At 38.2% G+C, this 207,871-nt stretch overlaps 8 protein-coding genes across 15 annotated transcripts in view; 5 read left to right on the top strand and 3 right to left on the bottom strand.

Moving 5' to 3' along the window:
- Positions 1–13,242, bottom strand: part of kif25 (kinesin family member 25) — a 13,783-nt gene extending 541 nt beyond the window's left edge. Inside the window, exons 1-16 of one of the 4 annotated variants that reach the window (XM_041804701.1) lie at positions 12,932–13,242; positions 12,734–12,829; positions 12,548–12,613; positions 9,611–9,733; positions 9,383–9,524; positions 7,529–7,632; positions 7,368–7,453; positions 7,260–7,293; positions 7,099–7,166; positions 6,945–7,019; positions 5,973–6,107; positions 4,803–4,979; positions 1,243–1,397; positions 922–1,167; positions 685–840; positions 1–410 (exon numbers count right to left, since the gene is read on the bottom strand). The exon at positions 1–410 is cut by the window's left edge and continues 541 nt beyond it. In XM_041804701.1, coding sequence (XP_041660635.1) covers positions 265–410; positions 685–840; positions 922–1,167; positions 1,243–1,397; positions 4,803–4,979; positions 5,973–6,107; positions 6,945–7,019; positions 7,099–7,166; positions 7,260–7,293; positions 7,368–7,453; positions 7,529–7,632; positions 9,383–9,524; positions 9,611–9,733; positions 12,548–12,613; positions 12,734–12,802 — 1,782 coding nt within the window. In that variant the 5' untranslated portion in view covers positions 12,803–12,829; positions 12,932–13,242 and the 3' untranslated portion in view covers positions 1–264. The other 3 variants (XM_041804703.1, XM_041804704.1, XM_041804702.1) reach the window with 3 other exon arrangements.
- Positions 13,243–13,273: 31 nt separating this feature from the next.
- ccdc167 (coiled-coil domain containing 167) lies at positions 13,274–16,957 on the top strand. The gene is made up of 4 exons (XM_041804705.1): positions 13,274–13,421; positions 13,628–13,722; positions 13,875–13,927; positions 15,931–16,957. Exons 1-4 carry the CDS (start codon positions 13,371–13,373, stop codon positions 16,047–16,049), a joined length of 318 nt encoding a protein of 105 aa, XP_041660639.1. The 5' UTR covers positions 13,274–13,370; the 3' UTR covers positions 16,050–16,957.
- Positions 16,958–35,484: 18,527 nt separating this feature from the next.
- LOC121521907 (G-protein coupled receptor 6) lies at positions 35,485–37,565 on the bottom strand. Its single transcript, XM_041806111.1, has 2 exons — positions 37,476–37,565; positions 35,485–36,518 (listed from the first exon to the last, which is right to left on the bottom strand). The coding sequence occupies exon 2, from the start codon at positions 36,490–36,492 to the stop codon at positions 35,485–35,487; it is 1,008 nt and encodes a 335-aa protein (XP_041662045.1). The 5' UTR covers positions 36,493–36,518; positions 37,476–37,565.
- A 10,463-nt stretch (positions 37,566–48,028) lies between these two features.
- fig4a (FIG4 phosphoinositide 5-phosphatase a) lies at positions 48,029–143,267 on the bottom strand. 2 transcript variants are annotated; one of them, XM_041805452.1, is made up of 25 exons: positions 143,073–143,267; positions 142,798–142,919; positions 138,150–138,248; positions 134,196–134,319; positions 127,330–127,486; positions 123,440–123,490; positions 122,661–122,830; positions 120,033–120,161; positions 116,975–117,075; positions 112,123–112,285; positions 104,783–104,880; positions 97,999–98,132; positions 96,753–96,869; positions 94,146–94,191; positions 93,565–93,713; positions 93,300–93,466; positions 87,378–87,516; positions 85,329–85,387; positions 83,496–83,643; positions 82,230–82,313; positions 77,908–78,106; positions 61,608–61,693; positions 57,665–57,739; positions 57,293–57,373; positions 48,029–48,871 (listed from the first exon to the last, which is right to left on the bottom strand). In XM_041805452.1, exons 2-25 carry the CDS (start codon positions 142,858–142,860, stop codon positions 48,694–48,696), a joined length of 2,817 nt encoding a protein of 938 aa, XP_041661386.1. In that variant the 5' UTR covers positions 142,861–142,919; positions 143,073–143,267; the 3' UTR covers positions 48,029–48,693. The 2 variants fall into 2 exon arrangements, with proteins under 2 accessions (XP_041661386.1, XP_041661388.1); XM_041805454.1 differs by lacking the exon at positions 57,293–57,373 and having other exon boundaries at positions 48,030–48,871; positions 143,073–143,266.
- A 348-nt stretch (positions 143,268–143,615) lies between these two features.
- On the top strand, positions 143,616–163,215 carry ak9 (adenylate kinase 9). The gene is given in 35 exon segments (XM_041804902.1): positions 143,616–143,631; positions 143,850–143,950; positions 144,791–144,854; positions 145,364–145,416; positions 145,523–145,619; positions 145,715–145,827; positions 145,984–146,151; positions 146,371–146,493; positions 147,160–147,234; positions 147,677–147,778; positions 147,897–148,036; positions 148,293–148,615; positions 148,991–149,109; positions 149,269–149,416; positions 149,501–149,597; positions 151,180–151,265; positions 151,675–151,869; positions 152,225–152,377; positions 152,572–152,762; positions 152,836–153,105; positions 153,225–153,343; positions 154,378–154,597; positions 154,724–154,792; positions 154,874–155,086; positions 155,667–155,885; positions 155,973–156,189; positions 156,260–156,461; positions 156,597–156,740; positions 156,856–157,073; positions 157,320–157,516; positions 157,718–157,887; positions 160,771–160,869; positions 161,050–161,152; positions 161,262–161,376; positions 162,346–163,215. Coding segments are annotated over 35 exon segments (5,148 nt in total). The 3' UTR covers positions 162,555–163,215.
- A 420-nt stretch (positions 163,216–163,635) lies between these two features.
- On the top strand, positions 163,636–182,929 carry si:dkey-119f1.1 (uncharacterized protein LOC557127 homolog). Of its 3 annotated transcripts, none has more exons than XM_041805572.1 (27): positions 163,636–163,709; positions 164,045–164,221; positions 164,386–164,521; positions 166,486–166,591; positions 167,205–167,341; positions 169,038–169,099; positions 169,221–169,301; positions 169,409–169,510; positions 169,777–169,896; positions 170,107–170,205; positions 170,306–170,452; positions 171,132–171,220; positions 171,341–171,505; positions 172,003–172,181; positions 172,265–172,466; positions 172,815–172,929; positions 173,200–173,360; positions 173,575–173,710; positions 174,142–174,222; positions 174,591–174,761; positions 176,043–176,180; positions 179,284–179,429; positions 179,864–179,989; positions 180,735–180,840; positions 181,099–181,251; positions 182,239–182,336; positions 182,560–182,929. In XM_041805572.1, exons 2-27 carry the CDS (start codon positions 164,081–164,083, stop codon positions 182,654–182,656), a joined length of 3,294 nt encoding a protein of 1,097 aa, XP_041661506.1. In that variant the 5' UTR covers positions 163,636–163,709; positions 164,045–164,080; the 3' UTR covers positions 182,657–182,929. The 3 variants fall into 3 exon arrangements, with proteins under 3 accessions (XP_041661506.1, XP_041661507.1, XP_041661505.1); XM_041805573.1 differs by having other exon boundaries at positions 163,638–163,709; positions 164,065–164,221; XM_041805571.1 differs by having other exon boundaries at positions 163,643–164,221.
- A 2,749-nt stretch (positions 182,930–185,678) lies between these two features.
- LOC121521038 (uncharacterized protein C1orf115-like) lies at positions 185,679–190,713 on the top strand. 2 transcript variants are annotated; one of them, XM_041804750.1, is made up of 3 exons: positions 185,679–186,116; positions 187,965–187,972; positions 189,838–189,965. In XM_041804750.1, exons 1-3 carry the CDS (start codon positions 185,832–185,834, stop codon positions 189,875–189,877), a joined length of 333 nt encoding a protein of 110 aa, XP_041660684.1. In that variant the 5' UTR covers positions 185,679–185,831; the 3' UTR covers positions 189,878–189,965. The 2 variants fall into 2 exon arrangements, with proteins under 2 accessions (XP_041660684.1, XP_041660683.1); XM_041804749.1 differs by lacking the exon at positions 187,965–187,972 and having other exon boundaries at positions 185,684–186,116; positions 189,838–190,713.
- A 2,991-nt stretch (positions 190,714–193,704) lies between these two features.
- On the top strand, positions 193,705–197,406 carry tmem18 (transmembrane protein 18). Its single transcript, XM_041804734.1, has 5 exons — positions 193,705–193,860; positions 194,000–194,117; positions 196,665–196,719; positions 196,852–196,945; positions 197,039–197,406. The coding sequence occupies exons 1-5, from the start codon at positions 193,768–193,770 to the stop codon at positions 197,135–197,137; spliced, it is 459 nt and encodes a 152-aa protein (XP_041660668.1). The 5' UTR covers positions 193,705–193,767; the 3' UTR covers positions 197,138–197,406.
- The last annotated feature ends 10,465 nt before the right edge of the window (positions 197,407–207,871 follow it).

Here is a 207,871-nt window from a genome sequence, read left to right as displayed (position 1 = left end):
ATTTAAAAACCCTTTACAGCTCTTTAAATATGCTCATAATCTGACAACAACCTAGGCAGAGGCAAACAGTATTACACAAACCTGTGTAAGATAAAGTCATGTTGTTTAAGGCTGCTCTTTTCAAGTCTCTTTAAAGGGCCTATCAACACTATTTAACAAAAAAAAACCTACTTCCCTCCATCTGTTCGTTGTAAAAAACTCAAACATAAATCTATTTTGTCACAATATCAACACAGGATCACATTTTCTCCCTTATTCTTGACACTAAACTTTGAGGGTGTTGCTCTTCCTTCGTGGCTCTTTCTGGACCTGACGGGCCCGCGAGCCTAAACCCAGAGACTGCAGAGACTCTGTGATGTATCTCTGCGTGGGGGACACGCATAGCATCAACAGCAGCTTGGCATCGCCCCCTAGTGGAGGTAATGGGGAAGAATGAGAAGAGATTAAATAGACTGCAGAAATAATAATAGTAAACATTATTCTTGGGCTCTTGTGCCTTTGTTCATGAAGAGGACAGGGGATAGAGTGGGAAAAGGTCAAAAAGGGGAATGGGGAATTACTCAATCAACTCCCAGCACAGTTTTTGATGTTTAATGTTCAATATGTGTTTTCAGTGATTTTGAGGTCAAATGAGTTTCTCTCCAGAAGAAGTACTGGGATTGGTATTATTTGTGTGAGTCTTACCTATGGCATCCTGCAGCAGATGAGTAAGTTTGGTGTTTCTGTACGGGACATGTGGTCTCTGTTCAGCCAAAGCTCCCAGGACGTCAGCCAGAGCAGAGAGACTGCGGTTTATACAGGACACCTCCCACAGAGCTGCACCTGAAACTCCAGACATACCTGGTACACAGAGAGAGAGTCTTAGTGATCAGGCATCAGTTTATCTGGCATATTTTTAAGTTGAAATGTTGCCTTTCTTACCAACACACTCACTCCCTGCCAGGTCCACCAGCTGCAGTTTGGTCTTGAAGGGAGCCTGTGAGATGCTGGGCCTAGGGGAGGGGCATGGGGAAAGGGAAGGGGAGGGGCATGGAGAGGAGGAGGAGCTTGCCAAGAGCTCATCAGACGAGTGCTGGGCAGTGGGGTTGGCACGGCGACAGCGTGGACTCCAGAACTCCTTCTGGGTGGAGCGCTGCATGTCCTTCTTGGCTCTCTGTAACCTGCGGGCTGAATCATAGGGTAAGTTACAAATGTAGGAGGAAGTCATTTGTGGCTCAGTTGGTGTGTTTCAACATATCTCACCCAGGGCCAAAGCGTTAGGGCTCTTGGAGGAAATGGTGAGAGTGACAATGAGGTGTGAGCGTGAGGAGTCAGGGTGGATGAGGGTCTGGCAGTGAGTCCTGAGCTTTAAAACACTGCTGATGATCTGCATCACCTCAGAGGCGTTGCATACTGGACTGTGAAACATATCAAAAACACATTTTTATAAGGGACACACAATATTATCTGCATATCAGTGTCAGCATATAAAAGCTTAACCAGTGTCCAGTGGTTCAAGTCCTACCTCACAGGGAGATCTTTTAGAGTATCAGGGAGGGGAGGAGTGTCCAAACAACATGACTTATCAACAGGGGTGCCTCAAGGGTCAGTACTTAGTCCCCTCCTTTTCTTAATATACACCACCTCCCTTGGTGCAATCATTCGCTCACAGGCTTTTCTTATCACTGTTGTGCAGATGATACACAGTTTTTCTTATCCTTTCCACCAGATGACACAACTATCTCAGCTCGGATCTCATCCTGCCTTGCTGATATTTTTAATTGGATAAAGGAACGTCACCTTCAGCTCAACCTTTCCAAGCTTATTATCATTCCAGCTAGTCCCACCATGCAACCTCAAATCAATATCCAGCTCAAATCAACTCAAGCCCACTAAGTCTGCCCAGAATCTGGGTGTCATGAATGATGACCAGCTACCTCCAAGGTTCATGTGACCTCAATAACTCAGTCTTGTTGATTTACCCTCTATAAAATCATGAGGATCAGACCCTATCTGACAGAGCATGCAAAGCACCTCCTAGAACAAACTCTTGCAATATCATGCATTGATGACTGCAACTCATTAATGCAGGCCTCTTTCCATGCACTTTTAGGCCACACTAGTGCAATCGTTCCGTGCTTCGACGCAGTACGCTTCACGGTCCCGGCACAGAAGGACGAGGTGGGCCTAGGCACAGCACTGATGCAAATGAAGGAGCACAAGTGTGGGAATGTGATGTAACATGAAGTAACAACAGAGGACCCGCCTCAGACTGCAGAGAGCACACCAGGCAGCAGCTGCATGATAGAGACAGCAGGATTTTTTCTAGAGAGAGAGAGAACTATATATTTTGTCTCATTGCATTTCAACAAGTTGCAAAGGTTTTATCAGAGCTGAAGAATTTAACTTCACACAGGTCCACTATGACCTCGTTCTAATGGCAAAGTCAGGCTTTAACTACTCTGAGAGTTTTTTTTGGTTTGTGAAATAAAGCTTCTTCCCTTGTTTGAGTCACAAAAAACAGCACACAGGATAACAAACACCTTTCATTCTCCGTGTGTAAAGGAGAGTCTGCCAAATACACGAACAAGTGTGTGCCGGAGTTAATCACACAGCTGATTTAACCTCTCTTCTTATAAAATTATAATACCATATTATCATTCACTGAATTAATTTACCTTTTATTCTATTTCAAGTCATCAAGCAGTGAAATTGTGATCTTGATCGCTGACATTTGAACAAAACATCGTTTGTTAATCCTGTGGCGTTTTTGCCTCCAGCTCTTGTCAGATGGTTAAATTGCTCTATACTCAGGGTTAAAAAAATCTTTTAACTAAATATTTAATCCTGCTCCAGACACAGGCTGTCCTATGGCATGAGAGCTTGTTTGGTGCAGCACTGAAAGGCATCCAAATTTACACTGAGAGATGGCACAGTTTATGGTGCATAAAGGAATGCCAAGGGGATTCAGATAGTACACGGACACGCAGAGGAATGACTGTAGGGCCTCATACGAGTCAAAAAGTCCAGGTTTCATTCAGCAGAAGTGCTTGGAACTCTGATCAGGCTTCAGATTATATGCTGTGAGCGATAACTCTCCGCTATGAACTGCTTTCTCTCTCTCTCCTCACTAGGCTCTGTATAGTTAACGTAGCTACTGATCCCAGTACAGGTGACATAACTCTGGTGTCAGATCAGATATCGTATAAATCTGTTGCTATTTTACAGCCTAAAAACAACACTTATGTATTCTGAGTCATCAACACATATAAATTCATCAACAGTGGAGGCTTCGTGTGATGACGGCACGTGACGTATCTGTGCCCAGGCCTGGATGCGTTGAGCAGTGTGAGTGCGGGCCAAAGGGGGGACCAGGGGAGGAGGTCAAATGGGCTTCAGCAGTTAGAATATGGCACGGTATGGATGGCCTAGTGTGAGTGTGCCCTAGACCTCTGCAGATGATCCAGAACTCAGCAGCACATCTGGTCTTCTACCAACCCAGGACAGCACATCACACCACTGTTCATCTCTGTAAGAGAGCGTCTGCTTAAACCATTGTCTTGGTTTAAAACTGTTTTTCTAAATTTGAACGCTGTAAATCCTTAGTCCTTTGCTTAGCATAAATTTATAGATGTGCAACATTCATAACAAGCTGGAGAACAAAGCAGAGCATTTAACAACCACAGAACCAAACATGTGGCCTGAAACACAACAGCAAGTCAAAGCTAAGTTATCCATGTCTGCAATTTGTGCAAGACAGCAAATGTCTGGGTAGAAACTAATGTGTTCCTTGAAAGCAAGTCTGCTGTGAATTTCAAAATGCCAAAATTTATGACAAAATAATTTAAAAACTAAGCTGAAAGCTGCTTTAATTTATACATGACTCAAGTGAAACCTTGTTTCTGGCTTGTTTTGCCTCCTCTAAGCTCCTGTGAAAATATCTGTCCCTTCATGTTGTTAAATTCTTAATAAACTTTGTGTTTCCGCAGTTTAGTGCTGCTGGGCAGACTTCATACAGTGAATCTATCAAAGCTTTTGTGCAAGTGAAAGAAGAATGGAATAAGCTCACCATAAAACTGAATTTTATGAGACACAGTGGACTAAAAAGGAGTTATAAGGGTCCTCATAGATCTAAGGGTGTAGGAGATAATTCTGTGGAGGCTCAGAAGGGCTTGTTTGAACAGATTTTGCACCAGTGGCACCCACAACCTCAGTTTCAGGGCACACATCACCTGTGTATTTTTGCCAGGTTAGAAAAGTTGATTTCTGCTGTCCTCTGTTATCTGCAACGTTGTTTCTAGCTCTCTGTGCTTAGTATTTTCATTCCTTCACCGAACTATTACCACGGAAACATGAACAAACAAAGAAATCCGGTCCTGCCTTTAACAGCAGCTCTAGACCTGGAAATTAAACCGCTGAAAAGACAGTTCGGATCTATTTCTCCTCTGCCGTTGTTGCTGACAAAGCTGGTTACGTCCTGCCCCTTCTTCATTTTGATTGCTGGGTTGGGGAGCAGTGACACTGTTGAGCATGGTGCCAATCCAGAACTGAACTATTTTCATCTGAAAACACTGTGAAGACAGTGCCAAAATAATGGCTGTCATAGAGGGTGTTTCAGTGCCCACAGGAAAATAAGTGTTACGAGAACAAATAAAACCCAGCAGCTTATGTATCACCTTCTCAATTTACACCATTTTTCACATCAGAAATATTTGTGAGTCAACCAGTAAAAGCACAGCTGTTCCCCAAGACGTAACTTCTGTATGCTAATCTGTTCCTCAGAGTAGAAACAGTTTAGAAACCATCTGTTCAGCTCTACTCACATGTGCATGAGGGAGGTGACCTGGATGGTACCAGAGGACGTGGTGATGACGTCCCTGCGCTGGCCGGTGGCGCAGCCGAGCTCGTCTCTGGCCAAGAGGTCAAACACTTCATTGTTGTACACCTCCATCACTGACACCTCCACGGTGTGGCTTTCTGCGGGCTTCTCAGAGATGAGCCTGGCTCACAAACAGGACATGGCATAGAGGCACAGACGAGTTCAATAAGAGAGTGAAAAGGTCAAAGCTTAGACTAATTGTATTCTATTTCAACTCTCTGAGCACATTATACATTTATGGACTGATTTTAACCATTTTGTCTTGCCCAGACTATTCTTTAAAACAACATGTAAAACATCAACCCTGTGGTGCAAAGTCATGCTCTAAACATCCTTTTTTTTTTCAGGACAACCCAAGCTTTAAGAACATGTTTGCTGCACTAATGTCACTTGAATAAAAAAAAAAGGTATGGGAATATAAAGACAAAAGAAAAAACTAAACAGAAATTAGATTTTTATATGTGACACAGTAAACAATGTTGACTTAGACTTTTCTCACAAACTTGTTCTCCTTTCTTTTGAGGACACAAAAGTAAAAAAAAAAAAAAAAATCAATCTGTGACAAGAAATCTTTTAAAAAATTCCTTGCACTTTTTGTGTTGGCTATATTTGCACTTTAATTCAAAGCAGTTCCTGTCTTCAGTGGTGCAGAGGGCCACATTCCAGGCTCTCTATTGCTTTTACTCTCCATTATTAGCTATTAGAGCAGTCTCTCATGATCTGTGCAGAGCAGCCTGCCATTAGTTGCCGAGGTCCCTCACAATTGTGGGATACAAAATGGTGGATTTAATGGATTTAATATTTAAATACCCTGGAAAGTCAACCATGTTCTAGGCTGGCAAGAAAGGCTTCCATAAGGGCTACCAAGGCATGGATAGCATTATTAGAACGGCACAATTGCCAGCGTACAAATTACAGTTCAAAAGTTATTTAACTTTTTATAACCTGTGTCACTTCTTGCTGTAACACTGGTCTCTTAAAGACTACAATTAAAAAAACAGAACTAGATAAACCATCATTATGATACCAAAAAACTGCATAAAAACACTCTGGCCTGAAGAGCTGAATCACTACCAAGTGTAAATATCACAAAACAATTATGTATTTTTCACACCTGAAGAGCTCTGCAGCAGCCTTGGGGATGATCCCCTGCTGTGTCCCAGAATTCTCTTCCAGCGGCCGAGATCCCATCATGGTGTGTGTTTTCCCACTGCCCGTCTGCCCGTATGCCATGATGCACACATTATAGCTGCAGTACAGGAACAGAGGGGACATGTTGCTTGTTTAACTATTTTATTATACTTAGTTAGTCATGCAGAGACATGCCTTTGCAAACTGATTCCATTTTTTTGTTGGAAATTTCCACAAACTAAGAAGAGATACAATCTCATGTTGTGTCAGTCACGTTTGCACACTGACTCCAATACTTTCATCTTTTTTCAGAACAGGTTCAGTTTTAAGTGGTTTTCATATCCATTCAACTTGTTTAGAGGGTTGTTTGACTAGTTACAGCAGTAGCTGCAGCTGCCTTTTATTTCCCTTACAGCAAAACTTTCTGTCATAAACAATGTTGTATATATAAAAAAAAATCATTCTGTGACAAAAAAAAATATTGCACTTCTTTGCATTGGCTCTATTTGTGCCATAATTCAAAGCAATTCCTGTCAGAAGTGACACAGCAGAACTTTCCAGACTGAACTGAAAATATGGGTTTTCTCTCCAACAGATTCTGTGGTACTTGCTGCAGAGCTGGGAAGCACAAGGTCATGCAAAAAACCCTAAATATTTGAAGGGCTCTGTCAGGATTGGGTGGACTCGCCTTTTTTGTTTTCTTTTTTTAAGAAATGAAACAAACACATAACTGTCTGCACTGCCTGATGGCTCCATTTTGTCTCTTTCAGCTAATTTTCACAATGAATAAAAAAATTAACACATTGAAATCAGTGTTCAAGGTTTCTGTGTGTTATTTTTTTCTAATCAGATTACGGATGTAAAAAAAAAAACCTCTGATCTGAAAAGATTCAGTGTGCAAAGACTGTGATCAAGGAATACATTTAAGTAAGTGTCCTGTCATATTCCCACGCACCCGTCCAGCAGGGATGTGAGAAGTGGCTTCACCTCCTCAAACACAGAATCCTGGGAATCCTCTGGTCCATGCACTCTAGAAACAAAACAAAACTGTGATTAACTGTTAAAAAGAAGAATAATTATCACTGCATGATGGTGATCTATGATTTTACCTCTCAAATTCAAACATCTTGTTGTGCACTGCCATCCCTGTTTTTATACAATTCACCATCACTGTGTCCTAAAAATAAAAAGAACAGAATTAATACAATCACATCAGGTCAACAACACTGTTTGCAGCATTACAAACTTTTCAAAAGATTTTAAAACTCACATCACTGAATGCAGAGACTACCTCCTCTGATAGCCTGATAGACAAAACAGATAATTTAGTATCACTGAGTATTTCATGTTGCTAAAGTCTAATGTTGTGCTCACCCACCCTGAGGCAGAAGTGGAGGCGTCTGTGTGGTCAAAAGGAAGAACTGGTCGCACTCTGCAGTGAACCCTGATGTTTCCTCTCAGCTCCTACAATAAGACAAGAATCAATGTTTTGAACATTTTTTTATTACACATCTTTTCTCAGTAACTCTCCATCCTCACCACCAGTCTGTTGTGAAGATCTTTCCTCCTCTGCCTCTCTGCCCTGCACCTCTCTCTCTCCTCCTCCAGAGAGCGCTCCAGGACAGCAACATGAGCCTGCAAGCCTGAGCAGAGACACAGAAAGAAGGTGATGGAAACCCTTTTTTTTTAACATAAATTATTTCCTACTGTAAACTGATGCCCATGTTCTAATTTATTTGCTTCCATGCATAAAATAATTTTTGCCACCAGTCAGATTCGTGGGGGGATGCAGCACAAAATCTGTAGCTCACACCAACTTAAAAATGAAATATATCAACTATATGAGTTTTGATATAATTTTAAAAAGACTGAAAAACTGAGACCTAAGATGAGTTATACAATCAAGTTTTTTTTTTCAAATTAAAACAAAAATCTCAGAAACGGTGACAACTTTTTTTTCCCATTGTAAAGTCGGATTATGTGCATGGCTATGTGGACCTGCTATTTGATTTCTTTCTTGTACTTTCTTTGCAAACCCTCTCAAGCTCAGTCAGGTTGGATGGGGATCATCGGTGATCAGCCATTTTCAGGTCTCTCAAGAGACGTTCAAAAAGGTTCAAGTCAAAGCTCTGGCTCTAGGGCATTCACGAAGTTGTCCCTAAGGCTGGCCGCACACTAGACGATTTTTAAATCTTAAACGAAAACAGGAACCTCGCATGATCATGTAACTTCAGAGGAATAACAAACATGTAGGCTATGTCTATCGATATTGTCAGTTTGCTTTCCCTTCACCGCAGGCTGTGTTACATGTGCAGCAAAAATTACAAAACAAAGGAAATAACCAGAATGAAATCCTGGCTAGCATTAGGTTACAGTTGTGCTTGTGAGCGGTAAAAGTATGTATGATCTGGCTCGGGAAGCTACCTGGTCTGCTCGTTCTCACTGGTGGTTGTGGGTATTCCGTTGGAGGCATTACGACCTCCGATCAGTCGGAGGAGGGAAATCTTGCCTCAAATCTGACTTAAAATCCATTGAGGATTTCTCTGTACTTTGCTTTATTCAGCTCTCCCTCAACTCTGATCAGTGTCCCATTCCCTGCTGCTGGGTTTTTGAAGTTCACATTTTGTTCACAAGGCCAAGGCCAACTCTAGCAAATGCTGTTGTCAAGTTTTAAAACATAGTCCCGTTTACTGGTGACTTTTAACTAATGTGAACACAATAATATACTAAAATGTGTAGTGGCCTCATGTCATCACTAGATCTTTTTTGCAGTCTACTGTAGTGAGTGACATCATGGTGGCTATGTGACTGCATAAGGTTTGAATTAAAAAGCCAGAGGGATAATTACAGGAAAAAAATATCTAATATTAAGTTAAGTGTAAGTATGTAGGATTCATTTTCAATTCTTACTCAATTACTGTCAACAATTCAAATTTAAGTAAAGCCATTTTAATTATCAGAGCCACACTGACCAGCTGACTGGTGACATTACGCAGAGCAGGGCGGTCAACCCGGAATAACTCATAGGGTGGGGTGAGGATTATCAGCAAACACACCTAATCAAGGTTGAGCCAGCACGTCACATGTAAACCACTTTAACAAGCTGGGAGGGAGAAACAGTGAGTTTAACAAATGAGGGACTTGAGAGGTGTGAAACGTGATACTAAAAGCGAGGAATCCCCCCACAAAAATGATCTTAGAATGCTGTCATTTTTTGGTAATGTCAGAAAATATCACTACAAAAGAACCAAAACAATCTGCTAAAGAGTACAAGCTTTGCAAAGAATATGCATCAGAATCCACCATGATACAACAACCTAAAGAACCACTTTAGAAACCAGTATGTCTAAATCCTAACTTAATCTACATGGTGCCAAATGCTCATACACTTACTCTGAAGATCCTCTCTCTGGTGACCAGTTGGAGAACAGCTGGCTTGTGCAACTTTCCCCAGCAGCTGCTTGCTCTTCTCCTCCAGCTCAGTGGCAAAGCTCAAATAAACTGCAAAAAGTTCACTCAGGTCCTGCTTCACAGCCTGCCACACATACATGTAGGAGAAGTATTGATTATCTTTCTATGCATTTGTTTTCATTCATGTTTGCATCACAGCAGCAAGAGTACCTGGACACCAGAGAGGAGTTTGGCGAGTGCAGACCGGGTTATTTTCTGTGCATTCCTCTGGTGCTGATGATGGGTCAGGGCCTTGTCATCCTCTTCTGGTTCCCGGCGGAGTTTCCCCTGACACTGAGAGGTGAAAACAGCAACATATACTCAGGATGAACTATTTCACCACTATAAGTAAAGCTACTTTAGATCTTGAAGCTAAAATAAGATTCACCCCTCATTTGTATTGTCTGATGCTAAATAACAAAACAGAACTTTTAAAAAAGGACATGTTTTTGAGTTTGTTTGTCAACTGATCATTCAAAAATGTTAAAACAAAAACATTCCCAAAAATACTCCATATTAAAGCATCAGTACGTAACATTATTTCATATAAATTTTACTTAAAATAATGCATTTTAATCTTTTTGCAAAAAAGAACAATTGAATTGAAATACTCCTTTGAATAAATGTGTGCAAGTCCTCTCCTTGATTGTCCATTTGAGGCCGGTGTTAATTTTGTCCTCTGAAACTATAACTAAAAATGTATGTCGCCACTCTTGATCCCCTAAGAAAGACTAGGCTCAGAGCTTGTGGCTGTTTGTCAGGAGGCTTAAGGTCTGCCTCAAATCCAACTCTTTTTCTTTTTCTCTCTCAAGATTGGGATGCTCACGTCTGGTGGTAACCATGGCAACCATGGAATACATTTTTTTTAAAGTGCATCTGTTATTTGGTCCCCTCTGTGGTACTGTAGAAACATGTAGGATACAAAAATCCAAGATGGCAGAGTCTGTGGAGGGGACTTGCCCTATGTATGAATAAAAGGCATAGTCTGAGTAAATGAAAACAAAAAAATTCCATATATTCAGGTGATTTAACACTTATCTAGATAGGCCTACTAATAAGTGTTATGTATCTTTTTTTCCAAGTTTTTCCTGCTAAATGCTACTATGCTAAATATTATATACTGCATCTGTAAGATAAGAAGCTTTTAAAAATGGCTTCATTGACCAAATGGTTCATATCAAATGTACAGGAACTTTCCATGGACTGAACAGTCCACAAACATGTTTCTTGTAAGAAACAATGGGAAGGGGGTTTCTGAGTCCAGTCTGCACCAACTGCCATATTGTAAACACTGTATGAAACTGAATTTATGTAAACCAGGTTAAAGAAGTGGTACTGAGGTTCCATGTCCTTTTTTAAACCAAAACCAAACCAAAACGTTTCAAAAAAATAAAAAGTTTCACCCCTTCTACACCCCATGTAGCTTCTACAACATGCCTCAAGTGGACACTTTAGGAACTGCACTTTTTTCAAACTTTTGTTAAAGGTCACATATTTTACCCATTAAGACAAGTTTATATTGGTCTCAGAGGTCTCCAAAACATGCCTGTGGAGTTTGATTCTGAAAAAACATTTCAGTATAGCTTTTTTGTTTTTGTCTAATCCCCCCTCTGTTTCAGCCCTGCTCAGAACGAGCTGTTTCTATGTCTGTGGCTTTAAATGTGAATGAGCTGTCTGACTCTTCCCCTCTCAGGAAATGGATGCGCTTCTCCAGAAGAGGAGGGTGGAACTTTTTTCCAAGCGGGGCCAATCGGGCCAAAATCAAGCTACATTAAGTTCTGGTGTCTGTGGCAGTGAGTTTCCAGCTGCTGTAGTTAAACGATCCACCTTAATAGAGAGAGGTTAATTTGTGACGTCAGACAGAGTTTACTCCGCACCAGAGGAGGGAGTTGTTTAAGTGAGACCTTTGCTGCTTGGTGGAAACTGTGGAAGCTCTAAGAGGACATGCATCCATACACTATACACTTTTTATTGTACTCAGATATTTGGTTGCTTTCTTTGGATCCTGACTTGGTCGTCTAATTATCCGGGGGTAACAATTATGTTATTTCTTTGATAATAAGAAAATTTCATTTGTGTGCTCAAAATCTTGAGTAATTAGCTCATCAAAGGAAATCAGCCCTGCTATTTTCAGATATGACATTAAAAATGTCAAGATCTCAAGAGCAAGGTTCTAATAGTTTTGGATTTTTTGTAATAGTTTTTATTTTTATTTCATTTTCAATTTCTTTTTTCAATTTCAGTTTAGTTTTAACTAGTTTTTACTAGTGGTTTGTTAGTTTAGTTTTTGTTTTGAAAAAATGCTTCGTTTCAGTTTCGGTGTTATTAGTTTTAGTGTTAGTTTTAGTTTTTTTAGATACATGTCAGGGCTGAGTGATCGTCATACATTTTTAAAAACATATTGAAACAGGCTTCTCTTCACTATTCATTTTATTTGTTTAAAGATGATGTTTGAATACAACTCCAGACATAAAACTACCACTGTATGAAGTCTTAACTAAAATGATTTTTGAATTTTAGTTTTAGTTATTTAGTTAGTTTTAGTTAACTATAATAACCTTGCTCAAGAGAACATCCAGAAATGACTTGTTATCATGGGGGGATTTAGTGAAGCAGAATTTATTAAAGTAAATATCCACTGAGGGCTTCCATAACAATAAAGAAAGAAGGAAAGAAAGAAACAGCCACATAAGGGGGCAGAGTCAGACATGATGTTTTGCTGATCAGGAAATAGTATGCACTATTTTTCAGCAATTTTAAACACAAATTTGGATTTAAAATGCCAACAAATCTAGGCATCATTAGTGGAGGACTTACGTGGGGTTACACATACTAATTCATTCTAAAAATGCTGAAAATTTTAATTTTTTAACCAATGTTAAAAATACTGTTATACCACAGGGTTAGGGTTAGGGTTAACCCTAACCCAAAGGTCTGATTTTTTTTTTCTTTTACTAAGTTTGGCTTTAAGAATTATATTTTCATGTTGTGATCAGCAAACAGTTGTTTAGCGCCTATAGAAATAGTTCGGATGCAAAAATGCAAGATGTCGGAGTCCGGGGATTATTTTTGCATTTATCTTTTATAACACGTTAGATTACCTCTTACCTCAGAAAGTCTCAAATGTAGAATAGCATTTTCTGTCTCCAGTTCCAGTATTCGCTCCTCTTTGCTCTAAAACCACAGAAAAATACACTCAGATGACATAACAATCAGTCTTGGTAAATTATACACGAATGTAGCAAACAGAATTAAAACCACAATGGGAGAAATAAAACTTAGGCTGTAACTTACCCTGAGTTTGTGCTCGAGCAGGTGGACCTGATGAGCAAACATTTGGTCTCTGTTTATAAAGAGAGGCATCTTTCCATACAGAAAAGAAGCTAGCAGCTACAGTAAGAAGAAATGGAAAGCCTTTTCCCTTTGCTGCTCAGCTGATCAAGACGTGTCCTCTCACATAATCGGATTAACAACCCTTTCACCTCGACTCACCTGTGTGCTTCTCAGCCGATAGCCAGGGAGAGCCACTTTTCATATAACATACCATTATATACGCTAACCATTTTAAGTTAGTAGCCTCATCTCTTTAGTGCTAAAATAAATACAGAGGTTTTTTATCCTGTACTTGAATATTCAGTTTGGCTGCTTTTGGCGAAAGCCCTGCTTACATTATTAGGAAAGACCGAGAAGGACGTATAAATTGACATTCAATTGCAGTTTATCGTCACAGTGTTGTAACTTAGCGCAGGAGGACGGACACGACCTCAGCAGGCACACAGGTGTTCTCAATTAATCGCCACACAGACAGAGGGCAGTAAACGCATTGGAGTGACGTTAGAAAGTGAAGAAATGTAACATGACGAAGAAGAAAAATACTTCCGTATAGTCAGAGTAACAGAACGCTGGTACACAGCTACACAGTAGCGCCAAAATGCCAAAATTAAAAGACAAGAGACGAGAGAAAATCAGCGTGGCCACTGAGGTAAGCCCTGTCTTCATTTACCTTGCTAGCATGTTAGCTCTTTTGCCGCCTACTGCATCGTAACATTGCAAATTTATCATTCGACACAGTTTATCCATTCATTCTGTATTCATTCATTCAGTTTCCGTATCTGCTTTCTCTTTTGGATTGTTCCCGGTCCAGATAAAATAACCATTTCTATTATATTTCACTCGTAAATGTTGTAGATTGACCGTTTGGAGGACCGGAAGGCGCGTTGCCAAGACAACCTGGAGAGGGCTGAATTCAAAAGCAGGAAGGAGAAACTCTCTGAGAGGGAAAGGTAAGGATGCAGGTGGAGGTGATGGAGATTGTGACAGTCTCTTTAGACAAACCAACACCTCTTCTCTCAATAAGATCCTAATAAATGTCATAGTTGTTTGCTGCTTGGCCACTGTTAATAGTGCTGTTTCTTTCATCCTCTCTACTCCACAGACAGGAACTTGAAGATGAGATGGCATTGATGAATGAAAGAGTGCAAAAATTAGGTATATTTAAACCCATAAACATGTTGTCTGTTCTTTTAACATAAACAAGAAAATATATATTTTGCAATAAAAACATTGCTGTCTCAAAAACGTTGCATTGGCATGGTAGTTTTCAGTGTTGGACCAGCACTAGGGATGGTATTTGTCTTTGCCAATATCCATTATACTGATATATTTAAACTCATTTTGACCAATACCAAGGCTGACATTATAATGAGGTTCTTTGCAGATGATGTCATGCAGCAACAGAGAACTCCAGATAGGGGGCAAGAAGTGATTTCTGCATATGACTGTTTACGACTATGCTAAGTATTCAAATTGCAAAAATGCAAACATTCTTAAGCTGCTTGTGTGTCCTGAAAGTAGTGGCACATAAAAATAAAAAGCAGCAGGCATGGATTAAAAAGCTGCAGTCTAAGGGGGGCTACAGGTCACTGACAACAGGGGACTTACATTTAAAAACTAAGTAATGCTTTCAATAAATTATCTGGCATGTCTAAATCAGGCCCACTCAAATTATTATAATAAGTTATATATCTTAACTGAAATTATGCATTTTAACTTACCTTTGGAATTTCCAGCTGGATGTTTGGTTCCCAAACAGCTCTTAATTTTTAAGCAGTTTGGCTTTTAAAATGTGGATTAAATTGCAGACACAAGTGGAAAGATAACTGTTACTCATACTGGAGCTATCTATCTGGATAAACATTAAAGAGACCCTAAAAAAATGCATTTTTGTGACAAAATGAGGATTTTGTTTATGTGTTAGAGGGGCTCAGCTAGCTTCTTAGCTCAGTGCAAGACTCCTTTAGACTCTTGTCTCCCTAGATGACACTTAACACTAGTAGGTCTGCAAGTCTGAGTATTTGTGATATTAATTGGATCAACACATGACTTTTTTTGTAAAGCGTAGGGACTATACCCATTGTGTGTAGAAAGTTTTTGATGATAATTGCAGTTTAGGTCCAATTAGAGCTTTAATTAACTAATTTTCTTCCTTTCCCATTCAATGGCTGTCCCCACTTCTTAACCCCCAATGGACATTTGTGCATCATCAGAATCACATGACTGCAAAAGACCTATAAACACTTCTTTGAACTGTAAAGCACAATAAGTTTTCCTGTGCTATAATGAACCTGTTACTCTTATATCGAAAGTCTACCTTTTTTTTTTAACAGACACAAAACAAGACAAAAATAATCTGATTCTACCTAAAATTATGCTAACAATATGTAAAATATATACAGTAACAGAAATATGAAAGTAATTCTATAATATGCTAAATGTATTTTAATAAAGCTAAGTTTCATGTTCCTTTTTTGGGAGCTACAAACAGCATACTTCTGACAGACAGTGAGCTCTGTAAAGTGCTAAATGACAAATTGTGAAACTTTTTTTGAGCTAACACTTTAAAATTTAAGTTCAGTCTACTTACTAAAGAACAGGTTTGTAGGGATCTTGGCTGGGACAATCCTGATAAAGTGCTATCCTGAAGTGTGAAAAGTTCTTGAATGTTTCCATCAAAAAATGTTGAGTGTGACCTTACATTAGTTAGAGTTGTCACAATACCAGACAGTTTAAGGCACACACTATTAGTAGTTTCTTGTTTTTTTTTTTTAATTCTTGGCATGTTAGTGTGCAGTTTAGACTGTATAGAGTAGTTTACCTCCATTTGGTTTGATGGATTAATTCCTCTCCTTTCATATGATACATTGTTTAAAATTTCATGCCCTTCCTCTCTATCAGTCATTTGATAATAGAAATTCTATTTTTTCCACTCACTCCCCCATCTCTCATCATCTGTAATATAATTTAAAGTCAGAAAGCTCCCAAAAATAAAAATCAAAGCTATCAATAAGATGTCAAAGCATTTAAAATTTTGACAACTTTACATTTAGTCTTCACTGAGATAAACAGCCTGAGGAGCACTTGATGTCTTTTGTATATAAATGAAGTTTGCATTGTCATGAAAACTCACCTTTGCCTTTTTCCTCCCCACCTAGACAAGGAGCTGGAAATGTTACGAGGAGAGAATCGAAAGAACATGCTGCTCTCAGTTGCTCTGCTGGTCATCAGTGTGCTCTTTTATTATGCCTTTTTCTACAATGAAGAAGATTCATAAGACAAGCTGATATCTTAAAGGGACCTAAAGTAACACTTTCAAGACAGTGTTATGAGAAAAGACAAGGCCAAAGGGGTGTGCATACACCTGGATTGAATTTATGATTGTACTGCCTCTAGGTGGCAGCATTGTCATTTTATTAACTTTCCTATGGTCAGATTTTGGACTGCATGTTTAAATTATATTTGCAGCTTTAAGCCTTTAAGTTTCTCTAAAAGTCTTTAAGACAGTCTATACTTTCATTTTGTTTTTGAAGCTTAATGCAAATGTCAATGCAAGCAGAACACTGCATCTGAATACTTTGTCATAACATGGGCTTATGTGGGCAGATTAAGAGGAAGGAAGCTTGTTTTAATGGTACTTAATTTTGATAATTTATGTTGAAACTAAACTATAAAGTGCCGGTTTACAGTCATTTTCTCTGAATTTTCTTTTTTATAATGAAATTGTGAAAAAGTGGAAACTAGTTCATATAAAGAGTCTTTAAATATTATGTAGATTTAATCCTATGCCACAGATGATCCACTGTAACAAAACTGACTTTTATACAGTGTTTATAAGATGTGCTTTAACAAAGTGTGCCAATCAAGTTGGATATAGCCTTTTTAATTTACATCAGAATAAACTGTATAATTGATAAAACTGCATGTTTCATGGACCATTTGTAAAGTTACATTGATGAAAATCTTTAATACGGTTGTTATACAAAGATTTTGAAGCTGTGTAGTATGTTTTGCAGTAGACGGTGAACCTGAAGGATGTATTTCTTGTTTTTGATAACGATGCTCTCCATGCAACCATCTGCTAAAAAAAAGCTAAAATATGCCAAATGTTCAACAAAGTCTTTTTCTGATATATGAATATTATATGTGTTTGAAAGAAGGCTTGAAATCATATTAATTCAGAAAGGTTTTTGTCATTGTAGTAGTATAAAATATGTTTTGCTGATATAAAACTTCATCATTACTTGTCTCTTTATTAGGAGCCCATATGTTTTTTCATTGGAAATTGTAAAATTTCCCAGTAGAACTAGTTGAGGGGTGACTAAGGGAGTGTTCTGTTCAGTTGGATTATTCAATGACACTTAAAACAGGAGCTATTTTTCACTCACTGACACAGTTACTGTCTTGATCTTGAGATAATATAAGGATACGGTCAAGGAAAAAGGAGTGGTCTTTTGGCCTTGGGTGTATCCTAATGGATACTTAAAATGATGACAATAATCTTAATATTTATAAGATTTACAATAATATTTATTATTTACAATAATAGTAATATTTGTTCTTATCATTTATAATCTCTCAAAAACCTGCAAATCACTTCAGCCTGATTTCTCATTCTCATTTGCCATGTATCCATTCAGGTCAGATAAAAAATCAAAAAAAAAAAATAGCTTGCATTCACCTATAGTTCCCCCAGTTTAAATGTGTTGTGCAATTACAGACAAACAAAGAATGAATTGTATCCCATTATCTTTGAGTATTAGGTCCTGAATATACGTTACTAACTGTCAAGCTTTCATGGAAATATGATTGTTTCAAAAGATGTTAGGATGTTGTTTTCCATGACCCACTTTCTTCAACTATTTTAAGTTGCACCCTTTATCCAGTATGAGACTCATATTTGAATTTCAGGCCTGCATGCATAGGTTTCTACTCTTTTAATCAAATCTAAAACTAATTTTATAATGGCAGTATTTCTTTTACAGTATAGGTAAAGCAACATCTTGCAATTTGATTTAATTAGGAAACCAAAGGCAACCAAACAAAAGAGCAATAACCACATATAAGTTTGTCTGCAAATAATTTCTAACATTTCAAGGTTTTCCCATTACCCAAATGATCTGCAATCAGAGATACAATGAACAATGAATGGTGATTTTTCTTTTTTAAGTGACATCAGGCAATTCATTTTAAAACAACAAGTACATCTCTGGCCTAAGGCAGCACTGTGACAACCTAAAACTCTTTCCAGCTCCAGTTTTGTCTGTTTCTTGATTCATCCTGAGTTAATTTTAGAAAGTGTTTTCATTACTGCTGTCATCATGAATTGACTTCAAAAGCCCACTTAAGCAACCAAATGGCTGAGGTTGTGCAGGCTTCACCAAGTAGTACTAAAATGTATTCAGTGCTACAATGAAAAGCTAATTCTCCTTCTAACAAATTATTGTAAAAGTATGTTTGCTTTTCAAGGACTCAGTTGAATGTGAACGTTAGCTCTTGTGACTTTCTAGCTTTCAAAACTGTAAATAAAATAAAATAGGCAAGGCATGCATCCAAAGCTCATGGTTAGCTAGCAAACAGTTACAACAGTAACAAGTTTATTTATTGAACTGACTACTGCTTAGGTAGTTTTCTCCTATTTCCTAGCTTAAATTTACTACTATTTGTGATAAATGATATAGAAAGGGCTTTAAGTCTTAGCCAACTATAATAATAGCTAGCTAATAGCTAATTGAGATTAATGAGTTGACAGGAATATGTGGTAAAATAGGCAATACATTCCTGACTGCACTTTTAGCTAGCGGGTTATTGTGATAGCAAGAAGATTACCTATTGGCACAAACTGACTACCGCATTCCACCACACCTTTTTATATTTTTCTTTTGATAAGATACACCATAGGATAGAAAAGGTCTAACATCCTAGCCAACAACAAATGCTAGCTAAAAGTAAGCAAGTAAGAAATAGTAACGTGCTAACGGTAGTTCTGTACTGTAAGTTTGACAATGATAGGGTTAATATGGAATCATACAGATGATTTTAACAATGATGGTTTCAGTTGCTTTCAATCACATAACAGCTAAATTGTTTGGATTTTAAATACTGTTTCCCCTGTGTTAGTTTGGTACTAGAAAAATTGCCATACAGCATATAGAATTTAAGTTTCCCACAATGAGCCAGGTGATTTACTGAGATACTTTATGCCAATTAAAGTTTTTGCCACCTTAGATTTTTACCTTCTTATAGATTTTATAAATACATCATGGTCACTATGATTGGGCTTTTTCAACAAAAACAAACAAAAAACAAACAAACAAAAAACTCTCTCTATTGTCAAAGTGAAAACAGATTTCTGCAAAGTAATGCCAACTAAACAAAAATATGTAAAGTAAAATAAGTGCATAAATATTCACCCCCCTCAAGAGAGTATTTAGTAGAGCCACCTTTGGCTGCATTCACAGCACTGAGTCTGTGTGGATATGTCTTAATCAGGTTTGCACATCTGGACACTGCAATTTTACTCCATTCCTCTTTGCAAAACTGCTCAAGCTCTTTCAGGTTGCACAGGGATCCGGCGTGAACATCCCTTTCAAGTCCAGCCACAAATTCTCTAACGGATAAAGGTCTGGGCTTTGACTCAGCCACTCCAAAACATTCACCTGGTTGACTTGAACCATTTCTGTGTGTTTTCCTACGCCCTAGTTCTCTTTCAGACTGAATAAAATTGTCCTCCAGGACATTCATTTTACCCTCTGCCTTTACAAGCCTGCAAGGGCTGACTGCTGAGAAGCATCCCCACAACATCATGCTGCCATTTTAAACTAAATTCATGCTTCTTGACCCTATATATATTTATATACATATAACAAAAAAGTAAGTAAATAAAAATTGATTTGATTGAGAATATTTTGGCAGTCATGCAGCCTATACATTTGGAATTTTAATTTTTACTAATTTCAGAGACATACAAGGTTTTTATAGGTGTTATATTTAAAACAGATTTCCTTATAGAAAATGGATAGGGCTTCTCTACACAAAATGTCTATACATATATAGTCAGTTAACATGTATTAATGTGTTTATAATAAAGGAAAAAACACACATATTCTTGATTCTAATTGTTTTAGATTTTTTTTTTTTTTTTTTTTTTGCTTTATATATGTGTATAACTGCATATGGAGATGATCTGCAGTTGTTGTAATACATCTAATAAATTACTGGACAACCAAGCACATAATTGTTTTTTTTTTTTTTTTTTTTTTTGGCGTCCCTCCTACACACTCTATTATCACAAACACAGTCCACTGCACACCTACACGCTCTCAATCTCTCATCCCCAGATACACCAATGTAAACAATCTCATTATATAACACTTCTTTGGGATTTATATGATGATTATAGCCTCTAAATATATTCACATACTTGTTGAAAGTGGTCTTGTTGATATCGGTGCTTATCTAAAACTGTTTGAAAAAGAAAGTTGTCAAAGTTTCAAGTCACATTTCTAGACTGTATAATACATTAGAAGGAGATGTAGAGGTAGAAAGAAGGATTTTTAAATTCATATTAATTACAAAAAAAGAACAATGCCTGTGGAGAAACAAAAGTCTATCCCTGAGTCACTTTTTCTTAACTTTTTGGTTGAGAGTGCACTCCTGCAGTCAGTTTCTGACCTTTTGTGCGTTTTTTCTTTTTATGACACCGCCTGTTAAGTGACCTCAAGTTATGAAAGTACCCGACTTACAAAAAAGAAATTTAATAACAGGTCCACCTAAGCAGCAAAATGCCAGATGTCACTTTGAGTTGATTTGTTTCTGAATCAGAAAGATGTTTGAGCTTGACCGCTGCAGGTGGAGGTTCAGTGTCTAGCCTCAGGTCAGGGTTTTGTTATATAAGTCCTGCAACAGTTGTTCATTTCTCAAGGTAAGAAGACTTCTTTTGTGGCCTTTTTGACTGGTTTACTTAAGAAATATGACATGAATCCAATGTTTGGTTTAGTGAATTTAATATTTGTGTTCCAGTTGTTCTAATTTCCTTTTTGGCTTCATGCATCATGTACAAGTGTTATATTAAATAAAGTTGAGTTGTATTTTAATTTGGTATTTTCATGCACCAACTGCACCCAGGACCTGAGAAGATCTGTAGCATAAAACAGACAGTAGTCAATCAAATTACAGGAAGTACACATAAAAAAAAAATGCTCACTAAGTTTTTATTTTCAGGAAATTGTTCATCCTCTGAGAGTCCAATTAAGATGGTTGTTATTTCTACAACATTTAGAGGTTTTATGTCATGGTAAATTTAAAAAAAGGAGTTTGTTCTCAAAAATATCTGATGGTGTGTCTGTTTTACATTTACATACCTTTACATGTTGATTTTTACAGTGAGGGGTAGAGGGGGGGCTGAAATATTTTCATCTGAAAGAGGGGGGGCCTGCAGAAAAAGTTGGGAGGATGTCTGAGGAGGATGTCTGAGTGGACTTGCTTGGACCGGCCCCAGGTAAACAGCAGAAATTGTAACAAAGAATTAAGCAAAAGGAAAAGTCAAAAATGCATCATTTTTATTGGTGTATGTGTGTGTCACAAAAGGGAATATTTCAGATAAATTACTTGAAGAAAAAAAATATTTCTTTGTTACTCTTGTTTTAAAGTCTTTTAGATATCATACAGGTCAGTGTTACTCAACTTTGCTCAACCAAAGAGCCAAAATGTTAAAAAAATGCCTTTGCTAGAGCCACGACCTAACAGGATAATCTAAGAGGTGCAAAGTGGTGGAAAAATGTGTTAAAGTGGCATTACAAATAAGTTAAAGGTGGCAAAAATGGTCAAAAAGTGGCAAAAAAGTGACAGAAATATGGGTGTAAAGGGGCAAAATAGATATGAAATTGCAAAAACGTGGTGAAAAGTGAAAAATGGGGAGAAAACGTGGAAAAAATGGTGAGAAGTGACAAAAAATGAGTTACAGTTGGCAACAATGGTCAAAAAGTGATTGAAACATGGCAAAAAAAATGAGCCAAAAGTAACAAAAATAGGCAAAAGCAGCAAAGATGCAAAGAACGGTAAAATGTGTGGGTGTGTGTGGGGGGGGGGCATTTAATGGCAAAAGACAGCTTAAATGGGTGAAAAGTGGCAAGAAATTACAAAAAAAGGGGGGGAAATGCAATTTGCAAAAAGCAAGATAGAAGAGACAAAAACTTGTTAAAAAAACAAGGGGGGGGGGGGGGGGCAAAAACGGGATAAAAGTGGCAAAAATTGATTACAATTGACCAAAAACAATTAAAAAAGGGTGTGAAACCTTGCAAATAAGAGCAATGGTGATATACAGAAAAAATAAAGTTTGACATTTAAGCCTTCTGTATAAGTGTGGGAAACAAACTGATTGATGTGACTTGCAATGGATATTTTCTGAGGTCAAAGTTTCCCTTTTGTAAGGTTTTCTGGGGGAATAATTTTTCAAATTAAGATATAAAAGAGCCACAAATCATCACAAAAGAGCCACATGTGGCTCAAGACCCACACGTTAAGTATCACTGATACAGGTCCAGACTCATGTCTTGAAACATTTTATATAGAGTAAGAAATACTCAGTAACACCAGGTTTTTTACATTTGAATTCATTTTTAAAAGTGAACTTTTTTAACAATACTGAAAAGCCATCAAGTATTTCTATTTTACTTCAGATTTTCTTCTGGATTTAGACATTTTAAAGACTTGTTCATAAATCTACTACCCTGGTCTAAAAAGGAAGATAAAAAATGACTGCATAACCCTTGCAAGGTTGCATGTGGCATTAAAACATCAACTTCACTTTTCCCATGATTTAACTTACATACCAAAGACAATAAAATATCTTTTTTCTGTGTCTGTGAACATTTTTGTGATTTTGGGACTGTTTTGTGCTCTCCATAACGTTTGAGAATTATATTATATTAATTAGCCCTGCCACAACCAGAACACACATGTAAAATATCTTACAATTGTGATCATCAATAGTCATCATCCATGGATCATAATACAATTCATACTCATGAGTGCTCAGGTGGGTCATGGCCGATTTATCCTCTTCATACCTCATTTCTTCTCCAGTCATCACGCTGTAAGTCAGAGTGGTGATGAATCTCTTCTCTTGAAAGGGACATGAGAGCAGAGTCGAGTAGATGGGGAGATAGAGGGCTGATGGATGTAATTCACATCATGGAGGAGAGATCATTTTCTGCAGAAAGTTCAAGCTATCAGGCAGTGGTGGACAGTAATGGAGTACATTTACTTGAGTACTGTACTTAAGTAAATTTTTCAGTATTTGTATTTGTAAAAGCACTGAGAAAACAATACAGCAATGTACTGATATTAGAAAGTGTAGTTTGTACTTTTGCATACTTAAGTATTTTTAAATGCACATACTTTTGAATACTTAAGTATTTTTAAAAGTAGGTGATTTAGTACTTTAACTTGAGTAAAATTTCACTGAGCAACTTTTACTTGTACTTGAGTAATATCTGACCACGAATATCAATGCTTTGACTCAAGTACTGGAAATGAATACTTTGTCCACCACTGCTATCAGGTCAGTGAGGTCACACTAGACTCTGACAAGCAGTCAGGATGGTTTACTGAGTGCGAGGGAATAACGCTGACTGGGTAAGTGGGTAATGAAACTGAGACAGTGAGCTAGCTGCAGTCATATTTTACTGCATTACAGAACTTAACAAAACTGATGCGCTTGACTTTTTAACTTTTCATTCCTCCCAGGTCACTTTGACTTTGTTTTAGCAGTAATAAAAGATGTCTTTTTGCACAGTATTTTTTAAACATGTTTGTGGAAGCTGAAAGGTTGGCGCAAGGCTGCAGAAATTCTTTTTTGTGTGACGTGCGCAACATTTGCAAACACAGACATGCTGTTTTTCTTGCAACTCCCAAGGTCTCCTCTCTCTGATTTCTTTATGTAGCAGCTGAATACAAAAATCCACTGTAGTACAGCATCTGATTTTCAGTCTCTGCCTCTTTTGTGAGTAAACAATGCAAAGAAAAAGATAAAATAGTCACAAGACAATGCCCACCAAGGCTGATGGGTAAAGTTTGAATTTAAAATGTTGTTGTTACATTATATTTCAAAGCAATATAAAGCTGTTTAACAATCAGAGCCATTTTTCAGCATTGGTTCAATCTTAAAGTGAAAATAAATCTGTATTTAAGGTTGTTGCATGATAGGCCACTGTGTTATGAACCCCCAGGTCAAATTTCAGTCAGATAAAAAACTTCAAGTCTGTCAAATTAAGCTTCAAAATCATGAAAAATGAGGCAGTAAATTCTGCTCTTCTGAATGAGCTGAAGCCACGCCCACTCACATGAAATACGGCCCTCTCAAATTTAAAAACTGCTATATTCTGAATGGAGGAAAGCACTCGCGCTATTAGCCTGTCCCTTGACCTTACAGTAACCTGTATCAGAGTGCAGCTGCCTGGCTCTGTGCCAGAGAAGAGATAAAGTTAGTTTTCTGGCTCAAATCTCTCTGTTAGGGTGCTTTTAAAGATCATGGTCTACTGTGGCTGATAGATGTGGCAAATTTATCTCACAGTGACTGCGTTTACATGGACTTGAGTATCCCGGTTTCTATTGGGTTTTTTGAGTATCCCGGTTTCTGTTTGTGCATGTATACGTCTTCAGAAACCGGGATACTCTTATCCCGGTTTCTGAAGAAGTATACATGTACAAACAGAAACCAGGATACTAGTTTTTCTCTTGAACACTAGGGGTGGGAATCGCTAGTCGCCCCGCGATACAATATTATCACAATACTTGGGTCAAGATTTGATATTATTGTGATTTTTAACATTTTGCAAAACAGTGAGTATTGCGATACCATGTATTAAGATGTATTACGATCCAGACAATTTTTTCAACTGTTTAGCTAATTTAGCATTAGTCTTGCTCTCATGTTTTTCGTATTTCTGTAGTGTTTTATTTTCATGTAGCATTTCTTGCAAACCTCATGTGTCGTGTCCACCTCGTTTGTGCCTTGGTTGCATTCCTAATGTCCTTTCCCTGGTGCTGCCATGTTTGTTGTACTAACTTTCACCTGCTCTATACCGTCACCTCTACCGACCTCACTGGACAAACAATTATCAAACAATTGACTCAATTTTCCATTATCATAGACTTCAGTTTTTATTAGAAATTAATTGGAAAAAAATCGATACTTGGTGGATGAGACGATATGATACATCACCAGAAAAAATATTGCAATACTATTCTGTATTAATTTTTTCTCCCACCCCTAATGAACACAGGGATATGAATAACGGGGTTTCTCTGTGCACATTTAAACACGGTATCCCAAATATGATATAAACCGGGATATGACTCATAACCAGGATACTCAAGTCCATGTCAATGCAGTCAGTGAATAAAACAGCATTCAACTGACTGTTAATTTTGAATCAAGGCAGTGACATCAGCTAACAACAGATTTAACTGAAATGAACACCTCAGGGATTTTATATCATTGTAGCTTTCAGCTTTCAGCCAGGAAAAGGGTGAAAAATCTCTAATGGTCTGAATCCAAAATTCAGTCACGTGTAGATCTCAGTGTTCTCACATATTTACAGCAACCATATTCCAACATATCTGGCATCAATTCTTCCATTATAACAAGGCCATTTCAGTCCTTTTATTGAGATCACAAGAAGTGCACTTATCAAGAGAGCTTCAGCATTGCTATCCGGGTACAACGGCATAAATGAGTTGAGATCTAATTTCTCATCATGACAGGAAAACAATGTATGATGAAATATACAGATCTGCTTCAGGCTTCTGTGGAATTAACAAGCTAGGCCTTATGCTAAGTTCAATCAGGAGAGACTTTGCGTTCAGTGAGCAATGGTTCATTTTGGAAAATAAAAAATGTGAAAAGGATGTAGGATGTGATGCAAGGTGGCCATCTGAGAAGCGGACACTGATCTGGACAGCGAGGAGCTGGACCTGAACATTAAAGAGCTGGACAGGAGTAGACTGAGGTAAAGGATGATTTAAAGTTTGGTAGCAGCAAGATGATTGGATCATCATAGAGGTCTAGATCTGTCTGATTTAGAACTTAAAAGAGTAATCTTCCATAATCAGCTAATCAGAGCAGGAATGACCAGAGAGAGACAGAGAGTGAGCAATTCAAATGAATATGGAACAGTCTTCCTACATTTATCTCATTTCCAGCCATCCTACACATGTATTTGCACCTACTCAAAGCTTCTGACCTATCCTGTACTCAGAGACTTTTCCCCACAACTTTGTCTAGTCAGAACTTAGAAGAAAGTGCATTGGCTTGGACAGAAATACAAATATGACGTTAGGTATAAACTGAAACTACAGACAGAACACAACAACAGATCATACCCCTAGCTATGTAAGCTATGCTGGCTGCATTAGAATGTTTTCATGGAGGATGAGCTTTATTCCTGTAAGAAGACTGTTTACTGTTATATAAAACATTTAGTAATCAGGTTTTGCATGTCAGGTTTTCAACTTTAAGCTTTAGGTATCCTTTGTTATCCTTACCCTTCCCTAACTCTTACCCTTACCCTAAATGGTAGTTAAATCTAAATTTATTACTAAAAGTTAATCATATATTTTAGTGATGGGTCGTTTGTGAACGAGCCAGTTCAAAAAGCTGACTCTTTTAAGTGAACGAGAAGAGTCGGATCTGGTTTGAGAGCTGTTTTATATCATAATAGCATTTTTTTTTTATTATTATTTTTATGTTCGTTGTTTTTGTCTAATGTGATTGATTAGCAGGAATGATCTTTTCTACATACACTTCCACTGGCAGATCTTGCGTCAGGGACACAAGCTTGATGGTACAACATTAATTATATCAGGTGTTTCATACAGCCCAGCCAATAAGCAGATTTCATTTGATCCACAAAGGGTTTTGGAGGGGACAGTATATGAAGAGCCGTTTGGGAGCTGAAAGAGCCCGCTCTTCCTGCTGAGCCAAAATGATCTGGATCACTTAAAAGAGCCTAAATTCCCATCACTAATATATTTCTGTTTTGAGATATACGGCATCTGACATTAAGAGCGACCATCGGGGATGAAAGGTCTGACCTCGCTCCACTCATTAGGTAGGGTTGGTCATCTGGCATGGGTTTGATCCCCAGCTCCTGTAGTCCCATGTCGATGTGTCCCTGGGCAAGACACTTAACACCCAGTTTGCTCCCACTGCTGCAATGGAGGCATGTTAACCAATAATGATGACCAACTCTTATAGCATCCTCTGCTATCAGTGAGTGAATGGGTGTGACCTGAGGTGTAAAAGTACTTTGAGTGATCAGATGACTAGAAAAGTGCTATACAAGCTAAAGTCAGAGCTGCTGTATGTACTGATGAACCTGACTGTGTTTATGGGAAGGATTCATTCAGATGATTTGTTCAAATCCCAGTAGTCACCAAGTAAGACATTTATCAGCTCTAAACCTTCTTTTGAAGAGGAATCGTTGTGCTCTTTCAACTCCTGAAATGAGTCTCATTAGTGTGAGTGCAAAGTTTAAATATTTAAAAAGTTGTGTTAAGCTTAATGTAGCATGAAAAATTACCCTCAGCCACACTTTGAACGTTTATGCAATCTTTTTCTAAGAAACCAGAGAAACAAGGGTTAATATCCTTGGTTGTACTTGGGAGGCTGTTCTCACTCTCTCTTAACCACACACACTTCCACACCGCACAACTTCACACAGCATGCAGACAGGCAGTATATGCACGACACAATACAGACAGTATACAGGGAGCACATGCACTCCACACCCACTCACAATCTGGTAAATCAGCCATGACAAATCCTGGTAGGTACCAGGCTACTAACAAGCACACTCACACAGTTCAAACTTGTACCAACACGTGCACACACACACACTGGTGTTTGAACAGGCCACATGCAGAGGGAACAAGGCAGTACAGCTTTTATTGCAAAGCAGATTTTATGTAGCTGATGCTGGTCTGCCTCTGCTTATCCGAGAGATAAAACGTGTGTGTCTTTGTCTCTGTGTGTATGCGCTGATACGCCTGCTCTCTCCATAGGGAGTACATTGAAAAATGAAAGCCACTATTGATTTTTTGAATGCCTGTTTTTCATTTTTACATTCCTGCAATTGGCCTGAATGTGAATACAGAATGACAACTCAGGAGGGAGGCAACAACCAGCAATCTGTGTGATGATGCAATTAATAACATCAAAGTCTCTTCCATCGACCTAATGGCTGAGTAATAGTAATGTTTCTATGGAAAGCATTTGCTTCACAGCTGCAATTAATGTTATTAATGAGGGAATCATTCCACTGTGTACTCTGGTAATTGCCTGGAGAGCTGCCCAGGTCTGCCCTGATCAAGCATTACATAATTCAAACAGTGTTACCAGGCCCTGTCCAGTCTAATGGATGTAATATCAAAGTGAAGGCACTGCTGGTAAATTTCTCTGTTGTTGTATTAGCCTCCGCATTTATATGGCTCCAGTTTGAAAGAGATGACAGAAACATATGAATGTTTCAAATTATCTTTCAGGCTTTAGTGGTTCCCAGGCAAATAAGTAAAATGATGATTATTAAAAACGTCAGTGTTTGTTGACTTATTGTACCTGCAGGGAAGCTCTTCCTTCTTCTTCAGGTGTGATATACAGAGTAATAAAAGGAGTAGAGACCCCTGCTGACTGCTGTATTGGCTCCATTTATTTTTACTCCACGTCACACTCATGACTCAAAAAGCCATGTGTATCATAAAGCCTGACACGTGGACAGTGCTGACTATCTGGTGACTCCTCACAGTACTCACACTTTTTAGAATTTTTGCATCAGTGCCTATAAAAAGTATTCACCCCCTTGGATGTTTTACCCTATTACTGATTTTATTAACCAATCATGGTCAATATACAGTGCTTAACAAATTTATTAGGCCACCTGTTATATTTGTCTCATGGACCATCCAGCATCATGAAGTGCTTTAATGCTGACTCTTTCATTTTCAGTGAGCTCTCCATGTTTTACCATTTTGAACAGGAATGAGGGATTTCAAACTGAATTCACCCCAAATTTGAGCTGGCTCACTGGGCTTCTCTGAGAAGTCAGAAATTAATCAAGCATAACATTCAACCACTAAAACTCATTTTTCTGTTCAGGAATGCAAGTAAATAACTACAATTTGACATATTAATCAAGAAATTTTAATGTGCTTTACTGTTTTTTAAGTTTTTTTGTAAATCAGTAAATTTGAAAATTCATGGATAATAATAATAATTCTATTTTAGCATTGAAAATATCATTTGAGTTAAAGAGCTTCTACATATTGGTGTATTAACCATTGCAGAAACATAAAAAATGATTTTGGTAATTACCAATGCTGTTAATTTAGGGCAGCTGTGGCATAAACCTTACTTTGGTGAGGGTTAGGGTGGTCTAATAAATTTGTTAAGCACTGTATATATATATATATATATATATATATATATATATATATATATATAAATATATATATATATGACTCTAGAACATTCACTTTGTTGCCTTTAAATAATTTCTGCTTAGCTTATGCTGTATGCTTGAAAATGAATCTTCTCCTAAGCTGTAGTTCTTTTGCAGACTGAATAAGATTGTCCTCCAGGACTACCTATATTTCCCACCATTCATTTTATCCTGTAACTTTATAGGCCTTCCAGGGCCGGCTGCAGAGAAGCATCCCCACAGCATGATGCCGCCACCACAATGCTTCACAGTGGTGGTGGTGTGTTTGTGGTGATGTGTAGTCTTTGGTGTCCACCAAACATCTTGTCTGATGACCAAAAAGCACCCTTTTGGTCTCATCAGACCAAAGAACTTTCTTCCTCTTGAACATGGGGTCTCCCACATGTCTTTGGTGAACTCTAGTGGAGATTTTTTCTTCAGTGGTGGCTTTCTCTTTGCAACTCTCACCTGGGCAACAGTTTTAGTATGCAGTCTCCCATCTCAGCTGCTGAAGCTTTTAAGTCCTTCAGAGTAGTCATTTGGGTCGTGGTGGCCTCTCTCATCAGTCTCCTTCTTGCATGGCCACCCAGTTTGTGAGGATGGTCTGATGGAGGCAGATTTACACATGTGCTATATCCCTTTCATTTCTTGATGATCTCTGGGGGATGTTCAGTGCCTTCGATTTTTTTCCATCCCCTGACTTATATTTTTCAATAACCTTTTTTCTGAGTTGCTTGGTGCATCCTTTTTGTCTTCATGGTGTAATGGTAGCCAGGACACAGGTGTTAAATAGTACAGTCACTTAAGACACATTCACTGCACATTTCACTAATTTTGAGACTACTAGAACCTCCGTTGATTTAGGTCAATCACTTTAAAGGGGACATGTTAAGCAAAAATTTTTTTTTTTCTGGCTTTTCTAACAAAAATATGTACCCCTGGCCTGTCCACAATCCCCTAAAGCACCAGAAAAATCCATTCCCTCCTCCCCCTTCTTTCTCCACCTTTCAGAAAATGTGTGCTGAAACATGCCGTTCTCAGATTTTCCCCTCATTATGTCATGTGGGGAGCACCGCCCCCAGGTTTGGTTGGCCCTCTCCACCTGGAAGAAAGTTCTGCCCTCCTCTCCTGATCCTGAGAGGAGGATCAAGAGAGCCACATTCATTAAGGCCCCGTCCACACAGAGATGAAAACGATATATTGCCGTTTCATTTTGAAAAAGTTTTCCACCATAGTTGTTTTGGCCAGACCCGCGCAGGCGTCTCAAGAGAGCTACGCTCTGTGTGATGTAATCATTTCAAAAAAGATGCTGATAGTTAACCACACAGAGCCGAAACAGTAGTCGTTTACGAATTTGTGCACTCAAAAAGTATCATTTATGATGATTTTTTCCACTCTGCACTGTGAATGTTTACATGTTTTGTTCAATAAAAGCATGAAAACATTTCATTTTTGTTTAGTATTAGTTTAAGCAGACTGTGTTTGTCTATTGTTGTGACTTAGATGAAGATCAGAACACATTTTATGAGCAGTTTATGCAGAAATCCAAGAAATCCCAAAGGGTTCACATACTTTTTCTTGCAACTGTAGAAATAGTCAGCCTTCTTGCTACTGCTCTGCATAGTTTATAGGTCACAAAGAGGCATTAGTATTATTTTTTTTTAGCATTTCTATCTGTTTTATTGCATGTTAAAATCTTCTCATACTGGCTCTGTTAAAGCTAAAAATTTGACTGTGTGATTTTTCAAGGTGACAATGTCAGATTTCCTATTACAGATTTTTTAGTGCTTTCAAGTATCAGTAACAAGTTGCAACAGGTGTAAATCAGGATATTGGTTCTCAAGTCTAAGAAAAATGACATAAAGCCCGACTGTAGCCCCCATGACAGCATGAAATGTGATCAAAAGCTGAATTCTTCCTTGGGGCAGGTGAGTTCTGCCAGCGTCTGCTTCCCAAGGTGAAAACTGGCCTTTGAAGAAAAGGATTATATTTGTTCAAAGTGCCCACCTCTATTAAAGGAAACATGAAGTAAATGGCAGGTAGGTGAATCAAAGAAGAATCAACAGGTGTAGCTAAATCATCCAGTGGAGCTTGGTTTAGGAATCAGTCTAAATTCACAATAAGACCTGGGTCAAGCAGATTCCTTCTCACACAGTGGCTGAGATTCAATTTTCTGAAATACTGAGTATTACAATTGTTTGACTGAGGGTATAGGTTACACGTATGTCTTAAAAATAGTACACTGAACAAACCCCAGTGAATATGTAACATTTTAAATAACAGCCTCTTACCTCAGGCTGACTTCCTGATCCCTGTGTACAAACAGGTGGCTGATTGCTTTCCTGGGGGACCAAAAGCAACATCTGTCAAGGTGGGGAAAAAAACAAGTTGAACAAACATCTCCTGCTTTCACCAGCCTCAGTGTGCAGTCCATTAAGCGGCTTCTAGCATCCCTCACCTTTCCCCCAATTTGTGAACAGCCTTTAACCAAAGTGAGGGCTTCACAGCTTTCAAACTGGCGATTATTACAGTTGATGGTCCACAGGAGGAGCAAGCGCAGTGACCCCTGTTTGGCTGCTGGGAGAGAGCTGTTTTTGAGACGTGACTGGGAAAGAGCTGCCCAACAGAGAGAAAACAGGAGTTATTAAAAAAAAAAGAATCCAGTTTGAAGTCGTTGTGAAAAAAGCAATCCTTAAACACGTGTGACTTCTCTTTGATAAAAAACCCACAGTAATTTACAGGGGGTTTTATCTACTTTGGTCTATTCGGTCTCAGTAATATGTTTCTTTTGTCAAATCAAGTCGAATCATTGCTGTAAAATTAGACTTTTTTGGGGGTATTTTGATGTCTTTATTAGATTGGGGAAGGACAGTGGATAGACTTGGACACAGGGAGAGACATGTGGTAAAGAACCATTGGCCAGATTCGAACCAGGACCACCTGCTTACACGGGTATGGCCTTAAACCACTCGACTACCTCTATTTAGACCTAATCAGGACTCAATGTGAAATATGCTACCCCTATGTTTTGAAAAGTATCTTATATATAATATCATATCATACCGTATCATACACATAAAGCACAGAATTGGCATTTTGTTTAATAAAATAATATTATATCATTCTTTAACATTCAGCATCAAACCATTGAGTGTCAAACTGTACTATATCGTGTTGTATGTCATGTCACTGTATTGTATCATATCATATTTTGACATAATATATCAAATCATTTCCTATCATATCATATTATTTCCCTGATATCATACTGTATCATATCATTTCAAATTGTATCATATTATATCATATCATATATCATATCATATATCGCATCATATCATATGATATCATTTCGTATTGTATCATATCATATTGTATCATATCATATCATATCATGTCGTACCATATCTTATCATATCTCACCGTATCATATTATATCATAATATATGACATGCTGTCATGCCATTCAGTTATATCATATCTTATTGTGAAATGTCATGCTTATCATGTAATTTCATGTCCTCTTGATGTTATATCATATTGTATCCTGGCATGCTGTGTTCGCGTCATGTCTTGTCAGTCCTTCTATTCTTCTCTTTTAACGTCACATGCTGTATCGTATATCATTTTGTAATGTAAAGTATGGTATGGTATCATCATTTATCCTGGTGTGTCATGTTATGTAATTTCTTCATTTCTTTTCTTGTCCTGTATCAAATCGTATCTTTTAATGTAATATCATTTAATTCTGAATTATATCATATCACACTGTATCGTTTTGTGCCATGTCATTCTGTCTCATCTCTTCTTTTCTTGTCACCTACTGTATCGTATCATACTGTCTTGTTTAGGCCCTAATCGTATTGTATAGTCACATCTCAGCTGGTATGTTATCATGCCTTAACATACAGTATTGTATCATTTTACAATGCTCAATGTTGCACAGTATATTTTCAAATCCTATATCATAGCCTCCCATATCATACCTTAACTTACAGTTAAGTTAACTTAATTACGATCAGTTTTACTATACAATATCTTAATTTATCGTATTGAGTCTTATCATACTTTTGCATATATGATTGTACAGGTTACTGATTACATCATGTCATGTATTGTGTTGAATTGCACATTAACATTACAGTTTCATACCATTTATCACTCTATTATATCATGCTGTGTTGTGGTATGGTATGTTATTGTATGACATAACACATAGTATCATACTGTTTAATATTGTGTTGTATTATGTTGTTTCTTCCTGAAATCTATCATACTGTTTCATATTGCATCATATCGTATAATAACATAATCATAGTTTGTTGGATTTCCATCTACGGTCAACTCAACTAACAATGATTCTACATTTTTGAGTTCGTCTTTAAAACTCAATCAAATACTTTACTTTCAGTATTTATATAACCATGAAAAGGAAGTGATAGCACCATACGTAGGCAGTGAGGATTGCGGGATTTACCAAGTGGGTACAATTTTGCATACTGTAGGTTAAAGCTGGATGCTGTACAAGTAATGTATGAATCACAGGTAAAGTAAGGTAGTGTGTGGGAACATAATTAAAAAGCTGTTTGCAAAAGAATGGAGAAGTTACTACAAGAGGAGCAACATAAGTAAACTTATTTACCATCAAACTGTTTCAGAGTTTTGCTAGAATAAAACAGCATCGAGTTGACATTTGCAATTGGCTTGTCAAAGTTAGAGAAGCATAGGTGTTACTTTTAGCACTAACCAAGGTTTTTTTCTATGCAAAAGTCCCTGTAATTCATACACAATAGAGGGACCCTGAGACTGCTTTAACTAAATGGAATTCAGCTACTTTGTGCCTTTTCTACTGAATATTTGAAATATTTTTGTCTTACGCACTTGGAACTTGTTTTTCAGTTTATGTTGCATGTCCTTCAAAGTACAGTTTGATGTATCCATTTAGATTAGAATGTGATTTATGTATTTGGGAAACTGTGGAGTTGTTGGCTCATAAGATCTTGCATTGACCATTTTGGGTCTTTTTAATAAAAGCTTAAGATATACTGTATGTTAGTTTTAAAAACTCCCACGTCTCCTTTTTCACACTCTGATTCCCTCTACTACAACCTGTTTAAACAGCCTGGCGGACAAACTGCATGTGTTTGCAGCCACTGAAGCAGCCAGGTTCATTTGCTCAGTCTCTACGGCACAGTAGACGGCAGACGGACTTATTATTATTATCACCCATGTCACACAAACATGCACGTGCCTGTCGCTGCTTTACTCTTGAATTGTAATTGTGGGCACTGATGAGACAAAAAGATAAGATGAACGTCTTAACAACCTTTTTCCGCTTCGGCAGCAGAGTGCATTTTATCTTATCACTGCTACCATATGCCTGGATCAATTACAGGTTATAAATATAATAAATTGCAAGACAGAAATGCTTGTTTGCCTTAATCGGTGGGTGTATTTTAGGTTACATTACACCTGTTCTTCCTGTAAAGGAGGCTATAAAAACTATATGGCATATGACTTGACCGCATGGCACATGTTTTCACACGTTTGTGCTATCTTTCTAACTCGTTCTCCCTCCCTCTCTCTTTCTCCATTTCAAACATAACAGCAACAAACTGTGCAAACAAAATTCAGATGTGTCTTGGAGTAAATTCGAGCTATTTCGTAGGGACAGGCCACTTGTTGCTCTCAATATACATTAGTCTCCTCAAACAGACCCACCTGTGCTCCAGAGGAAGAGGCCGGAACGAGGTGATATGAAAAACAAGTCCAGTGCAACACAAGTACTACAGTGAAGAAACGTGACACAGCCACGGTTGGATTTCACTCCTTTATTCCTCTTGTAGAAAATGTACATCAAAGACAATACCATACAAAGTAGAAAAAAATGGCACACAGTTACTCACAAACATTTTCTCAAACACAATAAGAGCTTTACAATACTGCTTTGGCATTTAAAAAAAAAAACACAGACTAAAGTGCAAGATTTTCCATTCCTTTTCTCATTTTAAGTACATTCACAGGTTTTGTTTTGTCTTTTTCACAGAAGTTTCTTGTTCACAGCATTTTCCCCCAAAAAATCTCATCCCAGCTTGTGTTGAGACATTTGTAAAGTGCAGATACAGTATGCATACAGACACATTTGTAGCATCACACCCTCAGTTGTAAGCAGATTGTCAGTGGTCATGGGATAGTTTGTATTTTTTGCTCTTTTTTCTCACATTCACGCCCTTTTTAGACCTCACTAGGCGACCTGGACCTGTAGGCTTTGTTGGCCTGAAAGCAGCCACAGAGGAGCATGTAAATGGAGCGCTGGATCTCTGCATTCCTGTAGGCGTAGATGATTGGGTTGATCATAGAATTATAGGTGGCTGGAAGGAGTGTAGCATAAGTGTACACTGGTGGATACTCCTTCTCACCAACCAGGCAGTAAATGGCGAATGGCAGCCAGCTGGCGCCGAATGTTCCCAAAATGATAGCCAAAGTGGAGACCCCTTTCTTAGTGGCTACATAATGCGACGTAGCAAAAAAGTGCTGCTGGAGGGCGATCTGGTGGGCATGGTGGCACACAATCTTACAAATCTTAAAGTAGAGGGTTAGCATGAGCATGAAAATGGCGAAGAAAGAGGTGGCGAGGAGCATGAGGTTGCTGCGGGTTAAGGGTCGGACGATGCTACAGGACGAAGGTTCGTCCAGGCAGTTCCAGCCAAGCACCGGCAGCAGACCCAGAAACAGAGACACGCCCCAGGTCCCCAGCAGCATCAGGTGTACGTACTGCAGCGTCTTCTCTGAGAAGTAAGTCAGGGCGTTGTACAGTGAGAAGTAACGGTCCACCGTGATGGCTAAAAGGCTGCTAATGGAGGCGGTGAAAGAGGCCACGAGGAAGCCGACAGTGATAAGGCTGATAGTCTCAGAGGAGATCACATACTGGAACACAAAGTTCAGGATTAATCCCATGCCAGCCAGCAGGTCCGCTGTGGCCAGGCTCCCGATCAGCACAAACATGGGAGTCCTCAGCGTGGGCGTGTAGAAGATGATTGCTACCACGATGGCATTTTCACAGGCGATCACGGTGCCAGACATACACAGCATAATGTCCCATGGGTTGATGGGGTAATCTAAAGGAGCGGTGGAGTACTCCAGGCTGCTGTTGTTCTCCAAAGACTCAGCCTCGATCCATGGGAGAGCTTCTCCTGGCACGGGAGTCGCAGAGGAGTCATTCACCACCAGCGACTCGTTCATATCTCCACACTGTCGTCCTTTTTGTCCTGTGGGCAGCAGGGAAATAAGAGAATTGGCTTGTTAATCAAGGGATGGGGAGAAATTTCCCTTTTTTCTGACTCTAAATGAGATTGCAATGTTTTATTGCCTCATTTGCTATTACTCCAGAGCTGTGTTTGCTCAATTTGAACTGAGAACTGAGCTGATATGGTAATTCAACTTACACAAAGACGTGTAAGACGAGAACGGAGCAGAAACTCTTCCACAGACAGAAGAATAATGTGCATGATGCAAGTTAAGATAATACACATTTTGGTATATTTTGTAGCATCTTCTGCACCGCTTACTTTTCATTTGAGCTGCAGAGCATAGATACAGACTATTGTGATGGACAATCCACTCCATGCTTGATAGACAGGTGCCAAAACGATTCTCTACACATGATTTCAGTAGGCAACCCTAATTCAAGCTTAAACGCATTCAGATGCATTGTCACAATCATATCAACTTTTTCCTGCAGCAATTTTGTGTGTAAAAACTACATGCATGTTAGATATCAACTTTACTGCCACAAACCATCATCTTGGCATGTTTAAATGAAACTGTTAGAATAAATTTAAGTTATAACAAAGTAAAGGTGCGTTAGCAGCAGCACCAGTATAAGGATAGAGGTGCTGTCCATGGTGCTGAAATCATAGTAACTATGTATAGAAAACTAAGACAGAATCCAAGTTCAGAATGAATATTTGTACACAGAATACGATTGCAAATATCTTTTTAAACACTTATGACAAGTATTTAATTTGTTATCCACCTACAAATCAAAAAGTGACACTTAGCAGAGTGTTTTGCATTTTTCAAATAAATCACGAATGCAGTTTCTCGAAGAGGTCCTTGCTAACACTCAGAGGCAATTACTGAGTGACAAAAAAATCTTTCAAGAAATATTTAGACAGTGTTTTTCTATCAGAAGCGTATCTTTTTCAGAAGCTAGAGATACCTACCACGAGACGAAACTGTCAGAGCGGAGATTTTCGCTGAAAGCAGCCCCCTCGTCCGGAGTCAAAGCCAAACGTCTGAGAAGCTGTTGTCCCCCTTGTCTCGCTCCTGTGGACCCTCTCAAGTAAAGCCCTCGATTTTGTTGCGCTTCCCACGCATGGGACACACACCCAGGGCAGGGGTGATGTGAAGCATTGGCCGGTGTTCAGCTCGGTGAGGAAGGCGCATGTGAGGAGGAGGAGAAAAAGGAGGAGAGGAGCTGATCGGAGACACGCGAGGAAAGCTTTAAACGCGCCTGACGTCACAGCGGAGAGAGAGAGAGAAGGGTGAGAGAGAGAGGGTGCTCACCTGCCTCGTATCACCCCCTTTCACGGAGAAAATGAAAGTACATCTTCTTGTTCACTCTTCCCACCTCCATCAGCACAGTCTCTTTACATGAATCCGGATCTGTGGGACCTGTTGCACAACGCAGGAAATTAAAGGTGGAGGAAAGGTAGAGGCCTCCTTTATAGTGGACGAAGTGTCAAAAGAGTTCACACAACTAAAGTCTCTTTACAAGCCCAGCCAGAGGGGGGTTCAAAGGGTTCGAATCAGCCCCCCTCACACAAGGTCTGTTTTTTTTTTAAATAAATAAGCTCACCTCTCTCTTGAATAAATCAACCAGTGCAAACCAAACAGGAACCACTATCTTGTGATTCTCCTTCAGAGAAGAACTCACACGTGACACAACATATGTCCCAGCTGCTCATCATAAACTGTGCTGTAGAGCCATGTGCACGACTGTTTTCTTAAACCCACTCCCACTGGATTCCTAACCATTAGTGCCCACTCCCACGTTGTGTACCATGAACTTGCAGCATGTGCATCTGAGAGTGTATCTGTGAGTATTGACGCTGATTGCTCTGTAACACGGTAAGGGATGCATTTTACCCTTTGTGAGTTCTGGGGATCAGGTAGTGTCTTTTGGCTCATTTGCACAGTTTTAAAGGGTGGAAAGAAAACATGCATCATCATATTGCTGGCATCAGGCAAAACCTCCTATCTCCAAAATCAACGCTTTTCTGGGAATGAAAGAAACACAGTATAGGCTATTTCAAATGATTTAACACTGAATGGTCATAGTCAGCATCATTTTAACACTCAATATCTGTTATGTACTTGGACAGCATACGAATGCACTTGTGGTCTTTAAATATTTAGTACTTAGTACAAAACAATGCAATTTGGTACACTGTTTGGTAATAAGACTAATTTAAGATTGCTGTAAGTTCATTACCATATCACTCTTTGCATCAAGAAATTAGCTATTCAGGTCAATGTGTTTTGTGTTCTTGGCTATAAACATTCTTACTTACGCTGTAAAAATGGGCATGTTAGAATGGGTGTGCACAATAGGTGGCTTCTGCAGTAAGCCTCAAGTGGACACTGGAGGAACTCCCTCTTTAGGTCCTCCCACCCTCTGAAGTTCAGGTTTGTCTGTGCCTTTTTGACCCTTAGTGCCCGTGTCTATAGCCTGCTTTTTTAGCGTTGAGTACCCTTAAACAGACAAGGTTCCTGTAAAAACAGGAGAAAAAGAATAAGACAGGCTGAGCAGTGCTTCTTTTCAGTTGAGCTTCACTCAGCAGAGCCAAGAAACAAGTCAGCTAGCAATGAGAGTCCATGGGGAGAAGCACAGTACCACACTGCCTCCTGCTGGCCAAACTGAGGCATCCAGGTTAAATCACACTGAATCAAATTTGTTATAAAGCAAATAAATTACTGGCTATAAGGGCTCAAATTACATTTTTTCCAACAGAAAATAATTTTCACAATTGAAAACATAAACAACATACGGCATGTTTTGTGTGCATCACACTGGCAGCGCTTCTTTTTAAATCAAAACTAATGAAGTCCAGCGTTCTGAGAGCTCAGCGCTCTGGATGGAAAAAGCGCCCTCAGCGTCAGCTGTTTTTGCCAATGCTCTTTAAGCACTCCTAGTTGAAAACCGTTCAACTCTTGGAACAACACTGCGCCCATCCATGTCACTTCTCCCTCACTTGCCAATCAAATTAAGAAGAGGCAGGACTTCTGAGAACAGCGGAAGAGAAACCAGTCTGACTCCTCTTTGTGTTTTTTTAAGGGGAGTTTTCTAGTTTGCAGCTGCTGCCTGTGTCAGGACAGGATTCCTTTGCATTGTCTGCATGTCCTCTATGTGATATTCCATTGAAATATGGAATTATGAAGCACAAAGCGCCATTTTACAACGTTTAAAATAAGCGCTGGCAAGAAGCACCATTGAGTTGAGGTCCTGAGAACTGCCAAATAAAAAAAAAAGCCAGCTATGGACACAGGCCCTTAACCTGCCTGGAGTGTCAAAAACGTAGGCTGTGTTGAGTTGTTACTGATGTTTTCTGCCCTCAAGAAGGTGGCAGTAGAAGATGTCCTCTAGGCTTGGGAAAAGAGAGCTGATGATCCCTCTGAGCAGTTATAATGATCTGCTGCAGGGGGACACTTTCTTTCTGCATCTGTGAAAGTTTATGGGGAGCTTCTGGGGGAGTCTGGTATGCATGAACGTTCACAGAAAAAAAAGAGTCTCTGCTGGGCCTCTCTCTTTGGACATCTCTCAGCAGGCTTCGACATGAATCAGTGCCTTTTGTACACTGCAGCAGCACTAACCTGTACAGCTGCGTGTGTCTATTACCTCATTTTGTCTTGTCACTCTGATTAGCCAGTCATTAATGTGGCAGACATATTATTCAACTTCCAAGATTTTTTTTAAAAGTCCTGTCCTTACTAAGCGCTTTGTGTGGGAGATTTCCCAGATGAATGTAGATACATCAATGCAGTGGATATGAAACAGTATCTAACATGTCAGGTTAGGTAAACTGAACCACTTGTACAAATGACCATCATATGACTCACAACTTTAAACCTGGCTTAATTTGCTTTGACGTAACAGCCATTATACCTGAAATGCTAAAAAGTAGCTTTAAGAAAGCTAAATAGTGATTTTTTTTTTTTAACAAAAGAGGAAGTCTTACCACTTTTTCTGTGTGCTTCTCCCCTTCACAGCTAGATAAAAATGACAGATGCCACCTGAAAAAGTGGTCACATGACAAGGGGCATTGTTGCTTAGAAACAGGGGATGGATCAGCTTACCCTCTGGCTCATCTTACCCTCCCCTCCCCTACTGTTTTACAGCTCTTAAAACTCCTATTCACATAGTTATGCACAGATCACTACTTACAGGCTTTTACTGTAATCCACAAATGATTTGGTGTAGTCAAATGTTAAGCTGAGTCAGTTTCAAGCCTTAATTCTGGGGGAAAATTATGACTCAACTGAAAATAAAGTAAAGAGTAACTCGCAAGAGGGCAGATTTTTATGCTATGAGCTAAATCTGAGGTAATATCTATTGTTTAGAGAGAGAGTAAAGTGATAGAGGGATTAGATGCTCTAGTGCAGGGATGTCAAACTCAATCACAGCAGGGGCTGGATTCTGGATTTAGGTCTAACCTGAGGGCCTAACAGGGTCAACATTTAACCATAAATTGTCAACCTCATTTTAACCAGTGACAAAATATGGAAAAAACAACCCCAGCACTGATGATTAATTATTTGTAAATTCAAAAATGTATAAATGATAAGTTTAAAGGCTCAAATCTGAGATAAAATTTTCAATTTATTAGTTCAAAAGATCAGAACATGATATTAAATATAGAAAAATAATGTTTTTAAAGAGCAAATATATGAGGAGAAAGTTGAAATCACAAGTTTGAAAGGTCAAAATATAAGATCAAATTTGAAATCATGAGTTTAAAAGTCAAAATATGACTTAAAATTTTAAATTGTGATGTCTGGTAGGTCAAAATATGAGATTAAAAATCCAAAATGTCAAAATATGAGCTAGAATTTATAATGATAAAAATTAAAAATATGATTTAAATTTAAAATTAGGAGTCTAAGAGGTCAAAATATATTATAAAAAGTAAAAATTATGAATTCAAAATGTCAAAATGTGAGAAAAAAATTGAAATCACAAGTTTAAAAGTCAAAATATTGGAATGAAAAACAAAGTAAGTAATTGAAAAGTTCAAAATATGACTTAAAATTTAAAATTGGGGATCTAAAAGCTAAAAATGTGTACTCTTTAGTCTTTTAGATTTTTATGGGTTAACAACTTATACTGGAGGAAATCTGCAGACCTCATAGTGGTGGGACAGTTATAATACAAATAAAATATGATATGATCTTGCGGGCCGGATATTATCGTTCCACGGGCTGGATTTGGCCCCCGGGCCCTGAGTTTGACACCCCTGCTCTAGTGGGACATATTAGGCAAAAATCACTTTTTCAGGCTTTTCTAACAACAACAACAAAAAACAAACAAACAAACAAACAAACAAACAAAAAAACAATTCATTTCCTGCCCCCCTCTTTCTCCACTTTTTAGTAGAAGATGTTTGCTGAAACAAGCCATTTTCAGGTTTCCCCCTCATGATGTCATGTGGGGAGTTAGCACCACCCCCAGATTTGGTTGGCCCTCGCTGCTTGGAAGAAAGTTCCACCCTCCTCTTCTGATCCTGCAGCTGAGGGGAGGATCAGGAGAGCCACATCCATTAAGCCACATTCATTTCCTGAGATGGGAGGAGTCAGGGTCGGAGCCAGACATCTCATTAACGTTTAAAGCCACAGACAAGGAAACAGCTTGTTCTGAGCAGGGTTGAAACAGAGGAGTTTTTAGACATACAAAAATCTAATACTGAAGTGTTTTCTCAGAAACAAACTCCACAGGCATGTTTGGGGGACCTTTGAGAACAATATAAACTTGTCTTAAAAGGGTAAAATATGTCCCCTTTAATGTATGCTGTAGACTGAGTGGTTCAGTGTGTGTTTTATCAACAAAATATACGTCAAAGCCCAACTAGGAACAAGATTTCATTTTTAATGTAACTACAAACTCTCTGGACACTTCACTCACTGGTTATAGAGCTAATGAGAAGGTTAACAGACCTACCGTCTCAAAAACATCTGTCTTTGAGGATGATACTGTGACAACATCAGATCCATGTGCAGTGCTCTGTGTGTGTATTTATAAGGCATCTTGTCTCCCTGCCTGCAGAAACAGATCCTGCTACCTAATATCAATGTCTCAGCACTGTGCGTTCTGCATCCCTGAAATTAGTTACAGTATCTCAGACACACACTAACACAGCAGCCCAGGGCAAAGTAAGCCAACACACTAACTATTCAGTACGTCCATGTAGGAACAAACACGTTATTCCTGATAGGTACTCATAGTGCTGCCGTTACTGCCTTTAGAAACATTTTGAATGGTCAAATGCCTTTTTGGTAAATCCTATTTGAAAGATGATTTTGATTTGGCATCTTTTTTGAAAGAAAATCGTCATTTTTTATAAAGCTATGGGCCCTGAAACAACAGTCATCTCCTATTTATGTTTAAGGCTTAAGAAATGAGAGTGTGACTTTTTTTAAACAACAGTCACCTTAAGCTCCTTTTCTTTCATCAAAATCATCTAGTTTACCCTCAAAATAGTGTTATCATTAAAACAAATTGGTTGAGGATGGATGGGATTCATCTAAACATGAAGTTAAAACAAATCTGAAGACTTTTAACCATTTATTTAAGGTGTCAATGTGACCATTTAATCGCAAAATGCTCAAAATTAAGTAAAATTGAAATAAGATGTTTAAACAACATTGCATCTTAGATACATGGCTTGAGTGTTCAACATGACTTCAGACAACATTATTATCCCATAATGGATGTATTTGTGCCTTTCATTTCTACTACAGACACGAGGAAGAACCAAGGAAGAAGAGGGAGATTCAAAGCAGCAAAAGCAGTATGGTAACCAGTTTTGGTTTCCAGGCAACAGCTGTTTGTCCATCCATTGTCAGCGGACTGGGGGCATGAGAGGGGGCTGTCCCTCTCATTCATAAGCTAAGCGGTCACATGAAGTGCCTAGTGACTCATGTCAAAGGCTGATACCCGACCACACAGGACCAAAATACATCTCAAAATCCATTTCTGATTGTTTTCCATGATGGCTTTCTACAAAGCAAATTGAATTTGAACGAAACAGAAGCATACAAGCACCACACCCAAACATTACATTGTTGTACTATTTTTATGAGGACTGGAGGATTAGATGTATTTCTTCATCCATACCCATGCCGGCATGAAAGTTCAGCGTAATGAGACACCTGCCATTTGGAGCACAAAAACATGAGAGAAACAGGGCTTTGCTAACCTGACACGCCAGATGGATTTGTTTCACACATTCATCTGGGAAAGCTTCAATAAGAAATGTTTGAGAGGCAGAGGCTTTGAAAAAACTCAGAGTGGGATTGGGTAAACGTTCTGTCTGTCACATTTCTACGGGCCAATCAGAGCAACAAAACACGTGAAAACAAAACAGCTACTGAGGAATAATGCGAAATATGGCAACTGTAGACATGTAATTACTCGACGTCACGACTCTGCTGCACCTGAAAGTACTGCCCCTCGTTGCTGATTGGTCCTGTCACTTTCCAACCGGGCCCAAATGGTTCAGATTGAGCTTTGCAAGATGGATTCGCCGGTGAAAAACAAGGAAACGGAAAAAACTTGCTGATCAATAATGGTTGAAACAAACTAATCCCCAGTTTATAGATAAATCAGTTGATGTAGTGACAAGTGTCAGATATGAGAAAAAGTCTTGTATACAGTGTATTCAGATTCAAATTATCAAATTCAAAACTGAAATATCCCAATGGCATAAGTATTCAGATCCTTTAGTTAGTACTGAGTTAAGCACCTTTGGCACCAATTACAGCCTCGAGTTTCTTTGAATGTCTGTGTGCTTGGGGCCATTGTCATGTTGGAAGGTGAACTTTCAGCCCAGCGTGGGTGTCCTAAACGCTGCCGTGTTTTCAGTGAGGATATCTTGGTTCTTTGCTCCATTCAGCTCTCCCTCACCCCTGACTAGTCTGCCAGTCTCTGCCGCTAAACATCACCCCTACAGCATGATGCTGCCACCACCATGCCTCCCTGTTGGGATGGTATTGGGCAGGTGATGAAGAGTTTCTGGTATGAAGTGAGGCCAAACAGTTCAATCTTGGTTTCATCAGATCAGAGAATCTTGTTTCTCCCAGTCTGAGATTCCTTCAGGTGCTTTTATGCAAATTCCGAGCGGGCTCTCATGTGCTCTGCACTGAGGAGAAGCTTCCATCTAGCCAAAGTTTCTTCTCTGTGTGATAGTCATTTCTGATTTGAAAACAACAGAATACAAAATCAAAAACAAACCATCCAGTTTGCTACAAGTATCTACACTCTCAAACTACAGTATCTACACTCCAAAAACTCGGACAAAGCTGAATCACAATATGGGAGGAGGGAGACAAATGCAATGCAAATAAACTCAAGCAACAAATATAAATAATAAACAAACATAGATGATTGAACAGAGATGATAAATGAACAAATATTCAAGGTCATACAGCTGCACCCACTGAATCACATTATCATATAAGAGGTATGAGTCATTCCAGTCCTTTATCCCAGTAACAGTGGTAAAATTGGATACGTTTGGAAACCACACTCTACTGAACTGTCTCTTTCCTCCTAATGGGGCATTCAATCTACTCTACTTTTGAATGGAACATGACATCCTTCATCCACCTGGCATGGGAAGGAGGCTTTGGATCTTTTCAGTAAAATGGTATCAGACAGGAAGACCACTTCTGTAACTGGGCTTCTTTAACACTTGCATCTGAGCTACTTTGACAAAAACCAAGGACTAGTGGAGCATCTTTAAATCTATGGATCTTGTGCAGCCCTTTCAGATTAATAACTACCAAACACAGTCAAAAGGAGGAAAACTCTATTACCTTGGTTGTAGATACTTAAGGTTCACTGATGCACATGGGGAAGGACAGCTACCATAAGCCATTATGAAAAATGGGCTATCTGTGTTATCTGGGGTATCTGTTATCTACATAGAAACACTAGCTTTAGTTATGTTTGCTAAAGCTCACATTGAACTTTCAGAATAAAGTTTAATTAATTTTAAAAAACTAAAAATGGAAATACACTGTCCTAGCAAACCACAGCACTTCCTTTAAGATACACGACCTAATGAACTGTCTGTGAGAGTGGCCTTCAGAAATGTTAGGTCTGCAGCCAGACCCCCTTCAAAATTTTAAATGACTTAAAGAGGTATCTTTTGTCCATTATATTGTAAAAAATCCGTAGAATTAGTTTAATATAAAATAAAAAAACAGTTATAAAGTGATTTTTGTGCTTAAATGTATGTAATCTGTATAATCACCCCTTAAAATGTAAATTTGTACATGATGCTTTGTGTAACATCATATACTTCAAACATGGTCTCAGGCGCTGTTTTTTTTTGGGGGGCTCACTGGCTGAAAAGTTTGGGAGCCCATGCTCCAGATAATGGCCAAGAATGATTTCAAAACACAACAGAAAGTACAAGGTGCTGGCTTGTTCTTTGTTTTTAGATCCATATCAGCTTCTATTTGATTTGCTTAACTATTAGATCCAAAGAAGGTTTATCTTACAACATGCAGAACAAATTAAAATGTGCTGCTAACGCTGTGATACCAGAAAAAGAGTTCTCGTGGAGTCTAAAGAGGTTTGCCAGGGAAGTCGGTGATATTTTGTAGCTTGGCAATATGTTAAACTTGTCCTTTGTCCAAACCACCCATTTTCATTGACTTGGATGCCTACTAGTAAGTTAATTTCACCACTTTCTGTTGACAGAAATCTCCAATGGTCTTTCTGAAATTTGAAAAACCTAAAATGAAATCTTAGTTGTTACCGTCTGTGTGTAATATGCACAACTCTTAAAACAAAGCTGAATCATTGAAGTATCTTGTGATTGGTTACAGTGGTGCAGTCACAAGATTATTAATGGTTGGGCATGTGCAATGAAGATCCATGCAACACTAAATCAGAGTGTTGCATGTTTGGTTTGAATGGTGATCGTTAGGATATATGCATTGTGTTGACTTTTCACATTTAATATTATGATCAAAAAGGGCATTACTGATATTTTCTCTGGAATCCCATGGAGTTCCTTACAGAAGACAAACATCTAGGGGTCTTCAGACCACACGCTGAGGGTTTGTGCACTTGTTCATTCCTGCTGTTGTGTGAAAAGTCGGTGACTTCAAAGAAAAAAAACACAAGAAAACCCGCATTGTGTAGGACCTATGCAATGCTTTTGAGTGTAATGCATTAGAACAAGAAACTGGAGATGGTAGCCTCCTCCAGACCCCATGTGGAGGACTGACTATTGAAATTGAAGCCCATTTTGTCATCAGGAATGGTAAGCTTGAATTAATACATATTGCTATTTAAACTACTGTACAGCTACATCTCAGAAAATTAGAATATCATGAAAAAGTTCAATATTTTTGTCACTTATTTCAGAAAGTGAAACCCATATATTGTATAGACTCATTACACATAAAGTGAAATATTTCAAGCCTTTATTTCTTGAAATTTTGATGATTATGGCTTACAGATAATGAAAACCCAAAATTCAGAGTCTCAGAAAATTAGAATATTGTGAAAAAGTTCAATATTGGAAAGTCATGGTGTCACACCCTAATCAGCTAAGTAACTCCAAACACCTGCAAAGGTTTCCTGAGCCTTTAAATGGTCTCTCAGTCTTGGTCAGTAGGCTACACAATCATGGGGAAGACTGCAGACTTGACAGATGTCCAAAAGACAGTCATTGACACCCTCCACAAGGAGGGTAAGCCACAAAAGGTCACTGTAAAGAAGCTGGTTGTTCACAGAGTGCTGTATCCAAGCATATTCATATAAAGTTGAGTTTTTCATGATATTTTAATTTTTTGGGATGTACAATCAGTATTGACCTTGTGGAACCTTAAAACCCACCCTGAACATCTCTACAGTGCTTCATTTCTCCCCTCATCTTTGATTAAAATAGGATTAAATTTAAACTTTATTGTTCTTTGATTCTGCTACTGTTCTCTCATCACATCACATGCGTGGAGCACCTACCTCCCCGCCCCCGCCCATCCTCAGGCTCACGAGGCACAGACGCAGAGACCACTGGTCAGTCAGACTGTCAGAATGTGTGCGTTTTAAAAGACGGGCAGTCTTTAGCACATATTTGCATTCTTGACACCTGTATCTGAGCACTAAAAGGGTGTTGGATCAGAGGAAGAAAGGAGTGTGATGGACAAGGTGCATAATGGGTGACAAGGGAATTAGAAGCAGACAACGGAGGAGGGACATAGAACAAATACAAGCTGAGTGAAAGGAGCTATGTTCAGTTTTAGCATGAACTAAATACATGAGGAAAAAATAGCTCTGAAATAACAGCAGAGGTGAAAAGAGGAGAAAATTAAGTGTTAAAGGGAGCATGCAGGTGTAACACCATCACATTTGTAAAATCCTTTTAATATTGTTTTTTTGTTCAGAACTGCTGGACACAACCAGCAAAAGAAGAAGAAAAAGGCAAGTTCACAAAAGTTTATAACAGCGTTAAAAAAGAAGCAGTTTGACAAAACCAAAAGAATCAAGGCAGCAGTGGTATATTTTGACTGCACACAGGATTAGTTTTTTATTTAAATAATAATGCAATTTTAAAAGAAAAAAGGTGATTTGGCTGTATTTACATTTACATTACATGTAAGAAATTAGATAGCAGTGTTGTTTGTGATAATTTTGACAATAAAAAACATATTCCAGTCAGCTTTCAAAACAAAAATGTAACATTTGATCAATAAAAAGCACTTCCAAGTCTTAAACTTAAATTTAAAAAAGTCATAATCTTTGGGCTTGCCATCATTACTGATTTGAATATTTAAAAGGAATAATATTTAAGAGTCATAAAGATTTACATCAAATCAGGTGTTCAAAATGAACAAAAAGTTAGATATTTAAAAGTATTACAATTCAAATTTATTCAAGGAAAGACACAAAATTAAGTAAGCTTGTTTGACTGACTAAAAACTGACATTTAAAGCTACTAGAACAGAAAAATCAACTTACTTGGTCCATAAAAAAGAAGGCGAAGTTGCTCATTTTGAACAAAATTCAATGATAAATTGATCTAAAAGTGCAAGATATTATCTTGCTTTGGCTACAACCATAAGTGCAAAAAAAAATCAAGTCTTGCAAACTTTTGGAGCAGATGTTCTATGTTTAGTAACAGAGATCAAGTGTTTTGTTTTTGTTTGGTCTCACATGTATCTGTTCTTAACGTACTCCCTGTACATCAACATGTCCTCCCTGCATAGCACCCTCACTTGGCCCTGACCCGTCATCACGTGGCTCTCAAACTCGTCACGGCTGTCCCGGTCCACCTGTGGCGGAGTGACAGCATATATGCTGTCCTCGGGAAAGCAGGAAACTGGCTCTCTGAGAGGAGAAGAAAAAAGCAAGTTCAAATAATGGATGTATTTAAAACATAGTGTAGACAAGTCACATGGTTGCTATTTTTAGTGGACATGAGATGGTGAAGAAAAGCACTATTAACTAGAGAAATGTTTTGATCCAATCAGCAAACTCTTGTGAAAATCCACCAAAGAGGCCAGTGATTACGAGGACTCCTAATGGAAGCAACATGAGGATGGAAGGGATGGGCGCTTTTAAAGCAGAATTACTCATATTTTTCAAGGAAACTAGACCCTTCAGCATGTCTCATCATTTCAGGAGTGGATTATCGACGGCGAGCTTGTCAGGTCATCTACTTAGTCAGCTGGTGGAGCAGCAGCTGAGGCCTCAGTGAGAGTCTGCTTAGACACATGGCGGCTATGGAAACACACCTCCATAATTACTGGCTGTAACACAGACACTAAGGATTAATTATAATCTCAGTAAATGTCACCAGGGAGTCGTCAACCAAGGCTTTAGTGGTTATTCATGTCATAATGGTGACAACTTGTGAGCACCCAACTTCAAACCAAAGCACACATGGACGTGGGAACCTTTATTATAAAAAAGCTTTTGCAGGGCCTCTAGGACACAGGCGTCAAATTAAAGTGCTGTGAGCCATATCTGCCCTGCCAGCAGGTCTAATCAGATTTGTGAGAAGTTTTGGGAAAAGGGGAAAAATTGAGAGAAATTGAGGTCCTCTCAGATTAAAAAAAAAAAAAAAAAAAAAAAAAAATCTGAATGTTGACTTTATGAGCCAGGCATGAAAACAGGTAAGGGGTGAAAAAGGTGAGAAGGATACAACCCCTCTAGGGGGGTCCGGGGGCATGCTCCCCTGTAAGAAAATTTTGAATATTTCATATTTAAAAGCATCAATCTGATGCATTTTGAGAGAAAAATCAAGCAGAATTACAAGACAAAGTATGGTTTCATGTGGTATGAATGTATAATAAAGTATCTATCTATACATGGTCACATCATGCTCTATAAAAATAAGACTGACAACTTCTCTCATGAAATGCGCAACAGCACAACTTTAATGTAGTCGGCTTGTTAAGATAGGTATGTTATCTCAAGGGCTTGACATTAACTTTTTTTGCTGACAAGCCACAGTGGCTAGTGGTTTTGCAAACTTACTAGCCACTCGGTATTTCCACTAGCCACAATTGTGGTGTTTGGAAACTATAAGCTATATGCCAAATTTGGTACAAAGGGTATGATATGACACTCATGCTTTACCTTCCCTCATCAATATGATCAGTATCAGCTCTCCTCTTAATAAAGCACTTCTCCCTACACAGCACACTGCAGAGATATGTCATACTTCACTGTTAGAGACAGTCATCTAAGAGTCAAGATTCTTAGATTTTTAGTTTTTTTCAATGGATTTTAAGTTTATGCTACTAATAAAGTACTGTTTATTGGCTGTTTTGTAGAAAACTACAGCAGATTACAAGAACATTTCTAATTTTCACTCTGACAAATCTCCACCAGAGAATGAAAAGTGTTACACCTCCTGTCCTCTGCTCTATTCTCCTGGTGGAAATGTCTTCATATGTGTTTCTAAAATTAATCAAAATATCTGTTTAAATATAGACGACATATATTTGGTGCATGATGCTCACATTTGGAGAACATTAAACAACTGTAATTACTGATGTTTAATATTAGAGCAAAAAAATCCCTTTTTAGTTGAATTGTCTTTGACTCCTAAGTGATCAGTTAGTGACTTTTATCCTTCTGTCTCTGTTTCTCACTGCCTCAGTTAACTGATTCAAAGTTTCAGTGTTTCTCTTGTCTTTTATATCCGCTAATTATTATATGGCAAATCAAAATACAAATGTATCAAAGGTTTTAATAACGTTGCGATTACCGGTATGCGCGCATTTGTGGAGATTTTATCGTTTAGATTGCCCTCAACAAAGAAAATATATAAATGGAGTATTAATCGAACAATATTCAGACATACTGCCCGCCCTGGCTCACACAAGCGACAGAGACACACAGCAAGAGCGCACACACACACAAACGGCACGGACGCGCTGATCCTCCATGGACAGAGAGGCACTTTAAAGCAGAAGGAGAAAGTTCAGTTCTGAGTTTATCCTCAACATTCTGAAACATTTTCCCCAAACAGAAAGAAACCTTCAGTGTACATTACCAGCATGTTAGCGTGTGTGACAGTAAATGTGTGTGAGTGTTGTGTTTGTGTGTGTTATACAGCATCAAAGCCCTTGGTGCTGCATAAAAATGCACGAATAGATGAAGAGACTAGCCACTTTCCAGTTATTTTGGAAGGAAATTTGAGCAGTTATGTGCCGAAGGCCTCTCTGTAACAAGCCTAAATCATAATGGCTAACAGACAAGCACGGTCAGAGTGAAGCATTAGTTGTGACACTGACAAATTCCACCCGCATTTGGCTAGTTGGCGGGTGTAAATGTCAAGTCCTGGTTATCTCTCCTGCTGTGTTAGCTAACGTTATGCATCAATGACACGATGCCTCTTTCAGCAACCTTTAATTCTTCTAGTGATATATTACCTGTAGCTAACATTAAGCCCATGTCAACAGAGTTCCTGGGTAACTTAGATATACCAGAAAATATTGAAATTATTGAAACCATCACTCACCAAATTCAGTCAGGCAACTAACGTTAGCTATATTCCCCTTTGCAAATCAGCAAGGCGTCTTCTTTTCAGCTTCCCAATGCTTTGGTCTGCACAAGTGAACAAACCAATCAGGTAGCAGTATTCCCCTACCTTCCCAGAGAAAACTGGTGATGCGAGGCCCTTCGCGCTAATATGTCCATGTTCTCGCGCTTGTAGAGTGAATGTTTTTGTTGAATTCAAGGCTCCCTTCAGGCCCGCGCATATGTTCACAGTTCACTGATAATCTCTGGTATACCAACATGTCCTGTCCTCACAATGAACACAAACACACCATTTTAACTGACTGTTAACTTTCAATAAAGGAAGTGTCACCAGCTAACAACGGACTGTACTGAGATGAACTCTTCTGTGGTTTTATATTGTAGTGTTAGAGGGGCGGGGTCATTCACTACTCATGACATCGTGAGCTCACAAATTGGCCCCACCCACATGAAACCAAGCACAGTCCAAATCCAGAATTCAGTCACATGTACAAAGATCTCAATGTTTTCACATGTTTAAAGCAACCACATATCAAATGTGTTAAGAGGAAAACTGTGGATGCCACTTTACAGGCTCTTTAATGTCCAAAGCGGCTATTACACAGATGCTTAGTTTGATGGTTTAAGACATCCAGACAAAAACACATCGTAAATTACTTAAATGGATAAATAAACACTACCTTTAACTGTAAAGGACAAGAACAGCAAAAAGATGAGAAGCAGGGGGCGCTAAAACCAACACAGACTGAAAGATCCTCACAAGAGCTTCTCTTAGACTCCTGAAAAAGTGAGAAAGAGCTAAAAAAAAAAAGCTGATGGTGACTCTGGAGTTTTTTTAACTTTCCACCTTGTTTTCAGAGAGGTTTAACCTTTGTTGTTAGTCTTCCAGTGATTACATTCAGCAAAACAACTTTTCTGAACATGACTGTACATGTTGTAAAACAGATTGAGAAGAAAACGTGTGCTTGAAACAACAAAAAATGCTATCAAGAAGCTGCACTGTTATAACTGTCTGTACAGCTTCCTTCATCCCCATTTATTGATTGCGAACAAACTGCACCTGAACCTCACACAGCATGATAGGCACTTCAGAAAGTCATAGAAGAGAGGATAATCTTAGGGTTCAGTGTTGATTTAAGTGTTTGGTCTGTTGACTCCAGGTGACTCTTCACACACAGCTGACATCTCTCACATCTCTGATGGATAATCATTACAGCCGGCACATGTCAAACAATGAGAAACTTACAAGGAAGCAAGCAGGAGACTTCAGAAATAGTTCATACTATTATTGCAGCATTTTTTTTCTTATATGTTATTATCTTTTTTAGTAGAAGTAGTAGTTGTGTCATATAATACAATTATTTTGCATTAACTTCTAAAATTCTAATGTAAAAATTTTAAATGTCCTTTATTGCTGCCTATTATGAAACAGAAATAACACAATAATCAACTAAATCACTAAAAATTATTTAAAAAATAATGCTAAAAGTACATCAATAGTTTGAATTTATGACTTTGTTCATAAAAATTCCCTATGGCCTTTTTACTGAAAGTACTTTAATCAATATAAGACTTAGATTAATTCAATTGCCCCCTCTCCCCCACCACCCCCAGCTTACGATCTGTAAGCTGTAAGATTAAAGAGATTAAAACAAGAAAGCCTTGAAATATTTCACTTTGTATGAGATGAATCTAGAATTTATAGTAGTTTAACTTTCTAACGTGAATCACATAAAAAAATGAACTTTTACAGGATATTCTATTTTATTAGATGCACCTGTATAGGAAATAAACTGAAGTGTGACTGTCATCATCCAACATACCAGTTATTCAAACAAACTAAGATTGATTTAATCTTACATACAGTTTGAGAACGTTATTTCATAATAAAGGTCACTGAAATATAATAAAACTGAGAACAACATCTGGAGTTTAAAGACCCTGTAAAATGAAGTACGAAGTTTCTGTCTTAACACACTAGATACGTTGGAATATGGTTGCTGTAAACATGTGAAAACACTGAGATCTGCATGTGACTGAATTTTGGATTGAGACCTTTAGAGAGTTTTTCACCTGTTTCCTGGCTTGGTTTCATGTGGGCGGGGCAGTGGGGAATAACCCCGCCCCTCTAACACTACAATATAAAATCACACAGCAGTTCATCTCAGTACAGTCTGTTGTTAGCTGATGTCACTGCCTTTATTGAAAGTTAACAGTCAGTTAAATGCTGTTTTTTTGTTCACCGGAGTGAAATTTGCCAAATCTATCAGCCACAGTGGTCTATGGATCATTTAAAGCATCAGAACAGAGATTTGAGCCAGAAAGTTGACTTTGTCTTTTCTTCTAAGATCAGCAAAGGTCAAGAGACCGGTTAATGGTGTGAGTGCTTTCCTTAATTGAGATTATAGCTTTTTATAAATTTGAGAGGATCTTATTTCTCCTGAGTGGGCATTACTTCAGCTCATTCAACAGACACACCGACACCATCCTGGAGCAGATTTTACTGCCTCATTTTTCATGATTTTTAATTTCATAAACTAAGAGATGTTTTATTTGACTGAAACTGACCTTGGGTTTCAAAACACAGTGACCTGTCATACAAAAAAACTAAATATGTATCTATTTTCACTTTACAGGGTCTTTAAGGCAAGTGAATGGTAGTAATTAAATCCTCTGTTAAAAAGCTGGAGGTCTACATAAAACTGATGTTATGTTAGTGCTTATTAGCCCACAATGTTAAATGTTTACTTCACACAAGCATGGATAACATTCACTTTCTTTGCAGATGACAGAGGTTTTCCACTGACTACATGACGCTTTAATGCTGTTTATTCTATATTAAATGCCAAACTGAAATCACTACACTCCTGAGTGAGTGGAATGTTTAAAATTATGCCAACACCACTTTTCATTTAGTAAGTTTTCTCTAATTTAATATCCCTTAATTATTGTGGGTTGGCCTGTAGTGCTGGGTGGTGTTTGAAACTTCAGGCCCAACTAGTCTTTATTTTGTAGACGGGGACTCTGTAATCCTGAATTACTCTTGATTTTTAACTTAGAGCTCATGACAATTTAGAGAGGAAATAAATCCCCACACCTTAGTGACCCTTCTGCTCCATTATTCGCATCCTGTATGTTTATTTCCTCCTTGAGCCAGCTTTGCCTATGCTCGGTGGGTCAAGAGAGGAACTGCTCTGAGGGAGGTACCTGACTTTCTAATAGAGGAAAACACGTTTTCTGGTGCTGTAACAGCCTCTCAGAATAGCCCTGTTGCACAACCCCAGACACACCTGTGGACCTGCCATGAGGGCGCCAACAATGGACAGATGGATTACAGCCAGGGTGGGGAAAGGTGAAAATACAGGCAGTAAAGTCAGGATGCAAACTGAACAGGGAAGAAAAGATGTAGGCTGAAGTCTGCTCATAGAGAAGATATCTTTACATCCGCCACCTTTGTATGATGGGAAATTGCTTTTCACCTGTGTTATATCAGAAATAGCGTGTTCCCTAAGAAGTCAAGACAGAACTATTGTAAGATTTTTGGCAACAACAACATGGATATTTCAAACACCCTTTCTATTAAAAAGTCTTATTGCCCAAGATTACAATGTTTTACTTTTTTATACACAATAAAAAATCATATCTCTGTCAGACACTGGCAGTATCAAAGTCTTCCATTTTTCCTCAGAGTAGCGTAACACTCTGTAATGTTTAAAATAATCATTTCCATGATGCATCATGATGCAGATGTGGACAACTCTGCATAGATGCAGAAGCAGCACAATCAATGAAGACAGATGCTGCTCGTGTTTCTTCCCCCTGTAACTGGACCTACCATAAATACTCTGATAATAACCCATTTCCTTTTCAAACAGGGCTATTTCAACGGTACTCTATTCTAAATCGCGCGGCTTTTCCTGTCTTTGTGGTAACACCAGCCACATGTGATGCTACACAACCAATCAACTCCTGTGGTATGACAAAGCTGTCCGCTAACAGAAACATGTAGATTCAGACTGAGTTAGGGAGAAACAGAAAAAGACAAAAGCAAAAATGTTCTAATCAAGGATGGACAGACTGTGATATGTTTGTCATGTTTGCTGTCCCAGTACCGCAGCAATAGTTGAATACAGTAATGTCAAAAAAGACAAAATACACATCTGTGGAGTGAATGTACCATTCATTGACAAGGAAAATAAATGAACTAAGAGCCCAATATAATTGATTTACCAGAATCCTGATTCAACTTAAAATACACCTGCTGGTTTGCCTCCAATTAACTCAAATGTTGTCAGTTAACCTGTCAGAAGCTTCCAAAGCCATGACATTATCTGAGCTTTCTCAAATTGTTTTAAGGCATAGTAATCTTAGTTTATGCAAACTTCTGGCTTTGAAGAAAGTAATAAAAAAAATATTATTCTGGCATTTAGCAAATAGATATAATTTTGGTATTCCTAAGTGACATAAAATAGGAAAAGTTTAGTCTGATTTAATGTCAGAGTTTTTTTTTTAAGTAAAAATATATATTACTAGCAAGTACAAGGGTACTGCTTCATGATGTAATGCAAGTACTGCCAAAGCTCATCTCTACTTCACTGCACAGGAAATAATTACCCTTCAGCTAATATTTGAAAAATAAAACTGGGTCAGAAACACTCTAAATTCAGACAGCATACCCCCAAATATACCAATCAAAAGACCTCACCCACAATCATTTCTCCTCTGTATGTTTGAATGTCATGAAGTCATTCTGCCTTTTTCATTTCTATGTATCTGCATTTATCTGCCTTTGTCCTCTTCTTGCTTTTCCTTCTACTTAAATTTCAAGTGACCTTCAAACTCCCCTGAAAACTGACCTGTGGCTCCATCTGGCTTTCTAGAAAAAGTCTGGCCATGATCAGCCTTCAAACTCACCTCTCTTGTAGAGCAGTTTAACTGAACAGATTTCTTCTCTGCACTCGTACACACTCTCTTTCTAACATGTGTTATCAGACAGTAAAGTCTCAGGACAACACAGAGACAAATAAAGCCACGTGGATGTATTTTTGTCCTCCCTTTATCATTTCTCCACCATACTTTTTCCAGGTTCGTTTCTGAAGTCAATAGCTACATGGATGGAATAAAAAGAAGATAACCTTGGTTTGTCCTTTTGACTCAACATCCTTTGTATTCTTTCTTCTTCAAAACACTTTGCTTTTGAATGTTCGATATTCAATGGTAAAACATTTATTTTTTCTGAACAGGTATCTACATTTTAGGAAAGAAGTAATTCTTGGTTTGAAAAGTACCAAAATGTTTTGTTATGTATTGAGCCTTGTTTAACAGTGTATGACCAATAAATGTGAGTTACACTTGAAATAGTTGTCAAAAGGAAACAAAATCAGCCTACCAGCAATTCTAAATTCATCTTACATGTGCAGTACTGTTTTTTAAGTGCATGGATTTAAAAAAATCAATTTTATACAGACAAGAAGATTTTTTTCGCTTTAAGTGTAACCTTTTTCATGTACAGCAAGAAAAAAAGCCATCAACATTGCCTGCTTTTAAAGTGTTTAAATGATTGATATTAGACATTAAAAAATGTAAGCCTCTTTTAAGCGTCTTTTCTTTTATGCCAAATGCTTTTTTATCACTCAGATGCTGTTTCTGAGTTTGTATCTTTGTATGAGGGAGTTGGAGAGAGAAAGACAGAAAGGGAGAGCAATAAAAAGAGAAAAAAAGCTTATGTGTCTGTACGGCTGCACATTGCCAACCCACGTGTGGTTGAATCTTGAATCGGTCGCGGACAGCAACACTCCATCTATGACCTGCTGGGTCAGAAGGGGAGGGCTGTGCTGACTGAGAAATAGCAGGGATGACATGAAGTGAAGAAAGAGTGTTTGGCTATAAAAGATGAAGATTAAACAGTGCACAGTCAGACGCCTCCTTGGAGACCACTTAGTGCTAGCAACAGTGTTCATTTTCTCCCAAGGCTAGTGAAAATGTTGAGAGGTATTTCAAAGGCTCGGAGTAAAACTGCAGAGGAATACTGCTACGTAATGCTTATCTTTAGGTGGGTGTAAGGATTCCTGTTTTTTGTTTTGTCTATGTTCATGTTTTTGGGGTTAATGTGTCACGTGGTTTACTCACAGGCAGATGATGTTTGCCAACTTTATGTGTTCTGTTCTTTCCACCCTGTGCTGGCTCTGGCCCAGATGTGCAAACCTGCAGAAAAAAACAAACGTAACATGAAAAATATGGCACCAAACAGAAAGAAAAGATTTTATGAGCACAAATTGAGCTCTGATACATGTGCCTTTATAATGGGAGGCACCATTAGTAAAAGGTTAAGCTCTTCCAGTGTGGTTATTCCCCAAAGGGTGCTACTAAATGTCAGCCTCATGATGTCTATTTTACAACCCTATTATGTAGGGAAGGTACAAACATGTCTGTTGAGCTCTCCAATATTCATAGCATATCATTATCAAATCTCAAATTTCCCTGCAGATCATTTTTCCCCTTGCAAAGACACAATAATATGCAACAGTTGAGAGCTCCCCCCGGCTCATGCTTCTGATTTTTTAATATTAATGCATCGATTAGCAGCGCTCTCGCTGCAGCCAATACCTTTGGAGCTGTTCCAACCTCCAGCCTCAATAATGAGCACAGTTTAATTCTTTTTATGTGCGGCTACAACAGGAGGATATGAGCAATTTTCTTCAATAAAATTTTGATTGTGTAAAGTTCATAATCCTGGTACAATTGCACCTGAAGAACCAAGGCCAGACACATGATCAAAGTAAAACAGAAGGTACATAAGCATGCATTCCTTCAACAGAGTTCTTTAAAATCAATATAAAAATCCTTGGTAAAAAAGGGATTATGAGGGCATTCCTCCTAAAAACTGCCTCTTGTGAAAAAGTACTGATGTTGCATTGACAAGTGCCTCATTCTCACTGTTGTATGTACAGTGATGAGCAATCCTCCTTATACAGTTTATGGCTGTCACGTTTTAACTGCGTTTAATTTCTGTGTGAGTGTATTTCAGTTCAGGACAGACCCATCATGCAGAGTATTCCTAAATTAGGAATAGGTTAGATTCTCTGCCTGAGCCCGAGACCTGAGTGGGACCTGGCCTGTGGCCCAGAATCAGGTTGGGCCAGGACAATTCCCCTCTTCTCAGGCCTAGTGCAGTCAATGATATATGTCAAAGTCATCTAATGCAGTGGATCCCAAAGTGGGGGTCCAGTACCCCAAGGGACTTTCAAGACACCGAAGAGGTCTCATCCAGGATGCTTTCCAAAAAACAGAAAAAAAAGGGAAATTTAGATAGAATTGAAGTAGTAAATTTTATCCACTATTTTAAAAATTGTTAAAATGAGTTCAATTTAAAATAAAAATGTAATTCTGTGAGATTTGTGCTTCAACGTAAAAGAATATACAGACACTACCTAAAATGTACATTTGCACAGGATGCTTTGAGCAACATCATTCGCTTTAGCTACCTCAAAGGAAGGTGAGGTCCCTGGTTTCTTGCAGCAACAACAGCCTCCACTCTTCTTGGACGACTTTTCACAAGATTTTGAAATCTTTCTATGGGAATTTGTGTCCATTCATTCTATAGAGCATTTATGAGGTCAGGCACTGATTTTGGACGAGAAGACCTGGCTCGCAATCTCTGTTCCGGTTCATCCCAAAGGTGCTCGATGGGGTTGAGGTCAGGGCTCTGTGGTGACATGTCATGTCATGTCATGTCTAACTGTTGGAATAGAAAAGGGCCTTCCCCAAACTGTTGCCACAAAGTTGAAAGCACAGCATATCCCTCCTCCAGCAAACTTCACAGTTGGCATAATATAGTCAGGCAGGTATCACTCTGCCAAAACCAGACTCACCCTTCTGTCTGCCAAACAGAGAAACGTGATTGGTCACTCCACAGAGCACATTTCCACAGCTCCATAGTCCAGTGTTGGTGTGCTTTACACCACTCCATCTGACACTTGTCATTGGACTTGGTGATGTGAGGCTTGTATGCAACGACTTGGCCATGGAAACCTGTTCCATTAAGTACACGCTACACAGTTTCTGTGCTTACATTATTGCCAGTGGAAGTTTAGAAGTCTTCAGGGTTGGCGACTTTTATGCACCGTGCACCTTAGCAGTCATTGACACTGCTCTGTGATTTTACGTGGTCTTCCACTTTGTAGCTAAGGTGCTATTGTTCCTTCAAAGGTGGCATCCATAACAGTACTACACTTGAAGGCACTGAACTCTTCAAAACGATCCATTTAGTATCACAAATATTTGTAAATAAAGACTGCATGGCTAGGTACTTGATTTTATACACCTATGGTAACGGGTCTGATTGAAACACCTGAAATCGATAATAATAAGGTGTGGCCAAATACTTTTGGCAAGAGAATTTTTTTTTCAAGCTCTGGCAACAACCTCCCTGCCTTATGATCTATCATAGGACTACCACAACAGACTAAGAATAGAGAAATGTTGGCAAGATGCAGCAACCTAGTAAATAACTACTGTTAGAATTAGCACTAAGCTGGTGCATCATTCAACATTTGGATACAAATACAGAAAAGTACAGTAAATACAGTAGGTTTACTGATTTACCAAGCATGGTATAGCCCAGTCCCATTTCATTCCAAAATCAATACATCTGTCATGATGACTGGCCCGGTACCATTGTCTGTTGGACAAGTCACGTCAAACTCATTGCTGTGTGATCACCTAATCTGAGACAAGATGATTGTTGACAAGATGATGCACTAAACTGCTTTAGTTTGTTCAATATATATTCTAATATCAAAAAAGTTCTTTTATTAGGTTCATGTAGTGCATGTTCATGCATGTGCGTTTGCTGAAAGGAATGACATGTGCCAACGACTAGATAGATACACCGCTTTCTCATAGAGTTTAGCACAGTCAAGCGTGAGGGATAAAACAGCTATTAAAGCTCCATCAAATGAATCACACTCTTTCAAATGTGCAGCTCTCTTCCAAAGATGTGTTCAGTTTCAGAGCTGGATGAGCTCTTTTCACTTATCGCTGAGAGAAAACAGGGTAAAAGGACACAATGAGAATGAAAAGGACAGAGAAAAAAATAAAGCTTTGGGCTGAAGAAAAAGAGAGGTGGATGTGGATCAGAGAGGTCAGAAGTACGATGCACACAGCAGGGCAGAGTTTACAATGTCCTTTTTACAAAATGATCTATATCAGCCTGAGGGGGGTGATGACACTGACTGCTTGTTCTCCTTCTATCTGTTCAGTGCATAACAATAAAAAGTAACAATTTTCCTCTGAAGCTGTTTAATAGGAAGAGGCAGTCCGAAATAAAGCCTGTACTCTTTCAACTGTGTTCTTCCTCTTCATCACAAAAGGAAGGGAAAAAAAGAAAAACATGTTGGACATACAGACTGCTAACTCCTCACACCTTTGTTTTCTCACTATCTGTTTTATCCCCAGTTGACTGATCAATTGCCTGTTTCATGGTTGTCTGTTTTCCTCAGTTTCCTGTTTTCCCATTTGTCTGTTGACAAAAGCAATTCCCTCAATGCAACAATTAACATCCAATTTGCAGTATGAGTCAAAATCATGTAAATTTTTTTCAAAATATTTCAGCCCTTGTTCAATCTAGCATTGTGTTGGTTATAATATATCGGTTATTGTTATTGGTTGGTTACTGTGTTTGTTGGAAAATATATAAGATTAAGAACTTGAGAAATAATAGCACGGCAAGTCGCAATTGCAATATCTGGGAAAAAAAACTGCAATTAGATTATTTTCTCAAATTTTTCAGAACTAATGTCAACCGAATTTTGGATCAACCTAACAGCCCGCCCACTAACTCGACATTACCTGCTGAAAGTCTGTTTAAACAGATATCTTGCTTGTCTTTAGTCCTGGATGATTAAAAGGAGCGTTATTTTTCTAAAATTTTATTTCCTCTCTAAGAAAATGAAATATTAGGGGTACTTGAATGTGATTGTGACTGTGGTATGAACAAATTTCATGTGTGCCTTTTAAGTGAATTAAAATAAAGTGCATGTATGCATGTGTGTTCGAGCTTTGTGCCAGTCACCTTTCATAGATATGTTGGTCTCCCTCAGCAGGAAACTCCGACAGATTGAGACCATACGGCTCCTTCACTGCCTGCTGCTGTATCTCCTGAGAAAGTGGACAGACAAGACATGTGACTGGAAGAAAAAAGCATGAAACTGTCTGACAAAAGTTTAACCATGACTTTGTACGTTTTTAAGAATCATGCAGAGAGGTGCACATGAGTGGATAAGCAGCGTGCTGGTGGCTAACTCCTCTAAACAGCAAATCAGGACACTGCAACTAAAAACATAGAATCATACAGGCAAGGTCATCAGGTTTAGCTGCTTCTCCTCTCCTAATTCATCGATAAAGATGGCCCATGGAGAGTAATCCAGGACAATTTGATTGTTGGTGTGTGATGAGGTGGCTTCATGTCCAATGAAAATGCCCTCCTGGGGTCCTGCACTCAGTGAACTTATTGGTTTGCAGCGGTATGATAATCAGACAAAACACAGTTAAAAAATGGTCACATCAGTTCAAGAAAAAAAAAAATCAATATGAAGATGACGACATTTTACCTTAGGTAATTGATTAAATGTTTGTGCTTGGGTAAGGACATAAACATGCAAATAAAAACAACATTTATGAAACAGGAATTCACGCTAAAGGGCAATTAACCAATAAGACCAAAGTAAGTAAATCATTTTAAAAACTATGAAGGGAAAATAAAATAATTAAAGTGTATTATTCAGGGTTATGCAATCTTATGAGATCAGCAATATAACTGAAGAAACAAAATATTAATATTCAAGATTTCTTTTATTAAGGACAAGTTGGGAATTATGCAGGGTTTCCTTGGAAACAACTTACTTAATCACATTTAATACAAAAATATTTCCTATTATGAGGGTTTATCAAGATTAAGTAACCAGCATGGCAGCTCTACTAAGGACTGCTAATGATTAAATAACATTTCAGGTTAAAAGAGGTGCAGAGAAAACATTGCAAGGACAACTTTAGAGGACTAAAGAAAAAAAACACCATTGTGAAGCTAAGATAGTCTGAATGGATTTACACTAGGTGATGTTAAAGACATCCTGCTTGTGTTTTGCGGGTAAAACTACAATTTATGTATGAGAGGCTCACTGTGAGTTTGAGCAAAGTAGACAATCTGTTGGTTGGCTTATACCATAAAACTTAAATTAATAGCCCAGCCTTTTGTTTACTTCAGTCTATCACCATGTTGTTATTTAAAACAGGTGTCAATACACAATGGAAAACAAGATCGACACCAGAAAGAACATTTAACCATATATTGATCAGGATATCCATTAAAATAATAACAATAAATCACTGATTTGATCTTGACGGAGGTGGAAAAGGTACATGACTACTGTACTCAAGTAAAAGTACAGTTATGCTGTTTAAAATGTATTTAAGTAGAGGTAAAAGTACTGGTTTGTAAATCCATTCAAGTAAAAGTAAAAAGTAATTGCATTCATTCAAGAGTATTGTACTGAAGTAAAACTGGTTAAAACTTGAGTATAAGTAAAAGCACTGATTTCAGTACTCAGAAAAAGTACAAGTAACCAAAACACTACCAATTACAATAACATGAGTAAATGTAATTAGTTACTTTCCACCCTTTGATCTCGCTTTGTAAAAATATCTATATCAATCTCCTGCAGTATGGGGGAGAAAGGGAGAGACACCTCTTTGTATGGTCACTGATGTGTGCCGTGTTGGCCTTTAGGCATTGAATTGAGACCTGACTCCACCTGTTAAAACACGCAGCGACACCAAGCTAGAAAAAGGGACTTGGCCTCAATTGGGAATGAGCTGTTATTCAAATTTGTATGAGATTTATGATTTCAGCTATGGAGAAAAACTTACAGACCCCAGGGAAAAAACATGTGTCTTCTGTTTCTCTTTTTTTTTCTTTTATAAAAACACAATTTTCTATTTTATTGTTTACAACAATTATCCCATTTTCCAAGTAACATATACTGCTCCTGGTCAGTTATTAGCAGAAAATAAAAACAGTTAAAAAAACAAGTGCAGTATTTGTCAGATTGCAACAAAACAGCATTCCTAATCCTTTTCACGAATGGATATTGACCTAGGAAGAGTTTAGAGGTCAATATTTGTTGAAATATTCATTTAAGCGCCACTTACAAATTTAAGACATTATTACAAGTGGTCATGGTCTCGGAGTGATAAATGACAGAACTTGTTCTGTTGTGATTTTTAAGATCACAGCCACAATTCTCCTCGTACCTACCTTGTATACTTTTAAAATTGGCTAAACATTTAAGGCCTTCTAATAAAATCAACCTTTGAGGACATAACTGCAATATATACAGTGCTTAACAAATTCATTAGACCACCACTCAAAGTAAGGTTTATGCCACAGCTGCCCTAAATTAACAGCACTGATAATTACCAAAATCATTTTTTATGTTTCTGCAATGGTTAATACACCAATATGTAGAAGCTCTTTAACCCAAATGACATTTTCAATGCTAAAACATAATTATTATTGTTATCCATGAATTTTCAAATTTACTGATTTACAAAAAAACTGAAAAAATAGTAAAGCACATTAATATTTCTTGATTAATATGTCATATTATAGTTATTTACTTGCATTCCTGAACAGAAAAATTAATTTCAGTAGTTGAATGTAATGCTTAATAAATTTCTGACTTCTCTGAGAAGCCCAGTGAGCCAGCTCAAATTTGGGTATAAAAAGGTGAATTCAGTTTAAAATCGTGGAGAGCTCACTGAAAATGAAAGAGTCCGCATTAAAGCACTTCATGATGCTGGATGGACTTTGAGACAAATATGACAAGTGGTCTAATAAATATATATATATATATATATATATATATATATATATATATATTACACTACAAGTCTAAATAAAGTGGCTGGTAGGTTTTTTTTTAAACCACCAGCCATAGTTGCAGAAAGGCAAAAAGCTGTATTTTCAACCACGATTGGCATGCATAGAAACATCATTGTCTGCTGTTTGTTTAATTTTAGGATGGATATGCTTTATTCTACTTACTGAGGGACTGATATGAGATCAGATGGCGAGCTATTAAAACAAAGGCCAGCTGCCTGAATTTTTGCTTTATTTGTGCCAAGCTGCCGTATTGCCCACCATGCACAATGCAAATACTGGTACAAAAGCAAATACAAATACTGCTCTATCTAAATTTCTATATGGTGCATCTTACAATGTATCTTTAGCATGAAACATTCAAAAAGTGTTGTTTAAGCAGTATGCAGTTAATTTTCTCATTTGACCAATACCTATGATCAATAAAAAATAATTAGTCTTCTCTCTGATGGTCTTTTTTTTTGCTTTTTTAGTTCATATGAAGGCATCAGTGTAATTTTCTTGTCTCTTTCATAACAAGGTAAAAACTCCCTGTAGCTTTAAACTTACAAAATTTCAAACAAATCTTGTGCACAACTCTGTGATGCTCCCGGGTAGCACTATTCAACAACACACAGGACCTTTTCCCTGCAGATTTCTATTCACAGCAAGACCTGAGTGATAAATGACAGAACTTGTTCTGTTGTGATTTTTAAGATCACAGCCACAATTCTCCTCGTACCTACCTTGTATACTTTTAAAATTGGCTAAACATTTAAGGCCTTCTAATAAAATCAACCTTTGAGGACATAACTGCAATATATACAGTGCTTAACAAATTCATTAGACCACCACTCAAAGTAAGGTTTATGCCACAGCTGCCCTAAATTAACAGCACTGATAATTACCAAAATCATTTTTTATGTTTCTGCAATGGTTAATACACCAATATGTAGAAGCTCTTTAACCCAAATGACATTTTCAATGCTAAAACATAATTATTATTGTTATCCATGAATTTTCAAATTTACTGATTTACAAAAAAACTGAAAAAATAGTAAAGCACATTAATATTTCTTGATTAATATGTCATATTATAGTTATTTACTTGCATTCCTGAACAGAAAAATTAATTTCAGTAGTTGAATGTAATGCTTAATAAATTTCTGACTTCTCTGAGAAGCCCAGTGAGCCAGCTCAAATTTGGGTATAAAATGTGAATTCAGTTTAAAATCGTGGAGAGCTCACTGAAAATGAAAGAGTCCGCATTAAAGCACTTCATGATGCTGGATGGACTTTGAGACAAATATGACAAGTGGTCTAATAAATATATATATATATATATATATATATATATATATATATATATATAAAAATAAAAGTCTAAATAAAGTGGCTGGTAGGTTTTTTTTTAAACCACCAGCCATAGTTGCAGAAAGGCAAAAAGCTGTATTTTCAACCACGATTGGCATGCATAGAAACATCATTGTCTGCTGTTTGTTTAATTTTAGGATGGATATGCTTTATTCTACTTACTGAGGGACTGATATGAGATCAGATGGCGAGCTATTAAAACAAAGGCCAGCTGCCTGAATTTTTGCTTTATTTGTGCCAAGCTGCCGTATTGCCCACCATGCACAATGCAAATACTGGTACAAAAGCAAATACAAATACTGCTCTATCTAAATTTCTATATGGTGCATCTTACAATGTATCTTTAGCATGAAACATTCAAAAAGTGTTGTTTAAGCAGTATGCAGTTAATTTTCTCATTTGACCAATACCTATGATCAATAAAAAATAATTAGTCTTCTCTCTGATGGTCTTTTTTTTTGCTTTTTTAGTTCATATGAAGGCATCAGTGTAATTTTCTTGTCTCTTTCATAACAAGGTAAAAACTCCCTGTAGCTTTAAACTTACAAAATTTCAAACAAATCTTGTGCACAACTCTGTGATGCTCCCGGGTAGCACTATTCAACAACACACAGGACCTTTTCCCTGCAGATTTCTATTCACAGCAAGACCTGAGCACCTTGCATTTCTTCCAGGGAGCACTTTAAAGTGTGAGTAATCATGTTTTTTTTCTACCCTTTTGTCCAATCATATGAAAAGGTAAAGCTCTACATGGATAGATTATGTACACGTGCTCTATAAAAGCAGACGAGGGAGAAAACATTTGCTGGTGTGAGTTATCGCCTTCTTTCTGCTTGCTTGCTGGCAACAGTACATGAGTTTCATGTAAACAGCATGATTCCATCTTGCCTCGTGCCACAGTGTGAGATTGTGGGGACGATGTTTTATTGTGGTTGTGAGAATTTTCTTGGCAGATATCTTAGCAACTGAGCCTGATTTGAATAGTGCAGAGCCACAAATACACAGGGGAAAAAAGATATTAAAAAAACTGAAACTGTAAACTGATTCTGGTTGATGTAATAGTGTACGACACAACAGACAATTACACTAAAATACATGTTTTTGTTTAAAATGAACCCTGCATGATCCGACAAGTTCATCTTGTTGGATAGATATTTGTATCTCTCATATGTATATCAAACTAAAAAGCTCTAGATACCCTAGATATATGCATTTTTAGTAAATATAAGATTATAAACCCACCAGGAGGCCACCATGTTACAAAGTCGCACACAAAATTCCAAAGTCTGAGTAAAATCATGACAGGTACGGTAAACCACCACTGGGATTTTCAAAGGAAGAGCCAGATCCATTTGTTTCCATGGTGATACTTTTATTCTTAAGTGTTTCTGGGATAGTTCCTCGGATGTTGCAGTAACATGCAAAGTTGCTTGGTGTTTTACTTTCCTTTAGTTTCTACTCGATGTAAATGATTTAAAAACATCCGATTATAGAGATATTAACTCAAATGTGATCACTATCTCCTTCTACATCTTGTTCCCTGCTCAAAAATTGTCGAGAATTTCCAACAGACGCATGATGGGAAACAATCTCAAAAGGAACTGTACTCTAGTCTTGTAGTTAGTGACCACCAGTCTTGGCAAAATCTTAGTCTGAGACTTAAAAGTCAACGGCTTGCTGACAAATTGTCTTTAGATGTGAGAGGGTCTCGGGCATCAGCATTAGCCACAGCCCTCCTCGCCATTGCTATACAGTTACTGATTTTTCTGAGTGGCAGTATGTTTTTCTGCTTGCAGCTGTTGCGGCCATAACAGCTTTCATACCAAGCATGCGTTTGCTGCGTTTGTCTGCTGCATTTTAGCTCACGGAAATTTAGCAGATTTCAAACATATTCTACAGATGTGGACGTATTTGATACAACAAGGTAAATATGGCTCTGTATTCATCATTTTCCTGTCTAGTTTGACCGATAACCGCTCTTGGTGCGAGGAAAAAATACACAAGACCTCAAACCTTAAAATTCTCTGTGCGTGAGACGTGCAGCATCTCTATGGCATGTGAGATGCAGCACTAATGCCGGCTGCCAGACTGAAACAACAGCTACTACATGGGAACAGCGAGAAGCGCTGCAGCTATGTGATGTCACAGTGCCAGTGCGGACAAAAACATGGCGGCCTCCTTATGAGTTTATAAACTCAAATTACTCAAAAGGCAGATATCTAGTGAGTTTTTTTAGTTCAATATCCAGAAATGTATTAAATTCTAAGACCTTGCATTTAATCTACTACTCATTATTTGTTCCCTATATATCTTATTGTGTGGAATTGTGGGTATCCACCTTTAAAACGACCATAAATTCTACAACAAAACTACAAAAACGAGCCATACGCATCATCAGTAAGGCTGATTACTATGCTCACATGGATCCACTTTTTCTAAATTCTCATGTTATGAAGTTTTATGATTTGTTTTATTATAAAATAATGCAAATGATGAAGTCAAAAATGCTCCCTGACTCAGTACAGAGGTTCTTTTCAATTCAGGAGAGTCCGTATCATCTCAGAGGTGTTTGTAAATTTATTGTACAAAAAGCTAAAAAAGGACGTGTGTCTATTGTCTATGTTGTCTATAAATTCTGGAATGATGCCAATATAAATGTAAAAACATGTAATTCTCTTTGTTTTTCAAGAAAATGGTTTGTACAGCTATCTTTGAAGCGTATAAGTGCGATTGATTATCTGTTGTTGTTTCTTTGCATTTCTGGAAGTTGGTAGCTTAAAAAATTGAAAATGTAGGATAGGCTTTTATAAGCAGTTTGCTTCTACCTATGCCTTTTCAGTCATTATTCAACACATGACTATTGATTTTGTTTGAAATGTCTATACTGTGCAAAATGTTTGGTGTTGTGTTATGATTGAATAAACTAAACTTAACCAAACTAAACTAAAATATAGATATGAACAAAAGAAATATCAATCCAACAAGACTTGTCTGGTCACGCAGGGTTCCTTTTAAGGTATCACTGTAAATCATTTAAAGTTCATAAACTTGTGAGTGTAAATTTGTGTTTAATCCAGCATATGAACAACTTTTTAAAAACTAATCTGGTGTTAAAACTGTTTCAGATCCTTGTAGATTCACTGTCATATTACATGAAGATCAAAGAGTTGAAAAGGTTCACTTTGTATGAGATTAATCTAGAATATATGCTAATTAAACTTTGAATTATATCACAGGAAAAAAATAAACTTTTATGTGATATTCTCATTTTTTCAGTGCACCTGTATTAAGGCTGATTTGCTTCTTTAAAGTCTTCATAGATGTAACATATGTTTTAAGTTATTTGAAAAAGAATTGTATAAACTTTAATGCATTAAAAGGATTTCTTAGCTAATTTTTCAGCCACCCCTGCTTTAGCTAATGTACAGTTTATTTATTGTATTTCATATTGTTATTTCAGTATTGACCAGTTTTCACACACAGAGCCTTCAAAATTAAGTTTATCACATTGTATTTAACAAATAGAAACTTTTACTCTTCAAATAGCTTGAAAACATCTGGAAAAAGACTGCTTTGTAAATAAATTCTGAATCCTTGAGGTATATTTTACTCCCTTAACTAGCTGACCATGTGAAGCCTGTTATGTAACAAGTACACACAGGATTGGCAGCACAGCACTTTTCTATTTGACTGTTTTTACATTGAAGCGATGTGCTTAAAATAATATATTCACTTTTGTCTGTATTTCTATTGATCCACGCTGCAGAAGGGAGAACAAATGAGGGGTGTTCCAGGACCGCAGCCAAGAAACAGCAGCTGTTAACACATAGACACACACACTGACACAATCACTAAAATACACAGAGACAGTACATCAGAAAACACACCAGCTGCTACATTTGTATGGTGTGTGAGAGTGCAGTCGAGTGTGCAAACATAAATACTTGTTTACACCCACAAACAATACAAACCCTTCCATGTTCATGCATGGACATGTTCGCTCACTTTGAGGAGAATATAAAATGAGCGTGTGTAATTACATGGCAAATGTAGTAATGATCTGATGTTTAAATATTTCATCAGTTTTGTGTTGTGCTGCCACTCCGGCAATCCATCCTCAGAGACAGGCTCGGAGGCTGCCACACGAGACGCATGAGAGAGAGAGAGAGTGTGCGCCCAACACGTGAGCTAGCCGTCCAACCAGAAATATTCATGAAGGACCTCGTTGCTCAAGGCCGTCAACAAGACATATCTGAGAAAACGTACGAAAAATACATCATAAATCAGAAGTGGAGAGAGAAGGATGGGAACAAAATGAAAAGCCTTCACCTCAACTCTGAAGATCAGGAAGCTGTTATTGAAATATCTCTTCAACATATTTATTCATTCATCTGTAAATTACAGTTGAAGAGCTTCTTCTTCTGGCTGATTAAACAGGCTCATTATGATAAAACTTTTGAAACATTCATTTTAAATCTGCTGTTGGGACTAAAATTTATTTTCTTTACGGAACCCTGATCCTCATGTTTGCTATTTAAGCCATCCTGGAAATGTCAGTGAAAATTTCAGTTATTTTCATAAGCAGCTGAAAACTCCAATGAGGAGCTTTAAATACATTATTCTATCATATATTGGCATGTTTCATATTTTCTATTTAATAAACCTTTAGGAAAATGTTCTTATTCAAACTTGATGTACAGAAATCAGAATGGTGTTAATCTCAAGTGCCTTAACCGTCACATGTTGCTACTAAATGTGCTAAGAAAGAAAACAAAAAATGGCATGAAATGAGATCGAATCAACAACTAACATACTTATCATGGACAACAAAGGCCATGGACATTATTTAAATCTTAAGGCACTCCATTAAAGATTTTGTGGTACTGGAAAAAAGTGCAGAGCTGATGGACTCACTAAGCAAAATGTCCCAAGCAAACTGTACATAGAAGATACCAGGGGTTCTCAACCTTTTCAGTCTGCAACCCCCCCAAAAAAGGTGCCAAAGACCGGGGACCCCCACTGTACCTGAAAGTGGCTGAACATAGCCATGCACATTCAAGAACAGTTATGTGCAGACAAGATCGCCCATTAGAGGGAAAAATGGAAGGGCTTTCTGGGGCCTAGCCAAACTGGGGGCCAGTAAAATCATGGTCCACTGTAAAGTTAAGCTGTGGTATTTTATATCTAATCCATCTAAATGATGGGAAAGGTGGTGAAATTGGATTTTAAAAGTAGCAGAAAGGGATTAGAAGTGTCTAATATTTAAAAAAAGTGGCAAAAAATAACAAACAAAAAAAAGGCATTTTAAGTGGTATAAGGGGGAAAAAGTGGCTGAATGGTGTTAAAGTGGCAAAAATAGGTGGAAATTTAGTAAAATGGGATGAAAAATTGGTATAACTGGCAAAAAGGGTTGGCTGAGGCAGAAATAGGCAGAAATTGGTTAAACTGGGAAAAATGGTCATAACAGATTGTGAAATGTGGTGTAAGAAGCGGTAAAGAACGGTTAATATTGGCAATAATGGGTCAAAAGAGGCAACAATAGGCTGAGAGTGGCAAGATTTTGTTTAGAGGTGGCAAAAACAGGCAGAAAAAAGTGGTGGAAAGGGTTTAAAATAGACAAAAATGGGTCTTCAGTGGCAGAAATGTCTTAAAATTGGCAAATTGGTGGGAAAAAGTGATGTAAATGGTTTAAAATTTGGCAAAACTGGTAGTGTAATCTAAACAATATTCTTAGTTTTTTTTTAAGGCATCTGGAGACCCCTTCTCAGTGTCTATTGACCCCAAATGGGCCACAACACGGAGAACGTTTCAGGCATGTAGTGCTAAGGATTCTTCAGGGGGCCTATACGCCACAACTATGGCTGGAGGGAAGAGCGGGGCTGGCCACAGTTAGTATTGACACATACGTGAGCCACTTTGCAGCTAAGGTCAAGCTTAATGGCATTTCTTTTTTTTGGCCAATTTCACCCCTGGTGATAGGCCCAGAAAGGGCCCAAAATTCGCTGGCAGTCCCTTGATGTATTACCAGGGGTGAAAAGGCCCAGACAAAAGATCTGTTTTTGAGCTTGACCTTGTTCACACTGATGGGATGGTGCTTCCTTCAGTGTGTTTATGCTTCACTCAGAAGCCAATCCTACAACTCCAAAATGCTCTCGTGGACAAGTTGTGACCTGTACATTCACCACGCTATGAAATAATCATGGAACATTATGAGACGGAGATGTTTTAAAGTTGAATGCAAAGCCGGAACTACACTCCAGACTGGCTGCTGCATTGTGTCACTCCGCCCAGTGGTTTACTCAAGAAATAGTTCAGAGTATTTGCTTCATGTGTCATAATGTTACATAATTAGACGTTATTATTTCATAGCATGGTAAATGTGCAGGTCACAACTTGTCCCCCGAGAGCGTTTTGGAGTTGTTGGATTTTGTATTTGATGAGTTTGATGAGGGAAAGCAATAATTCCATCTGCTCACATAGCGTTAACGGTGCAGCTGATTTAACGGTCCCCCCAGATCAAAAAACAGCTTGCACCGTCAAATAAAGGAAACGAACCTATTACTAAGACTATAGGAATTAAGGCAATGGGCGAATTTGCCAAAATGTTGAAGTATCCCTTTAAGCACTGGAGGGGACTGTGTATAAAGCGCATCACCTTTCCTAAGGGTTTTGAAAGAGCCTCGCACAAACTCGACATCATCTGATTCTTAAAGAATCTAGATGGCCTACAATCCCCAGGTACATGAGAAGTAAACATCTGACATTAGAAGAAACATAACCTTTTTCATATAGCTTGAACAAAGACCCACAAGCCACAGATCAACATGGCAATATGAATACAAATATTCATCTTTGTCTCTTTTTTACCATTTTGGTCTATGACTTTGTAGTGTATTAGCACCTATGTGTTAGTTTTGTATTACTTCAAAGGGGAAATTTCAGTCAAATGGCGTCAACTCACTCCTTCAGATGCCCAGATGGCTGGAAATGATACTTGTTACTATAGTAACAGAATAGCTTCTGCACTTGAAACAGTCAAACAATGATTGAGTCGTCCTTAAGCATCATAAAAGGTAAATTTCTAAGAAGATATGATTTCCTGGTTTTGATTCATCCTTTTGACACACTGACCTACCACCTGTTCAAATAAACAAGCTTGTCCTCTGAGCTGTGATATGAAATCTGGGTCAACAAGTGAGTTAACATTCAGCCACTCCACCTGAGGCGGGAAATAGATGCCGGATGACGGAGTCCTGGAATCTGATCAAACCTGTGCCCTACTCTCTGCTTACATCATACAGACATCTGGACTTATTTGAGGTCAAGTTTAGAGAGCTAAACAAAGCATGCATAAATGTCTGGATATTTCCCCTCTTTTTTCTGTCAGGTCTCAATTTTTTAAATCTGCACAAGAAAACGATCAACATACACTGTATGGACAGAGTATTTGGCCGCCTGACCATTGGGCGTTATGTGGGAATTTGCGCCCATTCATTTCTGTAGAGCATTAAGAGCATCAGACACAGATGTTGGACAAGAGGCCCTGCCATGCAAACTCCCAAAGGTGCTCAATGGGGTTGAGGTCAGGGCTCTGTGTGGGCCAGTCAAGGTCTTCCACACCAAACTCATCCAACCATGTCTTTACTGTCCTTGCTTTGTGCTTCTGGGCACAGATATGCTGGAATAGAAAAGGGCCTTCCCCAGGCTGTTGCCACAAAGTTGGGAGCATAGCGTTGTCCAAAATGTCTCATGCTGAAGCATTAAGACTGGAGATAGGGGCCTAGTCAAAAACCCTGAGGAAACAGTCCATACCGTTATCCCTCCTCCACCAAACTTCACAGTTAGCACAATGCAGTCAGGTAAGTAACATTCTCCTGGCATCCGCCAAACCTAGACTTTCCCATCTGACTGCCAATCAGAGAGGAGTGATTTGTCACTTCACAGATCACATTCCCACTACTCCACAGTCCAGTGTCAACATGCCTTATACCACTCCATCAACATTTGAGGGCAATGAGCTCTTCAGAACAACATCACAAATGTTTGCAAATGGAGACAAAGTGTACCATAAAAGGTGGAGCTCACCATGATTTAGGCAAACTACTTTTGAATTGTAATGTTTAGGATTTCTGGCCAACAGTGTTACTCTTGGTCTGTTTTCTCATGCTGCTCTCATCATTTCCATTGGAATCCTTTGAAAGCAGCTGTAGTTGACTATACAGTGAAACAAGTATTTAAAATTTTATAGGAAAGAAAGAAAGAAAGAAAGAAAGAAAGAAAGAAAGAAAGAAAGAAAGAAAGAAAGAAAGAAAGAAAGAAAGAAAGAAAGAAAGAAAGAAAGAATTGCTGATTAATTACTAACAAATTATTAACCTGTGTAATTCATCCTTTGAAAAAAGAGCTGCTATTTCTAGATCTATGAACCACTCCTATAAGAGGGGGCCTTTGTCTTGATGAGATCTCCACGTTCCTCAAAGATTTAATCTATGGACATGAACAATATGAAGTAATGTACCCAATTAATGTTTTTCATGTTTTTTCTGTTGCTTTTTTTAACCCTACAAAGTCCCTTTGGTTGCTCTCTGCATTATTACTGCTCTATGAATAAACCTGTCCTTCCTACATAATGGAGGTTTTGTCTAAGAATTGATTCTGAGTGAGATGAAGGTTATACACACCACCCTGCTGCTCAGTGTAATAGATAACAAGACTAGGTAAACACCTAGTATATGGCTGACCGCAACTATCTGGGATGCCTGTTGAAATGCCTGAATTTGATTTGTCACTATTATTTTTTGTTAGCCAAACTTATTGTGGCTTCTTAAATGTACATAGCTACATGCTGTCCTCTGTCTCTCTCTGTCTCTTCTTAATAAAGCTCTTCTCTGTGTACATATGAAACACTACAGAGACATGTGTCAGACTTTACTGATAGACAGACAGTGCCAGTAGAGATTAAATGTTTTTTTGTCAGATATCAGTCTTTAATGGCAGCAATTTTATATTAACAATAAAACACTAACTGTTAATGAGCGGTTTATTCTACAATAAAATAAAAACTGCATCAGATGTCATGAAATTTTCTAAATATCCTCAAGACAGGTGTGTAAGGGTCTTAATATGTGTAAAATTAAGCTGAATTTCTACGTTAGTATTCCTATCCTTTTTTTTTTATATCCATCAATTAGCTGTAAACAGCACATTTATCATATTCCCTGTCAATAAAGACATGCTAACCGTTTATGTAGCGTTCTCTTTACAACGTGAATGCAGAGATTTTAACATTTATTTGTTCCCCATAATCATATAGCATTAAAGGAATATTTACATGGGTGACACAGAGTCACACAGCTGGAGCGCACACATACAGCACTGACACGCTGATCCTCCGTGGTCAGAGAGAAGCTTTAAGAAGAGATAGTTCAAGTGTTTATCCTCCAGTATTCTGAAACGTTTTCCCTCAACAGACAGAAGCCTGAAGTCTACACTACCAGCATGTTAGACATGTTCAGAGTAGGTGTATGCGTGAGCGTCGCGTTTGTGTGTGTCATTGTTGGGCCACATGAAAGCATACGAGGATGAGAGAAGAGCAGCTGACGCTGCTGCGTTAAAGATGCACGAATGCTAAAAGAGAAAAGGATGATAGGAGAAAGACTGACAAGAGGACAGGAGCTCATGATGGAAAATTTGAAGACTCAAGATTGTGCACGAGTCTGAAATCAGGAAATATATTCTCTGCACAAGACAAACTGTCAAGCAAACGCAACTCTGTATTCTAGGGCTCTTAAACTAGCATCACTCAGTCAGTCAGTCAGTCAGTCAGTCAGTCAGTCAGTCAGTCAGTATACGGACAGAGTCATATATAGGTCTGACCTCAGTGAGTCAGCCAAAAACTACCAAGATTACACATTCTACGTTTTTCTGTACGAATTTCAGGCATCATTTTTCTTTACAAAAGGCTCATTCAGAAGATACCAATAAGAAACAATGCGCACGTAATGTTTGTGACTGTGGGTTTAGGATTAACTCAATATTTGACACATGACCATCCAATTACTACATGATTTATTGAAATACACATGCTGAAGAGATGAGATTAAAAAAACATTGATAGATGATTTATTTTTCAAGTCCAGCAGTGACACCGACAACTTGAGTAAGGGGAGTGACAAATAGGCAGACTGCAGCAGATATTACATGTCTAATTAATTAGACCCAACACTCATAAGAATGTTAGAGCTACTGAGTCACTGATATCATTGGGCACAAAATATGCAGAAAAATTTATGAAAAATAAAAAACTGAAATATCACATTTACATAAGTATTCAGATCCTTTGCAAAAACACTTGAAATTTAGATCAGGTTCCTCCTATTTCTCTGGATCTCTGCTGAGATGTTTCTACACCTTGACTGGAGTCTACCTCTGGTAAATTAAACTCTATAGAAGGCCTCACAGCTGACAATGCATATTAGAGCAGAAACCATGAGATCAACTGCCTGCAGAACTCAACAACAGGATTATACAAAGATCTGGGGAAGGCTACAAAAAATCTTCTGCCTGGAGGTTCCCATAGTTCTAAAATGGAAGAAGTTTGGCACAACCAGGACTCTTCCAAGAGCTGGTTCCCCAGCCAAACTGAACAACTGCGGGACATGATCCTTAGTAAGAGAAGGGAGCAAGAACCTGATGGTCACTCTGACTCGGAGTTTGCAGAAAACTCCTTGTAAATTTTAATTAACTGAAACTAAATAAAAACTAAGCTTTACAAAGAAAACTAACTAAAACTGTATTGTACACTGACAAAACTAGCTAAAATAAAATATAATTAAGGACACTGACACTGGTGGGATTTACGTGCCGATTCAAAAACTAATCCAGGTCATGTTTTTCCTCATCGTCTCGGCTGTGAAAAGTGAGAACTCCCAAACTTTTTCACACGTCTGTACGTCAAAAATACAAACAGTTTTATAATGTGTTTAATGAAAACTCCAACTAATAGGCGAATGAAAATAAAATGTCACAACATGTCAAATGCAACATCAATTACAAGAAAAAATGTAATTTTGACATGACACTGAGTAAGTACAGTTGTATGGATGGAGAATGTGTTTTTTTTTTTCAGAAATATAAATCACTTAGACAAAATCATGACTTTAACTTCATAGCTTAAGCTTTTAAATGTCCTTTTCCTGCCTTAATTCACTCCAGAGGCAAAGGAATTCAATCCTATTTTATGTTTGCTTTTTTATTGAGGATTTTAAACAAATGTTCATGAACCTCAGGGAAAATGCAATCAGTTACCATAAAGGCCAAGACTTCAGGCATCCTATTAGTTAATTATTTCATGTCTCTTTCTGCAACAGAGACTGTGAAATTAAGATTTTGAGAGGTTGTTTTCAAATTTTGGAGCATGTTTTATTAGGCAGCCTTAAGTCTAAATAGGTTAAAGATGCACTGTTGTATGTACATAAAAACTGTACGAGTACAGTGTAAATTCAGTCAAGGTTGGGCAGTTCTGACAGCATATCAGCAGCAGAATTTCTTCTCTAATAGAAACCAATCAAGAGATGATCTGCAAGGGAAGAAGGGGCTGTCATCTCAATGAAAAGACTGAAATTTAGAGTTAAAAAGTAGAACTAGGGGAGGAATAATTACTTTAACTTGATAGCAACATTAACACATTCCCCCACCAATTAAGTTCCTCTGCTAAACAAATTGCTGTCACGGTGTCCTGCTGACGTAAAAAGAAAATAATTCCTTCTTGGGGACTGGGGGAAGACGGAAAGGAGAAAACACAATCAGGATGACACACTCAAGTTGGAATAGAAAATGCTGCTTGTTACTGAAAATACAAGGAACATCAAGATGCTCTAAACTTTAATGATATTTCCCTGAGGTCTTTAGAGGGGATTACACAGCTTTGAATCTGATGATGATGTGCTCAAGATAAATTTGACTCATACTTATTAAACTACAGGGTGACAAGTAAAGCAAAAACAAGACATGTGGTTCAAATTTGCTCCTTCACATTTGTCTTCCAGCCTGTGGGTTTCATTTTGGATGTTTTGTGCTTTCATACCTCCTGTGTGCGATTGCTGTCCCCGGACTCTGTTAGGAGTTTAATCGGGGTAGAGCGCTGTGACACGGATCCATCATCGTCGCGGTCCTCTTCGGAGTCATCCTCCGAGGAGCTGCTGATGGCCTCCTCGCTCGGGGGAGGCGGTGCGCTGGCTGCTGTCTTCCTCTGCAGCAGCGTCTCTTCTTTATTGCTCTTGTTGCTGCCAGAAACAATCAGCAAAAGTATTGATATGCACTAACTGGCACATAAACACTGACAGGTTACAGGCATTAGTTATTGTGCTTTTCTTATAAGATGTACTTTCTGTGAAAAGACTGTAAGCGAGTGTTTAAGACACACGACAAGAAAAAGATTTGTCTGCCTCCCCAACGACTATGACTAACACTGCAACAAACACTAAAGTGCCTCTTTCAATCTTAAACTACAAATATTTCTGCATTGGCCAAGAGAAGCCTGGCTGAGTCACTGCCTATTGAGGACGATTCAGAGATATAATTATATTCCCGATCAGTCCAAATGTCTCTGTGCTCCACGTGCGGGCTTCTGAAAGTACAGCCAGAATGGGCTTCATTGTCACTGCAGTTAGTTTTGTAATGGACAGTTCTACAAAGTGCATACTTAAGAAGTGAAAGCTGAATGCTGCCCTACTTTTAATTCAAAGGAGATGGAGTTATGAATGTTCTGACATTTTTTTAATGGGTTCATTTTTTTAAATTAAAAAATGGCTTTAAAAATCAATATCTAAAAAAAGACAGTAAGAAACACAGACTTCAACTTTCAGTCAAGTTTTCTACATTAATAAGAGCTGTTTGTATTTTGATTTGAACACAAAGCTTCTGTTAGTTGAAAAAAATAAATAATTGATTATAATAACTGATTAATAAGTAGATAATAATGAAATACATTTAAATATAAGAGAACACTATGTATCATAGGAGGTGTGTCTATGAGATAATGAGACTTCACTGATGAGGACAAAACAACATGGTTCACAGTCACACCGAGTGTTGTATATTAAGGGTTCGGTATTCACGCACAGCTACTGTTTCCAATAAGTGACCTCTTTAGTTCACTGCTAGCTACTAATTAAAGTGAAAGTGTTTTGCAAAGGCGTCAGGAAATTATTAGCTTAAAAGTTGAGTAACACTTTAACTTAAAATTTTTAGTGAAATTGAAAAAAATAGCAGCTGAATCTTTTGGTACATTAACTGAGGTGAATGGGAACACAGCATGTCATGCTCATGTGTGTTTGAATGGCAAAAAAGATTCTGTGAAGAATCACACATACTCCTAATTTGAAAACAAAAAAACTTGATTTCCTTAAAGTTTTGGGTTGTTTGATTTGTTTGTGAATGCAAACAGTCAAAATTGCTGCATGAGATCAAATCACACATAGATCTGATATACAGTCCTCTCCAGAAGTATTGGAACAGTGGCCCAATTCCTTTATTTTTTACTGTAGACTGAAAACATTTGGGTTTGACATCAAAACATGAATATGAGACAAGAGATCAACATTTCAGGTTTTATTTCCAGGTATTTACATCTAGATCTGATAAACAACTTAGGAGATAGCTTTATTTGTAACTGAGCACCAACTTTTTAGGTGAGAAAAAGTATTGGAACAGATGGGCTTAAAATAGATGAAAGAGCATAAGACTTAATATTTAGTTGCAAATCCTTTGCTTGCAGTAACTACATAAAGCCTGTGACCCACTGACATCATCAAACTTTTACATTCTTCTTTTATGATGCTTTTCCAGGCTTTCACTGCAGCCTCTTTCAGGTGTTGTTTGTTTTTTGGGGTTGCTCCCTTCAATCTCTTTTGTAGCGATGAAAATGCATGATCTATAGGGTTTAAGTCTGAAGACTGACTTGGTCAGTCTAAAACTTTCCACTTCTTACCCCTGATGAACTTCTTTGTTGTTTTTCCAGTGTGTTTTGGGTCATTATCTTGCTGCATGATGAAGGATCTCACAATCCGTTTGGTTGCACCTTTTTTTTAAATTGGTAGCTTAAATGTTTCTGTAGACTTCTGAGTTTATTTCTGCTGCCATCATGTGTTTCATCATCAATGAAGATTAATGAGCCCGTCCCAGAAGAAGCCCGAGCCATGACATTACCTCCACTGTGTTTCACAGATGAGCTTGTATGTTTGGGATCATGAACAGATCATTTCTACTTTAGTCTTTCCATCACTTTTTATCAGTCCATAAAACTTTGTCCCAGAATTTCTGAGGCTCGTCTTTGCACTTTTTTGGCAAATTCCAGTCTGACTTTCCTATTCTTTTTGCTAATGAGTGGTTAGCGTCCTCTGGTGTAGCCCCTGTTCTTCTGTTCATGAAGTCCTCTGTGAACAGTAGCTGGTGATACCTTCACTCTTGCCCTCTGGAGGTTGTTGCTGATGCCACTAACAGTTGTTTTAGGATCTTTTTTACAGCTCTCACAATGTTTCTGTCGTCAACTGCTGCTGTTTTCCTTGGTCTACCCATTCAACAACTGTTACTGAGTACACCAGTGGTTTCTTTCTTCTTCAGGACATTCCAAATGATTATACAGGCTATGGCCAATGTTTGTGCAATGGCTCTGATTGATTTTACGTCTTCTCTCAGCTTCATAATCCCTTGTTTTTCACCCAAAGACAGCTCTCTGGTTTTCATGTTGGTCAACTATAAACGCAGTTTGCAAAGGCAAAACCCAAATCTGAAACTGAGCATAGATATTCAGCACTATCTATTGTTTGAATAATCAGTGTAATAGGACACACCGGGGCAACAAAACACATCTGTCACTCACATGTTACAATACTTTTGCTCACATGAGAAATAGGTGGGTTCAAACAAACAGTGCTGCCTTCAAAGTGTTGTATCAGATCCAGACATAAATACCTGGAAATAAAAGCTGAAATATTGATCTCTTGTCTCACATTCATGTTTTGATGTCAAACCCAAATGTCTCCAGTCTACAACAAAAATAAAGGAATTGGGCCACTGTTCCAATACTTTTGGAGGGGACTGTAATGTCACAACCTGTCACTACATTTTTAAAACATTGCTGCTTCATCCACCCTATTCAACAATCTTCTTTAATGTCATATTTGTCTCCTGAACCCAACAATCATGCGACATGTAGAGTCTGTGAGGTGTGGCAATCTGATAAGACTTCAGGGGCAGCTTGTCCTGAAATTTTCCAAAACTTTTTAGAAGTGCATATTTGACAAATGGCCTCTGGAGATCAAGGAGGACCTGCTGCATCTCAAGAAAGAACTTGAAGATGCTTATAGACAGAGGACTCTTTGGATTTTTCTGCTCACCATGTTACTATTGTAACCTGACAATGGCAAGTGACTCAGAGAAAGGATGAATGGATGTACTGAAATTACTGACAGAAGGGATGTGCTGTATCTGTGTAAGCCTGTGCGTACACGTGCTGTTTATATTCCGCTGACGTTGTTTTGTCACACCTGGAGCAGCGTGCAGTCATTTAGCCAGGTGTTGCTGGGAAACATTTGAGAAAACCTTCATATTTGACTAAACTGAGCAGGCAGATTCTCGCTTAATTGTTCTTTCGAGGCGAATGCATGAGCAGTTATGATGCTTTACTTATGAGGATAAATAAATACATTGTGCTTGGTTATTCATGCAAAATGTCCCTTGGAATAAGATGCTGCATTCAGACCAGAAGTCACCTGTTTCAAGGTGTGGAGTCTTAAATAAGATTTTTCTATTTTTGAACATTAAAAAAAAATCCTTTAATTTTAAAGTAAGCTACAAGACTGTCTTTTTATACATTAAATCAGTTCCTGATGTTTGCATGCAGCCTCTGTTTGCTTTTCTATGTGACCTTAATCTGTTGACGCCTAATCTGAATAAAGTGGACCCTAAAATGACTAACGACCACTTTATCAAGCCTCATGTGGATACACTTAAGGAAAAAAACATCTTAAAAGAAAACTCTGGAGCAGCACAGAACATTGGAGCGGCCATGTGTGGAGTATTACTGTTCATGCTGTGCTGCAATAATGTGCAAACCATTATAAGCCATCAGCACATTAGGTTTTTAACCAACAAGAAGCTGCGCATTAAGCACTTTAATTTGTGTGTGTGTGTAGGAAAGATTTTATGAACACACAGTTCATCGAAGGTGAAAACACTGCTGTGTGCTCTCAAATAAAACCTGAGAGAGGAACAGAAGATTGTTTTTGGTTAACAGAGAACATGGTGAACATGGCCGTGTGCATAAGGGCAGGGTGACATTGGGTTTATCACACACAAAAAAATAAACACTAATAAGGACATGTACAAAGCCTAAGATGCTCTCACCCCAGCACTGATTTTCCGGTTTCCTCTGGTTTGCGGACTGTGAAAGGGCTTGGATCCACTCCTACCGTCTTGGGCATGAATTCCCTTTATGAACACATTAGAGAGGGACATTCAGTATCTAAGATCATGTAGTACCATCATTAACATAGTTCATTATAAAATGTTTGTGCACTACAAATCATTGTGAAGATCTGCAAAAACTCAAGAGCATGGACACAAAAACTCAAGAAGTGTTGGGTGGATTTGCACTGTTCTTGAACAAGACTCTTAAGTTTGTACTTTGTATGCTGATGGGCATGGTGCTTTTCTGTAATGAAGGCTGGCAGTACTAAACCTTTAGCTATAAATCCAGTCATCTCTTCATCACCTTTATTCATCATTTTCAGGGAAGATGTTTCATCATGGTGTATCAACATTTCCACTTATAAGTAACTTCGACAATGCAGGGTTACAATGCAGCTAAAAAATTCAGATTTTATTTTAAATGTTTTTTACAAGGTAAACTTTGTGATGTTCTTGCTGATGTGGAGCGAAACAACTATCCTAACTGTCCTCATTGCAAAACATTTGAAACCTGCTTGGCTTTCACTTGGAGTTTTTTTGTAAACTACAAGCAGGGTTTCGTGTGTTTTGCACTGACCTGAGGGTTTTTTCCAGACACTCTGCCATAAAGCCCAGATCAGTGATGGTTGTCCTTCTGGACCTTTGTCCCATCTCCACACAGGATCTCTGGAGTTCAGTCAGAGTGACCAGGAGGTTCTTAGTCACCTCTCTTAATAAGGCACTCTTCCCCTGATTGCTCAGTTTCGCTTCTTCCATTTGAGAATTATTGAGGCCACTATGTTCTTAGGAACCATTAGAATTTATTTGTAGCCTTCCCCAGATCTGTGCCTTTCAACAATCCTGTCTCTGAGCTCTGTAGGCAGTTCCTTTGACATCTTGGCTTGGTTTTTGCTCTGATATGCATTGTCAGCTGTGAGGCCTTCTACAGAGTCAATTTAATTTACCATAAGTGGACTCCAATGAAGGTGTAGAAAAATCTAAGCAATGATAATGATAAATGGCAGGAACCTGAGCTAAATTTCAAGTGTTTTTGCAAAGGGTCTGAATACTTATTAGTAGTACTGCATGTAGATTAAAGAAAATAAAAATGATTTTTTTACTGTAGCAGCGGGCTGCAACATAACAAAATCTTAAAAAGTGAAAGGGGTCTGAACACTTTCTGAATACACTGATCATCTCTGGCCTTAATGCTTGCATATTCACCGTGCAGAGTTTGTCATGGCGATGCAGAATGTGTCATCAAAGGAGGAGAGTTCATATGGCCTGAAGAATTCAGTGTAGATGTCAATACTCTCATCGAAGCGGTTCACCCTCTTCACTTTGACCTTCCTCATGTTTTCATCACAAGGAACTGCAGTCACAGAGAAGAGCACAAATTAAGTCATAAAGAAAACAATGGACACCACGAGACAGTATTCCACTTTTGAAAAGTACAACACTATGAGTTACTTTTGTTTGAGCAAAGAAACTATTTACATGTAACAGACCTTAAGACAGAGAGCAAAAAATGTTACACCAGGCACTAGAAAATTTCCAGAATAAATTTTGACAGGACTCTTCCCCTTGCCTGTTCACTGGATGTGACTGAACACTGCAGGGATGCAGATTTAAAGAGATTCTAAGGAGTTTTATTTTCAAACGATTAAGGCAATTATAAAGAAAATCTTCTCTATTTAAGAGATTCTAATGAATTTAATTTAAAATAATTTGGGCTTTTATCTTAAAAATCCACTTAAGAGGTTCAAAGGAACTTACATTGATAAGTTCAGCAAACACCCAATGTTGAAACAAATGATTCACAAGATTGCTCCGCTATATGTGAAGTATGTAGAAATGTAAAAATCACTGCAATGGCAATGTTATCGCTCAGGTATATGAAAAAGGATGCTAAGGACCTTTAGTCAATTTTACACCGAACAGTAAAGCAAGAGCCATCATTGTTTCTTCTAAATTTACCCACAGGATAGCTCTCTTCATCAACAGGACAGTTTGTATTAATGAGTAAAGTATTGCTGGTAGCAAGGTGCTGCAGGAGTGGATGAGGGGAAGCCTCCCTCGGTAACACGGGGTATTAAGAAACAGCAAAACGTCTCATAGGAGACGTAGCAACAATCTCTTACAGAATTTGGCAACCGTTCTTAGATTATCTTGTCAGTGACAGTTTTGGTTTACTGCACAAGGGGCACCCACATTATGTACTCTCTAACACTATTTGTCACAGATATATTTTTTCTTTCGAAGAATGTATGTATATAAGATTGTATGTGTCATGGGCAGTACGTATGTTTTGCAAGACAAAATCTCTGCTGTCTTGTTCTGTGTTTGTTGTAAACATGATTAAACTGCCACCAAGACACCTATGACAACTCTGAAGGAGTTACAAGCTTCAGCAGCTGAGATGGGAGAGACTCTTCATACAACCACTTGTCAAGGTTCTTCACCAGTCAAAGCTCTGTGGGAGAGCAGCAAAGAGAAAGCTTCTGTTGAAGAAAACTCATATTAAATCTGGACTAGAGTTTGCCAAAAGGTGTCTGGACACAGCACATAACAACAAACACAACATCCCCACTTTGAGGCACGGTGGTGGCAGCATCATGCTGTGGGGATGCTTCTTGGCAGCCGGCGCTGGAAGGTTTGTAAAGGTAGAGGGTGAAATGAATTCAGCAAAATATAGAAAAAGCCTTGAGGGCAACCTTATCCAGTCTGAATAGAACTACAGCTTGGGAGAAGATTTTTATTCCAGCATGACGTGACGTATGCAGCAAAAGCAACAGGGTGAATGTTCCGGAGTGGCTGAATCAAAGCCCAGACCTCCAAAAGAGAAGTTGTGGCTGTTCACCACTACCACTGCTCCCCTGAAGACTAGCCGCTATTGTGGACAGAAATCACTGAAAGGCATGCTAACACATTGTTTTAGGATGTCTGCATTGAATATGACAATAGATAAAAACGTGAAAAAGGCACTGCCAATGGCATAAACCTGTATCAGCAATGTTGCTGTTGCTGTAATGTAAATAATGTATGTTGCATAGATACCTTCGTCATAGGCCACAGGAAGATAGGACAGGATTCCTTTAGACCACCAAAAAGTATAGCTGGAAACCAAAAAGATACACAAATGTTAAAGTCATCCATACACTTTTCACTGACTGATTTACATCCTGCAGACGACACCATCTCTCTCGACATAACCCAGATTTGAAAATGGTTCAGTTGGACCACCTACTGTAAACCTCCTGAATACATCAGCCTTTCATTCAATAAAACCAATTTCAGTGAATGCACTGATTGTTATTTAGCCTGTCATGCACTACGAAGGTGACTTTTTAAGTAAAAAGCACCGTGTGTGGCTTTCAAATTGAATTTGATTCCTTTCATGCTAATTTCTTTGGAATAATGGCTGACCTACCTTTTCCCATTGTGACTATATAAACTAGTGGCATGTAGCAGAAAACTAGGTGGACTTTTACATAAGCATGAGGACAAAAAGAACATAAAGTTGTGAGGAAACATGCTCCAACATGCACACACATATCCATGTGCTGAAAAATAAAACACCAGTGAGAAATAAGAATGAAACAAAAAGTCAGGATTATGGGAAAAGGGCTAGCTGAATGTACAAAACCCCAAAAGAGAACTACAGAAACATGAAAACCATTTGTTCTTGTACATATACATACCTGTATGTGGCATTAAACACTGGAGAAAACCACTAGAGAGTTCAGGCCATATGAAACTTTGATGTGTGGGATGTAAACTACAAATATGGACACTCATGGAGATCACTACCATGTTAATTCTGAGATCAGAACTTACATAATATTAACATCAGTAATCAAAAGTAACGTCAGAGCCACACTGTGTTACCACGACATTTTCCTCTAAGTATGTAAATAACTTCACAGGGTTAAAGGTTTTATTAGTGACCTTGTTAACCAGTGATTTTCAGCCGACAGCATTTGTAAATGTGGTCGTTACAGCAGCTGAAAAAAACAGGGAAAGTCCTTGCAAATGTCTCTGTGTAGTTTTACATTGTCAAAATATATTTCAGCCATGTACAGGTGCATCTCAATGAATTTAAATTTCCCGAAAAAGTTCATTCTTTTGGGTGATTTAATTCAACAGCAGGTTTTTGCACTTCCAAATTGGCCTCATTTTTCAATATCAGGTTGTCACTTGTTTATTACATATCTGACAAACAATCTTGTCCATTGGACTGACAATGGGACTACAAAGTTTCAAGGCTCATTTCATTCCTTGACATTTGCTTGTTAGTAGGGATGCATGATTTTTTTTTCAATTTCAGATATGCCAATATTTGCAATTTTATCAACATCGGAATCATTTTAGCTGATACCGATATTGATACTGACATTTACATATGTACTTCAGACCTAAAACCTCAGTCATTAACACACACTTTAAAGTTTAAAGATGAGCAAACAAACACACTTAAGCCTGCAGAACACAATTAAAAGGCTTAAAGAATAAGGAGGAATAAAAAAAGACTTAAACTGACATAGGTCTGTTGATCCAGCTTAAAATGCCACAAATCTATTCATACATTTGGCAAATATAAATAGCCAATACAGGCTGATGTTCACAGCTGCAGATGTGTGGCTTTCATATTGGGCAGGACAGGTAGAAAAATCTCAGCAGTGCCTTACACGTAATTACACCTCAAGACTGCAGTTTTGTGACCCTTCTTCAGGTTAGAAAGAGGTTTAATAACAACCATTTGACCACAAAAGCAATTACAGAATGCATCCATCCGAACACAAATGTGAACGACCTTGCCACCTGTTAGAGATGTGAACATCCTGAGCTTATTAAAAGAAACCTTTTTAAGTACCGCAGGTGCTAATCTGTGAGAGCGACTTCCAGCTGAGCTATTCAATCAACACAAAAAGAGCACACGTAAATCATGAAAGGCAATTTACAGAAGCATTTAATGTGTGTTTTTTTTTTCCTTTTAATAAACACACATGGTGAAAGTAATCTTTTTTGGATATTCAGAGTACAGGAGTCTTTTTGTAAGTCGGCCCTAAGGAAGATCTGTATGAATATATTCAGATGTGCATCTACCTGCGTCTGTCTTGGGGGAGGGCCATGGTGTTCCTCTGGTGCAGGTAGAAGTCAGTGGGGAGCTCCCACAGGTGTGGCTTGGACTCAGACGGCTGGTACACCTGCAGGAAGAGGTTGATGGCATCCTGTCTGTCAGCATCTAAAGGATCAAGATGGACACAATGATGGGCCATTGTTTTTAAAAATCAATGCAATACAAGTGTAAAACAAACAGAAAATGTACAAAATAATGATTTCTAACAACAGGGCTGCTGATGGCAGTAATTCATTATGGGGTTTTTCCATCCATCACATTTTTAATACCCTTCCCTTTAAATAAGAATCGAACCGAGTCATTTTTGGCATAAAGTACAAAAAACACCTTAGGTATAAATCTTATATTGACAGAAAATTGATCTCTTAGTTTTAGTTGAAAGCAATCTACAAAGCCCCCTCTTATGATCAGCCGCTGAGTCGTGAGTATATGTTGTACACAGCCTCATTATATGCATTACTGAACTGATTTTTTTTTTTTTTTGAGTACACAATAATATTCAGTACAGCTTACATATTAGATTAACAAGAGAAATAAACAAATTTAAAAGACTGTAGCATCAGGCTGCAACATAAAATTGGAAAAAAAGTGAAGGGGGCTGAATACTTTCTGAATGCACTGTGGTTGTGTCTAAACATGATCTAAAACACTAAGTTTGGAGTGTTTGGAGAAAGCATAACAGCTCTTTGAGCTCTGAAGTGAGTTATACTACCTTTCAAATTAAACTTTAAATCAACAGTCCATCAGGCGCTGTAATTCAGCATCCAAACTCCCTGATCAGCCTAACTAGAACATGTTTGTCTTTGGGACTGTGCTCAGATAATCTCCGTGTTTGTGTGTTCAGCATGTAGCACGTGTTTTGCATGATGCCCAGTTCGGTGCCATTTAATCCATCCCCCAACTGTGAGGCCCCGTGTGTGCAGCTCCGACAGTCACGTTAGATAATTACAAACTAAATTGGCTCCTATTAGAGTCTGCTCAAGTCTTTTCTCTGGGTAATTTTGAGTCTGGGATTCATTCAATACATCATGGGATGAGAGTTTTGGATAATCTGTGAATATTATATACACGTGGAACAGGAGCAGCTGATAAAAACTCCCTTTCATGACATGTTTGGTAAATGAAATGTGTGCAGTGAAGATTTGTCAACAGGTCTGTTTTGTTTAATCACACTTCCTCCCTAATTCCCAGTGAGTCAAATCTGAAGAAGTAACTCAAAAGGCTGCAGAACATATGGCAGTGTGTGCTGAATGTTTGTGTGTGCAAAATGTGTTTGTGAGTCAGAGGGAAGCTGTCACAAAGCTTGGCAGGGATGCAAAGGCGTAAATCATTTACTGTGGATGAGAATGATTATTGTGTACGTATGGGTTAAGTATTAGAAAAATGTTCATATACCAGAAGATTCTGATAAAGAGTTAGAAAAAAAATAATAGACATAGTGATTGCATAAATATTCACCCCCCTTTAAAGTAACTGCTCTAATTAAACAGAGGTCCAGCCAGTTGGTGATTTTGTGTGTCAAGATGTGCCTAATTGAGACCTATCCACACAGACTCTGTGCTGAGATTGCAGCCAAAGGAGCATCTACTTAACCTGACATGCCAAATGGATTTGTTTCACACATCCATCTGAGAAAGCTTCCATAGGAAATGTTTGGGAAAAGGAAGAGGCTTTGAAAAAAGCTCGGAGTGTGATTGGATGAACGTTCTGTCTGTCACATCTTTGCGGGCCAATCAGAGCAACAAAACACGTGACGTAGCAGCTATCGAGCTGCACATGCGCAGCTACCGAGGAATAACGCGAAACATGGCAACTGTAGACATGTAAGTACTCGACCTTTGTCGTCAATTTCTGATAAAACTGGCACTTTAGCAGCATCCACGTGAAGCTCTTCCACTATAATTGCACCGGCCTCTTGCTGCAGTTTGTTTACCCTGCCGCGCCTGAAAGTACTGCCCCTCATTGCTGATTGGTCCTGTCACTTTCTAACCGGGCCCAAACGATTCAGATGGGGGCTTTGCAAGAGGGATTCACCAGTGAAAAACAAGGAAACGGGCGTATCCATCTGCTTTGCAAGGTTAGCATCTACTAAGTACTAGGGGTGTAACGGTATTTGTAATCATCCCATACCATCATGGTACGGCCGCCATGGTTCGGTGCACGCAGTAATAAGACGAACATGTCTGAGTATTAAAAAAAGATGAGTTCTCACTTCAATCCAGGTGGCGGCAATGAGCCTAAAAGCTGCCATCAACCGTCATTACAGAAGAAGGAGCAGTTACAAAAACAAATGAAGAAGAGTGATGGCGCATGTGGAGTTAGAAGAGCCGCCGACTTCATTTAAATACCCCGTATAGAAATGGTGCTCTGGCTCTATGAATCCTATTAACTTTACCTTCAACTATCAGCCTCGGAGGAGTGAGAGAGGGACTCTGCAGCTGTGTCATAGGTAAAGTTATCCTCAGATTTCACACGTCTTTAACCTCTTTATCCTCCAAGATGGGTTGTGAAAAGTTCTTCAAAACTTTGTAGTAGGTCCAATTGGTTAAAAAAGTAGTCCAGTGCTGAAGTCCTTGCTGAAATCGTCGAAAAAGACGTTAATTTGAATACTTAACAAGCTAACTTGCGGTTGTGTGATAATGTGTTCAAGTTAGCTGGGAAATTTTAGCATTTAAAGAATGGGTATAAATATATCAATATATCAATGAAAAGAACCTAGTTATTCAAAAATTGATTTATTTATTAATTTTTTTAATCACCCAAGAACTTTTGGAGGGGGGTCGCAGCATTATTTATAATTTAAATGTTATTCAGCATATTTATTTTAATACAATTTGATTTAAAAATTAAAATTAAATTTTATTTATCTGCTTCAATCACCGTACCGAAAATGTACCGAACCGTGACTTCAAAACCGAGGTATGTACCGAACCAAAATTTTTCTGTACTGTATCACCCCTACTAAGCACTGACTTGAAGGGGGTAAATATTTATGCATCACTTATTTTACCTTATAAATTTTGATCTAAATGACTTTGTAGAAATCTGTTTACACTTTGACATTAAAGGTTTTTTTTTTGTCAAAAAAGCCAAATTATTGACTGAAATTATAAAATTATGTAAAACATAATGCCTCAGGCCTTGGGTATTGCCAGTATTAAACATTTTAGCATCCAATGCTTTTTCATAATAGTCCTTGATACAAAGTGCTGCTTAGTCTGATGGTTTTAAAATTTTAAGGTGTTTGGTCATGAATCCTTATTAAAGAATAATCTAAATTTTCCTGCTTGAGGCACTTATTGAAATTTTAAGGGGTCACCAAACTTTTTTTTTTTTTTTTTAACCTTTGGGGATCATGCTTACCTATAACAAATCTCACAGCAATACAAAAAATTTGGTAGAAAATAAGCACAGCTTTGAAACCTGGTGATACAAGAGGGGCAAGTCCGGAGATCACAAAAATCAGAGGGTTGCACCATTTGGGCACCACAGAAAATTCAAGGTTTATCAATTCAGTACTTACACTCAATCTGGACCAGACTGGTGGATCAAATGACAGACAGATGGATAGAACAACATCCCCATTGCCAGCCCAGCAGCTACATCATTAAAATGGCTGATGAAAGTGGGGTCTGGTCAAAAATGTTTTATACATTCTGACCAATCAGTAAAACAAACTTCACAAACAAGGAAGACTATTTTCTAAGAGTGCATGAGTTCAGAAGTGGGATTTGTGTTTGTCTCCCAGTTAAGGCGAATAAATCAGATGAAACTGTTTAAAACGAGCTCAAGGCGTGATCTAAAAACAAACAAAATGTTGAAAAGCTCCTTACTTGATGGCCACAGTAACTTTTGCCCATAATTTAGAGAAGGAAAAAAAATCCTATATCAGACCAAGGATTGTTTTTTTTTCAGTTGGCCTTCATTTTGTTATAAATTAGAACTAGATTTTTATGTTTAACTCACCAAAACTACAATTACTAAGACATCCTAATATAAAATGTTTATATGTCTCTTTAATGATAAAGATCTTAACACTGATGTGACAATAGCACTGTAACTGAAGCTTGCATGACCTATATTCTATTGCAAATATATAAAAGGTATGGCGTGACAAGCAGCTCTTCATCCCCATATCCTCTTCTGGTACCTTGGTAAGAGCACCTTGGGTAAAGCTTGATGACTGGGAACTAGATATGTCTCTCTGCCACTTCAGACCATAAACTGGGGTTGAGTCATCAAATGAGATCAAAGTTAGAGAACACTCACATTATATGGACCCTGCCACACTTGACATCTGCTACTTTACTAGCATCCTCTGCAGCTAACAAGAGACCTGCTTCTTCATAATAAAGTGAAGGAAAAGTATCAAAAGCAAAAGGGGACAAGGGAGGTTGAGTTTGTAGGTCAAGAAACCTAGTGCCAGCTGATTTAATGCACAGAACAAAAGTCCCTCTGTCCCTGAGACATCAAATGCCACCTTTTAATGTGGTGAAGGCACTTGTGTGTTTCTGAGCGCTCATGTGCGCAGAATGATAGCCACTCACAACATACAAGGGTGTCATTCAAAGTTATTAAAAATCCAAACAGCAGCCTCTCTTCTGAGCACTGATTGCCAATGAGACCTCAGCAGAAAATTCAAAGCGAGACAAATATTTATGCAGCTTTTTTTAACAGAATCTGAAATCCGTTGTGGGAAATATTAGCTTGTAGCTGTTGAAGAAAACAATCAAGTGTAAATGTAAAAAGACTGTTAGACATTTAGCACCATTATGATGAACTTATTATGCATTTGCCGATCATGAGCCCCAAGACCCAAGAAGCACATGCGGAGGAGGGGGTTTGAGCGGTGATCTGAATGGGTCAAGGATCAACTCCGTTTCTTCATTAGCTGTCAGACCAACAATTTTAAAGTGTCCAGGGCATCTTTTAACCTGACACGCCAGATGGATTTGTTTCATACATCCATCTGAAAAACCTCCCATACATAGTGTTTGGGAAAGGGCAGAGCCTTTGAAAAAAACTCGGAGGGTGACTGGATGAACGTTCTGTCTGTCACATCTTTACGGGCCAATCAGAGTAACAAAACATGTGATGTCGCAAGTGTCCGCCGCTACTGAGGAGTAAACTCTATAGAGAACTGGGTAACACCAACCAAGGTGACTGTAGACATGTCAGTACACAACTTTTGTCATTTTTGAAAAAAAAAAAAAAAAAACTCATTGCTGTTCTTTGTTCTTCTTTTAACAAAGAAATGTCGTCAAATTCTGATAAAACTTAGGCTTTTGCAGCCTCCACGCTAATCCCTTCCGCCATATTTGCATCGGCCTCTTGTAGCTGCTTGCTTATTCCTCAAACGATGCTGATTGGTTCTGTCACTCTCTAAGAGGGCCTGATCTGTTCAGATGGGAGCTTTGCAAGATGGATTTGCCAGTGAAAACATGGAAATGGGCGAATCCATCTGCTTAGCAAGACTATGCATCTTTGTGATCTTTTATAATTTCTAGTTTGAATTGTTTTATGTCAGGAGAGCTGCTGCTCCTGGTGTCTGTGGAGTATTGATCTCGCAAGATGGTTTTCACCTCGACAAGAAATCTCGTCATGTTTTGATCTCATCTCGTCACATCCCTAGTACTTACCACATGAATGAAGTCTGTAGGTTTATGCATAGACTAAATCTCTGCTCCTATGGTAACTTTTAACGTAAGGATTTCACATGGTATTGTGTATTACCAAGGTTCATTGTTACAAGAACAAACTAAATAGAATAAGGGTTAATATATTAATTAAAAGAAAAAGACATACATTAAAAAAGTTCAGTGAAGGGAGTGGTTTTGAACAAGGGCGTAAGAAAAGATAAATATGCAGTAAGTGTCCATGTAACACACCTGAGAAAGCATTGCTGTAGTAGCGGGACAATGTCTGCATGATGTCCTTGGAGTGTTGTGTCCAGGGAGCAATCTTGCGGTAGGTTTTGACCCTGTGGACAAGCTGAGAGCCGCCATACTGCAGTGACAGAGTGTCTCCATGATCTTCATATAGCTCCTCAAACAGCCTGAGTCATTAACACAGAAACACACATTAACACAGAATAAAAATATGACCTTACAGTGTAAATTTTCAATACTTTTATTTGGTTTTATTTAGCTTTACCTCACACAATCAGTGTCAAACTGGAGTTTGGGCTTGTCGATCATTCCCAAAGCGTAAAGCTGATAGGCCAGCGCACACTTCCCCACCATGAACTGGGCGGTATTAGTCCGATCAAGACAATCCACACAGTTTGTCCGCAACACTCCCGTCTACAACAACATACACATATGAAACTCCACTTTACACCACTTAAGTATCTAAAGAACATTAGATAATGTATGACCCAATGAGATTAAATCAACACAAGAGGCAGTTGGTGTCATCACAGCATGAATTTGTTGTCTGCAGATGTTGGCGAATCAATGACAGTAAACAGCTTAGAGAATTTAAAAGAGAGCACTGTTTACATGTTTAAGGTTTGCATGAACACTCTAACAACCTCTCATTAAAGCTTAATTTTGCAGACATAGTGATGAATATGAATGACATCATTTTGGATAAAAATTGGAGACAAAGCCATTTCCTTGGCCTATAAATAATAATTCAATATCCTACAACATTGATAAGCAGCCTGTTTTTAATATATCATTCTTATTTCTTATGTTAAAAAGCATAACCAACATTGTTATTATATGGCCTACCTGCACGTGTCCACTGGCGGTAACGTCTCCTCCTAAATCTCCCCATCTGACCAAATAAATAAAGAAAGAAATACAAATAAATTCACCTGAAAGAAGAACACACAAGAAATAGCCTGAAGAATTATCTAAGTGCACATGGCAAGCCACTCTTCCTCACTCTTTTTATCCATGTTTTTCTTGTTGTGAGAGGTGTTAAGTTTAGCTTTTCAAGCCTGAACCTAATTGCATTGATAAAAAACATATAGTGCAGGAGTCTAAATGCAGACAGGCCATTAGAGCTGCAAGTACAGGGAGTTACATCAGCACACAAAGTAGAGATCCATTTACAAAATGTAGTGGTTTTCAGTATTTTATATTTTTGTAAATAACAAGACAGCTAAATGGTGTCTGGTTAGCCTAGTGGTTAAAGCTTTATGGCAGAGTGTTCAGACAGAGACCTCTCCCCAGTGCAAAACACATGAAAGCCCACTTGGAGTTTGCAAAAAAGCATCTGAAGGACTCTCAGACCAAAAGAAACAAGAATCTCTGGACTGATGAAACCAAGATTGAACTGTCTGACATCAATTACAAACGTTTAGTCTTGAGGAAACCAACAGTGAAGCATGGAGGTAGCAGCATCATGCTGTGGGGGTGTTTTTCAGCAGCAGCGACTGGATAGGGTTGAGTGAAAGTGGAAGTACTGAGAAATCTTCAATGAAAACTTGTTTCACAGAGTGGAGGACCTTAGACTGGGCTGAAGGTTAACTTTCCAACATGACAATGGCCCAAAGAGCACAGCCAAGACAACACAGGAGTGGCTTAGGGACAACTCTGTCCTTAAGGAGCTCAGTCAGAGCTCTGACTTGAACCTTATTGAACATCTGTGGAGGGACCTGAAAATGGCTGTCCAGTGATGGCCCCCATCCAACCTGATTGAGCTTGAGAGGATATGCAAAGAAAAATGGCAGAAAATCCCCCGATCAAGGTGTGCGAAACTTATTCATCAAAAGGCTTGAGGTTCTAATGACTGTCAAAGGTGCTTCAACTAAGTACTGAGTAAAGGGTCTGAATACTTATGTTACAGTGAAATTTAAGTTGTTTTTCTTTAGTACATTTTTTAAAAAATTCTAGAATTCTGTTTTCACTTTGTCGTGATGGGATACTGAGTGTAGATTAAAGAAAGAAAAAAGAATGTTAAGCGACTATTAAATCAGGCTGCAATAAAGAAACGATAAAAGTGAGGCAGGTCTGGCGCGCCGGTAGTCGAGTGGTTAAGACACATGCCGTGTGCGCGGGCGACCCGGGTTCGAATCCGGCCCGTGGCACTATTTCCTGCATGTCTCTCCCCGCTCTCTCCCCTGTTTCCGACTCTATCCACTGTCCTATCGAGTGAAGGCAAAAGGGCCAAAAATAAATCTTTAAAAAAAAAAAAAAAAAAGTGAGGCAGGTCTGAATACTTTCTGAATTCACTGTACATCATAGGAAGATTAAGGACAGGCTTTTTGACACTTTCAAGAGTTCTTCAAGAGTGTACACATGAAAACAACTTCAGATGTAAATTATGGTCTGTATCTTACTTTAGAGTTCTGCCTCCATTAGTTCTTTCCACCTGTTCAATGCCAATACTTTCACTCTTCAATGTGTTTCCTTTGTGCTTTACATCAATGGCTATATGTGGGCTTCAAGGAAAGATACAAAGTTGTTAAAAGGCTGGTTTTAATTTAAGCAAATGTCATTAGTGTATGAGCTAAAACAGTTCAGTGAGAATGCTGAAGGACTAAAGTGAGAATATATGAGGACATGGATGAATAGAGAAGAGACTGGTATAAAATGCAAAACAAAGTCAAAAAATTCTCCCTGATTTACCTATATGTCTCTATCATTTACAAGATACTTGTAAATGTGTATGTGGCGAAGATTTCAGCTGCTATAATAACTGGAGTGAATCTACTATACATAAAAGCCCATTAGGACTTTTGTTCTGGTTGTATTTGTGAGCACATGTGCCTGAGTGTGAAGTGAGAGTGTTGAACAAAGATTGTACTGGCTGACACAAATGCAGGGTAATAAATACTGGCCATGGTGTGGTCGTTGGGTTATGTAACAGAAACATAATGTTGGGTGAAAGAGATTAAGACACGCCGATGTTGGAAGAGCCATGCATTAAGTACATGGATGGCAATCTACTCAGCTCGTTAGGAGGAAATTCTCAGAGACGCAGTGGCCATCAGGCATAATTTCCATTAAGAATTCATATGGGGAGGGTTTCAAAATTAAGCAATGTCGATAAATGTATGATTCTGAATATGTATGAAAAGAAAAATGGATAATGTTGGCCCCAACGGAAAAAATAGGTCTGATATGCAAATGCAAGGAAAATGGTGATGTGGTCTAGCACATGGTGTGCTTTTTCTCAAGTTTTCCCCAATTTTTGATACATAATCTGCTGTTTTCTTATTGATCCATACCCAGAGAGTCATGAGCAGATTCCAGGTTTCATTAAAGCTCATTATTAAATGCATGACTAATCAAATAATAAGTCTTTTCTTTACACACTGAAAAGTGTGACATTTGTTGCAAAAATGCATGCATCTAGTGTTAAAGCAAACACAAAGTTCAAAGGCTCACCTGTCATCAGGTCTGAGGGTGTGACAGTAGAAGTCAGAGCGATTAATGAAGAAACCGGTCCGCTTTACTACATTCTCTGCTATCATGCTCAGGCGGTCCAGAACGTTGCACAGCTTGCTAAGAGAGAGAGAGAATAAAAGAAGGGTAAGACAAATAAAAGTTATAAAAGCAGATCCAATTCTCTGTACTCTGCAGCAATAACTATGATAAAGCAATGGTTTACAACACCTATATAGAATGTGTAATATCCCTGCTTAACATCATGTTTTCAAAGGCATAAACCAAGCCAAACAAGGTAAAAATCCAGGGTTCATAGTCAAACAGGGCTTTAACACTAAGGAGAAAGTGAAACTTCTCACAGAGGAAGAGGCATATAACCAGAGATCAGAGCAACTGCTCTCTTGTGGGTGGCTGCCAACATTATTCTAATTCCTTTCTCGCAGTTCAATCGAATTAAAACTTGATCCAAAATCAATAATGTCTGAACAAACGTGCCAAGATGCCAGCATTGATGTGTGGTTGAATATTTCATGGAACAATTCTACTATAAATAAAAAATGGTGTAAATCTAAGGTGTGAAGAATACCCACAATATCATTAGGCTGATAGACCACAGGGAAGAGGACATACTTTTCAATTTATAATCCCCTGAATGCACACTCAAGATGACACAGACAGACTTTGAGACCTAAACCTGCCATAGTGGTTGTAATTACACAGTGAAGATTCCACACACGCAAGATCTCATAGAATCTCACGCGACTAAAATGGACTTCAGAAGAAAATAACGAGGGATGATCAAAATCCTTGGCTGGCTGTCCTGGTGTGAGTTACACTTGCAGCAAAAAGATAAAAGGCAGGTAAAGGAACAAATTCTGTCTAGGATGAAGGCATGGTTTTGTTTATAAGACATCCAGTTAGTGACACTACCCATTATGGGTAGGAGTGTCTTGATTAGAGGTTGGACTACTTTGAAAGGACGACCAATGACAACCAATGAGAGCAAGAAGATAATATAAAGGGGCTGCAGCACACAGATATGGATGGGATGCACATTAATGTGAAGGAACATTTCAATCAAGTATTTTTAGTGAAATGCAAGGATCAAATTAAAGGATATAATCAAGAAAAAAATCATAAAAATGTTGTCTACTGTAACATTTAACCTCTATTTTTCCCCTTAGTGTTGCATTTGTAGTATTATGAATGTGAATAAGATATCCATACACCAGTGCATTGCTTGTACCTCTTAGTGTAGCGGGCCATGTCCCAGGCGATGTAGTCGATGCAGTTTTCTGGAGGAAGGAACTGATTCAAATTGATCACAGCCGGGTAAAGCTCTTCACTCAAAATCTTCTCGTGTTTCCTTTTTTCTCGTTTCTGTAGTAAAAAAAAAACACGTATACATCACATGTTCGACCATGAGCCACAAAAATCTTATAAAAAGGTCTCATGTGCATTTATAACAGACATATAGACTGTAAGGTTCCCTTGAGGCCATCAGCACGATCTGTCACGTCAAACATGAGGCACATGTTGTTCCTTTTGATGTGTTCACAAGGATCTACTCAGGCCTTCTCCCCAGTGAACTCACAGAAGAAAAGAGAAGCCAGAGATAATCTACTGGATGTATATATAATAGAAAGAACAGGGCTGAGTATGGAAACATCAGATAGATGAGGAGAATATAATAGGGAAAAAAGCTCTGCAGGGGATGTGGAGATTTTCAAAGTTGCAAAGGCATGAAATAGCTTTTGCATTTAGAATCTTAATTAAGTAGAAATGCTAATTTTTGTAGATCTAAAAAAAACCATCCAATGAATGGCTCAAGAAACCATCTTTTTTATGATTTTTTTGCCCTATTTGGGAAGGACAGCTGAAGAGAGACAGGAAATATGGGGAAAAAATGGGAAGACGTGAACAAAAAATCATAGAGACCTATTTATGGGTACCTGCTCTACCGCGTTAGCTAAACTGGCACCCTAAGGTAACCATTTCTATCTATTTAAATAAAATGATACTGCATTGTTAGACTTAGAATTAAAACTATTTCTGTAATTTAGGAAGTAAGCAAGCAAGAAAATGTATTTGTTAATGCAGTACCTCTCTCCTCTCAAAAATTATTTAAAACAAGGAACAAACAATAGATAAAACAGATATATTTACATAATGTATAATAAACTGTAGTTTAAAAAGGTTTTTAAAAATTAAATAGACATATGAAACAAATCAATACTAGTCCCCCTTCTGTTTTTATGACAACCGCTGATGCTTTCGTTGTAAAGTGACTGGTTAAACCGATCATTGCTAAACCATAACACTGGTCTTCAACATGAAACAGATGGTAGATCCTGGTGTAACTTATTCCCTGTGTCGGTCAGCAGTTGTTGGCTGTTACTCTGTTTATTGTAACTATGGATGGATGTATATTATGTGAACTCAAGCTTTTGGCTACATTGCTTTAGTGCAGCACACTAAGCATAAGCTACATGGTGGGTAAGGCTTCCTTTTGGCGAGAAAGTGAGTTTTAATGCTTTTCTTTAGATAAAACAGGACAGGCTGTGTAACTCACAGTTCCACAGACAGTGCAGGCAATAGGAGAGGAACACTAAAGCTGCTTATGCTAACAAGTGCAGCTTACAAGTTACAACTCCCCCTTCTCTACATCAGGGAAGGTGGAGACAGAGAACGGAGCTCATAGTTCTTTAATGATTGACTGGGAAACATTTTTTGTAAGCTGCTTTAAAAGAATCCGTACTATCCAGTCACCTATCAAAATTCCAAATACTAGTACCAAAAAAATTGAATATTGAACTAGAAAAGCACTCATTAGCCCTATCTCCCAATAGTGAAGAATCCTATAAAAATATTCCTGGATTCAGACGGTGATCCGGATGACTCCCAGAATCTAATTTGCCGATTACTCCCTCCCCAGTGTGGTGGAGACACGGTGAGGCAAAGCACTGGCTTCCCTATGTGTGGACTGTCATGGCAGAAGCACCCATGGTCTCACCGGACGACTGAAAGTCATGGCAGAGGGTGAATAGTCCCCTGTTCCTCCCAGCATTGTGAGTATTCTCCCTACAATTCACTGTCTTTCTCTCTGTTATGCTCTGACTCATCTCCTCGACCGGGCATGCGTCTTTTTAACTCTATAAACTCCGAAACTTTGAATGAATTACTCATGTCCGCCATCTCCTGGTGTAAAGTGGTAACAGCGCAGACCTCTGCCATTAGCCCTACCTCCCAATAGTACAGAATCCTTAAAAAAATTCCTTGATCCAGATGGTGATCCAGATCAGATTAGATCCCAAAATCTAATCAGTTCTTCCTTATGCCATTTCTGACATTTCCTGAAAATTTCCTGAAAATCCATCCATGACTTTTTGAGTTATGTTGCTAACAAACTAACAAACAAAAAACAAACGAACAAACCCACCCAATCACATAACCTCCTTGGCGGAGGTAATAAATACATTTTCTTAATTTATTGATCCTGGTCAAGTATAAACTCAGGATCTTGTTGCTGAAAGCATGTTTTTTTAAGATATAGCTAAGCTTTTAAAGAAGACTTAAAATATATTTAAAAGGAACCCAACATGATCAGACAAATTCACGTAATTGGATCGATATTTGTATATCTTATATGTATTATGACCAAAATACTCAATAGATATCCAATACTGAGTAAATTTGACCTTAAAAACTCACCAGTAGGCAGCCATGTTTTGGTCCACACTGGTAGTGTGATGTAATTTGGCCAGAGCGCTCCTCACCTTACTTGGCCTCAGCCAGCTGTCTCAGACTATCAGACTGGCCTCCTGGTGAGTTTATAAGCTCAACATTACTGAAAATGCAGATATGTAGTCAGTTTTTGTTGTTCAGTATACATAAGAGAGCTACAAATACAGTCATGGATGAAAGTATTGGCACCTTTGGAATTTTTCCGGTAAATACTCCCTTTCTCCCAGAAATTGTTGCAAATAAAAATTCTTTTGGTATACACATGTTTATTTCCTTTATGTGCATTGGAACAACATAAAAAAGCAGAAGAAAAAGCCAAAATTGACACAATGTTACAAAAAAACTCAAAAAATGGGCCGGACAAAATTGTTGGCACTCTTGACTTAATATTTGGTTGCACACCCTTGGGAAAAAAAATTACTGAAACCAATCGCTTCCTATAACCATCATCCATCCATATATCCATCAGCTTCTTACATCTCTCAACTGGAATTTTGGATCACTTCTTTTGCAAACTGCTCCAGGTCTCTCAGATTTGAAGGATGCCTTCGTGCAACAGCAATTTTGAGATCTCTCCATAGATGTTCAACGAATTTATATCCGGGCTTGTTGTTGACCACTTCAGAACTCTCCAGCACTTTGTCTCCAACTATTTCTTGGTGCTTTTTGAGGTATGTTTGGGGTCATTGTCCTGCTGGAACACCCATGACCTCTGACGCAGACCCAGCTTTCTGACCTACATTGCGTCCCAACATCTTTTGATAGTCTCCAGATTTCATGACTCCTTGCACACAGTCAAGGTACCCAGTACCAGAGGCAGTAAAACAACGCTCCTGCCACAGCGCTTCATTTCATTCAGATGACGACATATGGACCGAGCTGACACTTTTGCACCCTGAGTCTGCAGGACAGCCTGAATTTGTGTGGAAGTTGACTGAGGATGTTTATCCACCATATCAACTATCCTGAGTTGCATTCTTTTGTCAATTTTTCTCTTCCGTCCACGTCCAGGGAGATTAGCCACAGTTCCATGGGTTATAAACTTCTTGATTATATTACGCACAGTGGACAAAGGAATTTCAAGAGTAGATGGTCTTGTAACCTTGAGATTGTTCATATTTTTCCACAATTTTGCTTCTTAAGTCCTTGGACAATTCTCAGCTCTTCTTTCTCTTCTCCATGCTTGGTGTGACACAAACAGGCACACAAAACAAAGGCTGACTCAAAATTTTTACATTTTAACTGGCTTCAGTTGTGATTTCTATATTGCAAGCACCTTGTACTGCCACAGGTGAGTTTAAATGAGTATCACATGCTTGAAATAAAATTATTCACCACAGTTTTAAAAGGGTGCCAACAATTTTGTCCAGCCCTTTTTTTGAGTTTTGTGTAAAATTGTGTCAATTTTGGCTTTTGTCTTCTGCTTTTTAGTGTTGTACCAATTCACATAAAGGAAATAAACATGTGTATACCAAAAACATTTGTAACTGCAACAATTTCGGGGAGAAATGGTGCATTTTATAGAAAAATTCCAGGGGTGCCAATACTTTCATCCATGACTGTATCTATCCAATAAGATGAACTTGTCTGATTATGAAGGGTTCCTTTGAAATACTGTGACCTGGTGTCCATCATGTTATGTCTCACTTTTGATTGATCCCCAGCAGCGATAATAACCAACTTGGACGCATCACTGAGCAGCTCACATCAACATCCACACATCAAGCTGAGTAACACAGCATCAAATTACAGACACATTTCCTCCGCCATTCAAATGGAGCGTGTCATTCAGCGTGGCACATGCACAGCACACACACATTTACCCTTTCTAGGCATGTATGACAGACCAGAAACAGACTTCTTCAGAAAAGCACACATGTTCTGTTCACAGGTTCACCGTCTGGGCTGATAATCACTGTCATTGTATATAGATGATGTTGTAGATCACAGTTTATAATGCGAATCCAAACTGTCGCTCATGCACATGTAGAAACACGAGGGGGCTGCTCATGAACATTTTAATGGAGTGAATGAGCTCAAATTAGGCAAATGGATGTTTTTGCACAGTAAAACAGTGTGTTTGATTAATGCCTTTTCCTTTTTTTGCCTTACAACTCTTCTCTTTTTGTTTTGGGGCTTTGTTTGGAGGTTGCAGACATTTTGGACAGGATTTTTCTTTCTAACAAAAAAAGGATGAAATAAATATTTTAAAAGTATCTATTCAAGAGGAGAAAAGTTATCTCTCTCAAATGGACTTAATTAGCTGGTTGCACATGTTTTTCCATGTGTGCTCTTCCCCTCTTCACACAAACACCCATGACAAAACCATGCACCCATCCAACACCGAGCAGACCCCAGCCACCACCATGCAGAGACGGACTGTCATGATTTCATGCTTAATTGCCAATTCCTTCCTCTTTCTGTCTCTCTGGGATAAGTAAGAGGGTGCGTAGCGTATGAGCAGGCCGTCCCCTCCCTTTGCTCCCCGCCGCCTGCACATAGGCACATGGCTGTGGCTTGTGCGGACCTCCGAGGTCTGCGATTGGTCCCTCGCCTCACAGCTCCCCTTGGGAGTGACAACGTGAGCTTGGAAACCGAAGCTACAGAGTGTATGGCTGTGTGCCCAAGTGTGTCCATGCGTGTGTGAGCGAAAACACAAAGCAAAAATTACTACTGGAGCTGTGGCCTTAAATGAGAATGTGTACAAACTGTTGCTCACAGGGTTGAGGAGTAAGAAATATATGCTAAAAGGAAGTCATGCAACAATTTAATGACTACTTTGTGTATGCACACAAGATTAGATGGAGTATTCACCTTCAAAGCTGAATCATCTCCATTCGCTATCATCACCATTTTATTGAATTTACCATGAGCTCAGAAAAGGCAATGTTACTTTCAAAGTATACTAGCCGCTGTGTGTTTTTGTGTGTTCAGTGCAAAACATAGAATGATCAATATATCACTTCGCATTTCAACAGCTAGTAATCACAGGTCCCTTGTGATAATGAAAGTCTCCACAACAACAACAAAAAAACAATATCTATTCAATCTTTTGCCAATTACACAACCGCTGCCACCACTATTGAGTAACGACCTGCTGAGTGACTCCACAATCTGGGAATTTTCTTCAACAAACATCCACATCTGAGTCTTACGTAACTCTTACACAAAGCAGCCAGTCGTCTTTTTAAGGTACACATGATGATACAACTGTCCTTCTCTATACATAACCTTACCAAAAGTCTGAAATTAACACCCACCCACCAAGCAGGTAGATTTTCCATCTGACCAGTAAATTTCAGAGGGTAATGTGACACATGACAGGTAAATATTTGTATCAAAGTAATCATGGATAAGAAAACTAAGTTGAAGCATGTTTGGCATAAGAACAGCCTATTCTGATGTTAGAAAGAGCACAGATTTTGAACAGTCTGATTTTGTATTTTCAGACATAGGAGGAACACAAAAAAGGATTTTTGTGGGTCAGTAGATACATCAGATCCAAAAATATACTAGAAAAAAATTCTTCAAAGTAGTTGTTTTATATGCCCCCTTTAAAGGTGATTTTTTGGGGGACATTTTGCTTTTATTTGATAGGACAGAGGTGGTTTACGTTATACAGGTTTTAGGCATTCAGCTTTTATAAAAAGATCTATTTTACAGTAAAACTGAGATGTACAGGAGAAAAACTAGAGGCAGAGAACCAGAAGGGGATCACATACGAGTTGATACCTCTCATAATCTGATGATTTAAAATCATTTACATAGAGTAGAAACAAATATTACACACAGATGAAGAGAAAAAACTATGCAACTTTATGAGTTACTGCAAAGACTGAAGACCTATTCTGGAAACATTTCAGAATAAAAACACTGTATGACAACGGGTGTAGACTCACCACTGAAACAAACTGATTGGGCTTTTACTTAAAAAAACAAAACAAAACAAAACAGAAGAGTGCTGAACCTGTCATGTCAGCCTAAAATTAATTGACTGACAGGATACACCCACATGAACAGATGTTCAACCGGCTTCAGACTCAACTATGTTCACGCTTTCATTCATGCGTTTAGGTTAAAACAAGTAACAAGCCTGTTTTTACACTGTAAGGAGTAGAAATTACAGATATCTGTGTTCAAATGTACAGAGTAAAAGTAAAAAGCCATCAGAAAAATAAATACTTGAGTGAATTACAGATGCCTGAAAAATCCAGTCAAGTACAATAACAAAGTATTTGTACTTTGTTTCTTCCCACCTGTGGTTACACAGGGTGCATGAGTGTTACCTTGACCAGGTTGAGAATAATGATGGGAGAGCCGAACCGCTGCAGCATCTGGTCAAAATGGAGGGCAGCTACATGGGCGTATGGGTCTGCCTGGTCCACTGAAAAAGAAATTAAAGTTACAGTTAATATTCAGGGAATTTTAAGTGTTATTGAAGTAGTTAAAAACACAACATCAGGTGTTAAAAATGAAGACAATGCAATGCTTTAAAGAAGTGCAGTTCCTCTTCAGTTCTTAAAACCATTGCATTCGGTGTTTTTGATGTTGGTTTGTATAAGGCACTTGATATCATTAACTATATTAGCTACGAGAGATTTCAGTCTGTGTTGTCCCTTTAAGGAGAGCACGACAATGGCACCAGCAAGGAAGCTAGGCTATATCACCCTACAGGCAGGTACAGAAGCTCAGAGAAATGTAGTGTATTTTAGGTCTAAATGTGCCAAAACTCAATGTTAGCTCACATGTTTGCAGAGATGTAGTGATATTCAAAATTCATACCATGATGATAGTGTCTAAAATTTCTCAGTTTTAAGTGATATCATGGTGGTGTTATAATTTACCGAACATGTTCAAAAAGTAAGGGTACCTTATTTGGAATAATTTCACCATATATTAATTAAACAAAATCAGCAGCACAGCACTTGTTTTGTCTTTTTTTTTTTTTTGAAATATCAACATATTAACTAAATGCAAAAAAACATATTAAATGTTTATTCTCACAGGCACTGTGTTAAAAAGGTCAAAAAACTTTGATACTACTTTTTTGATATCATGTGCTTTATTATTAAATTTGAAAGGACAGAAAAGGACCAAAATAACCAAAGCAAAACAGATACAAGTCATTTTAGACCCAAAGCTCATTCGTCTTAGTCGTTATAAATACTAATATTGATACTTTTATTGTTTGGTGGAAAGATAGGAAAAAGGAAATAAATTTTTATTACATAAGTGATATAAGCTGAAAGCTTGAGGCCATAAAAAAGCTCATATCATTGAACAACCACATTTGTTGTCATTGCAACTGTATTTATTCAGGTTTCTCATTAAAAACTAAGTTTTAATTTTCCTCATGTTACATTTAAACACCACCCAGGATATTTACATTTGCCAATTTTAAAGAGTGACCTTTAACGCATCATAATATAACCATCTCTCAGCTTGTTAACTAAGCTAGCTTACATCCATTCAGCAAATGTCAACCCTGATTTCCAAAATTGGATTCTAATTTTTAACTAGAAAAGCACTCGGAGAGCACAGACCTCCGCCATTAGCCCTATCTCCCAATAGTGAAGAATCCTTTAAAAACTTCCTAGATCCGTCCCCATGTGCCCCCCACTACGGCATTCGCCAATCACTCCCTCCCCGGTGGGGTGGAAACACGGTGAGGCAAAGCATTGGCTTCACTACGGATGGACTGTCATGGTGGAAGCATTGCCTGCTGGTGCCAACAGATGCACTGACAGTCTCACCCACTGTCTCACTGGATGACTGGAAGTCATGGCAGAGGGTGAATATTCCTCTATTCCTCCCAGCATTGTGAGTATTCTCGCTACAATTTGCTGTCTTTCTCTCTGTTACGCTCCGACTTGTCTCCTCGACTGGGTTATGCGCCTTTCAAACTGTATAAACTCCAAAACTTTAAATAGAAACACATTCAAAATGCTGCTGGGATTGAAGTTACTCAAATCCACCATCTCCTGGTGTAAAGTGGTAACAGCGCAGACCTCCGCCATTAGCCCTATTTCCCAATAGTACAGAATCCTTCAAAAAATTCCTGAATCCAGAGGGTGATCCGGATCACTCCCAAAATGTAGTCAGTTCCTCCTGATGCCATTTTTGACATTTCCTGAAATTTTCATGAAAATCTGTCCACAACTTTTTGAGTTATGATGCTAACAAACTAACAAACTAACAAACCCACCCGATCACATAACCTACTTGGCGGAGGTAACTAGTCATACTTGCTATAAAGTTTGGGAGTACTTTCCAGCACTGAGCAGATGAGGAAGATTATTGTCATGTAGCAGTTGTAGCCAGTGGTATGATTGCATGCTTCTCCCAGTACAGCCAGAATCTCTTTTTATTCAAGACTGCAGTTGAAAAAAACTGATTCGTGGATTAATTTGATGCACAGTGCTGATTTGCTTTGAGCTCATGTTCCCCCCTACAAGAACTGATCTATGCTTTTGCACCAATGATAAGATAGCCATATCGATAAGCTACAACATAATTGATTCCAGGATTTTTTAAATTGAGGAACAGGTTTTATATAACCAGGTCTCAATCTCCATCTCTTTTTATATGTGCATGGTGAGTGGGGGGGTATTGATTATGTAACTCATCTGTTTCAAATAGATCAAGACAAAGAGATTTTTCATAACTTTACATAATTAGGGGGGTTGAGTTGACTGGCAGGTGGACGCAGCAGCTAACCAAGAGGCCCACTTCATATCCACCCGTTTTTCTGTTAGCTAAATTGCCTGAAAGTTACGCAATGATTTTAAGTAAACAGAAGATGACCACGCCCTGTTAAAACAATAAGAGCTCAGTGTAGAGATCCCTAAACCCAGTTAAACCATCAACGTGTCAACCATGTAGACCATGTTACAAAGACTTTTCCATGTTTCACACACACTGTTTTTTGTTGTTTTATCTATTTATTTGGCTTTTTGCCTTTAATTAGATAGAACAGCTGAAGAGAGACAGGAAATATGGGGAGAGAGAATGGAGGAAGACATGCACCAAACACCTGGAATCAATCCTGCAACCAGTGTGTCAAGGACTATAGTCTATATACTGTACTTGGGCATCTGCTCTACCCTCTGGCCTAATCTGGCACCCACAAGGTCTTCCACTAACACAGGCAAACCAACGTCTTTTCACCTTTTAATTGTAGCTGTATGCCTCCTAAAAGTAATTAATTATCTTTTGTACTAGTCTGTACAGGCCAAATGGAGATTCCTTCATGATGTGAGCCAGCCTCAAGTGGGCCCCTTAGGAACTTCAGCTTTTAGCGATTCCATCTGGTAAACAGCAACAAAAAATGTTGGACTTTTGAAGGGCAACTGTAAACTCAGTGGTTCATAACAAATCAGGGGTTAAGATTATCTAGGGATAGGACAAAATAATCAGGGATATATAGCCTTGACTTGTGTGATACACTAATCAAATTGCGGGCACTTTATATCCATTTAGTAATAAAAATGAAATACAACACAAGACTCCTTGCCAAGTTGACACAACGCATCACCACGTGACTCAACTTCTCAAGGTGACACTTATGACATGAATGAGGTGAACATGAAGGGAGTGTAAACTTCATCAGCATTCCTGATGAAGACGCTTTGCTGAAATGCATCTGTTGTAGGTCTGTTCACAGCTGCTCTGCCAAGACTGGTGTTCCGGGAGGTTATTCTGACATCCTGCAAAGAAATTCATGCTGAAACTCTCCAAAACCTCACAAGTTCAATGGATGCAAGAATTGTGAAGGTGATATCAAAGAAGTGGTCTTTATGTTAACATGTAACTTGGCCTGTTAAGATGTTTTTGATTAAAATAGCTTTTGATTTTAGTAAATATGACCTCCTAATGCTGCAAATTCAACAAATGACCATTTTCAGTTTTTTAAAACTCTGTCGTAATGTGGAATAATTAATAATAATCTTTTTTTTTTTTAAATAACGGTTATCATTATGAAGTTTGTTCAAAAACATTTAAGTTATGCTCTAATGGCTGATGACTTGAAAAATACTTTGACTGTCATTTGCAATAATTAGGAAAGTAAGAGAAAAATGTCATTTGCTTAATAATGTGGAAAGCGGTGTATAAGACATTAGGGACAATAAGTGAGTTGACTGGTTTACTTTCCTGTAAACTGTTTTGCAGTCATGCACCTCAAGAGTTTTTACTGTTTGGGCATGCTCCTTTGTCTTTTGTTTGTATCGTGAGTTATCCTGTGACTCCCACCCAAAACTGTCACATGTGAATGCTAATATGGGAACAGTTAAACTTTAAAACGCAAACAAATCCTAAAATGATTCCTAGAACTGAAGTTTCCTCACAAGTATTGAAGGTGTAAACTAGGTTGATGAGGTAACTTGTCTTAATGGGGCTATTCTGTTTCACTGAGCCACACACTGGGCAAACAAAGACACCTAACATGCTGTTCTGTTCCTTGGTCCCCGATTCCTGTATTCACTCCCAATTTCTGTCTATTTTCCATCCATTCATTCTTTATTTTAAAATCATATTTAGTGCCTCCATTTCCCTCTCCCGTGGAGCCACACACCTGCAGCCGGCTGTCAAATTGGACCACTGAAGCAGCCAGAGGAGAGACAGATGAAAGGAAATAGGTCAGATCACAGCTCAGAAACGTACAATACAAACACAAACTCAAGCGTGTTCACTCTCAACATTTAGTCCAAGGCCTCATAGATGTCAGTTTATGTCAACATAAAGGGATAACAGCCAGTAACATTCTTTTTGTACCATGGGGAAGGGAATGTAGATAACAGCAGTGATGATGTAAATGTAGTGTAAGCCATTTAGGTCATTTCCTTCACAACACCGACATTTGTGCACTTCAGAGCAGTCATAAAGAGACATTTATTCACTTATGTAATAACGAGTCTTCATAGATAGTAGTGTAAGATGGTGGACTGTTCTCTGAATTCACAGACACTGAGCTCAAGCCGTCTCTTTGCCACTTTGCTGACCTAAATTTGCTTAATAGACATCATTCTATGCAGCCTGCATAACAATCAGATAAATATTACAAAAGCAGTGAATGTGGTTTTTTTTTGTCACTTTCACTGCACTCAAGGTGGTTGTAGACTAAAAAATCTGTGACAAAGGTATGTTTAAATGTGTTTTCAATTATTTTTCCATTATGAGCAGATGGAAAAGCGGTCTTTGGGGGAGTTCTCAATTGTTTCTTTGCTCATCCGCTGCTGGATAAATGTGTCACAGCTTGTGTGTGGTTGCATAACAAAACACCTGCAATGGCACACACAAAAATTAAGCAATTGTTTATACTGACCTAAATTGTTCTTGCAGGTACATTTACAAGAATATGGCAATTCTCTTTTTTTTTTAACCAAGGTTAAATCATATCTATGGCACTCTCATGACTGTCTGGTTAACATTAATCTCTTCTTATCTAAGTCAGCTAAGAGAAGAAGAGACTGGAATAGCAATTTTAAACCCAAGCAGCAATCTCCAGTGTTAAAAACTAAGATTAAAAAATTAAGGAATCCCCTTAAGTTGTATATTGAACAATCAGGTTGGGAGCTTGAATTCAACTGTAGTTCTTCACAAGTTGTTTAAATGATTGAATTTAAAACGTATAACAACCTTGAAAGTGGCATTTACAGAAAAAATAAGTTAGATGTAGATTAGTAAAAAAATAATGAACATAACTTACAAAATCCTGTATTTTTGTCCCAATGAATATCTTAAAAATGTACAAGCTGTCTTCCTACGTGCTATGTAAGAGGTAAAAATATCAGCTAAGACAGGGGTGTCAAACCCAAGGCCCGGGGGCCAAATCCAGCCAGTGGGACAGTTATACCCGGCCCACCAGATTATATCTTATTATTATTATAACTGGCCCACCAGTATGATAAAAAGTCAGGAATGTGGGAAAAGAAATTTGTGTTTAATTTCATATTTTCTCATTTGCATTTTTAAAATAATTATGACTTAAAGTTATGGTTTTGACTTTTTATATCATATTTTGACCTTTTAAAATTATGAAATTGAATTTTATCTTACATTTTGACATTTTAAACTCCTAACTTTGAATTTTAATCGCAAACATTAACCTTTTCTATTTAAAATCTTAAATTTTTAGCTCATCTTTGGACCTTTATAACTCAGTATTTTTAATTTTATCTCATACTTTAACATTGAAAACTCATTATTTAGAATTTTATCTTATATTTTGACCTTTAAAACTCTTGAGTTTAAAATTTATCTCATATGTTCACCTTCTAAACTCTTTATTTAGAATTTTTTTTCTCATATCATGACATTTTCAACTCCTAAGTATTTACCTTTTTGATTCAAAAGTTTAAATTTTTTTATCTCATCTTTTGACCTTTAAAACTCATAATTTTGATTTTTTTTAACTTTAACTGTTAAAGATCATGATTTTAACTTCTGACTTTTTTTTAAACCTCAAAAACATCTATAATCAATGTTACTTTTTTCCCCCCTATACTTTGTTACAGGTGAAAATGAGGTTGACAGTTTATGGGAAATTTTGACCCAGTTAGGCCCTCAGGTCAGACCCAAATTCAGAATTCGGCCCTGCTGTGATTGAGTCTGACATCCTTGAGTCAAGACATAGAGGTAGAGTTAATCTTTGCACAAAAGAAACTATTACACACTTCATTAGGTAAAATAAACAGTGTCTTTCTTAGTCCTTGTTGCTTGTTCTGTCTCCTCAGGTATGTTTAAAAAATCATAGTATACTGGTACTAAGGACCAGCTGTGTCAAACTACATGTATACACCCAATTAAATGGAAAGTGGTGCTGCAAGACTCAGCCAACACTTGGGAAATGTCAGACAAGGACGATCTAAAGGATCAAAGTGAGAGCAGAATGATGAGGTGAGTTGATCCACGGGGGGGGGTCTTCAGGACAAGTTTGGTGTCTCTATCTCTCATAAGAAAATGTCATATGAGGATGAATGAAAGGGCAAACTGGGTGAAAAATGATTTGGATTTAATACAAGCATTGTACACATGCAAGCAACAATGTCATCCTGTGTATGCGCACACACCAGCGGTCGCAGGTGTCATCAGTCTGAGGGACCTGATTGCCTCCCTCCGGCCTTGGTTTTGTGTTTTTATTCTGCTTATAATGAATGGATAACAAGATGAGAACCAAGACAGGGGGTGTCCTGCACTCACCTATTTTGCTATTTATCATTTTTTGTACCAGTGGATGAGATGAATGGCTCTGGCATAGAGGTAATATCTTATTTAAAAGCTTCTTTTCCGATGAAATTCTTCTTGGACAGCAGTTAGAATGAATACATTGTGCATTACAAACACAAAGAGATAAACACCTACTGAGGACTGCATGGTAAACCATTCAATGGAGCATATATGAGCCTCTTTCATTTGCACTCTGTCTTAATGCATGAGGGCAGCATACATATGAAAAACATATTCCATTGTTGGGAAATGTTACATCTAGCTTCTTAGGATTTTTTCACTATAAAAAGTAGGCATTAGTTGATGCCATCATACCTTTTTATCGGATTCTTATTGCACAGCATAATATTTAAGATCTAAAAGCATCCATTCAAGCTGCAAAGACAGAAGGATTTCTTACATCGTATTGGGGGTTTAGGCATCATGGTGGAGATGTCCTGTGACCAGTAGAGAGGAACTGAACCTCGCACCTGGACGTATGATGAGTAACTTCCTGCTGTGAAAGACATAACTGAGGCATCATGGACAATCTGCTCCGTCTCCACTTCATTAGCAACATCCCCCTGGTAAACATACAAAAAAAACACAATCAAGGTTTAGAAAAACAGTTGCACCACATGTTTGATTTTAAGTTGGCATTTCTGATTGACATGATCTTTATCAGCAAGAGAATGGATGAAATTTTTCAAATTTTTGGACAAGCAGTTTCAGGCTCAAAGTTTCAGGCTTAGGATAAACTGGCACTCTAAACTTTGATGAAATGCAACAAATGCATGTGACATGATTTAAACCGCCAAAACACTAATTCATGTATTTATTTATCAATCTAGTAAAAGATAGATAATGGTCAAGCTCAAGAAAAGCATAATTGAGAAAACATGGTTCTTTGGTGTGGTGAGGTGGTTTCAAATCAATGTATTAACATATATATGTAATATGTATTTGATAAACAAGACATTCTGTCTAGAGGCTGTGTTGTAAATTATTCCTCATTTTTGGAGCCTGAAAATTGAATGCAGATTTTCTGACTTCAGCATAAACCCAGGAGACTTGAGGCATTAAACAATCAGTACAGTGAGTCTGATAGGGTCCAGAGCAGCATGGATGTTATGTAAGACGGTGAGTGTCCAATGAGGGATTTACATATAAAAGTGTTTATCACGCCTCCATGCCAGAAGAGTCCAAACAACTTTTTGTGCTGTTATGAGGATCCTCGATTATGAATGTAAGAGCAGACTGAAAGAATGAGTCTTGGGTGGAAGCAACAGCACGTCTGTAGGGATTTTCACCAAAATGTCTTAAAGACTGTTTTGGCAATACTTTTCCAAAAACTGACAGGGAAGTTTGATCTATTTCTGCACATAAACCTGAGTTTCTACCTATGTTTGCCAGTAAGCCCTTTAATCTGGTGCTTAAATGTAAGTGAATTATACCACCACATATCAAGATATTTACACACACAGTGGCCCTTTCAATACTGTTACAACTGACTGTGGATTTCCGTAGCAGATAGACTGTCTCATATCTCCATTGTAAGGGATTTATTTCACATCTATCTGGGAAGCCACCTATAGACTGTGTTTAGGAAGGGCAGAGCATTTAAAAAATTCTTGTAGGATAACTTGGCAAATGTTCAGTACATCACATTGATTTCAGGCCAATCAGAGCAACAACATATATGTCATAGTGGACATGCCAGCCCTTTTGAGCTAACTACATCTAGCACCACTGTGAGAAATCTAGTTCAGTTTGATCAGGATATTTCTTTCAACTCCCATATAAAACATGTTTCAAAGAAAGCCTTCTTTCCCCTAAAATCACTAAAATCAGGCACTTCTCAAAGCGATGCAGAAAAACTTGTCAACGATTTTATTACCTCTAGGTTGACTACTGTAACCCTCTTTTATCAGACTGTCCCAGTAAGTCACTAAAGACCCTTCAGTTTATCTAAAACATTTTTTCTTGGAAACCCCCCTACAGGTACCTACAAAAAGCAGAGCCCCCCCCCAGGACCCAAAAGAGAAGCAAAAGTGACACACTGATGCCAAAAATCAACACATATTTGAATTGTTTCACTGATAAAACCCTGAAAAAAGGTCTGTGCATGCTTTTCTAATCAAAAGACATTTATATACACTACTTAATAACTGCTTTTCATTGTTTAGTCAATATTTGCAAATCTAATTTTCGCAGCCTCAGAGCAGACAAAGCCTCGCACACACCCACCACCCCCCCCCCACCCGAAACAGAAACAGGAAAAGAGATTATGTCACTCCTGTCTTAGCTTCTCTGCATTGAATAAGTAGGGACTCTGGTATGCTCTCCTATTGGTAGGCGTGTCAAACTAGATGATGATGTAGGAAAAATTCTGACATGCTAGTCTTGTCAAGTTGTGGTGGTGGGGTGTCATGGAAACATTGTTAATTCTGTCATGCTACAAGAGCTTTTGTTGTTCCTGACACTCATCATTGGGTCTGATGTTTGATGATAAGCTGCAACAATGCAGTCTTGCCAAAATCTGTCTGAATTTGTGTAGTCTGAGCTGCCCGAAGGTGTATGGGAGGTAGATCCCTCAGTCCTTTAGAATCCTCTACCTGTCAGGGTGCAGGAGGTAGACACACTCTCTACCTTTAAGAGTAGGCTTAAAACTTTCCTCTTTCAAAAGGTTACAGTTAGGGCTGGCTCAGGCCTGGACCAGCCCTTAGTTAGTTATGCTGCTCTAGGATTAGACTGGCTGGGGTCCTGGCACACTGAGGGTGCTTTCACATTTAGGCTTGATTGATTTGAAAGGTGCTGCGCTGCAATCCCACTTTCCACCCCTGCACACTAGCAACATAAATCTGTGCCGCGGCCCACTTGCTGTACTCAGTCTAAAATAGCAGGTGGCACTTGCAGTATGTATGTAGCTGGTTTGCAAACCCGCCCAGGAGGGGAAAAAGAGGCTATCATGGCAACCACTCTGATCATGATCTGGGCGAAGATTGTTTGTGTTTCAACCTGGCAAAAAAGTCCATCCTGTCACGATGGATGTGTTTAAAATCACTTTTTAAGATGCCAGCAATGTTGCTCTTTGTATCTACACATCTACAGTACTAGTATGTGCAGCTCAGAGGATTTACTGGTCTTATGCTTTGCAGATACAGCTGTTTTTGAAGTGACAGGAGATGTTTATTGCCTTTGCATCTCATCTCGTTCACTGCAACTTTATTCATCTGTGAGGTGAGTCATAACAGACTGTTTGTTGACTTGATTCTGATGTTTTCTGCCTTTTGTTGAGAAAAGTGTGAACAAACTGCCGTACTGGGGAAGAAGTTTAATTTTTACGATGATGTCATATAGCTGACTCAACTCTGTCCCGTGTTCAGGCACAACTGCATTCACATCTCAATCAAATTGTGCAAGGGTTCACTTGAATCGCATCTGAGACCACCTCTCCAAGTGGGCCCAGAGGCGGTTTGTTTGCATTCACACTGACCAAAACAACCTGGACTTTGGGCTCAAGTGTACTCGGATCTGGGACCGGGCCCTTATTGTGAAAGCCACCTAAGCTTCTCTCTATATATACGTATATATATATATATGTTTGCATTCATATCATATTACTGCATATTATGTTCTCTTAGCCTTTACGTTCTAGTTCTGTACCCAGACCGCTGTATTTGTGGTAACTCCCCCAGCCTTCCCTTGCCTCATAGATTCGTTTGGATCTTTGGTACGGACAACCTGCTGCTGTAGACCCATCTGACTCTAACTACTATTATTATCATTATTGTTATTATCATGATTATTACTATAATTATTTCACATCTTAAAGTGAATTTAAGAACTGTTCAACTTGCATTGCTATCATCACCTTTATATATTTTATAGATCCGTTTCCTGCTGCCATTATTTTTGCTAATGCTGGTACTACAACGATCAGTGTACATCGCTGCTCAAGTTCTCCTGTTATCATGGACACTGAAGGATTACTACTGTGGATCTGCCTGTCTATAACTGCTACCAACATCAACCTTACTTTTTTACTATTGTTACAAGGCCAGTTAAATTGAATCTAAGAGCATTCTCTCTACTCATCCAAGCTGCTAAACTGCATTATTCTAATTTCTATCAGTCATGGTTGTTGCTGCCAATTCTTCACTTTTTGCTACCTTCATTATTGATGTTATAGCCATATCCTGCAAAATGGAAGATATGTTTATGGGGGTAACCACCATAAATCTGTCTTTCAATTCTTGTTTTGTTGTTTCTCTTGTCCCTCTCCTCTTATTGCTTTTCACCCACCCTTACCCCTCCTTCTAGTCCTTTCCAACCCCAGCGCAGCTTTGGCAGAGGGCTGTCAACATCAGTCTGGTTCTGCTAGACATCCCTGCCCCTTAAGGGAAGGCTTTTGTCACCACTGTAACAGGGCTAATTACTGCTTGTGCTGTGCTCATGGTGATTAACCCCAATCTTTATTATAACACACCACAACAGAGCGTACATTTATGACCTGCCCTCTTTGTAAAGTGTCTTGAGATAACTTGGGTTATGAATTTGTGTTATACAAACAAAGACTGATTGCTTGATCAAAATGGCCAGTAGCTCCATGTGATCATTTGGCTAGATTTCATGCTGGGTCAGGGTTAGGGTTGCCACCAGAGATCACCAGTCCAATATTCAACGTAAACATCTACATATTTTTCTAAACTATAAATTGAAAAATGTTAAAAGAAACCCCTACTAGTCTGTGACAACAGCTCAAGCTCAGTATGTTAAGCCTAAAGCACCAAGGGTGATTAATGAAATTACTTTTCATAATATCAGATGTGAACTTGAACTTCACCTTAAACAGAGTGTTATATCAAGTAATTCCCACAGGCTTTTCAATGCTGGATGCATAATAGCCTTTCAATGTATCAATCACAACTCTGCTTCTTGTACTGTGGCAAGACAAGCTATTTGTTTTGATAAAACCCAAGCAGAAAATGTTCTTCAATATCTTTATATAAGACTTCTTTATCTGGCACTGAGCAAATTAGTAGGAAAATTATTACATCTGGGTTCAAACCTATTCTCAGGATAGCAGTGGAAAATGAAAGAGGAAATCTATGTTTGGTCCTCCTCCCACAAACACACCACTCATGCATACTCAAGGAAGAGGCAGGTCAAATTAACCCCCTGTGATCAACCTGAGTCATCTCAATTATCTGGTGGCCCACAGCCTTGCCTCCACTATCTATTCTACAATGTTGCCTCGGCAACTGCTGTACCTCACAGTTGGCTCCTCTTTTGAGGAAGCGAGTCCCGGCAAATTTGCTGGAGCGTCTGGCGATGAGGGTGATGTGAACTGGTCGGCCATAGATCAGAAGCTCTGTATTGGTTGGTGAAGGAGGTGTAATCATAACAGTAAAACATGACAGCAACAAAACAAAATAGACTGTTAGCAAACAGACATTCAAAGAGAATTACCTTTTAAAGTTATTTTGTTGTTATTCAGCACACTTGTTCTTTTGACCCTTGATAGAAACAAGGCCTGACTGTTAAAGTGTATTTTTTTTTGAAATCTCGAATCTTTTCAAGAAACTAGTGAATATCATTAAATCCAATATGTAATGTGAAATAAGTGACTGAATAAATATTCACCCCTTTCATGTAAGTATTTCAAGTAAGTATTTTAATCTCTGTCAGGTTGCATGTGGATGGGGCATCAGGTCTACAGCCACAAATTCTGTTGGATTAAGGTCTGGGCTTTGACTTGGCCACTCCAGAACATCCACCTTGTTGTCTTTAAACCATTTCTGTGTAGCATTTACAGTATGCTTTGGGTCACTGTCTTGCTGCAAAATAAATCTTCTCCCAAGCTACAGTTCTCTTGCAGTCTGAATAAGATTGTCCTCCAGATTTTCCTATATTTTGCTGCATTTGTTTTATGCTCTACCTTTACAAGCCTCCCAGGGCTGGCTGCTGAGAAGTATCTGCACAGCATGATGCTGTGAAGTGAAGAACCCCGGGAACAGTTGTTGAATGCAGAGTCTTTCAGCTGCTGAAGCTTGTAACTCCTTCAGAGTAGTCATAGGTGTCTTGGTGGCCTCTCTCACTAGGCTCCTTCTTGCACGGTCACTCAGTTTGTGAGGACAGCCTGATCTTGGCAGATTAATACATTTATCTAACCGAACTCTGGTGGAGTTCAGGGCCTTGGAATTTTTTTATCCCTCCCCTGGATTATACTTTTCTATAACTTTTTCTCTGAGTTGCTTGGAGTGTTCTTTTGTCTTCAAGGTGTAATGGTAGCTAGGGATATTGATCAACAAGTGACTAGACTTTCCAGACACAGGTGTCTTCATACTACAATCACTTGAGACACATTCACTGCACTCAGGCGATCCCAATTCCACAAATTGTGAGACTACCACAGTCAATTGGCTGGACCTCTGTTGAATTAGGTTAGTCACTTTAAAGGGGGTGAATATGTATCCAATCACTTACTTCAACTTACATATTTTTATTGAATTGTCAGTACGATGCAGAAATCTGTTTTCACTTTGACATTAACATTTTTTTGTATTTTATCTATCAAAAAAGTAGAAAGTAAACCTTGTTGAGTGCTGGTGAAACTGAAAAACTCCTCAAATTAAGACATCATGGGACCAGTGAAAGTAGGCATCTAGTGTACTGGTAGATAGCAAGATTGCGAATAGATCTTTAATATATCAAATTACACACTTTACAGGATTTATTAGATGTCATCACACAGAAAGAAAAGTCATGGGAGTTTTCCCTCCCGGAGACTCCCTAAGACTTACATTCCAGTTCTGTGGCAAAATGTTTTATGTCATTGGTAATTAATTACTATTCTAAACCAACTTTCAATTTTGTGTCCGTAAAATTTAGTTTTAACATAAAACTTCAGGAAACTAGTTAAAGTAAAAATATAGGTATAAACTAATTAGAATATGTTATTTTTTAAAAGCATGCTTTATCTCTGCCTCAATTTCTCTCTTTCTTCTTTTTCCGTCATTGCATTACATAATAGCATTTTTAGTATAACAGCTGGATTTTGTGTGTTATGCCATTACTTAGGAATTTATAACCCAAACTGTGAAAAATATATGTGAACATCAGTTTAATGGAAGCCAAAATCACATATAAATGTTGCAATATAAACAGAGAATAAAGCTTTTGTTAAAAGTTTATTTTCAGTCTTTAATTCTTGCTCTATAGTGTTTCTCTCTGCATCTACACTCTCCTCTAATTCTCCCCTTATTGCTACCACGCTTCCTCTTGTGCTCCAAAAAAATATCTCTGAAGGCTAAACAGTTTCCAGGAATCGTCTTAACTTGATGCACCCACCAGTGTCACAGTGGCAGCCTGCCACCTGATGAGACACAACAGTGTTAATAGCAACACTGTCAAGTACACCTCATCTTAACAACCTCCTGCAACAACACAACATGAGAGCAGTCTTAAACTTAGCTATTAATTACAGGTAAAACGCAATTGAAAAATCAACAAGTAGCACAGCTTAATGATATGTATGCAAATGGGACTTGCTGGTAAATGATTGAAATCTGAAACCTGAGCCTAAGGCAGACTCTCATCATTATAAATCAGACTGTTTACTCAGCTCTAGTGGAGCCCAAAGCCTCTTTGCAGCAGTATCCCATGCATCATTTCTACAAAGTCTTCTCAAAGAATTATTAATGTAGAGACCAAAACAAACCCCTGGTATGCAGAATATATGTAGTTAAAGTTAAAGACCAAACAAAAAGTGTGTGCATGATGAAACAAGGTGTCTGCATTCAATCAAAATTAAAAACGGGGTCTGTATCTGATTTCATACACACAATGTTGCAGCTTTCTCCTCTGCAGATAACAGATGCAGAGATTACAGAAGTGACAGTGTTTACAAACCTGATAACCACTGCTTCATTTCCGTAATACTCGTTTTACTAAAGCCCTAACAACAAACACAAATTGCTTCAGGACTTTGGTGGTTAATCACACAATCTGGCTCACAGTGTAATCCACGTGCTTCGCTAGAGGCGGCACACAGTTCAGCAAGTGATGTTGAGGCTGAGAGATGAGGGGGAGTGCCAACAAAGGATGCCACTGTGAGAGATAAAGTTGTGTCCTTAACTTGTGTTTACAGCACGTTAAATTCTGACAAGAAAGTGTTTAGTTTTATGGACCTTTGTTTCATTAAACAACAAAGAAACAAGATCATTTTTTGAGATTAGGAAAAACACAAATAAGGGCATAAATCAAAATAACAGACACACAATTCTGTAGCACATAAGCAAAGATGATGTGACAAAGCCCAAAGGATACTAGACTGGCCACAAAAGCCATGGATTATATACATGAGCCAGTCATGATGCACGGTGTCCTTGATTCGTTCCAGCAGCTTACCGTTCCACACATACTTGTAGTACGGCTCGTTCTGGAGGCCATAAACCACTGTGGCAGAAAGGAAAGAACACATAAAACCTCTGGATTATTTCACTGTATCAGATCAAATTATCAGTAAGCAAGAAATGGAAAAGCACTGAAATGACTCAGGCCGACAGGTGGAACAGGAGCATTCTCAGAACGTTTAAACAAGGTGTTTACTATGATATGACAATACATGTTCCTAAAAAAAGACCACAACAGGAAATAATGTTTTCAATTAATTGTTATTGACTTCAACATATTTAGTCAACACACAGTTCAGAATATAACTGAGGTTTCTTGCTTTGGCAGATATTTCCAGGGCTTTGACATTTTTTTAACTTGGTAAAAGAAGAAAAACAAGCAAAAAATTCACCAACATTATAAAGTATGTCAATCAATTAGAATGGAAAGGCCTTATTCATAACATGGAACACATTAACCTCAACTTCTTTTGATTGAAGAAACATGTACAGTATGTGTTGCAATGTCAAAGTAGCACAAAAACAATCAATCACCACTATCTTCTTCAGTTTTTTTTCTAAAATTGTTCTTAAAGTTTCGAAGAGAAACCTACATCATATTTATGATGTTTTCAAAGTGCTAGATTGTTGTTCATAAACTGATGAATTCCATGTGCTCATGAACAGAAAGCCTGTGCATGTTCCCCCCTAATTAGCATAGAGAAATGCCTCTTTAATGCCCTTAAACTACATGAGACTGCAGGGCTGTGTGCAAACAAAGAAAGCAAACAGAACTGACAAGAAAAGTAGGAAGGTGTCAGTTATGTAGCACTATTCGAAATGAAACTGAAGTGTATATCTGATGTACAATTGTTGTTTAACAAACGCAGACGTCACTCCCCCCACCCCCGACCCCCCAGTCTTCATTTGTTGTTGTTGTTGTTGTTGTTGTTGTTTTTGACAACTTAATATATACTGTACCGTGGACTTGTTAATGAGCTATTATCATACTGGGAAATTTTGATATCAATACATACTACAATAATAATACATAATACACACTATTGAGTCTTGCTGAAAGCAGATAATGTGCTAAAAGATTGCCAAATATAGCAAACACTTGCCCAAACATTGTTTTTTTGTTTGTTTTTTTCTCCAAGGTTTAACAAAAGTACATGATAAAATTTTCCCAGTCAGCAGCAATGCTAGCTTCTGTCCCAAGTTAGCATTGCTAGCAACCGGTTTTTCAATAAAGGGGAGATGCTGACATGCCTCTCCTTCATTTTTCTTTCAAACTAGTTCACCTTTACTGAGAACTACTGCACCAAAGAAATGTTTGCCTTCTGTAAACACAAAAAACAACAACACAGAGCTGAAACCACAGTGTGGCAGCTAAATCCTGGTCAAAAAGAGCTGGCTAATGTTATTACAAAAAGTTAGTCGTTGCCATTGCTAAACTGGAAACTTTAGTTAAATTGTCCAATTTACATTTCACATAGTATCCTTAAACCCAAACTTATTATTCAATCAGTTTTGATCAGTTAATGAGGCAAGTCATAGCCTAATAAAGAACTAGCTAAATGTGATTAAGATTAGGTGAAAGACTTAGCTAAAGTGCTAAGCTACAGCTAACCTCTTTAGAAAAACGTAGAAGCTGTCTGAGCATTTAACAACCAATTAATGACTGTTAACTTTAATTTACTTTAAATCAGATAATAAAAAGGGTTCTCTTATTCACATTACCACTTTTGATATAAGTATTAGTAGCAATAAGAAAAACTGATTGGCAGAGAGAAAATGAATTAAATTCAAGCTTCATACTTAAAAATGATTTTACAGAGCTTTTGCTCTTTTGCACAAATATAAGAAGGAAAAGACAAGAAAAGTCATTTTAGCACTACTGTGATCCCCCCCGGAACTCCATGAAGACAGTTCACACTCAGTGCTTTAAAAACATCTTGTTGCCTCTGCATAAAAGACGGGTGTTCAAATCCAGCCTGCAGACCATTTTTGATTGGGCAGCTGCAAATCCTAGAAATAAAATGAAATATGGCCCAAGCTTCTGCTTGACTGCAATGTACTTCCTAGTTTCAGCACAAGGCAGTGCTACTATGCTCATTCTGTAAACAAACATTTTCACAAGAACAATTTGTTTTTTGTGACTTAATTTGAGAAAACATTGTAAATGGTGAACATATTGGCAACCAAAATAATAATATCTTGATTTATAACTCCCTGATGGATTGAGCAACAAAAATCAGTACCAATAACAATTCAGGGGCAGAGCAAGTAGTAGCCAGGGCCAAAAAGGGCCTACTAAGAAATTTAAATTCAGAAATGTATTTCTGTACTATTTTATTCACATTGAGAGCCATTCTTAAAATTTTTGAATATTTGTTTTAACTTTAACTTCTTTTATAGTAGCCTCCTGCCTGTGTAATGTCATTTAAAACTGCACTATCTGTGCAAATTCCTACTCAAAAGCTGAAATCAAGCACATTTCTAGATTCTAGCTTATCTTGGAGGCAGCTACCACAACCACCTCTCCTTGTCATCTACTCACCTTGCGTAGGCAAACCCTCATCTTCAAATATGTCAAAGCTGTCCTGCTTGCTCTGTGTGTGCACCTCCTCCTCCTCCTCAGAGGAGGAAGCTGGCGATGACCACAGTTCATAAGGCCTCTGAAGCAGAGTCAGGTTGTACTGCAGCGAATGGCTCAGGTCATAGCTGTAGCTGTAGGGTACAACAGCAGTTTAATTTTAAAATACAGCCTGTGCTCTCCCATAATGCATTTCAAATTTGGATACAACTGTAGCAAAAGAATTTAAAAAAATCACCACATGCTATAAAACTGAAAATTCAAGTGTTTTTTATCAAACCAAAGCTGTGACCAAAAAAGTCCTCGCTTTTCACAGACATGTCCAGTCGTTGTTACGACTGCAACAAAAGCATGTCTCCACCTTTTATAGATTCAGTGTATGGATATGTTTCTCAAAAGTATAGAACATTTCAGATTTGTAGGGAAGATTCAGATTTTCTAAGGTGTAGTCTTTTAAGCTGTGAGAATTATCACACGTGGCCAACTTTGTGTTGGGTTTATGACATCTTAAACAAAGGAATCTTTATTTATGACCTCATGACATCATCAGCATATAAGAGATTTTTGTCATCAAATTTAAGAATAACCTCCATGTTAAAGTTAGAAACCTTAAGCTTTATGCAAGATGTAGCTGACCTTGCAAAACACATAAATAAATAATATGCATATTTATAATAAGAAAAGTAAAATTCTATCATAAAATCATTTTTGTGTGTGTTTTTGAAAGACTATACTTATCTTACCTGAAGTAGAAGTTGCTGGACAGGTCCACATTCTGAAAGATGCGAACATATCTAAAAAAGCAGAAAGAGAAAAATGGAGAATGTCTGACAATGATTGATGTTATAAACACACAGGGCTGCTGTCAGAATTGGCTGGGCCCCTGAAAAAAAATAGTGAATGGGCCCTCCCCAGTCGTAACTTATTGATGATATCAATGCATGTGTGTTGGATCAGTAGCATTGGCATTAGCGTCCTGGCTAACTGTTACATTATTCTGGAGCTGAAAAGTGTGTCAAGCTATTATTGGATTCTGATGTTCAATTTGCTTATTCATGCCACATTAAAACCCTTTTTCATCACAGTTTAAGCCCATCTTTGCCACTGTTTAACCCATTTCCAGCTTTTGCACATTTTCCTCTATAACCCACTGTTGCTACTTTTAAACCATTTTGACACTTTTAACTGCTTTTCACTACTTTTCCCCACCCATTTTTGTCCTGTTTCTGAGTTTTTTTGTCACTATCCCATTTTTGTCTCTTGTAATCAATTTTTTGCCTATTTTTGCCACTTTTAGCCAATTTTTGCGACTTCTCAAACAGCTTTTCACCATTTTTTCGTGGCAATTTTAGCCCCTCTTTACCTTTCTTAGTCAATTTTTGCTGCTTTTATCCAATTTTTGCCACTCTGTATCCACATTTTTTTCAGCCAATTTTTGCTACTTATAACCCATTTTTGCCAATTCCCAGCCTTTTTTGTCTCTTTCACAATCAATGAATTAATTTTACCTTAAAATTTGTACTTTATAAACTTTAAGAGAAAATATCCTCTTATACTTCATTCTCTGGCACCCTCATATTTGTGCACATCATGCTTAGCTTAAGTCTGACATTAGTTTCCAATAGTTTATTTCAATGTGCCCATCCACATTAAAGGCTCTATTGTACTACAGCATAAATGATTATACAAAATTCATTTTTGTTGCTTTTATAAGAGTGATTATTATTTATGTTAACCATAAAATATGGTTAACACAGATAAACTTCACAATGGACTGTGACTTTCCTGACCTCCATGGGCCTCCCTATTGGCTAGGCCCCAGAAAGCGCTCCCCTTTATCCCCTTTCAGGGCGACCCAGTAAACACATACATACAAGGCAAAATCTAACTGCTTTTTGAATTATTTTCCAGTGTATGCTTTTGTAGAAATCTATACTTTATCAAAATTATTTTACACCTGTATGTTGTAAAAAGATTGCTCCTTCTTCAAGCTCTTCTCTACGAGACTTCAACAAAATGAGGACATTTCTTCAAACTATACTGGAATGCCCACCAGTTAGAAAGTCTCTTTATGCAAATTACAGATCTTCCATCTGAATCACTAGGTGTGAAAATCATTTGTCCTCCTAAATTCACGCTTTTGAATGACAATCCCAGGCAGCCAAACTCAAAGACCACTGTGGTTATCAGTATGCACTACTGCCAAAGAGATGTTGGCAGTTAGGTGGCTGCACACTCTCCACACTTCAGTGGATGAACTCATTAAAAGAGATTTTAAAAATGGAGCTCTCTGTTGCTCGGATGAACCGGGAAGGCTGGGTTATGACTGAAAACAGATCAGAAGTACTCACCACTGACAGATCTATGATGTGATTTTCTTGTTGCTATCTTACTGCCAGGATTAACACTCTTTGTACGAAATCATTTTTTTCAGGATTTTTCTATTGACACTTTAGCTGGAGTGACAGGAACACACCATGCCTATACACCAGTCTTCTCTGAAGGTTATGAAATAGCACAGTCTGTGCCTATAAACATGAGCCGTTACGTGCTTATAACTGAAAACAAATTGATTGTTGAATTAAGTTTAGTTGAGAAAGTTTAGCATTATACATTGAAGGAGCCCCCCCCCCGCTTGAATAAAGCCCCAAACATAGCACAACAACCAGACTATCATCTTCTCTGCTCTGCTCTGAACTCTGCTTGACTCAGCCCTCTTTGCATAGGAGACACTTGGTGTTCTTTACAATAAAAAAGGTGAGGATGTATTCCTGAACAAAAAACTGATCAGACTCTTTCTATCTATTTATCAAATTTCCCTGAGTTTTATGAGTAATGGCCTTAGCAAAGAAAAATCAAGATTTTTAAGGCTTTGTTGACCACACAGTAGCACATAGTGAGAGAATAATTTGACAACACAACCCAAAGCAACTGTTGTACACAACAAAAACTTGACTGTTGATATCTCAGGGTTTAACATTTAAGAGTTGGTTTCCCAAATTCCCAAGGTGTCATTCTAACTCAATTCTGAGTGAAATAGCCTTTAGTGTTAGAGTAGTTTGACCGGTGTGATCCACCAGTGTTAGTTCAATTCTGTAAAGAATCAATTGATCTCACCTCATCAACTACCACCTCAAATCTGGGGGGGGATGTGTGGGAAGAGTTCCCCATCATGCCCTTGGGCAGAGGGTTGAGATCCGTTTTATGTGTATAAGTGTGTTTGGAATTTGCCTGTTGTACAGTGATTCCTACTGGGGTTCTTTGGTTATGGATTTGTTGTCGTTGTTTTTGCACCATGAGTGAAGTTTACAACTGAGTTAGAGTTCCCACCTGTTGTTTAGGCTTTTTTTTAAGAACCAGGTGCATATTCTTCATCAGTATGCTTTGCCTTGCTATGAGGCTGACTCTCTGCTTTGTTCTTGCCAGAGGAGACCCACCTTCCCACAGATTTTTAAGAGTTACTGAAGCTGTGTCATAATGTACAATATATAAGACTTTCAAAAGTGTTGTTTAACTTTATGTAGTAAGGACTGACATAGCTACTCTTAAACTTTTTAATTGAACTCTATAGGAGTTTAGCAAATAAAGAAAGATTTGTGTTACTGTAACCACTTGGTGCTTACTACTCAAATTAAACTTAGAATTAAATACTTTTTGTACAATTATTTTTATTGAAGTAAATTTTAAACAGAGTAATTGTACTTGAGTACACAAGTTAAATAAGTATATTCCAGGCTGTATGGTGCATTGCAGTGGTTACCATTGTTGATTTGAAAACCCATTAAACAGGGCCTTTCTGTGAGGACTTTGCATACTCTCCCTGTGCATCCATGGGTACTCAAGCTTTCTCCCACAGACCAAAACCATGCTAATTTTGCTGACTGGTGACTTGCACCTGCCTGGAAGTATGAATGTGAGCATAACTGGTTGTGAATCTTCATTTGGTACCATTTTGGCTTTTTATATAAATAAAATAACATCAGAAATGGAAAAAAAACTAGTTCTTAAACTGGAGCTGGTTTTCAGGATTCATATAAAAGAGACTGAGTTGAATCTTACCAGTACCCTACAAGATTTAGCATATTACTGTGTCTTAAAAAACATGTTTATGGGGAAGCGCAGATGGTCGAGTGGCTTAAGGCGCTATCCATGTACGCAGGCGGCCCAGGTTCGAATCCGGCCTGTGGCCCTTTACCGCATGTCTCTCCCCACTCTCTTCCCTGTTTCCGAGTCTATCCACTGTCCTTCCTCTATCAAATAAAGGCATAAAAGGGCCCAAAAATAAATCTAAAAAAAAAAGACATGTTTATGACAAAATATGGTCAAAGTATGGATCAGTTATTTATCTTTTGACAGTAGAAACATAAATAATAGCGTATCCTGCCACACCAACCAGAATGCTTGGTAGAAACACAGCTGAGATTACCCATAGGTGTAACAGTAAATATTTCCAAAGCCCTACTACCCTGAATAAGCAAAGCGGTGTAGATAGCAGATAGATGGAAACACTCTCAAAGCTTTGGGCAAGACTTCATTTCCAGTATATCTTTGTCCATAAAAACTATGTTCTCACCCTCTTCACTGCTTTGTTCAGACTGTTTCCTCAGACTTCCTGAAAAAAACAAAATAATACCTTGCTTCATCAGGGTGTGTAACCCTCACTGAGTCATTGGGGATGTAGATCATGCTTGTGTCCTCGATTTTGTAGATAGAGTGGCCCCCGATGTCGGCCACCTTTCTTCGCTTGGTGATCAGCACAATGTAGTACCCCTCCAAGAAACGAACAAACCCTGGCGGGCAAAAATAAATAGACAAATTAATAAAAATTAAACCTTTCAGAGTAAACTAATAAAACCCAGGACATTACTTCCCCCAATTACCTCTCACATAACCTGAGTTGTTCACATACACTGATAAAGCCTCTGAGGATTTTAATTAGTAGGTCAATCTTTATGTTTTTTTGTAAATCAGCTCCATGATGTAACTCAAACAGCTAAACAGCTCATTGTGGAGGTGGAACATGAGATGAGTTAAAGTGTGTCACACACTATATTACCTATAAATTCCCATCCATTTATGCTTACATATTCACAATCTGACCCAGAAAACACAGTGGCACATATTCAATTATTGGAGCGCTTGATGAGACACACTCACATCTGTGACATCCAGTACAGAACAGACTATTGGATGATATCTGCATGTTTTTATTGTTCTAAAAATTACAGGTAACATTCGCCTGATCAAGGACAGCAGCTTATGCAAGAGTGTGTGCTGAATAAATAGACAATAAATAAATAAATAAACAAAAAAACAAGCATTTAATATGATTGTTCTTTAACCATTCTGTTGACAGAAAGTCCTTTTACATTTTAACCATTCAGAATCGGTTGCCCTGCTCACAGTGTGTTGTTAGCAGAATCATGTTAATAAAGACTCTTATTTAAAGTTTCAACATTGAACTAAAAGATTCAAAATAAAGTGACATACATCATGTAAATCCAAACAAGGCCATTGTATAAAACGTGCCTAAATGTTCGTCTTAGTTAAAGCAGCATGAATAAAAGTGTGTGAATCACTGCAGCATGCAAATAAAACTATTTCACTGTACTATGAAAACCACAAAGCCAATTGTGTGATATTTATTTGAACTCTTCAGGGAGCTATCATAAATTTAAGACAACAAATGAAAACACATGATCCAGGATCTGTGCTCAGGCAAAGAGAAAGTACTCTCTTACAGGGTACAGACTGCCTAGCAAATTGGGGGCATTGAGTTTGAAAGACGTGGGTGTAAATCATGGTGTGAAGGTGTAACGCTGCTCTTGCATCATAAATGTAGCGCTGTTTTTACATTTCAGGCTGTTCGGATGCTTTGGAAGAGACAGAGCAACAGCTGCAACAAGTCTTGGTCTCACATTTTAGTCATTTCTACCCTTAAGAGATTTAGTCTAGTTTTAGTCGACAAAAACAAAAAAACATTTTAGGCTAGCTTTAGTCTACAAAAAATCCTTACATTTAGTCTCAACTTTTAGTCCAAGCATTTATTCTGTTGCCTGAATCTGGTACCAAATCATGGCAGTGTGCTCTCTGCACCCTGCCAAACCTGGGGTGCCTGCTTTCTACAGCTGAGAGGCAGAATAGCTACATATGCATTGTATTTTGACAGATTTACCCAGAGTGGAGAAATATCATGAATTTTTAATGTCCGACAAAAACGGGATGACATTTTAGTCTCGTTTTAGTCCTCAAAGATCTGTTTTATTGATTTATTCATTCTATTATTCATGTTTTAATAGCACCATACCCTCCTCAAATTTTACCATGGTATATAGTATTACCACCAGGTGTTCAAAAAATCACTTTACACAGACACTTGTCGGCGTGCATGTGCAAGCACAGCCGACAAGTGTGCCTCCAACGGCGTTCCATTAAATCCTTTATCAAAATACTTTAGGTCTAGGAATAACAGCATTTATAAGATGTTGTTTACAGGAGTGCTGGAATTGATTTAAAGTTCAAGTATTGTTCTCATACTTGATAAATAAAATGAGCTACATCAGGACAGAGGAGCAAACGAAGTTCCTTCCATTTTACTCTCCGTCTATGGCACACACGTGCGCTCTTCTCTTTTCTCTCCCCTCCCCTCCTCCCTGATTAAATGTGAGAAATGATAATCAACTATTATCATGCAGGATCTGGGAGTAAGTGTAGAAGTGGTGTTCTGTGTGCTTTCAAACAGATGAAGATAGGCCTTTATTGTTATTCATTTCCACATTGAGCTTCAATGGCGAACACTGTCTATCCACAGTTTCACTTCACAGAAAGCTTCTACAAATGTTACAGACTACTTCAGCATCTAAAATAACCCCCAAGTACTGACAAACTTTCAAAAGCTCCAAAAAAAGGCAGCATATATCAAAATCCAAGTTATGGAAGATAAAACCCTAACATTTCACCAGTAGAAATGAAAGGGTTTTGCTCTCCATAACTTGGATTGTGAGATGTGCTGCCTTTCTTAAAACTTTTCAAAGATTTTTGAGCTTAGGCTACATGTTAGGGGTGGGCATTACTAGTGGCCCCCCATGATATGATATTATCTCCATACTTGGAGATTTTTAACATTTTATATATTATTGCGATTTTTAACATTTTGCAATACACTGAATATTGTAATACGAGCAGTTACGATTTATTGCGATTTGTACAATTTTTCAACTGCATTTACATCCAAAAAGGAAAACTTAATCAAAAATGTTTTATCAAGTAAGAAAAGACCCATGTTTTTGTAAAAACGTGTAAAAGTAATTTCTCCATATTTTATGGTCTATGATGTTTATGAGAAGTTTCACAGTTGGTTGATTCTCCTGAAGCCAACACTGGTAATTGTTTCCTTGTAGCCATAAATATCTTCAAATGATATGCATCACTTCCACAAAGGCGTTCAAAAAAGGTTCACTTTTAATCTGCTCTGCGAGTTCATTGTGTTCTCGCAGCGAGTGACAGGTCAAAATGAAAAAACCTGCCTGCACATGAAATATAATAAAATTATACTTCCATAAAAAGGTCTGTGGTTTATTGAGTCAGAAGAAAAATTTCAAGGAACACTGGCGTTCAGGATACACTCTGCCTAGCATTTGTGCCTCACTCTTTACTCTGTATAACACACTGACTTTTGCAAATAGCAGCCTCTGAACTGGCAGTGGTCTACATTGGGGACAAAAAATGTGTCACTTATTGAAGAAGATGTCAAAGTCAGAGCCTGTTCAGGTCAGTGTGACCGACCCAGCTCCAGCCCTAGCAATAAGGGTGAATTACCCTGGCTGTGCTAATATTATGCCTTGAGTGGGCCTTGCCAATTGAAGCCAACAACTGTTAGCAACTCTTATGCCAAGATAGGACAAGGGCACAAACAAACGTAGAGGATAAAGAAAGCAGATAACAACATGGTCCCAACTGTAGCAGATGAGGGCAACAGATGTCAGTGTCACCGAGTCAGTGGGTCAATGGGTCAGTCAATCTATCATAAACATTAGAATGGACTGAAACTGAAATACTGGATAGACCAATGTTAGATTTTTCAATAAATTCTTACTTTGGTGAGCCTCCCCAAACCGCCACTATAGCTGATGATGATACATTTTCTGTACTATTTCCACCCTTGGTGAACAGCATGTTGAACTAACAAGGTAAACAAGCTCAAATCAGTGCTTTGTTGGTGTAAGCATGCTATTTCATTTTAGGTTAAATGGCATGTTAAAGGGATGTTTCAGCCAAAATCCCCCCTGGGCCTTACTGCAGCCTTACACTGGTGCTGGAATCAATATTATCTTCACGTAAAAAAGACATTTTTGGGGGGATTTGAAGCAGTATTAAGAAAAAAAGCTAATAGCCTGGTTTTCATAAGAGGGCAAAGCATGGGCCAAGACAGAAAGAATAAGATTCTGGAGCAGACAACCCTACAAAGAAACAATAAACAGTAATGCAAATAAATAAGAACAATCTCACCACCAAGTAATATTATTTCTATGTGTCTCTAATATTTTTGTGTCTCCAAAAATAAACTGAGGGATAGTTAAGCTACTTCAGGTCGAGCTGTAAGGTCAGGAGTGGGGACTCTGGAAGTCTTGTCTTCTCTTCCTGGGCTGATGGCTCACTAGTTTGGATTAGATAAGAGGTGCAACTTCTTCCCACAGTCAACATTGTTTCTTCACATATAGCTCCACTCTTTTAATCTTGTTATGTTTTGGGGTTTTGCTATCAGCATTTTTTTTGTCTTGAAACTAAAAAAAAAAAAAAATCCTGCCAAAGATCACTTCGGATATTCTTTTGATTACTTAAAATTTCAGGAATCCTACAGCGCTGTGATAAAGTATTTGCCCCCTTTCTCATTTCTGATTTTTTTGTATATTTATCACACTTGTTTCGGATCATCAAACCAATTTTAATATCTCACAAAGACAACCCAAGTAAATACAAAGGGAGAGTCTAAATGATGATTTTATTTATTAAGGGAAAAAATAAACCAAACCTATCTGCCCCCCCCCCCCAGGAGTATCAGGAGTGGTTGGCCAACCAAAATTACTCCAAAAGTGCAAAGGCGACTCATTGAGGAGGTCCCAAAAGAACCCAGAACAACATCCCAAGACCTGTAGGCCACACCAGCCTCAGATAAGGTCAGAGTTCAGGACTCAACCATAAGAAAGACACGGGGCAAAAATGGCATCATGGGAGAGTTCCAAGGCCAAAACCACTGCTGACACAAAAAGAACACAAAGGCTCTTCTCACGTTTCCCAAAAAACATCTTGATGATCCCCAAGACTTCTGGAGAAATATTCTGTGGACTGACAAGACAAAAGCTGAACTTTTTGGAAGGCGTGCAGCCCGTTGCATCTGGTGTAAAAACAATATAGCATTTGATAAAAAGAACATCATGCCAACAGTCAAAAACGGTGGTGGCAGTGTGATGGTCTGGGGCTGCTTTGCTGCTTCAGGACCTGAACAACTTGTTGTGATTTGATGGAACAAGGATTTCTGTTGTCTACCAGAAAATCCTGAAGGCCAACATCTAGCCATCAGTTCGTGCTCTCAAGCTCAAGCACTCTTGGGTTATGCACCAGGACACCGACCCAAAACATATCAGCAAGTCCACCTCTGAATGGCTCAAAAAAAACAAAAAAAAAGAACGAAAATCAAAGTCAAAGGTCAAAGTCCGGACTTAAATCCAATTGAGATGCTGAGGTGTGACCTTAAACTGGCAGTTCATGCTGGAAAACCCTCCAATATGGCTGAGTTAAAACAATTCCGTGAAGAAGAAGAGTGGGCCAAAATTCCTCCACAGTGATGAGAAACACTCATGACCAGTTATCACAAACACTTGATTTCAGTGATTGCTGCCAAAGGTGGTACAGCTAGTTATTAGGTTCAGGTGGCAATTACTTTGTGAGATATTAAAATTGGTTTGATGAACTGAAATGTTTAAGTGTGATAATTATGCAAAGAAATCAGGAATCAGAAAGGGGGCAAATACTTTTTCACGGCACTGTATGTCTTAATTATTTGATGTTTTCTAGACTGGGTTTTTAAAATTATTTATTATTTTTGCACTTTCATGAAAAAAAGACAAGAAATAGGGTTAAAATAAAATAAAGAAAACCAAATCATAACACTGTCATTCTTTTTGTTGAAATTCCTTCCACATGACTTTGTTAGTTTTTGTCCAGTTGCATGTCAACCTGAATTTTAAAACAAGCCAGAGGCAAGCAGACAGTGGTCAGCAGTCGATATGAAGAGAGTTAAGCAGATATAAAATGCTCACAACAGAAAAATTCAGAAATACTTTGGATGAATACAACACATCTGATGGGTATGTTTACGCCATGTACCTACATACCCAGGTAATTCAGAAATGTTAAATAAACAAAAAAAAAAAAAAACATCTTTGGACAATAAATGTCAGTGATAACAGGTCATTTTTTACATCACCGAGACAGGTGTTTGGACAAATTCAAAGAACGTGCATTGATAAAATGTAGGTCAGGACTCAATGGCTGGTCACACAGTACACGCATGAAAATCATGCAGTTACTCTCAGGACCTGAAGGCTGACTCAGGCATAAGATGTTTAAGAGTCTGCCTGACGTATTAAGTTACACAAATGTGTCATGTAACACTTCTATGTATGACGAGGACAGATGTGACAAGTCACCCTCAGAAATGGATGGTGAACTGTAGTCCATGTCTGAGGGGAAATAGATAAATAGATAGATGGATAGGTGTACTTTACTTTAATTGAGGGCAGAAAAAGGAACACTATGAATGCCTTCAGATGTGATCAGGTCTGTAGGCCGTGGACTTTTTTTTGTCCTCTGAGATGAATACACTACACTTATGGCTGTGCAAGAAAGCAATACAGCAAAAACAAATATATGTATAACTTTATCTGTAGCTATATTTTTACTCAGCTACACATATCTATCCACAACACAGTTTTGTTAAATGATCTATATCATGAACTTAAAAACAGGCAAATTCCAAGTTTTGGTGCCCAGGGTTTGTATTTCTATCGTATTAACAGGTTTGACTGTTCAAATTGATACTGAAGTTCAAATTTTGCTCTAGTGAAAACATTTGAATCTAAAAAATTCAGAATTAAATCAAACAGCCTCCAAAAAAATGTATTCTCATCATTCTTTTTTTCTCATTTCTATTTCTGATACTGAAAAAGAGAGGATTCATGCAGCTTTTGGGTCTGATCAAAAGACTCAAAAATAAATTCAAAGTTTCACATGTAACATCTAAAGTTCTTGTCATACATAGCTAAAAATTATGTATTACCAATGGATTCAGCTTTCTTATCTCTTGTATTAGCAAAAAAAACCAAAACAAACAAACAAAAAAACCCCAACAGATCCAAAAACCACACACTAAAGTGTGGACTTTTTGCCTCATTGTTTCCAATGTTATTGATGTGACAGCAGGGAAGAGCACATACTTACCAACAATGCCAAAAGCTGACACAGCTCTGGACAGGCCCGAGGAACCCTTTTGTCCAATCTTGGTACGGTTTCCCAGGTCCAGACGGCCGAGCAACTCTCTAACCTCTTGCTGGTTGTACACATGCTAAAGACAAAATTCAAATGCACATAAACAGGTCATGAACATTATCAAAATACTTAGCAGTTAAGGTTAAATTATTTGTGGGCATACCTTTCATCTAGTTCTTTTAATTATCAAGAAAACAGGAATAACCAGGAGTGATATTTTCTTCCAGCTGCTGGTTATGGGGGATTGATTTTTGACTCACAACTCAATGCAATAATAAAAACTTGAGCTGTCAAAAACAATTGCAAGCTTCAAATGAAATTAACCCCTTAAGTTCTGCATTCATTCACAATTAATGTCCCTTTTTGTCACATTTTGAAATTCCAATTTTTGCTTTAAAATTATTTTTGTGCTATTTTAGATTCTGTCTTAAATTAAGGGTACCTGACTTCCTGTTTGGAAACAGTCCTGCTTTGATTCCGAAAGAAAATTAGGAACTTTGGGTAGGCAAAAGAGTTTCAGTGTATTTCTAATCAGTACTAAATACAGTACTAAATATTTTGAGTAAGTGTGCAAAGTGCATCAAACTGAGAAGTACAGTCAAATGCAGTGTACTACTAGCACACTCATATCTGTCCATGAGTTGAATGTGAAACAATGGACACTTCACACCCTCAATGAACTTTATACTGGTGATAGAGTGGACATGGTACTGTTTGTGTGCTAGCAAGCTAGCTAATGTTACCCTTAGCTGGCTAGCTAACATGTGACTAGCGATGGAAGCACATTTTGATCAAGCAAAAGGTATTTAAGTTAAAATAAGTTAGTTTTCTTTGAGGGAATGATAAAATAAAAGTTAAATGGATTTAATAGTGGGTGAAATAGCAGTAAAATTTTGATGATAATCACCTAACATCTGTTTGCAATTTGGTGTTATGAAAGAAGTAGAAGAAGAAAATAGAAGCGGTTAAACTATTGTTTCTTCCTGCAAGTGAAAAAGGGCAGTGTGTGACTTCAAGGCAGCCCATAAGGTGGCATGAGGGGGAAGGAAAGGGGGTTTCTAAGCAGGTATAAATAATCTTAACATCAATGCTTAATAATAGTTTGAAACAGTTTTCTACTTCAAAATAAAGTAATTGTTAGCCAGGCTGCTAGCACCAATGCTACTGATCCAACACACATGCATTGAAAAAATAAATAAATCACAACTGAGGAAGGCCCATTCACTAGGATTTTCAGGGGCCCAGCCAATTCTGTGGGCAGGCATGTGGGATTTGAGACAACACCACCCCACCATGATTAAGTGCTGCGTTCTGCATTTAAGTATGGCAATACTTACATGTTGTTTTTATTCATGTATTGCTGCCATATTAATAGAGACGGTTCACCAGATACATACATATAGATAGACAAAAAATATGGGATTTTTCGGAATAAACAGCATAGCCTTTACATTAGGTTGACTTTACTGAATTGATTTATGATCAAAATTCATGTATCACTGATGACATTCATAATATGCGACGGCAGATTGGCTGGTGCCAATCAACGGTAGCCTGTCAGCACAACAATAGCGCATGTGCATAGCATCATTTGTCTTGTCGCTTTGATTGGCCCGTCACAAATGGGTCAGTTTTACTCCAATTAACTTTCGCTAAGTTTTTTCAAAGTCCTGCCCTTCCCAAATGCTTTCTATGGGAGCTTTCCCAGAAGAATGTAATGTATATTCATGCCATAGATATATGAAACAGTCTCAGGTGTGTCAGGTTAGCTTTTTCCTGCTGACAGGGCTTTATGTTTATAACTTTTGAAATCCTTCAATCCTTAACCCACAGACATGAGGGACAGAACAATTACATGCCCCCAAAACCAGTCACTCTACCAGAACACACAAATCCACCAGGCCAATGTTACTCAACCCTGCTCAACCAAAGAGCCAAATTGTTGAAAATTACCTTTGCAAGAGCCACAATCAAAGTATTGAAAAGTGGCAAAAACGGGTTAAAGAGGTAACAAAAATAAGTTGAAGATGGCAAAAATGGTCAAAAATGGCAAAAAATAAATGAAAAGGGGCAAAGTAGGCATAAAATGGCAAACAGTGGGTGAGAAGTGACAACAATGGGACAAAGCAGCAAAAACTGGTGAGAAATGACCAAAAAAAAAAAAAGAGTTTCTGGGCAGCAAAACTGGTCAAAAAGTGGCAAAAATGTGGCAAAAAATGAGTGAAAAGCGACTAAAACGAGCAAAAAACACCAAAGGGAGGCAGAATGTGAAAAAAAAGTAGAATTCAATGGCAAAAGGCAGCTTAAGTGGGCAAACATGGCAAAAAAAGACAAAAAACGGGTGACAAAATTACAAATAGCAAAAAGCAGGATAGAAGAGACAAACTGGTGTAAAGGCAAAAACAGGATAAAAGTGGCAAAAATGGGCAAAAAGTGGCAAAAACAAAAGGCAAAATGGGCTTTTAGTTGTAAAAACTGATAAAAAGTGGCAAATAAAAATTGAAAAGGTGCAAAAAATTGAAATAAGGGCAATAGAAACATACAGACAAAAAGTTAAAGTTGACATATAAAGCCAACTGTATAAGTGTAGGAAACAAACTCATTAATGGGACTTGCAATGGATAAATTCTGAGGACAGAGCTTCCCTTTTTTAAGGTTTTCTGGGGGAATAATTCAAATTAAGACATAAAAGAGCCAAAAATCATCACAAAAGAGCCAGATATGGCTCAAGAGCCACACGTTGAGTATCACTGCGTCAGACATTTCAACAGGCATTCCAGATAGTTTCGGTCAGCCATATACTAGGTTTTAACCTAGTCTTGTTTTAACTGAATTGAGACATCAGGGCAGCAGGGAGAAACTGCAGTGGCTTAACCTAAGTGTGCTGAAATGGACAAAGTTTGCAAATAATGGGATGAAAAAAATTAATGCACTTATTATGGGCATTCATTAATTGTGATAAATGCATTATTGCTGACAACCCTGATTAAAAAAACTCACTAGGTATAACCAAAGTCTCTGAATTTTCAAACAAAAGTGTATACATTGATCTTGAGTGAGGCAAGATCTAATTTTCTTTCACATTACTGCAATAAACCAGCATTTTTATAAATTTCACTTAAAAAGAAATGTAAAGAAACCAACCTTTACATGTGTGTTGTTTGTGCAGAAAGCTCCTTTATCCTTCTCATAGAGTTCACAATTTTGCTTGCCAAATGCAAAGGACAATTACGCAATCATGTGCTATAAATGGGGTAGTATTCCTGTATGTTGGATAAAAGGCATTATCCAGCAGAATCCAGTAAGTCAGAGAGAATAAAATAGCTCATTACAGGGCTCCTTCAGCTCACTAGAAGAAATATTATTAATCTCAGAAATGTAAAGAGGTTCAAAGGAGCCTTTGTTATTATTATACGTGCAAGGTTTCTCATTCTCTGAGCTGAGAGATTATGAGTTATAGGGTTTTAATTCCAGTTTTAAATCTGCTCACCTCCACTTTATAGCCACATTCTAAAAGCATCCACCCCCCTGTTTTATAAAATACTTCACCGTGCCAACCAAATGTAAAAAGCAAACACAGTTTCCCAGGGTCAGTGTAATATCAGCAAAAATGAAGGCGTGGGGTGATTGATATTTAGTCATGGGTTCTTCATAATAACAAACCCATCATAATCGTAATAATCCACAACAAACATATCAACTCACAGCTCATAGATCCTGGTAATGAGCAAGTGGAGAAGAAGAAGGAGGTGCACTCCGCAGCACTCATCAGCGAAGCTGTCGTCCACAGCACACTCGGGACAGGCTGAGTAATTGTACAATTTCCCCTTGAGCGGACTGTACTGTATTACATAAGCATTTACAACATTAGCACTGTACTAGCTGTAGCCACAGCTCGACACTTGCCTTATCATCGATTATCACCAGGTCCTTGGGTTCTGTGCGGTCAATCTTCAGGACTCGGTGTTTAGTCTGTGCTTGATTGGTCCCCACTAAAAAATACCTCTGGAAAGACAAAAATAAAGGTATGAAGGCATCATGAATGACAACAGGGATTGTAATTATCATGTAGTGTGCAGAGCTGCTTCTGGAAAATGTGCAAAGTGAGCACAATATCATATATATAGTTAAATGTATAATGTTTTGTTGATGGATGGCTTATAACCTATCCTGAAGGGGTAAGTTAAAAAAAATATATACACAAATGGAACCCCATGCATATATTTATCATGTTATCATGCATAAGAATGTCTTTTCACATTTTATTTATAAAGCACTTTCGAGAACTTAAAGACACTGTACAATAACAATAAAAAGACATTATACAAAAAAGAAAAAGATAATAAAGGACAACATCCCAGTTAAACAGAGAAACAAACAAGCAAGCAGTCAAAGTGACAAGACAACAACAAAATCAAACATTAAAAGCCAGTTTAAAAAGGTGAGTTTTGTGCATTGATTTGAATGTGGATGAGTCTGTACAGTCTTGTATATGTTTAGGGAGTGAGTTCCACAGGTAGGGGGCGGCTATGGAGAAGTCTCTGTCCCCCCAGGTTCGGTGCTTAATATGTTCCTTGCTAAGCTTTGTCTCTTTCTTTAAGACATTTTTCCCCCTCAAGTCATTATTTTTTTCCTCACTCTAGGTTTGTGAAATGGCCACTCAGGAACATCCAGTGGGAACACTGTGTATCTGTACAGTTCGCAACCATTAGAGAAATTTTGTCCTGTTCCGCACTTCAAGGTATTTAAGGAGCCATCACAATACTTTGACAGCCAGTTTATCCACTGCTTAGTGAAATGGACTGTCAGAGGTTCAACATAATGAGAGCACTAAGAGATTCATCCTCAAACTGGGATATCTTAGTCATTGAAAACATAAAAATATGCACTGGCTAAAAAAACAGTATTAGTACAGTGGTAAAGAAGCACAAGACCCATGACAAAATATCACTGACTAATGGCTGTCAATGTATTAAAATCTAAACTTAACAGAAAAAAGACTGACAGCATATTTAGTCTGGGGGTATGTACCCCTTCTGGACATTCAAATCGCTTTGACTGACACTAAGGAGGCCATGACACAATAAAGTGGATCAGAGTACACTTGAGTAGAAAATAATTTCAAAAACTCTTTTGCTGCCATCTAGTGTTAGCTAACAAGTACTCATAAAACTACAGAATCTCTTTACATTTAAGTCTTTAGTGGGTTTGTCATGAAACTTTAATTTTTAATGTTTTAAAGCAATAGAAATAAAACAATGCTGATATAGTTTTATACCACAACAAAAATGTTGTGTACTCAAAACAAGGTAAATTTTTGATTGTAGTAAGAACTGCAAGAAAACATCCGCACACAATCGAATTGTCAATTACATTAGCAAAGTTTCAGTATTAAAGAGTTGTCAATGTTTTTATGCAGTTTTTGACAGTGTCTTCACAGTTCTCTCTTCTCAGGTTGTAAGAAAATACTTCTTTTGAAATTTTTTTTGAGATACCAAAAAGACTTGATGACAAGGTCATCTGAAAGTGTGGCTCACAATAAACAACAATTGTGACCATGTTTAACCATTTCATTATCTCTGTGTACATTCTTACATACAACGACTTTATGTATGCATCTTTTGTGCACTATTTCATACATAAATACACTTACGTATGCTAACCCTGTGCAATATTACATGCATAAATATTTCAGTATATGCAAATTTTGTGCAATATGGCTATGTGGAATCATATCAGCACTTTAAATAAACAGGTCAAAGACATGTGCAGTTTCCTCACGCACATTTATAATAATGTGCAATACATCAGCACCTTAGCACTATAGCACTAAAGGACTTTGGCATCTGCCTTATGCACTTTTACTGTGATGGTCACTTCATTCCTGGTTATTCTTAAGCATATTTATATGGTCACCTTCTGTTTTGGTATATGTGGTTATCTGTATAATGCTGTACTGTTTATGTTGTTTGGTCTCTGTGTTGTCTCATTTTATGTACATTTCTTAATTTCACTACTTTTCACTAGCTGACAGGAGTGCCACCCAGTGCAGCCTTGCAGCTGCTGCTGTGGCCCATCTGCCTCAAGGTCTGACCCACTGTTCATTTAGAGATGGTGTTCTGCATACCTTGGTGATGTCAACTGGTTATTTGAGTTATTTTTGCCTTTTTATCAGCTTACATCAATCTGGTCAGTCTTCTCTGACCTGCATTAAACAAAGCAATTTGGCTGAGAAAACTGCTTCTCACTATCTGTATGACTATCTGTATCTGTAAACCCTAGAGATAGTTGTGCTTGAAAATCCCAGTAGATCAGCAGTATCTGACACTAGCAACTAAGGATGAGTATCAAAATCCAGTGTTGACATGGTACTGGTGCGAACACATCTGATACTTACCAAACCAAATTACAAAACAGATATTGATACTTCATTTTGATACCTTGTCCCCCCAATGTGACATCCTGCCACCTCAAATGAAAGAAATATACCCAACATAAATTGGGTAATTTATGTACACTCTTTTTTGAGCTGAGAATAAATGTAGTTCAGTTGTTTTTCTGTCTGTAGTAATGTCTCCTACCTGCTTGTATTTTTGTACAAAGATAATAATCACATTAGCTGGCATATTTACTTTTCGTTTGTCTCTGACCCAATGTCAGTACATGAATTTTGCTGGAGCCTAGTGATGGACAACATGGCAGTCCAACATATACGTTGTAGAGGTGGGAGAAAAAAAATGGATACAGCATAGTATCATGATATTTTGTCTGGTGATATATCGTATCGTCTTGTCCACCAAGTATCAATTTTCTTCAAATTAACTGCTAATATAAACTGAACTTTCTGATCATGGAAAAATAAAATCAAGTGTTCGGACAATTGTTTGTCCAGTGAGGTCAGCAGAGGTGATGGTCATACAGCAGGAGAAAGTTAGTACAAAAAACATGGCAGCACCAGGGGAAGGACATTAGGAATGCAAGCAGGGCATAAATGAGATGGACATGACACATGAGGTTAGCAAGAAGTGCTACATGAAAATAAAATACTGCAGAAATACGACAAACATGAGGGCAAGACTAATGCTTAATCCGCTAAGCAGTTGAAAAAATGGTATAAACTGCAACATATGGTATTGCAATACTGACTATCGCAAAATGTTTAAAATTGCAATAATATCGTATCGTGAGCCCACTAGTGATTTCCACCCCTAATACGTAGATAAAATATTTCAATTGCCCACAGGCAATAAAGCCTGATCTCTATGTGAATGCCTAAAAATAACTTACAATTTGAAAGAAAATCCATATACTAATAAAATCACATGCTATTTGGACCAAATAATGCATTTTTTTCTAAGTTAATTTGAAAGTCTGGCCCCCAGAGTGCCTATAAAGACAAAATCTCGCCCTTTTACAAATATAGTTAATGACCCCTGTTCTAATGGCATCTTTTGAAGACATTTCTGCAAATAATTTACAACACCAGCCAGCTTTAATTCTCCTGCTGACTTTCAACACACTTTTTTCTCTCAAAAGTAGTGATTCAGGCACCATGTAGGCACCAGCACCATATAAAAAGTATCAATTTAGCACAGGTACCAGGAAAAAAACCTAAACGATACCCTACAAGCAACCATGCCACTATCAAAGTCATCAGAAGATCATCTAAACAGGGATTCTTAACTGGTGGTTCTGGACCCAAAAGTGGGTTACAAAGTGGTTTTCAGTGGGTAACAAAAGTGTGTTTGGAAAAATATGGTGGTAAAAAATGTCTATTAAGTACTGAAGTCTTTGGGGAGAAATGCATCCATACATTTTATTTTACCCTGTTTTACCGTGATAATGAGTATATTAAAATGTAATATCAATATTTCAACCAATTTTTCTCCCTTTCTTTCAATAAAAAGCTGGTTTCCTCGTGATAATGAAGTAATTTCTCAAAATCTCTGTAAAAATGGCATAACATAACACAGTATCAAGAGGAAAGGGGGTGTCACTCTAATCAGTTTCCATACTTTTGGTTACATCCATGATTTTTTTTTTAAAGGGTCCCATTTTGTCATTTAATAGACTGGTGGGTCCTGAGGCCAGACCAGTTGAGAACCACTGAACTAAACTATGTCTATGTCTAATGCATGGGCTGTTGCAATGTAGTTGGTAAATTATTTACGTGAATCAGCCGCTGAATAGCTGCACCTAATAAAATGACACAGTTTTCTGATCTATTGTTCCTCATTAAACAGTTATACCACAGGGTTTATGCAAAAAACCCCACATAAGAGAGAAAGGGTTGCCGTGCATAATACTTCCTAATTTAGATAAATGATGTCTTTTGACGACAACAGAGATGCAAACTGGGGCAAGGTATTTCTCATTTTATATGACTAAAGCCGTTATGAGAACCGTGCTTTTCTGAGATCTATAGTTATAAACAAAGACTTTGTTAAAGCATCTTTTCACATGTTGGAGTTGAAATGTAGGGATCACTGCATGTTGGTGCAGATTCTGATGGGTATGAACTGTATCTTTGAAGAGTGTTTTATGCTAGACTTACAGCTCTGGTTTCATACAGAACCATCCTCTGGATCCCACTGATGAGAGCCGCTGCCTGTGGCATGTTTTTCTCTGTGATGATTTTCTCCAAATAATGACAATTCAGAAGAGACAACAGGAGATCTGCAAGAAGAACGACATGAAATAACTTCGAAACACCTCACCTCTTAAAAAAGCGCATTCTAAACATTGTTAACTTTGTCGCTAGCATTAAAAACAAGAGATTTTTACTTGAGCTAATAGCATTTTCGGGCAAAGTGAACTGTCCATACTCACCATTGATTAGCTAGCTAGCCTCGTTAGCCACATATAGCCTCCGGGACTGAAAATGTGCATCTCCTCTAACAGCTCAAACAACCTAGATATAAAATTTTAACAAAAAATACATGCAGCTGGTCAAATAATTAAAAGCAGCGTATAGGACACTGCAACATGAAATTGTTTTAGTCATGTGACTATCATGAAAGTCTAAGGCAGTCTTATGTCAACTGATACGGTGGCTCGCAAAGTCCAAAAGCTGAAAGGCGATTCATATTAGACAAATTTAGTATTCGTTTTTGCCTAACATATCTCTTGATAACATAGAGCCTGAGCCTTAAAAACTTTAACTCCATATTTATGGGGGTTAGGGTTATGTTTTCAAGTAAAGGAACAAATCTCTGGCATTTATGAGGCCAACCCCTCATCGCCTATTAAGTTTGCAGGTTGCCATGGTTACCAAAGCTAATTAGGAATTTAAACGGTGGGGTAATGCAGGCTTTTTAGTGCTAGTTAACAATCATTGCTTAAACCTTGAAGTGCGAAGAAACTTGATTAAAAATGCCTCGAAAAGAAGGTAAGAAAGTTGTTAAATATACTGTCGTATGGCCTGTCCTACGAAGTGTCCGTGACTTGTTTTTATGTTTTATTACCTGCTTAACGCTAATGGATTAAATTTAGCGAATGTGCTACTTCCAGCATACATCGACGTTTATTGCTCAAATGTTGATAAGTGTGCGTGATGTGTTTTTTGTTGTGTTTAAGTGACTAAGTCTGTGTGAAATACTGAAATACTTTCACCAACAGATCTTTTGGTTGATAACCTCATTGAAGATGTAACTGAGAGAGAGAGCCTTCTTGCGAAGCCCACTTGCTTTATCATAATTGGAAGACCGGTAATTTATTTTTCTTCCTTCTTTCTGTATTTTACACACACCAAATAATCTGACACATCACCAAAAAAGGGCTACACGGCGGCGTAGGGGTTAGCGCTGTTGCCTCACAGCAAGAAAGTTCCTGTTCCGCATCCCGGTCAGGGCCTTTCTGTGCCATAGGTGGCCGTAAGTGTGAATGTAGTTGTCTGTCTCTTGTGTCAGCCCCGGCGACTCCCAACGGGATAAACGGTATAGAAAATGGATGAATGGTTTCCAGAGATTGTACTGGCCAGCAAATCTGACGTAAAACGCTGAATCAGCTTCATCCATCATTATTATTTATCATAAACTAAGCACCAAAAATAAGCTAATTTGTGTTTGGTACATTTTTTCTTTGTTGTTACAATGCTTCTCTGCAATGAATCTTATGGCTTGAAAACCTGCTAATCAACCTTTTGTACTGTGCCATATCTGTAAGGAACATGCATTTGTGGGATGAGCAGCAGAGCTGAGTTTGGGGGTTGTGCCCATGAAAAATGTGCCAAATATTTTCTGCCAATACCAAAAAGTTTACTCTGTCATTGACTCTTGTTTGTTGTTGTTTTGTGGATTGGATGATTGAAGTCTGATGAAACAAGACATACTGGAAAATTAACAATGTCATTAAGGCAATTTGATATCACCATGCTAAATTTTGATATTAATGGACGTTTCTTTATTCCATTTTATATGTAACCCTTAAAACTTTAAATAACATTAAACAAAACAAAATCATGTAAAGTAACATGCAAAAATGGAATTGTATTTTATGATTTTTAAAAGCTAAATGCTAAATTATTTTTTTTGGTAATATGTTTGTAGGGTGTTGGTAAATCCACCTTGGCCAAAAAGCTGGCGGAGTCCTGGAAGTGTATCTTAATTGATGGTATGTACACACTGTAAGACTGAACAGTACAGGTTTGTTTTAAATAATGTGTTGTGTTTACTTAAAAATCCCAAATAGCTATTTCAGCTCTATTTCTCTAAGTTAATAGAACACATTTTTGATTTTAAGGAAACAGTACGTCATCATTTTTGATATTTTTTTGTCATTGTACTCAAATTATTTGACAATCATCACTTAACCTGTATAGTTTTCCCAGAACATCTCTGGGCAATAGACACGTTTGCAACAAGAGTGAAGTTACCCTCTCAGTTAGGAAGTCCAGCCTGTGTGGACCAATTTCAACATTACAAGGATGATGTAGCCTACTGAACTCTGTAGAAGAACCTCGTATGGGTCAAAATGCACGTTTCAGTCAAATTAGCTTACTTTTGGTGGTAAAGATATCTTGAGTAATTTTCACTTGTTCAGTTTTACAGTACACTTGCATTTTTTGGGATATTTTGACCTCAAAATAAGCACATGACTCATCAACTTTTATTGGATTCCAGACACAGATCTTCTTGATACACACTTAAAAAATAAAACACAGCAGGGCCTTGAAGTAAGTGTTTTTTTATTTATTTGTTTCAGTGCTAAAAATTTCAACTGTCCAGTTTTGTTTGAAATGTTTTCTATACATATCAAGGATAATGTTTCTGTCATTCTAGCTATTGGATATCTTGTCTGAAGGTAGACGTTTACCAGAAGACCTAATTTTCCAGCTTATCCTTGCCAGGCTTAACTCCCCAGATGTGGAGCATTATGGTAATTCTACTGCAGCACAGTGATCGTTCCTGCTAATTGTATCTACCATTCAAAACACAGCAAGAGTTACATATAACATGCATGCTGTTTTACAGGTTATGTTCTTAGCTGCCTGCCGTTCATATCAGAGGAGCGTATGAGCATTACTGAGCAGATTGAGCTGATCAAAAACCTCAAACTTTCACCTGATTTCATCATCAACATCAAGGTTACTTCATTTTATCTGTAGAGTTGTGCATACATGAAGCAGCACCGTATTTTTTAGCAAACCTCATTGGATTGCATTATTGAATATCATTTCCTGACAACGATGAGCATGTCTGAGATTGGTTTAATAATGAACTACACTTCCACATTCTATCAGTGTCCAGATAAGGACCTGGTTGTCAGGTTGTCAGGTCTGAAGCAGCACCCAGAGACGGGACAGCTCTACGACAGGGAACAGTGGCAGCTTGAGGAGGTCATTAACTTGAGAACAGAGAACAAGGATGATGAAGAAGAGGAGGTGGAGGAAGAGGAGGAGGAGGAGCAGGTGAGGCTCAAACAACTGGTGCCACTGTCATTGCCAAAGTAATTTTATCATGATTTATAAATAATTATTACTGTTATGTTTGCATTGCTGTTTCATACGTTGTATAATTAAGACACAGAAAACTGTTTTTGTGGTGTCTCATTTCTTGTTCTCTATCTTTTTAATTTTGTTTTCTTATTGAACATAAAAAGCTACAACAATCTTTTCCTTTATTTGCAGGGTGGGAAAGAGGAACTCCAAAAGGATATTATCGACCAGCTTGTGTGGGCACCAGAAAATCTGCCAGGAAATGCCTTTCCCCGTATGAAGATGTATATGGACAGAATGCTCAAACCACTGGAGGTGAGTTCCCAAGATATTTGCTAACATGTTATTCCCAGCACAACATTTTAGCTTTTTAGTCGGGATAATCCTTTGAAAAGATCCCTACATATTAATGCATGCTAACATTGTTATATCAGCATTAGTATCTTTTAAGAAACAAACTTTCTACATTTTGAGAACACTTGAAAATTAATTTATTTGTCAGCCCATTGTTGGTCAATGGACTGATGCCAAATGGTTGCAGAGTTCCTCTCCCTGTGGAGTGCCCTCTTAGAGACTTCAATTTAAACCCGAGTGCAGTTTTAGTGGAAGGGGAATAAAGTGGGAAGTTTTGTTGTTGTTTTTAAGCTTGATCCTTACTTAGATAACCAGCAGCATGTTTAAATTTTGAGTATGTGTACACTCTGTATTCTTATTCAAAATGTTGAATTTTAGATCAATTAAAAGTTTGATTTTGGTTTTGGTATCTTTGTTTCCTAGAAATGCAGCCATGGTTTCAGAGACACTAAAGTTAGATAATTCTTTTTTATTAAGACAGATGAATATAGCCTTTTCACGAAGATTAACTTCAAACTTCTTTTACAGCAATACCAAAAATGGGTTCAAAAAGATTTTCCATTAATTAAACAAGCATATTTGTCATCTTGGGAGCCAGCTGTTCATAAGTAATTTGTTGTTTTTCAGGACTACATCACAAACCACAACCCTCTCTACCTGTTGGAGTTGGACGGAAATATGTCACCTGACGAGTTGCATTTGGTAAGATCCAATGGAACAAAACAGTCTACAGGAACTATATCCCACAAAACTACAAACAATTTGCGGCACTGAGATGAAAACTGAAACCATAATTGTGTATTATGTGACCGAGAGGAAGCAAATGAGTGATTAAAAAGAATAGGTCCAAGGACAGAGGCTCGAAGCACACCTTGGTTTACTGGGGTTGGGGAAGAGTGGGATTTGCCAGTGGTGACAAACAGTTTTCTGTTTGTGAGGTAGGACTGAAACCAGGAGAGAGCTTCTCTGGTAATGCCTAGGTGGTAGGATAGGCTGTTGAGGAAGATTTTTGGGAGATTAACACAGCATCTTAGAAGTACCTCTTGCCTCTTCCCTAATTGTGAGAGAGCATTGTCTTTGAGAATAAATGCACATGTTTAAGCTCTTTATGGTGATCTGATTCAGTTTAATGTTTTGTCTCTAGTCTGTGATGTCTCGTCTTGAATCCATGGCAATAAAGCACGTCCCTGTTCCAGTCCTGTTGCACCAGAGTGAAGAAGAGGAAATACCAGAGTACATTGACACGGTCTGCCATCACCGACTATGTTTATGTTTAAAGCCAATATTTCCAACAACAATACAAACTGTAAAATTGATGCTGTTGCTAGAATAAATGATTGCTGAATTTTCCATCTCTTTTCCAGGAGGACCTGCTAAGACTTAAGTGTTCCTCGAGGATAGTAGCCCCTGGCTTCAGATGGAGAAGGAGCCGCTGGGGCCGAACCTGCCCTGTTGCTCTGAAGGAGGGCAAACTCATTCTTGGACAGGCTGAATTCTGTGTGGGGTAAGTGATCTTCGAAAGTAAAGTGTAAGAATACATCATCACAAATGATACCTAAAGCCCTTCCTCTTTAAAGAGACTTTTAACTTAACTTTAAGTACTCTTTTAAAATTTTTATGTTTTTATTATTCATTTTTACTGTGTGCTAGAAGCACTTAAAGATTTCTTGAAATGAAAAGTGCATTATAGATAAAATTATTATTATTATTATGATGTTACTGGGAAAAATGGAAGCTAACTGATTTCAAACCTTGTGCAGCTTCCTGGACAAACTGTACTTACTGTCATCTCAGGAGGCCTACCAGAAGTTTGTCACAAACCCCCGACAATACCTACTTCCTCCAATGCCCAGGCCTCCATGCAGAGTTTGCATAATTGGGCATCCACAGGCAGGAAAGAGCACTCTATGTAAGCTTTTAGCTCAGCATTACAACGCAGTTGTACTTGATATGGAGGAATTGGTGCGGCCAGTTCTTGAGAAGATTGAGCAGGAAAGGTTTGACCAAATCAAGGAGGAGACAACAAAGGTTGCTATTCAGAAAATCAAGATGAAGATGCAGGAAGAGGCGGGGGAGAATTCAGGTGAGTTGAGCTTTGATGATTGTATTCACTATCATAGACAAAGCATGATAACTATTCCCCTTCCAAATGTGGTCTTTTAACATCAAGCCATTAATATACAGTATATACGTATACTGTCTAACACATATTCTGCCTTCTGAAATTGTGACTTCTACTTGCATGTTCAAAATATTTGAATATAATAATATATAAGTTCTATTTCATCATATGACACCAGCTCTATCAGAGGTAGGATACTCAGTTACTCTTTGTACTCTTTTAGTGATCCAAACCAAAACCTTCATAATCTATGTTCAGCCCCAAAGCTTTTAAGCTTAATGTAAGATATTATTTTTATACAGTCCACACAAGTTAAAGGTTTTCTGCTGCTCTCAGTCACAGAGGATCACCCAGAGGTACAATTAATCGTGCTTACTGCGCTCGAAGAAGCCAAGCATGTGACCACAAATCCTAATGACTTGTATACAGAGGTACTGAAGAAGTATATAAAAGAGGTAAGCAAAAAAATCTGCAAACACTGTACATAATTATGAAAGCACTATTCAGGATGGGAATTTTTTCTTCTCTTTTTTTCTGGACTTGTAAGATTTTTCATGTTCAACATGAACCACCTTAATTTTTAGTAACTGAGATCAATTGTGTTGATGTTACAGATTGAGGAGGTGGATTCTGATGCAAAATTTAAGACTGGCTGGGTGCTGGACAACTTTCCGCAGAACTATTCCCAGCTGAATGACTTACAGCAAGCTGAAATCCTGCCTGACACCCTCATCTATCTCAGAGACACTGATGGAGATCATGGTACGTGACCCAGGCACAATTCATTACAGGCAAGTTGCTTTTGAAAAGTCTCATCATGTCACTAATCTTCAGTTTGTTGATCAGTTTTGAAGAGGTTGTATGAGAAGAACAAGGAGAGCATGGATGAGTCTGTGAGGAAGAGGTTGGAGGTCAAACAAAATCAGAAGGAAGAACAGGATTTGTAAGTGCTTTTAAGATAACGGTATTCACTCCCTTGGATGTTTTACCCATTTATTGATTTTTATCAACCACTCATGGTCAACATATTTTGGCTTTTTGACAAAAAAATTGTAATTTAAATTGAAAACAGATTCCTGCAAAGTAATGTCGATTAGATAAAAACATGTTAGGTGAAATAAGTGACTGCATAAATATTCACCCCCTCTTTAAGTCATTATTTAAATATGCACCTTTGGCTGCAATCACAGCACTGATTCTGTTTGGATAGGTATCAGTCAATCTTGCACATCTGGACTCTACAGTTTTACTCCGGTCTTCTTTGCAAAACTGCTCAAGCTCTGCCCCTTTCAAGTCCAGCCACATATTCTCTATTGGACTGAGGACTGGACTTTGACTTCTGAACATTTCTGTGTCGCTTTCACTGCATGCTTTAGGTCGTTGTCTTAATGGAGAATAAATCTTCTCCCAAGCCGTAGTTCTCTGGCAGACTGAATAAGATTGCCCTCCAGGATTTTCTTTTATTTTGCTTTATTCATTTTACCCTCTACCTTTACATGCCTTCCAGGGGCAGCTACTGAGAAGCATCCCCACGAGATGATGCTGCCACCACCATTCTTCACAGTGGGGATGGTGTCTTTGTGGTCATGTGCAAAGTTTGGTGTCTGCCAAACATAGATTCTTGTCTGATGGCCAAGAAGCACCATTTTGTTCTCATCAGACCAAAGAATTTTCTTCCAGTTGACCATGGAGTCTCCCACATGCTGTTTGGTGAACTGTAGTCATGATTATATATATATAGTTAAATAGTAATATAGTAATAGTTATATAGTTTTCTTCAACAGTGGCTTTCTTTTTGCCACTCTTCCATAAAGCTTTGATTAGTGAAGAACCCAGGCAACAGTTGTTGTATGCAGAGTCACTTCTATCTCAACTTCTGTATTTGTAACCCCTTCAGAGTAGTCATAGGTGTTTTGGTGGCCTCTCTCACTAGTCTGATTCTTGTCTGGCCTCTCAGTTTGTGAGGACAGGCTGATCTAGGCAGATAACACATGTACCATATTCCTTCCATATCTTGATGGTAGATTTAACTGAACTCTGGCAGATGTCCAGTGCCTTGCACATTTTTTGTGTCCATCCCCTGACACCTTTTTCTCTGAGTTGTTTTAAGTTTTATTTTGTCTTCATGGTGTAGTGGTAGCCAGGAATACTGATTAACCAGTGACTGAACATTCAAGACACAGGTGTCTTTATACTATAGTCACTTGAGACATGTTCACTCAGGTGATCCACATTTCCCTAATTGTGAGACTGCTTGCACCAATTGGCTGGACCTCTGTTGAATCAGGTCACCCCACTTTAAAGGGCATGAATATGTAGTCACTTATTTTAGATTACATGTTTTTGTTCAGTTGACATTACTTTGTAAAAATCAGTTTTCCCTTTGACATTTTTGTCAACTTGATTGACTATGATTGATTTATAAAATCAATAAAAAGGTAAAACATTCAAGGGGGTGAATACTTTATTAGGCACTGTATATTTTTTTGTTTGGTTGGTTTATTGAGTGATTATCTTAATTTTAGTAGACAGATGGAACAAGAATCAGAGGGAGAGGCCAAGCCTGAAGAAATGCAAACAAATCTGGAGACAGTAATGGAGGAGATGGAAGGTAATGTCAGTTTTTATTGTCAAACACTACCACTGTACACATCATGTACCGTGGCTCTTAATCTTGGAGAATTCAGCATTTATTATCTTCAAAGAATTTGCTCAATTTGTTTGAAGGAAATCCAGAACTAGCTGAAACAAGCAGTCCTTCAGGTCCTGACATAAATGAAAAAGAAGGTGAGATATTTTATTAGATTTTCTTGTTTTCCAGATAAGAATTACTCATTTCAGACTCCGTTTGAAATGAAATATAGATACAATCGCCATTCAATTCTGCATACCATTTACAAAAGCTTTCTCTGTATTCACACACTTGAAAAGCATTGATGATCTAAAACAGCCTTTTCTGTCCTATTTACACTCTATTTATTTTTCCCTCATGGATCTCCACTGTAAATCTTCCTTCAAAGATGTGGCACAGCCTGGTCTTTGGGAGCCAGGTTATCCAGATGACCCAGAGATGAACGACTATAAACTTCAACTGAAGCAGTTTGTGTCTGAATGGGAGCAAATGAAGTCCATTTTAACTACTGATTACACAGTCCTGGAGATTGGTGACAAAAGCCCAGAGGACCTGCTTCAAGAGGTGGTCCTTCATATGGAGAGTAAGTGGGAATCATGGTCAAGTTTCTGCAGCATCACAAATGTCAAAGCTTTTTTTTTGTCAGTCAAACTTCAACTTTTTAATTCTTTCAAAAGGAAGGTATTGTGACAAATGTTCTGTAGTACAGAAAAAAATAGTTTGTATTTAGTAAAGATAATAGTATGTTAAAAAGTCATTAATAATAAGAGGTCACACCATGGTGATATAGCAATATTGACAGACTTTTACCTGTTTTTACCTCTAAATTGCCATTTGACCAACTTAAAGGATATCTATCATGATGTGACATTATGAAGTTGCGATATTTGGTAGATAAAATAAATAAATCCAGCGATATTTGCATGCATGATCTTCAGAACCCTTTCAGTATGTGCCCTGGGAGCTGTCAGAGATGGATCTGGATGAAGATGCAGAGGATATCGAAGCCTTAGCTGAGCTGGAGAGAGCCGAGGAAGGCAGCAATAAAAATTTTGAAGCACAGGAGGAGGATGAAGTCAGTACATAAGGAAGTATTTTAACTTTCAGGCCCCATGCTGTATTTTCTTTCCTTAACTGAGCTTTAAGATTACATCCTTTTTGTAATTAAAATGAATGATTATGGAGTTTGACAAGAGAAAGACCTTTAAACTGCTTTGCTTGTTTATTAAATACAAAGATTTCACAGCATCTCCTTCCTCTCTTCAAAAACAGGTGCCCCCATCAGCCAAGAAAGTATTCGGCGACACCTATCATTTCTGCCCTGTTGTCCTGAAAAACCTTAACGTCCTGTGGCCTTGTACAGATGAAATTGCAGCCAAGTACCGTGAGAAAACTTTCTACTTCTCCAGCCCAGAAGCAAGAGACTCTTTCCTGCAAAACCCTACACAGTTTGTTGCAAGGAGTGAGCCTCTTAAGGTACAAGCACACATGAAAAAAGTAAGCAAGAAAATTATAAATCAATGACAAGTCCTGTTTTCTTCTTCTCAAGCCTCCTCCCCTTAGGATATTTCTGCTTGGCGCCCGAGGGTCAGGCAAGACCACTCAAGGCGAGTGGTTGGCCAAGCAGCTTGGCTTGTTCCATGTTCAATTTAGAGAGCTCCTCCAAATGCTCATAATAGCCAAGACGAAGACAAGGATACCTTATGCTGATGAGGTGGACTCTGGAGAAGGATCTGCTGAGGATTTGGAGGCTCTGATCAGGGAAGCCATGGGGGAGACAGAGATGGAGGATACCACAGATGGCTTAAAAGACATAGAGGTCAGCTATTACATGTTTTCTTGGTAGCGAGATTTAATTAATTTTGGTGCTCAAAATGTGGGGAATTATCTTATTTTTGGTTACGTGAAATTCAAATTTCATTTGTTTATCTTCAACAGGAAGCAGAGTTGACTTATGAGGAAAAAGCCATAAAAGCCTACTTGTCTGATGGAGATCCTCTGCCTCCAGAGATTCTGGATAACGTTGTTGAGCCGTTCTGGGAACAGGAGCCGTACAGGTAGTTTATACACAATCAAAATAAAAAAGCATGCCTCTTTCCCTCCGTTTACCCTTCTCCAAGAAAATATTGTAATTTTTGTTTACGAGCAAATGTCTTTCTGAGAGTTTAATAAGGAGATTGGTGCAAACTATCTGTCTGAATTGCCTCTACCAGTCGTAACGTGCTGCATCTTTTTGTTTAAAGGCCTAATATGTTACATTCTAAATATTAGTAAGGCAAAAATCAGATATACTATCTTCTTAGAACATAGCAGATAGTAGTAGTCCCATTCACCTTCTGAAGGCCCACCGTACACTTTCTAAATCCTATCCACCGCTTTTAACCTTTAACCTTTTTTACTTTTTCTTAAGATTAATTGTTTTATCAGTATGTGATTAAACCTACTACACCACTGAAATAAAACCATGAGGGATCATTTACTTTTTAACTATTCATTTCACAAAGATACACAAAAGAGGATGTCAATTAAAATTAACTTAATACTGAGACACCTATGGCACTTAACTGCATTTCCTCCATTATTGGACATGTGCCAAGAGTGCACTCAATCAAATTTTGTCTGCATGATGGGCACCACCGAGGGCATTTTGTTAAATATGTATGTAGAGGGCAATTAGACAAAATATAGGGCACCTTAAAGGGCACTTTGTCATGGTTATCTGCCATAAAGGCATCCAAAAGTTTCAAAAGGACACTTTTGCAGGGATTCTCAAAGATTAGGGCACCAGTGGTGCAGCACTGAGTCTAAATAAACAATTTTTAAAGTGTTAATATTTTACTTTAAAAAGTTCTTATAAAGTATCCCTTTCATTCTCTTATGCTTACTTTATTGCTCAGTCAACTCTGAAAACCGTAGCCCACTCAGACATGTATGCACTTCTTTTAACCAGATTTTCAACTTCTCTTAATGATACCTTTATTATTTATGCACCCTTTAAAGATAGAAAAACACTGCCCCCATTTGCAGTTCAGCATATTTTGTTCAAATCTGTTAATACAAGATTATGGTTAATCCTACCTATTCCTTGTAGTTCAACAGGTTTTATTTTAGAGGGCTTCCCTCACAATGCAGACGAGGTGCAGTACATGCAGCAGCAGCAGCTTTTCCCTGATGTTTTTATAGTCATGGTGGTTGAGGACTTGGATGTTAAGAAGCGTCTGTTGCCGACGTACATGGAGAAATGGCGTGAAAGCCGCCGCAAGCAAGAGGCACAGCTTAACTTTCTACGTGAGCTACGTGCAAAGAATAGAGTAAGTTAAACTTTAAGGTTAATTTTTTTTTTTTTTTTTTACCATTTTAAAGTATTTTTCAAGATATCGGTCTTTGTAACAACTGCAGACCATGTGAGTATGTAAGAGTTTTCTTCTTGGGTACAGGAGGAAAAGATTTCTCTCAGAAGAGCTGAACTCATGGAAGAGTTAGGTGGTACTGCAGAAAAAAGCAAGGTAAAACAAAAGTCCTTACCAAAGACATGCCATCTCCATAACTGCTTAATCTACTTTCCCTCTATCTCTGATCCCCATCAGTCTGGGCATCGCAGCAATGAAGAAGATGAGGAGGAGAATGAGGCTGCAGGTAACATAGAGGATGAGATAGAGGCAATGCTGGAGGATGAGTTTCCTTTAGAAGAAGATACAGAAGATACAGAGAGTGAGACTGAAAACGCAGCATCTGAGAGGCTGGAGATGGAGATTGAAGAGCGTTTTCTGGCAGATGAAAAAGCCCTCTTTAATGTGACGGTAAAAAGACAACAAAACAGGCAGTTTTTATGGATAGATGTGCCTACTTGGTTCTCTCACCTGCATTAGTCGTGCTGTCATTAAATATCTATTAAATGCTCTGGTGAGGAATTTTAAACTGGTTATGAAACAGGTAGATATTGATACTGATAATTCTGTTTGAGCTGAAAAAAAGAAATAACACCATCAATAATAAGATTCAGTATTTCTATACCTCATTGTAATGTCTTTTAGTGATCCTGCTGGTACGTGTCAGATGGAGTATGCTGCAGGAAGCCTTATTATACACATTTGTCAGTGCAAAGATTCACAATAAATGTATAATTGTTAAAAGAGAGCAGGATGAAGTATTTTCATAGATACATGACAAACGTGTAATGTGCTCAAGCTGGGCACACACTGCAAGATAATCATACTTTTTGAAAATCATTGGTTTCATTTCAGCCTGTGTTAAAGCCAACTAAAACCTCTCACATGAGCTTTAATGTGGATATAAAACTTGGATAAGTTTCAAATGAGTCAAAGTTATTGTAAAAATATTTCAACTCATATGTTCTAACTTGTGCTGTTTAATCATCAGAAGCTCCTGAGTGAACAAAACATACCCAAAGTGACAGTCGATGCTTCACACAAAATTAGAATCGTGCAGCATCAGCTGCTCCAGAAAGCCCAGCCCCTGCTGACCAACAGGGAGTCACTCTTCCAAAAATGCCAACCCATCTCCTCCAGCCTGGCTCAAAAGCTGCTGCTCTCCTCCTACAAACTCCACAGTGCCTTCGGCTGCTGGGACCCTGTCAATGTAGGAATAATTGATATTGCCACTATCTTATTGTAACATTTTTTGTAGTAGTAGTGTTTTAGAACTCTGTTTCTGCCCTTTCTCCAGCAATTTAAAAAGCCAGACGTGATCCAGCCTCTGCAGTGGCCACTCAATACAACATATCCCCTAATCTTCCATCAGTTTATCTACTTCTTTGCATCTAAGGAAAACCGTGAGATATTCATGCTGAACCCTTTGAAATACCTCAGGCAACCAAAGCCCTTGGCATGTCTTCCTGTTAAAATAGCTGTTCTTGGACCACCCAAATCTGGGAAAACCACTGGTAAGTTAAGTTTTCTCTGTCACACTTCCTCGAAGGCTTTCTGTTCCTTCATGTTGCTTAATCTCTCCAGTGGCTCAGATGTTTGCTAAGATATATGGTTTGGCCCGGCTGTCCATCGGTGGTGTTATGCGTATGGTGCTCGACACTCAGGAGCAAACTGATCTCGCTGTTCAGATGAAAAAGTATCTCTCCCAGGGACTTGTTGTGCCAGATGAACTTGCCATTCAGTGTCTGGAGGTGGCACTCATGAGCTCTGTCTGCAGCACTAAAGGGTAAATGGAGAGAATCAATTATAGCTAAATAAAACACAAAATAACTGATTTGTGTTTTTGGCTCAAAATGAAGATTACATGACCATTTATGACTAGTGCATCTTAAAGAAGATGCTTGCTATTTTCTACTTCCAGGTATGTGTTGGATGGCTTTCCAAGGACATTAAAGCAGGCAGAGCTGATGAAATCTAAGAGTATCATTCCCATGGTAGCAGTTGAGCTGGAGCTGGATACAGTGGAGATTCTAAAGAGAGGCCTCATCGACAAAAAGAAGCCCAAGTCAGAGAGCACTCATCAAAAGAAACTATAAATTCATGTTTATTTATCCAGGAATACTCAGTAATACTGAGTAAATGGAATATTCTAGACTGTATCTTTTCTCCTCCTACTGCAGGCCTCATCTTATTCATGACAGCGCTGAGATCCTCCATGTTCATAACTCTTGTTACAAGAAAGAGATAAAACATGTGAGGCAACACTTCCAGCAACAATATCAGAACTGGATCCTGCTGGACGGCCAAAGGAGCAAGTGGTGGATCTGGGACAACATCTTAAAGGAGATTAGCTTTAGCATGAGATGTATCCACAGTTTCCTTGAGAGGATACAAAGTGGTGAGTACTTGATTTCATCAGGTGCATTTATTCTCAATAATGCTTACCTTCTATCACTCAAATCAGTTAGCAAAAATTCAAACGCAGCAGCAGGAGTGAAAGACAAATGACAAAAGTAAAAGAGACAGAAAGGTTTAGAAGAAAAAAAAACAGTACCAAAAGATGGATAAGAAGTGATTTGATTAATAGATAACATAAATGCAACGCATGAATGGATTTATCTTTCAAAATCTTTTAATTCTGCAGAGCAAGCAGCCTGCCTCAACAGACTATGCATCACGCCTGAGGAATTGCAGAAGCGGCTTGGAGAGTTTGGCCAGTATTGCCCTGTCTGCCTGGCTCTACACCAACACCTGGTGGACTGTTCTGAAGTTACAGCCTTAACCCATGCAGCTCAGTATAGGGAACACTACTACAGGATGTGTGGTGAAGACCATTTAGAGGTCAGTGTATGGGAGCTCTATTTTCAAAAGACACTTGTGCACAGATGGTCAAATTTAGAAATAAGTATGGAAGGTTTTTCATTGCTTTAAAGACATTTTAAATCACTGGCATTTTTTCTGCCATTATTTAGTCAAGTTCAGTCTTCCTTTCTTTCTATGTGCGTTTTTTTATATAAGTTATGTAATGTGCCTATTCAACAGAGGTTCCTGACCTGTCCAGATCAGTTTGTGGCTCCTGGCTGCCCACACACTCTTCCACAACCCAGTCTGCTGCCACAAAAGCTAACTGAGACTCAGGTGAAAAACAAATTTCCTCAACAAATCGAGATGAAGGGCTTCTGCCCAGTCACTTACCTGGATGGAAAGCAAAGGTACAAATTAATCTTCTTACTGTTTAATTTTAACTCTAACTGTATCACAGTGTATGCTTGTTCATAACTTAGAATGCTAATTCTGGTATAAGTCATATGATTGGAATGTTTACTGTTTCTTCTATTAGGTAAGAAACAAAGGGTTTTAGAAAAAAATGTTCTAAAGATTACATATACTGTGAATTGAACGAAAACGACAATTGTTTGTTAATTTTAAAGGGTTTATGTGTGACATTTTTAAAATTGATATAGCAAATATATGTATTCAAACTACAGCCCAGGGGCCAATGAGGCCCTTAGTCCATTTTTATTTGGCCCTCAGCAATTTTAAAAACATAACTAAAATGTGCACCACATTAAAAATGAAGCTTTTGCTTGAATGTGCTGTACTTCTTAGTTTTAACACTACAGTGTTTCTGTGTTAATTCTGTAAACAAACATTTTGACAAGAAGACAACTCTGACATGCTTTTTTTCCATGATTACAGTGCCTTTAACAGGAGTTCACCCCCTTTGACATTTTACCTTTCAATTGAGTTTATAAATCAATCATGTATAATTGGGCTTTATTGACCCCCAAATATTACAAACGATCTCATTAGTGTCAAAATGAAAACAGATTTCTACAAAGTAATGCAAATTAGATAAAAATATGTAATGTAAAACAAATGACTGTACAAATATTCAGTCCCTGCAAGTCAGTATGTAGTACATGCACTGTTGGCTGCTATCACAGCACTGAGTCAGGCTTGCACATCTGGACAATGCAATTTTACTCCATTCTTCTTTGCAAAACAGCTCAAGCTCTGTCAGGTTGCATGGGGATAAGATATGAACAGCCCTTTTCAAGTCCAGCCACAAGTTCTCTTTTGGATTGAGATCAGGCCAGTCCAGAACATTCACCTTGCTGTCTTCAAACCATTTCTGTCTATTTTTTGCTGTATACTTCACGTCATTAGCTGGGTTTCCATTACACTTGGAAATGTACAAAATCGAAATAGTGTAATAAAAAATTGATAATGGAAACAGCCGAATTTCGAAAAAACCCTAAAATATCGCTAAAAAGTTTTTACACTTTCATGAGGTGGTTTTTCAGGCGTTTTCATATAGAAATTTATCACAAAAGTGTAATGGAAACACTTTTTCTGCATTTACAAGTCATGGGACATGACGTACGGTTGTCACATGACTAGTCACTCTGAGACAACATGGCGCGGTACATGTAGACAGAAGAAGAGATGAGACTTTTCTTAACATCATACTTATACCCTTATACGTGGCTCTTGCCATACATATGGACTTTACCCCTGAACTATCATCCGTTGCCTTCGTCTTTTTTTCAAAATTGTCAAGGCAACCGCCGTAGACGTAACCAAAACCATACCAACACGCAACAGGTTTTAAGCGTCAAGCTTCCCTGCAGTGGATTCACGCGAGATGAGATTTTACGAGAATTGCAAGCCCTATGCCCAAAACTCCCTTCAATGGAAATGCATTCAAAGCGCAATTGTACTTTATCGAAATGTAAAAAAAATATCACTTTTATTTTGCGAAAAACTGTAATGGAAACCCAGCTATTGACTTACTGGAAAATAAATTTTCTCTCAAGCCATAGTTCTTTTGCAGACTGAGTAAGATTGTTCTCCAAGATTTTCATATATTTTGCCACATTTATTTTACCCTCTACTTTTACAAGTAGTGAGAGGACAACACTTCCTTCAGCCTGTTTATGTGTCACTCAGAAGCTCAAACACAATTCCAACATTTTCTCCTCATGAACCCTCCCTGTCTAACCATTAATACAGCAGTGGAGTTATGTTGCAAGAGCTGTATTAAAAGAGAACCAACAGACCATCCAAACTCAAGAAGACTTGAGACTGCTTGGTCTAAAATACTGTAAAGATTCAGAAACTTTGTGCTTCATTTTGGAAAGGAGATCAGTCAGAGAAACTTGAGCCTTTGTTATGTACCCGTCTAGGGGGAAGGTACCCAACATAATATAGTTAGAAAAAGTAAATGTTTTGTCCCAGTCCCCAAACTAATAGTCAGAATCTAATGAAGTTTAACAGAGTTTATTTACAATATTTTAAATTAAACAGGTCACTCAATAGGCTATAAATTCAAACAAAAGACTGGATTCAAACTAAGGAGGCGATCTAGCACTCAAAAGTAAAATTTATCCCCCCCCAAAAAAACACAATTACCAGAAGGGGCTAACTAAGAATACAAAACAAAATCAAAGCTACGGCTAAACTATCCTGAAATGCAAAGAAAAACAGTTAACACTAAGGTTTTGGAGGCTGGGAGCAAACAAAGGGGTGCCGCTGTCAGTCAGGCTCTTCGGCAGCTGCAGGCCACCGTATTTTAAAGAATGAAGAACCAATCAGCGCCACGTCTCTTTGCTGCCACCATAGCGACCAATTATGCATCACCACCTGAAGACAACAAAGATCCACTCACACAACAGACTGCACACTCACAACCACATGGGACAAGGACTCACTCTCACAAGAAACAAGACAAAGATCCACATGACAACAGAGCACTCACTCAAACACAAAAGAACAATACAAAATACAAAACACAGTAATACAACACAATACGGCCACAGCCGTAACAACCTTGTTTATTAATTGGTGCAGTAATAATTAAAAACTATGTATGTGATTTCATCTCTTAAGCCAGACTAACAAGAACATAGATCTCTTTGAAAGCTTGATTTAAACCTGTTATTCTAACATCATGCAAATATTGGTTACAAAAAAAAGATTTAAAAACAAAGATTGAGAAAAATGGATTGCCATTAACATCTATACTAAACCCGAAGAATAGCCCACGACTTGCCTGCACAAATATTATCATGCTTGTATTTTTTCCTCTGTAGGTATGAAGCCCTGGTTCGGGGTAAGATGGAGTTTGCTGTGGAATACAAGGAACGGATCTACATTTTTGAAACAGAGCAGAAACAGGACAAATTTTTAAGGTGTAAAGCTCTTTCTTTTTCTAATTCAGACATTTTATCCTATTTCTAACACTTCCGTTTATTCAGTTCTGCACATGAAACACTTTGAATATCTGTTGGTTTTATTAAGTCAGTAAAGCATTATTTTACCCTGATATTATTAAGTCTAATGATACAGTTTGTTGGTTTTTATTTTTCAAGGACTCCTGAAACCTACTGGGACCAGAAGCTGCCAAGCAAAGTTCCTCCTCTTTGTGAGCCTGTACCCCTCACCTCTCTTCCCACACTGGGTTACTTGGAGCAGGTCAGAACCTTCCTAAAAATCCTCTCTGCATCCTGTAATAATGGTGTTTATGGATATTTCATAGTCTTGTCTCTTGTGAAGGTGCTGTAAGGCTTTTGTGTTTTTTCAGGGTGTGGCAGTTGCAGTCATCAAGGCCATGACAGCTGTTGGGTGTCTCAAACCAAAACATCCTTTTTTCAGTATTCAAAGATCAGCCCTCCAATATGTGGCCTTCTATCTGAAAGGTAGACAAGATACAGTTTTCAAACTTAACTATCACAATGAATTCCTTAGATCTGATGAGGATGAGTATAAGGTATCAGAGCTGGGCATGACTGTTAATTGTTACCTATTGGCATTAAGTTTATATTAATTTTTGACATTGAATTTCATTATATCATAATGTTTTGCCAAAATTATTGTAACTGGTTACTTAAATGTATAAAGCTATATGTTGTCCTCTCGCGCTCTCTCTCTCTCTCTCTCTCTCTGTGAGTGGAGACGAAGCTTTGAGCAATGTCACCCCCCTCCCCTCCTGCTTTTCTTTTATCACACCTGATTGGTTAAAAGTCACACACATAAAAAAATGCACCAACACAGACACATGGAGTCAGCCACAGCCTTTGAGAATGGTGAGGGGAAAATATCCCCCCTTTATTCTGTGCTCTTTTGTGTGGGGAGGGGACACACCACTACAAGAAACGCGCAAAAACCTCTTCTCTGCCAAGACAAGCTTTCGGTGTGGCCCTCTGTTCTGGTTTTAACAAGAAAAGAAGTCCAGCTCCGAATAAAGTGCAGAAGAGCGAAACAACGTTTTCTGTCACAGAAAACTTTCAGTGTTACTCTCTTCACTTTTTATCAAGAAATGTTGAGTTCTGACAAAAGTGCTGCCGTGGCCAATTCAGAACTAACCGCTACACTAGCAGCCATTGTATACAAGCATTCACACAATGAGAAAACCTTTTCCCCTTAACTATTACATAGTCATGTCGAAGCAGGTCAGCAGAAGAGTGAAAACAAGCCCAACAAGCTTTCGGGTTGTAACATAACTTTCTAGCAAAGAGGAGAAAACACAGTGACAGCAGAAGTGATAGCTGCTGTTAATTTTGAGATGAATTAATGTAAGTAATTAAAGACTTTATTTATCCATATGTGCTTTGAGTTAATTGAAATATCATACTTTTAATACTCACCAATATCTCGTATTTTTACAGCTTTCAACCATAAGAGCAGAGACTGCAGTCGCCAGGAGTTCAAAAAGAAGCTGGCGTTGTTTGAGGAAAACTGTGCACTCATCCCTTACCTAACCTCAACAATGAGGGAGAACTACAAGCCTCCCAGTGATCGTCCCATTGACTTCGAATTCAAACTCAACCGGTTTCTGGCCTTGGGCAACTTGCCAGGGCACAACAGTGGGCTTTAACTGTTTCACATTTTTGACAATCACTATTTTGTTTGGTGAGTCATGAATAAACTGGTGGTATTTTTTATGTAATAAAAAAGCATTTCTGAGCTGATTTTTGTATGACATCTGACAATATTAATCAGCTGACTTGGCCTACATAGGTGCTGAATGATTTTGAAAATTTGAGAATGGGAAAAAAAACAAAATGCGTAACCTTGTTGTATGTTCCGTTTTTTTGTCATATGTGTGAAACTTATGCTGCTGTCTTGGCCAGGACTCACTTGTAAAGAGAATTTTTGTTTCTCAATGGGAATACTCCTGATCAAATAAAGGTTAAATAAAATGAGGGCATATTTAAAACCATAAAATCTCAAAAGATTACAACAGCCTATACTGAATACTGAAAAATTTTCCAAATGCTAGATTGGTTTATACTTGCTAGATATCATTTTCATGGCTGCATTCATACAAACAACATCCTTTTCAGTCAGAGGATCTAAGGGTTGCTTTGTTTAGTTTCCTTTGAAATACAGTATTTATAGAGTAAGCACAGAGGAAAGATACAGAAGTAGATAAATCTACTTCCAATCGACTTTTTTCCCCACATTTTCAGGTCTTTAGTCCATTTTAAACAGAATTGGCTGTAATAATTAGGTTACATGGCAGGAGTGATGAGAGGAGCGACACAGGTGAGGCTTTGTGATTGAGTGAGAGACAAGTTTAGCAGAAAGTGTAAAGCAGTCTGGATATTATTCCAAAAGAAATGGAAATTGTGCCTCTTCTGAAGTGTAAAACATCAGGTGTTTGTAAAAATAAAAATGTGCTATGTCTCCAGTTATTGCTGAGAAAATGCCACTCTTTCTCTCTTGTAGTTATTAATTCCCAATTTTATCGTGTTGAACACAGTTTTAGCTCTAAAATTTTAAACTTTGGATGTGTGGTGAATGGAATGGCTTGGGTTGTGACATGTAAAAATGTTAAAAGCATCTTCCCTTAGTTTAATCTGTGAGTTTCAGGGTGAGATAGATTTTTTGGGGGCTGAGAGGTTTAGTCAGTTGAACAGTCTCATGTGCTCACGCGAGATTTCAGGCCAGACAGGGCGCGAATTCGATAAGTGGTCCGGTAGTCTTCCACTCTACTCGTGTTGAGTGTGTTGGCCCTAAACTATTGTAGGTAAGCAGTCACAACAGCTACAGGTTCTTGCATTGATAGGTACACACGCAAAACTTGACACCTTATATCCAGCTGCTGTACGGCTAGATGGTTGTTAACTTTCGGATTAGCATGTAGCATTAGTTAGCCGGACACGCTAGTTTTGGCTAGCCTGATGTAACTTGCTAACGTCACGTTTGCCACTGTTTTTGTTTACTTTGATCATGACAACCTTTGCGAAATACCATTCTAACGCCAATGAGTGTGTAATAAAAACATTGGTGGCGATAGTCTAGTGTTATTGTTTAAATCAAAATATCCCAAAGCTTTAAACTGGGCTACGTCTTTACTTGTAGTTTTTATTTACCGTTGAAAGAAGTTGAAGTACGAAAATGTCGAAACGGAAAAGCACCTCTGTCAATGGCAAACCCTACAAACGGGTGAGACCTGAGGAAAATGAGGAGGACGAAGAAGAAATGGAACATGCTAATGGAAATCAGAGTGACGAGGAAGATGGGCTACTGACCAAAGAGGTTTGTACGCAATTAAATGTTTACAGCAATGAATATGTTCTTTCGGTTCAAACATAAGTGACTGTAATCACCTCTTACTTGGTTGCTGTGACTGATCACCTACGTTACCCTTTCGGTAGATCTTGCATATTTAATGAGATGTGTCATCAATAACTCGTGTTTAGATGCTGAGAGCTGGAGAGGTGGCGAGTGATGCAGGGATTGTGGAGAGCATCACTCTGAAGAACTTCATGTGCCACTCTCACCTCGGACCATTTACATTTGGACCCAATGTCAACTTTGTTGTTGGCAACAACGGAAGTAAGTTTTGACACATAGCCACATCTCTTGATGAAGAGAAACAGATTTTTCTGGAAAGATTTGGTTGTTGTCATTGCAAGTAATGCGCTAAAAACGTTTAAACTAAAATGCTATGAGTTCTCTCTTATACCCAAACCACTCTGTTCAATCCAACGACTACACTGTTTATACTGACACTGATGATATTAAGCTATTTTTCTAGAATTGCACGTCATATGACCATTATTAACATAGATGAACAGTACTGACCTAAAGCTATTATGCACTAATTGAAGTGACTTTCACATTTTTTAGAAAGTGAATTCAAAGGTGACGGACAGTTTTAAACTTTTAGAAGCTTGTCATCTACTCCACCACCTGCTAAAAGTAGTGTAGGTTCTTACCTACGTCAACATGTTACAATTTGAATCCCCTGGTCCTGTGTGGCTGTGTTTCCTGTATTGTTTCTGTCATTTCTCATTGCTTGTAAAAGTTTTGTTAATTTTACTTTTTTAATTGTGTGGCATAAAAAGATAATAGTTAGCAGTGTTTATCTGTTGTGCCCGTTTTTTTTATGCTGTAATCTGGTTTAGCTGCTCAATCAATTCAGAGATTTTTTTTTTACAGGACTCTTCTGATTTCATGGTCTTATGTGAGTAAAAATGTAGTAATACTAGGGATGTTGCACCAAAATAACTAATAAGAGAACATGGGTAGGGACGTGCAGATGGCCTAGCGGTCTAAGGCACCACCCATGTACCCATGTACCATGCACTAACCAAGTGTAAGTTATTGACAGTTGACAGTTTTTTTTTTTTTTGATATCTTGGTTTCACTGCTTAGTATCTACTGTCTAGTTGAGCCTCTCTTACGGTTACAACACGTGTGAAGCATGCAGAGAATAGGGAATTTATGGATTAGTAAACTGATCACAGAAGGCAGATATGTTGGTAACTACCCCTGGATGGGCTGCACAGGGGCTTGCTGCCACCTGTGAGAGAAATACTAATCCTATTTTGTCAACTGTCCCCTCCACTGTTCACTCACAACTCCATGTGTGTGTTTATGCAAATGAGGGGGAGAGAGAGTGAGCTTCTGTGCAATGATCCAGACTTCTGTCGCCCATTCTGCTGTGACCTGATATTGTTTCCTTCATCATTCATCACATTTGCTTTTGTGACATAACAGGGCTCTAAAAATCATCCTGGCTTTAAAAATGAATGCATTGTGAGAGGGAAACTTGTGGGAACTTCTGTGCGACTCCAGCAATTCTGTGCCGAAATTCAGTACTATTGGAGAAATAAACCCAATAAGTGCTTTTAAATCCTTGTCTGGAGGGGTAAGCATACATAAGCCGAGTTAAAGAGCGAAGCAGTCTCGAATGCTGTAAATACAGTGGAAAACAGCTTCCTTAAGGGGAAGTAAGGAATTGATAAGGGAATCGTTAAGATTAAATGGAAATGATGTCGATGGATTGAACCAAGTGGAACTGCTTCTCGATTCCCATCACTAGGTATAGGCATTAAATTAAACACAGATATTTTATTTGCCCTGATTTTCACAACTGGTGCGTCTCTAGTTAATTGTCTTGTCCCTGTGGATTTTGCTGATAATTTCAATTTTTTTGTTAATTGTAACGGTTTCCACATTGAGAGTCGGGATCGAAGGGTATAAAATAGTGTGTTCTGCTATCATTATTTCTTAAAGTAAACTATTAAACAAAATGTTGTGTGTTTTAGGCCATTGAGCTTATGCTTATGTTGGGAAAGGCATTGTAAGTGGGTTTAACATTACACATTTTAACATCCAAATGATGGGGGTCTTCAGTCTCCACCGCTGACCTGTACAATTTAGTGATGTTATTCTGGGATATTTTTTCTGTTGGTAAACTTTCTATCTGGACTGTTATTACTACTTTGTCTGTGTACATATATTTTTAACTTTGGTTGTAATATTGTCCAAATTTTATTTCTTGTGTTTGACAGGTGGAAAGAGTGCTGTTCTGACAGCTCTCATAGTTGCTCTTGGTGGGAATGCACAGGCCACAAACAGAGGATTATCCCTCAAGGGTTTTGTGAAGCAGGGAGAAAGGTGAGCCTATCAGCATACCGAGTGATATACTTGTGATTCATACTCATTCTGTGCAGGGACATGGTTTGCTTTAGCAAAACTTCAGTTTGGACAGAAATTCCTCGGTGCATCACCCAGTAGTTCAACTCTACATCACACTTTCTTTTCTTTAGTTTTACTTTATTTTTTTTGTGTGTGTAATTTCATGTAACCAAAAGGGCATGTTACAAATCCTCTTTACAAGAGTGACTTGACTAAGACAGGCAGCAGTACAGTGAACAGAATTTCCCACAGTGAGCAGCCATGCAAACACAAGATACATGACTATGAAACATTTTAGATATCAAATAACACATTGAAACATCAAATATGTTGTTGTTTGAGCTCTTTTGTGTTCTCGTATTTTGCTCTGTGTATTACTCCTGCTTTTGTGTCAGAACACTTTGTAAATTGGAGTATTTCAAGATGCTATATAACTAGTTATTACTATTAAAATTTCAAATTTGATATTGCACTTTCTATCTTTCTGTCCTTTTCCTTTTAAAAAGCAAAACTCAATCAAAAAGTGAATTTGTTATACAGTGCATCACATGTTCAGGTACATAAGTCGATGTGTGTTTCCCTTTTTCCTCAGCTCAGCAGACGTGTCGATCACCCTGTGCAACAAAGGAAGGGATGCTTACAAACCTGAGGTGTACGGTTCAGCCATCAATGTGGACTTGAGGATAACAAGAGAGGGACTGAGAACATATAAACTGAGAGCCAAATCAGGTGACACACTGGAAAAATATGGATCATCTTCTATTGTTTGTTGTGTTTTCTTCCTTTAATTAAAGAAACAAATGCTGAATTGTGCTGCACATATTTGCTAAAATTCATAACTTTGTGCTGTAAACCGCTTTATAACATATATGAAAAAAGTTTGATCTTTAAAGGTCAAATCAGATGAAAGCACTAGAATAAATAGAGGCATAAATAAAATGTAAAGATAAGTTTAACAGCTGGGTCATTAATTTCAGTTACACTACCTATCAAACTAGTGAACAGCTTTTAGTAAAAAAGTGCTACTTTAATATTCTTAAACATATTGAACTTGATTTATGTGGTTCAATTACTGTTAGTCAGGACAAGCAACCTGAATTCATCACCATGGGCTGTAAGAAATCATCACTGATTACAGGCAGTTTAAAGACCGAAACACGTATATTTAAACTAGCGATGCACCGATTGGAAAAATCGGGGCCAATGATGATACAGATGTTTAAAATGACAGTTTGGTCAATACCGATGTTTTTCCACTACTCGTCATATACAGGGATGGGGATTGTTAATTTTTTTTTGAAATTGATACTTCTTACCATTCTAAATCTTACTGATACCACAAACAATTTTATTTTTTATAGTTTGGGGTAAAGACAAAATGAGGAAAAATACTTAACATAGAAGTGGTAAAAACTAAGTTGTGTTTGAATTAAAATGTCATTATTCACTATGTAACATCTATTTTGTATCTCTCAAATACAATGTCCTCATATTCACAGCTGCATTTATTGAAGTTTCTTGTCAAAAACAAAATTTCCTTATTTTTTGTGGGACAATTGAACATATCACAACACATGGTATACGGTCATCTAATTTACCTGATCGCACCATATTTTCCGTCTTTCAGCTCATAAAGTTTACTAATTAACTTCAATTCTGTCAATTCCAGCATGGCTTTCTACACTAGATTAATATTTTTAACAAACAGGACTTGTTGTAAAGTTTGGGAGCACTTTTCAGTGTTTATTTGAGCACATGAAGAAGAAAACTGTCTTGGAGCAGATGAAGAGTTTATGACTGCCTATTATTCCCAGCGCAGCCCAGTCTTCTTTCCCCAAGCCGACAGTTGAAGGTATATTGAAAGTTTATTCTGGTTTAATGTTATGCACAATACTGGTGTGCTTTTAGTTTATTGCGTGCTATGTAATGCCAGAGATTATCCAGCACGTGACTTCCTGTGTCCGATAAAAAAAAACTTTTGTCTGAAGGAGCAGGTGCTGAAAAGATTACACACATCTGCGATTGTCATCGGCACATTTCACTTATTTTCTGATGTGCCAATGACAGTTCACGAGCCCAACATCGGCCGATGCCGATGTGAAACCAATGCACTGGTGCATTACTAGTTTAAATATTGGTATAAAAAATACTGGCTATGCAATAATAAAACTGTGATAATAACTGAACCCCATTCATAAGCATCATCATCATCAAGAGGTGTCCCCAGTGATTAGGTCACACTCACGTATAGTTCCTATCCCACTTGTCATTTCCAATCTCTCCCTGATTTCTTCCGCTATCTACTGTCCTATCTTCTCCAAAGAAAGTTTTAAAAAAAATTAAAGGACAAGACAGAATTTTTGATGCTTTAGCAAGTCTTTGATCATTATGGATTCATAAACGTATGTCTCTGTGCCTCTTTCAGGTCAACTTGTTACGAACAAAAAGGAAGAGCTTTTGTCCATCCTGGACAATTTTAATATACAAGTATGAACAATGAATCTTAGGACAATTTGTTTCAATTTTCTAAAAAATGATTTTTTATGAATAATCTGAATCACTGTGCCAACAGGTGAGAGTAATTGTTATCATTTTTTTCTCTTCTAAGGTCAACAACCCTGTGTCTGTTCTCACTCAAGAGATGAGCAAATACTTCCTGCACTCCAAAGGAGAGGGAGACAAATACAGGGTTATTAATCAAACATTGCTTATGAAGAATATAGATTATGTTGTTTTGAGTGTTTTAAAATAGGCTGCACTTGTCAGTTACGTATCGTTTTTCCTTTCACCTTACAGTTTTTTATGAAAGCTACCCAACTGGAGCAGATGCGAGAGGACTATGTGTACATCAAAGCCACTAAACATGTCACAGAGGATAAAGTTCAGCAACACAGTGAAGTAAGAGTGTGCTTGTTTAGCATTTGGTGATAAAAAGAGAAACAGATTAGAAAACTTGTTTATAGCAGAGCCCACCTTAAACTGAGTCTCAGCCAACTGTTGCCCATTTTTGTCTGTAAAATTATTGTTTTTGCTCTTTTTTGCTTTTAGTGTCCTTGTGCTTGTTTTTCAGCAGTAGCTGTTTTAGTGTAATTGTGCAACAGCAGACCTTAGAGAAACATTTTTAATGTATTCAGAATAATTAGTTGAATACGTGACTGTTTCAGAGCTTGAAAGACCTGAAGAGGAAGTATCAAGAGAAAGAGGAACGTTACAAAAGCCTGGCTTCACTGGATGAAATGCAAACTAAGCTGGAGGAGTTGCAGAAACAAATGGCATGGGCTTTGGTAAGCTTAGCTCTAAGCATCGATGTAGATGTTTTGGCTTCCTATTGATCTGATTCGATTATTAATCCACCAATCAATAGACATCGATGGATGGGCACACCCCTACTCCTTTACATGTGCTCTCATGTGCCAGTTTAACTGGAGTTGTGCAGCTGTAACTGATGAAGGATAGTCAATCTAAATATCAACTACATCTCATAAAAATTGCAGGTTGCTGAGTTTGAGAAGGAGCTCATGCCGATGAAGGAGAAGTTGCAGTCAGACAGACGTGATACAGAGAAATATGATCAGAAGGTGGATGAATGGAAGGTGAGCCACATCATCTTTGTATGTGCCCTTGTTTGGCCTTCTTCTTTCTCCTTACTGTAAAGCCCTGTACTTCCCTGATATTTTTTATTCTTAAATGCAGAAAAAGGTAACAGAGGCTGAGGATAAGCACAAGCAGATCCAGGAACAGTTGGAGGGAATCACTCAGCAAGTCCAGGAGCTTCAGCCTAAAAGTGCTCAGCTGAAGGCCGAGGTCCAGCGACAAAACGCCAAACTGAAGTCCAGTGAGGTCAGAATTCTCACTTAACATCAGTCAGACTGTAATTAATGGCATTAACGGGTTTTATCACTCTTATTTTAGATGAATTTTAACCTGTAAATTATGACTGAGGGAAAATCAATGGAGAGCTATCAGCTTTTTAAAAAATATCTCAAAGATTTTCTTCAGTGGAATATAAGGCTTACTCTTGTCAGCATTTGTCTGCTGAATACACCTTTTATTTCAACATGTTGAGAAAGCGCTTATGATTAGACTGGACTTCACACGGAAATTAGCTTCTGTCTTTCATCCCAGATTCATAAATCATGTTTATCAATATGCCTCTCATTTTTGAAGCATCTGATATGATTCTATCAGTGAGCAGTGTATCAATACTTTCAACTCATGAATTCAAGTCTGGTGCTCTCTACAATCAACCACTGAAAATTTCTGTAAAACTCTAATCTTGTGGAGTATTATTTAACTGCAACAGTACCCAGGGATCTTTCTGTCTTTATATTCAGAGCAGTACAGTCTAACTTCATGCAGATGCATGCCACAGTCCTCTTTTATTCTTTCTCCATGTAGAATATTTAAAACTATTGTCTTTAGGAAGTCTCTAAGCCTACTTGATAACATCACCTTCTGCCATCTTTGTGATATTTGTCCTATAAGAAGACACTAATTTATGTGTCCTATCATGCATTAGGTCACTGTCCACAGGTGCAAGGCTAACCTTAGAGATCTGGAAAAGGACAAGGCCCAACTGTCCTCAAGACTTAATGATCTCAAGATAAGGTAATACATCAAATTGATTAAACACCCTCTAAGTTTCATACATTTTTCTTCAGACTCTCCTATGCTTTAGTACTTCCTCAGTTTGTTTCATCCTGTATTTTTCTTGTTTTATTCCTTTAGCATCAGTCAGACAACAGGAGCAGAGAGCCAGGCTAGGGCTCAGCATATGGAGCAGATACAGGCTGAGCTGGAGAACCTGAGACACCACATCTCCACTCTGGAGCAGCAGATTGACCAGTATAAAAACGCCTGCGACCGTGCAAATGAAGAACAAGGAAAGATAAGGTGGAAGAATCAGTAGATTAAAAATAAATAAATAAATGGAAATAAGGGCCCGAGGGTGGAAAGTAACTAATTGTATTCACTCAGATTACTAAATTGAGTTATCTTTTGAGTAGAGTTAAAACTCGGCAATTTAACTTTTACTTAATTATATTTTGGAAGAAGTATTGCGCTACACTACTTTTTAAAAGCATCAAGTACGGAGTAGAAACAAAAACTCAGTTAAAACAACAACTTTAAAGGAATAACTTTTAACTTTTACTAGAGTAGATTTATACATAGGAATTATTTCTACTTAGGTAAATTTTAATCAAAGTAACTGTACTTTTACTTGAGTACAGTAGCCTTGTAGTTTTTCACACCTGTAAGGGCCTTTTTCAAACATGAACTCACTGTTTTGACAAAAAAGAGTTTTGAGTTAGGGCTTTAAGGAGAAATGCAATGTTATAATAGAACCAGAGAACACTATAATATAAACCCCAATCTCCTTTGTTCTTCAGGAAAGAGCACAGTGTGCTCCAGAGGTCCATTGATGCCAACAGAAGGAACCTGCAAACGTTGGAGAGCAGTCGATCGAATCGCCTGCGCCGTTTTGGAGAGCACATGCCTGCACTCCTTAATGCCATCCAGGACGTTCACAAAAGGGGAAAGTTCAAGCAAAGACCCAGAGGGCCTCTGGGTAAGACTTGATGCCCAAATGTGCATCCATGAAAAGTAGAAATATGTTGATTTGATGCTGATATTATCCTGCCTTATCTTTAGGTTTCCTCATCAGCCTGAAGGACCCTGAGCTAGCCCTGGCGGTAGAAGTGTGTCTTAAAGGCCAGCTGACAGCCTTTACTTGTGACAACCATGAGGATGAGAAGGTGCTACAGGGCCTTATGGCCAGAGTGTTTCCAGGTGGCCGTAGACCTGCCATTATCACCAGCGCTTTTCTACCCCAAGTCCATGATACAAGAAAGAGGTGAGGACATGCACATTTCACAAAAATATGCATTAAGGTTTGTCTAAGTATTTTCTGATTTAAAAGCAGCACTAAGGTTCAAGCTTGAAGTCTCCAAAGAGGCATAGCACAGACCAGCTGAACTGTTTTAGTAACAGTTTATTCTAATAGCAGCTCAAATGATCAAACATAGAAAACAATCCTGTTGAGGACAGCTGAGCAGGCATGAGCAGAAATGATAGAATGGAACAGTAATCAGGTTGCAGCCTTAACAAAACAGTAGATTGAAGTCTATGAAGAAAATCTAAAGGTTACTAATGGTTTGTTTTTAATCTGTAGTATTCTCGTTTCTTCTTGTCTTTGTATCAGGGCCGTAAATCATCCTGATTACCCCTCCGTGCTACAAGCTTTAGAAATCGAGGACCCAGTGGTGGCAAATTGCCTGATTGATCAGAGGGGTATAGAGAGCATTCTTCTCATTAAGGTAAAAATTATCGATGGGACATATTGCCATGAATTTGAATCTGATGTGAGCTAACTTTCATAATAAATCTTTTTGCATGATACTACACAACATGCCAGAAAAAGAAAGATATACTTGGAATACAGCTTATACAAAAATGTTCCTTTAATTAGTATCCAGTACTTTAACGATCCTTTAAAAAAAAAAAAAAAAAAAAAGGAGTTTGGTGCATTGAAATGACTTTGATCTTTTATTTTGTGCGTATTTGTGTATCCATGTGGGGTTTTGCAGAATCGCACTGATGCCCGCAGAGTGATGCAGGGTAGAAACCCTCCCCAGAACTGCACCCAAGCCTTCTCTAAGGATGGAGACCAAATCTATAATAACCGCAGCTACACTGCTGAGCAGACAAGAGCAAACTACCTGTCTGGAGATGTGGAGGAGGAGATCAGGTGTGTCTGTGTGTGCATGGTTGTGTGGTGAAGCAAACCAGTCATGAAAGTCGACTTCTGGGTCTTTTGGCTGTGATTAGTGATTTTTCTGACTTGTTTTCTGACATATATTAAGATACATGCTGTGCACATGTATCTGGTTGTTCTCTGTCTATATGCCGTCTCTGTTACCTTTACTTCAGTGTCTATCTCTTTTTTTTTTTTTTTTTCCCAGGCACTTGCAGAGGGAGATGGAGAACCAGAACGGTCAGGCAAACCGCTTCCAGCAGCACATGAGAAAGTTAGATGAAGACATCAAACAGAATAACAGGCTATTGAAAAGTGCCCTCATGGAGCAGAAGACTACAACTGTAAAAATATATCTTTACAAAGTTATGTTCATCACAGGGAGTCTTGAAATGTCTATTTTAATTCATATTTCTCTTTATCCTGTGCTTATAAAACCAAAAAATAATAGCTCAGTTGAATAGGCTTTTTTAATATTTGAAACCAAGGTTTACTTTTCTCACATGCATGATAGTTGTGTCCTAAACATAGAAATAAAATCAAAGAATAACCTTTGAAGGAAATTTTTCACAGCCTTTGCATATAATGATTACTTTTTGTAATAGCTTTTGTCTGTTTTTATTTCCACAAAACTTATTTTCAAACGCATGCATATATTAACAACTAAATCAAAGTATTTAATATTGTGGGAGGGCTAGATATCTTTCTGAGTCAGATTTATGTTGTTCTGCTCTGATACTTTACCAGGTTTTTTTAATGTGTACATTTTTTCTAGGAAAAAGCCACAAAGCTGCAGCTTGAGCTAACAGACCTACGAAATGTGGAAGAGCCTCAGTCTGAGGACCTCAAGCCTCTGGTTTGTACAGAACACGTACACGGGACACAGCTGGCAGAAGTTATAGATAGTAGTGGTCATGGGGGCGGAGATGGAAAAAAATTTTTGACGCAAATTTTATTTGTTTACTTGTGAAAAAAAATCAGAATTCTGAGATTAAAGTCAGGATTATGACTCCTGAAAAATGTCAGAGTTCTGACTTTTTTCTCACAAGAAATAAAAATTGCATCTCAATTTTTTTTTCCAGTGGCCCTAATCCTCTTCTTTCATAGAATGACATTTAGATTTTTGAGGGGAAATTTGATATATGTATGATCTTCAAAGAACTTAGATGAATGTTATTATCCTTTTTGCAAGCTTTGTGTGTCATGTGGCCTGCTCTTCTACAGGAGGAAGAACTTCAGGAGATCATTTCTAAGATCTCATCAAAGCGTGTTGAGTATGAAGAGGCTCGGGCTCAGATGGCAGAGTTCAAGGTCTCCTATGAGGCGGCAGAGCAGGAGTACAAGCAACATAAAGACCAGATCAACATAGTTGCTGAGGAGGCCGACTCATTAAAGGTAAAGACTCTAACAAAACCCTTTAGACACCTGCAAAGCACAGTGAAATGAAATAACACAGAAGAAAAACTATAAATATCACTCTGAATGCCCTTACATGTAATAAAATGATAGTTCTGTACTTTTGAAGTAGGGATTGTGTGAAGTACTTGTTAACTGTAAGGATATTACAATACAGATGTAGTTCAACATGGCCCCTTCAAAGAGAGACTGGCTGGAGTGTCAGCACAGGGTATCTGCGGGGTCTTGAAAAGTATTAAAAGGTGATAAATCAATTTTGGGTTCGTAAATTGTCTCTGAGAGCGCCAGAGCGAGCGGGCGGGCGGGCAGGTGGAAATTCAGAAGCACAAAGATTTACTATCCCAGCCTATTTTAATTTGTTGTATCATAGTGGTCTATAGTCTTTATTACAAACTAAAACTGTTAAGTTAAAAGTATCACTGATGTAATTGGTTACAGCTTGAAGTGGCGGTGAGGTATTAAAAAATATTGAGAAGGTCCTGAAAAAGTCTTAAAAAGGTATTAAAAGTAACCTCAAGATTCCTGCATATACACTGCAGCATTAATGCCAGACTCCATATAATTGAGCTAATTTTAAGAAAAGCTGAGCAAAAGAAGGGTGTGCATGTGCACTATACAAAAGTTTGCAGCCCTTTATTTTCATCTGGCAAGGCACTTTATTTAAGCATTACTTAAGCACACCATATGCCAGTTCTTTAAACTGCAGCGCATCAGATCAGGTTTAAATTTTTTATTAGTACCTTAGTGGTGTTGCCATAAATTGGAAGGTTACAAATGTAACCATTGTTCTATGAATCCTGGATGACAGAAATATGCTTGTAGGGTGGCTGAAGAGACACAACTCTGACCACAACAGTCACAGGGCCACCACCGACTAGTTTCAAAGAGTTTGCTACTACAAAGGCTTAACATCTGAGAGCGAGAAGATGTAAAGGAACTGATCCCCTGATGACACCGGAATAAATAGACTTTCCGGGTCAGCATGTGTCCTTGTTGGTAAAGCTACTCGCCCTGGGCATGCACTATGTGTCATCCAGTGTTTGAAGCACCACCTCTGGCAGTCAGGAAGGATAAAATAGAACAATTTAATTAGTATCAAAAATGATGAGATTCCAGTTAGTAATGCAGGCACTTGAGGAAAGAATTATATTCCTGAATGTGTCATAGAAATTCCTACCCAAAGGCTGCTTACCATGCAATGACTAGTTTGTGATTTCATTGTGTTATTCCTTCTGTGTTTGTGCTTTTGTGCCTTAACAGGAAGAGCTGAATAAGACCGATCAGGGGGTGATGAAAAGCAAGCATCACAAAAAACATTATGATGAGAAACGCAGTGCCCATCTACGCAGCGTACAGGCCCTCGAGGCCTCCCTGGAGAGCAAGGAGCAGGAACTTCAGGTATATCACAACAGATACCAACTGATCAGCAGGCCGATTATGGTGTATGACAGATTAATCAACATCGGCCAATATGTAGCCGATATATTAACTTTTTTGCTGCACTGGGATTCTGTCACTCTGTGTGTGTCCCTGCTGAACTCAGCCCGAGTGTCTGGCCCTCCCCCTCAGACAAAAGCGACTTTGTCATTATATTTAACAAGTTTTCAGACCCCTTTAGCAACTCTTTTTCAAAAAAGCGACTAGCGAAAAAACTAGCAATTTTATCTGGTGTTATTGGAGAGTTTTAGAGACTCTGACGTGAAAGCACGTATCGTTGTTGCTCTTCTCAGGCCCCGTTCACACGGAAACGAAAACGCTATACTGCCGTTTCGTTTTGGATAAGTTTTCTGTAAAGACGGGATCGTTTCAGGAAATATCTGCGTAAACACGGAACCACTGAAACGACAGAAAACGCTGTAGTACATATGCCAAGCCTATATGTGGCGCTGTAACGCTGCCATGGAAATGCACCAGAGTAGAAGAAGAACATCACCGAAAACTAACACAAACTTCTATTTAGTTGCCCTTCTGGTTGTTCTCCACGTTGGATTTAAGAAAATATGTTGTATCCGTTTCGCGGTGGTGGTAAAGGAGCATTAGATTTTTCTGTACAAGCCATAAAAAACTTTGTAGCGTCTGCAGCACGAACACAACCGTGTAGTCCGCTATTATTGTTTTGGCCTACCCTGCGCAGGTGCCTCAAGGGCGCTACGCTGTGTGTGACGTAATCGTTTAAAAAAAGATGCGGATAACAGTCCACACGGAGATGAAACGGTATTCGTTTACGGATTTATGCACTCTGGGACCCGGTTTCAAAAAGTATCGTTTACAGTCACCTGAAACGCCGTTTCCTCAGCACTGGATGTGTTCCAGCTGCTCTCAAACATGCTGTTGTGCAGCCTCTGATCAAAAAGAAAAATCTGGACCCCTCCGTGCTGTCTAACTTCAGGCCAATCTCTAAGCTACCATTTTTGTCAAGAATTTTAGAGAAAGTGGTTTTTATTCAGCTTCAGTCTTTCTTAGTGGCAAATGATATCTACGAGAAATTCCAATCTGGCTTTAAACCACATCATAGCACTGAAACAGCATTATTACGTGTTTTTAATGATCTGCTGGTAACTGCTGACTCAGGAAACCCTGCCATGCTGGTGCTTCTTGACTTAACAGCTGCTTTTGACACTGTTGATCATGGGATCCTCTTGGCACGACTGGAACAGTGGGTGGGCATTACAGGCTCTGCTCTCTCATGGTTCCACTCCTACCTTTCTGATCGGAGTTTCTCTGTGCATCTAGGTGAATTCACCTCATCCTTAGCTCCTCTTACCTGTGGGGCCCCCCAAGGCTCCATCCTCGGGCCGATTCTCTTCTTGCTCTATATGCTGCCATTGGGGTCAATTTTCAAAAAATATGATATTTCTTTTCACTGTTATGCCGATGATGTTCAGATTTATCTGCCTTTAACTTCAAAATCCAATGATTCTGTTAGAACATTGCTCAACTGCCTAAATGATGTAAAGTCCTGGATGGCCGCAAACTTCTTGCACTTAAATGAAAACAAGACAGAAATCATGATGTTTGGATGTGGTCCAGCAGATTTTCCAGCTGGTTTTCTGGGCCCCCTTACTCCAAACATCCGGTCATCAGTAAAGAATCTTGGTGTAATATTTGATGACAGGCTGAAATTTGATCGCCAAGTTAGCTCAGTCGTTAAAAACTGTTTTTACCATTTGAGGATTTTATCAAAAGTAAAGGGATACCTGCCATACAGAGATTTTGAGACTGTAATCCATGCTTTTATTAACACACGACTGGATTACTGTAACTCACTATATATTGGCCTAGACCAGTCACTCTTGCACCGCCTGCAGCTGGTACAAAACGCAGCTGCCCGTCTCCTCACTGGCAAACACAAGTGTGACCACATATCCCCTGTTTTAGCTTCATTGCACTGGCTCCCGGTTGCTTTTAGAATAGATTTTAAAATTTTATTGTTTGTTTTTAAAGCTCTTAATGGCCTAGCCCCCCAGTACCTGACTGAGCTCCTCCACTACCATGTCCCTGTCAGAACACTGAGATCGTCTAGTCAGTTGTTGTTGGTCACCACCAAAACAAGGTACAAAACCAAAGGTGACCGAGCCTTTGTGACGGCTGCCCCTCGACTCTGGAACAACTTGCCCTGGCATATCCGCTCTGCGGAATCAATTGAGGTTTTTAAATTATCTCTCAAGACTCACCTCTTCTCCCTGGCTTTTGATCAAGGTTGAGTGGACATCTGGCAAAATCTTAACTAATTTTTAACTTTTAATATATATATATTTGCACTATGTTTATGTATCTTGGTATTGTATCTGCACTGCTTTGATCTGTACCGCACTTTGGTCAACCCCGGTTGTTTTAAACGTGCTTTATAAATAAAGTTTGAGTTGAGTTGTGTTTACGGATTTATGCACTCTGGGACCCGTTTTCAAAAAGTATTGTTTACAGTCACCTGAAACGCCGTTTCCGTGTGGATGAAATGCCGATACGACAAAAAACTTTTGCGTATACACCTGAATTCGTTTCAGTGTGAACGGGGCCTCAGCGAGCAGCGGGTGCTGCAGTGGGCCCCTCCCCGTCCCTAAGCACTCACAGGCAGCCCAGTCCTCGTGCAGCAGTCCCTGCTGCAGTCGGACTCAGACTAAAGCCTGTTTCAGACTGGGAGCGTGTTTTGCTGCTTGTGTGTGCCGCGCGTGTCAGCTCCGGCTCCTGCCAGTGCGGCTTTCACACAGGGCACGAGTTTTCTGCGTGTCAGCCGCATCTTCCTTCTCTCAAAGCCCTGTCCTTCTTCATAAGTTTTACCTCAATAAACCTCATATATTTTTTATTTTTATATCCTCCCATATTGGTCGGGGCTCTAGTTCATGGCTAATTGATGAAAAAATGCATTTTTTTCATTGGAGTTGTGTAAATCAGAAGTTTACCTTTTGTTCTTTCAGAAAAGAACTATACAAAATTAATGTCGAAGATTGTATCTGAAGTTTTCTATGTAGTCTCAGGAAAGGTTTTTTTCTTTGCTGTTCAGACATCTATTGCCAAGGCCACTGAAATCTGTCCAGAGCGCATGGAAGTCCGACGGACACCCAAGAGTCTGGACAGTGAGATCAGTCGACTCAAAGTTAAAATATCTACTCAGCAGGAACAGCAGGGGGACCGAGAGGAGGTTGTAAGGTACTAAGACCCTTTAAGTGTAAAAATAAGGATGCATTGTCAGGATAATAGAGGCACTTACAATATAATTTTTGTCATGCAACTAAATAAACTTACATACAACAACTATGCAAATCTGCTGCGTACAAGTGTGAAGTGCCACTGCCATCACACACTGCACAAGACTTGAAGATTTTGAAAAATGCATTAATACATGGTGTACTGCAAGCAGCTGCTTGAATGCTCACAACATGCTAGATACATGGCAACACAGACCAGACTTACAGGGGTTGCAGACACTCTACCATTTTATTTCCCTCATTAGGTCATAGTCTTAACGTATACAAAGACTGCAGCTTTAAACAATGCAATCCATGATCTGGATTTTATAGCAATTACATGTACATTCCTCCCTTTCTTACCTTATTTCATTTGTCCATCTTTCCCACATCCAGGCAGTATAAAGAGGCTCTGGAGAACTACAACAAAATGGCTCAGCAAATGAAATATCTCAACAGCTTCATCAAAAGCCTGGACAATGTGATGAGCCACAGACTCCAGGTTTACTCTGACCTCAGGAGGTTTGTTTTTTAATTATATTTTTACTTTTAAATTGATGTTTCTAAAGGAATTGTTTTATCAGTAACAACCAGAGGTGGAAAAAGTACTAGACTGTTGTACTCAAGTACAAGTTAAGTTACTTTGGATAAAATATACTTAAGCAGAAGTAAAAGTAGTAATCTATAAATCTACTCAAGTAAAAGTAAAAAGTACATTATTTGAAATTTACTTAAAGTACTGAGTAGCTACATTTGATACCTGAGGGGGCTATACAGTAAAATATTATCTTAATATGAATTAACTACAGGAGAATATAAATCTAAAACCGGGTTGTTTTTTTATAATGGGATAATACCTAAAGTCAAATGCAATAGCTGTTTAGGATGAAATATTATGTGCTGTGAAAGTCAAACTTCAGGCCATTTTCTTGTTGGCAGAAGGCTGAACCTCCTTGTTTTTGCTTTTAGTGTTAAATTTTGTACTCAGTACTCTTTGCTTTTTAAAATGTAGTGCACTTAATGTACTTACGTAAAAGTAAAATTAGTCATTTTAAAAACTACACAAAAGCACACAAACAAGTTACTCAATTACATTAACTTGAGTAAATGTAATTAGTTACTTTCCACTTCTGATGGAAACTAATCTTAAAGCTACTGGTAAAGAAAATGTAACACCTGGCTCTTCCTGCACTGCTCTGTTGATTTATGTTTCTTAGTCCTGTCTACTATATCCATTTGAATGCTCATCTTCACGTCGCTGTTTTAGGTTCCTCTCTGCCCGCTGTAAATACTACTTTGACAGCATGCTGCTCCAGAGAGGCTTCACTGGAAGTATGGCATTTGACCACAAAAATGAAACCCTGGCCATCTCGGTAAGAGGGACATTAAAAAAGTCTACATTAAAGTTTTTATGAGTGAGAAAAAAATGGGGTCCAAATAAGTACAGGTAGATTTTTTTTTGCATGACAGAAACTGCATAATAAGTGGCTGTATTGGCCCAGATATGAGACCACCCCACTTTTTCCTGTGTGTTCAAGGAAAAAAATCCAGTCTTATTGTAGCAAAATGCTCTTAGATAGCAAAGTCAAAGACATGCTCAAAAAAAGAATTTGAATCCCCTTCCTCTGCAGGTGCAGCCTGGTCAGGGAAGCAACACTGACTTAAGCGACATGCGCACACTGTCTGGAGGCGAGCGCTCCTTCTCTACCGTTTGCTTCGTCCTCTCTCTGTGGGCCATCACAGAAGCACCTTTCCGCTGCCTTGATGAGTTTGATGTTTACATGGTAACTAGAGTTTGTTTCTATCAATGCTGTGGTATTATTTGGATATAAATGCTATGTTGCTTTAAGATGGGTACACATTACAAGATAATTAGGCCCAGTTAAGGCTCCATCCTCCCCTCTCAACTAAACAAAGTTCAGGATGGAATTTGGGGTCAGGGCATGGTGTGCCATTTTGGTTATATCACTAGAGCTGTAGTACAGAGCTATAACTATTATTTATCATTGTAACTATGAGTATTTGTTGTCATTACTGTGATTATACATCATTGTGACGCTTAAAGAGTAACTTAACCCAAGAGTTTCAGCTGAGGTGCATCCACCCTGGAATTTCATAGATGGCTTTAGAGTGTCATGGACTGTCCCTTATCATCCACAACATCATTCAGCATGTGCTGCGTTAAAATTCTGATTATTAGCCATTTCATAACCATTCAAAGAAGACCCAGCGAGTTATATCATCATGTCGAAGATACAATTTTTTGTGTTATTGACCTTGTTCTAATAAAAGCATGGTTTGATTACAATCTCAGTCAACAACACTACATGACCCTCAGTCCTAGAGCTTCACAGCGACGTCCCTGATCAGTTTACCCTGCCTTTGCCTGTGTTCTGCTCAGTGAAATTATCAACCAAAGACAGTTCGGGGAATGGGAAGGTGAAAATGCAGAAGACCTTCAACCTTGTTCTAATAAAGACATGGCGTATTGCCACAATGTTAGAGTGTAACAGCAACATCTCTGGAGTCTGGTGGAGCTGTGATTTTTGGCTTTCGACTGCTACAAGTCAACGGTTGAGAATGAAAATGTCAAGATTTGGACTGATCAACAGAACTACTAAATTCTCATTTGAATACATTTTCATGTAAAATGTGGTCTGAACCTTTAGTTACTCGTAAAGCAGGCATTAAGAGGTGGAGGGGAAGTTCTTCAAAGTTCTTGAAATTGCAAAAACTGTCACTTCTTAGATGATTTATCTTGTTTCCATTAGGACATGGTAAACAGGAGGATATCGATGGACATGCTGCTGAAGGTGGCTGCTGGTCAGCGCTACAGACAGTTCATATTCCTCACACCACAGAGCATGGGGTAATTATTGATACCATCTCTCATTGTTTGTTATTTTGTTTAACAGTGCAATAGACCACCCAGAAGGGGTTTATTGATTTTGTTTCTGTATATTATGCCTGTAAATGAGCTTTGATGAAGTAATTTGTCAGGGGGAAAAGGTCTCAGCGTGCTGCTTGATTTCTCTGGGAAATCTTTCGAAGTCACTCTCATGTTTTCACTTTCATTGCTTTTCTTTTTCAAGGTCTCTTCCGGTGAGTAAAATCATCCGCATCCTCCGACTCAAAGATCCTGATCGGGGCAACAACAACGCACAAAATGGTCAAGAAGAGGAGCAGTAGTGTCACCTCAGGGTAACTTTACCTCAGAGGAGGAAGAAGGAAGGTTTATTTGGAAACAGTTGTAAATAATTTGGAACTACAGCCATATGAGGATTGTTCTGTCTGTTTAAAACAGGAATAATTGTACAAACTGTGTGAATGTTTTGTTCAATCATGTTTAATTCGCACTGTAATATTTAGAGATGTTATTTTATATCTACTTGATGTTAAATGTTTTGAAAATTTAAGCGGTTAATGGCAGTTTTAATGCAATATTTTTTTACTGATTAAACAAAAAAGGAAAAAAATCTGTGATTAAGTGGTTATTGTATGCATGGAAGCTTTTTAGGATTGGTTTCGAGAATTTTTCACATCCAGTCTAAACAGTTTTTAAACATAAAAACCCTTCATACAGGCCTGAAAATGTTTCCTGCTGCAGCTCTGACTTCTCCAATGTTGAAGAGGTTTAAGAAGATTATTAAGAATTAAATTTTAGGTTGTGCAGATGGTGGAGTGGTTTGAAGCGATACCCATGTACGCGGGCCCAGGTTCAAATCTGGCCTGTGGCCCTTTACTGCATGTCTCTCCGGACTTTCTTCCATGTGTCCAGGTTTATCCACTGACCTTCTTCTATCCATTAAAGGCATGAAAACGCCCAAAAATACATCTTAAAAAAAAAAAAAGAATTGTCATTGGTCCAAGCTAAATAAAGACAATACCACACATAATATTACAAATGATGTGGAATACTAAGTTCCTAATGAACAGATAAACCAACATGTAGTTTTACTGTGGAACTGCGGACAACAGCTAACCTGTCATCAGATAGACTCTTTCATATACATTTCATTGATAAATTTCCCATTCATGTGGGACACCTCCCATACAGAATGTTTGGGAAGGGCAGAACTTTAAAAAGAAAAAAAAAATATTCTCAAAAGGTGACTGGATGAATTTTCTTTCTGTCACATGGGGCAAATCAAAGACAAAGGCGGTAGACATGAAAAGCAGAGCTTCATGCTGAAGATATGCAAAAACATCTCTGCCAAGAGAAGCTTTCAGTGTGGCTGTTTGCTCTGGTTTAATAAAGCTGTGATCCATGCCTTATTAAACTGCTGCTGTGGCTACATCCAAGCTAAACGCTACCCCAGCAGCCATTATATATAATGGCTCACACTACAATAACCCACAACCCACCCATAATTCTAGCAAACTCATGCCAAAGAGGGTTGGCAGGAAAGCAAAAACACCTGTCTTAAACCATTTTCAGAGCTGTTCTTTGCTTTTTTATTTCGTAAAGAAATGTGGTCTAGTTCTGATAAAACTCTTTATACTACAGCTACATCCAAGCTAACTGCTACACTGGTGGCAGACATTGCTATCAGCTTCTAGTACAATTAAACCCCACCTGTTGCTACCGCCTCGCTCTCATCAAATGACACCGAATGGTCCCAAACATTTTCTGGTCTGGCACAGACATTGCAGATTGGAGCTTTGCGAGATGGATTTGTCTGATGACAGACCTGGAGTCTTGCAAATCCATCTGCTTTGCAAGGTTAAACAGTTGCCACATCCAGGTAAAATAGCATAGCAAGTTTAATTACAGGATTTTACCTAGCGCTCCCCTACTTCTCAACAAACACAGTATGGTGACACTGCGCCCCCTGCTGTCTAAAATCAACACCTACAGCAGCACTGCTGCAGCAGGAAGTGATGTTTACAACGGTTTTACCATAAATATTAAGCGTCTGCTTTTACCACCTGGTTACAAAAATGATACATCCAAAAACTTGGGAATTTTTGCTTAACCCTTTATTGGGCACTAATTGAAATACAGAGAAATTCAAAATTTAAGCCCTGGAATATTATTTTTGGACATCCCAAGACTTTTTACTTGTGTCACTTTTTAGTGAAGTGACCATACAGTTCCTTGCCCGTTTGTGGTAACAAAAAAGATTGAACAACTAAATACATTTTAACAGTGATCAGCTCACAAAAAAAATTAAGAGCTGTTTTCTGTCATTTGCGTTTCATAAAACTGTTAAACTGCAGTAAAACTGACAAAAAAAGTATATTTCACTATTTATACCACTTATTTCTTTGGAATTCCACCAGAAAATGTAAAAAATAACAAATATTAAATGTCTAAATAACTTTAAGCAGAAATATGACTTGCAAAAAAATTTATTGAAACAGAAGTATAATAAAACTTCTATAAGGTTAACAAAACTCACAAGGCTCACCAAAAATCACACCTATTTTACTGTAATACCTTGAAAATTTATATAAATTGGTTGAATTTACCTCTGGATCAGTCTTTAAGTTTTTACAAGCCTGTGGAAACATCCAACTACACCACTGTACTGTTATCCTACGTTATGAGTTGTTTGTCAAGAAAATACCCAAATGTAGTTCCTCCGTTTTTTTTTTCATGCTAAAATAGCAGTAACCACTAGAAAACAAAAGCTATCATGACATTTATTATTACTGTTCATCATTATAATGTCTGAGTTTATTCAGTTTATCAGGGTTAGTCATGATGTTAAGAACATTTGGGATAAAAAGATACATAAAGATACATTTTCAAGTTCTGGAGGACACAGGGAGATTGAGAAGCTCTGGGCCACTGAGTGTTGGTCACATGCTGTGACGACCTCTTCTGATTGGCTGAGAAAAATCATTCTAGTTCTACAGTTTCACAGAGAGTTGACTGAGGTGATCATATACGTTTCCTCGCGCCATAAAGGGTTAAATTATTTTTTTCAGCATCTGATTAATGACATAATAAAGGAGGCTGGTTGTAGGGGGCCACTGTCAATTTTTGCCCATGGCTTCAACAAACTGTAGAATCGCCACTGATCGTGGTTACTATGACCCAGGTATTATATTTTATCTTGACTCACCCTGAACTCTTGCTTGTAACCTGCATGTTTTCCTCGTCTGAACCCCTCCACTGAATAGAAATGTTATTGCTCTTCAAACAATCAAGTAGAAGCCCTGAGACTTATTAAGGTCAGGCTTGTGAGGGGGGAGGGATTTGCACTTTTGAGCGCTCTGTGCCAAATCCTGTACACAAGGCGGTCCACAGGAATGCGTTTCCACTCATGCACGAAACGTTTGCTGACAACAAACCTGACCTCCTACGGAGAGTGGCACCGGAGTTTTACATCTCAGAGAGTCTCAAGGAGCAGAAAACATGAAGCCCAAATCTCTTCCGTCGAGGTTGTTTGACATGAATTCAGCAGCGGCGGAGACTCTGAACGTAAGAGCGACGAAATATCAGCGCCATGTGGACTGTGTTGATCACGGTGACAGCCAGCCTGTGGAAGAGGAGCGAACACGACATGAGAAATGCCACAGAGAAATTCACTTTGCTTTTCTGCCGGAGAGGTACGAGGTGCTGGTGGATGACGAGGCGCTAGCCAAGCAAAAAGAAGAGAAGAAGAAAAGGAAGAAAGAGAAGTACAAAAAAGTGAGGAAGGTGGGTGATGTTAATTTTTTAATCTATATTCAACAAATGAGCTTTACTTAAGTACCATATATTATCCAGAGAAATGACTGTTTTTTAAAGCACACGTGAATATTTTTTAGACATGCTGAGAGCAAAATGACCATCATGGTGACTAAACAAAATAATTTGAGCAGTGGTTCTCAACTGGTGGGTCGGGACCCAGAAGTTTGTAGCAGAGCTCTTCCTAGTGGGTCATCAAGGTGTGCCAGGAAAAATGTGTTTGTCTACAGAAGCATTCATTGGAAAAAATCAAACATGTTGATTAGTGTTTTCCTATAATGACAAGTAAATTCAAGTATTTGTCTCAAAATTTCTACTGGTTCATCTTTTTTTCTTTAGATCACATCACTGATTTTCCCAAGGTAAGGGGGAAATACCTTGAAAAATTACCACATTTCCATGCTTTTTCTGGAAAATTGAAAAAAAAAAAAAGTTGTACTTTTTGAACATGTTTGTTTTGGTCCAAACTGGCACATTTTTATTGAATAAATTCAAGTAGTTGGAAATGTTCAATCATTACTGTTAAGGAGATGATGATGGGTTTTGATGTCTGACCAGTTAAGAACCATTGTTTTAAAGCATCTCATTGTTTTAAAGCAGCTCATTTTAGGACACTCTCAGACTTTTTGGCTCATGCAGTTAACCCAGCCAGACTAAAGCCAGAGATTACTCACTAAAGAGCTTTATATGTGTCGCCTCTGTGGCCTTTATGCCTGCGGCTGCAAAGGGAGAGGACAGAGGAAGTTCCTGACAAACAGAGATCAGGAAAAGCTGTTTGAATGTCTGGTCTACTTCCGTAAACTCTGCCACAGTTAATGAATTAATAGCTTTAGCATTAGTATCACAGTTCTTTTATTGATGGATAAATGAAGCTTATTCTGTGGAGATAACATGACCAGGTAATCTACTTTGACAATATCATGGGCCTGTTTATGGCATAGCCTGCACTCACGTGTGACCAATAAGGAAATATGGTTTGTTTTTGAGCTAGAACAATATTGATCATTAACAGACTCTTTATAGCTAATGTTTGATAAATTATAAATAATTGACACAAGTTCAAATCATCAGTTTGTTTTTCCAGTCATAAGGAAGGAGGATATACAAGTACTGTAAACTGATGCATACCCTTGCCCACTCATTCCCAAAGTCTGGGTCAGAGTTAGGACTCATGAGCAGGATGTGGGAAATTTTTCTGGGTTGCCAAATGAGTTTTTTTCAGAATTTCTTCCTACAGTATTAATGTGACATTTATGTCTGCAGTACATGTTATAGCCACACGGGAGTCTCCAACCTATCACATTCACCCTCTCCACCATAAAAACAAAACAAAAAACAAAACAGAAAACAAGGCTCTACCCGCGACTGGATGGTTGAGCTACAGTCACAGTCATGGATGCTTGGATAGTAAAACAGAAACTCATTGTTCCAGATGAGACAGCCTCTGAAGGCCCAAAGGGCTGAGTGTGTATAGAAAGCCCAAGTGATGGGGGTGAAGGGGCTTCTTCTAGACTTTTGAAGGGTCAGGACCAGACTGACTCAAGAATTAATGTTATCCAAGCAAACACCAGCCATAAACTCAGCCAACCAGCTGAGGACGGCACAGAAGGGTTCGTTGGTGCCTGAGGCCCCAGGTAGATGCCTGCCTGATGCCAAAACTGCCAATATTGATGCCTGGGCTTCAATTTTAGCTTTACTGTAATTAAAATAAAAGTGAAATGTGCAAAATGTGCATTTAATCCAAACTTGTACATTTAGCTAGTGTAAATCAATGAGCGCTCTTAAAATGATGAACTTTTGTGTCCTTTTTCCTTCCAGCACTTTGGGTAAGTTGAAACCTGCTGAGATCAATATAGCACCAATCAGCTTTGTTCAAATTATTCAAATCCACTGGTGATAACTGAAGCTTTAAAGCCTACAAATTGATTTAACAGTTGATTAAAATCAAAGAGACAAGAACAAATTCTAGACTTGTTAAACCAAACAGGGTTTCTGCAGATCCTTAAACGTCTTAAATAGTCTTGAATTTCACACTTGTAATTTAAGGCCATAAAAAGTCTTTAAAAGTCTAATTTATATCAGTGAGAGTTTAGATTTTGGAGGGCACATTGACTTTTGCCCTATTTGTATGACGTCTGTGTTTTTAATCCCATGTGAATCAACCATGTTGGTAATTTGCAGAGAAAAAATTCCAGGGCAAATTAGCAACCATATTTCAGCAGACACAGAGGTCCACAGGTAATTCTAATCCCATACGGTATCACTGTAATTGAGGGTGGTAATTGCGCTGTTTTTTTAACGGTCTACGCAGCTTTCCCCTTGCAGCACCGTTATGTTACCTTCAGAAATGTCAGTAAATTCAGAAACATTAAAGACTTCTCTTATGCACTGCACCAAACACTGGGCCCTCACAGCCTTCTCTGATTTTATCTGACTCACTGCAAGAAATTAAACTTTGTACTGTTGTGAAACTAGTTCAGTTCTCCAATCTGGGCTACCAACTGTCCGACTTAGAGATCCTTTCACCTCACACTTACTTCAACAGGTCTGCTCTGACAAAAACTATTATTCTGCTTTTTAATAATTAAACTGTTTTGAATCAGCTCAGCACATCTGCTCAAATGTGTTACGATAGATATTACCATACAGCATATTGATAGAATAGTGGTATTTGATGTGCCAGAAATATTTAAATTTGGGCATTTATGGCCAAAAAATGTCTTTATCTGACAGCATGTGACATTTAAAAAACAGTTCATTCAATAAAATAATTCAGTCCTGGTCTGGGGTTCTGAAAAATCTCACACGCCTTTAATTTTTGACCGTTCACCATGTAAAAGTGGTATTAATTTTTAGTTCAGGTCTTAAAAAGTCTTAGATTTGATTTTTAAAGGTAAGGAACCCTGACTAAAGTATATATGGGAAGACTAACTTTGCACTATGAATCATGCAACATAGTTTACCAAACACAGCAAAAAATCTTTTCAATAAATTGAGTTTATATGTTTCTAAGGCAGCAACATGGTGACGATAATCCCAGTAGATAATGCAGTTACAATAAGGTATTCTGTTCACACTGAACAGTGTAAGTTCTCAACTGTAATTTGAATCTAAAGCCTTTATTTTTAATGATAAGCTGTAAAAAGAATAGCTCAAAACCTGCTGCAAGTTTGAATATAAAGTTAGTGATAATTCAGTAGATACATTTCTCACATTGCATTCAGGAAGTAGGATTCTGTTTGCGTTATTTTTCCGAATCATCTGACTTCCTGCAGCCGCCTCAGCCGGTCAGCCCTTTCCTGTTCCAAGAGGACGGGACACAATAGTGGTCAAGAGGCTTTTGTTTATGTTTAAGGGTGAAATACACACTGTACCTCTCCCCCCTGTGGTGCTATTGTTCTCAAACACTACATGAAGGTTTTGCTTTTGGTTGATTCTACCTGATTTTATATCTCAAATTAACCCAAATATTGTCATAACCTAATTCTGTGATTAAAAACAGAACAAACAATGAGAGTGCTTTCTAGTTCAGTCTGCCCTCAGAATTAAGGGAAAATTCAATCAAGTGGGACACAATCATATTTTGGGGCCAAACTGCATTTAATTTGACCTTGATTCATGTTAATCTTTCTTAATTACATATCTGTTAAAATCTATTAAATGGATGATCAAACTTTGTGTTTTCTTTCAGAATGTTGGAAAGGCAGTGCGTGCCACCTGGAAGTGTCTGATGCTCGGTTTGTACAATTTTGCTCTTGGTTACTCCACTCCAATCACGGTGGCTGCTACGTTTGTCCCCGACTTTCACCCGGGCAGGAACTCAAATTGAGCTGAGCCACATGCAGCACCTGGACTTCCTAGTTATCCTGCAGACCAAAGACTTTGAACATGTTTGAAATGTTTCTGTATTTGAAATAATATACCTAGATGTATATTGATTTGCGCAAACTGTAATCAGAATACACATTTCCTTTAGAGATAAACGCATTTCTTTGTAAAGCCATTGTGTATGTAGGTTTTCTAAGAACAGAAATGTTGACTTTTCCTATGAATTATTTCCTTGTTAGTGTGTGTGCTTTTCTTAAAATAGTTGATCTTATGACTCATAAAGTGATATTTTCAGTCTATGCTCATACTGTAGCACTGGTTAAACGATATTATATAGCCTACATGTTTTAGAAAAGAAAAATGAAGACTCTTGCATTCACATAGTGCCATGAAAATGCCTTAAATAATGAAGAACCACAGAGACTGTAGAGCTGGTATTTGTATGTGTACAGAAGGGTGGGAAGGGGCTATTCACTGATTCTTTCTGTGGAATCAAGAAAATGTGGCTGCACTGATTAATTACCTGAAAAGATAAGTTACTGGAGGCTGAAAGGATTTAGTCTAACACAGAAAACAGGACACCTGTTAGCTGGATTCTCAGGTTGGAATGTAAAGCTGTGGCATTTGAAGGTTGGGCGAAAATATTGAAAGTGTATCAGCGTGTGTGTAAGATGACTTGAAGGTAAGGTTTTATTAGATGTACAATGAAATATAACATGTTAATAAATTGGTAATAAGACACTAGCTCAGTTGTTATTTTTTAATTATTATACAGAATAATGGCTCCTGGAAAAATTGCCTGCTACAAATAAGACCGCAGGGCCTTCAGGAGGAAAACTAACCCTAGCACAGGGAAATCTGTATTTATTAATGTAAATGGGATTCCCATTAGTAACTGAAGTAAAAACTTCTTGTCTTGAGGTCTTTACACAAGAAAACAAGGCATAAAACATATAAGATTTAGCAAAATACTACTACAGATAAGCAAAGATACTCAAATGATTAACTTATTCACTGCATACTAAAAGCTGAATTATATAGACAATGACTGATTTATAAAATTAACAAAAGGTTAAGGGTTGAAATCTTTCGTAGGCAATGTTTGTATGGAGGTGAAGTTGACATATAAATGTGTCATGCATAGACTACTGGACAGGGATTCGTGCAAGTCTCACTTCCACCTTAAACCATGACAGATGGAGATAAACTGTGACAAGGGAACTGAGGAAGAAGCTTATTCATTTGGACGTGGGTCAAGTACCTTGAGATTCAATACCTCCTTAAGTTAAAGGGGTATTATTCAGCCACTGATGTAAAGTAATCTTTGTGGGAAATCTGAGATGTCAAGAAGTAAACAAGCATTCTAACCTTTATTTAAAAAAATATGTTCCAGCCAACACTACAGTGAAAATTAATGTTGATATTTTAGCAGGCATTGGTTGAGGTTGTTTTATATTTGAAAACAATGAAGTTGTTGAAGTTGAAGTATAGTTTGGAGAACATCACAGATGTGGCCAAAGATAATAATGAAGCAGAACTTGTTTGTTTTTAATAGACACGAGCAGGAACTGAAGTACTGATTCACCTTTTTAGATGACTTGTATGTATATGTCATTTAATAACTGTGACAACTCTGTCAGACAACAACTTTCTCAGATTTTGTGCCTGCTGGAGTTGACAAGTGATCCCAAAAACTCATTTTATATTTCTTAATTTCCATTATTGTGTTGACTTAACACAGCTTTTCACTTGATTATAGCATCATACATCTAACTACTTTTCTTCTGTAAGGATTATTTTCATTAATTTGTTTATTTATGTGACCCAGACCATGATCACATAGTATAAAGCACAAACACATACCATACAAATAACAAAATGATAGCACACACAGCATGTCTGACATACAAGTATCAACAGAAGGCTGGTATGAAGAAGATGGAAAGACGGCTCAGCCCATCATATCCTGTGTGACATGGAGGAATTCCACAGTTAATACTCTCAGCCTGTGCAGAATGAAACCATACACCTTTTCAGAGGTCTAACCACATCACATGCTGGACTTGGTATTCAACAAGGCAACACTTCTGAAATGGCCATGGTATGGCAGTTTTTTTTGTTGTTGTTGTTGTTTTTAAATCTGTCTTGGTGATGAACAGAGATGCCAGCAGAGTTGGCTGGGCCTCTGAAAAGCCTCTGAAATTGATGATGTCAATGCATGTGTGTGTGTGTAATATTGGTGCTAGCATCCAGGCTGTTACCTGGAAAGCATCTCAAGCTATTCTTTAGTCCTGAAAATGAAATAATAACTTCATGCTACTTTTTAACCAATTTCACCACAGATTTCAACCCATTTTTGCCACTTCTTTTTGACACTTTTAATCAATTTTCATCCTGTTTTTTTCCGTATTTTTCCCCACATTCACACTTTTGCCACTTGTTGCCCATTTTTACAGCTTTTTTCCACTTGCAGCTTATTTTGCTGCTTTTAATGCCACTTGTCCATTTTTGCAAATTCTTTTTGTTATTTTTAACCCATCCCCCCCATTTTGCCAATGTTTAGCCACGTTCGCCACTAATTTCTGCTGCTTTAACCCATTTTGCCCTTTCCTAATATTGTTTTTAGCCACTTTAACCCATTTTAACCCTCTTTCACACATTTTTGCCACTTGTGGCCCATCTTTTCCTCTTTTTGACTTGTTTGCCACTAATTCCTGCTACTCTAAACTGTTTTTGCCACTTTAAACCCATTTATTTCTCTGTTTCACACATTTTTAACTCGTCACCTATTTTTGCAGCTTTTCACTATATTTACCACTTCTGCCTGTTTTTGTCACTTCTTTTATCTCCTCTTAGACCATTTCTGCTGCTTTTACCTTTTGTTGGACACTATTTATCCATTTGTTTCACTTTTTGCCATTGACCTGCTACTTTAACCCATTTTGCCACTTCTACCCATTGTTGTTCTGTTATCATAATTATATCATTCCTTTCCATTCAAGCTGTCACAGTTTCTTCTACTTTGTGTTCTTGCACCATCACATTTGTGTAGATCATGGCTTAGCTATGAAGTCTAACGTTTTTTTCTTTAGGGTTTACTTCAGTGTGTCCATCCACATTGTTTACATCACCACTAAAAAAGGTAATTTAGTTTCAACAAAGGGGTTTACATTTTTAAAGAGGCTATATTCTACTGCAGCATACATTAATTTAATATCATTTTTGTTGCTTGGATAAGTGTGGTTATCATTTAGTTTAAAAATAAAATATGGTACAGCTTGATTTTACAGTGGACCATGATTTTGCTGCCCTCAATGTGCCCCCTGTTTGGTAGGGCCCCAGAAGACTCTCCCCTTTATACCCCTTTATGGGCGGCCTTGGTGATGACGGAACTATTAATATCAGGAACTGCTCAAAAACAGCAGCTACTTTTATTGACTGAACCCTGAGCAGGACAATGTTCTCAGAATTGTTTCAAATATAACAAAGAAGAAAAAAGACAAGCCTTTAAAAGGCAACCTAACGTGTAGATTATGCTTCTATTTATTTAGTCATTAAATGTTAAGATCAGTAAAAGTGTCTGCATAAAGATGTAGGATCTAAATGTTGTAGTTTTGTTTCTAGTCGCTTCATCGACTCCGTTCCAGTAGGTGGCGCCAAAGCCAAACATTAGAAGAACACGCACGTCGCTTCTGTGACGTGGATCTACTGCGACTGCGTGTCTCTTCCGTCCACGGCAGGGTTTCCTTATTTACAGTAGACTGTAGCTGAGACTGGACGAAGTTTTCTGAATATGACGGACCAGAAAGCTCAGAACATTAGCTCTATCCCCATCGATGGGTTCAGCAACTTAAGAATTACATCGATATGGACGTTTCTCATGTCTGTAAGTGCAGTTTTATCTCTGAATCGAAGTGCTTGTTTCTGGTTATGAGCTAACGATGACTATTAAAGCGAACCCACAGCCTCCAAACAACTACTGCTGTAAATAAGACCGCTTATATGTGTGTTTCTTCCTGGTTTAGGTGCAGTGGTCGGAGCCTTGGCTCATCGGGTTGTTGGTGTTTCATGTTGTGTGTTTGTTCCTGACAGTGGTGACGTGCAGATACTACAGAGCTCAGATATGCCACTTTGTCCTCATGGGTAAGTGAGCAAGAAAGACACACACAAATAATGTTAGTCACAAGTAAACCATTGATTAAATTAGATTACATTAATTTACTGTTTACAAAATGTGCTGTACCCTGTTAGACCTAACGTCACTTATAGAAAACTGTGACTCTGATCAAATGCTCTGATTGGACAGGAGGCATTCCTCAAGTGCTGTTATGCAGTATAACATCATAGTGACTTTACACATTGTCTTTTACTCTGCCTCAGCCAGGTGTTCTGTAGTGAGGCACTATCACAGCAGGTAGGATTTGCTGTGACTATTCCAGCCATAGATGCAAACAGTTTTACAAGGATGAAGGTGAATATGAAGAGTGCTTGGGCTGCATCGCATCAGGCCATTTTCACTTAAAATGTGCCACTCGTTAAATTGATGGAGCAAAAAACAATGTGTATATATTTTTACTTTCATCTTCTGCATGCTGGTCCTAGAACCAGCCGTTGTGAATAAGCTATATTACACTCAAGGTGAAGATGAAATTAGTTTTGCTCTGCTGTATGTAGTGTGACATTGTTTAAAAGTACTGTAAAATGAAACAGGCTGCTTATTTACAACTTGTTTTCTGTGGCAAATATTTTTGGGCTTTACAGGCATTTAGATTATTTGAAATTGTTAACAGTAAGGTATTAAATCGTAGTAAATGGGGAAAAAAGGCCTTAAAAGTTAACTTTGAAGCTCTGCACTGGTGGTTTTAGATATTTAAGGGATGCACAGTCACATAAGTTTTATATCTTTTTCAGACAGTATCCACCCTTTTAACAAACACTGTCCATTGACAAATTATGGGCCATGATCCAATGTCAATACCAAATCTTTATCTGTTGTGTATCAATTTAAATCTGGAATTTAGCACACCTAATGGCTAATTCAGAGAAGATTTTTTTCCTGGGCAGACGATGTGATGGTGTGTTACACCAAAAAAGTCATTAAAAAGAACATTGACATCCATGTCAGCCATGGGTTAAACAATCAGTATTGGCATCGATCCTTAATTTTACAATTGATATGTTTCTAAAATATATACTATAAAATATTTGGATGTATGTAATTTGTTTAATGTGTTGCTTTGGTCTTGAAAATGGGAAACCTATTCAGTTGATCGAGTGCAAAAATTTCATTTACACTTACCCCTTAAGTCTAAAAAGTTGAGCTGATCTTTTCTAAATTGTTTAGGGCTTTACTTGTTTATTATTGTCAGTACTTTGGTGCTGCTGTACTTAAAACCCTTCTGGGCTTAAAAGTTTTATGCTATTGTAGATGATCTTACCTCCTTAATGGGGTTTGTTTTACCAGTACAACCTGACTTGAAAAGTTGTGTTAAAACTAGAGATGCACCCACTATGAAAATGACCAATGATTAACACAACAGTTTAACTGATTCCGATGCTGATATGTTTCCATTACTGTATTTCTGGTGTAAGACCCAACATTTTCTCTCATGTTTGACAATGAAATCAGATCAGTTTGTCCATCAGGTCACGTCTTCTGCCCAGTGACAAAAAATCTTATTTGATTCAGCAGCATGATGTACCAGATGACGTCTTAAAACTGATTGGACACAATAGATAAACATTAATATCTGTTCATGCCACATAATCTGGCTTATGGCTGATGTTTGTAAACAGCTGATACTGATTTAAACCTATGGATCTGTGTATCCCTAGTTGAAGCAGTTTACCATTAATTCCAAGTAGCTGACTTGGATTTTTATAACAAGAACTGTTATAAGCCTAAATGACTTGATGTAATGTTCAGTGCAAGTTGTGAGTGAATGTTGTCGAGTTATAAACTATGTTATGCACTATATTTACGTATGTATGCATTATTTCTTTCACAGGAGTTCAAAGGCAAAGCACATAAAAAATCTTAAAACCTGTGTGGGTGTGGTAAAAAGTCTAAAAACGACTTCTAAGAAAATCACTCTCAGAGGACATACAGAAGCTGATATAAAAGCACCACAAAAGATGACTGAACTATTTACATTGGTTTGTGTAGTTTGTTAATTTCACATTGATATTACCAGCGCAATTGAGTAATTATTAATGCTTTTATTTTGATAGGATTGGTAGTTTTTGCACCAGGTGACATATATATTATGGGCAGGTAAGATAGGAAGGGCAGGCACTGGGGAAGGAATGTGAATGCTATCCCTTTGTTTGTTCGTAAGAAAATTGTGTAGAATAAACACAAAAGAAATGTTTTTTTTTTTTTTGTTTTGTTTTGTTTTTTTTTTTTTTGCATGGACGCGTGACACTTTTGATCCTGCAAAGGATCCACTATCTATGTGCCAAGGTTGTCGGTTTGATTTTCAGTTTTGTGTTTGTTTGTTGATAGACAAAAGTGAATCACTGCTACACTAGATATCAGACATCACGTGTAAATTGAAAGAATTCAGTTCAAACAAATGAAAAGAACAAAAACAGTCAAGGATGTTGAGAAACAGTAAGGGGTGATATCCAGTGGTCAAGTCTGCTTTTTCAGTCCTCTCTGACACCAATCCTTTTTACTTCTCTTCACAGCTGGCCTTGTGTATAGCGCCGAATATCTGAATGAGTTTGCAGCCATGAACTGGAGGTAGGACCACAACTCAGTCAGCACTATTTATCTTGTTTCTTTTAAGTGTGAAAAACTTTGTTTTGAGTCTTTGTTTTTCAAAACAGGACATATTTGGTGGTCAAAAAACTAATGAAGATTCCCTTGTTGCAGGTCTTTCTCCAAGTTCCAGTACTTTGACTCAAAGGGCATGTTCATATCTTTGGTCTACTCCATTCCTCTTCTTCTAAACACGGTCATTATTGTGGTAAGATAATCCTCATCCTTTTCAAAGCTATTCAAACGTTAGAACCGTGGCCCAACAACACTTTTCATGAATGCCTGTGTTGTACTTTGACAGATGGTGTGGATTTACAGGACCTTTTCAACTATGACTGAACTCAAGACACTTCAGCTGAAGCGAAAGGCGAGCAGAGAAAAGAGAGAGAAGAATGACTGATCTCTTTTCTTGTGTCCTAAAATGGGCCTCATTGGGAGGAATTAAGATAAAGAAGTGTCTCTGCCATGCTAATCCTACATTTTGGAAAAGGAAGACAGATTCCTTCTTGTGACTATAACAGGATTTTCTATTGATGTCGGTCAGGACTGGTAAAGAACAATGTTGCAGAATTTATTGTACATAATGACATTTATAGGACCAAATGGCAGTTACTGCTTTGTATTTAATGTTTTTAAGTGTGCTAAGATTAAACACCCAGTGTTTTTTGAGCAAGTCTTGTTTGAGTCTTAATTTCCTGGCCAGTGGATATTTCTGCACATTCATAAGGTATACAGTGCTTGACCCGATAAAAACTTCTTCAGTGTTGATGTGAAAACAGATTTCTACAAAGTAATGCCAAATAAAGATATTCAAGGTAAAATAGGTGTATGAATATTCACCCTATTCAAGTCAGTATTGAGTAGATGCTTATTTGGCTGCGATCACAGCACTTACTCTGTGTGAACAGGTCTCAATCAGGCTTGCACATCTGGACAGTGCAATTCTTCTTTGCAAAACTGCTCAAACTCTGTCAGGTTGCATGGGGATTGGGTGTGAATGGCTTTGACTCAGCCACTCCAGAATGTTCTCCTTGTCTTTAACCATTTCTTTGTAGCTTTCAGTCTATGCTTTGGGTTATTTTTTAAATCTTCTCTAAGCCTTAGTTCTCCTGCAGACTGAATAAGATTGTCCTCCAAGATTTTCTTTCCTGTATTTGCTGCATTCATTTAAGCCTCTAACTTTACGAGCCTTTCAGAGCCGGCTGCCAAGAAGCATCCCCACAGCATGATGTTGCCAGCACTGTGCTTCACAGTGGGGATGGTGTTTGTGGTGATATGCAGTTACTGGTGTCTGCTGAACATATTCTGATCACACCAAAGAACTTTCTTCCACTTGACCATGGAGTCTCCCACATGCCTTTTGGCAAACTCTAGTTGAGATTTAATATGAAGTTTCTCCAACAGTGGCTTTCTCTTTTCCACTCTCCTATAAAGCTTTGACTATGAAGAACCTGGGCAACAGTTGTTCTATGCAGTCTTTTTATAGCCACTGTAAGTGTTTAAAGAGCTCTAAATGGAGCTTTAAACAGGGCGAGTATGTGTGCCTTAAACAACCCCTATTCCAGCTTGTTATGCCATTATCTTTATAAATGTAGGCTAGCCTTCTTTACATCAAGCATAAATCACTGCCTGTGCATCATTCATCCATTCTCTCATTCTATGAGAGGACACACTCACATAAATAATGTTGATCTTGAGTAGAGGAAATCCACACGGCATGAACTTTATTCAAGAAAGAAAAAAAACTCAACAGGCTACTGTGGGCTGGACTCACTTCAAATGAAGTCGTTTATCTTCTAGGCTAAGTGGCTTTGAATCACAGAATCAGTCAAACCTGTCTGACAGCTCCCCCACACCGAAAGAGGGACGACGGGGGCTGCGGGGGGGGGCGTAAGGTCTTATGACCTGTCGGTATGTCTGATGCAGAGGCAGGCACAGTCCTCCACATTAGGGGCAGGGGTGTTTGTTTCATGATACTCGGTTGGCCTCTTTGTACAAGACAAGGCTCCCAGTGGGCTATTTTTTACATCAGACATTTTAACATTATTTAGTTTACAAACAAGAACAATGGCTCTGTAATTTTTCAGCTATCCATGACAATGCCACAGTGAGAAAGCTTGAAAAACAGGATCCTGAAACTGATGCTGCGAGATGGAATTAAGCTATCATTATTGTTATACAGGGATCCTCCCAGCTTTGGCTTTACAGTCAGACTTTATCCCATAAAAGGTGTGGACACAAGATGCTTGTCCTGAAGGATAAGTGCTCAGTGAGTAAACTAATAAAATTCAGTTATACCCTTAATATTGGCCTACATCTGTGAACACTGCAGACTGATGGGCAGCAAAAAGCCACCACCCCGCCAGAGTTGTCAAGTGGGAACCCCCCATCACTGATGTTTTGTTCCTGTGGTCCCATGACACTATCAGAGTCGTCAGCAGTGAACTCTAGCATCCCAGAGCCACCCCCTTCTATACTAGCTCTCTCTGCCCACCAAGATAGATGTTCTTTATCTTACCTCCCTTACAACAGTGCTGTCACAGTTTAAACAGCATCACCGCCTTCAACAGACCACACATTTTAGACAAATTTAGAGCAACTAAATTCTAAACTCAACAATTCAGCAGATTTCTTACTATATATGGGATTTTACCTTTTTTGTACCCCTTTTAAAACAGTAAGAATGAAAATAAGAGGATAAATCTTGATTAATCCTGAAGGAAATTCTCATACAAAGTTGTTTCATTATCACAGCAACCCTTTTAAAATTCCACATTTTTGTGATGGAAAAAAATTATGCTTATATATATTTCAGGAATTGATGGTGGATTGATTGTTGCACATCCCGAGGCTAATATCTCAGTAAAAGCACCTTTTTATTAAATCACAGCATTTAGTCTTTTTGGGTAGAAGTCCATCAGAGTAACAAACACTATATGGTCAAAGTATTTGACTACACCTGTTAATTATTGTATTCAGGCTGTTCAGTCAGACCCATTGCCAGAAGATGGCAAAATCAAACAACTAGTCGTGCAGTCTCCATTTCCAAAAATCTGTGATATAAAATGGGTCATTCAGAAACATTCATTGACTTGGTGGTACTGTGATGGATGCCACCTTTGCATTCATGAAATTTCATCCCTGCTGGATATTCCACAGTCAGCTGTAAGTGATAGTATTGGAAAGTGGAAGCGTTTAGGAACAACAGCACCTCAGCCACAAACTGCAAAACCACATAAAATCCCAGAGCGGAATCAACAACTGTTAAGGTGGACAGTGTGTAAAAGTCACGAGTGCTCTGTCTATTCTATAGCTGAGGAGTTCTGGACTTCCTTAATGTAAGCACAGAAACTGTGCAGGAGCTTAATGGAGTGGGTTTCCATGGCCAAGCAGCTGCATGCAACCCTCACATCATCAAGTCTATTGCCAAGCAATGAATGGAGTGGTGAAAATCACACTGACACTGGACTGTGGAGCCGTGACAACATATTCTGCGGAGTGACCAATCAGTCCTCTCTGTTTAGCAGTCAGATGGGTGAGATGGGTTTGGCAAATGCCAGGAAAATGGTACTTGCCTGACTGCCCTGGTCCAATTGTGAAGAATGGTGGAGGACGTATTGAGTTTTAGCTTGACCCATTATCTCCAGTGAAGGCCAATCTTAAGGCATCAGCATACCAAGGCATTTTGGACAATGCTATGCTCCCAACTTTGTGGCAACAGTTTGGGGAAGCTCCTTTCTATTCCATCATGACTGTACCCCAGCCCACAAAGCAAGGACTATACAGACATGGTTTTATGAGTTTCGTGCGGAAAAACTAGCCAGCACAGAGCCCTGACCTCAACCCCACTGAGTATCTTTGAATTGAACTGGAATGGAGATCACAAGCCAGGCCTTCTTGTCCAACATCAGTACCTGACATCATAAAAGCAGAATGAATGGGCACAAATTCCCACAGAAACACTCAATAATTTTGTGGAAAGCCTCTCAATCAATCAATCTGTGTTTGCATATTGCCAATTTATAACCAGAGTCATCTCAAGACACTTTACAAAGAGGGCAGTTCTAGATGCAGGGAAGTCTGAACACACACATCCAAACCAAAGTGGGTGGGTGCTGAGCGGGCTCCAAAAATCCAAGTAATTTATTCCACAAAAGTAGTGAAAGTAGCTCTAGACTGTAGTCTTCAATGTATAATTATAAAGACCCAAAGCTAATCCCCATGTGGTCAGCACTAGCAGTTTTAAGCCTCAATACAGTTGCAAGGAAATCCTTCAGGCAGGAACCCCCAGTAGAACCAGACTCAAGAGAAGAGTGGAGCCTGTTATAGCTGCAAAGGGTGCCAACTCCATATTAAAGAACACATATTTGAATACAATGTCATCACAGTCCTTGTTGGTGTAATGGTGAGGTGACCAAATACTTTTGTCCGTAAAATGTATCTCGATCATGCAAAAACTGCCAACTCTACCTTTCATAAGCACTCAGATTATGAGGACATTTCCCATGCACAGCGACCCTCAGGTCACAAAAATCCCAAATAACAAATATTAAAACAAAGTGACAAAACTGGTAAAACATGATTTTTAAAAAGACATCATTGCAGCCACACACCAACAAAAGCTACTTTTAGGTTGTATACATACAGAAACATTACTGTTCTGCATGTAAAGTGTGTAACAACATTAGATTTTGCTTTCAGCCTTGCTATTGACCTCTACATGGCTGCTATAAAGTCCAAGAAAGGATGATGATGCTCCACTAGAGGGCAGTCTGGATTAAGCTACACAAAACAGAGCATGCTGTCCAAAACATGCTGCCCTTTTGAGACTTCTTCCATAATTCACACTCCATTTTTCACTTTGTGTCTCTGCAGTGCTGACAGGATGTTTTCACTTGTCCTATGCATTGCTGAGTTTATCTCATTTACATCACTCCTTATTTGTTTTCCCAAATACATGGGATGTATGTTGGTGTGTCTCACCTGCCTTCATCTGTCAGGCTCTATGAAGTGTAGGCATGATGAGTGAGTTGATCGCAGACATAAGTGTCTAAAAAGGAAACAGCAGTGAAGTGTTCACAGAGGGAGATGGAGTATGTCGGGTTCAGCTGACCTTTCTTTGGTGAATGAGGCATTGGTGTTACAAACATTCAGTTCCCTGACTCACATCCAGATGAGAGATTCACAGATAAGATAAAAACAGCCCCACAAGTTTGGAATTAATTTTACTTTTGAACAAAAAAGTCAGGGGTGGATAGTATCATCTGTTGAAATCTTCCAGTCTGATTGGCGTGGAGGTTGCAGCCAAATCCATCGGTTCATACATCTCAGATATGGCTGCTTTCTTCATGTGAAGCACTGTGTTACACAACATCAAGTCGGCTGTGGTCCAGTGGGGAAAAATACACTTTTAGTAGAAGAACAAATGGCACCTGTTTGACAGACTGAAGGTGGGAAACAACTGATCTGATGAAAATCATGAAACACTTTTGTAATGTGCATTTATGTTGATAAATCATAAATAGATGGGCGTAGCTGACAGAGGGTAGTTGTGGGAAAATAATGAAATATTCTTTTAACCCATAGAGACTATGTGGAAATTCCCACACTGAAACATGGATAGGCTCATCAAGCATGGTAGGGATGTTAATATACTGAATAGCATTCAGTGAATGCATGGTATTTTTGCATAAAAATATTTCAAAGGGGACTTAAACATGCTACATTTTGTAAAAAAGTATCTACTCAATACAAAATAGTCCCAAAAATCAGGCTGAGAATGTTTTTTAGTAGCAGTGAAATAATAGGGCACAAAATTACCCATTATAGTTTTCTCTTTTTATTTACTTAGAAATATCTTATATAAAAGCCAAAAATATGTTTATGTTTTACTTGGTATCATTTTATCACACAACTATACATCTCAGCTTGATAACTGTGGAGAAAACCAAACATTTTAATTCCAGAATCTGTATATGGATGCCCATGAAGAAGAAGAAGAAGCGTGCAATATCTTTTGCGATTAGACTCCATCATGATGACTTCATGGTACTTGAAGGGTTAAACAGGCAGACAGCAGGAATAGGATACCCCCCTGTGGAGTCTAGACACTGATGGTGGTGTTGATGAAGGATGCAAGATCACATGAGTAGTGGACTCTTTAGAACCTGGACTGGGATGACATTGAGGTGGCTTGGAAGAGGAGACTGAGATAAGCAGGATGAGATGAGCTGGAGACCTGTGAGAATGGACTAGATGCTGATAAACTAAATGGAGGTGGCTGGGGTGGAGGACAATTACAGCATCCACACTGAAATGACAGGCTGACTGTGGAAGATAGGATGACAGATTTAAACTAGAATGGCCGTCTGAGGCAGCAGACTCACACCTAAGCAGCGCCACCGAGGAACTCGTGCTCCCATTGATCACTGCAGTGTTCAAAATTTCAAAGTCTGAGAAAACCCGAACGGGTGTGCGGATCATCACCAAAATCTAATCGATTCTTCCCTGTCACCATCCCAATATGCCCTGAAAGTTTGGTGAAGATCTGACTTTCCGTTCTCAAGTTATCTTGTACACATACAAACAAACAAACGAACAAACAAAGATACGGAACCCTTTACATAACCCCCCTGCCGATTTCATCGGCGTGGGTAAAAATATGATAGGTGCGTGATGATTGGTCAAACAACATTATGGCACGATCTGATTACTAAGAGAGTGACCGCCCATAATCAGCTGATCACCAGAGCGGGAAGAGAAAGAATGGAAGAAGGAAGGGATATGAAAGAGAGGTGACTGATGAAAGTGTAAGAAACAGTCTTCCTGTTTGAACTTCTGCTGAGCTTCATTTAAAAAATGCGGGAAATCCCAAGAAAAAATGTCTGGAACTGTAAGATGATCCCAAAAACTGCAGTACCTCCAAGGACCATTTGGGATTGCCTCCAAAAGCAAAGACTACAGTCGGCACACTCAGTGGGGATGTATAACGTATTTAGAAGCCTTCACTTTTCTCTATTTTGTTACGTTGCAGTCTGATGCAACAATTGAAAAAAAAATTTCAATCTATGAACAGTACCCCATCAAGACAAAGTGAAAACAGAATTGCAAAAAAGAAATTACAAATCAATTTAGATAAAAAAACTGAAATATCAAGTTGACACAAGTATTCAGATTCTTTGCAAAAAGAATTGGAGTTGGACTGGAGTTCACCTGTGCAAAATCAAATTGATTGAAGATGATTTGGAAAGGCACACACCTCTTTATAGAAAGCCTTAAAGCTGATAATGCATAACAGAGCAAACACAAAGAAAACAATTTTGTATATTTTAAATTCAATAACTTCAATCTAGTGTATTTTGTGAGCAAAATAAAGTGGCTAAATCTAGGTAAATCTTTTTCTCTCTGAACAATTTTGTGCTCCTGTACAAGTTAAACCAGTGATGCAGGATCCCACATGGCCAGGTCTCCTTTGGAACGGAAATCGTTTAGCTCAGTGGGACTGACCTGGTTAAATAAAGGTTAAATAAACTTAGTAAAATCTTATTACCTCCGCCAAGGAGGTTATGTGATCGGCAGGGTTTGTTAGTTTGTTAGTTTGTTAGCAACATTATTCAAAAAGTTATGGATGCATTTTGATGAAATTTGCAGGAAATGTCTGAAATGGCATAAGGAAGACCTGATTAGATTTTGGGAGTGATCTGGATCACTGTCTGGATCCAGGAATTTTTTCAAGGATTTTTTTACTATTGGGAGGTAGGGCTAATGGCAGAGGTCTGCGCACTCCAAGTGCTTTTCTAGTTTCTGGATGTTCCCCAGTCTTACTTCCTGATAAAGATTTTGGATGATATCAGTTTTTCTCCTTAGAAAACACCTGTCATTAACATCAAATGTATTTATTTTTTTACATGTTTTAATGGATGTTCAATTTCATACCTGTAATAAAACCCTGTCTTTCAACATTTAAAGAAGAAAAAACTAAAAAACATCTCTGATTTTAACTAAAAATAAATTTCTAACAGAAAATTCTCTCATTTACCCTTTATTTCATTTTACTTTTATCCCCTGATTCAAGATAGATTTGTGTTTTTATGTTTGTTATTAAATTATTTATTATGAATCTATTGTACAACATTGCCTATTTAAATAATATGTGATTTAATTTCTGGGTTAGGTTCATATTCTACCTTCATTAACATGCTATTTATCCCTTTTTGTCTAATATAACTCTGATAAATAAAATCAATGAAACTAAGAAGTTTAAAAAATCCTGACCTCCCCTCCTCCATGTTAACAGATGGGACATGAGTCAAACTAAAAAAGTTAAAATACATGTCAAATATTTAAAAAAAAAAAAAAAAAAAAAAAAAGATCAGATTAGGAATCTGTTGTGATAGTTATTATCTGACCGATGTCTGTTCCGAGTAGTTTCATTTTTTTATTGGCACCCACTTGGACCCATCTTCCAGCCTGCTTGTACCCCACTTAAGTCCCAGTGAGATCCTTTCTCCAGGCTGAGGTGGGGCCTATATGGTCCCATATAAATTGCCCAGCTAGGACCTATGAGGAGCCCAGGTAGATCCCACTTGAGGCCAATAGGGGCAATCACAGGCAGGGCCATCATGTACAAACCCACTTGGGACCCATATTTGCAGCCCATATATAACCCACATGGGGCCCACATGAACATGCTGGCTGGGACAGCTCTGCAATAGGTGAAAGAAAACCTAACAAAAACTAATAATAAAGTCATTTAACAGAATCTGTTCTAATGCAGACTATCAACCTGAGGGATTTTAATATCACTTTATTCATAAGTTAAATGTGTGCTTTGGTTTGAGAAAGGGCTGTAGTGTCAATTTTATGGCCACTCCAGAGACCTCCAATCTATGCGCATGCTGGCTCAAAATCCCATAGGGTTTTTTGGCTTTAATTCTGTACCACAGAAAGAAGCAGAGAAGTGTTGTCCATATTAACATACAGTCAGTAATTGTACACTGATTGTTATCTTAGCCTCTCAACTGCAGCCAAGCGAAGAAACTACAAATCAGAGTCTGACTCAAAGGGAGGTCTGCATTAAAGCTGTAACAGATGTAACCTTACAGTCATCAGCATTCTCAACATGAGAACTGTTGTGACGTAGATTATGTTAAGAGAAGGTAGAGGATGTTTTGAATATTTGCCCTACTCTTATGTGTATACAGATCATTTGTCTTCCGTAGGCATCAGTCATTATCATAGAGAATGTAAGCAAATTAATGAAAACCTTTCAACGTTTAGGATATGTTTGAACATGATGAGGTCAACATGTGTATCCTCCTCCACAGCTCTCATTAGTATGACACAAAGCCCCAGATCAACAATGACACAGCAGGGTCAGAAGCTTCTCCATTAGGTTCAAATGCAGAAAAATCCCACGGATAAATCATCAGGCCTTTAACAGACTTTAGTAGCATAGATTTTATTGCGCTGCCAGTCAGGCCAAGCTCCTAATCCTGAACTACATTCTTTACTTCCTATAAAATAATGTGAAGGAGCAGATGTTGGCTTGTAATCCAGACACAGCCAAGGGTGATTGAAGTTTACATCTCGAGCACACAGAGGAAATGAGCTCAAATGATGACAGTGTTTGGGCCGTCTGTCACTGTTCGCTCTCTCACTTTGTGACCGCACAGTTTATGTTGGCTCCTGCTGTGCTTCTCCACATCTGCAGCTGTATAATCTACTGGCTAAGATGTTTGACCAGGCCTCTGTATTTATTACAATGTTGTGCTAATTAAGAGCAGTTTCAAGCACTCTGCCATTAATCTTGTAATGCTGGTGAATTTACATTCCTGCATGGCAGCAAAGTTTAAATACAGATTAACGTAAAGCTTTTTTCTCTGCTACACATAAGGTTAAGCCCACTGACAGTGTACTGTACTGAACCTGGAAGCAATTTACCATTACAACCACAAATAGGGTTTGAAAGCAGAAAATAAACACCATATAAGTGGTTTATAACCTTAGCCAAAAATCAACCTTCAAACTAAAATAATGACTATTTTATTGTAAAGGTTGACAACTTTTAACATTGCATCACTGCCCTATTAAGAAGTTGGTAGTGATGTTTATTAGCAGGAGTTTAACATTGCTTTTATATATACACTGCCTATTAAAATTAAAATGTATTATTGAAATTTAAGTTCTTTCTCCTTTGCAAAACTGCTCAAGCTCTGTCAGGTTGAATGGGGATCAAGCATGACAAGAAGCATCCCCACAGCATGATGCTGCCACCACCATGCTTCACAGTGGGGGTGGTGTGTTTGTGGTGATTTGCAGTGATTGGTGTCTTCTCTGATGGCCAAAAAGCACCATTTTGGTCTCATCAGACCAAAAAACTTCCTTCCACTTGACTTCCACATGACTTCTGGAAAACTCTAGTTAATATGAAGTTTCTCCAACAGTGGCTTTCTCTTTTCCACTCTTCCATAAAGCTTTGACTGATGGAGAATCTGGGTAACTGTTGTATGCGGAGTCTCTCTGATCTCAGTTGCAGAAGCTTCTCTCTGAGTTGCTTGGAGTGTTGTTTTGTCTTTGTGGTGTAATGGTAGCCAGGAATACTAATTAACCAGTCACTGGACGTTCCAGGCACAGGTGTTTTTTTATGCTACAGCCAACTGAGATGCATTCACTGCACTCAGGTGATCCCCTGTTCACTAAGTGTGAGACTACTAGCACAAGCTGGCTGGACCTCTGCTGAATTAGGTCAGTCACTTTGAAGGGGGTGAATATTAAAGCAGTCATTTATATAACATTTTTTTAAATTTGATTGACATCACTTTGTAGAAATCTGTTTTCGCTTCGACACTGACCTTTTTTTTTTGTCTTTTTGTCAAAACAGCTAAATTATATTGACCATGATTGATTTAGAATATTCAGTAAAAGGGTAAAACATCCAAGAAGTTGAATACTTCTTATAGGCACTGTAAAAATTAAGAGATGGCCTGATAAGCTCATTATGGAGACAAAGAGAGACACAGAGTGTAAAGTGGTCTTCTGTGTCACTGCAGGCAGGAACTGCCTTGAAGAATGGCTCAAACAGTGAATTCCAAAAAAGCAAGGACTTTTTGTAAATATATCAGTATTTTTAAAA

This window comes from Cheilinus undulatus, linkage group 14 (assembly GCF_018320785.1).
Source record: "Cheilinus undulatus linkage group 14, ASM1832078v1, whole genome shotgun sequence".
NCBI lineage: Eukaryota > Metazoa > Chordata > Actinopteri > Labriformes > Labridae > Cheilinus > Cheilinus undulatus.
This window is presented reverse-complemented; position numbering and strand designations above follow the sequence as displayed.

Coding starts and splice junctions, on each gene's coding strand:
- ccdc167 (XM_041804705.1), top strand. CDS start 13,371: ATGCCAAAATTAAAAGACAAGAGACGAGAGAAAATCAGCGTGGCCACT. Junction 13,422..13,627: donor AAATCAGCGTGGCCACTGAG/GTAAGCCCTGTC, acceptor TAAATGTTGTAG/ATTGACCGTTTGGAGGACCG. Junction 13,723..13,874: donor AAACTCTCTGAGAGGGAAAG/GTAAGGATGCAG, acceptor TCTACTCCACAG/ACAGGAACTTGAAGATGAGA.
- LOC121521907 (XM_041806111.1), bottom strand. CDS start 36,492: ATGAACGAGTCGCTGGTGGTGAATGACTCCTCTGCGACTCCCGTGCCA.
- si:dkey-119f1.1 (XM_041805572.1), top strand. CDS start 164,081: ATGTCGAAACGGAAAAGCACCTCTGTCAATGGCAAACCCTACAAACGG. Junction 171,506..172,002: donor GAAGAACAAGGAAAGATAAG/GTGGAAGAATCA, acceptor TTTGTTCTTCAG/GAAAGAGCACAGTGTGCTCC. Junction 179,430..179,863: donor GACCGAGAGGAGGTTGTAAG/GTACTAAGACCC, acceptor TCCCACATCCAG/GCAGTATAAAGAGGCTCTGG.
- tmem18 (XM_041804734.1), top strand. CDS start 193,768: ATGACGGACCAGAAAGCTCAGAACATTAGCTCTATCCCCATCGATGGG. Junction 196,720..196,851: donor TTTGCAGCCATGAACTGGAG/GTAGGACCACAA, acceptor CCCTTGTTGCAG/GTCTTTCTCCAAGTTCCAGT. Junction 196,946..197,038: donor TAAACACGGTCATTATTGTG/GTAAGATAATCC, acceptor GTACTTTGACAG/ATGGTGTGGATTTACAGGAC.
- LOC121521038 (XM_041804749.1), top strand. CDS start 185,832: ATGAAGCCCAAATCTCTTCCGTCGAGGTTGTTTGACATGAATTCAGCA. Junction 186,117..189,837: donor AGTACAAAAAAGTGAGGAAG/GTGGGTGATGTT, acceptor GTTTTCTTTCAG/AATGTTGGAAAGGCAGTGCG.
- fig4a (XM_041805452.1), bottom strand. CDS start 142,860: ATGCCACAGGCAGCGGCTCTCATCAGTGGGATCCAGAGGATGGTTCTG. Junction 127,487..134,195: donor GTCAGCTTTTGGCATTGTTG/GTAAGTATGTGC, acceptor TTTGCCCGCCAG/GGTTTGTTCGTTTCTTGGAG. Junction 104,881..112,122: donor GCCTAAACCCCCAATACGAT/GTAAGAAATCCT, acceptor TTTCTTTTTCAG/TGGACCAGGCAGACCCATAC.